Raw genomic sequence first — 243,793 nt, 5'->3', positions numbered from 1 at the left:
ATTTGGTGAATTTTCAGTTTTTAATATCTTCTAATAATATATAAAAAGATGTTAATAATATCTTTTTAATATCATGAATCAATCCTCTTTATAGGGATTGAAATCTAGTCACTACATGTCTGGCAGATAGGGTTATTTGTTAGTGGGAGAGTTCCAGTGCCACCAATCTTCTTAGACTATTAACTGTCACATTTACCTTGTTTGTCTTTGACTGATTCTTCTCAATTATTGGAACATACCATGATGGATTTCCCTCATTGCTAATTCAGAGCTGAATTTCTACCATAGTTTAATACAGTAATTAAGAGCTTGGTCTTTGGGATAAGTCTAATTTAGGTGTGAATCCTGGTTCTATTACTTATTTGTACTGTGCTTAATTATTTAACTAGCCTAAACTTCACTTATGCCGTATATAAACTTGTGATAGTACTATCTGCTTTATAGAATACATAAGGAATTAAATGATGTAATGAATGTAAAATTCTGATGATAGCAGTTGACACATATTAAATGCTCAAAATATTGTTCTGTTTATGATTATTATTTGAAAGCTTGGGTTTATTCTGCTTACCCCTTTCCTCACACATTTTGCCCATTTTCATCCCTTCCAACTGGTATCTGCTTTACTTCCCAGCAGAGTAACATATTTTCATATCCCAGGTATTTTTCAGTTTTTATCCTTAAAATGGGCCTTGCTAAGAGATGGAATACTCAGTCCTCCAGAAAACTTCCTTCTCCCCTCCTAGCTAAAATTTTATTAGATTTCTTAATTTATTTTACTATTTTTGTTTATATGATTTTACATTTTTAGACTGCTAATGGAAATTCACTTATGTTAACAATCAGCTACCCTCAAATTAAAAAAAGAAACAAAACAACCTGCTGGCAGGGAAATTTGACTGTCAGTCATTCATACATTAGCTCATTGTTGTGAGTAGAATATCGCCCCCCAAACCCCCAAAGATGTGCATGTTCAAGTTTTCACAACTTGTGAAAATGCCACTTCACATGGCAAAAAGGGACTTTTCAGATGTGATTAAATTGCAGATATTGAGATGGGGAGATTATCCAGGTAGATTCAGTCTAATCACACGAGTCCTGAAAAGCAGAGAACCATTCCCAGCTGTGGTCAGAGACAGATGTGAGGACACAGGAAGTGGCAGAGAAACGATATACTGCCGTCTTTGACGATGGAGGAAAGGGGTCTGCAAGCCAAGGAATGGAGGTGGCTTCAAGAAGCTGGAAGAAGCAAGGAAATGGAATGTCTCCTGGACCCTCCAGAAGAAAACGTAGCCCTGCTCACACATCGTTTATATATCCCTGTGAGATCCATATCAGACTTCCAAGCTATAGAAATAAAAGAAATAATATAACTATAGGTGACTCTTTAACCACAAAGAGTTAGGGGCGCTGGCCCCTGTGAAGCTGAAAAATCCATATATAATTTTACAGTCAGCCCTCCTTCTCACACATGGATTTAGCCAACTATTGATCATGCAGTACTATAGGGCATTTTCCAGAGTTTCCGTGTGGAAAAATCCACATTTTTCCACAGTTCAAACCTGTGTTGTTCAAGGGTCAACTGTATATTTCATATGAGAGGCAATGTAAATTTGTTGTTTTAAGATACCAAGTTTTTGGTAATTTGTTATAGCAGTTATAGAAAGCTAGTACATTTAGTAAACAGGTTTCTCAAGTGCCTCGGTGGTAAAGAATCCGCCTGCCAATTCAGGAGACACAGGTTCAATCCCTGGGTTGGGAAGATTCCCTGGTGTAGGAAGTGGCAACCCACTCCAGTATTCTTGCCTGGAAAATTCCATGGACAGAGGAGCCTGATGGGCTCCACTCCATGCAGTCACAAAGAGTCAGACATGACTGAGTGACTGAGCATGCATGCACACTTTGTGAGTTTCCCATTCAGCATTCATTCCAGTATTCATGGTATCCCATGGTGTTTTTTCTAGAGGAAACTGTTCACAATCCCAAATAATTGCCAATTTAGGCAATTCATAATCTAGTGGGATCTTTGTATGAGGATGCCCTTTGAGTCAGTCAGATGGATTTGACTTTTATCTCTATTTACTCAGAGGAGACTTGGGAAGTTTCTCATATATTCTGAGATTCTCCTTTTATTCATACATATATCAGGAATAGTGAAGTCTATTCTTGGCAGTTATGAGGAATAATTGAGATAACATGATATCCTCTGATTATAGTGATTATTATATTAAAATGAATATGGAGAATTTAATCTTTTTATTATGTATTAGGTGTTCTGGGGATTGAATGAATAAATTGTCTGGAGGCAAAAGAATCTACTCATGTTTAATAATTTTATAATTCAGATCAGAATTATTCCAAGATCTATCTAAGGTGGTGTTTTTATCCAAAAAAAAAAAGATCACTAAAGTCACTTATAAGAAATAAAAATCCAGAAGACAACAGAAAAGTGAATATAAGATATATATGTAACCTTATAGGGAAAGATTGACTATATTCATAGTGAGGAAATATAAATTAAATTTTTGCACTGGGCTTCATTTTAAGCTTATTGTTACAGCTAGCCATTCTTGATATAAATACATGAATATATAGTAGCTAATCCTGATTTTAGGATATGCAAATATGTATTCATGTCCCAACAGTAGCAGTCTTTATGGATAGCAGTGTAAGCATCACCACGGTTGGATAACTGTTCTCTCCTTGTGAATGTTATAAATATTGAACCAAATATACACAGACAACTTCTGAATTTGCTGGATCTACTCATGTGCATGTACCTATTTCCACTTAATTTTTGGATGTGATTTTATCAAGCTGGAGACTAGAGGCAGATTACTTCATCATCCTAAACATACGAAATAACGAACAACAAATATATCTTCCCATGTGAGCTCATGGCAGCATGTTAACTCCAAACATTGATTGATGAATATGTTCCCTCCAGTTCTAATGAAAAATCAAATATGTGTATGGAAAGGAAGATGTTCACCCTAATAATGATTTCAGATGAGCATTATTTGTAGGAGAGCTAATGCTGAAACCCTTAATGTCTGGCTTGATTCTTTGTTACTACCAGCTGGGTTCTGTTCATTATCTGTGACTCATCTTTTTAACTCATGCCTGTGGAATGGAAAGAAGAAGGGGTCTGTGACATACAGCACGTGTAGCTGGTCTTGCAAAGGTCCCAACTATAATCTTCTGCTATGACCAGTTCCTAGCACTGAGGACCACAGCACCTCCAAGAAGTGACCTCTGATCACCTCATTTGTTGATTGATTTAAGAGCCTGAAAATCCATCTGTCAAAAAATATTACTGGACACTGACCCTGTGCCAGATATTGTTTAGAACTGGACAAAAGAAGAAATGAGTAAAAAAGTGAGGTATCTAAGTTTTTAGGATAGACCCACATCTTCCCAGAACATATTGCAGTACCCACAAGCAACAAATGAGGGCCATCTTGAGTAGCATACACTCACTATCCATATTAGAGGAACAATTCAAAGTGTTAGTTGCTCAGTCGTGTCCAACTCTTTGCGACCCCATGGACTGAAGCCCGCCAAGCTCCTCTATCCATGGAATTCTCAGGCAAGAATACTGGAGTGGGTAGCCATTCCCTTCCCTGAGGGGATCTTCCCAACCCAGGGGAGCTCCCCAGTATTGGTAAACTAAGGTCAAAGGTAAGAGCTTTAAGGTTTAACAGGACTTCATGGGTAGGCGTGATTTCTATCCAGATATTCAAATGTCCAAAAGTTGTGTTTTTGCTCTTGAGGAAACACAGTTTTATACTACTGGCATGTAAGAGTCCTAATCAGCAAAACCTTAGTGATGTTTCTATTTAGTGTTTATACTGTGAAGACCTGAACTTTTTAACTGCTGCTTCAATCTACCCTTCCCCCTTGAACTCATGCCTCATTCTTTTCTAAATCAGAAACTAAGTGTTTTTCTTCCATAAAACATAGGAAGAAAACTTTCTGGGGTACATTTTGTGTGTGTGTTAGTCGCTCAGTCCTGTCTGACTCTTTGTGACCCCATAGACTGTAGCCTGCCTGGTTCCTCTATCCATGGAATTCTCTGGGCAAAAATACTGGAGCGGGTAGCAGTTGCCTTCTCAAGGGGATCTTCCCAACCCAGGGATCAAAGTCAGATCTCCTGCATTGCAGGCAGATGCTTTACTGTCTTAACTAAAAGGGAAGCCCTGGGGTACATTTTGAAATATATCAAAATTAAAAGCTACAAAAATAGAATACCTTCAGAATTTCAAAAGTCTAAAAGTTTTCAGTAATTGTAGCATTGGCGGGCTAATTAGTTCTTTGGGATTTGGAGCAAAAATCCTCTTTGTTGCTCATTGCTATCCAGAGGGTCCTCGTTTTAAATATTTATGTTTTATTATCAGTATTGCACACACAGTAAAAAGAAACTTTGGAATGTATAGAAAAGTAGAATTTAAAAAGTTGTTTGAAAATCTATTGTTTATTCTTTGTTTATAGTTTTTATACAAGTGTCTCTCTATATATGATCTTTTTAAAACTTGGTATATTATATTCATTTGAAATAATATATACAGTTTTCTTGAACACAGTTTTGTTACATAGAATTCCATTGAGTAAATGTACTGTGGATTACTTACCCATCTGAAGTTTATATTTTTACTAGTTTATGTAAATATAAAATTTTACTGATATAAACAAAAATGTCCACAGTTTTGTGTTGTTCTGATGTCAGTGTAAAAGAATTAAGGAAGCAGATAGGTTAACACAGTGTTTACCAATTGTCACAATTTCTCTAAATGGGCCCACGTTTACAGGTGAATATTTTAGACTCACCAGCGTTCCTTGGTGCTACTGTAACCTTCTCCTAGTATCCTCTGTACTTTTGCTCAAGGCAGCCTATTTGATCACCCATCTAATGAATTGAAAAGCCGCTATTGCCAAAGCTAATAGCTCTTCATAATTGCTGTTTGTCTTCAGTTAGTATTTGTTTCGGAGAAGGCAATGGCACCCCACTCCAGTACTCTTGCCTGGAAAATCCCATGGATGGAGGAGCCTGGTAGGCTGCAGTCCAGGGGGTCACTAAGAGTCAGACACGACTGAGCGACTTTACTTTCACTTTTCACTTTCATGCACTGGAGAAGGAAATGGCAACCCACTCCAGTGTTCTTGCCTAGAGAATCCCAGGGACAGGGGAGCCTGGTGGGCTGCCGTCTATGGGGTCACACAGAGTCGGACACGACTGAAGCGACTTAGCAGCAGCGGCAGCAGCAGTATTTGTTTCATCTGAAAGTTCTGAGTATCATCTTTGTTTTTAAGCTTTAGCAAAGCAGATTGGGATTCTGCTCTCCCGAAGACATCCGCAAGAAAAAGAAATGCAAAAAGGCAAAATGGTTGTCTGAGGAGGCCTTACAAATATCTGTGAAAAGAAGAGAAGCGAAAGGCAAAGGAAAAAAGGAAAGATATACCCATTTGAATGAAGAGTTCCAAAGTTTAGCAAGGAGAGGTAAGAAAGGCTTCCTTAGCGACCAGTGCAAAGAAACAGAGGAACACATGTATACTTGTGGTGGATTCATTTTGATATTTGGCAAAACTAATACAATTATGTAAAGTTTAAAAATTAAAAAAAAAAATAGAATGGGAAAGACTAAAGATCTCTTCAAGAAAATTAGAGATACCAAAGGAACATTTCATGCAAAGATGGGCTCAATAAAGAACGGAAATGGTACGGACCTAACAGAAGCAGAAGATATTAAGAAGAGGTGGCAAGAGTACACAGAAGAACTGTACAAAAAAGGTCTTCATGACGCAGATAACCACAATGGTGTGATCACTCACCTAGAGCAGACATCCTGGAATGTGAAGTCAAGTGGGCCTTAGGAAGCATCTCTATGAACAAAGCTGGTGGAGGTGATGGAATTCCAGTTGAGCTATTTCAAATCCTAAAAGATGACGCATGAAAGTGCCTCACTCAATATGCCAGCAAATTTGGAAAACTCAACAGTGGCCACAGGACTGGAAAAGGTCAGTTTTCATTCCAATCCCAAAGAAAGGCAATGCCAAAGAATGCTCAAACTATCGCACAATTGCACTCATCTCACACGCTAGTAAAGTAATGCTCAAAATTCTCCAAGCCAGGCTTCAACAGTACGTGAACCATGAACTTCCAGATGTTCAAGCTGGTTTTAGAAAAGGCAGAAGAACCAGAGATCAAATTGCCAATATCTGCAGGATCATTGAGAAAGCAAGAGAGTTCCAGAAAAATATCTATTTCTGCTTTATTGACTATGCCAAAGCCTTTGACTGTGTGGATCACATCAAACTGTGGAAAATTCTTAAAGAGATAGGAATACCAGACTACCTGACCTGCCTCCTGAGAAACCTGTATGCAGGTCAAGAAGCAACAGTTCGAACTGGACATGGAACAACAGACTGGTTCCAAATCAGGAAAGGAATACATAAAGGCTGTATATAGTCACCATGCTTATTTAACTTATATGCAGAGTACATCATGAGAAACACTGGGCTGGATGAAGCACAAGCTGAAATAAAGATTGCTGGGGGAAATATCAATAACCTCAGATATGCAGATGATACCACCCTTATGACAGAAAGCGAAGAAGAACTAAAGAGCCTCTTAATGAAAGTGAAAGAAGAGAGTAGAAGAAGGTGGCTTAAAACTCAACATTCAGAAAACGAAGATCATGGCATCTGCTCCCATCACTTCATGGGAAATAGATGGGGAAACAGGGGAAACAGTGTCAGACTTTTTCTGGGCTTCAAAATTACTGCAGATGGTGACTGCAGCCATGAAATTAAAAGACGCTTGCTTCTTGGAAGAAAAGTTATGATCAACCTAGACAACATATTAAAAAGCAGAGACATTACTTTGCCAACAAAGGTCCATCTAGTCAAAGCTATGGTTTTTCCAGTGGTTATGTATGGATGTAAGAGTTGCACTATAAAGAAAGCTGAGTGCTGAAGAATTGATGCGTATGAACTGTGGTGTTGGAGAAGACTCTTGAGAGTTCCTTGGACAGCAAGGAGATCAAACTGATCCTAAAGGAAATCAGTCCTGAATATGTGTTGGAAGGACTGATGCTGAAGCTGAAACTCCAATCCTTTGGCCACCTGATGCGAAGAACTGACTCATTGAAAAAGACCCTGATGCTGGGAAAGATGGAAGGCAGGAGGAGAAGGGGATGACAGAGGATAAGATGGTTGGATGGCATCACCAACTCAATGGACATGAGTGTGAGTAAACTCCAGGAGTTGGTAATGGACAGGGAAGCCTGGCGTACTGCAGTCTGCAGGGTCATAAATGTCAGACAGGACTGAGTGACTGACGTTGTCATCATTGAGATTCTATGCATGGAGAATATTTCAAGTTGCTCAGAATCAAGTTATCATCCAAGCGGATTTCTAAAATTCAATAAGTAATAGCTTATATTCTTAACATATCTTTCTAGTTTATGTCTAGCATCTTGAAAAATATAATTTTGAATAGATTTTTATGCATAAATGAGTTAAGAACATGAAGATTTATTGAGCTGAATGCAGTTTCATCTATACATTTGTATTACAGATCAGTTAATTTATTCTTTTGAGAAATCACTTTGATCATTGCCATTTATTTCCTAACTATCCAGTATGTGTAAATTACTGTGTTTGGTGCTGAGTATATAAGAGGTATATAATTCATGTTCCTGTTCTCTAGGAACTTAACATTTTAAACCGTCATAAACTTAAGGTGCCATTCAGTAGATGAACAATAAGCCCATTATTATTATCTATAGTTGTATGATTTCTACTAGCTGCATATATTCTCTTGTCCTAAATAGAGAACTTCAACATAAATTAATGAAATATTTTTGGAACCAGGTTACTTAATCATGCTTTGCATCCTACAAGAAACACTTAAAGGTAAAAAGCTGTATTCTTAATTTTAGTTTTTTTTGAGCTTCAGAAATCAATTATCTTACTTTCAATTTTGCTTTCTCTCCATTTTAACACTTTGTGCCCCTTATAGCATCTCATGATTTCATAGTCCATAAGTAAAGTGAAGGCAGTTTTTAAAGAGAAGTTTCTCATGACAGCACTTCACTATTTGACATTTGTGAATTGATCTTGTGATTATTTTGAGCACAAATAATAAAATGATATCATAATTTATCTTCTAAGAAATGTCTTTTTCTCCACGAATACTGAAACACTCATTTAACCAATGTAGTATTACTTTATATTAGGAAATATAGAATTATTTGGAGTTATGTCAGTTTCCAACCCTGTATCTAGCTGCTATTATTTCAGTAGGCATAATACCTGCTAGCTATTATTTTAGTCCTACTTGGCTTTCCTAGTGGTTCAGTTGGTAAAGAATCTGCCTGCAATGCAGGAGTGTCTGTATCTGATTTGATTTGTGGGTAGGGAAGATCCCTGGAGAAGAAAATGGCAACCTACTCCAGTATTCTGGCCTGCAGAATCCCATGGACAGAGGAGCTGGGCAGGCTACAGTCCATGGGATCACAAAGAATCGGACACAACTGAGTAACTTAACTTTGACTTTCATTATTTTAGTCCTACTTGAGGAAAGAATCCTACTTAATGGACTGTATGGTTTCTCTGTGATATGTCCTGTACTCATGATGATATTTCATAGCCCAGTATACACTGGGTGTTTTGTCATTTTAATCTAGGCTTGAAAATAAGAATATAAAACCATAGTCTTATTTTACAGAGTTTTCAGTTTATTTGGGTTCAGCATATGGGTCTCCAAAGCTCTAGCAGTAAACACAGCAGAGGAACACAGGCAATTAAAGACAGTCATAAGGGCTTGGGGCATGAGGGAGAGACGTGAACAGAGACAGAGTGGGTCTGTGTTCCTATGGGTCTCGAGGTAATAGGTTGGTAAAGACAATAATGGGGCAGAGTAATTGACATTTGGACACCAGAAATGGACTTTGCGATAGGACCATCTGAAATTCTTGTTTTCCTGAATTCTCCCTCACATTCTCTGTTTCAACAGGGTAAATCTAAACAAGTAGTCACAGTCTCTCTGGTAAACTAGGAGTGGGGGACATTGTGATCACTGTGAAAGAACCTTGATTTATGAACAACAAAATAGATGAATGTAAAGGGGACCATGATTAGGAAAAAGATATGCAACAAAATTGGGTTAGTGAAAGAGATGTCTGTCTTTCTCTCATATGCAGATGGTATGTAAGTCTGATTTAGAAACAAAATTTTCTAGTAAAAGAAAGAATGAAAGAAGAAAGCCTACTTTATATACATATATATAATGTAATTTAATTATGTGCATTTTTGTTGTGGTGGTTCAGTTTCTCAGTCATCTTCGACTCTGCGACCGCATGGACTGCAGCATGCCAGGCTTCCCTGTTGTTCACCATCTCCTGGAGCTTGCTCAAACTTATGTCCGTTGAGTTGGTCATGGCATCTAATAAAAGTGAAGTTGCTCAGTTGTGTCCAACTCTTTGTGATCCCATGGGCTGTAGCCTGCCAGGCTCCTCTGTCCATGGAATTCTCCAGGCCAGAATACTGGAGTGGGTAGCCTTTCCCTTCTCCAGGGGATCTTCCCAACCTGGGGATTGAACCCAGGTCTCCCTCATTGCATGTGGATTCTTTATGGTCTGAACCACCAGGGAAGCCCAAGAGTACTGGAGTGGGTAGCCTATCCCTTCTCCAGGGGATCTTCCCGACTCAGGAATTGAACCAGGGTCTCCTGCATTGCAGGTGGATTCTTCACCAGCTGAGCTACCAGGGAATCCTGGCATTTAATACACACAAAAATAAATTTCACAGAGAATATACTCCATTTTTAATTGCAGGAGAAACATTTTTTTGTTTTTTTTGTCTTAGTCCTTGGGTATGTCTTACCAAAAGGAAACAAATAACTGATTTAAACCCAAAAGTTTAGAGTATTGCAGAATGCCTTATGTGTCTTTTGACAATATGCTAAAAATATCAGTCATTGAATTTAGGAAAATGTGAAAAGAAAAACTCTTCTGCCTTTTATTTTTCCTTAACACGAAATTGCCAACATCCGCTGGATCATGGAAAAAGCAAGAGAGTTCCAGAAAAACATCTATTTCTGCTTTATTGACATGCCAAAGCCTTTGACTGTGTGGATCACAATAAACTGGAAAATTCTGAAAGAGATGGGAATACCAGACCACCTGACCTGCCTCTTGAGAAACCTATAGGCAGGTCAGGAGGCAACAGTTCGAACTGGACATGGAACAACAGACTGGTTCCAAATAGGAAAAGGAGTACGTCAAGGCTGTATATATATATAAAAAAAAAGGCTGTATATAGTCACCCTGCTTATTTAACTTCTATGCAGAGTACATCATGAGAAATGCTGGGCTGGAAGAAGCACAAGCTGGAATCAAGGTTGCTGGGAGAAATATCAATAACCTCAGATATGCAGATGACACCACCCTTATGGCAGAAAGTGAAGAGGAACTGAAAAGCCTCTTGATGAAAGTGAAAGTGGAGAGTGAAAAAGTTGGCTTAAAGCTCAACATTCAGAAAACGAAGATCATGGCATCCGCTCTCATCACTTCATGGGAAATAGATGGGGAAACAGTGGAAACAGTGTGACTTTATTTTTTGGGGCTCCAAAGTCACTGCAGATGGTGATTGCAGCCATGAAATTAAAAGACGCTTACTCCTTGGAAGGAAAGTTATGACCAACCTAGATAGCATATTCAAAAGCAGAGACATTACTTTGCCAACAAAGGTCCATCTAGTTGAGGCTATGGTTTTTCCAGTAATCATGTATGGATGTGAGAGTTGGACTGTGAAGAAAGCTGAGTGCCGAAGAATTGATGCTTTTGAACTGTGGTGTTGGCGAAGACTCTTGAGAGTCCCTTGAACTGCAAGGAGATCCAACCAGTCCATTCTGAAGGAGATCAGCCCTGGGTGTTCTTTGGAAGGAATGATGCTGAAGCTGAAACTCCAGTACTTTGGCCACCTGATGGGAAGAGTTGACTCATTGGAAAAGACTCTGATGCTGGGAGGGGTTGGGGGCAGGAGGAAAAGGGGTCGACAGAGGATGAGATGGCTGGATGGCATCACTGACTCAATGGACGTGAGTCTGAGTGAACTCCGGGAGTTGGTGATGGACAGGGAGGCCTCGCGTACTGCAATTCATGGGGTCGCAAAGAGTCAGACACGACTGAGCAACTGAACTGATCTGAACTGAACTGAACATGAAATTAAGGTTTTTTCCTTTGGTGATGATTTAAGCTCATTGAGCCTCCGATTTGGGTAGTTTGATCAACCCAGATTATTAGAGTGTCTCGCCATAGTGCGATTCGGCTTCAGTTTGTATAATCAAATGCGAACTGGAGAGGGTTCCACTCTTTAAATGTGGTAGTTTAAACTGGGAGGAATTCATTGTATAATCTTTAATAAATGGATTGAGACGCAGTATTATAAAGGAAAAGACCACAGGCAAGAATAAACTGCTTCTGCAAATTCACTTTGTAAACATGGAACGTGTTTAGCAATGTAATTAGAGTTGTCTGTGAGGCCTACCAGTCCTAGGCTTGCTTTTCTCTCTCAGTCCAGCTTATGGTCAGCATGGTCTTCAAACCCAGGGGACACCATTCAAATTGTATTCTATTTGAGTTTGTAACTTAGAAGCATTTGTGTGTGCGTGCATGCAGACACGTGTACACACCCTCATACCCTGCATCACATACCCTTGATGTACCTCAGGTGTTAGCTACTATGATAGTTAGGGGCGTGCTGCCAGGATCTCACTGCCAAGTGTGTCCAGAATTTCTTTTCTGCCTCAGGGCTTCTGCTGAAGCCCTCTAAGCTTGCCCAGCACTTGTCTAAGAGTGTGCGCATACTGAAGTCCTCTGGGAACAGCTGTCAACCAGTGGGACTGGGATTGGTAGTTGCTGCCTAAGCTCCCACCTCTGTCCTTTGCAGAGACAAATCTGAGGAGCATTATATGCACTTTTTAGAGCACTCCTGCAAAGATGGAGCCCCCATTACCTACAGTGACATCCAACTTAATAATGACTTTTTAAAAAAATCAATTTTAAAAACTTTTTATTTTTTGTTGGAGTATAGGTGATTAACAGTGTCTAGTTTGATGCATACAGCAAAGTGATTCCGTTATACATATCCATGTATCTGTTCTTTTTCAAATTATTTCCCCTTTTAGGTTATTACAATGTACTGAGCAGAGTTCCCTGTACTCTACCGTTGGTCCTTGTTGGTTACCCATGGTAGTCAGTCCCAAATTCTCTAACTATGCTTTCCTCCCCCTTTCCCTCCCAGGAGCCATAAGTTTGTTTTCTAAGTCTGTGAGTCTGTTTTCTGTCTTGTAAATAAGTTCATTTGTATCATTGTTTAGATTCTGCTTATGAGTGATATCATACAATATTTGTATTTCTCTGTCTGACTCACTTCACTCAGTATGACAATATCTGGATCCATCTATTTTGCTGCAAATGGCATTATTTCATTATTTTTAATGGCTGAGTAACATTCTATTGTATATGTACCACATCTTTATTTGTTAATGGACATTTAGGTTGCTTCCATGTCTTGGCTATTGTAAACAGTGCTGCTATGAACATCGGGGTGCATGTATCCTTTTGGACCATGTTTTCCTCAGGGTATATGCCCAGGAGTGGGATTGCAGGGTCATATGGTAAATCACCTCCCAAATAAGTTATCTGTATCCAGGTCATTGTCTCAGGCTCTGCTTTTGGAAGACCCAAACCAGGACCGCAGCTGTAGCTCTTTTGGTGGGAGGTCATATTTAAATCCAGAGAAAATATTTATTGGTTGGTTGGTTGCTTGCTTTTCTGTTGAAGCTTTTTATGTTTGCAGTTGTGGAAAGAAATAATACAGTGCCCTTTAAAAATATGAGTCACAGCCAAGGAAAGTTTTCTGTGATTAAAGATTTTGTGTGGCAATAACACTGGCATGTCCTGGGAGACTTCCCTGTCTGCATTCCTTCTCTTGGCTCTAAACACTGTCTAAATTCCCGTAACCTTTGTATCTTTATCTTCCTTCTAGACCTTTCTTCCAAATTCCAAACCCAATATAGCAAGATATGTACTTAACATTATCACCTGGGTCTCTAGTAGATATTTTCACACTGAAATGTCAAGTTTGAACTTGCCGTCTTCTCCAAAGACTGGCCCACAACCATTCTTCTCCATGTTGGTTGGTAGCAACTTCCTCCATCCACTAGTTCATACCAGACACCTGGGAATCACTCCAGATTCTTTTCTTTCTCTTTCATTCCATAGCCAGCTCATCAGAAAATTTTGTTGATTCCACCTTCAAAATTCATTTGAATCCAGCTAGCTTTCACTGTTGCACTGTGGCCCCAGCAGCTGTCAAGTTTCACCTGGATTATTCTCAACAGCTGCTGCTAAGTCACTTCAGTTGTGTCTGACTCTGTGCGACCCCATAGATGGCAGCCCAGCAGGCTTCCCCGTCCCTGGGATTCTCCAGGCAAGAACACTGGAGTGGGTTGCCATTTCCTTCTCTGATGCATGAAAGTGAAAAGTGAAAGTGAAGTTGCTCAGTCGTGTCTGACTCTTAGCGACCCCATGGACTGCAGCCTACGAGGCTCCTCTGCCCATGGGATTTTCCCGGCAAGAGTACTGGAGTGGGTTGCCATTTCCTTCTCTGGGATTATTCTCATCAGCTTCTTATAAATCTCCCCACTTCTACCCTTACCTGCTGCAGTATATTCTTCATAATCAAAGTAATCCTTTAACAACGTAAGGCGTATCATGTCACTTACCCTCTCAGAACCCTGCCGTGGCTCTCTGTTTTACTGAGGGAAGAATCCAGGCCTTTACAGTGGCCCAGGGTGCCATGTATGATCTGGACCTGTTACTTCTCTGACTTTGCCTTCCACCACACTGCCCCACACTCAATCCGCTCCAGTGACACCAGACTCTTTGTACTTCCTTCTATGTGCCAGGTATGCACCCCCCTCAGGATCTTTGTACTGGCTACAGGTCAGAGTAGCTAACTCCCTTACCTCTTTCAAGTCTTTGCTCAGATATCACCTATAGAGTGAGGTCTATCCTAACCACTTAATTTAAAATTGTAATTCTCACTCTGGCATGTCTGATTGCCCTGACCTTGTTCCACTCATTTTTCCTTTCTGCACTTCTCACTTGATGTGGGTGTATGTGTTTTAATATTATTCAAACTTTATTTATTTATTTAAATGGAAGTATAGATGCTGTCTAATATTACATATTACAGGTGTATAAAATAGTGATTTGCAATTTTTTAAGATTATGTTCTGTTTATAGTTATTATAAAATATTGGCTCTATTGGCACCGCTCAGTTTTAACAGACTAAATTACTTACTTGTTTTGTTGATTGCTTGTGTCTGTTTGCTCTGCAAGACCAATTTTTTTTTTATTCAATGGAACATTTATTGAAACTATATTCTATTTTTATCATATATTTATTCTTTCGGCTCTGACAACCTAATTTCAGTCTCTGCCACTGTCTGGAAACTACTGTCTTAAAGGTCAATGAAGGATCCAGTAATCATTAAACTTCATAGTCTTCCTTCAGGTGTCCTCTCTGATCACATTCCAGCATGTTCCAGTAAATCCATTTTCTCCTATGACATTGTGAAAACTTCTGTCTGTTTAGATTCTCCCTCTTTGAAATCCTTAATAAATAGTTTGTCTACCCCCAGAGCTCTCTGTGGGTTCTTTCACTGACATTGATTCTTCTCCCAGACTCTAGTCTTGCATTATTTCTCACTTCTTGTTGTATATTTCTCCTGAACAAGGAGTTGGACATCAAATTTAACCTGTCTGCAATGGAGCTTATTCCCACTGACTGCCTCTGTATCTCAGTTCTTTCTTGTAACCTGCTTGTTTTTGAGCAGTAATGCCTTTCTTTAAAACATCAATGGATTCCTAATTTCTCTTTGCATCTCCCAGATTTGGAGAAGAAGAGAAAGCCAGGCATTGTGATTTACATACATTATTGCATTTAATACCACAGCAATTCATATTTCATACAGAAATAAGCTAAGACCCAAAGTGGTCAGGTGAGTTGCCTAATGTCTCAGAGCTGTCTAGAAACGGGAGCCTTATCTGCTGGATGCTGAAATTCATACACTTTTCACTGTGTAACAGAGTGAAGAGTTTTAAGCAGTAGTATATCCTGCACCAACAAAAAAATATTCAATTACGTCTGCTATTGTGAAGAAATGAAGACAAAAATATATTTTATAAAGATTGTGAACCTTCAGCAGGAGTCCACTGGTCATGTATGGATGTGAGAGTTGGACCATAAAGAAAGCTAAGCACCGAAAAATTGATCCTTTTGAACTGTGGTGTTGGAGAAGACTCTTGAGAGTCCCTTGGACTACAAGGAGAACAAACCAGTCCATCCTAAAGGAAATCAGTCCTGACTATTCATTGGAAGGACTGATGCTAAAGCTCTAATACTTTGGCCATCTGATGTGAAGAACTGATTCATTTGAAAAGACCCTGATGCTGGGAAAGATTGAAGGCAGGAGAAGGGGACAACAGAGGATGAGATGGTTGGATGGCATCACTGACTTGATGGACATGAGTTTGAGCATGCTCCAGGAGTTGGTGAGGGACAGGGAAGCCTGGTGTGCTTCAGTCCATGGGGTCGCAAAGAGACACAACTGAATGATTGATCTGAACTGAACAGGAGTTGAAAGTAATAAAGATTTTCTGTTAAACTTTGTGTTTTTAAAATTCTGTTAACCAGAACAAATTTTCAAATTCCTCAGTCAGTCAAAGTTGTGTTTATGTTATATACTAAACTGAATACATATTCACGTCTTTCATGTTGACGTCAGGATTGGAAATAGGTTTGAGGATTTTTAAGTGTATATTATTAACTGCATATTTGTCAGCACTAAATGGTGGCTCAGTGGGTAAAGAATCCACCTGCAGCACAGGAGACCTGAGACATGGTTTCATTCCCTGAGTTGGGAAGGCCCCTGGAGGAGGGCATGGCAATCCACTTCAGTATTCTTGCCTGGAGAATCCCATGGACAGAGGAACCTGGAAGACTATAGTCTATGGGGTCACAAAGAGTTGGCCATGACTGAAGTGACGGAGCATTGCCAACTCAACATTTAGAGAGAATTCTTACTTCTTGGGCTTCAGGGCTAAGTTAAGTTTGATAACCAAGACATAAGAATCCAAAACTAAAGGTAGATCAGTAACAGCAGTTAGTTAATAGTGTGGAAATGTCCTATGGGTGTGCAGAGTGGGAAATTACACGATAGCCTGTAAGTATGGACTGTCCTCTGGGCAGAGGATGCAGCATCATTAGGCAATTGCACACTGAACAACTGTCGATTAAGTGCCATTTTATCCAATTTAGACCTAATGAACTTGGTGGATGAAATCCCTGCTGGATTAAAGAGCAGTCAAAGCCTCATTTCAGATTCTGTGCCATCTAGGTCAAGAGGTTCCAAAAGTGTTGTGTATATTTACTTGGTACAGGAATGATACAACTTTCTCATCCTTTTTTTTTTTTTCTGGTTAATTCTTTAGCAAATACTTATAGAATATGATTTGTGACCATAGGGAGTTTCCATTAGGGAGTGGAAGATAGTGAAATAAAGACAGAAAACTGTTCCCTGCCTCTGAGGAGATTTAGTTCCATTTTTGCTAATTTTCCTCAATTGCTCCAAATGACATTTTTTTTTAAATCAAAAGGATGAAAAGAATTTTGTTTGAGTCTAAAGGCAAAGTAACTCTCTGAGCAAGAAGGTTGAAAAAAGGTTTTTAGTTAGAGGGAAAAGGAATGAAGAAGGGAGGATGTGTTTTGATTCTGTCTCACCTGCTTCCAAGGTGCAGTGACACTGGTTTTAATTGGAATTTTCAGGAAGGGGTCCGGATCACCATTTTGTAGAAAGTGCCAAGGATGTGTCAGAAGAAGTCCACGTCTGCCTGCCGTGCAGCGAGGGCTGCCCCTACTGTGCTGACGACAGCCCCTGCTTTGTCCAGGAAGACAAGTACTTGCGACTGGCTATCATCTCCTTTCAAGCCCTGTGTATGCTGCTGGACTTCGTGAGCATGCTGGTGGTCTACCGCTTTCGCAAAGCCAAGGTAAACCCAGGTACCCTGGTTATGATCTTCCTTTTTATTATGAACTGACCTCTTCTTAGGCAAATAGAATTGTTCCAAATCCTAATCGCTTCTCTATTAAGCCAAAGTCTTTCTATAATACGACTAGAGTATGAAAGTTATATTCCTTAGCTTCTCAGGAGAAACAGGAATTGAAAAATATGAAACTTTATTATGACAATTTCTTCTGCAGAATGTTTCTCCCTGTTTAGCCTGAAGCTCAAAAACCTCAAAAGATTCTTTTATATCATCTCTTTGGCTTCTTGAAGAATTTCTTTAGCCAGTTCCCAACATAGCATTAATTTTTTTCATGTGTAGAAAGCTTTATGATATGTATTGCTTTTCACGGATAAGTATGCAGGCTCTAAAACCAGATTATTTAGTCTCGTTATGAGTATCTTAAGTTCAATGAGGTTTGCTCCTGCCTAACGTATCAACTCTAGTTGGTAGGTACCAGCAATCATTGGTCAAAGGTTATTTAACATTGTATCATTTTAAACACAAACTAGATTCTACTATGTTTTTGGTCGAGGCTGATAATACAACACCACAGAGTAAATTAAATTTCTGTGGACAAACATTTAAGGAAATAATTATATGTATTTGTCCTGGGTTAAAGAATAAATCTGTCAATAAACTGTGAGTGATTTTGAGCTCAGCAAGTTCTTCTAAAGCAGTGGCAATTTTTAAAATAGTATTTTAAATATCCTGAATATTAAATATTTAGAAATTATCGTTTTTTTTTTTACCAAATATTATGACAAGTTCCATCTTTTCCTATTAGCTATTCTGAAGAGAGAGCATAGCTTCTTACAGCTTAATAATGTGAAGTGTTAGTACAATTTATTTTTGAGTGAAAATTTCTAAGAAAAAAGGTATACCGGAAGGTACAACAGCTTATTCCACTTCTGAAAATAATCTTTTGCTTGATTTATTCTTAGTACTATTTTAACATGTTTTGTTTGAGCTCAGTGGTTTGGAAAAAATAGTGATAGTCATTTTTTAAAGGGAACATAGTACAGTTTATATTTTCCCTTCCAGTCCTGTAATAATGTCTTTTTTTAAATTAGAAATTAATTGACAAGTGATTTTATAAGTGCTCATTTTTGGTTTGGAAAATTAGATGTTTTAATGTAGAATGTGGCTGAAATTCTACTAGGCTAATTATGATGTTCTAATGCCTATTTTGGTAAGAAAAGGAGCAATGTATTATTTTTTTATTGTAAAATACACATAACATAAAATTTACCATCTTTAACTGTACAATTAAGTGGCATTAAATACATTCACATCACTGTGCAGTCATCACCACTGTTCATTTCCAGAACCTCTGCATCATCCCAAACCAAACTCTGTAACCATTAAACAACTCCCTGTTCTCCTAATCCCTGGTAACCTTTATTCTACTTTCTGTCTCTATAAATGTGTCTTTTCAGAGTACCTCGGATAAGTGGACTTTTATACTATTTGTCTTTTCGTGTTTGGCTCATTTCACCTAGCATATTTATCTATGTTGTAGTGTGTATCAGAACTTCATTTCTTTTGGTGGTTTAGTTGCTAAGTCATGTCCAACTCTTGCCACCCCATGGACTGTAGCCCATCAGGCTCCTCTGTCCATGGCATTTTCCAGTCAAGAATACTGGAGTGAGTTGCCATTTCTTTCTCCAGGGAATCTTCCCTGACCCAGGGATTGAACCCATGTCTCCTGCATTGCAGGCAGATTCTTTATTGTCTGAGCCACCTAGTGCTTTTTTTTTTCATTGATGAATAATATTGGAAAAGACCCTGATGCTGGGAAAGATTGAGGGCAAAAGAAGGGGGCAGCAGAGCATGAGATGGTTAGATAGCATCATTGACTCAATGGACATGAATTTGAGCAAACTCCAGTAGATAGTGGAGGACAGAGGAGCCTGGTGTGTTACAGTCCATGGGGTTGCAACTATTTTCCACAGAGGCCAGACAACTTGATATTTTCACCAACAATTCATGAGGGTTCCAATTCCTTTGCATCCTCACCAGCACTTACTATTTTTTTTTCTATTGTTTGCTTGTTTTATAATAACCATCCTAATCAATCTGAAGTGAATTCTCATTGTAGTTTTGATTTGCATTTTCCTACAGGTTAGTGGCAGTCTAGCATTTTTTCATGTGCTTTTTGGTATATCTTCTTTGCAGAAATGTCTATTTGAGTCTTCTGCTCACTTTTGAATTGGTTGGTTGTTCATTGCTGAGTTGTAGGAGTTCTTCATGTATTCTGAATATTACACTTATTTCATAGATGCCTTGCAAACATTTTCTTCCATCCCATGGGTTATCTTTTACCTCTCCTTTGATGCCTAAAAGTTTTAAGTTCTAATGGACTCTAATTACCTATGTTTTCTTTGATTGCCTGTACTTTTGGTGTCGTATCTGAGAAATCATTCCCAAAGCCAGTGTCATGAAGCTTTCCTGCTGTGTTTTCTTGTAGGAATTTTATCATTTTAGGCCTTACATTTAGATTTCAATCCAGATTTAGTTAATTTTTGTATTTGTTGTAAGTTAAGGGCCCAACTTCCTTCTTTTGCATTTGAATACCTAATTTTCTCAGCACTGTTTGTTGAAGAGGATAACTTTTCCCCATTGTGTGGTCCTGGCACTTGGATGAAAGATCACTTGACCACACACATGTGAGTTTATTTCTGGACTCTCGAGTCTGTTCCATTTGATCTATGCCTTTATGTAAGGACTATACTATTTTGATTACTGTAACTTTGTAGTAAGTTTTGAAATTAGGATGTGTAAAGCCTCCAAATTTGTTCTTTTCAAGGTCATTTTTGAATCTCATGAGATTCCATCTGAATTTTAGGATATGTTTTTCTGTCAAAACGTTACTGGAATTTTTTAGTAGGGAGTGCATTGAATCTGTAAATTCCTTTGGCTTGATTGTCATCTTAACTGTATTAAGTCTTTCAATCCATGAGCACAGGATGTCTTTATACTTATTCATGTATTCCTTCATTTCTTTCAGCAGTGTTTTGTAATTTTCAAACTTTTGTCTCCCTTATATGTCACTTTTTACAAATTGATTTTATGATTCGTATTGTCTCAATTATATGGATACTCTCATATATTATCTTTTATAATCTGAATTAATAACAAGTCTGTGGTTTTCCTTTTATGCTTAGCTCTTTTGTGTATTTCATTTTCTCTGACATCTATGGAAGGGAGGTGTAGCATAATACATGAAAAAGAATAGAATGGTTCGATGTTAAGAACCAGTATCTTCAGTGCAGCTGGCTATAGGGGTTTTATAGAAGTTCCACAGTTTTCTGAAAACTTCTATAAATTTTTCCAAGAAAAATTTACAAAAATTTACAAAATTTTCTTCTGAAACTTTGTTCTAATACTGGCCAACTTTTACACTGAACATAAGATGATGTTATGTATTTTCATCGGTTTATGATAGATAATATTTCCCTCCGTTTCCGTTTTCCTGAGGTCTACAATGTTGAGCTTGACTCTTACCAGACATTTTAATTCTATTGAACTCTTAAAATATCACACAATATCACGTTTATTTTCACTCTCCTTTATTGAATATAAATGAGAAATTTGGTTCTTTTATTTTTCACTCCACTTTTCTGAATGTAAATGAGAAATTTGGCACTTTTATTTTCCCTCATTTCCCCCATCCCATTTTACTACATTTAATCTATAATTCATTTCAGTCAATTTTCAATAAAAGCCGTCATTAGTTTCAAAGGGAAAGCAGTTCTTTAATATAGTTTGGCTCTCACTGCATTTAGATTTATGATTTGGACTTCTTCCAAATGTTTATTTGGTTTAGTAGCTCATCATAAGACCTTTCAAAATGTGATTTTTTTGCCTTTGAGTTCTAACTTTGACTCATCTTTTATCATTATTAAATATCTGTATCTTCAAGTTTATTCAGAAAAGGGTAACTTTGTACCTATGTTTTATCTGACCCACCCACCAACTATGGCTTTTACATGACAACACCTTTGTTAGGGAAGAACTTGGGGATTATATATTTTTCAGGTTCCATTATTGCTTCCATTGCTTCGTATATCTTTTAGAACTGAACATTTTTGACAGTTTCCAGGATTGCCCACTTTTTGTCTTTTATGGAGCAAAATCTCCCATCTGAATGCTTATTGACTTCTTTCTTTACTTTTATCATCATAATATGGTTCTTCTTCATTGAGTTTGCAAAAAATATGATCCTTACTCTTAGATTTCATACTGAGCTTTCTTCTGATATTGGGAAATCTCTTCTGTGTTAATTCTTATATTATCTCTGCTGCTCTAGTTCTTCTAGGCTTCTCTTTTAGGACTTCCTGTTAAGTATAGGTTGGGTCTCCAGGCTTTTTTTGTTTTTTTCATATTCTCACTGTATTATCTTTTAAATATTTCCTTGTGTTTTAAGAAGCTTCTAAGTTTGTCTTCTGCTTCACTCTTTCAGATTTCAGCACTGTCAAAGCTGCTGTCCTTACCTTCATGATATTCTAAAATCCAGCAACTGGTTTTAATCTCTGTAAAGTTGTTCCTTGTGTTTTATTTCCCTTTTTATATTGCAAAGGTTTTGGGTCAAAAAGTTTGAGTTAAAATCCTAGGGCTTTCGTTTTCTAGTTGTGTAACCCTAAGGTTACATGTTATGTACCTAACCAGCAATCATTCTCTCTAAATGGCTTTTATCTCATGTAAAATGGGGACACTCAAGAGTTTGGAAAACAACAGCAATAATGTATATACTCTAAAATCTAGCATGATTCATGTAGTAAGCCATTTGGAGGGGGGGTACTGAATCTACAAATAGGAACCTTATCACACTAGCTCCTGTGAGGTGAATTTTTTTATGTCTTACTTGTATATAAGGACCCATTCATTGAAAGAATTTCTCAGCCATTCCAAGAGTTACCAAAAGGCAAAAGTATCACAACGTTTAATTTCACAGTTTTGTTCTTATAGAAGGTGAGAATACAAGAAGTAATCATTTGTACTGAAATGTTTGATTTTATAATATGATGCCTGATATTATTTACATATTTTTTTCTTTCCATGAGTATATTTAAGTATATATATGAAGAAACTTGAAGCGCTAGGCTTGAAAATTAGAGATGTATAATCATGCTTGCTTTCTTTCCTTTTTGATGGGGACCATTTTTAAAGCCTTTATTGAATTTGTTACAATACTGCTTCTGTTTTATGTTTTGGATTTTTGGCCACCAAGGTATGCAGGACCTTAACTCCCCAACCAGGGGTCAAACCCACACCCCTTGCATTGGAAAGTGAAGTCTTAAGCATTGGAATGCCAGGAAATCCCTAAAAATGATTTCTGAATTAACTTTCAAATGATCTTCCTTAGGACATAAGAAGCCTGAAGGCCCAGCCCCAGGCTTATAATCAGGTGCAGGGCAGAGTGTGACCGAGGAAGCCTGCCCTAAGCCGCCCTATTCCAAACATCAGAGCCACTGTGCCCAAAGTGCTGGTGCTTCACGTGTTTTAGTCTTGAAAACTTTCCAGCTTTCCAGGAAGCTTCGAAGCCTTCCTATTTAAAATACAGATACTGTTAAAGTAGGATTAGTCATCGTTCTAATGATGAGTGGGACTTGAGCTAAAACACGATTGCCACCTTCCAGCAGTTTATTGGAGAACTGTTAAAAAGGGTTCGGAGGCAGCAAATGGATTTATTCTGCAAACTGATTGCTTTATTGGCTAACTTTAGCAGCCATAGGTATTATCAGGGAAACTAATGACATAAGTAGCACATATCTTCTCTCCTTGACTAGGAGTTTCAGGCTCAGGGGACAAGTGAAGGAAAAAAACCTACTGATGCTGGAGGGCCTTTGCGGGAAGCATGGCTATAAAACTGTTTTGTCTAAGGATTTGTCTAAGGATTTTGTCTCACTTCTTAAAGAATTCTATCAAAGTTCAGGATTTCTACAGATGATGAACTGTTCTATCTATCCAAGATATAATGAGTTTACTAAGAGTTATCCCATTCCATAATTTACTAGCCAGTCCTCCAGTAGTTTGAACTTGGCACAGTCTAAAATGTATTTTGACAGATTCTTTTCCCTAAATATTTAAAGGCAAGTGCGTTTCAAATAAAATATAATACTTTCAACTCTTATTCATTTTTACTTTTCTTCTGACAGGTATGTGTGGTGTATATTAATAAAAGTGCCAGAAGAAATTTGATCTTAAAAAATTATGGCCTTCATCTCAGCATACAGCATGCATCCCCTAGTGTACCTGTTAACAAGAAAATGTTTTATGAGCTCTGAGTAGAGCTGAGTCTCCCTGCTTGAGTTTAGAGATTCAAATCTTTTCTTCCTCTTGTTACTATGGAAATTATTTAACTCACTTATAGATTACCTTTCCTTAAAGCTACTTTTGTTAGCAGTAAAGAATGTCTACTTTTCCTGGTCACTAGGATTTTGAATTGTAAAGGGTGAACTTTAGGACTAAGTATAACATTAAATAATTAAAACAAAATTAAAGAACAAATTGGAGAAAAGTGTTTTGGTATGATATGATGGCACAAAGGACTAATGTTCTCACTCTAAGAACAGATAAAACTCTCTAAAGAATCAATATGAAATAGAAAAATATCCAATAGAAAAATTGGCAAAAAATATCCATCAGCAATTTATAAAACAACATAAAAATATATTGTCTATAACCGTGAGTAATAAGGAAATACAAATTCAAACAATGACATATACATATATAACAATAAGTCCCTATGTTGGTAAAATGTTAGAAATTAAGTGTTCTAGTACATTGTTGATGGTTGTGTAAATTGGTAGAAACTTTTGGATGAGATTTGGGGTGTTGTTTAATAAACATAAAATGCACAAGTTTCAATTCGAGAACTCTGTACTGAAGAAATCATATAGATGCATCAGTTCAGTTCAGCTAAGTCTCTCAGTTGTGTCTAACTCTTTGCAACCCCATGAATCACAGCACGCCAGGCCTCCCTGTCCATCACCAACTCCCAGAGTTCACTTAAATTCATATCCATTGAGTCGGTGATGCCATCCAGCCATCTCATCCTCTGTCGTCCCCTTCTCCTCCTGCCCCCAATCCCTCCCAGCATCAGAGTCTTTTCCAGTGAGTCAACTCTTCGCATGAGGTGGCCAAAGTATTGAGGTTTCAGCTTCAGCATCAGTCCTTCCAGTGAACATCCAGGACTGATCTCCTTTAGGATGGACTGATTGGATCTCCTTACAGTCCAAGGGACTCTCAAGAGTCTTCTCCAACACCACAGTTCAAAAGCATCAATTCTTTGGCACTCAGCTTTCTTCACAGTCCAACTCTTACATCCATACATGACCACTGGAAAAACCGTAGCCTTGACTAGATGCACCTTTGTTGGCAAAGTCATATCTCTGCTTTTGAATATGCTATCTAGGTTGGTCATAACTTTCTTCCAAGGAGTAAGCGTGTTTTCATTTCATGGCTGCAGTCACCATCTGCAGTGATTTTGAAGCCCCCAAAAATAAAGTCTTCCACTGTTTCCCCGTCTATTTTCCATGAAGTGATGGGACCAGATGCCGTGCTCTTCATTTTCTGAATGTTGAGCTTTAAGCCAACTTTTTCACTCTGCACTTTCACTTTCCTCAAGAGGCTTTTTAGTTCCTCTTCACTTTCTGCCATAAGGGTGGTGTCATCTGCATATCTGAGGTTATTGATATTTCTCCCGGCAATCTTGATTCCAGCTTGTGCTTCTTCCAGCCCAGCGTTTCTCATGAGGTACTCTGCATATAAGTTAAATAAGCAGGATGACAATATACAGTCTTGATGTACTCCTTTTCCTATTTGGAACCAGTCTGTTGTTCCATGTCCAGTTCGAACTGTTGCTTCCTGACCTATATATAGGTTTCTCAAGAGGCAGGTCAGGTGGTCTGGTATTCCTATCTCTTTCAGAATTTTCCACAGTTTCTTGTGATCCACACAGTCGAAGGCTTTGGCATAGTCAATAAAGCAGAAATAGATGTTTTTCTGGAACTCTCTTGCTTTTTCCATGATCCAGCAGATGTTGGCAATTTGGTCTCTGGTTCCTCTGCCTTTTATAAAACCAGCTTGAACATCTGGAAGTTCACGGTTCACATACTGCTGAAGCCTGGCTTGGAGAATTTTGAACATTACTTTACTAGCGTGTGAGATGAGTGCAATTGTGCGGTAGTTTGAGCATTCTTTGGCATTGCCTTTCTTTGGGATTGGAATGAAAACTCTTTCCAGTCCTGTGGCCACTGTTGAGTTTTCCAAATTTGCTGGCATATTGAGTGTAGCACTTTCACAGTATCATCTTTCAGGATTTGAAATAGCTCAACTGGAATTCCATCACCTCCACTAGCTTTGTTTGTAATGATGCTTTCTAAGGTGCACTTGACTTCACATTCCAGGATGTCTGGCTCTAGGTGAGTGATCACACCATCATGATAGAAGCAAGGTCCAATGCTGTAAAGAGCAATATTGCATAGGAACCTGGAATGTCAGGTCCATGAATCAAGGCAAATTGGAAGTGGTCAAACAGGAGATGGCAAGAGTGAACGTCTACATTCTAGTAATCAGCAAACTAAAATTGACTGAAATGGGTGAATTTAACTCAGATGACTATTATATCTACTACTGTGGGCAGGAATCCCTTAGAAGAAATGGAGTAGCCATCATGGTCAACAAAAGAGTCTGAAATACAGTACTTGCATGCAATCTCAAAAATGACAGAATGATCTCTGTTCATTTCCAAGACAAACCATTCAATATCACGGTAATCCAAGCCTATGCCCCAACCAGTAATGCTGAAGAAGCTGGAGTTGAGCAGTTCTGTGAAGACCTACAAGACCTTTTAGAGCTACCACCCAAAAAAGATGTCCTTTTCATTATAGGGGACTGGAATGCAAAAGTAGAAAGTCAGGAAACACCTGGAGTAACAGGCAAATTTGGCCTTGGAGTATGGAATGAAGCAGGACAAAGGCTAATAGAGTTTTTGCCAAGAGAACACACTGGTCATATAGGTGCATGGGGACTTAAAAATATAGTCAGGGTGTATATGTGTGTTTCATAGCACTGTTTATAGTATAGACAAACTGGGGACAATTACATGTTCAAAATTGGGTTAGGCCATCCATGCATTTAAATATGGGGCCCAGGAAAGTGATCATGTAGAGTATGCTAAATGATGGGAGAAACTTTAATGTCATTGTTTAATCAACATTCACTAGCACATTTCCGCCATTTTTAAAGTTTTATTTTAGCCCTCTTCATTTTTTCACCTCTTCCTTTCACCTTGTTTTCTCATTCCCTCCCTCTCTGCCTACCTCCCTCCATTCCTTCTTTCCATTCATCATCCACCTGCTGAGCATCTGTTGAGTGCTTGAACCAGACTGAGAATGCAGTGATGAACAACACAAATATCATCTGTGCCCTTAAGGATTATATATTCCAATGTGGGGCTGGTGGAGATAGACAATAAAAGAAAAAGAAGATTGTATCATGTGGCTAATAAGTGTTGTGATCAAAATGAAGTAATATGACATGATAGGCTATGACCTTAGAGTTGTAAAATTCTTATAGCCAACATGTATGTTGGTATTATCCTCATTTTATATTTGAATAAACAAAAGCATAGAGAATTTAAGAAACCCATTCACTGTTATTTGGGGAACCTAAGATCAACAATTCAGATCTGTTTGACTTTGTAACTCATTTTAACTCTTAACTTTTGTGCTGTACTGTCACAGAGTCGGACACGACTAAGCAACTAAGCCTATCTGTCATATGGTTACAATACAGTTTGTTTGTTTTTTTCTTAAATTTTAAAAAGTAGATGTCACCAACTCTGGTCCCAAGAGTAGTAATCCAAGTTCTAGGTTAGCATGCATTCTTCATTTTCTCTCATTTCTTTGTGCCTCATCACAACTCTACACGTCCTATACATCATTATTGCTTAGTGCCTACTAGTTAACTGAATAAACTAAGTTATTGCATGATAACCTGCACACTATGCATGTGGGATCTTAGTTTCACAACCAGGGATCAAACCTTGGCCCCCTGCAATGGAAGTACCAGAGTCTTAACCACTGGACCACCAGGGAAGTCCTCATGTGGTACCATTTAAATGGATTTATGCCTTCTTCATCTCTGCTCATTTGTATCACTACATGGTTTTGCATTTTAACAGCGTTCCTTAGTGCCTTGACTCAAGGAGCAACTTGTGTGTAATGGTTTAGGGGTATGTGTGTGCATGTAAATGTATAAATGTAAATGTCAGAGTGGTGGTCAGGGTACGTATGGGAAGAAAAATAGTTCAGCTGAAGAGAAGTCTTCTTTTCTGTGCTTCTTAAGAAGTGTCATTTAAATAGCCTCCTACTCCATCTGGTGGCAGCATAACTAATTATGAGTTATGATGAACAGCTAGAGAGATTATAACATATTTGTGTATGCCTTAAGAGACATAAAATGCTTAATGAATACCACAGCACCATTCCTCTTTTGAGACACTTACATTTATTTATGCTTATTTGAGTGGTAAAGCCAGTTACATATTAAGTATGCTAAAAATAACTTTAAAAAATTAGTGTACTCATATACTAAATTCTTTGCCAGTTGAAACATATTCTGAGAGACCAATCTATCTTTTCTAAATTCCCTGGCTCTTCATTTTTAAGATCCAGGGAATTTAGATCCATGGAAGCAAAGTGCTTTGCACAATTATAAATTAATGCCTTCATTAACTACTTATTCATGAATACTTAGCTAGATTTTAAAAGATGATTTTGATACTGCCTTGCCCATGACAGGCTCCCAATCTAATGAGTAAATGAATATAAGGAAATAGAAAGTATATGAAAACATGTCCTGCAGTTTGTTGAGTGCTTGGCAAGGCAGGAAATAGTGATTACGATCACAGGCTCTAGAGTCCATTTATGTAGGTGCCTCTCCTGGCCTCACACTAAAGAGCTCCTAAACCTTAGGTTCAGCTTCCAGCTCTCTTTGTCTCAGTTTTCTTTTCTGCAAAATGGGGATAATAATAATAAATCTCAGAATAATGAGTCACATAATAATAAATCTTATAAGATTGTGGTAAAGATTACAGTGTGTGCAGTGCTTATAAACTTATTATAATTAATGATCCCTGGAAAATGCTCAATAAATGTTAGCTATTAATATGGATATGTACAGAAAGTGACAGTATAAAATAAGAGTGGGTAAGGGTGGTCTGGAGCTTCCCTGATGGCTTAGATAGTAAAGAATCTGCCTGCAGTGCAGGAGACTCAGGTTCATTGCCTGGGTGGGGAAGACCCTACTGGAGAAGGGAATGGCAACCCACTCCAGTATTCTTGCCTGGAAAACTCCATGGACAGAGGAGCCTGGCAGGCTACTGTCCATGGGGTCACAAAGAGTTGGACACAACTGAGCAACTCACACACACACACACACACACAAAGGATGGTCTAAGAAGGCTGGTCTGAGAAGACATCAGAGAAGAAGTGATACATGAGAAGAATCTTGAAAAATGAATTTCACTGGTCAGAGGCATCGGAAGTGAGAGGGACAAGCTGGCAGGCAGACAAACATATGTGCGAAGATATTACAGAGCCCATGACACATTTGGGAAAATTGAAATATTTCAGTATGAATCCTGAAAAGCCTGACTGAGCATTTTGGACTTTATCCTATAGGCACTTGAGATAAATTGCTGAGCTGGGAAAGGATGTTAGACATATGGTTCTGGCACTATGGAAGCAAACTTGTAAGTTACTCACTCGTGTATTCAGGATTTTTTGAGGATGCACTAAGTTCCCAGGCATTGTTTATGGATAGTGAACGAAGCAGGATGGTCTGTGATCCTATGATCGGAGTTCAGAATCTTGTGGGGTAAAGATCAGTGAGTAAATATGTTACTAAATGCTGGTAAGTGCTATGAAGGAAAGTAACAGTAAAATGAAGAAAGATAATGGGGTTGGGGAGACTGTATGTTTAAGACAACTTCCCTGAGGCAGTGTCATTTGATCTGAGGTCTCAAGGATAACCAGAAAGCAGAGAACAGGTGGGTATTCCGGGAAGAGAATATCACATCTTTAAGGTAGCAATGTGTGAAGAAGCTTGGAGTGTTCTAGCTGAGGCCGGCATAGCGAGCGAGTTGTAGCATAGTGGAGAGAGGTGAACTCAGGGAGACTTTAGGGAGAGCTGGGTGCCAGCCACTCAGAGTTCTGTAGACCAGAGTGAAGAGTTTTGTTTATATATATATATATATATTTTTTTTTGAATGCAATCAGAAGCCCCTGAAGGATTTGAAGCAGAGGGATAAATTACCTCATTTAGGTATGAAACGAATTTCTCTAGCTGCTCTGCAGAGTAGATCAGTAAGGAACAATGTAAAAGTGGGGGAAGTGATAAGAGATCTGTTGAGTTAGTCGGTAAAAGACAGCAGTGGCTTCAGGATGAAGACTAGTGGTTGCATTTGAGATACATTTAGAGGTAGAATCCATGGGCCCTCCTGATGAATTTGAGGTGAGAGGTGAAGAAAAAAGACAAATTAAATTCAGTCCCCTCAGCTTTGTATCTTGAGGAACTGGGTGAAGAGGGGTGCTGTCTACTAAAATTAAGAAAATGTGGAACACTGGCGGTTTGAAGGGTGGGGGAAGGAAAAATCGAGAGTTCCACCTCAGACCAGAGTTCAACTATGGTTGCCAGTTTAGCACATAAAGAACAGGATGCCCAATTAAATTGGAATTTTATTTATTTTTTGCAAATGTTTTAAAATAGCTTTGTTGTTTTGTTTTATTATTTTAATGGGATGCAATTGCTTTACCATGTTGTTAGTTTCTGCTCTACAGTGAAGTGAATCAGCTCTAAGTATACATATATTCTCTCCCCCTAGAGCCTCCCTCCCACCTCAACCCCATCCCACCCCGCTAGGTCATCACAAAGCACGGAGCTGAGCTCCCTTCTCTATACTGCAGCTCCCTAAGTATATATAGGTAGTGTATGGTGTATATATGTGTAGTGTATATCCGTGGTATATACGTGGTAGAGTATATATGTCAATCTTAATCTCCCAGTTCGTCCCACCTTCCCTTTCACCCTTGTCCACGTGTCAGTTCTCTATATCTGCATCTCTATTCCTGCCCTGGAAATAGGTTCATCAGCAATGAATAATGTTTTAGTATAAGTCTGTGATAAATATTGCATAGTAATACTAAAACATTCTTGTTTGCTTCCATGCATTATTTTTCTGGCAGCCCTGATGAGCCACCTGTGAGAAGTCAAAGTGGAGGAGATGTCAGGTAGGCAATTAGGTATATGAGTTTGAAGCTGTGTGCAGGAGTTTGGGCTAGAGTTCAGGAGTTATAAGCAATGAGACATAGGAATTTAAAGCCGTGACACTGAGATTACCTGCTTAGGAAATGTACAAAGAAGAAAAAGAAGAGAAGGTTCATACCCGAACCCTTCAACATTTTGAAGAAAATTAAAATGCAGGAACCTTTTCTAAAAAATTGAGGAGTGGCCAAAGAGAGTAGAGGATGCCAGGTAAGAGTCATATTATAGAATCCAAAAGAGGACAGTAGTTAAAAGGAGTGACCAGCTAGGGGGGAGACTACAGTGAGATGGAATAATATGAGTGGAAAAAGGACGCATTGAATTTGGCAACACAGGAGTCATTGGCAACCTTGGTGGTATGCTTTTTGTGATGATTGAGGAAGTAGAGAAATCATGTATAACTGAAACTTCCAACAACCTTTTTTGGGAGGGGAGCAGAGAAGTAGTGTTGACTAGATAGTGATAGTTAAAAAGCATGACAAGTTCTGAGCTTTCCCAGGAGAATGTTTACAGTAAGTAAGGAAGACATTAGAGCCAGCATCTTTGGGATAGATAGAGAAAAGGGAGGGGTAAAGGGAACAGAGGAATGAGAGGTTTGAGCCAATGCCAGTAGAGAAATTTTACAGAAACAAAGAGAGAGGGACTGAAAGAGAGTGAGTTGTTAACAGCAGCAGACAATACAGAGCCATGAAGAAAAATGAAGCCTAAAGCCTAGAATAGTTTACAGCTATACCCATGTCATGCTGTTTTAATTATTATAGTTTTACTGGGACTTAAGTGGTAGCTGCTGTTTTTTTTTTTTTTTTTTACAATTAATTTGGTGGCACCAGGTCTTAATTACAGCACATGGAATCTTCAGTCTTCATTATGGCATGTGGGATCTTGTTCCCTGACCAGGGATCGAACCTGGGTCCCCTACATTGGTAACATGGAGTCTTGGCCACTGGACCACCAGGGAAGTCCCCTGGTAGTCTTAATTTTTAAAATCTTTTGGATATTTTTAGTCTCTATTTTCCATATTTAACATTGAGAGAAAGCTCATCAAACTCAATGCAAAATCCTGTTGGGATTTTGAGCTTGCATTTAATAGTATGAGAATAATTGTCTAGTCACATAGAAAAAGACAGTACTAGGTCATGTTCTAAGAGCATTTGCAATAAATCTGAGATGAATACACCCCTATGGGTTTGGTTATTATGAAGTTACTGAAAACTTTTCCCAAGGCAGTTTCTGAGAAGTCAGATTATGGTGGACTCAGAGATGGATTGGACATAGCAAAGTAGAGAATATAAATATACCACTTTCTTCCAAGAAGCTTAGCTGTAAGGTAAGTAGAAAGAGGCTATGACTAAACGGACAAAGAGGAGACTCAGGATTGAGGGAGTTTTGTCTGAGATGATGGCAATGTATTTATAAACTGCTGGAGAAAGGAGAGAGGTGCAGGTTGAAAAAACAGGGTCCCATGAGAACGGAAGGGAGGCTCATCCTGAGCACAGGTGGAAATACTGACTTTGGATAGAAGATCTTCATTGTATCTCAGACTAGCAGGGTGGTGATGCTGATGACGCAGACGTCAATAATTTGGGGTTGAGGTAACAAAATTGAAGAAATTCTAGCTTGAACTTTCTGTCTGAGGTTTGGAATAAGGTCATTTACTGAGTGTTCTCAAATAGAGCAGGATAGAGAGCTGAGAAGACTATGCTAGTTTGGCAATAGCCACCACTGGGGAAGGACAGGGGCCATCCAAGTGCACACACGAAAAGACTGCTGAGAGCCCAGCTCAAAGAGGACAGCACAGACATTTCCCTTAAGTTCTGATGGAAGGAGGAAAATACAGAAAATTGAAAAGACAGAAAATAGTAGCATAGGTTGTTATGTTACATGAAGGGTTACCATTCAAGGAACTACACATACTTTGCAAGTGTCATCTTGCTTTATGTCCGCTTGATTTTCTTTAAATAGATTTACAAAATGTTCACTCTCCAAGTTTCTTAGTACATTTACAGCATTAATATGTGTGACCATTAATTAATTTTAGAGAAATCCCCAGGAGGGAGAGAAATAGCAGTAATCAGCATCTTCAGTCACAAATGGAGAAAATAATTCCAAAGATACTCCCAAGGTCATAATGCAAACCACTATTTACCCATAATTAAATGAGCAGCGTCTTCCAAATTCAATGAAAGAGCACATTTTATAAGACATTAGTGGGAGTGTTGTAGTCACATGGTGTCTTGAGCCATTGCTGTCTCAAGAGCACAGTATCAAGTTGTAATTGATATATCCCAGTTAGAAGTCATGGAAATTTATTTTGTGAGTTTTATTTCCTAATACAACAGAGATCAGCAAAGTATGACCTGCTGACTCTTTGGGGGAAAACGAATCAGAAGAAAAATGTTTCCTGACATGTGGAAATCACTTGAAATTCACATTTCAGTGTCCCAAAATCAAGTTTTATTGCAATAGGCCACACTTGCTTATCTACATGTTGCCTCTGGCTGATCTCGCACTGTGGTGACAGAGTTGAGTAGCTGTGATGGACATGGTTCAGGCTGGAAAGCCTAAAATAGTTGCTCTCTGGCCCTTTACTGAAAAAGTTGGCTGTCACTTAAAATGCAGCACCTGCCTGGTCCAGTTTCCATCCCCACCTCTCCCATCTCTCAGTGCCTTGCATCTTGCATTCCAGGGTGTTTGTCTTTTTGTAAGGAACTCTTAAACACTAAAAATGAGTGAATGTACAGCTAGAATTGCAGGTACAGGTCAGGAGCCTGGATACATTTTGGCTAAAAGGTCCCCTTGGCATCCTTTAATTTCACCATCCAGTCACTTCTGGCAGCTACAAACACGACTCTAATTTGGAGCATTTGCTAGTTTCTTGACCATTGTTCTCTTTGTAATGTACCAGGGCCTTTTAGATCCTGAACTTCCCATTTTGAAACAATGGTTGAGCAGGGAGGCAGAACAGCTAGGCTTCAATCTGTATTTCACACATAGTTACAAGGAGCTCAAGTCCATTGCCTGGTTCTAAGTTCTGCGGGCCTGACAAGTATGGCTTGGCTGCCTTGGATCATAATGTTCAATTTTATGTGTTTTTATTTTACTGAAACAGAATTTCATTTGGGCCATGAGCTCTTGTGCATGTGTGCCAAGTTGATTTGACTCTGTGTAATGACCCTGTGGACTGTAGCCCTCCAGGCTCCTCTGTGGGATTCTCTAGGCAAGAATACTGGAGTGGGTTGCCATGCCTTCCTCCAGGATGAGCTCTTGGGCCACTGCTAATTCATATTCAATTTAGCTTTGTTAGTGCATTTGGAGGCAGATCTTGCTCAGCTGGAGTTCCATGTGTGTCTACTGAACATTTGGAAACTATTATCTCCCGTATCTGTGTTCCTCAAGCTTGAGGTCCTGAGCCATCCTTTGAGGGGCTTCAGAGCTCATTTGCCCCTCTTCCTCATATTTCTGTCTTGAGTACCTTCTGTTGTTTGATTTTCTCTGTTCACCCAGATAGAATCAGAGGGCTCTCAGGGGCAGGGCGGGCAACCAGGATGAATGTATTTCTTCTTTTCATCAGAGATTTTTAGAGATGAGCTCTCATGAAACCAAGGTTCTCACCTGTTTTCCTTTTCCACATCCCTAAAGATCATACTCTTCTTTATGCACCGGTAAATATGTAACCTGGCTTCCATGGGGGCAGAAGGTGCACCTGTTCTTGGTAGGGTTTCCTGTCTGCAATATTGCAGTATTGATGAATTTCTCTGAGGCTTCCCTTCAGCATTGGATCTGAGCACCTCCTGCTGAGCTGAGCCTTGGCCACCACCTTCAGGCTGGGCCCATCTCTGTATAACCCTGAGAAGCAGGGTAAGGCTATTTTAAGAAAAGACACTCTGGACTGTGCCTTGAGCAGGGTTCCTTTGCCACAGCCAGAAAGAGAGAAAGCAGGGCTTCTCAAGCAACACCTTTGTTAATGACTTGTTAGACTCGGGTTCGATCCCTGGATCAGAAAGATCCCCTGAAGAAGGAAATAGCAATCCACTCCAGTATTCTTGCCTGGAGAATTCTGTGGCCAGAGGAGCCTGAGCAGGCAACAGTTCATGGGGTCACAAAGAGTCCGACACAACTGAAGTGACTTTCACTTCACTAGTTGATGTTTGTAGAAGAAAAGCATAGGTTTCCATTTTCCCATTTAATTATCCATAACAGTACCCTCCCAACCATGCCTAGGAAATACATCTGACGGGAGACATTTGTTTCATTTGGAAGAAAGCCGAATTGACATGAGAAAAAGTTCAAGTTGAGGAGAAGTGGGCTTCTCATGGACCATTTTTCTCTTTCTTCTCTTGGTTTGCAAACTGTGAGACTTAAATTATCTTTATAATGCTAATTAGCAAAGTGACAATTTCCTGCTTATCACAGACCCTAGAAATGTGCAGGATTTTTGAGAAATAAAATGTTCTCTGAAGCTCATTAACCCATTCTAATGACTTGCCAGTTTATTTTATTATTGCTCTATAAAATATTACTCAGTTCAGTTCAGTCGCTCAATCGTGTCCAACTCTTTGTGACCCCATGAATCGCAGCACGCAAGGCCTCCCTGTCCATCACCAACTCCCGGAGTTCACTGAGACTCACATCCATCGAGTCAGTGATGCCATCCAGCCATCTCATCCTCTGTCGTCCCCTTCTCCTCTTGCCCCCAATCCCTCCCAGCATCAGAGTCTTTTCCAATGAGTCAACACTTCGCATGAGGTGGCCAAAGTATTGAAGTTTCAGCTTTAGCATCATTCCTTCCAAAGAAATCCCAGGGCTGATCTCCTTCAGAATGGACTGGTTGGATCTCCTTGCAGTCCAAGGGACTCTCAAGAGTCTTCTCCAACACCACAGTTCAAAAGCATCAATTCTTCAGCACTCAGCCTCCTTCACAGTCCAACTCTCACATCCATACATGACCACAGGAAAAACCATAGCCTTGACTAGACGGACCTTTGTTGGCGAAGTAGTGTCTCTGCTTTTCAATATGCTATCTAGGTTGGTCATAACTTTTCTTCCAAGGAGTAAGCATCTTTTAATTTCATGGCTGCAGTCACCATCTGCAGTGATTTTGGAGCCCAAAAAAATAAAATCTGACACTGTTTCCACTGTTTCCCCATCTATTTCCCATGAAGTGAAGGGAGCAGATGCCACGCTCTTCGTTTTCTGAATGTTGAGCTTTAAGCCAACTTTTTCACTCTCCACTTTCACTTTCATCCGAGGGCTCTTAAGGGTATATATTATTTTCTGTTTCAGAATATAATATTCAGATAGGATCATTTTTGACATTTCAGTAATGCAGTCAATTTTTAGCTCTAGGATACAAATTTAAAATAGATTAGAGGTAGGACTCCTGGTCTCATTTCTAAAACATTTGGCCTCATTTTCCTTATGAAAACTAGGAAGGATAGGGATGCAAGGTGAATAATAATAGCTGAGAAGCTTAAAACAAATAAAAAGGCCATAATTTTATTGGCCTCTGGCAGTATAAATTTAATACATAATTATTATGGGCGCTCTTATCATGTATATTTACTATTTACCCAGCTTCTTTCTTTGAGCTTCTGCACACCTTTATTTCTAGAATTTTTTATTCTTTCTCAACTCTACCCACTCCACTCAGCTCACACAGATGCTTACTAAAGCCATGGTGCTACTGCTTGGCCCTGTCAACACGATTCTATCTAAAGGTGTCTGTGTACCTGATTCAATCAGTGTTTAGAAAACCGTGTTCTGGTGATGCCATCATAACCGGTTTTCCTACTCCAGGCTCTGATGACTTGAACTTTGCCCTTTCTGCTGTGTACTTCCTGGTGGTTCAAATAGTAAAGAATCTTCCTGCAATGCGGGAGACCCGGGTTTGATCCCTGGGTCAGGAAGATCCCCCAGAAAAGGAAATGGCAACCCACTTCACTATCCTTAACTAGAGAATTCCATGGACAGATGAGCCTGGTGGGCCCCAGGCCATGGGATTGCAAAGTTTCAGACATGACTGAGCAACTAACACTTACTTTCACTTTCTGCTGTGGAATTTGTTCCATGAATCTCCTTTTCCTGACTGCTACCTCCTGGCTAGTTTATTCAGACACTTATTACTAGATGCTTACTGCTGGTGGGTGATTGCTATTTCCGATGAAGTCTCGTGTGCATGGGTGGGGTGGAGTGGGGTGTCCCTTCAATCTGTTAGACTATCAGTTTCAAAATCCCCTGTACAGTGTTTTAAACTTTGGATGAGCATACCGCTTCTCCAGTCTTAGGAATACGTTTCTTGGAATGGGGCCTCCACACACACATCATTTTTTAAATTGTCATAGTTGTTTCTAGTACACCTCTAGGGTTGGGAAACATGACATAACCTTGAAAATTATGTTTCATATCCTCTTCTATGGCTGGAGGTAAAAGCTAAAAATAATTCTTCTCATCTGGTGAAGCAGAAATGAGACTTTTCCTTATTAATCTAGTATTTTTCACAATCACAAGACAGTAAAACTTTTAGAAACCTTAGTTAATCTATCTTTTTGGCTTTCATGGGTCGGGGGGAAATAAAACCAAGGAGAGATGTATTCCTTGAGGCAGTAACTTTCAGAAACAGTGGAGCCTGGTGGAGAATGAATGAGCCATTCATAACTATTGTAGATTCACTCACAGAAAGGAAATTCTTGAGCTGTTTACCCCAGATCATGAAATAGCTAAAAAGAAAGTTTATTTTTAAATGTCTATGAAAGATGATTCTAAAAGAAATCAAACATGGAGGAATGCCCTTGATTCATCTACTCTGGGTATTAGCAGCATGAAGGGAGTAAAAGAGACAATAAAAGCTATACAAACTAAAATGGAGGTTTAGGGGTTTTTTTTCTTTGACACAAATAAGCAAACAGAGAAATGCTCGCCTGAAAGTAAATGAGCAGTTAGGCACAACAGCAAATGAAGCAACAATGCAGAATGCAAACACTGGTGGCTCACCAGTGAGATAAATATGGGAAATAAGCTGAAAGACATGACTGCGTGAGGCAGATGTAACAGAAACAGACAGCCGAGGAGCATCACATATAAATAATACAGGCAGCTGGAGTTCAGCTGAACCCATGACCTGCTGTTTTCCTATTAACTCTTCCTAAACAAGCTCAAACATTTCCTCTGCACTCCGGACCCAGAGTCCCAACTGCCTGATTGATATTTCTGCCTGTGTCTCTCTGCATCAGTATGTTTAAAACCAACTCTGCGTCTTCCTCTGCCAAAGCTAACCCTCTCCCCCTCTTCCTGTCACCACCATCCGTCAAAGACAGAGGGTGTATTAGGACCACAGCATCATCCCTGACACCTCACTCTCCTTCATCCTCCAGAGCCCGCCCATCACAGATCCCTGTCAAGCTGAGCCTCCAGTGCACTCACTCGTGTCCATCTCTGCTGCCTCCATCTTGGTCCAGGGTACCATCATCTCTTCCCCAGATTGTTACACTGCCCTCCTGCATTTATCCAACTTTTCCAATATCTTCTTTACCCTGCAGCCAGAGAGAGCTTTTCTAAATTCAGTTTAATCATTGTATAACCTTAGAAACCTTAGAACCTCTTTGCTTGGAAATCCTTTGATGACCTTTTAGCTATAGGATAGAGAACAAAATTCTAAACCATACTTAGAAGTACTGGCATGATTGACATTGGCTGTCTTTACAACTTAACACTTAATGTCTCTGCCCTTCTTTTGACACTTCAGCCATACCCTTCTGTCGATGAGACGCACAGCCCAGGAACTTAGCATCTGAGCTGCACTGCTTAGAACACCATCATCTTCACCATCACCACCTACCTATTCAGCTCCTTTTTCTCCTTCCAATCTCTCATATCGCAAGCATCTATCACTCAGGAAAGCCTCTCCCAAGCTGTCATTCCTGGTCAGATTTCTTAGTCTTTCTATAGCACAGTGTTTCCCAGCCTTGGCACTGTTCATGTTCTGGACTAGACAACCCTATATTGTGGAAAGCTGTCCGGTGCATTGTAAGTAGCATTGCTGACCTCCACCCGCTGGATGTAAGTTGTAACAATTAAAAAGGTCTCCAGACATAATCAATACTTCCTGGGGGGACAAGTTATTCCCTTTGAGAACCACAGCTTTAGAGCAATCACTTCTACTTCAGTCTGTGATGTCTGTTTTTCCTAAAAAATTGAATACTCCATGAGAGCAGGAAGTCTATGGTTTATGTGTGCGTGCACGGGTGTGTGTTTGTGTGTGTGTGTGTCTGTGTGTGTTGAATCAAAGAATGGGGGGAAAAGCCCAAAACACCATACGGGATTAATGTCACTATTTGATTCTAATCTCCAAAGTTCATTCTTTGGTTTTTGTCCAGAAGGAAACTTGAGAACTCCATCCATAGTATTATTGAATTTCAGATCAGTGTAGTCTTGAGGTAGAGTTCACTGCTGCTGCTTCTGCTAAGTTGCTTCAGTCGTGTCCGACTCTGTGCGACCCCACAGACGGAAGCCCACCAGGCTCCCCCGTCCCTGGGATTCTCGAGGCAAGAACACTGGAGTGGGTTGCCATTTCCTTCTCCAATGCATGAAAATGAAAAGTGAAAGGGAAGTCGCTCAGTCGTGTCCGACTCTTAGCAACCCCATGGACTACAACCTACCAGGCTCCTCCATCCATGGGATTTTCCAGGCAAGAATATTGGAGTGGGGTGCCACTGCCTAGAACATTAGTTCTCTAGTATATATGGTGTATATACTTCTGCTCTGTTGTTGGAAACCTCCAAATCATCAGGCTCTTGAGGAAGAGACTCAACTTCTCTAAATCTAAATAAGCATCCTCAAAGTCGTACTCATTCTTCACGTAGCTGTGTGGCAACTTGGTATTATTAACCACTTGGGAGAAAACTATACTTACAACATAGCTAAAATTTAAGCTCAAAATGGAATACAAAGTCTTTCTTACTAGAGGAATGTATATGGAGGAATGTACTCTCTGCCTTCTGTGAGGTTTTCTAGCAGATACAAATAGCTGATGGAAAAAGTAGATATAAACACACTAGTAATAAGTGGAAAAGTAGATAGGAGTGGGTATACAGAGCAAGTAACACTTGATTCTAAATGGAAGGAAACATCAGGAATGCCTTTCCAGAAAAGGTGACATTTGAACTGCTGTCAAAGATGAGTAGGCATTTTCTCAATAAAAGAACAAAACCTGCAAAGTTCTTGGGATTAAAAAGAGCACAGTGGGACACAGCATGTGGTCTGTAGAATGTCTGAGATGAAGCTGGAAAGGTTGGAAGAGGCTAGGACACGAGGAGCTTTAAATGCTGAGATAAGGAGTTTGGATTTATTTATAGCAAACTATCCCAAGGATTTAAAAAAGGAAATGATACGGTTGCATTTGTATTTTATAGAAATCTCTTTGGCAGAAGGTAGAAGACACCCTGGAATGTGTGAGAGTCCAGGTTTAGAGACCAATTGTTGTTGTTGTTTAGTTGCTAAGTCGTGTCTGACTCTTTGTGATCCTGTGCTAAGTCGGGTCTGACTCCCTTTGACCCCATGGACTGTAGCCCGCCAGGTGCCTCTGTCCGTGGGATTTCCCAGGCAAGAATCCTGGAGTGGGTTGCCATTGCCTCCTGCTGGAGACCAATTAGGGATCTGTTGTACTAATTTCCAGGAGAAATGAAAACCAACATGACTTAAGACAGTGACACGATAGGTGGGAGAAAGGGAATGACTTCCGAAGACAATGAGGAAGTGGAAATGACATGATGTTGACAGTGGTGAAAAAGAAAAGTCTAGAATGTTCCTCAAGATTCACACATCAGTGTGATTTCCTGCATGCATCATGAAGCCATTAACAAAGGGGATTTCAAAGGAATGGGTTTGAATGGACAGAGATGAGTTTGGTTTTGGACATGCTGAGATTAAGTCATTCGTGAACTCTGGTTATAGAGGAGCCAGGTCTGGTCCTCAGAAGAGAGGTCAGAACTAGAGAGAGATTTGCATTGTCATGATGGGGTTGTCACTGATGCTGTGAGAATGAACAGGAATCCCAGAGAAAGGGTGAGAAGAACAGGGGCAGGCTTATTGTGTATCACTGAAGAAGAGTTTTCGATAAGAAAGCCCTGGTTCTGTCTTTATCCAAAACTTGAATCACCTGAAAGATTTATATTTTAAGATTCAGGAAGGCAATGTAATCAAATTATTTTTATGTCCATTTGCTCTGATTTATTTATTCTGCTGGTATCAAGAGAACTAATGTTTGAGATGCCTTAAAATAATTTCTATTTACAGCTCTCTGTGAGCCTGGAAGTCACAAAATCTTTGTAAATTTTGCAAGTCTTTGAGAAAAGCCTTCATGAGATGCACTTTCAGACCACAGGCATATGGTGAGAGTGCCTGCCTTCCAAAGCAGAGACTAAGAAATAGAAAGGTTTGGTTATAGTTCAGATAGTTTTTGAACTGGTTTGGCAGTAATGGGTCAATTCTGTTTTAATGACTACATTTTATTTTCTTGATGGCATACTTTGTCTATGGATTTCCATATATATCTATTATAGAGCTTTTAATATTTTATCTGGCATATGGTCTTCTCATATTAATGATGAGTGTGAGGTTTAAAAATATTCACAGCCTATAAGTTGAGAGTTATGTTTTATTCAGCAAGAAATTTTAGGACTTCAAGCCCAAGAGGCAGCATCTCAAGTAGCCCTGAGAGAACTGCTCCAAGGAGGCGGAGGCGAGGAGGGAGCTAGGTTAAATAGGAGTTTTGCAGCAAAGGGCAGGTAGTTTGAACATCAAAAGATTATTGTAAATTAAGGAAAGCCAGATATCCCAAGTTAAGGGATTGAGCGCTTTTCTGTCAGTGAGAAGATGCAAGAGTCTGGGCTCACTGAAGTCATTCCTTTGATATGTACCTCAGCTGTTTGGGGCCAGTATCCTGTGTTTTCACATCCTGAGTTTCCTCAGGACTCACTGGCCCCACGCTGGCGGGCTGCAGTCGCTGACGACTGTGACATCCTTATTTACTGATACGGCAGGAAATACTCCGTTTCTCATGGGAGGTGTGAATGTGGCCATTTTAATGACATAACCCAGTAGCGCTGCATGTAGTTATTTCATAATTGATGAGCTCAAATTAAGTTCTAGTCTGTTTTTTAATTGAAATACATTTGACATATAACATATAAATTTAAGGTGTGCATATTAATTTAATACATTTGTATATTTTAGTGATTGCCATTGTAGTGATTAATTAGCACCTCTGTTACATTAATGAATTATCTTTTTTTAACTGGTTAGAATAATTAAGTTCTAGTCATTTGGCAGATTTGATGGTTGTAGTACAATGTTGTCATCTGTATTCTATATTCTACAATGTTGTCATCTATATTCTATATTTTCTTCCTATATTGGGCTTCTATTAAAATCTGTCTGCCAAAACCAGTTGTAAACAACCAGGTAATGTGAACAGATTCTCATATGAATTGATCTGAATGTTTATCAGCAAATAGATTCATTTTTTCCTATAAGACAAAGAAGCAACTTTTTTTGTATCTGTAGTGATATTTTAAATTGGCAGATACAATAGGGATGATAATACAACAAAATCTTCTGTCAGTTTTAATAATAGCAAATGAGATTTTTATTGCTCTATTTGTTTCATGATGCCCTTTTAGAAAAAGGCATTTTCCAAGGCCAGAAAAAAAAGTGATTTACCAATTGAAAGGCCATACAAAATGTTATTTCAAATTTAAATATAATTGGAATATACTAGCAAAAACTCACTCATATCAGAATTGAATTCACAAACTTAATGAATGACAAAATTGTTTATACCTAAGAACAGAATCATAATTTAGCAATAGATCTCTAGACACTATTTTCAAAATAATTTTTGAGTGTACTGAGAAATGACCAGGCATGTATGTTTTATACAGTAATGATACATTTTCCTGTAAATAGCATATTCTTAAAGAATTGGATTTAACTTTAAATTTTAATAGATTTTAGGATAAACTAATAGCTCAGCTATTAAAATAATCCACCTGCAATGCAGGAGACCCCGGTTCAATTCCTGGGTCAGTAAATTCCCCTGGAGAAGGGATAGAGTATCCCCTCCAGTATTCATGGGCTTCCCTGTTGGCTCAGACAGTAAAGAACCACCTGCAGTGCGGGAGACCTGGGTTCAATCCCTGGGCTGGAAGATTCCCTGAAGGAGGGCATGGCAACCCACTCCAGTATGCTTGCCTAGAGAATCCCCATAGACAGAGGAGCCTGGCGGGCTACATATAGTCCATGGGGTTGCAAAGAGTCAGACATGACTGAGCAACTAAGCCCAGCACAATACTAGTAAAGTTTACCCAAAGGCACAGAGCCAGTAAGCAAAACTCAGATCATAAAGACTACAGAGCTTACATATTTAAAAAATTTTTATTTTATATTGGAGTACAGTTGATTTACAATGTTGTATTAGTATCAGGTATACAGCAAAGTGATTTAGTTATACATACATCTATCCTTTTTCAGATTCTTTTCCAATATAGGTTATTAAAGAGTACTAAATATAGTTCCCTGTGCTATACAGTAGGTCCTTGTTGATTATCCATTTTATATGTAGTAGTCTGTTTGTGTTAACCACAACCTAATTTATCCCTCCCCTATCTTTCCCCTGTGTAACTATGTCTGTTTTGTATGTTGTAAGTCTGTTTCTGTTTTGTAAGTACCTTCATTTGTATCATTTTTTAGATTCCACATATCAGATCAGATCAGTCGCTCAGTAGTGTCCGACTCTTTGTGACCCCATGAATCGCAGCACGCCAGGCCTCCCTGTCCATCACCAACTCCCAGAGTTCACTGAGACTCACATCCATCGAGTCAGTGATGCCATCCAGCCATCTCCTCCTCTGTTGTCCCCTTCTCCTCCTGCCCCCAATCCCTCCCAGCATCAGAGTCTTTTCCAATGACTCAACTCTTCACATGAGGTGGCCAAAGTACTGGAGTTTCAGCTTTAGCATCATTCCCTCCAAAGAAATCCCAGGGCTGATCTCCTTCAGAATGGACTGGTTGGATCTCCTTGCAGTCCAAGGGACTCTCAAGAGTCTTCTCCAACACCACAGTTCAAAAGCATCAATTCTTCTCCACTCAGCCTTCTTCACAGTCCAACTCTCACATCCATACATGACCACAGGAAAAACCATAGCCTTGACTAGATTCCACATATACGTGATATCATATGGTATTTGTCTTTCTCTACCTAACCTCACTTAGTATGATAATCTCTAGATCCATCCGTGTTGCTGTAAATGGGATTATTCATTTTTTATGACTGAGTCATATTCCATTGTATATATGTACCACATTTTCTTTAAGAGCTTCCATATTTAATTAGCACATTGTGTGTGATGTTCCTCTTTCTTGAAGTGTGAATAGAGAACTCTGAGCTTCTTCCTGTCAATTTCTTGCTCCCTTTCTTCTAGGGCTCTCTTCATCTTTGCAAAGTAATCAGAAGTAAATGAATGGAAAGTATGGAAATGTCCTTGGCTTCAGTTCAGTTCAGTTAATTTCAGTTGCTTAGTCGTGTCTGACTCTTTGTGACCCCATGAATCGCAGCACACCAGGCCTCCCTGTCCATCACCAACTCCCAGAGTTCACTTAAATTCATATCCATGGAGTCGGTGATGCCATCCAGCCATCTCATCCTCTGTCGTCCCCTTCTCCTCCTGCCCCCAATCCCTCCCAGCATCAGAGTCTTTTCCAATGAGTCAACTCTTCGAATGAGGTGGCCAAAGTACTGGAGTTTCAGCTTTAGCATCATTCCTTCCAAAGAAATCCCAGGGCTGATCTCCTTCAGAATGGACTGGTTGGATCTCCTTGCAGTCCAAGGGACTCTCAAGAGTCTTCTCCAACACCACAGTTCAAAAGCATCAATTCTTCGGTGCTCAGCCTTCTTCACAGTCCAACTCTCACATCCATACATGACCACTGGAAAGACCGTAGCCTTGACTAGACGGACCTTTCTTGGCAAAGTAATGTCTCTGCTTTTGAATATGCTATCTAGGTTGGTCATAACTTTCCTTCCAAGGAGTAAGCGTCTTTTAATTTCATGGCTGCAGTCACCATCTGCAGTGATTTTGGAGCCCCTAAAAATAAAGTCTGACACTGTTTCCTTGGCTTAAATGTAAATTAATACAATATACAAATTGAAGCTACAAATGGTAGAAATACCAGAAAGTTATGTGCTATTGCTTTCTTTGCAGGTTTACCCCTTAGGTGATAGGTCTTGCAAATTGGTGGCACCAATTTCATGAGACCTGAGGTGTAATAAAAGGTCTATTGATTTTTATCTTTAACACCTTAGTGCAGGTTTCAAATCCTTTGTTATTTATTTATTTTTAGGAAGGTACGATTTTGTTGTTGCTGTGTTTCAGTCTCTAAGTTGTGTCCAATTCTTTGGGACTCCATGGACTGTAGCATGCCGGGCTCCTGTGTCCTCTACTGTCTCCCGGAGTTTGCTCAAATTCAGTTACAATTTACATGGAGTGAAATGCATTAATTCTACAGGGCAGTGAGTTGGACAAATGCATACACCCATGTCATCTACACCTTTATCAAGATGTAGAAGTTTCCATTCGCCCCAAAGAGTTCTCTCTTGCCCTCTCCCAGTCAATCCCTACTCCTTCCTCTCAGATTTCTATCACTGTAGTTTAGTTCTACCTGTTCTGGAATTCCATATAAATGGAGTCATGCAGTGTGTTCTTTTTTGCATCTGACTTCTTTAATAAATACTGTATAGTCTTTGAGGCTGATCTTGTCTGTGTGAATCAACACTTTCCCCCTTCTATTTTAGTGGTATTTCATTGTAAGACTATTGTTATAATTTATATATTCATTTTCCTGTTGGATGGATATTTGGGTTATTCTGCTTTTTGATTATTATAATAAAGTTGCTGTGAATATTCTTATATATATTTATAAATATATATATATATATATTTGCAATCAAATATTTTTCTTTTACCTGTGAGTAGAATTGCTTGGTCACACAGCAGATGTATTTTTAACTTTTATAAGATGTGGCCAAACCATTTTCCAAAGTGGTTGTACGGTTTTAAATTCTCATTTCATATTCCCGTCAGCAATATATGGAAATTCCCCTTGTTCCAAATCCACTCCACATTTGGTATTGTCAGTCTCTTTAATTTTAGCAGTTTTAGAAGGTATCTTTTTATAGCTTTAATCTTTTCAATCTTTTTGTAAGATTAGAGTTTAATTTCTTTTAGTTTTTTTTAAAAAAATCAGAAACGTTCTTGGGCAAGCAGAGACTAGAGTTTTAAACTGTTCTGTATTGTAAAATCAGTGTATTTTATAGTTTGAAAAAGACTGAAAATTTTAAGTAATAATGTAAAAATTTCCTGTAAGTCCACGATTTAGTTTTTTAAACATTTAATTTCATATACATAAATTATAGTCTTAAACTCTTACATCATAAAGTGTGCCCTCAAACTTTGAATTTTATGACATAATAAAATTCAGTATATCATAGAGTATATCATGATTTATTTTACCATTTTTCAACTTTCTGGGATTTGGATTACCCCTAATTTTGTCCCGACATGAATAATGCTGTGTGTGGAACATTCTTATAACTAAATCTTGTGTATGATGCCGATTACTTCTTTGAGACAACTTCCTGCCAGATCACAATGTTGCCTCATTGTCCTGTTTCCAGTCTTTATACCTCATTGTCATTAATAGAAATCCCAGAATAATATAAAATCCCACTGCTGCTATCACATGTCCTTATTGTGTGGCTGATAATTCCTGCCTCACCACTAAGATTTGGGCAGTGTATTTATGGTGGATGTTCTTTATTTTAGAAAGTAATGCTTCTGGAAGTTGCTTTCCTCATTAATTTTAGTTGTGATAAGTGTGCCATTCAGGGAGGTACTCTGTGCAGTTAGTGTAAAATGTTGAAACTTACACAGTCTGATTAGTTCTCTGAAACTCCTGTGTCACTGCCTTGTGTGTTACAGTGAGTGAAAAGTGAAAGTGTTCGTCGCTCAGTCATGTTTAACTCTTTGCGAGCCCATGGACTGTAGCCTGCCAGGCTCCTGTGTCCATGGAATTTTCCAGGCAGGAGTACTGGGGTGGGTTGCCATTCCTTTCTCCAGGGGATCTTCCCAACCCAGGGATGGAACCTGGATCTCCTGCATTGCAGGCAGATTCTTTACCATCTGAGCCACCAGGGAAGCCCTATATTGTGTGAGAAGTCAGTGAAACTAACATCTGAGGAATGAGTTGATGTGAGCCAGGTGAGGGTTAGGGAGCCTGGTAGAAACAAGCAAGAGTGAGGGAAGAGGATGTGCTCTGACAGCCATAAGGCAGGAGCAGCTGCATCTGTGGAATGAAGAGTGGCCAGGTTGGCTGGAGCATAGTAATCTTATGGGACAGGGTGCTGGACAGGGCTGAGGGGGAAGCAGGGCTCTGAGGTCCAGGCCTCTCACTTGGTTCGTTTTTGACTGTTGCACTTTGCTAGAATGTGATAACAGTGACTGATATTAAATGTCCTTTTCCTCCTTTTTTTTTTTTCCCCATGCTTTTTCACCTTAAATTTCACTCTGGTAGATATTGGAATTGTGAATTTTCTTTTACATGAAAAATTTTTGTTTATTGCCTTCTTCTCTGGGCTTTACTATTTACATTTTTTTTCTATCTTCACTTTTTTACCCCATAAATATAAATGTGTACAAAAGGTTAGACCCTTGAGGTGATTTTTGAATACTTCTCCTCTTGAAACTTGTGGTTAAGTACCTTGTAAGCAGACTTTATTTTGGTTGTATTTTATCACTTTTGACCTACTCTGAGTATCTGCCCATCTCTCTCCTTTCATCCTTTTTCTTCTTTCTTCTTTCCTTCCTCTTTTGGCATAAGGATTTTCAGTTGATCTTTACTTGAATAATAAGTGAATACAATGTTGTACAAAATTAACACATAAAGAAAAATATAAAAGCAGTAATAAAAGGCCCTCCATTTCCTCTCGCTTCTACTTCTCTTCCCAGAAAATTTGTAGCATCAAGGGTTTGATCCATGCACACACACTCATACTATGACTTTCACTAGTAAAGATTTTTTATTTAAAAATTATTTCTAAAAATCTTTGAAGCTTTTTTTTCTGCCTGTATATATGTATTTTTCTCATATTTTAAAGAGCTTCATTATATCATGTCATATGGCTGAACCAGTAAAACTACTGGTATATTCTCTGTTATTGATATTTCATTTGTTTCAACTTATTTACTAGACATTATACCATTAGTGCTTTGGTAAACTTTCTTGTGCATATATTTTTGTGCAAACATGCAAGTAATCCTTAAAGACAAACCCCTTTGTGTAGAGTGGCTGGTATAATCAAGTACAGACACTTAAAATGTTGATATTTCAAAACTGCATTATCAAGGGCTTTATCTATTTCTGTTTCTATGAGCATGAAAGTGCCCATTCCTAGAATTCTAACCAGTAACTGATATTATCAGTCTTTTTCACTTTTTCAGCCTAACAGATTAAAAATGAGATATTTTAAATTTCTATTTCCCAATTACTTGTGAGAGTAAGTACTTTTTCTCATTTTTATTTCTGTTTGTATTTCTGCTTTGAATTTCCTATTCACAGCAGGGTTGTGATTTTCTATTTCACATGCGTCTTTACATTTCAGTGGGAGGTTAGTAAAGGTTGCTTCAGGAGCTGCTATCCAATGCTATTTTAAATGATAGCTTTAAAAGTTGGATTTTGAAAATGATAGGGGCAAGGTTGAGCGATATCATTATGTAATGTCAGTTTCATGGACAAGTTCTTCAGCCCCATTAAACCTCAGCTGCCTCATTTATAAAGTGGGAATAGCAATAGTACCTACTACAAATAGTACCTACTATTTGTCATGAGGGTTCAGTATTTTTGTGAGGGTTAATTAATATTATATGAAGTGCCTAGAATAACAGCTGGCACACAAATTCAACTGACATCATTGTTATTGTTGTCACTGTTGTTACTCCCACTTTTATTATCAATGTTTGTGAACGTGAGATGTGCCTTTGGGGAAAATGCCACGGAAGGAGCGACTTAGCACTGCTGGATACACTTTCGGGTCCCTGTGCTACCCAGTTCTTGATTTATTCCCCATTCTCCTCAGTTGGTATTTTCATTCCCAGAATTTATGCATTTATATCTCTTTCATGATTTTAAAAACGTGGTCCAAAAAGAAACAAAGAAGAAACTATAGTAATCGGGACATATTTATGGGGGCGGAAGGGAGCTGCTGTTCAGGACCCTGAAGTTGCACGCGCACACTGTGCTGTGAATCCTGTCACATGATGAAAGCTGGGTTTCAGAGGCACCTGCCGCCTTATCCAGCTTCTGCTTCAAAGACAGAAAGAAGAAAGGGAGGCAAACCTCTTCGTTTAGCCTGCCCTCAGCAAAGGCTTAGGGGATTTTCTGAGGCACAGATATGTGGAAGTTATGGTTATTTAGACTGACTCCTGATGGAATTTACATGCACAACTGGAAAGAAAAGGCTTAACTACTTCTTTAAAAAATCTTTAACAGAAGATAAAGGTGATGGGTCCCTTTTACTCCTGAAAGGAACCTCTGCATTCCAGTTTCTGATTGAATGAATGTAGGTACCTTGGTCTGCTTCCTTATCAGAACAGTCTCAGAGCAAACAGTCACTGCCAGTGAGGTTTGGAGCCACCAGTGAGGCCCAGTGTGCAGACAGCTTCACTCTTAACTTACAGAGTTCAAGATCTTTGCCTTCAGGCATTAGGTGTTGACCATATACTTGGTCTTCCAAGTCCTATTTGGAGGAGCAACCATTAAATTATTACTCTAGCACTCTGATTGGTAGTTATGATATCCCTAAGAATGGGCAAGATTTAAGGCATGGAAGATATTACCAGTTGGGGATTAGGAGGAATAAGGGAATTCCTTTGAAATATATGCCTGCCTTGAAGAGGGCAGGCCTGGAGAGATGACGGAAAAGGTGACATGAAGGTGTTTGTTGTCTGATGCAATGAGATGAAGGCAAGAGTGAATACAGAGGAAGGCAGCTTTGAGAAAGCGCAGAGCATAGTGACCTCACCTACTCCTATCTCCATCCATCCCATCAGCCCCACCCATTTTACCCTGGACCTAGAATTGGTAGAACGTTGAACTAAACGTAAAGAGATGGTTTCTTCTACTTCTCTCCTCTCTCATTTTTTCTTCCTCCTACCTCCTCTTATTAAGATTTTCACGGTTTATAATAATTTCTCTGCGTTACAGAGGAGACTGTGGATTAAAAGTGAAAAAATTTCCTCTCCACTTGAAAGAGGATCAACCTGCATGTTGCTTTTCAGATTAACCATTTATTTAGTTACCTGCAGCTCAACTGGTAAAGAATCCGTCTGCAATGCAGGAGACCTTGGTTCCCTTCCTGGGTTGGGAAGATCCCCTGGAGTAGGAATAGGCCACCCACTCCAGTATTCTTGGGCTTCTCTGGTTGGCTAAGGGAATAGCCAACAATAAAAAAATAAAGAATCTGGCTGCAATGTGGGAGACCTGGGTTCGATCCCTGGGTGAGGAAGATCCCATGTAGGAGGGCATGGCAACTCACTCTAGTATTCTTACCTGGAGAATCCTGATGGACAGAGGAGCCTGGTGGGCTACAGTCCATGGGGTCACAAAGAGTCGGGACAGACTGAGTGATTTAGCACACACAGCATACTTCTTGTTCATTACTTAGTGAGATGGTTGGTCAACAGAATTTGGAGGGGATTCTGGAAAATACCAAATGTAAAAGCCTGGTACCTCAAATGATAGAGTCTGCAATGCAGGAGACCTGGGTTTGAACGCTGGGTCAGGAAGATCCTCTGGAGAAGGAAATGGCAACCCACTCCAGTATTCTTGCCTGGAAAATCCCATGGATGGAGGAGCCTGGCAGGTTACAGTCCATGGGGTCACAAAGAGTTGGACATATCTGAGTGACTTCACAAAACCAATATTTCATAAAAACCACTTCTATTTCTACCTTGTATATTTTATATGGTTTGACTACAAAAGAGATTAATCAGTTACCATTAACCAGGATGGGAAACATGAAGAGAAAAACAGATTGGAGAATGGAAGAATTTAGTTTTTGAAATCTTGAAGTCATTCAGTTGGCTGTTTTACAGCCAACTGAAAATAGGGGGCTAGAGCTCCAAAAAGAGGTTTAGGCTGAAGATTTGCAGTCATTACTTTTAAAAGCTTCAAATATCAATTGCTTATAGAAAACTGCTTTAGTAATAGTTTAACCTTCAATGAAGTTAAACACAATTGCTTTTTAAAAAATCTATTATGTTGTAAAACTTTTTCTAATTTTTGGTTTTATAACATTGTTTTAATTTTTCAGTAATTATCCACTGTCAAGTTTCTGCTTGTTCTTAATTATTTCTCTTGTATCTTTTTCAGTTGATAATCTAATCCTAATGCATTTGTATAATACATTTTAGAGCAAAGAATAACTAATGGGATCCAACAGAGAGAAGAGAGAAGATTAATGAAAGGAAACCTCAGTTAGTGTGACCTTTTTGAATTCTGTATTGAAGGGTTAGCATTTATTTCTAATTAAAACTTATGAACTTATTATTGAAAATCTTTCATGAACCACATTCAAAAATAGAAAACTCTAAAATATCAAGGTAGTTATTATACATGTTATGATTTGCTAATAAACATTATGACTAACTGAAACAGCAGATTTTAGTGAAACAAATGGTTAGAATTGTCAATCAGAATGTAAGCAGGATGTTAGTTAATTAATAAGACTCCCATTTCCTTTCACTTTGTCTGTTGCTAAACAGCTTTGGGTGATACACTGTATGTGGACTGAATTTCATAATACCCATTTTTTCGTTCTTCTTAGCGCTCCCAAATTTGGTGAAAATCAGATCCAATTTACTTCGTCTACACTTCAAATATTTATACTATTTTAGCGATTGAGTTTTTAATTCTTTTCTACATCACCTTTACATCTAAATAGCACTTGTTTTCCACGACACTTTTATAACCTGCCTCTGTTTTTGCCTGTCAGATATAATACTGCTATTTTTTTTATTTTTAGTTTTTTTTTAATTTGGACCATTTTTAAGGTTTTTATTACATTTGTTACAATATTGCTTCTGTTTTATGTTTTAGATTTTTGGCCAAGAGGCATGTAGTATCTTAGCTCCCTGACCAGGGATCAAACCCATACCCCCTGCATTGGAAGGTGAAGTCGTAACCACTGGACTGCCAGGAAGTCCCTCATACTGCTATTTTAAACTTCTGAACTGCTTACTCTTCTTACAAATAGGGAGCATCTCTTGCAACTGTGTTAAGTCATCTATTGGTTTATTCACTGAAATGTTCATCATTTTTCTTTGTATATTTGTAAATGTCTTGTCAGATGGAAACTTTTTGGGTCAGTGTAGAGTATAAAATAAGGAACATAAACAAGTTTTAGAATGTTTAGACTATTTCCAAATATTAGATACAGTATGAAATATTTCTTTGTTTTACACTCTGTCTAGTTATTCTGTGCATTTCCAAACATGCTTTGGAAGATAGTGTGTTAAAGACAAGCTTAACAGTTCTAAGCAATTCTGTTCCCATTCTCACAACTTCTTTCCTGTTTAAAAAGCCCGGGAAGAGCTGATGTTGTCCAGCTAATATCTGATGAACTCTATTGCCTATGTGTGAGCAGTAGTATTTTAAAGTAGTCACCTTACAGATCACAGTGTTCAAAATACAAAATTAAAATAGAAATCTGAGATTAGAAGTTTTAAATGATAAAGAAAGATTGCTTAGGTCTGTTGATACTTAGCAATCAAGTGAAACCGAGCAATAATTTGTCAAGTCTCTTGAATTTCTCTGAGTATAAAATATTCTTAAGTTTAAAAAAATGACTTATGTCACACTAGATGATACTTGAGTTAACCTCAGTGTAACAAAGATTGATATTTGAAAAAGTATTTTGTCTCGTTTCTGTGAAATTTTAAAGCACTTATTATTTTATGTTTTAATTATCATTCCATTCCACTTTCATGAGGAGGAATTTCTTTCAACGATCTACTTTTTATTTGAAAATATATCCATTAATCTCAATAGCTTTTAATCAATAATGGAAAGCTGAGCAGATGACATATTTTGCTTTATTAATTTATTGCCACTGAAGCAATCTTTTTCAAGGCAAGAGTCTTTGTAATATTTCAGTCTGCACCACTCACTTCCGTGTGCTTTTTTGACACTTAGAGAATTCATCTCCATCTTGTGGTATATGAGTTATTCTATTTATTAGTATTGAAGAAAGGAAATTGGAGGTTGCAAATCAATTACAGAGAAGTAGCTGCTATTTTTGCAAAGAAGCTATGGGAAAAATGAGGACAAATCAGGACATGATGGTCCACAGTTTGGGATTGCGTTCCAGTGGCCTCTTGTCGGGGGAGGGGCTGACTTGGGGGATGATGAAGTCTGGTAGGAAGTGCTTTGGACATAAGCACAGAAGGATGAGCTTGACTGAGTAGAAGTGATCCAGAATTTTCCTTCTTATGTGTCTAACTTATTCTGCATCTCTGCAATAGCAGTTGAGTGTCAACAACTTTAAGTGAAAATCCGGCACTGAACTCCCTAAAGATGAGACACTCGGGGGACACTTCTAACTGTCTGCATTATGTGAATCAAAGCAAAGAGAATCGGTAACTGTTTCAAATCCTGCAAGAGCAACCAGAGATGTTTGTGCCCCTCAATAAATGGTGAACCATAACTAATAAGGAACTACTGGTTATTTCTTTTTTCACATTTATAAAATATCATTGACTTTTTCTTTATTTAGTGTGCTATACTATTTTAAACAGTATGAAACTATATATTCATTACTCTGAATTTTATTTTGGGTAAACTTATTTTTCTAAAAGGTCTTAAACAGCACCACTGCATATTACCATAACATACAAAAATGGACTTTCTTGTGAATCTTAGAAATTAAAATAATTCTTAACTAAAGCCATGTCATAGTTTGTTTTAATGTTTTCATAAAACTGTCAGAAATTTTACATCAACTAGCCTCCTTTAAAAATAATATCAGGGGTGGGGCCAAAAAAAAAAACAATAAAAATAATATCAACCAAATTCCTTAATTGTAGCTCATGTTTAAATATTCTAATAGTGCTGCATATTTTTGTTAGTATACTATAACATACAGTCCTGTTCCTTTGGGTGAGAGGATCAGATTGGATACACAGAGGAAATCACCCTGACGTGGGACCAGCAGCTCTGGATGATGGGACCATGTGCTGTCTGTCACTCATCAGCTAGAGTGGGCTTAGGTGTGTTGACCCCACCTCTTACATCTGTCCATGAAAGACTGATGAGCTTCCATTGACTGAGAACCTGCTCTGTGTTGGGCAGCATGATTACAAATCTTCACAGCAGTCCTTCAAGGTGGGCATCACCATATCCTTTCATAAATGAAGAAGATGAGGCTCAAGCAACTTGCCCATGGTCACATAGCAAATGAGCAGCAGATGCTGAGATTTCAAACCATCTGGATATAAGCCCATGTGTTTTATTTCACAGATTTATAATCATCTGAGTTACTTAAATTTCAGTTTTGGAAATCACTATCCTGACCATTTTTTTCTCCTTTTCTAAACCTTTTTTTTTTTCTACTGTTGTGAATTCTTCTGAAAAACTACTATTGATTTTTAACTAACCACATTTTGAGCAGTTCTTCCTTGACACAGTTTTCTAAATCTGATTGGTTTTTCAGTGTTTCATCACAGATCTTCTTAAGACAAACTAATTGTACATAGTCTGTCAAACTGGATGTGTCTGTTCTCATCCATTGATATAACTGTAAATAAAATTATTGAAAATAGCATTCTCATACCTCTCAGAGTGAGGATTCTTTTTAGGTTCACCTTTCACATCTTGTCTCCAATTTATTGTGGTCTACTTATTTCATCAGGTAGTTGTTGGGTTTCGTTTGTGATCTCTCTGTCTATGCTTTTCTCTATAGAAATAGACAAATCAAAAGAAAAAGTGCAGCTTGTGAGACTATTCTGCTGTCAGAATGGCTAATTTCTTTCTGTAAATGATATACAATTATAGAGTTTTGGTTTATCACCCAGAGCTGTGCTAGTTTGTTCTTTGCAGAATTGAATTCTCTTGCTTTCTTGTATTTTCATCCTACATCCTGAAGTCCAGCTGTATAAAAAATGTCTTCATGCTCAGAGGTTCCTTTTGTAATGGAAAGAGACTTTAATTGCTGCAAGGCTGAAGGTATCAGCTGTGATCAAAAATAGCTGCACTGTTTTAGCAAGATATACATTAATTGTCCCAGTGGTTGAACAATTATAAATGAAGGAGTTAGCCCCTATAGGATCAAGAAAATAATTTCGAGCTATTTTAGTTATTTTTAAAAGTTCTGACTTGAGCATTCTTATCATCTTATTACTTCCAGTAACTCAGCTTCCTTTCGGTGCTTACATCCTCAGCAAATCCTGTGACAAGCTATGCTTCATCTTATGCCTCTGTACTTTTGTATCTGGAGATTATGGAATTGAGAAATTGACTTTGACATAATTTTATAAAATTAGTGTGGTAAGATTAGCCTTTCTCTTTTGTCTACAGATCTGATATCTGACTGCTGTAAACCTTCATAGGTCATTTCTAAACGTTTAAGAAATGGGGAAAGTGGAATGGAGTGGAGTGAGGTAGAATCTGCCCTCATCTGTTGTAAATCCTGGAATGATATTTATTAAGCTGTCTGAAGTCTAAGCCAGAGTTAGGCTCACTTAGCTCCCTAGGTTTATATTTACCTATAAGTATCATATTGCTTGGTCATTTTATGCATGTTGTCAGTACTGAATAAAATGTATTAAGTAGATATTATTAGGAAGGGCTTTGTTTAGAATTCTTTGCATATTGCAATGCCCAGTGGTAGAATTTTCTACTAGTTGTGTTGACACATTTTACATGTTTTTTTTCATTTTATTTATCTAATTATTAAAATACATATAGCAATACATGACTGTGTCTCCAAAGAAAGTAAAATATTTCCAGATAAATTGATCTGTCCTCAAATATACTTCTCAGGGGAAGAAAGTACATTCTTGTCAGTTTGGCATGTATCCCTTCAGACCTGAATTTGATATATTTATATATTATATATATGTATATACATATAGAAAACATACAGTTTTATATAAATGTTTAATACAAATATTATACTGTATAAATATACATATATTTGTAATAATATTTATATAAATCAGTACTGTATTATACTATTCAACATACTGTATATTGTTTATCATTTTTCAAGAAAATTTTTCAGAGTTTTCCACTTAGCAACTCTGGTTAAAAAGAGCTCCATACCACCATTTCTTTTTTCTTTAAAATTTTTTAACATGAACCATTTTATCAAAAAGTCTTCATTGAATTTGTTACAATATTGCTTCTGTTTCATGTTTTGATTTTTTGGCAGTAAGGTGTGCAGGATCTAAGTTCCCCACCAGGGATTAAACCCACACCCCCTGCATTGGAAGGTGAAGTCTTAACCACTGCGCCACCAGGGGAGTCCCCCGTACCACCATTTCTATCTCAGGCAAAACTGTGAAAGAGATGAAATTTTTTCTTGGCCTCTGTTATTTTGTTCATTATCTTTTTTATCCATTCTTGTTTTTCAATCCATCCTCTCTCCTTCCTTATCCTATCACTGAGACACTAAGGAAAAGATTCCTGCCCTTGACTTTGAACTTAAGTCACTGTATTACTTACAACATGTGTATTAATCTTTAGCACCAAATACAAAATAAAGTACTTTGTTCCAGTTAAAAGAGCTTCCAGTTACCAGTAAGTCAATGTGGAAAGGTTTCAGGGAGCATGAGATTGCTTCTTTGTCCCTGAAGTTCCACCTATTGTGTACCCACTCTTTCAGTGAGGCCATAAAACCAACTTTGCCCAAGTGTTAGGGGAAAAAAAAACCAAAGCACAGATTTTGTACAGGCCTTACATCTGATTATGGAACCATTTGTTTGTTTTTAATTTTATTTTATTTTTAAACTTTACAATATGGTATTGGTTTTGCCATGTATCAAAATGAATCCGCCACAGGTATACACGTGTTCCCCATCCTGAACCCTCCTCCCTCCTCCCTCCCCATACCATCCCTCTGGGTCGTCCCAGTGCACCAGCCCCAAGCATCCTGTATCCTGCATCAAACCTGGACTGGTGACTCGTTTCATATATGATATTATAGATATTTCAATGCCATTCTCCCAAATCATCCCACCCTCTCCCTCTCCCACAGAGTCCAAAAGACTGTTCTATACATCAGTGTCTCTTTTGCTGTCTTGTATACAGGGTTATTGTTACCATCTTTCTAAATTTCATATATATGTGTTAATATACTGAATTGGTGTTTTTCTTTCTGGCTTACTTCAGTCTGTGTAATAGGCTCCAGTTTCATCCACCTCATTAGAACTGATTCAAATGTATTCTTTTTAATGGCTGAGTAATACTCCACTGTGTATATGTACCACAGCTTTCTTATCCATTCATCTGCTGATGGACCTCTAGGTTGCTTCCATGCCCTGGCTATTATAAACAGTGCTGTGATGAACATTGAGGTACACGTGTCTCTTTCAATTCTGGTTTTCTCAGTGTGTATGCCCAGCAGTGGGATTGCTGGATCATAAGGCAGTTCTATTGCCAGTTTTTAAAGGAATCTCCACACTGTTCTCCATAGTGGCTGTACTAGTTTGCATTCCCACCAACAGTGTAAGAGGGTTCCCTTTTCTCCACACCCTCTCCAGCATTTATTGCTTGTAGACTTTTGGATCGCAGCCATTCTGACTGGCGTGAAATGGTACCTCATAGTGGTTTTGATTTGCATTTCTCTGATAATGAGTGATGTTGAGCATCTTTTCATGTGTTTGTTAGCCATCTGTATGTCTTCTTTGGAGAAATGTCTATTTAGTTCTTTGGCCCATTTTTTGATTAGGTCATTTATTTTTCTGGAATTGAGCTATAGGAGTTGCTTGTATATTTTTGAGATTAGTTGTTTGTCAGTTGCTTCATTTGCTATTATTTTCTCCCATTCTGAAGGCTGTCTTTTCACCTTGCTTATAGTTTCCTTTGTTGTGCAGAAGCTTTTAAGTTTAATTAGGTCCCATTTGTTTGTTGAGTTCCAGTTTATAATTTGAAATCACAGGCTCCTCTACCCAACCAGAAGGAAGGTAATGAAGTATTAAGATTGTTTAATACATCCACATATAAAGGAGACAGATTATTTGCTCTTAGAATATGTAAAAGTGTGCACCACTACAACTGTTATGAGATAATGATGGTTGCGATAGAGCTAACAACCCACTGGCCCAAAAAAAAGAACTTTTATGTTTTCTACCATCAGGCTTTTGGCTCTTTTGGGGTCATTTTGGATCCCAAGCCTTAGAACAGTTTTTATGGCTACTTACATATAACTCTGGTTTTCAAATTCACAATCCTGCTGATGTTTTCTACCTTGAGGAATGCATACCTACTTATTATATGTCAGTCATGATGCTAGCCATTTTTGTGTACTTCATATTTTATTAAAGATGTCAGATTTAATATGGCAAAGATTAGGATACCCATTTTACACGGGAGGCCTTTGAAGTTCAAGATCACTTAACTTAAGTGGTTGTTTCATAATTCAAACTGAGTTAATGTTAACTGCAGTGTCTGTTTTTTCCACTAAGCTTTACAGCTTCTTTTTATATCCTTCATTTTCAAACAATATTGTGTAGATTTTTTTTTATAAGCAGTCTTGCATTGTGTTTTGGACTCTCACTCTAAATTAGTGTCATTTTGGAGCAAGTTTAAAAACTAAACTATGGAGTATTCATAATTAGGTATGAATGTAATTTGTTGTGTTGAAAATTCTGTCAGCCAAAACCCATTTAAAGTCTTGCTGATAGAAGTTTTCTTTTCACTAAGAGCATCTGCTAGCTAAAATAATGACCAAGAGAGAGAAGCCACTCAAATAATCAAGTCTGTTCACTGACTAAACTGATTTCTCTGTTCCCAAATTCTTAGATTAATGAAGACCCTGAGTTGTTTTGAGGGATTACATAAAGAATTCTTCTATGCCTAGTAATGTCTTCCCAGTGTTTTGAAGAGGAATTAGAATTTTATTTCTCTGCCCTGTCCAGTTATCTGACACTTTTTTAAAACTTATTTATTTTTGATTAAAGAATAATTGCTTTACAGTATTGTGCTGGCTTCTGCCATACATCAGCATGAATCAGGCGCAGGTACATATATGTCTCCTCCCTCTCAAACCTCTCTCCTACCCGATCCCACTCCTCTAGGTTGTCACAGAGCCCTGGTTTAAGTTCCCTGAGCCATACAGCAAATTCCCAGCGGCTGTCCATTTTACCTATGGTAGTGTATGTGTTTCCATGCTGCTCTCTCCTGACACTTTTTTTTTTTAATGTAATGGACTTGTAGTTTAGCATTTCACCTTGTTTTTGTTGTTGCAAAATTAATTTAACTACTTAAAAGTATTTCCCTGTTAAAATATCATATTTACACCTAGTGGAAATGGCAACCCACTCCAGTGTTCTTGCCTGGAGAATCCCAGGGACCGGGGAGCCTGGTAGGCTGCCGTCTATGGGGTCGCACAGTCGGACACGACTGAAGCGACTTAGCAGCAGCAGCAATGTGTCTATATATTTTACGTTGCACTGAGCGAAAACACCGGAGAAGGCAATGGCACCCCACTCCAATACTCTTGCCTGGAAAATCCCATGGACGGAGGAGCCTGGTAGGCTGTGGTCCATGGGGTCACGAAGAGTCGGGCACGACTGAGCGACTTCATTTTGACTTTTCACTTTCATGCATTGGAGAAGGAAATGGCAACCCACTCCAGTGTTGCTGCCTGGAGAATCCCAGGGACGGCGGAGCCTGGTGGGCTGCCATCTATGGGGTTGCACAGAGTCGGACACGACTGAAGTGACTTAGCAGCAGCAGCAGCACAGTGAAAACACAAGTGCTCTAGAATGACCTGTTTTTGTATTCTTAACTGGTATCTTTACTCTGCATTGGTATTTGAACTCATCAAAACAAAATGTATTATTCTAAATGGGATTGTTTTTTTTGGTCTTGTATTTCTTGTCACAATTCTAAGCATTTTGCTTTGCAAAGATAATGCTGTTTTGAGTCTAACAAAATATCTCAAGATTATTGAGTATATTTATGCTTAGCAATGGAGAACGAAATGACAACCTACTCCAGTATTCTTGCCTGGAAAATCCCATGGACAGAGGGGCCTGGTGGGCTACAGTACGTGGGATCACAAGAGTTGGACACAGCGGCTAAACCACCAAACCACCACTACCATGCTTAGCAAACTTTAAATAATCAGGAAGTATATTTGAAAAATCAACTTATTCTTTTGAATTTTGAGTGAATAATTTAACTATTTCACAAGGTGAGATACCTCTGGTTTTCAATGTGATTTATGTTATTTAAATAGTGAAGTTGTTACTGAGTTTTGGGGACTGTGTTGTGACATGGTGGGAGATGTACCATTGAGACACCAAAAGTTGTGCCTATGTTTGCTTTATCCACTGGAACCACTGCTGAGGATTTGTGAAATGGTTTAGTAATAGCATTCAGAAATGCATTTGTCGCCAATGTTTCAGAAACACAGGCAAGATTTTCTGTGTCTGGGCATTTCTTATTTTGGCAGGATCTTCTAAATAGTGATTCAAATTTTAGAGGACAAAATTCCATGAAGCCCCTGGCAATATCATTAAGTCTACCCCCACCTTTACAGTCAATCTTACTGCATGTTTCAGTTAAGTTTGACTGTCTGAAATACAAGCCAATTTCTAATTATCCACCCCTGCTTGAGACGTTGTCAAGAATGCTGTTCTGCTTGAGGCATTGTCACAAGAGCATATATTGTTCCATGCCTAGAAATGTCAGTTAATATTGACAGTTTTATTTTTGTTATTTTTTTCAGAGCATCAGGGCATCGGGCCTTATCCTGTTGGAAACAATCCTTTTTGGGTCTCTGCTTCTATACTTTCCAGTGAGTAACGTATTTTTAATTGCATTTTTAAAATAACCATTTTATTTTGCTGTATATGTATATTTGCTTGTATATACTATATTGTTTATATCTGTGTACAAATTTGTATATCTGTAATTATCTTGTTTACTGTATAAATGTAGATGTAAATGGCTTTACAGATATTCGAATCCTGGCTCTTACCTATTGGGTGACCTTAGACAAGTTGGTTAGCATTTCTAAACTAACCTTGGTTCCTCCTGCACAATGGTGCTAATAATACTTTTCTTCCCAAATTTGTAAGAAGCAGTGAAGTGCTTAAGTGAACTCACATGAAAGGCATGCTTGGTATATACATATAAATACTGGTTTCCTTCTTCTTCCTCCCTACTTGAATCAGAACCAGGAGACACACCAAGTAGTTAATGCTGATAATTTCCAAGTGGTTATGTAGAAAAATAAACAGAGTAAATGTGTGGGGTACTAGTGGTGTAGATAATCATAATCTAGACCTTCCTATCACACTAGTTATTTATCTGTAACCAGAAAACAGTATTGATGCTACTGATTCTATTCAACCAACTTCTGTCCAGCAGTTCTTTGGTTAGTGTCATTTCTCCTGCACAAACCTGAGTTCTGTGAGAGTGATGGCCTGTCTCCCTGTGGCTCACTGTTGTGTGTGCAGCACAGACCTAGTGCCTGTCTCCGTAGTGGAAGCACAGTAAATATGCAGTGAGTGAATGGACGAGGTTACACGTGCATGCGTTTAAGAAATATACTCTAAAGTAGTGACTGTTGTCCTGTTGAAATAGCCTGCAAAGAATCTGCTTGATTGTAGAAGACCAAGAATGATAGTCCTTATTCTTTAGTTAGTGCCTACTAGTTTTTAGCTAGGCATTAAAACGCTTCTTAACATTATTTTTAGGTGTTAGTAAATTTGGGTTCATTTTTTACTTATAAGATTCATACTTATTCAAATCCAGTGGCCATAATAAAGGATATGGGTCTAAAATCTACAGAAGAATTTTAAAGCCTTTTAAACAGAAGAAGTAGTCTAGAAAAGAAGGATGTTGGAAAGAATAGTAAATATTAGGCTGCTAAATATTCAAAGCAGTCATTAGAGACCCTTTCATTGACTGGAATCCAGTTTTGAAAACCATCTAATGGACCTATACCTGTGACATCAACTACAGAGAAAAAGAGGGGAAAGAAATGGAAACTTAAGGAGCACAAAAGATAACACTGATTCTACTTGACAGTTCTGTTATGCCTAGGAGGAAAAAGGGAAGAGAAGACTTACCAAATCAATCCTGTCCAGCAGGAACCTTAGGATACCTCACTGTGTTGACTTCATCTTTAACTAACTGTCTGTTTCATTTTTCATAACATAAATTCTTTCTTCAACTTCTTGAAATATTAATGGGTAGCTCTCCAGTTCATGCTGTGTACCTTGGTTTTAAATAAGTTAGTAAATAGTATTCATGCTCTGGTGGCAGAAAGGGCCAAATTATTTAATGAAGACTTGGATATAGCATAAAATACAGAAGGAGAAAAGACATAAATATACTACCGATTGAATATGGAAAAGAAAGTAATTTTGTTTTAGGTGAGAGAATGGGGATGATGTCTCAGAAATTGATAAATTTCTGAGATTTTTGATAAGTTGATTAAAACCTCTGGCTACCTAGGGAATGTTTACGTACGTGGGTGTACATGCATAGAGATTTTTGACAAGAGTAAGTTGGTCATTAGCTCAAAGCTCATTGGCTTTCTTAGGTTTTGCAGAAATGAAGTTTATGACTTTGAGCTTGAGTTTTTCCTATAAGGAGGACCTCTGTAATAAGTGAAAAAGGTGATTGAGTAAATAGAGCCAAAGGATCTAATAATTATTTGACGGTGTAAATGTGACCTCTACGTATCTGTTAAATAGCTTACTACTTTCTCTGTTCCTTGTGTGGCCTGTACCAGAATTACTCATAAAATTTTTACTGGGGGTTACAGTTGTTTTTTTTTTTTTTTTTAGTGTTCTTGAGTAAATTAGAATTGTTTTTCGAGCTAGGTAACTCCTTGGAAGGACGCTTTGAGGATATTCACTGTTCTAGTGAGTTGTTATGCAATGAGCCTTTTCTTCTTTTTATGCTGCATATTGTTGTACAGATTTGCAAGAATTAAGGTTATTTTTGCCTTTTCTAAGCAATCTTAGACTACAGACGATTTCATAACAATGCTTATATTGGAAAGTCCAAATTAGAGATTGTCATCATTCTGTAGATAAGGACAAACCAAAATCTGACTAAATTTAGCATTGTTATAATTGGGTAGCAGAGAGCTGAAGCATTTAAAACATTTTCTTACAGACTCTCAAAAGAGACTCATGATTTGAAGCCCATAGATTTATGAACAAATGATTAGTCTTCATAATCACCCAAATAAAACTTGCAATTTATAAAAGAAAGAAAAAAACTTTAAAAATCAGCTAAAGTATGTTTTTCTTGCTAAATCATGTAAAATGACATATTATGGATTAGTAAAGCATATTAAATAATATGGAGTCTAGAGGTTTGTTTTTGGCTTAGCTCAACCACCAGTTTCAGCTAATAAAGTGCATTTTTTCCCTCTAACCTTGGTGATCTATTTGATTGGTGGATGTGCCTTTCTATAAAGGACACCAATACATGTATAAATATGGTACTCACAGGTTGTTCCCCTAGACTCACACCCCCCAAGTCCTATTAAGAAAAGAGCTGTAAAATATTAGAACCGGAAGGGATATCAGACACAACTTAGTCTTGATTCAGCCTCTGTTTTGCAGTGAAAGAAGAGAGGCTGAGAGAAGTTGCAGCTCCTCCAGCTTTCCTCCGTTAGGTGATGAGAAAGCCAGGAAAAGACTAGTCTCTGGTCCCCTGGCCCAGCGCTGCCTTCAGTCTGTGACACTGTTTGTGATCGAGGGGATGGATGTGAGATACAGGTGGTGTTACGCAGTGTCATCAGGGAGACCCGTGTTCTGCCTGTGGATCAGTCACCTTTCCTCTTCAGGCCTCCAAGGCAATAAAAGGCTCAGAGAATAAAACGGGGAACCAATTTAAAATAGCTTGAGGTTTGGCACTAAGGAGTTTGATGTAAAACTCCCATGAGCTTGGATGGACTGTATTATTGAACCACATGGAGTTTCTGATATTCAACTGTTATACCTACAAAAGCAGAAATGTCATCTTTCAAGCCTAATCAGTCATCCTATTAGACCATGCCTGGAGAAGGAAATGGCAACCCACTCCAGTATTCTTGCCTGGAGAATCCCAGAGACAGAGGAGCCTAGTGGGCTGCCATCTATGGGGTCGCAGAGAGTCAGACACGACTGAGCGACTGAACTGAACTGATTAGACCATGCCAGGTTGGTTTCAGTGGCAGAGAAACTAAATCAGTTAACAGACTGCTTTCTCTGTGACCACCCCAAAGCCTAAAACTAAAACTTAGACTTCTACTCCTGTTAGAGCACATGTATCTCCAGAAGAGGAGAAAAACCAGGAGCATGTTGCTTCCTTGTATAGAGTTCAAAGGGCAGGATATAAAGGAGAGAGAGGTGAAAGTGGGGAGAAAGGGTGAGAATGAGACCATGAGAATACAGTTGAAGCAGCTAAGGTTTTAATCTATTATTATTATTATTATTTATTTTGATGCTCAAATTAATGCAGAATTGCCAGTGGGAGACCCTTCAAGTTCCCTCTTGCCTTCTTTTGATATGTGACTTCACCATTCTTTGAACACCTCCCTACCTTCTAGGGCAACAGAAAGTTCTTTCCATGCCCCAGCCTTAGACTCAACCTCTTTCTTCTCCAAGGAGCTCTGGTGCTTTTTAGGGGGAAATGGTAGTAATTCGATTCTGGGACAGAGTCACTTCCGTTGTGACAAAAGCAGGGCAGAAAGTTCCCAGTTTTACAACTTGGCCACTGTTTCTCAAACCTCAGTTATCTAGGACATTTATGTAAGGAGATTTCTCCTCAACCCTAAGATTCTATCCTTAAGATAGTTCTTAAACTGATCTAAGACTACATCTTACTTGGTGTCATTTAGATCCATTTGGCTTGATACCAAAGCAAAAGAGAGAAAGGAAATAGAAAGGAAAGTTACTACCCAGGAGCACAGCAGCACTATGGAGAAAAAAATAATGTGGGGATGCAGTTTCATGCTGACATAGCTCTGAGGGTACCGGAATTACAGAGCTTCCCCAGGGGCTCCGTGCTAAAGAATCTGCTTGCCAATGCAGGAGACACAGTTTTGATTCCTGGGTCAGGACGATCCCCTGGAGAAGGAAATGGCAATCCACTCCAGTATTCTTGCCGGGAGAATCCCATGGATAGAGGAGTCTGGCAAGCTACAGTCCATAGGGTCACAAGAGAGTCAGACATGACTGAGTGACCAAACACAACTCAGTAGCAACAACCCCCAAACATCTAGAGGATTTCAAGAATAGTGGCTTAAATATTAAAATCAAAAGACATCAGAGAACTAGACCACCTCTTCAAGGGAGTTTGACTTGTGGGATGCCAGGTCACTTTGTTCTCTTCTCTAGGGTAGGTTAGAGGAATAGAAGAAATGGTTGTGGGACTTCCTTGTGGTCCAGTGGCTAAGACTCCGTGCTCCCAATGCAGGGTGCCCAGATTCAATGCCTGGTCAGGGAACTAGATCCCACATACCACAAGTAAGACTCAGTGCAGCCAAAAACATTTTTTAAAAAAGAAATGTTTATGAATACCCTGGGGTTCTGTGCAGTTCCATTTGTCCCCTCCTTCCTGAGCTCCTCTTCCCTAGCAGCCTTCAGACAGAAGTCTGATCTGATGAGTAGGGGGAACAATAGTTTCTAAGCAAAGGCATGGAGGTTATCCACTGTGTCTATTCCAGGGTATTTGGTAAAGAGCCTTGGGTCAGCAATGTGTCAGGAATTTATTAATAATCTTCCTTCAGCTGAAAGAGTTTTAATAAACCAAGCCTTAAAGAGTTATGGCAATCCACTCCAGTACTATCGCCTGGAAAATCCCATGGACAGAGGAGCCTGGTAGGCTAAAGTCCATGGGGTTGCAAAGAGTTGGACATGACTAAGCGATTTCACTTTCATTTTCACTTTTAAACAGTTAAGAACTGGACTCCTAGTTTGGAGCAGTTTTCATCTTTAAGCAAATAAATACCAATTAGACTATATGTCTCAAAAATACTTTGTTGCTTTTATGAAATATAATAATTTGTTATTTACAGACTAGGTAAAATGGAAAAATACAAGGAAAAGATCAACAAAAGTTGGTATTATCCAGAGATAATCATTGTATACATTTGATCATTTGAGACATCTGTATATGCACATATATAAATTGAAATAGAAAATGGATGAATGGTGGAAATTGAGATACAGATAACTTTTTAAACAGAAGTTAATTGTAATCATTATTATTTTAATCAAAACACTGAAGTGGAACAAACTATTACCAATTTTTAGATAAATGAATCTTCATAATAAACATTATTAGTTCTAAAAGATCTAAAGTTAAAAAATATAAAATATTTTAAAGTTGGGTTAATTATTTTTTTCTTAGCTATGTTTCATCTTTAGGTAGTATCACTAGAATTCAGCTGACAGCTAAAAAATTGAACTCAAATACATTTCTTTTGCCCCTTCCTCCCACTCTCTGAATTTTCTTAGTTAATAATTTTTGGGTTGTTAATGTTTATAATATGCAATTTTGAAGCTACAATTCACATAGTCATTCAGCCTTAGGTCTGTATTTAACATCTTCCACTAATCTTTGTGACCCAATTTCTTCAATACTCATTTATTTTTATTGTTGCTTGGTTTTCATAAACAGTTTTTCATGTAGAAGTTGTGAGTTCTATAGTTCTTGGGTTCGTACATGTTTGAGAATCTCTGCCCATTGTCCTTATACATGAAGAGTAACTTCCCTGGGTATAAAAAAATCAAGACCCACTTTCTATTGCTCAGAATTTGTGTCTGTTTTCTATTTCCAGATCTTAAGATAACCTGATTTTTCCCATGGGTGACTTGGTATTTTTGCCTCAGTGCCAATAAGTCATTCTGTTTAGTCTTGCAATTAAATAATCAAAAGTGCTCCTATACCCAAAGAACTGAAACTCTCTTTGCCTGGAACTCACTTCTTTCTATTATCTATGTGACAGCTTCCTCACTTCCTTCACAACTTTGCTGAAGTATCTTTAAGGTGAAGTTCACCCTGTTGCCCCTACTTTAAATTGCAGGCAATGCTACTCTTCATGGTACTTTTGATCACTCTCACCCTGGTAATTTCTTTTGCATGGAATTTATCAGTTTATATATGAATTTTATTAATATTATTTCTTATACATATATATGTATATTTAAATTTTCTATCTCCCTCCACTGGGATTTAAGTCCGCCCCTGTATTTCAGCACCTGGAATAGTGCCTGGCTCAACAAATATATTTTGAATGAATATTTTTCAGACATTCTTCATTGATTAACATATACAGTGCAGCCCTTGCCTTGTATTATTAATGATGGATTTGCATACCTTTTAAAAGTTATGTTTTACATTTTTATTTATAATCATAATTTTAATTATAAATCTCAAAATCAGGACCATGTCTGTTATGTTGATTTCCAACACAGCACATGAAGAATTCATGGAATTTCAATATAATTCCAACTAAAACTGCTACACATATGCATATATACATATATGAATGTATAGCTGTATACTTCTGCCTTTGTCTTTGTGTCTCTTTGTTTCTAGACCACTGTCTTTATCTCTGATTTCACTATGGGGATGTGGAAAGGAATGTGGACCAATAACAAAGAATCTTTACTTCATGCCCACAAAGTCTTACATGACCCAGCTCTTCTTTACCTCTTTAACCTCATACTGCACTCCTCTCTGCCTCTCTCCCTGCCACAGCAATCCTGGCGTCCTTGCTCTTCCTTGAGTGAGCCTGTCACTCACCCACGCTACAGCCTTGGCATTGGTTGTTTCTTCTTCCTGGAGCACTCTTAACCCCCATTACCTCTCTGGTGAACTCCCTCATCATCTCTAAATCTTTGCTCAAATGTCAATTCTTCCATGAAAAGGACTTAAATAACTCATTATTTTGGAATAAACAGGAAGAGATTAAATAAAAAATTATGACATTACAGTGAGAATAAACCACCCCAGTGGCAGAGAATTTCTAATGGGACCAAAAGAAGACCAACTCAACAATGATGTAGAGGCAGAAATGTCACAATTTAATCGTAGACTAGGGACATAATGAATGATCCTGAGAATGCCTTCATAGCAACAAATGAGGAGATGCCGGGTCCAGCAGTGATAGAGAATTTGTCAGTCAGATGGGGTTTGAGTCAAAAGAGAAGAAATTGTACCTCGGCAGCAATGTCATAACTAAAGCATGTTTTAGCTTTCTAGTGAAAAAATGTATGGAAACAATGACATATCTGTTCATTTCTAATTCCCTTGCTGGAATTTGTGGATTGATGTCTCCACCCTATGGGAAAAACATGGCAGAAACTCTTTTTTTTCCCCTTTCTTTAAATATTTATTTATTTGGCTGTGCTGGGTCTTAGTTGTGGCATGCAGAATCTTTGTTGTATCATGCAGAATCTTAAGTTGCAATACACGGTACATGGAATTAGTTGCTCTGCGGCATATGGGATCTTTGTTCCCCAACCAGGGATCGAACCCACATCCCCTACGTTGCAAGGCAGACTTTTAACCACTAGACCACCAAGGATAGTCCCTCTCTTTTTCAATTGTTACAGTTTTTCCATACAGAGAACTACCCTGGTGGCTCAGACGGTAAAGCGTCTGTCTACAATGCGGGAGACCCGGGTTCGATCCCTGGGTCGGGAAGATCCCCTGGAGAAGGAAATGGCAATCCACTCCAGTACAATTGCCTGGAAAATCCCATGGACAGAGGAGCCTGGTAGGCTACAGTCCATGGGGTCGCAAAGAGTTGGACACGACTGAGCGACTTCACTTTCACTTTCTTTTCCATACAGAAATGCACTTGAATTTTCCTTTGCAGGCTCAAGACATGTAAGTAATTAGCTATTTCTGAAGTTTGGTAAGTTTCAGTTAGTAAAAAGGCTAACAGATTTACACTTGAGGTTTTAAGTAATGTATGTGAACATGTGGTTTTAGAGAATTTAAGTCTGTGAGAAACATTCTCAGATTTGTCAGACACATATATCAGCAGATTACCACTACTCTGAGATCTTATTCTTGAGCAGTTGACATAAGAAACAATGAAGACACTTAGACAGGTTTGAGAGATAATTAAGAAAAAAGCTACAAACATAATAAAACTTGTTAATGTTAGAATTAGCAACATGTCCTGAAAAATAGTTTCCTCTTCAAAGTTGTTCTTCAAAGTGTAGAAGACTTAAAAACACTATAAAATGCTAGCAAAGTATTCTTTTAAAAATGACAAGAAGATGACATTTTGACAAAGCAAAACACACCTTGAATGCCAGGGACTACACAATGTCACTAAAGAGTCACAATTCAATGAAGTGTTAATAGATATATTACTTAAACCAGCAAAAGAGGAAAAATATAAAGAAATAATGCTACCATGGAATTATAGTAATAAAAACTCAATATCAAAATATCCAGATCCTAGTATAAGTGTGATTGAAAGAAGAATTTGGACCTGTTGTTTAGAGAGATCAATATGAACTTTTAGGAGAAAAATTACTTTCCTAGAATCTATCAGAGAAGTATGTCAACTTACATATTTATTTTAGTTATACATTATCTAAAAGCTGTGATTATGGTAAATGACTATCTCTTCATGTTATAATTTCTATAATATGAGGAAAATAGACCATATGTTCTGAGAATTTAATCACTATAGGTGTATCTTCATAAATACTGAATGTACATTATCTACGGGAGATGTCATTGATGATTAGAGGTCTGTGGTCGCCACGATTTGTTTATCCTTAAGTTTTCCACATTGAGATTTATTTTGAATGTCTTCTCTAGGCTTTGGAGATAATATGATTAATTCAAATAAAGACATGTTCAGATGACATCCTAATCCAAACATTACTTTCCGTTCCACTTTGACTTTTTTCGTTCTTCAACTTTCATTTCTGTAACCAGCATCTACTTTTCATCATCCTTACAGAAATGTGAGAAAAAAATTACTTGTTCTGCTCTGTGGTCTTGTCCACTTCACATAGTCAGTCGTGCGGTTGGGGTCTGGATGTGACTTCACCACAGCCCCCATACAAGTGCTCTTGTTCTCTGTGAGGAGGGATAAGAGGCCTTGCTCCTGGTACGGATTTTCTCAAAACAATTGCACATTTCACCTTCTGATGTAAAGCATAGCATCTCATCAGATGTTCTGAAATAAAAGACGCTCTATAAAAGAAGAGGTTAAGTATACACAGCCAGTACTTCTGGGAAGTACTTCTACCTGGGAAGTCACAGTGAAGATTACTTATTAAAGGCTTTGAGGTCTACAGTAAAAGAATGCATTTAAAACTGAGTGTTTCCCAACTTGCTTGATTTTACTATACTCTTTTCTGTATAACACCTATTAAAATATTTGTAATTAATAATGCAAGTTCCATAATATTTGCCATAAGGCATACATAATAAAAATCCTATAACATTGCAAAAGTATTATTCCATTTATATGGAGTGAAATTGTGTGTTTGTGTGTGTGTCTGTGAGACATGAGCATATGAGATAAACTGTAAGAAAGCAGAATGACAAACAAGGATGCTGGTGACCTTGGATAGCAAAGTAAAGAGGCCATGATCACAGAGGAAGAGGAGAATAAAGGGAATTTTAAGGTAATAGTAATCTTCTTTTTCTTAAACTGAGTGGGTGGATGTATGGGTATTTATTGTATTTATATATATATGAAATTATATATATATATATGTATGTAGAGTACATCATGAGAAATGCTGGGCTGGAAGAAGCACAAGCTGGAATCAAGATTGCCGGGAGAAATATCAATAACCTCAGATATGCAGATGACACCACCCTTATGGCAGAAAGTGAAGAGGAACTAAAAAGCCTCTTGATGAAGGTGAAAGAGGAGAGTGAAAAAGTTGGCTTAAAACTCAACATTCAGAAAACGAAGATCATGGCATCTGCTCCCATCACTTCATGGGAAATAGATGGGGAAATAGTGGAAACAGTGTCAGACTTTATTTTTCTGGGCTCCAAAATCACTGCAGATGGTGACCGCAGCCATGAAATTAAAAGACGCTTACTTCTTGGAAGAAAAGTTATGACCAGCCTAGATAGCACATTCAAAAGCAGAGACATTACTTTGCCAAGAAAGGTCCATCTAGTCAAAGCTATGGTTTTTCCTGTGGTCATGTATGGATGTGAGAGTTGGACTGTGAAGAAAGCTGAGCACTGAAGAATTGATGCTTTTGAACTGTGGTGTTGGAGAAGACTCTTGAGAGTCCCTTGGACTGCAAGGAGATCCAACCAGTCCATTCTGAAGTCCATTTCTTTGGAAGGAATGATGCTAAAGCTGAAACTCCAGTACTTTGGCCACCTCATGCGAAGAGTTGATTCATTGGAAAAGACTCTGATGCTGGGAGGGATTGGGGGAAGGAGGAGAAGGGGACGACAGAGGATGAGATGGTTGGATGGCATCACTGACTCGATGGACGTGAGTCTCAGCGAACTCCGGGAGTTGGTGATACAGGGAGGCCTGGCATGCTGTGATTCATGGGGTTGCAAGGAGTCGGACATGACTGAGAGACTGAACTGAACTGATGTATATATCAGAATGAGAAATAGTACATGTTTTCATGGCTATGGATGGCCCCGTAGAGATGGAAAATGATGTTGCAGAAGTAAAGTGAATATTGTCATTAAGGAAGCCCTTAAGTAGACAAAAGCATATGGGCTTCAGTAAGTGGAGGGGTTGAACTTAGGTCAAAACACATCCATTTCGTTCATTGTGATAGGAAGGAAGGAGGTACCAAGCCTTCTCTTCCATAAATATCAGATGGAAGTCAGGGGTCAGGGCAAAAATAAGAACTTGGGACATTTCTGATAATGTGCAATTTTTAGCTACTTCTCTCATTTTCCTATCATTCAGGACTTCACACTAGACTCAGGGAATATTTCAAGGCAGTTGAAGTCTGGAGCCGTGATATGTAATATTCTATGTATTTATTTTACCTTTTAGCCTCACCAAGTGGCATATGGGATCTTAGTTCCGTGACCAGGGATTGAACCTGTGTCCCCTGCGGTGCCAGTGTTAACTGCTGGACTGCTAGAGAAGTCCCTAAACTACAACATTCTAAATAATTGGTAGTGACTTCCAAGACTTTGTGATAACTATTCCATGGTTACAGTGGTCTGGCATCATGTCTGCCCTCCAGACAGTTGTGTGTGCATGCATGCTGTCATGTCAGTCATGTCTGACTTTGCAACCCTGTGGACTGTAGCCCGCCAGGCTCCTCTGTCCACAGGATTCTTCAGGCAAGAATACTGGAATGGGTAGCCATGCCCTCCTCCCAGGCTTCTTCCTGACACAGGGATCAAACCTGGGTCTCCTGCATTGCAGGCAGATTCTTTACCATCTGAGCCACCTGGGAAGCTGAAGAATACTGGCGTGGATCTTCCCAATCCAGGGATCGAACCCCTGTCTCTTATATCTCCTACACTGGGAGGTGGGTTCTTTACCACTCACCACCTGGGAAGCCCCAGTTGTACATACCATAGCAAAATGACTGTCTTTGATAGAACAGTGACTCCAGATGAAGGTACTGCCTGTCAAGTCCTATTCAGTTCAGTTGTGTTTGGATCCATGTACTCTTTGGGGTTGCCATATCAGCTATTCAGTTACTTAGGCTATTTCTGCTATCACAAAGCGAATTGAGAATTTGACCATTGTCTAGTTATTCTAATGTTTGTGGACAGGTAGTACAGATCTTCAGGACTAAAACTGAATTATCTGTCACATGAACTCAGATAGAATTTTAATTAAAGATTTTAAGCTGCAAAAATGGATTAAACACTTAATAACCCAGGATTTTGGCCAGCTCTTAAAAACATTGAGTAGTGCTGAAATTTTTTCCCCTTCACTTGGTCAACCTCTTGCCATTTTATTCCACCTTTTTCTGTCTTGCTTTAATAGAATATTGAAGATTAAAGTTGAATGTGGAACATGGGCAAATTATGCAAGTTTTAGGTAATGTTTAAATGGCATTATTTTTACCTTGGAAATCCTAGCTTTTATGAAATGGCATATTTATTTACCATTAGGTGTCTTCTCAGTTTTCCTTAGGAAAATATAATTATTTCTGCCCCTTTGTATTTGAGAAAATTGAATTCATGATTCAGTTCTAGAAAAAGCCTCATGATGATGACATGCTACAAAGGTTAAGAAATGGAGTCCTGCATTCAGAGCACTGAATGTCAGGGAAGAGAAAAGGGAAAAAGGAGGGAGGAAGGAGATTATCTCTCTTATACTTTAATACTATTAATGCATTTAGCATAAAAGTATTAGTGTATTAGTATCTGGGCTTCCCTGGTGGCTCAGCAGTAAGGAATCCCCTTGCCAATGCAGGAGACATGGGTTCAATACCTGGGTTGGGAAGATCTCCTGGAGAAGGAAATGGCAACCCACTCCAGTGTGTTTGACCGGGAAATCTCATGGACAAAGAGGAGCTTGGCAGCCTACAGTCCATGGGGTCGCTAAAGAGTCAGACACAACTGAGCAACTAAACAATGATAGCAACAATTAGTATCACAGAATAACTAAGTATTATGACTCTCATTTCTCCTTAAGTATTGCTGTGTTCTGTTTGAGTTTATAGCTGAGTTCCTGTGTTTCACTATTATAAGCAACAGTGGAAGCATCAGTTTAATGATAATGAGAGCTAACATTTATTGTGTGATCTACTCTCCCATATCATATATCCTAAATCTTTTTATGTGTGTATGTCTTCACACACTCCAAAGTGTAACATAGTGCCTGGCAGATAATAAGAATCCAATAAATATTTTTCCAGTTGCCTGTAAACAAGGAATTAAATGAGCCAACAGTGCAGAGCTTTGGCATGACAAAAAGATTCCTACCCTACAATATGATATGAAAGGCTCTGACAGACCATCTTACCAAATATGTGTCTGTGGGTGACATGCTCATAAAATTAGAATTGTTCCTTAACTTTCTGGAGACACATGATCGGATTGTGTTAAAGCCGTTGTTTCCTGCAAAGTTTAATACACCAGCTAGTGAACATCTTAATTCTTAGAATTTACTTATGTGATCAGTTTTAGGCTTTATTGTGAAATGTGATCAGTTTTAGGCTTTATTGTAAAATGGCTCTGCACTGTTGGCTCATTTAATTCCTTGTTTACAGGCAACTGGGAAAATATTTATTGGATTCTTATTATCTGCCACGCACTGTGTAGCTATTGAAACTGACACATTGGCCCTATGACCTTCAGTTCAGTTCAGTTGCTCAGTCATATCTGACTCTTTGTGACCCCATGGACTGCAGCACGCCAGGCTTCCCTGTCCATCACCAACTCCTGGAGCTTACTCAAACTCATGTCCAATGAGTCAGTGATGCCATTCAACCATCTAATCCTCTGTCGTCCCTTTCTCCTCCTGCCTTCAATCTTTCCCAGCATCAAGGTCTTTTCAAATGTGTCAGTTCTTTGCATCAGGTGGCCAAAGTATTGAAGTTACAGCTTCAACATCAGTCCTTCCAATGAATATTCAGGACTGATTTCCTTTGGGATGGACTGGTTTGGTGTCCTTGCTGTCCAAGGGACTCTCAAGAGTCTTCTCCAAGACCACAGTTCAAAAGCATCAATTCTTTGGTGCTCAACTTTCTTTATAGTCCAACTCTCACATCCATATATGACTCCTGGAAAAACAAAAACTAGATGGACTTTTTGTTGGCAAAGTAATGTCTCTGCTTTTTAATATGCTGTCTAGGTTGGTCATAACTTTTGTTCCAAGGAGCGATCATCTTTTAATTTCATGGCTGCAGTCACTGTCTTCAGTGATTCTGAGCCCCAAAAAATAAAGTCTGTCACTGTTTAGATTGTTTCCACATCTATTTGCCATGAAGTGATGGGAACAGATGCCATGATCTTAGATTTCTGAATGTTGAGTTTTAAGCCAACTCTTTCACTCTCCTTTTTCACTTTCATCAAGAGGCTCTTTTGTTCTTCGCTTTCTGCTATAAGGGTGGTATCATCTGCGTATCTGAGATTATTGATATTTCTCCTGGCAATCTTGATTCCAGCTTGTACTTCATCCAGTCCAGCATTTCTCATGGTGTACTCTGCATGTAAGTTAAATAAGCAGGGTGACTATATACAGCCTTCAAGTACTCCTTTCCCGATTTGGAAACAGTCTGTTGTTCCATGTCCAGTTCTAACTGTTGCTTCTTGACCCACATATAGATTTCTCAGGCGGCAGTTCAGGTGGTCTGGTATTCCTATCTCTTGAAGAAGTTTCCACAGTTTGTTGTGATCTACACAGTCAAAGGCTTTGGCATAGTCAATAAAGCAAAAGTAGATGTTTTTTGGAACCCTCTTGCTTTTTTGATGACCCAGCAGGTGTTGGCAATTTGATCTCTGGTTCCTCTGCCTTTTCTAAAACCAACTTGACCATCTGGAAGTTCACGGTTCATAAACTGTTGAAGCCTTGCTTGGAAAATTTTGAGCATTACTTTGCTAGTGTGTGAGATAAGTGCAATTGTGTGGTAGTTTGAACATTCTTTGGCCTTGCCCTTCTTTGGGATTGGAATGAAAACTGACCTTTTCCAGTCCTGTGGCCACTGCTGAGTTTTCCAAATTTGCTGGCATATTGAGTGCAGCACTTTCACAGCATCATCTTTTAGGATTTGAAATAGCTCAACTGGAATTCCATCACCTCCACTAGCTTTGTTCGTAGTGATGCTTTCTAAGGCCCACTTGACTTCACATTCCAGGATGTCTGGCTCTAGGTGAGGGATCACACCATCATGATTATCTAGGTCATGAAGATCTTTTTTGTTCTTCTGTGTATTCTTGCCACCTCTTCTTAATATCTTCTGCTTCTGTTAGGTCCATACCATTTCTGTCCTTTATTGAGCCCATCTTTGCATGAAATGTTCCTTGGTATCTCTCATTTTCTTAAAGAGATCTCTAGTCTTTCCCATTCTATTATTTGCCTCTATTTATTTGCATTGATCACTGAGGAAGGCTTTCTTATCTCTCCTTGTTATTCATTGTGTGACCTTAGGTGATCAATGTAAACTCTCTGGACCTCCATTGCCTCATCTGTAAAACAAGGATAATGAAAGTATATTCGGATGCTTTTATCCATGCAGAATACTTAGAATAGTGCCTGACACATATTATAAGATATGTGTTAGTTGACACAGTCCGTGCGTGCTCAGTCCTGTTCAACCGTATGGACTGTAGCCTGCCAAGCTTCTACATTCATGGGATTTTTCCAGGCAAGAATACTGGAGTGGGTTGCCTTTTCCTCTGACAGGGAATCTTCCCAACCTAAGGATCGAACCCGTGTCTCCTGTGTCTCCTACATTGGCAGGCAGATTCTTTACTATTCAGCCACTTGGGAAGCTCCAGTTAACAGTGTAACATATCCTAAAACAGTGGTTCTCCAACCTCACAAACATCAGAATCACCTCAGAGGCCTTAAATCCCCCATTTTGAGTTTCTGATTCCCTAAATCTGGGGTTGGATAGGGGAATTTGCATTGCAGATAAGTTACGAAGGGAGCTGATGCTGCTGATTCCTGGTCCTTGAGCCACATTTTGAAACCATTTGGCTTAGAGGAGGGTTTTTCAAACTGTATATGGTGAAGGAATAGATTCGCTTGTACTTGTTCCTTTTGTTTATTCTAATCTGTGGTAAACAAATTCTTGGTAAAATACAATAAATATGAATTTCTAGGAAAGTGAAATTAAAAAAAAAAAGATATTTCAGTTTCCCAGTTGATTTTGTTTTCAGATAAATGTGAACTTTTTGTTCATACCTACTTTCAAAAAGGGAGAAATTTCATAGTAAGTGAAGTGAATATGTGTACATTAATGTTTCATGTTAGGCTAGTGCCTTCTGGTATTTTAGCAGTCCTTTCTTTTACCCTATTTTAAATGGAGACTGGGGCTTCCCTGGTAGCTTAGATGGTAAAGAATCCGCCTGCAATGCGGGAAACCCAGGTTCAATTCCTGGGTCGGGAAGATCCCTTGGAGAAGGGAATGGCAACCCACTCCAGTATTCTTCCCTTGAAAATTCCACGGATAGAGGAGCCTGTAGGGCTACAGTCCATGGGGTCACAAAGAGTCTGACATGACTGAGTGACACATATGTTTGCTTTCTGCATAGGGGTTAATTTATTTTTCCATAATTTCTTTCCAACATCATTTGAAAATTAGCAAAATTCTTATTAAAAGACCGTTTACCTCCTTGATTGTAAACACTGGGCTCTTACTCCCTCAACACCCACCATCTGTTGGACTTGTACAGTGGATCCCAACTAGGAAAGTGCCTGTTTTCTCATTTTGCACAGTCTCACCCGATCCATTTTACTCATACAGGATAAGTTACTGCTTGGCTTTCAGTACAGTGTTTGATTTTGCTGAAAGTTTTGACAAAAAGGAAAAACAGACTTCTTCTGACACCTACTTAAAACTCCAGTTCAAAAGAATAAAACTGTATTTAAATTAATTAAAATAAGGAAGCTTCCCATATGCCACATGAATTCTCAATGTAAAATAAACTAAACTAAAAATAAAAATTTAAAGAGGTAGTACATAACTGTGAATATGTGAAAACTCACAAGGTAGGTATAAGAAAACATGGTGCTATTAGGATTAGACAGGTGCCAGAGTCAGGTCTAGCTGCAAGTACCCAAGGAACATATGTAAGAGTAGAGCCTTTAGAAAGCTCTAATTCCTTTCTCCCATAAGGAGAAGTATGGAAGTGAGTCATTCAAAGCTAAATAGCATTTCACAATTACAGGGATCCTGGTTGATTTATTCCCTCTATTCCTTCCAACCATTACATCTTTTCCAAGGAAGCAGGCAAGAAGAATGGGAACAGACAGAGAAGGGAATACTATACCTCTCTTCCATTTAATGTAGTTCATCAGAATTTAATGACATGGTGTTGACTTTAAAAAAAAATGTCCGTGAGAGTTGTGGGTCAGATTTTATTTGGGGCAAAATGAGGTTGATAGCCCAGGAGATAGCACCTCAGATAGCTCTGAGAAACTGTTGCAAAGAATAGAGGGGGAAGGTCAGTATATGTGTGATTTCCATGAAGGGGAGTACATGCAATCAAGCACATATTTTTGCAGAAGGTTTCTGCTGGTCACAAGAACAGTTGTCACTATGAAGGGTTTTAGTGCTTTTCTAGATATGAGGCGATACAAGAATTGGGCTCATAAAATCGGCTCCTGAAAATGTCTAACTATCTAAAGACCTGTTCTGCCAGTTTTTGCCTGAGCACAGAGTGCCTCACTTCTGCTCTCCACCCTGAACTTCTTTTAGGTTCTATTCATGTACAGAAGCACATGACTGATTCCTTGTGGAGGTAGATGGCAAGTGCCAATTTGTAGCTGACAGCGGTCACCCTTAGCTTCAAAGAAGTCTGGGAAATAGTCTTCCATCTAAGCAGTCATGTGCTCAACTGAAGAACTAGGAGAAGGAAATCTGCCCATTGTGAGATCTTATCTCTGCCATGCATGTGTTTTTTATCTTCTTTTAGTTGCTGATTCATATTTTCTGCATTTTAATGCATATATATATATTATCTTTATAAAAATAAGTGAAAGCACTTTTATCTCTGACTCTGCCTAACCATGACTTTTGGAGAGAGAACTAAGGTTGCTGAGGTACCGATTATGTAACTCACGATGCGGACTTCACCTGGTGAAAAACTGCCTGTCACTATTAATTGTAATCTTTATATAGCTCTTCTTCTTGTTTCTTTCACTTGCCTGGAAAGAAAGTAATTATGTAAGAGATGTGATTCAGATAGGGAAAAAAGTCCTTATTTAATCCATGAGGCTATTAGATAACTAAAAGAGGGATTTGGGCTTCCCTGGTGGCTCAGGGGTAAAGAATCCACATGCCAAGGCAGGAGATTCAATCCCGAAGTTGGGAAGATCCCCTAGAGAAGGAAATGGTAACCCACTCCAGTGTTCTTGCCTGGGAAGTCCCATGGACAAAGGAGCCTGGCTCTACTGTCCATGGGATCACAAAAGAGTTGGATACAACTTAGTGAACTAAACAACAAACAGGGACTCACCTAAGATGGATTTTCTAATAAGACTTTTCTGTTGATAGCTCAATTCCTTTTAGGGTGCACTCATTTCAATGGCTCAGAAACCTTTGGAAGTTATTTTAAGCTATAGTGTAGGCACAGTAAGTATAGTGTGCTAAATCTGGGAGGGAAAAAACTGTAGTTTTACTCTAAGCTTTGTTCCCTTTGCTATGAGTTGTTTTTTTTGGGGGGGGGTAGATAATGTTGCCACAAATCGCTAATTTCTATGTATAACAAAGTGCTTAAAATTTCTTTGAAGTCAGAGGAGAAAAGAAGACAGGAACTTTTATTGGCCTGATATCCTAGCTATGATGAAACAAAGAAAATTTTTTCTTCCAAGTGATTTTTTTCAAAATGGTATGAATACCTACTGAAATTTGTGCCTGTCTTGGGATTAGAGTTATCTCAAACTGGGAGAGTTGCTCAAGAAGTTTGTTTAAGGAAGCTTCTCATTTTAAACTGGAAATTTTATCTGGATTAGGGGTAGGACTGACTTTTAGCAACTGGTGGTTATCATAGTATACATTGAGCCTTAGCCTGTATTTCTGTTCACATTCCACACTTCTAATTTTTCTTCAGTCACTAAGTAGTTGGCAGTGATAAGGTTCCATACTGTGTAGGGTGATGGTAGGAATTTCAAAAATATGAAGAGGACATATTTTGAGAAGCTATTTGCAGACAATTCATAGATACTGTGGAACACTGATGAGGTCTTGCATTTTTAACAGTTATAGGCTGCAATGCTACTTCGAATAATGACCCATCCCTGGTAACTCCCTACTTCTCACCTCTACCTGCCCCCTCTTCTCTTCACCTGTTTAAGTTTTCATTATCCTTCCGCCTGTCCTCAACTTAGACTTCAGTTCCCAGGGGGAGACTTCTTTGAACTGCTTTCTTCAGTCACCTTCTCTTTCTTCACCTCCCCCGACCTGAATTCTGTATGCAATCAAGCAGCATTTAAATATAGTGGAGAGAGGCGTCTTCAGTACATGCTGTTGAGACAAGGACTTCTATGTGGAGAAAATGAGATCAGATCCTTACCTCACATCACAGACACACACACACACGCACACACACATATACAATATCCAGGTAAATTAGAGATAAAAATATGAAAAATTTTAAAATTAGGCTGGTAAGAGAAAATATAGAAGACTATCTTTGTGACCTTGAAAAGATTTCTTGACTAATACACAAAAAGGAAAACCATTAAAGCAGACCTTTTTATCATCAAAATTCAGAACTTCTGTGTGAAGAAATACATTGAGACAAGATAAAGTAAATCCAAAGAAAATTTATAGATGAGGAAACCCAGTTGGGCAATATACATGTAAAGCGATGTCTAACCTCAAGGACAATTCAGGAAATGCAAATACAGGTGGAGATACCATGTCACATCCATCCGCTGTGGGGATATGTGGAAACCACACCGAACTTCTCACTTGCTGTATTTGTATACACAGCCACTTTAGAATGCATTTATACAAATTTTTAAAATATACACATTTTTGCATATGTACATGTAAATTATATATGATGTGCACGCGTGCATGCTAAGTTGCTTCAGTCGTGTCCAATTCTTTGCAACCGCATGGACTGTAGCCGGGCAAGAATACTGGAGTGGGTTGCCGTGCCCTGCACCAGGGGATCTTCCCGATTAGGGATCAAACCTGAGTCTCGTATGTCTCCTGTATTGGCAGGTTCTTTACCACTAGGGCCACCTGGGAAGCCCGTATATGAGGTACAAGCCCCAAATACCCTTTCTAAATATATACTTTAGAGAAAGATACTTGCTTATAAGTAGACTTGCTTAAGGATGTGTCTAGTGAAAAATCGGTCAGGGGGTACACTATAATGGTCACCAATTTGGAAAATAAAATAGATACATGTTCGTTTTAGAAACTTTGGAAACCAAAGAAAAGCAAGGAGAATTGAGCTTCGTGGTATGTTTTCAATGTGGATATGTATGTTGGGGCTTCCCAAGTGGCATTAGTGGTAAACAGCCTGCCTGCCAATTTGGGAGATGTAAGAGATGCAGGTTCAATCCCTGGGTCGGGAAGATCCCTGGAGGAGGGCATGGCAACCCACTCCAGTATTCTTGCCTGGAGCATTCCATGGACAGAGGAGCCTGGTGGGCTACAGTCTATGGGGTTGCAAAGAGTTTGGCACAACTGAAGTGACTTAGCACTCACACATGGATGTATGATATATGCCGTGTGTTGTGTGTGTGTGAAAATGATCATGACAACCATTTGTATTTTATTTCTCTATATACCCTTGTGTGTGCCTTAGTCCACTCAGTCGTGTCTGATTCTTTGTGAACCCCTGGACTTATTTTCCATGATAAGAATACTGGAGTGGGTTGCCGTTTCCTTCTCCAGGGGATCTTCCCGACCCAGGGATTGAACCCAGGGTCTCCTGCATTACAGGCAGACTCTTGACTGACTGAGCCACAGGGAAGACCTCATATACTCGTGTAACAGAGACTTGATCATTCACCAAATATCCATGTGTTTCTTCACACTTCCCATTCTCCTTTGCAGTAAGTGTGAGAGTCACATGAGTAGACTGGACAATGAAGTTGTAAAAAGTCACAGTGATTTGTAAAATTGATTGAGCCAGTGTGTCTCCTTTGTCTTTCTCTTTCTCTGCTGTGATACTTTGAGGACATGTTTTCCCCATGGAGTGGCTGCAGGACAGAGGAGGACTGCCTGAGACAAACTGGATTTTGTAAGAGTGAGAATAGATTCTTTTAAGTAACTGGAGTTTCTGAATTCATTTCTTTCTGCAGCTTAGCCTTGTTGAACATTGACTAATATCTCTCTCTGAATAAATATACATTTCACAGCCCCGCCTGGCACTTGGTGATGACCTAAAAGAGCAGGATGGGTGGTGGGATGGGATGGAGGCCCAAGAGGGAGGGAACATACACATATATATAGTGATGACAGATGTGTGATGTTGTATGGCGGAAACCAGCACAACATTTTAAAGCAATTATCCTCCAATTAAAAATAATAATCATAAAACTTTTTTAAAGGAAAAAATGTTTCAAAAATTGAGATAAATTGTCATTTATCACTCACTATAACCCACCTTCCCTAGTGGCTCAGATGGTAAAGAATCCGCCTGCAATGAAGTAGACCTGGGTTTGATCCCTGGGTCAGGAAGATCCCCTGGAGGAGGAAATGGCAACCCAGTCCAGTATTCTTGTCTGGGAAACTCTATGGACAGAAGAGCCTGGCAGTCCATGGGGTCACAAAGAGTTAGACACAACTGAAGCAACTAAACACAGCTCACATAACCCACCTAGATTCTCCCTACATTCTTAAAAGTACTCAGGTTTATTCTGTAAATTTTAAATGTAATTCGAATGCTTTTATTATAAAAGTGGGTTTTTTTTTTTTTTCAAAAACTTAGGAATCAAAGTATAAAGATAATAAAAGTTACCCATAATTCTACAATAAGAATAGGATGTTGATAGTTTCATTATTATCATGTCTTCCTGAATGTATCTTTGTTCTTTCTATGACTTAAAAAATTTCTATTTGACAACTAGATTTCCGTTATGTGAAGGGACCAAAATGCATTTGACAGATCCCTATACTTTAGACATGTGTGTGGTTTCCTATATTTATCCTCACAATTAGTGCTATGAAAAGCATCGTTGAATCAAAACATTTGATGTATGGAAAAACCAATACAATATTGTAAAGTAATTAGCCTCCAATTAAAATAAATAAATTTAAATTCAAAAAAAAAAGAAGAGAGGGTGGTGAATTTCTTGCATAAAATACTGTCCCTTGCTTACAGACTTCCCTCCACCACCTCTAGCTTCTTCAGTGGCCCTGTTTATTCTGTCACAAGTGGTTTAGGACATATAACTATTAAAACGCATTGCTTATTGTCTCCCAAGAGTGTATTATAAGTAACAAAAGAGTTACTCTTTCTAGCCCACTCCTTTTTCATCCTTTGGTCTCAGATTAAATACTACCTTGAAAAGAAAAATGGTTTCATATTTGGACTCTTTTTTTTTTTTGAGTTTGTTTTATTTTTAATTTTATTTTTTAACTTTACAATATTTTATTGGTTTTGCCATATATCAAAATGAATCCGCCACAGGTATACATGTGTTCCCCATCCTGAACCCTCCTCCCTCCTCCCTCCCCATACCATCCCTCTGGGTCATCCCAGTGCACCAGCCCCAAGCATCCAGTATCGTGCATCAAACCTGGACTGGTGACTCGTTTCATATATGATATTATACATATTTCAAGGCCATTCTCCCAAATCATCCCTCCCTCTCCCTCTCCCACAGAGTCCAAAAGACTGTTCTATATATCAGTGTCTCTTTTGCTGTCTCTTATACAGGGTTATTGTTACCATCTTTCTAAATTCCATATATATGCGTTAATATACTGAATTGGTGTTTTTCTTTCTGGCTTACTTCACTCTGTATAATAGGCTCCAGTTTCATCCACCTCATTAGAACTGATTCAAATGTATTCTTTTTAATGGCTGAGTAATACTCCATTGTGTATATGTACCACAGCTTTCTTATCCATTCATCTGCTGATGGACCTCTAGGTTGCTTCCATGTCCTGGCTATTATAAACAGTGCTGCGATGAACACTGGGGGACTCTTTAAGTTCTTTCTCAGTGCTCAAATCCAGGGATCCAGAATCTCCAGGATCTAATTAATACCTGATGATCTGAAGTGGAGCTGATATAATAATAATAATAGAAATAAAGTTCACAGTAAGTGTAGTGTGCTTGAATAATCTGGAAAGCCATCCTCCACCCCCTGGTTCACGGAGAAATTGTCTTCCGCAGTACTGGTCCCTGGTGCCAAAAAGACTGGGGACTGCTGCCCTAACCCAGAACACTACAGACTTTTGGACTGGGCTTTATCTGATAGCTCAGTTGGTAAAGAATCTGCCTGCAGTGCAGGAGACCCCAGTTCAATTCCTGGGTCAGGAAGATCCACTGGAGAAGGGATAGGCTACCCACTCCAGTATTCTTGAGCTTCCTTCATGGCTCAGCTGGTAAAGAAGCTGCCTGCAATGTGGGAGACCTGGATTTGATCCCTGGGATGGGAAGATCCCCTGGAGAAGGGAAAGGCTACTCACTCCAATATTCTGGTCTAGAGAACTTCATGGACTGTATATGTATATAGTCCATGGGGTCGCAAAGAGTCAGACATGACTGAGCGACTTTCATTTTCACTTTATCTGCATATGGCCGAGGGTCTTTGAACTTTTAGTACAAAGAAGAGATAAAGGCAACAGACTGAGACATTTCACATGAAAGGATGAAAATGAAATTCATCATAATGTACTTCTCTTAATGACCTTATAACATGATAAATGACCTATCCAATCAATTAAAATATTAGCTTTTTCTGTTTTGATACTAAATATTCATTACCTAATATAGTAAATTTGTCTTTAGAAGATTTGTGTTTCTTAATTTCTCTTTGTTTTTTAAAAAATATTTGAAAGTGATTTTTTAGATTTGAGTAAAAATTAGCATTTACCAAGAGTGAAATTACAATAACTACAAAAATCATCACATACAGAATTGTAACTGAAGAGAAAACCATATTCCTAGTATATTTTTGAAAAAACTTACTGATTTACAACCCTTTTACAAAGAGAGAAGTTTGGGGTGTGTTCATTGTTGAATCAGAGGTGCCTTTGTTGAGGCCTCACTGAAGAGCTGGACTTTGAGAGGTCCCCTAGTGTGGGGCCTACTTGAATACAATGGCAGGTCTCTGCCTATGTCCCCTGGGGTCTGACTTCAGCATTACTCACTCAATTCCTCTTCCTTTTCTATAAGCCAGTGCCTTTCTATTCAAGTTTTTCTTCTTGCTCAGATAAGCCCCTTGCTGCTGTTTGTAAATGTCACTCCTACAAGAAGATTGTCTTAAGGTGTTTTCTGAAAGAATTGTTCTTTTGTTTTTTTTAAAGAGTTTACTGACTGAATGCACTCCGAAGGGTAGTTTGGGTAGGGGGCTATTGTTTTTTAACCTCTCAGGAGGCCATTTGAAGACAGAGCAGGTCTCAGGAAACTGACTAGACTTGTTGGATGGATAAACCTGGAGCCGAAGAACTGCTCCTCCACTGACAGAGGCTCCTGCGCTGTCTAATGCAGGCAGCTGGCTTTAAGAAACCTTTCTGTCACAGACTTTTCAGCATCTGAATTGGGAAATTATTTAAGCAGCGATAACCATTTAGGCTAGTGAAGTAATCGTCTGTAATCTAACCAATAATTTGAATCTCAAGGCTGTGAAAACATATTTTTGTGACAGTTTGGGCAGCTTGAGATTGTTTAGTCAGAGTTAATGATATAGATGACTTTTGACTGCTTTCTTCATTTACAAAAAAGTATATGGAATGATTTTGTAGTTACTTGTTTATTTTATATTCAAAGGAATGCCCTTTGAATAAGTGTTGCATGGTGAAATAAAATTGGAAAGTGTTGCGTGCTGAATGTCACTGCCTTCCTAGTGACTTTAAATGCATATTGGTATTTAAAGGCTTAAGTCCGCATTTACAGATGCATTTGATCACAGAGTAAGGTATGAAGAATAAAAACAAAAGTTTTTATTAACATAAACATAGCAAAAACTATTAACAGTCAGTAGGACCATGTTTCTGAAATACGAGGTGATATTATCAGAGAAGTATTTCAGTATTAGTTTGTAGACAGATTAGAAATATTAGTCAAACTGTTGGGATTCAACCTAGTGCCAGTATTGCCAGTTCCATTAAGTATCTCTTTAGGTGGAATCTAGATGTGAGTAATTAAAAAAAATAACATTTATTTGACTGCCCTCTTAGTTGCAGCCTGCAGGATCTTTAGTTGTGGCATAAGGTTGGGCCTGAGCAGCAGCATTTTAAAAACTCTCCAGATGATTCTATGGTGCACCAGAGGTTGAGAATCTGCGAAATGAGAATTTACGTGTCATGTATTGACAGTAAAACTACAGATGTTTACGCAATATTGGCACCAGCTTGAAGCCCAGCGATCTGACTAGTATTTGTAAACCTGGACTCTCTGTGTCGAGATTTTAGGTTGCAGTTTAGCAGAAGAAGTATTTTATTACATGTGACTAATAACCCTCCCACGATCTGTCACCTGGGCAGCGAACCATTTTTGAATTTAGGGTTGCGTGGGAGGTAAATAGGGTCGCCTTGCTTTAGTACAGTCAGTAGTTATAAGATGTTGGAATGTCACCAGGCACCGGATTGCAGAACTGTCAGATTTGTGTCAAAAGGCATTACCTCCTGGCATGCAGACTGGAGAGCAGCCAAACATTTGCTCCAGAGCTTTAGGGACCCCGGAAGCCTTCAGGGTCTGGGGATGACCTTCCTTTTGGGGCCTAAGGAAGCCCTCAGGGGTGGCTGAGATATTTCAGATTTGGAGGAACACAGAATTGAACTCTCAGGAATTTGGGTAAGTGGGAAGTGCAGAAGCATCTGAATTCTATGGAATTATTTTCATTGTAGCCTGAAAATGGACTCAGCAGCAAGCTGATAAAACTGACTAGGTTTCATTTCTTTTCCTTCATCTTTTCCTGAAAGTTTTTTGATGTTATTAAAATTGTGGAAGACTTTTATTTTACAAATGAGAACTTGCAATTCAAGAGTCTGAAAGAGGTTCATTTATGATTCAGTGAAAGGACTGTTTCACTTCAGTTCATTTGCTCAGTCGTGTCTGACTCTTTGTTGCTAAGTCACTTCAGTCGTGTCCGACTCTGTGCGACCCCATAGACGGCAGCCCACCAGGCTCCCCTGTCCCTGGGATTCTCCAGGCAGGAACACTGGAGTGGGTTGCCGTTTCCTTCTCCAATGCATGAAAGTGAAAAGTGAAAGTGAAATCACTCAGTTGTGTCCGACTCTTCGCGACCCCATGGACTGCAGCCTACCAGGCTCCTCTGTCCATTGCAGTCTCCAGGCAAGAGTACTGGAGTGGAGTGCCATTGCCTTTGCAACCCCATGAATCACAGCACGCCAGGCCTCCCTGTCCATCACCAACTCCTGGAGTTCACTCAGACTCACGTCCATCGAGTCAGTGATGCCATCCAGCCATCTCACCCTCTGCCGTCCCCTTCTCCTCCTGCCCCCAATCCCTCCCAGCATCAGAGTCTTTTCCAATGAGTCAACTCTTTGCATGAGGTGGCCAAAGTACTGGAGTTTCAGCTTTAACATCATTCCTTCCAAAGAAATCCCAGGGCTGATCTCCTTCAGAATGGACTGGTTGGATCTCCTTGCAGTCCAAGGGACTCTCAAGAGTCTTCTCCAACACCACACTTCAAAAGCATCAATTCTTTGGTGCTCAGCTTTCTTCACAGTCCAACTCTCACATCCATACATGACCACAGGAAAAACCATAGCCTTGACTAGACAGACCTTCGTTGACAAAGTAATGTCTCTGCTTTTCAGTATGCTATCTAGGTTGGTCATAACCTGCCATGAAATGCAGTGGGATCTGCCCTTCTGCACCCAGAAACTCCAGTCCATCTTGCACAGTCTCCTTTAATGAATGCTTGCCCCACCCTTTAGAGGGTGATCTATCAGGACTTCCCTGGTGGTCCAGTGGTTGAGACTTCGCCTTCCCATACAGAGGTATGGGTTTGATCCCTGCTCCGGGAGCTAAGATCTCACATGCCTCATGGCCAAAGCAAGATATAAAACAGAAGCAATACTGAAACAAATTCAATAAAGATTTTTGTAAAATTGTCCACCTTTTAAAAAAAAGGTTGAATGTCAAACCTCAGCCATTCAAGAGCCTGGGAAGTTGCCACCTGTTCTCTGAAGGTCACATGTTGTTTGTTTCTTCCTCTTGTGTATTTCCTTTGGTGTGAATTAGTTCTTTCTCTGCGTTTGAAGATGTGGCAATTAACAAGAGACTGGACCCTGTTCTCAAGGAGCTTATTATCTAGTTCAGGAGGCAGGAAATAAGATTGACTAATAAATAAATGAGGATTTGGGGGAATGATGGGTGCTGTGGAGAGTATGAAATAGAGAACATGAGACGATCACTCTGGGAGGTGGCATGTGAGGTGAGACTCAGATGAAGAGAAGAGATCCTTTTAGTGAACAGCCACAGCACCCCAGGGAATAAGAGGACCTGGAGCAGGAACAGGCTTTGACATGTTTGAGGATCAAAAAGAAGCCCAGAGTGGCCTGGACACAGGAAGTAGGGGCAGAGCTCAGGAGATGAGCTCAGGAGGCAGCAGGGGCTGAGTTATGCAGGGCCTTGCTGGCAGGAGACTGAGCTGTTTCCTAGTTCAGTGGGAAGCCTTCAAATCCAGTAGGCTGGTTGCCTGCACTTGATTTGATTTGAGCCTCCAATTACCCAAAATTTTTTTAAAGCAGAATGAATCCATTTTTTCTGAGATTAGACATCTGAATTTTCTTTTAGCTCCATATTAATCTCAGAAGGATTAGTACTATTTTCTCAAAGGAAGATGTGCGAGAGACATGTGGCTGGATTCTTGCCCTTTACCTGGGGGAATGATTGAGCTTGTGGTCTGCAGGAATCATTACTTTAATTGCATCTGATTTACTGGATATTTCTTTGAAAACCTGTATTTGATAAAATTGTGTTCCCTATGTACTGCAAATAAATATGGAAGGAAATACTGGTGTGGGACCTTCTTCAGGTTTTCGATGCTATTTGCTCTTAATTTGATGATCTGCTTTGACTTTTTCAAAACACCTGGGTTTCAAAACACCATGCCTTTTGGCAAAAAAAAAAAAAAAACGAGGAAGTGAAAGCATAGATTAGATTCCTATCTCTTTTACTGAAAATCAGATAGGACCATTATAAAGTTACTGTAGAATGCACACATAATAACCTTTACACAATTATTTATATGAGATGATCAGTCTTAACTAAGTGATCAGATACTTATTTATTCGGTTTTAAAGCATAAATGCTGGTGGATTTTTTTTCTGGATGTTTCCTTTGTCAACACACAGAACTGGTTAGGCTCACATTGAAGCAGATGCATGCCTTTAAATCTTGAAGCAGTATAAACTGTGTGAAGTGACTGATAAATGAACAGACCTTACAACTGCAAAGTTATTGCACATGGCAGCTTATTGGCATATAAATTAAACTGCTGCAAGGTAGGAGAATGGAAGAAAAAACGAGGTTGCTGTGTGAGATCAAATTAATTCTGGAATCATTTGGACATTTTATTCCTCTGAAAACAGTTTGCTTGGAGATCTCCAGCTGTGTCTGGCATGAGTTCACATTCACATTGAAGGAAAACGTGCTTTAAGACTTGACGTTATCCAGCACACAGGGGTTTCAGTCTGTCATGCACAGAGATAGATGGATGCTTTACGGAAATCACTTCTGGTAACAAGCAGCAAGGCTGAAAGGGGCAGAGGGAAGAGCGGGAACCCAGACTTGCCCTAGGCAAACTGGGCAGCAAAAATTCCCCTTGTCACAGCTCAGGACAGAGAAAGTCGGGGTTGCTTTGGGGAGAGGATAACCGAGGAGAGAGAAGGTTATTGTTGTCACAGAGTCATATCTGATTCTTAGCGACGCCGAGGACTGCAGCACGCCAGGCTCCTCTGTCCTCCACCATCACCCGGAATTTGCTCAAATTCATATACATTAAGTCAGTGATGCTATCCAACTGCCGCATCCTCTGTCACCCCCTTTTCCTCCTGCCCTCAATGTTTCCCAGCATCAGGGCCTTTTCTAAGGAGTCAGTTCTTTGTATCAGGTCACCAGAGTATTGGAGCTTCAGCATCGGTCCTTCCAGTGAATATTCAGGGTTGATTTCCTGTAGGATTGACAGGTTTGAGGAGAGGTTAAAACCAGGCAGTACTGGGGTTCCTAGCAGTGAGCCTGCGCAGCCACCTGATTCCACAAGGGGGCGCACAGCATCATTCCTGCTCATCCTCTGAATCTCTGCTCAGATGTCTCTCTTCAAGCTACCTTTCCTGACCATCTTACCAAAACCCTCTCCTTCCATTATTTTCTATCACTGACCCTAGTTTGTTTTCCTTCACAATCATTTAAAATCATTTGTCTATTTATCTGTGCTGTGTATATGGTCTCTCTCCCTCTCTAAATTAACCACAATTTGCAGGAGGGCCGAATCCTCTTTTGTCAGTATATCCCCAGCAGTGCACTCAGCACTTAAGTCTGCCTGGCAGACAGTAGGTGGGAAGACGTTTGTTGAATGAATCTATAGAGCCTGGAGGAAAACCATCCAGAAATGGCTGTGGACTCGGATGTAGCTCCTGTCTTATAGAGAGATGAACATTCCACACTCAAGTGGGCTTAAACCTGTGGGAGGTCAGGTTGGAGAGGATGCCTGACATAGATCATCCTAATATTCTGTGACTGAGACTGAGGAAATCTCAGTTTTCATTTCAGTGTTGAGAGAACAGGACCCACTGTAAAAGGAGCTGTCCAACCTGCCTGGCACATATGGAGCAGATCCAGGGTCTAAATGGTAAGACCAGGTGCTGTGTTTCCTTCCATCTTATCTTCTGACCCTGCCCTCCATGTACTGGGCTCTCCCAACAGCTGCAAGCTATTGTCTTCCCTGCACTAAGTACCAGGAACCCGTCCCTAAGTTCTGGAAAGCTTCAGCCACTGTAACTAATTTGCTGACATTGCACCCCACCGGGAGCTGCTGTATCACACACCCTTTGCCCTGGAAGGTTTCCAGCTCTGATTACTGCTTCTTGCAGTGAGACAGTATAACCCAGGGAGAGTCCCAGAGAGGGAATGCCTGAGTCTAAGAGTATTTTCAGCTCCCCCTAAGACAGAGGTAGGCTTATATAACCTCAGAACAGTCATGATTTTCAAAACTAATTTCAGAACAGATTCAAGTTTATATAGCCAATGTGTTTCCACAATAAACTACCCTACCCAGGACTCTAGGCAGGGGAGAACGCTACCATGTATCAAGCACCTACCATGGGTCAGACAAGCTATGTCTTAATAGATTGTCCCATATACGTTGAACCAGGGTAAGTGTGGGTTCAACTCTCTCATTTAGAACCACATTTATAAAGTTGCCCTGGTACTAGTCTTGTGACTGAGGGTTAGGATGGGACCACTTGGCAGCCTGGTAGTTCTCCAAACACTGAACATAAGCTGGCTTGTTTCCCTGCCCCCAGGAGGCAATGATCTCCCTTTCTGTTGGCAGTCTTCCAATGTTGGAGGACTAACGTGCAAAATTTAGTACAACATGCAGGACTTCCCTGATGGTCCAGTGGTTAAGAACTCACCTGCCAGTGCAGGGGACGTGGGTTCAATCCCTGGTCTGGGAAGACGCCACGTGCCACAGAGCAACTACTGGAGCCTACGTGCCCTAGACCCCATGCCCTGCAACAAGAGAAGCCACAGCAATGAGAAGCCTGTGCACCACAACCAGAGAGAAACCCCTGCTTGCCACAACCAGAGAAAAGCCTGCACGCAGCAACAAAGACCCATCACAGCCAAGAATTAATAAATAAAATTTAAAAACAATAAAATTTTATAGAGATATGTACAGAATAACAAAATAATGAAAATTGTTCAGAAATTAAAATGTAGCAATTTATTATAGGAATCAAGAGAAAAAGAAAATTTGGTAGGGAAAAAAAGGGTAACTCATTAGTTCTGTAGATATATCCCATTTGGTTTTGTAGTTTCATGAACTGACTAGAAATGGATCTAAAATTTGACTTGGAGCTTGCTAACAGCTAACACAAAGTAGGAAACACAGTTATACAATTAGGAGTTTCTCTGAGATAAGAAGGCAAACTGATCATATAGTGAGTCCCAAAGATTCTCTTGAAGACTGCTATCGTTCTTTTATATTCCACTGACAAATGCAATAACAAATTTCTTAGAGGTATTTCTGAAACAGTCATCAATTAAGGCTAAGAGCATGACAGCTAAAATGCAATTCAGCAAGATCTGTAAGGCCCCAGCCAATGTACAAAATGCACAAAACTGAGTGTTTAGGGCTCTGATCAGAGCCTTATTTCAGATACTTAAGAGTTTCATACTTTAAGGCAATTTCATAAAGTAAGGCAGCATAAGTGATCTCAGAAGCCCTTCTCACTCCTGTAATTCATCGTCAGCTTTAGGGAAATGTCTGAAAAACACCCAACTGAGCATTTTCAACTAGATTCTGTTAATATTGTTACTCCCCAACTGGGAGGCCAGAGCTTGGCATGACTATGACATGTTAACAGATACCCTGCTTTTAAGTGAAAGTCATTCAGTCGTGTCCAACTCTTTGTGACCCCATGGATGGTAGCCCACCAGGCTCCTCTGTCCATGGGGATTCTCCAGGGAAAAGAATACTGGAGTGGGTTGCCATTTCCTTCTCCAGAGGATCTTCCTGACACAGGGCTCAAACCCATGTCTCCTGCACTGCAGGTAGATTCTTTACTGTCTGAGCCACCAGAGAACCTCTGAAAACCTAGCAGGGTTCTGTTTTCAGGAAGTTATATGCTTACTTTTTCATAAAGAGAGATGTCCCAACAGAGATGCTGCTGCTGCTGCTGCTAAGTCGCTTTAGTTGTGTTCGACTCTGTGCGACCCCATAGACAGCAGCCCAACATCCTAATTTCTGAAACCCTATGAAGATAAGGTTAACTCTCATCTAATTCTCCTTGGCTTTAGTAATGAGATATAGGAGTTGGAGGGAAATGAATGATTAGAAAAGAGATCTGGCTTTAGCTTTGTCTTGATGGAAATCGAATCAGTTTAATTCTACAAAGACAGGCCTATAAATTTCAAAAGGCTAATACACAATTTACCATTTATATACAAATTTGAAAACTTACAAAATAAAGTTATATATTATGATGGATGCACATAAATGGAACAGAAGTAGAAAAACATGTCCTGGGTGTATATACATCAACTTCACTTTAGTGCTTGCCTCTGGAGAAGGTAGGAGACAGTGGGATTGTGGAGTGGAATTAAGAAGCTTCCACTTGATATGGGTAAAGTCTTAAGTTATTTAAAGTCCCAAGGCAATTAGTAGCAAAACTATACATGGTTATTATTAATTTGTGTAGTGTGCAAATGCCAAGGTATTTTATTATTGTCACTTTCTGTATTTTTAAAAACTATTCACATGATTAAAAGATAAAATTGTATTAAATAATGCTGTCAAGAGCTGAGCTGAGCTGGAGAGAGCTGAGCTACCAGGTGTCAGAATAACTGATTAAGGTAAGAAGCCAAAAATGAAAGTAACAGTCAAGCCTTTAGTCACTTAACTGCAGTAGTGTTCAGTTCAGTTCAGTTCAGTCGCTCAGTCGTGTCTGACTCTTGTGACCCCATGAATCGCTGCACGCCAGGCCTCCCTGTCCATCACCATCTCCTGGAGTTCACTCAAACTCACATCCATCGAGTCGGTGATGCCATCCAGCCATCTCATCCTCTGTTGTCCCTTTTCCCTCCTGCCCCCAATCCCTCCCAGCATCAGAGTCTTTTCCAATGAGTCAACTCTTCGCATGAGGTGGCCAAAGTACTGGAGTTTCAGCTTTAGCATCATTCCTTCCAAAGAAATCCCAGGGCTGATCTCCTTCAGAATGGACTGGTTGGATTAGCAAGGGGCTAACCCAGAGGAAATGCTGGCTTCTGCTCAGTGGCATTTTCTCCCATGGAGAAACTGTTTCAGATGATAAAAGAAGAGGGAACACTTCCCAAGATAATAAAAGAACAAGGAACACTTTGATGCCAAAACCTGACTAGGTTTATAATAATAAGTATGTATAAAAACAACTTTCATGAATGTATATCCAAAAATTCCCTAACAAAATATTAACAAATCAGATAGGTAAAAGTAATAATACTTTGTGGCCAAATGGTGTTTATCTCAAAAATTCAAGGTTGGGTTAATGTGTTTTAAAAATATAAAATACTATAATTCACCACACTAATAGGATAAAGGAGAAAATTGATATATCTTCCCAAATGATGTAGAAAAATATCTGACAATATTCAATACCTAGGTATAATAAAAAGTCTCAGAAGAAAAACAGAAGAGCCCTTTCTCAGTATAATAAAATACATCTGTCTAAAACTGTACTTAGTAGTGAAATACATGCTTTTTCCTTAAGATCAGAAACAGCACATAGATATTTGTTCAAGCTAATACCATTCAACCTCATACTGCAAGTCCTGGCTAGTGTGGTGAGGCAAGAAAAAGAAAGGAAAAGGGTACAAACTGAAAAGGAAGCAGCAATATGTTTTAATTCATCAACAACATACTTATTTACAATAGACAATCTGAAGAAATGTACAGAAGTATAATGAATAAGTGAATTTGACAAAGTTGTAGGATCCGAAGTCAACATACAAAAATCAATTTTCTTATCAATAGTAGGAAACAACTTAAAAATGAAAAAATTTTTAATTATACTTACTGTAGTATCTAAAAGCACTAACCATCTAGAAAGATACATATCTACACTGAAAAGCCACAAAATGTTAGTAAAAATAAAACTTAATAAATGGAGGGACATATAATGTTCAGGAATTAAATAATGTTGACTTTCTTCCATTTGGTCTGTAGAAACATTGCAATTATAAGCAAAACTCCAACAGGCTTTTGTTGTCAAAATTAACAAGGTGACTCTAAATTTTATATAGATAAGCAAAGGATCTAGACTAACCAAACCAATATGTAGGAAGAGCAAAGCTGAAATCTAACACTGTCAGATTTCAAGAGTTACTGTAAGGCTCTGAACACAATACAGTGACACAACACAGTGTTAATTGGACCGAGGACAGGTGAATAGATCCATCAGACAAAATGAAGTAGCCAGAGTTCTATCCACTCATAGAAGGTCAATTGATTTTTTTACAAAGGCATCAAGGTAATTAACATGGAAAGTTAAGTCTTTTCAACAAATGTTGCAAAACAACTGGATAAATATGTCGAGGGCAATGGGGAGAAGGACCAGGAAAAGCCACACAAATCACTGAAAATGAAAGAAAAAGTGGGTGCTTTGGAATTCATTAGAGTTAAAAAGTTTTGCTCATCAAAAGACATCTTTGAGAAGCCTTGGGTTTCAGGGAGGGGAACGTGGCTGGCTGCACTGGAGGAGGTTGCCATGGTTACTCAAGCATTGCCTTCACTTATAATATGTTATTATACTAGCTCCCATTAGTAGAAAGGAAAAGAATAAAGGAAAAGTATAAAGGAAGGTTACTAACACAAGATGATGCCAAGAAATTGTCATGAAACACATTAACACCTCAATAGCTGTGTTGTGAAGGTCGAGATGGGGTTAAAGGAAATATAAGAATCTTATCAGTTGGCCTGGTGACTGCACCAATGAAGAGCCACTGTTAAAACATTCTTCAGAAATATGGTATGGATGAACCTATTTGCAGGGCAGGAGTAGAGACACAGACGTACCGAGTGGACTTGAGGACACAGTGAGGGAAGGAGAGGGTGGGACGAGTTGAGAGAGTAGGATCGGCATGTATACACCAGCATGCGTCAAGTCAGTAGCTAGTGGGAAGCTGCCGTACGGCACAGGGAGCTGAGATTGTTGCTCTGTGATGACCTAGAGGGGTGGGATGGGGCTGAGGGGAGAGGCTCAAGAGGGAGGGGATGCACGTTTACCTGTAGCTGATTCACATTGCACAGCAGAAACTAACAAAACACTGTAAAGCAGTTATACTCCAATTAAAAATATATTACAAAAAAAAAAAAAATTAAAAAGAAAAATCCTTCATGCCTGCCAGTGGAGGTACAGGGAGACCTGATCTATTGTGTTAGAGACCTTGATCCTACATCCATATCTGCCCTGTTCCACCGATTGGCTTTTTTTTTTTTTTTTGCTCTTCCTTGGCAAGCCAGCAGCAGTAGTTTGCATATAGTCTTACTTTCTCATCAGTTTGAGTTAAACAAACAAAAACCCCACTGGCCCTTCTGACCTAACTGCTTTAGTATGACACCACAAACAAATTATAGTTTCATTCCATTCCCACAGAATAGTATCTTTTTCTCCTCAACGCTTCATATATTTAGGTCACTGGGGGGAGAGTCAGGAGGGTGGATGACAACGAGAGGTCTGTGTGCACATCCCGCTTGTGCTTCTGAGGCGGGGTCTCCCTCTCCTGAGCCAAAGTGGAACTGTAGCCATGTAGCTTCTGAAATGACAGAATGTGAAAATTTTTTGAAAATTCAAAAGGCTTTCCCAGTACTTGGGCAATTTCTCTATTTTATATAAAATATATTTTAGAGTTCTAATTTAATCCATATTTTATTTCAAAGAGCAAACAGTTAACCTTGTCCCTTGATTTTGAGTTCCTATAAATCAAAGTGGAGGTGCTAACACCTCCGCTAACACTGCCAGACTTGCCTGGTGGTCCAGTAGTTAAGACTCTGCACTTGCAATGTAGGGGCACAGATTCTATCCCTGGTCAGGGAATTAAGACCCTGCATGCCACCTGGCACAGCAAAAAAGCAAAAACAGAATCGGAGGGGTGCTTATTAAGTTAAGAAAAAAATACCAGTTCATTCTGGTGCACAGGCCCCCACCGTGGGACCAGTGCGGGGTTGGCGATGGTATGTCCATGGTGTAAGAAATTGAACTGTGTCCTCCAAAAAAGACAAAAGGTAGGCTCAAAACAGGGAAGACATGTGCCTAAGACAAATTTTAACAGTCATAAGCAACAGGCATACCATACATGAGAAAGGGCCTTTCCTTTATTTTTTTTTTCTCACAAATTTTGTCAAAGGCTAAAAACCCTCTCATGCCAACTCAAAGCTGGCTTCTGCATCAAGCATGTGATAGTCATTCAGTCTCACAGCAGAATACACACTCAGTGATTCCATTTCTGTGAAGTTTAAGAACAGCCCAAACTGACTTGTGATCATGAAATGTTCTTGCAGATGAGAATCCACAGAACTTAGGACCTGTCTAGACACCGCTGCTGGGGAAGGCAATGGCAACCCACTCCAGTGTTCTTGCCTGGAGAATCCCAGGGATGGGGGAGCCTGGTGGGCTGGAGTCTATGGGGTCACACAGAGTTGGACACGACTAAAGTGACTTAGCAGCAGCAGCAGACACCACTGATGGGCAGGAGGCCCACCTGACAGCCTCTGAAGCCTTTGCAGCTGTGTGCCCTTGCCCCACTCCCACCCCACCACCACAGGCAAGAGGGTGCAGCCAGAGCAGCTACTGCCAGTGAGTCAGCATCAGGCAGGAAAGGTTAAAAATATATCCAGTGAACAGTGCTCCTCAGCTACCCAGACAAATAAGCACATACGCGAGAAAATAGACGCAGACGAAAGGTCTGTTTGAGGTCTTGCATAAATTAAGGGATTCTGATGTGACAAAACTCTTTGAGCGAGAAAACATCTTTATAGGAAGCAGCAGGAAACAGACCTGGGGTCTGCTCCTCTCCTTTCAGCATCTCTTCTTCTTCTAAAGAACTTTTTGGCCTTGCCACATGGCATGTGGGATCTTAGATCCCTGAGCAGGGATCAAACCCACAACCCCTGCATTGGAAGTGTGGGGTCTTAACCACTGGACTGCAAGGAAGTCAGTCCCTCAGCACCTCTTCTTGCATCAGTACCAAACACTGTCCAAACTGGGTACCGGCTGTCTTCTAACATCTTGAGCCTGCCTCACTGGGCTCCCCCACTCTGTAGGCCGTGTCCTGAAGAGTTTCTTTCCTTCTTCTTGTTGCTGTTTAGTCACTTAGTCATGCCCAACTCTTACTCAACTCCATGGACCAGGCTTCCTCTGTCCATGGGATTTCCCAGGCAAGAATACTGGAGTGGGTTGCCATTTCCTTCTCCAGGGAATCTTCCCAACCCAGGGATAAAACCTGTGTCTCCTGCATTGACAGGTGGATTCCCTAACACTGAGCCACCAGGAAAGCCCTCTTTCCTTCTGAAAGTGAAAGTTGCTCAGTCATGTCCAACTCTTTGCGACCCCATGGATATATAGTCCATGGAATTCTCCAGGCCAGTATACTGGAGTGGCTAGCCTTTCCTTTCTCCAGGAGATCTTCCCAACCCTAGGATCGAACCCAGGTCTCCTGCATTGCAGGCAGATTCTTTATCAGCTGAGCCACAAGGGAAGCCCTAGAATACTGGAGTGGGTAGCCTATCCCTTCTCCAGCAGATCTTCCCGACCCAGGAATCGAACTGGGGTCTACTGCCCATCAAAACTTCCTTATCCTATACCTCTGCTTTCTAGAACTTATTCTATCTTAAGTGCTTTCAGTTAGTTGTCATCACTCTAATCCTTTCAGATAAATTTCATTAGGAATTGTTTATAGATAAAAAAGATGATTCTAATAGGCACTGTGACAACCAGGAAGAAAAATATTTTAAAATTACCCTTTTATTAAGTGCCTTTAAAATTGAACTATGGTGACTTCTGATAGTCCAGTGGTTAGGACTCTGCACTTCCACTGCAGGGGGCACAGGTTTGATTCCTGGTCACGGAACTAAGATCCCACATTCCACTTGGTGCAGCCAAAAGTTTAAAGAAAAAATTGAACTATTTATGACGCTTCCTAGTTGTACTTGTCTTATGAGGATATAGTGGCACATCTTATTCCATGACCCTTACCAAAGGCTATTCCAAGAGCTCCTCCTTTCTCTGTGACTTGGACATGTTATCATGCTTCTCAATTTATCTTAGTGCATTTAGTTTGTTAAACCTTCTGAATTTGGAGCTGATGATTCCTAGATGAAAACCGCTTCCATTTATTCATTCCATTGGCATAAATTGAACATATTGCCCAGTGGAGCAGAGATCTAGTGTACAAATGGTATTGCAATGCCGTGTAATATGTTCCACAATAAAGGAAAAAAGGACTCTGAGCACAGAGAAGAGGTGGTATTGCAAGAGAGAACCAATAAAGGATGATGGGGACACAGAAGAAGGGACTTTGTAAACCATTTTGAGCAATGTAAACTTTACTTAAATGTAAAACAGGAAGCCAAGAGTGGTTTCTAGGCAAGGGTAAGATTTTATCAAATTTGTATTTTGGCTGGAAAACCTGTGGCAAAATACATCATATAACTTCTGTTCACCAAGATAAAGATGTCCTTAAGGTAGCAAGCAAGTAGTATTCCTCGAAACAGCTTTATTCCCATGGCCTTGAGCCTGTGGTGTATGGTCCAAGACAGCTTTTCCAGGTGATACCCACCTTCCTCGTGGGCCATGTAGATTTCCCCTCATCTGAGAAAGACAGAGGAGTAGAGGAGGCCAAGGAATTGTGAAGTTAGAGTGTGTGGATGTGCAGAACATATTGAATAGCAGGATGTGACAAAAGAAGGTTCTGTGCATGGGAAAGACCTTTGAGTTCAGTTCTTGTAGAGATGAGGGTGGAGGGGCACAGGAAATCGCAAGAATTTCAAAAGGAGTAGGGTCCTGTCTACATGAGGAAAAATAATTATCTGAAGAACATTGACTTCGAACTACTTCCATTGGAGAGCAATTAATAACTTGCTTTTTTACCAATAAGAAAATGTGACCTTTGGATACCAAACAGCTTTTCATTAAAAAGAAACATGAAAATGTTGACAGTTTAGAATAATTCCACCTTCAGCATGTTTCAACTACATCATCTTGGGCAAGTCACTGAACCTTCTGAGTATCTCCGTTCAAGGAACTAGATAATCGGGTATGCAATAAACAGTAACAGTTCCATGTAGAGACTGATTTTTATTATCAGCAGTGATTACATGTTAAGCAGAGCACTACAGAACAGGAAAGTGAATAGGAGGAGGATTAAAAATATATTGAGAAATCCATTTGTTAATGCTTACTGACACATTCTTCAAGAGCTTTTATGGTAACCCACAGTTAAACTTAGATCTTTATTTTCAGCCTTTTATTTGGAACTGAGTAATAAGAATGTGTCCTCTCCCGAAGGAGAGAGGCAGTGAATGACTCAGACTGAACCAGGCTGCCAGAACAGTTCCCTCATCACGGCAATTTGATGTTTATGTTAATTTGCCATCTAGAGAGCATTTATAAAGATCAGGTAGAATCACCTAATGCTTATTTTAAACAAAAGAAAAAAGGGTTTTGCATCAGTCCTGAAGGAATAAGTGTAGGAGAAATAATTACACCACTCTAGCTGATCAGTGCTTTCACATACATTTCTTCCCCATCCTGGGGGCCAGGGAGGGGAGAGGTTATTAACTCAGCTTCCCAAATGAAGGAGGAGATAGAATGAGCTGCTCAAGGTCATGCAGTTAGTAAGTGGCAGAGAAGTCCCTTATGTCTCCAAATACTGAAGTCTTTCCCTGTATTCCTCGGCTTCTCAAGGAATCCAGGCTTCTTTCTGCTCAGGGCATTGAGGGTGGGTCTTGGCACTGCCTGCTTCCCCACGGAGGGTGGAAGGACTTGTGACTGTAGCGTGAATCATTCCTTTTTTAGACTTTTAGCGTTGTTTATAGAACCTGTTGTTTTCTGGGTTCTGCACACTTTCTTCAACAAATTGGCAAGTCTTCAGACTCTGAACAGAGAGATGATTTTTCTGAGTGAATGGTGGATGCAAGAGTCTCAGTGGGAAAGGATGACCCACAAAGCTCAGGTAAACAGATGGCCGAGGGCCAGGGGCCGCCTGAGACCAGGAAATGGCTCGGTGAACGAGCATCTTGTGTATTCTCTTCTGGGCAGTAAAAAAAAAGAAAAAAAGCTTTTGCTTTTAATCATCTTTTAGGTAATGTGAATCTTTGTCATTTTTTATCCTTTCTTCTCAAAATGCTATACTTCTACTCTCTTTCTGTGATTTCTGTGGCACCTTTTATTTCTTTACTGAGGTCTGAGGTTCTGAATATCCTCCAGTTTCTCTGAGGTCATTTTTCTGTATCTTGCTGCCTCCATATGTCAGTTCATAGATATCATATATGGTACCTTTTCCATTTCACTCTCAGATCCCTAGTACTTAGAAACAACTCTCCAGCAACTTCTCTGGTGATCCAGTAGTTAAGACTTTGCCTTCCAAAGCAAGGAGTGGGACTTTGGTCCCTGGTTAGGGAATTAAGAACCCACATGCCCCTCAGTCAAAAACAGAACATAAACAACAGAAGCAATATTGTAATAAAATATAATAAAAGCTTTAAAAAGGGTCCACTTCCAAAAAAAAAAAAAAATTAAAAAAAGAAACAACTCTCCAGACCCCATTAAGAGTTAGGTATTTATAATTATTACATAATTTTTTTTGTTTATTACAAAGTAATACATTCTCATTATTAAAAAACCAGCTAGTACCAAAAGGTACAAGTTAAAAAGTAAAAATCCTTCTCCCTTCCCCACCCCCTCAATCCCCAAGCCATCCACCCCAGAGGTAAATAGTCTTAATTGTCCATTGAGTGAGCAGCCAGACATTTCTTTTTTACATATGTAGAAACAGAATCATATCTTAATGCTCTTATGCAACTTTATTTTCATTTACAATTTCTCTTAAAGATGTTTCTACAGCAACAGAGTCAGATCCATTTATTATTTTGAAATTCATGGCTTTGCATTTTGTATGGCTATAACATGAATTATAGGTTTAAGGCATCCCCTCTGAGTGGGAGAATATTTTCATTGTTTTTCTATTGCACAGGATGCTTTAGTGATTATTCCTGGATATGCATCTTTGCTTATTTTGTATGCACGTATATGTGGAACATTTTTCTAAAAGTAGAATTCTTAGTGCATTTTATTAGGTCTTAGAAACTTTCTTCACCCTCCCTGGAAGGATAAGGATAAAACTGATGTTTCTTCATTTATCTGTGGTTTATTCAGTGCTTCTATTAATACTATAGGAGTTTTCATTATTTTCATTAAGCTTCTGAGGAAACACGTCCACAGAACTTAAGGAATTTGTGTCCTTAAGCTCTGTGTCACATGTCCCAGGTCAAATGTCCAATTAGTGGTGGAGCCCAGACTGCCACTTAGGGCGGTTCAGTTCAGTTCAGTTTAGTCCCTTAGTCGTGTCCGACTCTTTGCAATGCCAGGCCTCCCTGTCCATCACCAACTCCCGGAGTTTACTCAAACTCATGCCCGTTGAGTTGGCAATGCCATCCAACCATCTCATCCTCTGTTGTCCCCTTTTCCTCCTGCCTTCAGTCTTCCCCAGCATCAGGGTCATTTCAAATGAGTCAGTTCTTTGCATCAGGTGGCCAAAGTGCTGGCTTCAACATCGGGCCTTCAGCTTCAACATCAGTCCTTCCAATTGAATATTCTGGACTGATTTCCTTTAGGATGGATTGGGTTGGATCTCCTTCCAGTTAAGGGACTCTCAAGAGTCTTCTCCAACACCACAGTTCAAAAGCATCAATTCTTTGGCACTCAGCTTTCTTTATAGTCGAACTCTCACATCCATACATGACTACTGGAAAAACCATAGCATTGAATAGATGAATGTTTGTTGGCAAAGTAATGTCTCTGCTTTTTAAAATGCTGTCTAGGTTGGTCATAACTTTTCTTCCAAGGAGCAAGCGTCTTAATTTCATGGCTGCAGTCACCATCTGCAGTGATTTTGGAGTCCAAAAAAATAAAGTCTGTCACTGTTTCCATTGTTTCCCCATCTATTTACCATGAAGTGATAGGAACAGATGCCATGATCTTAGTTTTCTGAATGTTGAGGTTTAAGCCAACTTTTTCACTCTCCTCTTTCACTTTCATCAAGAGGCTCTTTAGTTCTTCACTTTCTGCCATAAGGGTGGTGTCATCTGCATATCTGAGGTTATTGATATTTCTCCCAGCAATCTTGATTCCAGCTTATTCTTCATCCAGCCTGGTACATCACATGATGTCCTCTGCATATAAGATAAATAAGCAGGGTGACAATATGCACCCTTGATGTACTCCTTTCCCGATTTGGAACCAGTCTGTTGTTTCATGTCTAGTTCTGACTGTTGCTTCTTGACCTGCATACAGATTTCTCAGAAGGCAGGTAAAGTGGTCTGGTATTCCCTTCTCTTTAAGAATTTTCCACAGTTTGTTGTGATCCACACAGCCAAAGGCTTTGGTGTAGGCAATAAAGCAGAAGTAGATGTTTCTGTTAAACTGAGGGTATAAAAGTTTAAAACAAAAATAGTCATTTGTTTTTATTACATTTGTTAAGATGGGATATTTATGGAAAGTGCCTTTTCTTGTGGCATGTAGGGAAGACACACTAGGGATGCTCCCTTGTGCTTTCTAGGCACAACCTCTCTGTGCTCTTCTCTCCACCTTGCCATGCATTTCCTGGGGAGCTAAGCATCATTTTTCTGAATGCTGCATCCTGGGAGGTCTAACCTGTGAATGGATGGAGATAAGAGGAGCTGATGGACGAGGGGTGTTGATGGGCTGGAAGGCTCCAGGACCAACTGATGTAGAAAGAGTTCCTGCACAGTTAGGGCATGACCAAAAATTTTAGAATCTGTTTGTTTTGTTTAGTAGAAGCCTATGGGTCTCAGTGTTAGACCTTGACAAGGAGTGTGAATGAAAAGCTTTCTCTGTTATCTTTGGGTCTTCAGATCTTACTGTTGTTTAGAGAATGAGGCAAGTGGTATTTTATTTAAAAGATGCTTGTTAGTTCTACTACGCAGTGAGTAGAATCATAGCTGAGATTGTGGAATCTTGTCATCTTTGTCTTTAGTTTTTAGAGCTGTCACCCTTTCATTTCTTGTTATTTCTTTGGGAGTATTACATTGGAAATTTTAGAGGGGTTGTGGCATATCCCATCTACTGTTATAATAACCCCGAAATGTTACTTGTATATATTATAAAATTTTTAAGTTATATATTTTATGTTTTTCATCTATTATCCCTTTTTTTGTTTTGGAATAGTAGGAGCCAAGGTGATAAGTTTTAGACCATGGTTATATAAGGACATAATCACACCCATAGATCCCTTCATGTATGTAGTAATTTTATTAAGTATTTTTTATTTTTTGTAGTTTAAATCCAACTTTAGATAATTAAATATTTACAGAACATGCATCTTCACCCTAAATATTTCCTGTGTATGGAACCATATGTCTTGCCAAATATAGAAAAAATAATTTACAACACATTCAAGGACTTTGAATCTACTTATTTTTAAAGCAAATCATGTATAAAAGTGTTTTTATATATATAGTCATGCCTAAATGATACATTTCCATCCTCCTAGTTCAAAATATAGCAAACCTGGATAGAGTAAGTACTAGGTTTTAGCACTAGATGTTTCCAAGTGTGACTTTCGTGGACTGGTCTCCATTAGGATAAGATATGTGTCATTTTTTGCTTGTTCAATAATGATTGTTGGGAGCACAGTAAACTTGAGAGGGATGAGTGGGCCTGGAAAAATATTTGACTAGCAAGACTTTCCCTTGTATGAAGCAGAGGTAAATTGTATTGGGTTGGCCAAAAAGTTTCTTCAGGTTTTTCCATAAAATGTTATGGAAAACCCAAATGAACTTTTTGGCCAAACAGATGGCACAGTGGTGAAGAATCTGCCTGCCAATGCAGGAGACACAAGAGATTCAGGTTCAGTCCCTGGGTTGGGAAGATTCTCTGGAGAAGAAAACGGCAACTCACTCCAGTATTCTTGCCTGGGAAATCCCAGAGAGAGAGCCTGGCAGGCTACAGTCCATGGGACCGCATAGAGTGGGACAGGACTGAGCACACAGGCACACCACAATAGATGTTTAGAGAAAGTCCTTAAAGCCTCAGAAGTCCTTCAGGTCCTTATTAAATGGCAGCTTCATCAATACAGGTCTCACCACCAGCATCTGTCATTCTTCTTTTTTAATAAATGAAACTGCTTACACACACCTACTAACAGAAACCCCAATGTAACACCTTCTTCACCTATAAAAGTGGTTTAATTCACAGCCAATTTCACCGATCTGGAACAAGTAATGCTTGACGAGTCAATTAGGAAAGTAGAATTGCTGTGTCTGACACTACTAGGAAACTTGCTCAAATCCTTAAAATATCAGGTGTGAAACAGGAGCGGCATGCCTTTCAGTGTCAGAGCTTTGGACAGAGCTCTGGACTGTGCTGGCCACTGACTGGTCTATCTTTTAAGCATTATTCTTCCAGAGAAGCACCCAGCCTTGTACCCACTGAACAAACACAGCAGAGGTCAATTTTCTATCTTTGGTGTTGTCTCTATATTTGCAAAATAAAATAATTTTAAAGGATTCTTCTACTTTGTACATATTTTTAAAATGTATATTCCTTTCTCTGTGCTTCTCTTTTCTTCCTGAATTTGTTGTGTTCTGTATCCAAATAGTATAAGCAATCAAGCTGACTTTAAAGCTAGCTAAAAAAAAAAATCATGTTTGATCAAATGGGTGGATAATCTGTGCAAATTTGTTTGAAAATGGGGGGACTGCTCTGAAGTTTATTATAATACCTAGCACATCCCGCCACTTTAATCAGTTGATTGATTTTTGTAAGCCTCTGAAGAAACCTCCAGGGACTTCACTGGTGGTCTGGTGGCTTAGATTCCACACTCCCAGTGCAGGGGGTCCAGGTTGGATCCTTGGTCAGGGAACTAGATCCCACATACCACAACTAAAAGAGTTCTCATGCCACAACTAAGACCCAGTGCAGCCAAATAAATGAATAGATTTTTTTTTTAAAGGAAGAAACTTGCAGTGTTGAAGAACCAGTTCCTTAAAATGCCCATGGGGTACACCCTGGCTTAGACCTTAACACAGAAGGCTTCCTCTCAACAAAATTGGGGGAAACAAACCTCTAGGCAAAGCATAGTGAGTTCCCGAGAGGCAATATTAAAGGTAAAAGGAAATTGGTGGTTCGGGGGTGACACACTTTCTCTCTTGCTGGCCCTAAATGTGTCTCTCTCTCTCTCACCCCGCCCTCCTACACCTCTGCGAGCAGTTTATATCTTGTGCTCATGCACTCAGCAGTTGTACGTGTTCTTTGGTCTTAGGTTACTTAGTGCCAAAAGCGGCTCACTTCTATCCTGCTTCACACACTTCAAATAAAATATCTTTATATCTAGTGGTAGCTGCTAGTATTGGAAAGAAAAATGGGAAGAGTTCTTGAAAATATGCCTTAGGTAGTTCTTCTAGTAGCTAGATTTTTTATGGGTTTCCTATTTTTGGTAGATTTATGGGGGGTTGGGATGCAGTACAGATAATCCTCTCAGGGGTATTTCATATGGGGGCGGAAGATACTACCAAAAGTGTGGATACAGGAAAAGGCAAGGCTCCAGGTGAGAAAGGCAGGCAGTGAAAGCATATCTGGCTGTCCCATCTGGGGAAATAAAGACATTTAAGCTTGGACAACAGACTGGTTCCAAATAGGAAAAGGAGTACGTCAAGGCTGTATATTGTCACCCTGCTTATTTAACTTATATGCAGAGTACATCATGAGAGATGCTGGGCTGGAAGAAGCACAAGCTAGAATCAAGATTGCCGGGAGAAATATCAATCACCTCAGATATGCAGATGACACCACCTTTATGGAAGAAAGTGAAGAGGAACTCAAAAGCCTCTTGATGAAAGTGAAAGAGGAGAGTGAAAAAGTTGGCTTAAAGCTCAACATTCAGAAAACGAAGATCATGGCATCCGGTCCCATCACTTCATGGGAAATAGATGGGGAAACAGTGGAAACAGTGCCAGACTTTATTTTTTGGGGCTCCAAAATCACTGCAGATGGTGACCGCAGCCATGAAATTAAAAGACGCTTACTCCTTGGAAGGAAAGTTATGACCAACCTAGATAGCATATTGAAAAGCAGAGACATTACTTTGCCAACAAAGGTCCATCTAGTCAAGGCTATGATTTTTCCAGTAGTCATGTATGGATGTGAGAGTTGGACTGTGAAGAAAGCTGAGTGCCAAAGAATTGATGCTTTTGAACTGTGGTGTTGGAGAAGACTCTTGAGAGTCCCTTGGACTGCAAGGAGATCCAACCAGTCCATTCTAAATGAGATCAGTCCTGGGTGTTCTTTGGAAGGAATGATGCTAAAGCTGAAACTCCAATACTTTGGCCACCTCATGTGAAGAGTTGACTCATTGGAAAAGACACTGATGCTGGGAGGGATTGGGAGCAGGAGGAGAAGGGGACGACAGAGGATGAGATGGCTGGATGGCATCAGCGACTCGATGGACGTGAGTTTGAGTGAACTCCAGGAGTTGGTGATGGACAGGAGGCCTGGTGTGCTGCAATTCATGGGATCGGACATGACTGAGCGACTGAATTGAACTGAACTGAAGCTTGGACATAATAGAAATTTAGAGACAATTGCTAGAAACGCCTGAAAGTTAGAATTAAATACTTTAAATCTGATTTGAAAGCCATAAGGAGACTTTTTGATTTGGACAGTGAATGATCAAAATCATATTTTAGTGTTTTACTCATATGAATATGTGCTCATGTCAAAATACACATGTATTAAACATCAGGTTATGAAATACTGATTTTAGTCTGTGGGTCGTCAGCTGATCCTGAAGATCTCTTTCTCTCTCTTCTCATCCCACAGGTTGTTATTTTGTACTTTGAGCCAAGCACATTTCGCTGTATTCTCCTAAGATGGGTCCGCCTTCTCGGTTTTGCTACTGTTTATGGAACTGTCACTCTCAAGCTTCACAGGTATATTTTATTAGTTCTCATTCCCATGGGAGGATCAAAGTGTTTCGCTTAGCATATAATTGCAAGCTCAGTCAGCCACTTTAATGGTTAAATTTCAGGAATTTAGGTAGTAAAATAATATATGTTTTTCATTTTCAAGGCAATATCTTTAAGATTCTCTAGGAAAACCTTTAATACAATTGAATTTGAGCAACATGCTTTAGTAGAATGTGCCATTGGTTGTGGAAAGGTTAATTCTGAACAAAAAAATAAGTTTACAATGAATGTGAAATAGTATTTACTCACTAAGAACAGGAAGAAAGACAATACAGCTGAAATAATCAAGCCCAGAGCTACCAAAGAATCCTATATAGTAGAATTCAGCAATATGCTTACCAAACAAAAAGCTGCTGTCCTCCATTCCCAAGTTCCACGCCCCAGGGGAATCCTGCTTTTATTCCTTGGGTGAATTTCCAAAAAATTGTGTTCTTGGTTTCCTTCCTTACCCAATGTTCTCCAGTGCTTATCAGCCTTATAAATTGGAGAACACAGTAAATTCCCTTATATTTTAGTTTCAAAATCACCTACTTTTAAAAATGTAGGGACTTCCCTGGCATCTAGTGGTTAAAACTTGGCCTTCCAATGCAGAGGGGATACAGGTTTGATCCCTGATTGAGGAGCTAAGATCCCACGTGCATTATGGCCAAAAAACCAAGACATAAAACAGAAGCAATATTGTAACAAATTCAATAAAGATGTTAAGAATGGTCCATAAAAAAAATCAAAAAAAATCTTTTCAGTGTATATGATAAATATTAGGAAGAAAGAGGCAATAAAATAAATTACCAGTCCACAAAGAGTGGGGGTAGCTGGAAATGATTATCCAGGGCTTTCCCTTGCCTCCACTTCCCAAATGGTAGTGGTGCCAAAGAACATAGGAGGTAAAATAGAAATTTCTCCTGCAGGATAATACTGTAGTTCAGTAGAAAAATCCTTTATGTTGATCAGGTTTAAAGCTGCTTTAATAATCACAGTAGGCCATTCATATGTTCATGCTAATTTGACCGTAAGTATTTCTCAATAAATGTATCTTGATATGGCCCATGCATGTAAGTTTATCTTAGATGACATAAATACGTCTTTAAATATTTGTCTTTAAATGCCACCCCTTCAACATTTATTAAAATGTGATCATTGCATACTCTCTATTATGCAAGAATCCCACTTAAAATTGGAGTATAATTGCTTTACAATGTTGTGTTAGTTTCTACTGTACATCAGCGTGAATCAGCTATAGGTATACATATATCCTCCCCTCACTCTTGAGCCTCCCTCCCACCTCCCCTCCACCATCCCACCCCTCTAAGGTCATCACAGAGCACTGAGCTGAGTTCCCTGTGCTATACTGTAGCTTCTCACTAGTAGTGAATTCATGTCAGTGCCACTCTGCCAATTCATTCTGCTCCGTTTCTCTTATTATTTTTTGTACTTACTTTAATAACTAGGAATACTCCCGATTATCTTTTTGGAACAAATGTAGATATCCTTAACTCTCTCAAGATTCCTTTCTTATGTATGTCGTATAGTAACTTCAGGAGGTCCAGTTTAAATCTCAGTTTAGCATCTAGGAAATTATAGTCCTGTATTTCCTACAAAAGAAAGGATTAGATGAGTCTCTTGGAGAAGGAAGTGGCAACCCACTCCAGTATTCTCGCCTGGAGAATCCCATGGACTGAGGAGCCTGGCAGGCTACAGTCCACGGGGGTGCAAGAGTCAGACATGACTTAGCGACTAAACCACTACCAAGATGTCTCTGATGCTGACTTTATTATTTCCATATCACAGCTCACTTTGCTCTCATATCCGTTTCAATCTCTACTCCTTATATGATAACTGTTTTTCAACCAGTGCTCACTAAAGGAAATTGACAGTCTATTGACATTGACAGCCTATCGTGGACAGTAAGACTTCTGGAATTCCCAAAAGAATAGATGGCCTCTTGAGACTTGAGAATGGCCTCTCTCCCTGTGAGTCTTAGGGTCCTCTTTTATATGCTACAGTTTGCTTATGTAATTATGTTTTTGATTTTTAACTAATTATCTTCTCCTTGAAGTGAGGGTCTTACATTGAATCCCCAGCTCTTAGCACAATGACTGACACATGGTGGGTGCTTAATGCTTAGTAATTGATAAATGAATGAATGAAAATGTCAGCTGCAGAATTGGAAGCAGCTTCCCACAGTTCCCTCCACACCTAACACATTCCTATTCCCCTGACTTGTTGCATGTCCTCAAGTGTCTGAAACATATGACACCATGGTCTGGAAGAGGCTGATCATGGGACAAAAACAACATTATTGGGTTGGCCAAAAAGTTCATTCTAGTTTTTCCATATGACATTACGGAACTTTTTGCCAATCCAATAAATAACACAGAACCATAAAGCAAGAAAATTCCTTCCATTCAGGTTCTCTTTCTATCCTTCTGATTATTTCCAGGAGAAAAATTAGTTTGGAAATAATAGGTCTTTAACACCTGCCCAGCAGTTGCTAATTTTCCTTTACAACAAAGAGCAGATCAAACTTCAGGCTTAGAGCCTCCCATTGCAATACGACCTAGATGAAATCTATTCTCTTTATTTCACTGTATTCATTTTCATCATTACATTCTATGTGTGAATTATCTATCAGTTCTTCCTTTAAAGTGGCAATGTAAAATTTTCTTTAAAATATTTTAAATAGAAGAAATTTAAAGAAAATATTAGCTGGTACACAGATACAGGCAGGAATCTTGAGAGTGGTATGCAAATGATTGGGATTTGGTAAACTAGATCACTTCATCCTTTTGTTTATTTTAAAGACTATAATTCAAACTGTTTTCTCTCTGTGTCTCTAGAAGGCATTGCAGTGAAGGATTACCTACTGAAGGCTTAAATCGAGTGGAAACTATTTCTAATTTAATGAGCTGAATTATTCTTATCCTGTCTGAACCATATGGGTTTATATTATATTCTTTTTTCCATATTGTTTAAATGGAACTGATTCCAATATCATTTAAGGCTGTAAACTGAAGAATCAGCATCCCAGAGGAATGAGAGCAACCCGAGGGAAGTGACTGACCGAGCCAGCTTTCTGTCCCCCATCCTTAGCGCTGCATCTTGCCCATGTTATATGCATTCACACATTTGTTAAGTGAATGAATTGGCGGATGGTTATAATGAATGGAGCTGCAGGGATGTCTCTGCTACATATCTCTTATAGGCAAGCAACACATGGTCCTCAAGAAAGGGCTTCAAAGATTTTATATTAATAGTAACATGATCGAGAGCAAAGACATAAATCTTTACAAATCCAAATTTGAATTTCAGTTCTTCCATTAATTATTTATACAGCCAAGAGTAAATGACTTTAACGTCTGAGAATTACTTCTCACCCCGCCTGTAGAGTTGTTGTACATCTTAAACATGATAGAAATATATGTAAATATGTCATGTAGGGGGTTTTGGTTGCAAACCACAGACACTGACGATAGCTAAATTAGGCAAAAAAGGAATTCATTGTAATGATATGGGGAAGGCCACAGACTGAAGAGAAAGCTGAGGATCCAGGTTTGGGCAGACCTGACCCAAGGTGGCTTGAGGGATCAAGGTAGCCTGAGCTAAGGGATAACATCCCTTGAACGCCATATTCTCATTTTCATAAGAACTTCATTTTTTATTTCAAATTTTTAAAAAGTAAATCTCACCTCTCTAAGGCTGAAAATTCCAAGACAATTATCAGTACTGATAAATAAAATGATTATTCTAGTCTCTTGAGAATAGGATAAACAGGAAAGACCTGAGTTCTTGTTTTATTTCAGCCATTTCCCTCAGGGCTTAGTAAAATTTTTGAACATTTCTTTTTCTGTATCCTGATCTCTTACTGATCAATGGTAGTGTTTACAGAATTCCAGTAGCTCTGAAAACTTGAAGAAAATATGAAAAAGGAATAGGATCTCATCTGTCACTAGAAATGATACTATTATCCTGGAACTTAAGGATCTTATCACTTTTATTAAATTTCCCCCCTTTTGCTTTAGGGGTCTCTCTCCCACATTTGAGAGCCATACAGACAAAGACTACCATGCCAATGCAAAGGAAAGTCACAAGTCTTTTATTTCTTAACAGTGCAGTACAGAAGTGGAACAAGTTAGAGGAGGAAGTGAAAGTGGTCCACTCAGGGAGGGAGTTGTTTTATCACTGACATTGTTTAGAAGGGAGGAGGTGTTTTATCACTGACATTGTTTAGAATCACCACCATAAGGTGGTGATAAAAAGCAGAACAACTTTGACTTATTATTATTGCCTAAAAGTCTATAAAGAAATTGTTACCTGCGCCCAGGACAGACATTCCCACCACCCCACCTCACTGGCAGGCTGTTCATGCAATGCACTTTATTTGAACCTGAAACTGTTTCTTTTCAGAAGAAGAAAGGAGAAAGGGACAGATTTTATCTGTCTCTAGGGATCATAAGGAAACACAGAGCTGAAGTAGACAAAAATATATTTATGTTTCAAAAGGAAAAAAACCTCTCACAGAATGAGGAACTATTTTAAATGAAAGGGAATGGAGAGAGATTAAGAAACTCAATGCCAGAAGAACATTTTCCTATTCCCTACAATATGGTTTCTGAAAACAAATTGCCTTTTCCTTTTTCTAAGGCTAATCAAGAAAAAACAAAACTTTTTTTGTTTGTAGTATATATAAAACGAACATTTAAGCAAGCTGCAAGAAAACCTTCTTCTGGCTCTGACATGGAGATTTTAATTTCATGCATTATTCAGGACTACCCATTCTGGATCAGTACAATTCATAGCAGTTTTCCTACTATGCTCATTAGCACCAAATATGTACGCTTTGTGGGAAAGGATAGATAGATAGCTACTTTTGTTTCCTATCAAACATTTTTACTGAAGTGTAGTTGATTTAGAGTGTTGTTTTCATTTCTGCTGTACAGGAAAGTGATTCAGTTATACATCTATGCATTCTTTTTTATATTCTTCTCCATTATGGTTTATCACAGGATGTTGAATATAGTTCTCTGTGCTATACAGTGGGACCTTGTTGTTTTATCCATTCCATATATATAGCTTATGTCTGCCAACCCCAACCTCCCACTCCGTCCCTTCCCCTAGTAAATTTTGAAAAGTGGCTGGAAGATATTTATATTTATTTATTTCAGGTTTTCTTACAAGGAAACTTTAAATTTTTTAAAGTGCAAAAGGAAGAAAATCTTTTTATACATTTCCCCAGTGATGGATGATGTTGAGTTTATTTTTGGGTGTTTATTGGTCATTTATTTATCTCTTTAGAAATATGTCCATTTTTTAATTGGGCTTTTGCATTTTGGTGTTGTATGAGTTTTTATAAATTCTAGATCTGAGGCTCTTAATCAGATAAATTATTTGAAAATATTTTCTCCAAGTCTGTGGATTTTCTTTTTTTACTTTCTTGATAGTGTGCTTTGGTGCACGTATTTTTATGCCTTGGTATGATATTTAAGAAACCATTGTCTAATCTCAGATCAGAAAGATCTATACCTCTGGTTCCTTCTAAGCATTTTATAGTTTTAGTTCTTACATTTGAGTCTTTGATTCATTTGGAATTAATTTTTGTATATTATGTGAGATAGAGGTCTAAATTAATTCTTTTGCACTTGGGTATATACTTGTCCTTAGGACCATTTGTTAAAAAGATTTCTTTTTTTTTTTTGGTGGCACTGAGCAGCTTGTGGGATCTAGTTCAATCCAGGGATTGAACCCAGGATCATGGCAGTAAAAACACCAAGTCCTAACCCTGGACAGCCAGAGAGCTTCCTTTTTTATATTTTTGTTTTTAAAGATTATTTTTTCCTTTATTGAATAATATTGGCACTGTTGTCAAAAAAACAGTTGACTGAAGATGTAGAGATTTATTTCTGGATGATCAGTTTTATTCTGTTGTTCTATATGTCTGTCATTATGCTTGAATCACACTGTTTTGTTAAATTGACTTAAACCTGTAGATCAATTTAGGGAATATTGCCATCTTAGCAATATTAGATCTTCCAGCCCATGAACACACTTTCCATCTCTTTAGATCTTTTAAAATTTCTTTCAATGATGTTGTATAGATTACATCTTTTACCTTCTTGGTTAAATTTACTCCTAGGTGTTTTTTGATGCTACAGTAAATGAAACTCTTTAGTCAGTTTCATTTTCAAGTTGCTCATTGCTTATACATAAAAATAAAACGGATTTTTAAATGTTGAACTTACGTCTTACAACTTTGCTGAATTTGGTGTTTAGTTCAGATTATGTGTGTGTGTGTGTTTCTTTAGAGTTTTCTATATATGAGATTGTGTCATCTACTAATAGATACAGCTTTACTTTTCCCATCCCAATCTGGATTCATTTTATTTCTTTTTTTCTTGACAAATTACTCATACTAGAACTTCTGGTACAATGATGAATAGAAGTGGTGAAAACAGACATTTTTGCCTTTTTCCTGACAGCAGAAGAAATAATCTGCAGATTCCTTCTAGCTCTATCAAATATTTGACTTGTAACAGTCTTATAACTCTTTCTTCTCCCTTATCCTATCTACTTACAATCAGGTCAAAAGAAAGGAAGGTTACTATGAGATACGAGAGCTAAAGCAGGTAATTGGAATTGATAAAATTACCTATATTGGGGAAGCTGAGTTGTGGGTTTCCTTCTTATAATAGCAGTAACTTAAAATAGTCACCACAGTCTTACTGAACTTCATGTCTCATAAATGTTAAAGTCTATTTTTGCCTAGGTGATACTGATCCTTTTAAATATATCCAGTGATTAAAAAGTAGCGTATGTTACTTCTGAAAATGAAATTTTGAGAAATAGATGAAAAGCTTGATAAGCATGAGGGCTTATGACCACTTAAAGCAAACTGAGAAGTAGGACTTCAGCCTTTTTTGTGTTATTTAGTATCAAGGCTCTTTTGCCAAGAATTGAGTGGCTTTATATTTATAAAAGAAAATAATCACCTCCTATCTTTCATCAGAAGCATTTATTTTCCAGAATTTCTAATAAAGCAGTAAAATTAATAGAAATTCAAATCTAATAGAGAACTTTAAGACTTTAGGATTATTCCAATTAAGTTAGTAGAAGCTTGTATGGCTTGATTATGTACATATTCATTTCCTTGTAGTAAACAAAAAAGTTGTGGTTGAATCAGAAATGCAAATATTCTGAAAATGGAAAACTTTCTGATACTAGAGGTTTAAAATTTTGTTGTTAGTGTAACAAAAACTCAAAATTGTATCTGACAGGTTAGAGCAGTCAGCCCATTGGAAAGACAGGTGCACCAGACTTAAGCCTTTGGGGAAAATATTATTTAGAGCAGTAGCTCTCAAACTATAGCCTTCATCAGAATTTATTTAAAGGGCTTGTTAAAATACAGGTTTCTGGGCCATAACCCCAAGTGTTTCTGACATAGTAGATCTGGAGGGGACCCAAGAATTTGCATTTTTAACAAGTTTTGGGATGATGTTAATGCTACTGGTTTGGGAACCACTGGCCTAGAGCAAGTGGCATCTCAATTGAACCTTGAAGGAATATGTACAAATTGGCTAAATTAGGGGTTTGTATTGATGAGGGCAGAGGGAGGGGAAGTACAGGAAAAGGAGGGCAAAGGTTCAGATAGAGGACACCATATGTTGTTCAGAGACCTGGAGGAAGGCAAGAATGGTGAGCGATGAGCCTGCTGAAGCAAGGAGGGACCAATTTTTAAAGGCCTTTTAGCATCCTAAGGTAGCTGGATTTGGGTGGAGAAGCACAGGACTGTAAACAGGAGAGAAACAGGATCAGAAGTGCAGTTAGGAACGTCGTTGTGGCTTTAACGTACAGTGTGGCCTGATGGTGGAAGAGAACAGTAAGGATACTGGTTAGGAAGCTACTAGAGGAAATAGGTTGATGACCAAGAGCTGTACAGTGGCAGTGAAAATGGAGAAAAATAGAAAGATTTGAAAGATATTCTAAGTGTTTAAGAGGTAAAAATTAAATTATTTTAAAAAATACTTTTTTATGGCTGTGGCAGTTCTTAGTTGTGGCACGTGGACTCTTCATTGCTGTGCACTCAGTTCAGTTCAGTTCAGTCGCTCAGTCATGTCCAACTCTGTGACCCCATGAATAGCAGCACACCAGGCCTGCCTGTCCATCACCAACACCTGGAGTTCACTCAAACTCATGTCCATCGAGTCGGTGATGCGATCCAGCCATCTCATCCTCTGTTGTCCCCTTCTCCTCCTGCCCCCAATCCCTCCCAGCATCAGAGGCTTTTCCAGTGAGTCAACTCTTCGCATGAGGTGGCCAAAGTATTGGAGTTTCAGCTTTAGCATCAGTCCTTCCGATGAACACCCAGGACTGATCTCCTTCAGAATGGACTGGTTGGATCTCCTTGCAATCCAAGGGACTCTCAAGAGTCTTCTCCAACACCACAGTTCAAAAGCATCAATTCTGTGGCGCTCAGCTTTCTTCACAATCCAAGTCTCACATCCATACATGACCACTGGAAAAACCATAGCCTTGACTAGATGGACCTTTGTTGGCAAAGTAATGTCTCTGCTTTTTAATATGTTATCTAGGTTGGTCATAACTTTCCTTCCAAGGAGTAAGCGTCTTTTAATTTCATGGCTGCAATCACCATCTGCAGTGATCTTGGAGCCCCAAAAAATGAAGTCTGACACTGTTTCCCCATCTATTTGCCGTGAAGTGATGGGACCAGATGCCATGATCTTAGTTTTCTGAATGTTGAGCTTTAAACCAACTTTTCACTCTCCTCTTTCACTTTCATCAAGAGGCTTTTTAGTTCTTCTTCACTTTCTGCCATAGACTCTGATGCTGGGAGGGATTGGGGACAGGAGGAGAAGGGGACAACAGAGGATGAGATGGCTGGATGGCATCACTGACTCGATGGGCACTAGTTGTGCACAACTAGGCTTCTCTGTAGTTGTGGTGCCCTGGTTCAGTAGTTGAGGCATGCGGGTTTAGTTGCCTGGCCAGAGGTTGAACCCAAGTCTCTTGCATTGCCTGGTGGATTCTTAATCACTGGACCTCTAGGGAAGTACCCAGATATTCTTAATTATGCATTTGCTATTTGGAACATAGATGAGGGAGAAGTATCAAAGTTCCTCCCTAGGTTTCTGCTTTGAATACTTAACTGGTACTGGTCATTCAGACAGGTAACACATGAACAGTGGGTTAGAGGAGACAGGAATTGAGAGAGTGATGATTTTATTTTGGGACCTGTTGATATCCAATGGGTAACTGAGTCTACAGATCTTGAGCTCAGGAGAGTGATCTCAATAAACCAAAGTTACAGATTTGAGACTCACCAACAGGTACATAACTGAAGCAGAGTCATGGTTGGAATTTCCCAGGTATAACATGTAGAACAAAAACAAGATGACAACATTTAGGAGATCCTTGAGGAGAAGTCTTATTTAAAAGGAAGACTGAGGCAGAGGACTCTGTCCTGGAAACTAAAATATTGCAGACAGAGGAGTAGGATGAAAACCAAGAGAATATGACATAATGGAAGCAATCAATTAGAGGGGCTTCCTTCATGGTCCAGTGGTTAAGACTCCACCTTCCAATGCAGGGAGTAAGGGTTCAATCCCTGGTGGGGGAGCTAAGATTCCGTGTACCTTGCTGCCAAAAAACAAAAAAAAAAACATAGAAGCAATATTGTAACAAATTCAATAAAGACTCCAAAAAGTATCCACCTAAAAAAAAACTAAAGAAAAGAACAAACTAGCAATTAGATCAGATCAGATCAGTCGCTCAGTGTGTCCGGCTCTTTGCGACCCCATGAAACGCAGCACACCAGGCCTCCCTGTCCATCACCAACTCCCAGAGTTCACTCAGACTCACGTCCATCAAGTCAGTGATGCCATCCAGCCATCTCATCCTCTGTCATCCCCTTCTCTTCCTGCCCCCAATCCCTCCCAGCATCAGAGTCTTTTCCAATGAGTCAACTCTTCGCATGAGGTGGCCAAAGTACTGGAGTTTCAGCTTTACCATCATTCCTTCCAAAGAAATCCCAGGGCTGATCTCCTTCAGAATGGACTGGTTGGATCTCCTTGCAGTCCAAGGGACTCTCAAGAGTCTTCTCCAACACCACAGTTCAAAAGCATCAATTCTTCGGTGCTCAACCTTCTTCACAGTCCAACTCTCACATCCATACATGACCACAGGAAAAACCATAGCCTTGACTAGATGAACCTTTGTTGGCAAAGTAATGTCTCTGCTTTTGAATATGCTGTCTAGGTTGGTCATAACTTTCCTTCCAAGGAGTAAGCGTCTTTTAAATTTCATGGCTGCAGTCACCATCTGCAGTGATTCTGGAGCCCAGAAAAATAAAGTCTGACAGTGTTTCCACTGTTTCCCCATCTATTTCCCATGAAGTGGTGGGACCGGATGCCATGATCTTTCTTCTCTGAATGTTGAGCTTTAAGCCAACTTTTTCACTCTCCACTTTCACTTTCATCAAGAGGCTTTTGAGTTCCTCTTCACTTTCTGCCATAAGGGTGGTGTCATCTGCATATCTGAGGTTATTGATATTTCTCCTGGCAATCTTGATTCCAGTTTGTGTTTCTTCCAGTCCAGCGTTTGAAGAAGATAAGCATATAACCTAAATATAAGCCCTTATAGTAATTTTATAAGCTCAGACAAGAAGTGTGTGGAAAGTGAAAAAGTAGAGGTAGATATATGCTGCTGCTGCTGCTGCTAAGTCATTTCAGTCGTGTCAACTCTGTGCAACCCCATAGATGGCAGCCCACCAGGCTCCCCATCCCTGGGATTCTCCAGGCAAGAACACTGGAGTGGGTTGCCATTTCCTTCTCCAGTGCATGAAAGTGAAAAGTCAAAGTGAAGTCGCTCAGTCGTGTCCGACCCTCAGCGACCCCATGGACTGCAGCCTTCCAGGCTCCTCCGTCCATGGGATTTTCCAGGCAAGAGTACAGGAGTGGGGTGCCATTGCCTTCTCCAAGAGGTAGACATATAGTGACAGCCAATTCCTGGATTTCCATAGTTTTTTATCATTTCAACATGATTTCTTTATTTATGATGTACATAAATTCTTATTTATGAATTTATCTACTATTAATGAGAACTGAATATATACTTTAAATATGCCATTTTGTATTAAATTTTGGAGATTTTTTTGTAGTCCTTATATATGTTACTGTGTTCATTGAGAATAGTGAAACCTTCTCAACAGATGATAGCTTAAAGATTAATCTATGAAAAAATAGTCAGAAAAGTAATCTGTGTAAGTTTAATGGTTGCACTTTTTCTACAGCTGTATTTCATATAAGTGCATGTCTAAGGATTTCACTTTTAGAACTTGGTTTCTAGGCAGTGAACCCATGTAGACTAACAAGAGCTAATTTTTTTTAAAGATGTAGCAGAATTTTCTCATTTTATTTTAAGGCAATCCTAGAAAAATGCGTCTTATTCCATTTTACAAAAACCAATATCCTGAAATGCTTAGACTGCAGTGCAGAGTTATGTTACTGTATTTTCTAGTGTTTGAAAGTCAGTAAAATCGATAACAGGAGGCTCATGAGGGCTGGGCTTTGGTTTTTCCCTCTCTGGAAATGAGATTTGGGGACCTGACAATCTTGAATTCTCAGACTCTATGATAAATACCCATGGAAAACATGAAAATGTCTGATTATTTGGAAGCTGGTTTCTTGACTAAAAGATTACTCTACTGGGATCATATAGACTTCCTCTGCAAAAAACAAGCTCATCTGGTTAAGAAGTAGTATATTTTAAAGATATTTATTTTAAAAATTCGCTCTTTGCTCTCTTTGAGCAAATATGTGAAAATCTTCAAGTAACAGAAAAATTAATGACTTTCCACATCTCAGCCATAGAAAGAAAGTATAAATCATAACTCTTTTTCTCTGAAGCAGTGGTTCTCAACCCAGTGAAAACCCCTCAAAGTAACTTGAAAAATCCCTAGGAGTTCCTCTGGGTTAAGGAAAACTTCTACTGTTGCCAAACCTTTCCACCCACTGTCCCTCAAAGACAACATTCCTCAAAGACTTTGTTATGTTTTTCCCTTCAGTTAGAATATCCTCTTATATCTTTTCTACTTTCCTCCATTTCTGTCAATTGATATCCGTCAAGGCCCAGACCAACTACCACCTCCCCTCTTTATCTAACTTTAAATGTAGTAGAATCTATAAAATACTGAATCACTGTGAAATTGTTAGTTTTATACCTGAGACTAATATCACAAATCAACTATACTTCAAAAAAAAGGATTAACAGTGGGTTTAGTTTGGGAACAAGTACAAGTGATTCTTAACAGGCAGCACTTCAACTCCCTGGAGCAGAAGTGTTTGAGGCCTATAGAGGGAGGCAGTGCGTTCGCTACCAGTGTTCATGTGTTTCACCCAGGGAATGGAGAATAACCTGCTAATCTGGTGAACTACAGCTCTTCCTTGATTTACAGTAGAATTATATCCAGATAAATCCATTGTAGATTGAGAGTATCGTTCAGTTGTGAGCGCATCTAACATACCTAACATCATGGTTTAACCCAGTCTACCTTAACTGTGCTCAGAACACTTACAGTAGCCTCCACTTCGGCAACATCATCTAACGCAAGGTCTGTTTTATAATAAAATGTTGAATATCTCATATCATTTATTGAATACTGTACTGAAAGTGAAAAGCATAATGATTGAATGAGTACAGAATGGTTGTAAGTGGATCAGTTGTTTAACCTTGTGATCCCGTGGCTGTCTTGGAGCTGAGGCATCAGGAGAGAGTATTGTACCACGTACCATTAGCCTAGTTAAAGATCGAAATTCAGGTTCAAAGTACAGTTTCTACTGAATGCTTATCAATTTGTGCCATCATAAAATCAAAATATCACTAAGTTGAAGTGTTTAAAATTGGGGACTGTCTGTAGTTAAACAATGAGTAAAGTGATCTTTTGTATTCTTATTTTATACTAAAACCTTTCTGATGTTGTTCCACATTAAAATTGAGGATAAGTATTTTATTCAGAATTAATTCACACTGTGTGTTAGCTGAAGGACAATGGAGTTAAAGATATGGGTTAAAGTGAAAGTTGCTCAGTCATGTCCGATTTTTTGTGACCCCCTGTGCTATAGCCCACCAGGCTCCTCTGTCCATGAATTCCCCAGGCAAGAATACTGGAGTGGGTTGCCATTTCCTTCTCCAGGGGATCTTCCCAATGACCCAGGGATCAAACCCAGGTCTTCTGCATTGCAGACAGACTCTTTACTGTCTGAGCCACCAGAAAACCCAGAAATATGGATAGGGGGAGGATAAATATGAACATGCTAGAAAATAACTTTCTTTACTGGATATAAGGGGGAAGAGCTATCAAAGCCCTGCATTGAGAGAAAAGATAGTAAAAAACATCTAGATTATTTCAGGTGTGTAAGTTTCATTTCTGGATTTATAATGATTTTTATGAATAATTCATAGAAATTTCATTTAATATGTTGAAAGAATGAGATGGAAGAGGAAGCAGAAAAGCTGAAAAGATGAATTTATTTAGAAATTGATTATGGATACCCTTATAGTACCATAAACCATTATGGTAGTTTATGTCAAGTCACAACTTTGTGACCTAAAATATCAGAATGAGAGTAGGGAGTTAAAATCAGCTAAGAATATTCTGGAGATGATATTAAAGAAAGGATAGCTGGAAAGATCCCTATAGTAAGGTTGAATTTTGTCTTCACATCATTTTCAGAGATGAAACAGTTCTTAGATACCATGTAATCCAGTAGTTCTCAACCCTGGCTATGCATTTGAGTCATATATACACCAAAAAAATGAATGTAGTTCTTGTAGGTCATATCCCAATCTTCTTCTTTAATGCAATAGTCTTATTGATGGGTATTTAAATAGTCCTCTTATTGCTTTTGTTTTTGTACTCATAATTATTTTTCATTTTGTGATATAATGATGACAAAGGGAGGCTACAAAAAATTATTTTCAAAAAATACCTTTTATAACATTCTACTATAAAGAATAACTCATTTAAGGAAATTTTTGACTTAGTATAATGTAAAATCCAACTACCAACTTTCAGGACTATCTTTTGATCCCTTAGAAACCCAGTTTGAGCAGTGTTTCCCTATGGATCTTTCTAAGGTCCTGAGAATTTTCCTTGAAATATTAAGACATCCTCAAAAGAATTCCATCCTACACAAATCTATTGACTCACTGACCTCTAACACAGGATATTTGTTCTGCTATTGGAAGATAAAATAGAAAGAAATTCAGTAATGATAACAAGTGACACTTTTTTTTTTTTTTTAGTGTTAAAATTCTGCCTAAGTAAGTTTGGGTAGATTTAGATTTCACCAAGAAAAACCAGATATTTTAGAGTTTTACTTCCTGGATGTTAGGTTTGCCTTCACATTTTGATGTCTTGCTCTCCCAGGGTTTTGAAGGTGTTTCTTTCACGAACAGCCCAGAGGATTCCATACATGACTGGTGGACGGGTCATGAGGATGCTGGCGGTAATACTCCTGGTAGTGTTCTGGTTTCTCGTTGGCTGGACATCATCTGTTTGCCAGAATTTGGAGAGGCACATTTCACTCATTGGCCAAGGGCGAACGTCAGATCACCTCATCTTCAGTATGTGCCTCGTCGAGCGCTGGGATTACATGACAGCAGCCGGTACGTGGTCACTCGGTTTGTGCGGTTGTCTTCTGTTTGCCCACTAGCATGACAACGGACTTCCTCAGAAGCCTTGCCAAACCCTTTCACAAACTCTAGAGGAATTTTACCCATTTGGTTTTGGTAAAACAATATTATGAAATGGACAATAATGATATGTGGAACGCAAACTTTTTCTGGGAGTTCCCGTTATTTTTCAGAGGTGTGCAGCTTTGTTCAGAAAATGCCCTTCTTTGTGCAAGAAGGAGAAACACAGTAAGTAAAGGCAGCTTCTTTATACACAGACTTTCTGCTTTCCATCCTATCAATGTGTCCCCATTTGGCTAACAGTATCGATTGTTTTGACTTATTTATTTTGGGAGAAAAAAGGAAATGTGCTGGTATTTTTAATATTGTTTGAGTCCTGTGATATATCAGACTTGGTCTCTATAGAGTGCTCTGAACAAAATTTCTAATTTATCTTTCCTCTAAAGATAATTTATTGGGAATTCTCTGGAGTTCTGGTATTATACAAACACAGAACCTTGCTACTTGTGGGGAGTAAGTTATGTGACTGAGAAACTGGAGAACTTAGAAGAAGCCCATGATGAGTTGGGCCAAAAGCACAGATTATTTTTCTGGTACCTCAGTTTTTTGGAAAATGAGAAAGAGAAAATTCCATAGGAATTTTTCTGTTGTTAATATTGGGCTATTTTTAAACTAAGTCTGCAAAGATACAAAAACATTTTATTATTTTGTTGTCATTCCCCTCAGTCAACCAGGGACAAATCAACTTTCTTTGGCAGATGTCAAAAATAAAAACATGAATTTAATTCCCATTATCTATCTCCCGCATATTGGCAGTTGTTTGTGGAATGTTCACATTTAGTATTTTGCTGGAAGCTCATAAAATGTGTACATTGTTTACAATTTGAATGGAATAATATTTTTCTGAGAGGGTATTTTAGGACTTATATAAGCCTGGTATCTGTAGTAATAAAGCAATGTGGGTACATAAAGGGAATGGTTATAGCACTATAATAATATATAAAGTTAGTCATCATTATTTTGATCAATAGCAATGAAAATATCTGTAGTTCCATATCAGTAGATATCAATATCAGTATTAGAAGATAAAGCATGGGTAGGAAGCAGTTCTGATTCTGACTTTCATCTGAATGTGAAAATTAAACAAATTGTGTAGATATAAAATTTCTACTTAATAGAAACCTGTAACATTAATTTACATTCTTCAATCCAAGTTGACCAAACTAAGAAAAATCATTTCCCAATATTACTATGAAGAAAAGCACATTACATTTCTTTTATGTTTTACAAAGAATACGATATTCAAAATACATAATGAGGCGTCATTAGGTTGGCAATGAAGAAGCAGAATGAAGCCCAAGAATTTGCTCTGTATCAGGTTCCCAGGTGATGCTTCTGCTTTTGGGTGTGAGACCACACTTTGAGAAGTACTGCTGTATGTCCTTCTCGATTCTAATGATGCCAACTCCAAAATCCCTGAATTTGGGTTGTCTGTGTGGGGCGGGTGTGGGTGTGTGTCTTCTAAAAGCAACCTAGATTGAATTTACTGATTCATCACATCACTTTCTGATTCTCCAAATTCCTTTAACAGATTTTCAAGACTCACAGTAAACTTAAGCAGCATTGTTAATCCAGCATTATTTACAATGTATTTTAACATTACCCTCTTTTCCAGTTAGGCATTTCCTTCCTGTTTCACACAGTTCCTACCCACCTCCACCACTCTCCCTATCAAAGGAAATGTTCTTTCTACCTCTTTGTAATATTCTAAATATTACCCATGCCTCAAAGAACTTCTCTTTTATAAAGATTCTCCTAGGTTCTAGTCCAAATGGTTGTCTTCCTTCACTGAACTACCACTGCACCAAGAGACTTTACCACCTAATTTTGCTTTTGATTCTCACTTATCTTTATAACCCAATAGTAAACTACCTGATGAGAGGAATAAGTCTCTTATATATTTTATATGTACCATAAGGTCTTCAGTACTAGCGACATTATAGGTATTTAGTGGGTCTTGTTTATTATAGAAAATTCTTATATATAAAGAAAGTTTATGTAAAATGAACTACAGGTTACTGTCAGTTCTGTATTCATATTTATTTCTACATAGAGATCACAAATGTGACCTTCTTTAGGGTGCAAAATACTTTAAAGTAAAAGACTAATGATAAGGTATAGAGATCAAGAAGTAAGAGGAAGTTAAATGTTTGGTGATAATATTTTTACCTTTTAGTGATTATTTTTGTCCTACTGAATAATTTACTGAACTACTCATAAACTACTGAAACACCTTAGTTTCAAAATTACACTTTTCTTGCAGTGACACAGTTCTCTGAAGAAAAGACACGTGATTTAACAACAGGAACAAATATTTTAAACTAAGACTATCTTGAAAACTCAAGAGACATGTGGTTGCTGTAAAATTCTTTTTCCACACTACCCTACAGTGGTTGCATTTATTTCTCTTTTGGCATGTAGCATTAGATATTCTGTATTTAACCCCTCTTAATGTTTGCTAATGTGTGCCTCTTTGCAGTTCTCTTTATATATTTCTATAAATAGCATGTTTACCATTAGATTTTTTATATCCAAGCTGTTATTCAAGAATAAATTAATGTATCTTCATTCTGCCAGAAAGAAGCATGTACTGAAAGCTAAATTATTCCCCATTTCCTAAGCAGAAATAATTCTGTGCAGGGAAAGGATGGAGATAGGCTTTACCTTGAAGCTGTTGTGAGAAATCTGTGTCAAGAAGCTGTGTATATTTATATTAGTGTCAGGAGTCAATTTAAAAAAAAAAAAGTGGTGTTAATATATTGATAAACATGGATCAGTTTTACCTGTCTGAAACTATCCGTTTTTTTTTTTTTAATACAAATTAAAGAATCATTTGAGTGTGATTCTAGTTTTTCCACTGAAGTAGAACTCTAGTTAGAAATATGAGTCATAAATTTAAGGAATGGGTCCTTCCTACTTCTTGCTCACTCCAAAACTGCCCATGTAGGTGATTTTCCTACCACAGGTGTTTCAGAGGAGGAATCAGGTATAGAAAACTACTGGGAAGAAACCTGATTCTTCTCTTGGCTTGTATATTTTAAACACAAAGCAGACAATGTGTTCAGTAATTCAATTAGTTGTACGCCAGTGTTTAGAAGAGACTGAGAAGAATACAGTAACACCTACTGAGTTATATAGGGAAATTCTAGAATAACTATTGTTTCTCAGGATTTAAATACTTAATTCTCCTAGAAGATTAGGCTATATTGTGACAGGTGAAATATGGTACAAGCACCCTTTAATGAGTACTGAGGAAAATAGATTAGACTTCCTTTCCATCTGACTTAGATTAATGTTCATGATTTAGGTTCATTTACATGCATCTTTTTTTATTCTAATGTACCATATGCCTTAATCCTGCTGCATCGTTTGTTACAATTTTTTAAATGTATTTTTAATTTTCAATCAAAGAAATGAAAGCTTGACTGCATTGACAGGCTATGTCATGAGAAACTTCACACATACTTTTTTTTTGGGGTGGGGAGGGTTGTTTGTTTTTTATGTTGTTTTATTTATTTATTTTAAGTTTTTTAATTTTATACTGCACTTTATTGAATCATAATCTGTGAACTTGTAATATATTTAAACATAATGACTTGATATATGATACATTGTGAAATGATTCCCCCAGTCAAGTTAATTAACATATTCATCAACTCACATAGTTTCCTGGGGGAGGTGTGTGTGTATGTGTAAGAATGCTTAAAATCCATTCTCTTAGCAAATTTCAAGTATAGTTACTTACATTAGATCCTCAAAATGTATCCATCTTTTAACAACATCTGTAGCCTTTGACCAATCTCTCCTTATCCCCACAACTTTAGCCCCTGTCAATCATCATTGTACTGTTTCTATGTGTTCGATGTGGTTTTGTTTTGTTGCATTGTGTTTAGATTCTATATATGATACAGACATACTTTTTGAAGGTCTTTTTCATAGTTTCTTGAATGAGTGACGTAGATATTATTTTCCTTGTTTATCTACATATTACCTCTTCTGAACAATGTTTTATTTCTTTGAAGAGTAGTTGTGATGCTGAAGGGCTGAGAGAAAGGATAAATTAATTTTGTTCCTTCATTTTATCTTTGCTGCTGCTACTGCTAAGTCGCTTCAGTCATGTCCGACTCTGTGTGACCCCAGAGACGGCAGCCCACCAGGCTCCCCCGTCCCTGGGATTCTCCAGGCAAGAACACTGGAGTGGGTTGCCATTTCCTTCTCCAATGCATGAAAGTGAGAAGTCAAAGTGAAGTCGCTCAGTTGTGTCCGACTCTTAGCGACCCCATGGACTGCAGCCTACCAGGCTCCTTCCAGGCAAGAGTACTGGAGTGGGGTGCCATTGCCCTCTCCATCATTTTATCCTTACAACGCCATTTTTCTTTTTAGAAGTGAAGAAATTTTGGGATGGGGTCTTGGGGCAGTGCCTAAAAGACATGGAGCAGGAGTAATTAAGATATCTGTAGCGATCATAGCTTCTAAGGAGCTTCAGCTCCCCCGTGGAACCGTTGGATTCTAAAGGGTGAATAATTAAGATGGGGAAAAAAGGTTTTGTTGCTTCAGTAGATAGCCTATAGATTAACTCTGTTGTCAAAAGATTTTGGCAGCTCTTTTACTCGTACTAAGATGACTATCATAGTTTAAAAACAAGCTGCTAACCCATATGGACTGCAAATTCCAGCCTGTTTTACCCCCATTCCACTCCGATGTCTGCAGTAACTGTAGCGAACAGAGCCTTCTTCTGAGGTTTAAGTATGGAGGAATAGGAAGGCTTGTGAGTTTTCCTGTTTGAGCTCACTGAGACCCATTCCCCACAGTAGTCAAAACCAATGTCTATGCCTCTAGTAATAAAGCAAAAGAAAGTCTCCATCGAAGGATATAATTTAGAGAACACTGGTCAAGAAAACCAGGAGACCTGGGATGCAGACTCTGTTCATGGTGAGTCAGCAGGGGTGGAGCCAGGTTCTCAGTGGGCGTGTCCATGGGTGTGACCTACGGCTCAGCTCTGCCCATCTCTTCCTTACTGCTCCCAGGAGCTGAGAAGGGGCATTCCTGGCTGGCAGAGTCCTAGTTGTGAACTCCCAGCAACATCCATCTTCTCCATGCTTCTTAGATGAATACACTGATTTTATGACAAACAGAACTCCTGGAACTCACCAATCACCCACTTCACAGCCACATCCACACTCTCAAAAATGTACCCCCAAGGCCACGTGATCTCACAAAGTCAATCCTCCCTTTAAAATTCTACCAGAAGTATCCTTTTCATTGTTTTCACCACTGTAAATCTCACACCTATCTTTATTTAAATCAAAGAAAAGACAAATAAGCCTCCAGAATATAAAGTTTCTGTCTGCAGCCAAACCCTGCAATGCTGGAATTTGAGCTGTTTTCAAGCATTATTTAGTTGTTTGACCTAATGATAACTTCTGTGCAGTCTACCATATTATTAGAATAAAATGGAGTAAGTTTACTTTGTAAAATTTGTAAATTTTCTAAGTGGATAGGATTTAGAGAAAAACAGAAGACGACATTAAAAGAAACACTTGGAAAAGGAAAGCTAAATGTTTCATTTATATATTTAGTTGTGACTCATTGGAAAAGACTCTGATGCTGGGAGGGATTGGGGGCAGGAGGAGAAGGGGACGACAGAGGATGAGATGGCTGGATGGCATCACTGACTCGATGGACATGAGTCTGGGTGAACTCCGGGAGTTGGTGATGGACAGGGAGGCCTGGCGTGCTGCAGTTCATGGGGTCACAAAGAGTCGGACACGACTGAGCAACTGATCTGATCTGATCTGATCTGTAAAAATAATTTTTAAATGTGCTAAGAAGCATAAGGGCTCCCCTGGTGGCTCAGAGGGTAAAGAATCCGTCTGCAGTGTGGAAGACCTGGGTTCAATCCAGGTTCAATCCTGGGTTCAAGGTTGGGGATATCTACTAGAGAAGAGCATGGCAACCCATTTCAATATTCTTGCCTGGAGAATCCCCATGGACAGAGGAACCTGGTGGGCTACAATCCTGGGGTCACAAAGAGTCAGACACAACTGAGTGAAGAAGCACACAAGAAGCATAAAACATTATTAATACAAAACGCCTTTGCAGCATGGCAAAGCAGAGGATCACAGCTTGAGAGTCGTTTGTACTTTGAGGTTGCTTTTCTCCAGCCCTTGTGGGTGTTCTAAGATCACCAACCTGGGACATCTTCAGTGTCAAAAAACTAATATTATTTCTCACTCCTTTGCTTGACCCAGGCCTTTGGAAAGATAACTTGAAATTACTTTCATTATGGTGTATTAATTTTTTAAAGGCTATGGTAGTTAACTTTTAAATGAAATGTTATTCCTTATAGATTAAAAATGGAATACCTCAGTTTTCTGAAAGCCCTATTTGAATCTTTAAATATAAATACAATTCCCTTTTTAAGTATATCCATGCCTCCCATCAATCGTTTGCCACCAGAAATTATTTTCTAAAGCAGAAGCACAACATATATTTCAACCCCCATGAAACAGCATTGCAAAATTTGGTAACATCTGCATATTTTCTTTACTGATTGCAGTGTTAGTCTGAAGTTAATTATATGAAACTGACTTTTTTTTCCTCAGCACAACTTTTATAAATCACATTTAGTTTAATTGGTACTTTGAATAATAAATTGTTTTTCTGCTGGGGCATATTGTTTGATATTGCTAATGAAATGATTTTAATGTTCAGCTTAGCTGTTTGGAGGACTCTTATTTTGTCTTATATTTTTAAATGTAATTCTCTATTGTAGCATACTAATTAACTTGATAACTACTTTCCTTTAAAAAAAAAGTGTTCAGTATAAAATTATATAAAAGCACTGCTATAAGTGGCCAGGAGATAATGTTTTCATAATTCAGCTTTATGTGGATCCTTCAACTACAGCACATTTTTGTGCTAGTGTTATTTAATAATATTTTGTATTCATCATTCTTGAGTGTCAATTACCACACACTTAGTGGCCCATCAATAAGTATCATTTGCCTTTATTAATCATAATGCCAGTATTATCTTTAAATTGTGTATATAGATGTTTGATGGGTCTAGACATCCATCAGTGTTAAGTGGAGTGGCAAGGTAACAGAAAGCCTGTATCTCTTAAATACATGAAACTGGTATCATTTATATTCATTCATTTCAACAAATATTTATTAAATCTTATTCATGTGTGATCAGTATCCTTGCTATCATCTTTGTGGGCAAAGGTAGAAAAAATAATTGAAAGACTTAGTTCTTATCCTGATAAATATCATCACAGTCAGGGCTCAAGACTCCATGAACAGTTTTCTCCCAGTTATATATTGTGTGGCAAATTATTCTCTACATTGTGTGGTATAGATAGTTAAAAACTATAAGAGATTAGAGGAAGGAAACTTCAGTGTAAGTTAGAATCATGGCTGGGGACCTAGGGATGGAGGTGGGACCTGAATTGAACATCGAAAGATTGGTTAATATTTGGAAGTGTGGATGAGAGGAGATTTTGTGTGTTAGTAATAGCATAAACAAAGACGCAGAAGCAAGAATCTTTGGAGTGTTCAGAGGACAGTGAGTCTTCCTGGGCCAGCTCAGAGTTCATGTTGGGGAACTCTGGGAGTTCATGTTGGTTGTATGACATGAGGTCATAGAGGGCCAATCTTATAAAATAATAGTGAACTGCTGAAGATTTCTAAATGAAGATACAAGCAGTTCCTCATAAGAGCTCACATGAGGGTCAGAGAATAGACAGGAAATCAAGGTCTAAGAACTACACGAGCACAAATGAATAAGGCCAAGCAATGGGGCAGCCAACAGGAAGCCCTTAGGGAGTAAGAAAGTCTTGAAACTTTCTGACAAGAAAGTTATCAGTCTTGAAACATGTCTGCCCTGGCAGGAACCCCTGTAGTCTTCCTTTGGGAACAGAAATTAATTCCAGGGTCCTAAGTAGGTATGAATGGATCTTCTAAGGGAAATATTAATATGAATCAGTGAACCCAAATGGAGATCTGGATCAAAGTGGAGTTTTAGAAAAATGAACTTGTCGCTGTTATAGAGAATGATTAATATAGGGTGAATCCAGGTTTAGATGGACAGTTGATAAATAAGGAGTAAACTTATAGGAACTTAAGCAACAATTGTAATTGTGGACATTGAGAGAAGTGATACATATGAAAAATAAGTCTAGGTAGAAAATGTATCAGTGAAAGGTGGCTCTGAGATTTCAAACCTGAGTGAAGAGGCAATAGTAATACCATGGACAGAAGTACAAGCCTTAGGGAAGAAAGCTTTCCATGAAGACCTTTTCCGAATCCAGTAAGCTTGGCTAGGAAGAACATTCACAGACATGGCCAGTGGCCAACATACAGAATAATCAAGACCTCCACTCTCATATCATGGAGATCTTTGAGTGAGGTTTATTTTCTCTTTGGCTTTTGACCATATCAGAGTTTTTGAGTAACTCTTGAAAGGTGTGTTTACTTAGGGCTTATTGTTTAAATACTGGTAGAAATATGCTGAAACTTTAGCAGGTAAAACACCTGGGCATATGGAACTGGAAATCAGTATTTCAGTATGCAAGTAGATTACCTCTAGGTAACGCATTTTGTGAAATGATTTTGCTAACCAGAACTTTCTTTTTGTTAATTGGGTATTATTGTCCCATGAGGTCACGTCACTAAGACAGAGAAAATGCATGATAACAGTTACTTGGTCAGAATAGGGTAAAGTAACAATGTTCAGTTTTAAAAAAATAGTCAAAAGAGGGACTTCCCTGATGGATCAGTGGTGAAGAGTCTTGCCCTTGCCTGGCAGTGCTAGAGACATGGGTTCAATCCCTGGTCTGGGAAGATCCCACATGCCGTGGAGCAGCTAAGCTCCTGAGCCACAGCTACTGAACCTGTGCTCTAGATCCCACGCATCACAACTACTGAAGCCCACACACCCTGGAGCCCGTGCTCCACAACTAGAGAAGCTACCAAATGAGAAGTCCATGCATCACAATGAAGAATAGCCCCTGCTCACCACAATTAGAGACAGTCTGAGCATAGCAACAAAGACCCAGCACAGCCAAAAAAAATGTTTTTAATTTCAGAAAGTCAAAGGAGATGTTTAACAAAAAGAACTAATTATTTAACATTTGCTTTTATTTATTTATCTGACATCATCCCTATCAGAAACTGTTAAGTGCTTTCTGTCCATTACTTGATTTCATTAGCAAATAGCCTGGAGAAGGCAATGGCACCCCACTCCAGTACTCTTGCCTGGAAAATCCATGGACAGAGGAGCCTGGTAGGCTACAGTCCATGGGGTCCCGAAGAGTCGGACAGAACTGAGCGACTTAACTTTCACTTTTCACTTTCATGCATTGGAGAAGGAAATGGCAACCCACTCCAGTGTTCTTGCCTGGAGAATCCCAGGGACGGGGAAGCCTGGTGGGCTGCCGTCCATTGGGTCGCACAGAGTCGGTCACAACTGAAGCGACTTAGCAGCAGCAGCAGCAGCGAATAGCCCCATGAAATATGTACTTTTATTATCCTCATTTTCCAGGGAAGGAAACTGTGACCAGAAGGTTAACTCGAGTCAGATAATGCAAAGTTAATTGGGGATCCAGCCAGAATTCCCCATCAGGTCTAGCATGATTCTGAAGCCCTATCCTTAACTGCCACACTATATTGTCTCTTCTGGCTTGAGCAAGCAAACAAGGTGATGGGGAATTTCACTAAAACTTTGGCATGTACTCACCAAAGATTAGATGTCTGTCAGGTGTGAAAACCATGAAGGTTCACTGATAAAATATGCCACTGCATGTTTAGCAACCAATTTTCTCACAGTTCGGGCAATGGAGGTCTTTGAACCAGACTCAGTGCATTAAGAACTTAAATATCTCAAAGCTGCATGTAAATACATTATAAGCCTTTTGCTACCTTGATGACTTTATTGTGATTCAGAGGCTCTGTGAACAGCTTAAACTTACGTTCGGGATGTAGAAAATTATTTTGCACATTTTAGGAAATAGCTATTGATTCTCAAAAAAAAAAAAATCTGAGATATCAAACACTGTTTAAAAAATGTTTAATTAAAAAAATAAAATATACCTATGAAAAATCCTCTATACACTGAATAAAAATTAAAAATAAACATGGCCTATGTATTCATATGTGAATGACATTTTTGTATGCATCTATTTCTGTGTGTTTCTATCATAGACACAAAATGCCTGCTAAAGTGCTTAAATTTTACTTCTTCCTTCACCTATAAAACTAACAGCGAATTGTGTGTTTTCTGTTCTTCTCACAGCTGAATTTTTATTCCTCCTGTGGGGTGTTTATCTCTGCTATGCAGTGCGGACGGTCCCTTCAGCATTTCATGAGCCGCGCTATATGGCCGTTGCAGTTCATAATGAGCTCATTATCTCTGCTATATTCCATACAATTAGGCAAGTGATCTGTAGAGTTGCAAAATAACTGTTTTATTTTTCTGATGTGTTGCAGTTTAATTTAAACAGCAAAACTGGGTAAGATACATAATGGAAAGATTTAGGAAGGATAGTGTTTTGTACATTGACTAATTTCTTTGTCACAGAAATGACAAATGAATAGTTGTTTTTTTTAACTCTGCTGCTCTTAGTTCCTTCTGATGAGCTGTTTATTGCCTTCATTTATTTGAAAGGGAATTCACTGTTATTGTATTATGTTAAACCACTTCTGGGGTTGTCATTGGGTATTGTTTATTGTATGTCATACTTTTTGTTCTGGAGCCATGAAGCAATGCATACATACATTATAAAATAGATACAGATAAATCATCTATGATTTCACTCGTGTTTATTATGTTAGTTTATACTTTCAAAATCCTAACACTCAGATAACTTACATATGTGAAATAGGTTGAATTCAAAAGCAAAATCCATTCCAAGTTGATGGTTGGATTTTTGTGTGCAGTTGGATTTTTTTCATCCTCACACTCTTTCTATGGTAAGAATATGTGGCCTAGCCCTCCGTTTCTTGTTATTCCATATGGTTCCATAGCCAAAGAGTACAAAGAAGAAAGAAAATGGCTTATGAAAAATGAAGAAAAATGAAAGATGCATGACTTATCTTTTGAGAATTTTCACCTGATTCATAATTGAAAATAAATCTCAGCAAGAAAATAAAAGGAATCCATTAGTTTGAAAAACAACAAAGAGATGCCATTCAATTACTTGATATACATTAAAAGTTAAGACACACTTTAAGTAATTAGAAATTTTGAGTATTAGTCTTGGCCCTCAGTGGAAAGATAGAGATTAATGAAAGGATGAAAAAGTGATGATCTGTGGAAGTTTTACAGGTTGTTTATCATCTCTCACTGTAGTCAGTAATCATAAAATGATGTCTTGCATTCAGTTGATATCTGAATGCACAGCCACACTTCAGAAAACACTGTTTTAACAGAGCTAAAGTGACAAGAAACATGTTAAATACTTGTTAAAAATAACTTTCCTATTTTGCTTAGACCTTTCCTACAGAGTCGCAAACAGCCCACCAGTTCGACCAGAAGAATCATAAAAACCATGAGCTTATATGTAGACACAAGCTCTATTCAAGGATAAGAAGCAATAACAATTGAAATCAGCTGGATCTGTCTTGGCAAATTTTTCCTGGAGTGAAATAATATTAAATAAGGCATCCAACATCAGCAAAAATATTTTATATCAGTAGGATATATATGTTCCTCTTATCTGCTTAAAATATGAAATTATGTATACATATATGTATGTATTTGTACATGCATATATATAAATTAAAAACTATTACTATAGATTATGTACAGATTTGCTATCTTTCTTACCAAACTATCAGACTGAACAAAAAGAACCTAAAATAACCTAAAAGGGTTAAGTCTAGAAGGATGAATAATGAGAAAGCATTTTGCTCAGTCAGTTCTAATTCTTTACTTATTTTTAGTACTGAGCATAAATCTAACTTTTGGGAAAGTGCAAAACTTTTAAAAAGTCTGCCTTTATTCTTAACCTCAATTTTCAAATATTTCTATGCACCTGACTTTTAGACCTGTTTAGTTGAAATACTATTTTTTAAAATGAATCTTTAATACTACTGCAAAATCCAGTTGTTCTTAAGATATTTCTAATCAGAAGTACAACCTAAAAAAAAGTCTGTCAGTAATTAAAAGCGGATTAAAGACAACTGATGTTAGTATATTTCAAAATTATTTTTTGGAAGAGTCACTGGTTTAATTCAAAACATACGTACCCATTCTTTTCTCTAGGTATTGTCAGGCTAGTTTCAACTTCTGTTGGCATTTGAGATAGGAATTCCCTGTACATAGGATGCTTTTAGACTGTAAATCCATCTCCTCTGATGTACCTGTCTACTCCAGGACTGGCTATGGCCCCAGAAGATTGGCATTATTTTCAGGGGTACATTTTATATTGCTTCAGTGCTTCAATACTCTTGTCTCAAAGACTGTAACTTTTTATTGAGTAAGATAATCCTATATTAGCTCTTAAAAAGAAATCTTACCTGACCTGGCACAGATGGGATTCCAAAGTATTCCATTCCTGAACACAGTGAATATTCAGTCATGTTCAAAGCAGGTATGAAGCTACCCTTCTCACAAAGGAATTCAGAAAGATGTTAATCCAGAGACTCTGTTTTAGTTGTCTGTGAAGGACCACAGTTGTTTTGCACTTCTGTCTAAGTCTGTGTTGCTTATGTCTCCAGACACAGGGAAAAGACTCTGTCTGCATTTTGATAACCCCTGAGCTTCCGTTTGACCTTGACTTTGGAGGAGTAGGGTGATGGGGGTAAAAATGAGGAAGAAATAGCCTTGATGGAAATTTTATCTTAGATGTTAATAATATGTATTTAGGAAATTTGTCTTGAATATGGTATAATGCAGAAATAAAATTAGTCTCCTCTATTTTTAGATTCATATATGTTTATTTCAGGCTTCCCAGGTTGTGCTAGTGGTAAAGAAAGTAGTGTGTTAGTCCTTCAGTCCTGTCCAACTCTCTGTGACCGCATGCACTGTAGCCCGCCAGGCTCCTCTCTGCATAGGATTTCCCAGGCAAGAATACGGGTGGATTGGCATTTTCTTCTCCAGGGGGTCTTCCGATCCCAGGGTAAAGAACCCGCCTGCAATGCAGGAGACCCGAGTTCAGTCCCTGGGTCAGGAAGATCCCCTGGAATAGGAAGTGGCAACCCACTCTTGTATTCTTGTCTGGAGAATCTCATGGACAGAGGACAGAGGAGCCTGGCAGGCTACAGTCCATAACACTGCAAAGAGTCAGACATGGCTGAAGTGACTTAGCACACATGCACACATGTTTATTTCACGATTAAGCATTCTTTTAGGATTTAGCTTTTCAAATTTGATGATGTATATCATTGAAACAAAATGCTAATTCTCTAATTCCAAAATCTCATAGTTAGCTTTCATGAATAAACAATAGATGGGAAACATTAAAAGAATATGAGTGCAAAATGACCTTAATAAAAGCAATACCTGGTTTTTGCTTAAAGATGAATCCTTAAAACATGAGTTTTAGTTTGTACATGTACCTACTGATTTGTCAAAATATTCCAAAATTGCAAAGACAGATATCAATAATGAATTTTTCCTACACCTTACTTGCAGGGCTGTCCTGGAAAAGAGCATTATAAATTCCTCTATAAGATTTTAAATATGACATTTTAAAATATTTTAAAATAATTTGATGCTCTATAAAAACTAAAATTTGTATTTTAAAAGATGTGCTTTATACATCCACTGTATTTCAGTGTTTAAAAATAGTTTAAAAACGATGTACTTTAATACCCATTAGTACATTCATTTTTCCCATTACATTGTTTACCGTATCAGTCTCTGGGGTCATTCACCAAGACACATATTTACCCATTTTTTCCTTAGTTCTGATTAATGTTTTTAAATGAAAACTGTTATGATCAAGAGTTATTTGACTGTGCCTTATAATCTAAATTTCCCTGAAACAATAAATTTTTACCCTACTCTTCTTTTGAAGAATTCACATGTGTTCACTGCTTATGCTTTGCACATTCAACTTACCTACAAAATAATCAAGAAAATGTTTAGCACATTATATAAGTATATGCTATCTTTCTTACTGTTGATAATTTAAGGAAATAAAGAGTTTGTGTCTTATGCATCTAGTTAGGGTTCCTTAGACCCTTATTCTTCTGTGATGAAAATACTGGGTTGACCAAAAAGTTCATTTGCATTTTAGTTTTTCCATAAGATCTTACAGAAAAACCTGAAGGAACTTTTTGACCAATGCAATATATGTTGTAGAAATAGCAGTATGATTTCTGACTTCCTTGCATTTACTGATACATTGAGGAAAAGCAAGTATCCTAGTGTTTTAAGTAGAAATCTTGTTGGGTTGCTAATATGGTGAATTCTCATTTCAGATTTGTTCTTGCCTCAAGACTTCAGTCTGATTGGATGTTGATGCTGTATTTTGCACATACTCATTTGACTGTGACAGTCACCATTGGGTTGCTTTTGATTCCAAAGGTATTTCTCCAACATTCCTTTTCTCTTGCAAGACAGTTATTTTAAATGATAATGAAATTGGTTCTTCTTTGAAAAATATCTGGCAATATAGGCAAAGGGTGGTGTAAAGATTTGTGTAACACGCTACCGTATTTTTAAAACTCAGGAAACTATTAATAGGCATCTCTTTTCTTTGGAGATTCATTAAACATCGCACATAATATTTAACTACCTTAGTCTGTACAAAACCGTCATCATCCAATTCAGTCCTTTTCCAAACATTCTGCTATCGATTTATGTTTTAATTATTAGGGGTGCAAGGTGGCCTTTCATTGTACCTGTAACCTCAATATCATTTTTAAACAGAATTATCTTTTTCTACGAAACTCTTATTTGGATTCATATTCAAGAAAGTTGTGTTTTAATCATTCAGAGAATTTTTATGTAAATAGAAATAATTATAACGTTGTATAAAAAGGATCTTCCTTAACACTGAGAGATTCTGACAAAGACTTTCTAGGCAGCATTCTGAAGTGGAGGAAAGTGGGCCAGGACTCAGAATACAGGGATTCTGAACTCATGCCGACCCAAAGCTGACTCTGTAACATAGCGTCAACCAAGACTTTTCATCTCTCTGAGTTTCAGTTTCCTCATCTATGACATGATAGCAATAAGTCTGCTTGGAATAAAAATGATATCAGACCTTGGAGTAAAACATACATATTATCATCATTTTCCTTCTTTACATGTAGAAAAACAAAATATTACAATATTATATAGCTTTATCAGTGTCCTATAATATCAGTTCATTTCAGTTCAGTAGCTCAGTCGTGTCCGACTCTTTGCGACCCCATGAATCGCAGCACGCCAGGCCTCCCTGTCCATCACCAACTCCCGGAGTTTATGCAAACTCCTGTCTCTTGAATCGGTGGTGCCTTCCAGCCATCTCATCCTCTGTCATCCCCTTCTCCTCCTGCCCCCAATCCCTCCCAGCATCAGGGTCTTTTCCAATGAGTCAACTCTTCACCTGAGGTGGCCAAAGTATTGAGGTTTCAGCTTTAACATCATTCCTTCCAAAGAACACCCAGGGCTGATCTCCTTTAGAATGGACTGGTTGGATCTCCTTGTAGTCCAAGGGACTCTCAAGAGTCTTCTCCAACACCACAGTTCAAAAGCATCAATTCTTCGGCACTCAGCTTTCTTCACAGTCCAACTCTCACATCCATACATGACCACAGGAAAAACCATAGCCTTGACTAGATGGACCTTTGTTGGCAAAGTAATGTCTCTGCTTTTGAATATGCTACCTAGGTTGGTCATAACTTTCCTTCCAAGGAGTAAGCGTCTTTTAATTTCATGGCTGCAGTCACCATCTGCAGTGATTTTGGAGCCCAGAAAAATAAAGTCTGACACTGTTTCCACTGTTTCCTCATCTATTTCCCATGAAGTGATGGGACCGGATGCCATGATCTTCGTTTTCTGAGTGTTGAGCTTTAAGCCAACTTTTTCACTCTCCACGTTCACTTTCATCAAGAGGCTTTTGAGTTCCTCTTCACTTTCTGCCATAAGGATGGTATCATTTGCATATCTGAGATTATTGGTATTTCTCCCGGCAATCTTGATTCCAGCTTGTGTTTCTTCCAGTCCAGCGTTTCTCATGATGTACTCTGCATAGAAGTTAAATAAGCAGGGTGACAATATACAGCCTTGACGTACTCCTTTTCCTCTTTGGAACCAGTCTGTTGTTCTATGTCCAGTTCTGACTGTTGCTTCCTGACCTGCATACAGGTTTCTCAAGAGGCCAGTCAGGAGGTCTGGTATTCCCATCTCTTTCAGAATTTTCCACAGTTTCTTGTGATCCACACAGTCAAAGGCTTTGGCATAGTCAAGAAAGCAGAAATAGATGTTTTTCTGGAACTCTCTTGCTTTTTCGATGGTCCAGCACATGTTGGCAATTTGGTCTCTGGTTCCTCTGCCTTTTCTAAAACCAGCTTGAACATCAAGAAGTTCACGGTTCACATATTGCTGAAGCCTGGCTTGGAGAATTTTGAGCATTACTTTACTAGCATGTGAGATGAGTGGAATTGTGTGGTACTTTGAGCATTCTTTGGCATTGCCTTTCTTTGGGATTGGAATGAAAACTGACCTTTTCCAGTCCTGTGGCCACTGCTGAGTTTTCCAAATTTGCTGGCATATTAAGTGCAGCACTTTCACAGCATCATCTTCCAGGATTTGAAATAGCTCAACTGGAATTCCATCACCTCCACTAGCTTTGTTCATAGTGATGCTTTCTAAGGCCCACTTGACTTCACATTCCAGGATGTCTGGCTCTAGGTGAGTGATCACACCATCGTGGTTATCTGGGTCATGAAGATCTTTTTTGTACAGTTCTTCTGTGTATTCTTGCCACCTCTTCTTAATATCTTCTGCTTCTGTTAGGTCCATACCATTTCTGTCCTTTATCGAGCCCATCTTTGCATGAAATATTCCCTTGGTATCTCTAATTTTCTTGAAGAGATCTCTAGTCTTTCCCATTCTATTGTTTCCCTCTATTTCTTTGCATTGATCGCTGAGGAAGGCTTTCTTATGTCTCCTTGCTATTCTTTGGAACTCTGCATTCAGATGCTTATGTCTTTCCTTTTCTCCTTTGCTTTTCGCTTCTCCTCTTTTCACAGCTATTGGTAAGGCCTCTTCAGACAGCCATTTTGCTTTTTTGCATTTCTTTTCCATGGGTATGGTCTTGATCCCTGTCTCCTGTACAATGTCATGAACTTTCATCCACAGTTCATCAGGCACTCTGTCTTATCAGATCTAGTCCCTTAAATCTATTTCTCACTTCCACTGTATAATCATAAGGGATTTGATTTAGGTCATACCTGAATGGTCTAGTGGTTTTCCCTACTTTCTTCTATTAGGAGTTCATGATCTGAGCCACAGTCAGCTCCCGGTCTTGTTTTTGACATTAGCCAAAATCAGAATTGTGATTTCTTTCTCTACCTCAGCTCTCACAATTAACCAAAACACTGAAATGCAACCTGATTGAAAAGGCCAAACAATTTTAAACAGAGAGGCATGCCTAATTTCTTCCTTACTTGAATGACACCAAATAGTCATAATTTTTGTGGATTAGTCTGTTAACTTCAGCTTATCCTAATCATTTTTATACTTTGTATAATATGATTATATTTTTATTAGATGAATGTATACTCAGACTATTTATTGATTGATTCAATAAATTTTTGTTGAGCTCCAGAAAGAATTGAAAGAACATGTTCATATAGAAATTTGTTTATGCTGTCTCTTACCTTGATTGTAGTGAGGCATCATGGGTGTTTGCATATGTCCAGACTCATCAAATTGTAGACATTTAATATGTGCAGTTCTCTGCATATGAATTATATCTCAATAAAGCTGGTTTAAATTTTTTTCTTTAATTTTTACATGAATGTTCATAGCAGCATTATCCACAGTAGCCCAAAAGTGGAAAGAACCCAAATGTCCATCAACTGATAATGTGCAAACAAAATGTCAAATACTCACACAATGAAATATTATTTATCAGTTAAAAGAAATAAAGCGCTGATACATGCTACAATTTGTACAAACCTTTAAAACATTATGCCAAGTGAAGGAAGCCAGATAAAAGAGGCCACATGTTATATGATTCCATTTATGTGAAATGAAATATACAGCTCTAAAGAGACAGAAAGTAGAGGAGTAGTGCCATGGGCTGGAGAAAAGAGGGGCTTGGAGTGACTGCTTAATTGGTTTAAAAAGATTTCTTTTGGGGGTGATGAAAACATTCTGGAATTAGATGGTGGTGATGATTGTACAACCTCAAGAATATACTAAAAAATACAGGTTTGTATAGTTTAAAATTGAGAATGTTATGATATATGCGTTATATCTCAATAAATAAGTAATTTAAAACAGTATTGAGGAGCTTTGTTCAATATCCTAGAATAAGAGTAATGAACAGACCTAAGTCTGTGCTCTCATGGTACTTGTATTCTGGAGGAGGAGAGAAGGAAATGGAAAAGACATACAAAATAAATGTTTAAAATAGTATTTTAGATAGAGATACACGTTAAGGAAAAATCAGAAAGCAGGAAATGGACAGTACCTGACAAATTACTGTTTTTTAAGCTCATGATAATCTCTACTAAGACTTTGCTTGAGAAAAGTAATTCCACTCTTATAAGTAATCTCCAGCTGGTTTAACTAATAGCGTGTGAGATTTTGGAGGGCTGGGGTCTATTTTCTTCATCTTTGTGGCCTCAAGTTTATGACACATGTGGTTCCCACAAACATACATAGAAGAATGAGTGGAAAAGTTCATCAGTTTCTGTGGTTTCTCAGCCAGTCCCACATACAAAATAGTCATTATTACTTAAAGAATTGCCATTTTACCTATTATCTCCAATTTATGTTCACCTGCCTAGCTGAATATTTGAACAACAGCTGACATTAAAACATCTCTGTGTTTCTGTGTCAAAGGGTGGTCTATCCATTTTTTTAAAGGAATATTTCACCTGATGGCCAGCTGAGAAAAAAGAACCCATGTCCAATTTTCACAGGACAGTCACTTGGTTTATTCATTGTGTAAAGTGTGGCTGGATGCTTTAGATTCTCTCTGTTTCCATCATTTACCCGATTCCCTCTTTCTTACTTCTGCACTTGAAGAAGAATAGAGACAGCAAGACTACATGAAACTGAAAAATGTCCAAAGACTCCATGAAGATAGTTAAAATATACCAAAAGGTGATGAAGGAGGAACTTGAGAATACTGATGAGCTAGAGGGGAAAAAAAAATCTGTTATTTCAGTGATTCTTTGCACTTTTAAACTTAGATACCATCCAGCCCAAGCCAGGTAAGCTAAAAGGATCACCATGCTCACCAGAGGTTCCATGGCCCACTTAAGACCTCACTGACAACACAGTCAGGGCTGGAATCCAGAGCCCCTGTCCCCTCGTTTTGAAAGTAGTTTGTTTGAAACTCTGTGTGATGGACTGAAAGTCACTGTCCTGTGATCATTCCAGTCTCCGCCCATAGATGAAATACAGCCCCCTCTGTGTGAAGTGAGATGACACCAGATAGACCCCACTGCTGGAAAAAAAATATTTCTGCTCAGTCACCAGTAGGTCCAGATCACTGCTTTGAGAGTACAGTGAACTCAGAGTACCCTCAGAGAACCTTTCTTTGGGTTCTTCTGCTTATTTTCATTTTTAAAATGCAAATACCATTGAAGAGAAATAATGTGAGTTAACCCTGGGAACCTGAAAAAAATACAAGAACAAAAATAGAAGTCAAAGAGTGAACCAAGTATTATTAATACCTCATTCTAAGAACTCTATTGTGTAACAAGGACAACAGAACAAAATATGGCAGCAAATCTTTCGTAAAGAGTTCAGTGAATGAATTCATCTTAGCTGAGGAAATGAGGTAACATTAGAACTTTTAGAAAAATTATTATGCCATGTCCTCCAGTGGATTAATGTCTACAGCTCATATTGAATCTCTGTTGCAGTTTTCACATTCAAGCAATAACCCACGAGATGACATTGCAACGGAAGCATATGAAGATGAGCTAGACATGGGCCGATCTGGATCCTACCTGAACAGCAGTATCAATTCAGCCTGGAGTGAGCACAGCTTGGATCCAGAAGACATTCGGGTAACACCAGCATTTCTACTTTTCTATTTTAGATTAGGCCCATTTGTACATCATACGTGTGTGGGCAGGTGTTCATGTGTTCTTTGTGTTATAGAACTTGTGTGATTATGTAAGGACTGAAGGCATCACATGCAGAGTTTATCCAGTTCTGAAACATAGAATCACAGTATAAGTTAGACCACACAGGCCAGTCTTGATCATCTTAACTGACTTAAGCCGCCATGATGATAAACTGGTTATATGTCCCATGATAATGGTTTATGAGATCTTGCTGATGGGAAGGTAAATAGACCTGTGAGCAGAGACTGTGGATTATTTAAAATAATCTGTGACAATATGTCAGCATTTTGAGGAAGAAGATGCTTTTAGTATCTGATGGTCAGTTGTACAGTAAAAACCTAATCTAACATTAGATGTAATTTTATCAAAAATAAAATTTTTGATGCTTCCAGTTTTATCAGTAGATAATAGGCTGTGTTTTGTCATGGTCCAGGCTCAGCATGGTCCATGCAGTTCACAAGTTCAAAATGCCCATTCCATGAAGCAAGTGCAGAATGCATGAGTTCAGGTCCTAAAGTTCAGACACTCTGTGAAACAAGATACAGAAGAGTCAGGAGAAAGTTGAGGAGCAGAAATGTTAGGAAGAGCTCCTTGTACGGACTTCACATTACACTAGGGGTTATTAGCTGGCTGAAATGCTACATCCCCCATCACTTTGAATCTGCTCTTATTCTGGCAGGATGAGCTGAAGAAACTCTACGCCCAGTTGGAAATCTATAAGAGGAAGAAGATGATCACAAATAATCCCCACCTTCAGAAAAAGCGGTGCTCCAAGAAGGGCTTAGGCCGTTCCATCATGAGGCGAATCACCGAGATCCCAGAGACGGTCAGCCGGCAGTGCTCCAAGGAGGACAAGGATGGTGGGGAGCACGGCTCGGCTAAGGGGTCCAGCGCGGGCAGGAAGAACCCCCAGGAGACTGCGGGTGGCTCTGGGAAGCCCAAGGAGGAGTCCCTGCGGAACCGGGTCTTCTCGCTCAAGAAATCGCACAGCACCTATGAGCATGTGCGGGAGCAACCAGGCGGCCCCGGCAGCCCGCCCGCCCAGAGCCGGGAGGAGGAGGAGGCTACAGACAACTCTGTGCTGGGGTCTCCGGTGGGAGCGGACCGACCCCGACCCCTGCAAGAGGACAGCCAGGCCGTGTCCACTGAGTCCGTGCCTCTAGTGTGTAAGTCGGCCAGCGCCCACAACCTCAGCTCGGAGAAGAAGCCCGGGCCCACCCGCACGTCAGTATTACAGAAGTCGCTCAGCGTCATTGCCAGTGCCAAGGAGAAAACGCTTGGACTGGCCGGGAAAACCCAGGCAGCCTGCGTGGAGGAGCGGGCCAAAGCCCAGAAATCTCTGCCCAGAGAGAGAGAGACAAATAGAAAATACTCCAATTCAGATAACGCAGAGACTCAAGACTCTGCCCCCCCAAACTCCAGTCATTCTGAGGAGCCAAGAAAACCCCAGAAATTGGGGATTATGAAGCAACAAAGGGCCAACCCCACCACTGCCAATTCAGACCTGAGCCCAGGCGCCACCCACATGAAGGACAACTTTGACATTGGGGAAGTGTGCCCCTGGGAGATCTATGACCTAGCCCCTGGGCCTGGGCCTTTGGAATCAAAAGTTCAAAAGCATGTATCGATTGCAGCTTCTGAAATGGAGAGAAACCCAACTTTTTCCTTAAAGGAGAAATCTCATCCCAAGCCTAAGGCGGCTGACCTGTGTCAGCAGTCCAATCCGAAGAGCGTAGACAAGGCCGAGGTGTGTCCCTGGGAGAGCCAAGGTCAGTCCCTCTTTGAAGAGGAGAAGTATTTGATGTCCAAGACTCAGGTTCCCCTGGGAAGAGCTCAAGGGGAGAACAGTGGCCAGCATTGTGCAACCGGTGTGTGTGCTGGGCAGTGTGAAGAACTGCCTCCCAAAGCTGTAGCATCAAAAGTGGAGAATGAAAACCTCAACCAACTAGGAGAGCAGGAGAAAAAGACATCTTCCTCTGAGCGAAACGTGCCTGACTCCCATAACTCAAGTAATAACTTTCAGCCACCTTTAATGTCACGAGCTGAGGTGTGTCCCTGGGAGTTTGAGACCCCAGATAAACCAAATGCTGAAAGAAGTGTAGCTTTCCCTGCCTCTTCTGCTTTAAGTGCAAATAAGATAGCAGGGCCTCGAAAGTAAGAGATCTGGGGTCCTTTTAAAGTGTAGCATCCCCAGAAAGAAAAGGAGAAGGAAGAAATGCTGAATTTGATATAAGATAGAAGATACAAGGATCAGAACTACCCATGGAGTATTGGTCAGTCGGGGGAAATGGGAAAGACAGGGATGGAAGAGGGTGTAGGGAGACTGGCTTCAGTGAAGAAGTTAGACTGGCCAGGAAGGTCTTTCCCCAGGGCACGCTGGGAAAATCCTTATACTTTAGCGTGTTCGGGGGAAGTAGACCTCAGTGTCTGCCCCTGATCAATACGTATCCTTGGGACTTGGAAGATCCCAAGCAAGGCAAACCAGAAGACACAGAAGAGGTACAAGATTTTCAAAGAAGAAGAAGTATCAATGTCTATGCCCCAAATTCTAAGTAGCTGACTAAAAAGAACTTACTTTACCTATTTAACCTTGATAGCACTGCTAACTTAATGCATCCAAAAATCCCTTTTATATTAATGATGGCTCTCATTTTCTTATCAATGTCTGTTTCAGTACCTTGTTGTGTCTCATATTCAAGCATTCCAGATTGTATAATTTTTGCAAATAACTTTGATATTATGTGACACAACACATTTATGCAATCAGCCGCTACTCAATTGTTATTGCAACTTACAGAAATACCCGCTATCTATCAACTTTAGTTGATTCTTGAAGTACAGTAAGCTTTCTTTGGCTTGGGAAGCCATAATTGTCATGATAAAAAACCTTTTAGTTTGGGCTGTGATTTATATATTGTGAATTTGGATTTGACTCTATGATTTCACATCATGGTTTGTTATACTGTCTTCATCAGGGTCTTTTTTTAAATACAAGTTGAGTGAGTTGTTTTGCACTTTTCCTGTGAGGACGCAGAAGCTTTATTAATATTGGAGATCAAGTGGTCCTTCTTAGTCACACGTCTCAATAAGTTAAGGACAACTTATCTATTGTTTGTTCAAAGTCAGAGATAGATAATGCCTTCATTCCAATTAATTGTCCCTCTTAACAGTATTTCATACTTAGCAGCATTTTGTAAGGAAGGAAAAAGCTAAGAGAGAGAAAAATATACTGTGCATTATTATTACCAATGGAAAGGGAAGCCTCTAGGAATGACAAGAGAATTCCTGGACTGCAGAGCCAGGGAATTTGCCTTGAAAACAAAGAAAGAAAGGGAGCTCCCGTTAGCACTTTCAAGGGATTATATTTTTAAAGAGAGAAAATTATTATAGCATCAAGATCATAATATGGATATATTTTTATTATGCATACTAAATATATAATATTTTAAATTACCTTAAACTACTTATTCTCATAAAACTCTTATTCATTACTTCAGGCAGGGGTAGAACTTGCTGGCTTGAATCCCAAAGAAGTTTATAACCAGAGCTACTCAAAGCCTATGAGGCAGTGTAGGTTCTTCATTCTTCCAAGCCCTGGAAAACTTCCAAGTCCTGCAAATGTCCTAGGTGAGCTACCAGGCTCAACATTTCATATGTCAGGTTTATTTGCAAGGTGAAACAGCCCCCACCCCCTAAAGCGTACTTTATAAAATGCATTGCATTCCACACTGATCACGTGGCATGGAAATCCAAAGCTGCTGATTTAGCCCTACTGGTGTGATCATGCAAAGAGGTTCTATCACAAAGCTCAGTCTCATTTTCTTTTAAGATGAATCACTTGAAAATAGAATCCTGACTTCCTTTCTCTCACACTAAACACCAAAGTACCATGGCTTGTTCGGCTAGGACATTCACAGCCTAAGTAACTGTTTTTTTCATTTTTCTGAGCAGCAAGGAGAAACATGCTAGGGGGATAGAAGATGAGAAAAGGGAATCCAAAAGTGGATACAGGGCTGTTCTTAGGAGTACTACACTCAGTGGAAGAAGAAAACCAGAAATTCTTATTCACCATCAGAATTTTCTCAGTTGATTTGTCTTCAGGGTTAACAGGCATTTCCCCATTTTGCAAAGCTGTGCATAGATCTTCCTCACCCATTTGCTTGCTTCGTGCATTACTCAGGATGGTGGGGTAGGTTTGAAGAGATATAGAAATTCTATTTGTTCGTGCTTTCTTCATGCATTTCCTTCTCCCCTCCCTTTTCAATCAAAGCCTATCTACTGGGTGACCTTGGAATATGACTTCAAGGTACCAAGTTGTGAATTTGGTTCGGAGCATCCAGACCCACCTACTTTTTTCATTTATGTCCAAGATCTGTTAGCACTTTATTGACTTTTTCAGAAATAAGCAGTCAGGCATCAGTGACTTTTCATTGCACTTCAGGATGACCCTGCTAGAGATGTGGCCTAAAGAAGACTTGCCAGGTTCTACCTTAGTACAGCCCATAGATTCTCCTCCACCAGCATCAATCAACGAGAGCACCTGGGGCATTCCCCTAGCCTTTCATTGCTATCACTTATGACCAAGAGAAGCTTAAACCTGCAACCCTTAAGGTTATTTTCCCAGACTGATAACAGTAAGCAAGTGAAGAAACTCTATGAAGTTCACAAACATTTGCTAGGTTGTCCTTCTCAGTGCATGTTCAGGCTGCATCCTGTCCTTGTTTTTAAGCCAGGGTTTATAAATAAGTAGATTTATAACAATCTTAATAGAACTGTATATTTTATGCAAGAGTTCAACGCTTTACGACTTGAATTATAACCCAGCCCATTGTAAACTTTGGTGGCCATATGGATTTGACACTTGACAGTTCTCTTGTATTTGCTTCCTAGGTTTCTGCATGCAAGTGATGACAGGTAGGACTGAAAAAACACTGCCTTTTGACTTCTAGCATTTAGCAACCCAGAGTTGTAGAGTCAATAAAGCTGTCAGTCTCTTCACTTAATCTGTGGTTCTTCTGAAACTATTATCTGAAACCTGCAGCATCTCATCATAAAATATTTGGTAAATTTATGTTGTGATGTGTTACAGCATGTAAATACTTATAACTTCTCTGCAATAAAACATATTTATATGAAAGCAATTTGGGATGATTTGTGTGTTCATCTATCAAAAGTCGAATGTATTTCACCTCACTGACTTTAGGAGGAATTTTGTATATCTTGGGCTTTGGTACACTTATGCACACATATCCCCACCTTACCTACCTGTAGGAATATGTGATTAGCCAAATGTGGCCTCAGACCTGTGGGTAATCATCTGGAGCCAATTATACCTGTTAGGACTAATGGTTTTGATTTAAGAACACTCTTGCCAAATGGAAACTAATTCAGATAACTTTTAAAAATGTTTTTAAAGATTTTTTTTGATGTGGCCCACTTTTAAAGTTTTTATTGAATTTGTTATATTTAATATTGCTTCCATTTTTATGTTTTGATTTTTTGGCCACAAGGCAGGTGGGATCTTAACGCCTCACATGTAGCATCTTGGCTCCCCAGCCAGGGATCAAACCTGCACCCCCTGCAGTGGAAGTACAGAGTTTTAACCACAGGACCACCAAAAGTCCCTCAGCTGCCTTTTTTAAAATTGAGGTATAGTTGATTCATAATGTTGTGTTAGTTTCTGGTATACGGCAAAGTGATATATCTATCTATATATATATATCTACATATAGCTATATATGGGCTTCCCTGGTGGCTCAGTGATAAAGAATCTGCCTATAATGCAGGAGACACAGGAGTCCTGGGTTCAATCCCTGGGTCAGGAAGATCCCCTGCAGAAGGGAATGGTAACCCACTCCAGTATTCTTTCCTGGAGAATCCCATGGAGAGAGGAGCCTGGCGAGCTACAGTCCATGGGGTCGCAAGAGTCAGACATGACTGAGCACGTGCACAGAGCCAAAATAGATCAGTTCAGTTCAGTCACTCAGTCGTGTCCGACTCTTTGCAATCCCATGGACTGCAGCACACCAGGCTTCCCTTTCCATCACCAATTGCCAGAGCCTACTCAAACTCACATCCATCATGTCAGTGATGCCATCCAACCATCTCATCCTCTGTTGTCCCCCTCCCCGCCGCCCCCCTCAATCTTTCCCAGCCTCAGTGTCTTTTCCAGTGAGTCAGTTCTTCACATCAAGTGACCAAAGGATTGGAGTTTCAGCTTCAGCATCAGTCCTTCCAATGAATATTCAGGACTGATCTCCTTTAGGATTGACTGGTTGGATCTCCTTACAGTCCAAGGGACTCTCAAGAGTCTTCTCCAACACCACAGTGCAAAAGCATCAATCTTCAGCCCTCAGCTTTCTTTATGGTCCAACTCCCACATCCACATATTACTACTGGAAAAAACCATAACTTTGACTAGACGGACCTTTGTTGGCAAAGTAATGTCTCTGCTTTTTAACATGCTGTCTAGGTTGGTCATAACTTTTCTTCCAAGGAGCAAGTATCTTTTAATTTCATGGTTTCATTCACCATCTGCAGTGATTTTGGAGCCTCCCAAAATACTCTCACTGTTTCCATTGTTTCCCCATCTATTTGCCATGAAGTGATGAGACTGGATGCCATGATCTTAGTTTTCTGAATGTTGAGGTTTAAGCCAACTTTTTCACTCTCCTCTTTCACTTTCATCACGAAGCTCTTTAGTTCTTCTCTTTCTGCCATAAGGGTGGTGTCATCTGTGTATCTGAGCTTATTGATATTTCTTCCAGCAATCTTGATTCCAACTTGTGGTTCATCCACTCCAGCATTTCACATGATGTACTCTGCATATGTGTTAAATAATCAGTGTGATAATATATAGCCCTGACGTACTCTTTTCCCGATTTGGAAAGGAGTTGTTCCCTGTTGTTCCCTGTCCTATTCTAACTGTTGCTTCTTGACCTGAATACAGATTTCTCAGGAGGCAGTTCAGGTGGTCTGGTATTCCTATCTCTTTAAGAATTTTCCACAGTTTGTTGTGATCCACACAGTCAAAGGCTTCGGCATAGTCAATAAAGCAAAAGTAGATGTTTTTCTGGAACTCTCTCACTTTTTAGATGATCCAGTGTATGTTGGCAATTTGATCTCTGGTTCCTCTGCCTTTTCTAAATCCAGCTTGAACATCTGGAAGTTCACAGTTTATGTACTGCTGAAGCCTGGCTTAGGGAATTTTGAGCATTACTTTGCTAGCATGTGAGATGAGTGCAATTGTGTGGTACAGAAATAGATAGATAATATGCATATTATAATATTATTTTTCATATTCTTTTCCACTGTGGTTTATTGCAGGATACTGAATATATTTCCCTGTTCAGCTACCTTTTTAAATTTATTCAACAAACGTACCAGGCCATCTGCTAAGTAATGATGATGATCTTCAAATGAACAAGAGCTCTAATAACACTCAGATCCATAATAATATCCCAGTCCCTGCTATGGTAATACACAGGAGAGTGTGTCTAAGTCTTGGAGCCAAGACTGGTTTAATAGGGAGGCAATATTCACCAGGCTGAAATTCTTCAAAGTCATCAGGTATAAAAGGAAAGAATTAAGGCTAGAAAAGTAATGGTGCACAACCTTGCTCACCTTGCTTCAGATTAACTACCATTGTATCCTTTAGTACTGGGAACTCTCAAAAAGCTTTAAATGGGGTGTAATCAAGTCACATATTAGAAGGGATAGTTAGGGAGTCTGGGATTGACATGGACACACTGCTATATTTAAAGTGGATAATCGACAAGGACCTACTGTATAGTACAGGGAACTCTGCTCAATGTTATGTGGCAGCCTGGATGGGAGGGGAATTTAGGGGAGAATGCGTGTATATGTATGTTTGAGTCCCTTCCCTGTTCACCTGAAACTGTCACAACATTGTTAATTGGCTATATTCGAATACAAAATGTTTTTTAAAAATTTAAAAGAGGAGGCGGTCCTAAGATGGCAGAGGAATAGGGCAGAAAGACCACTTTCTTCCCCACAAATTCATCAAAAGAACATTTGAACGCTGAGTGAATTCCACAAAACAACTTCTGAATGCCGGCAGAGGACATCAGGCACCCAGAAAAGTAGCCCATTGTCTTTGAAAGGAGGTAGGAAAAAATATAAAAGACAAAAAGAGAGACAAAAGAGGTAGGGATGGAGCTCCGTCCCGGGAAGGGAGTCTTAAAAAAGAAGTTTCCAAACACCAGGAAACACTCTCACTGTCGAGTCTGTGGTGAGCCTTGGAACCACAGAGAGCAATATAACTAGGAGGAAAAATAAATAAATAATTAAAACCCACAGATTACGTGCCCAACGGTAACTCCCCCAGCGGAGAAGCAGCGCAGACGCCTGCATCAGCCACTAGCAAGCGGGGGCTGGGCAGGGAGGCGCCGGCTGCATTGCTTAGAGAAAGGACCGGGCCTGAATGCCCCGAGGGCAATCTGAGGGAACTAACTTGGGCTAGCAAACCAGACTGTGCGATAACTACTATGCAAAAAGCCCTCAGACACCGCCAGGCCCACTCACAGAACAAAGGACTGACTAGAGCTACTCGAAAAGCCCTAACCTAAGACACCATCAGGCCCACTCACAGAACAAAGGACTGAGCAAAGCTAGCCGGCTGCAGGCCGGCCAATCCGCCCACCCACCCTGCCGCCCCTGCTGGGGACAGGCAGGTGAGGGCAGCCAGAGCTGGAAGGGGGCAATTGCAGCCCCAGAGAGGCATTATCTACCAAACTGCAAGCAGGCTTCGTTGCTAAGACTTCTTGGGATTCTGGACGGTCAACATCCACTTGAGAAGGTGCACCGGTTGTACACCCAGAAAACCGAGCTGCAGGGACGGGGGAGGTGATAAGTCGCAGCAACTGTGCTCGCCAAACACCTGGTCACCTGAGCTGCTCGGACCTGGGAAAGGCACAAAACGCAGGCCCAATGGAGTTGCACCTCTGAAGACTACCCGAGTGCCTGAACCTGAGTGGCTTAGACCTGGGAGGTGCATGCAGCCCAGGGCCAGCCTCAGACTGTTCCCGGCAGAACAACCTAGAGCCTAAGCAGTGTTGACAAGGAAAGCACACGTGCCATGAGCAGGGGCAAACCCAGTGTGGCCGAGACACTGCGAACACATGCCAGTGTTGTTTGCAGCATCCCTCCCTCCCCACAGTGCGACTGAACAAGTAAGCCCAAAAAAGTGTCCACCACCACCCCGTAGTGTCAGGGCAAAAATTAGACACTGAAGAGACCAGCAAACAGAAGAAGCTAAAACAGAGGGAACCTCCTTGGAAGTGACAGGTGCAATAGATTAAAACCCTGTAGTTAGTACCGACTACATAGGAAGGTCTGGAGAAGGCAACAGCACCCCACTCCAGTACTCTTGCCTGGAAAATGCCATGGATGGAGGAGCCTGGTGGGCTGCAGTCCATGGGGTCGCTGAGTTGGACACGACTGAGCGACTTCACTTTCACTTTTCACTTTCATGCATTGGAGAAGGAAATGGCAACCCACTCCAATGTTCTTGCCTGGAGAATCCCAGGGACAGGGGAGCCTGGTGGGCTGCCGTCTATGGGGTCGCACAGAGTCGGACACGACTGAAGCGACTTGGCAGCAGCAACAGCAACATAGGAAGGGGCCTACAGATCTTGAGAAATATAAGCCGGATCAAGGAACTATCAGAAAAAGAACTGACCCCACACTGCCGACAACAACACCAGAGAAAGTCCTAGATATATTTTTAATATTTTTACTATTGTTCTTTATTTATTTTTTAATTTTTTAAAAAAATTTAAGTCCTTTATTACTCCTTTAATTATAACCTACTATTACTTTGCAAAAAAAAAAAAAGAGAGAGAGAGACCCTATTTCTTAAAGGAAACTTCATATATATATATATATTATAATTTTATGATTTTTTTATTTTAATATTGTATTTTTGAAAATCCAACCTCTACTCTAGATTTTTAGTCTTTGCTTTTTGTTATTTGTTATCAGTTTTGTACCTTTAAGAACCCAATCTTCAGTACCCATTTTTACTTGGGAGTGAGATTACTGGCTTGACTGCTCTCTCTCCCTTTGGACTCTCCTTTTTCTCCACCAGGTTGCCTATATCTCCTCCCTCCCCCTTCTCTTATCTACCTGAATCTGTAAATCTCTTTGTGTGTTCCGGACTGTGGAGAACACTTAGGGAACTGATTACTGGCCGGATCTGTCTCTCTCCTTTTGATTCCCCCCTTTATCCTCCTGGCCACATCTGTCTCCTTCCTCCCTCTTCTCTTCTCTGTATAACTCTGTGAACATCTCTGAGTGATCCAGACTGTGGAGTGCACATAAGGAATTGATTACTGGCTAGCTTGCTCTCTCCTCTTTTGATTCCACTTCATCTCATTCAGATCACCTCTATCTCCCTCCTCCCTCTTCTCTTCTCCACGTAATTCTGTGAACCTCTCTGGGTATCCCTCACTGTGAAGAAACCTTTCATCTTTAACCTAGATGTTTAATCAATAGTGCTGTATAGATGGAGAAGTCTTGAGGTTACTGTAAAAAGAAGACTGAAAACCAGAAGCAGGAGGCTTAAGTCCAAATCCTGAGAACACCAGAGAACTGACTCCAGGGAACATTAATCAAAAGGACTTAATCAAATCCTCCATAGTTAGTTCGTTAGTTCAGTCGCTCAGTCATGTCCAACTCTTTGCGACCCATGAATCACAAGACACCAGGCCTCCCTGTCCATCACCAACTCCCGAAGTTCACTCAGACTCACGTCCAGCGAGTCAGTGATGCCATCCAGCCATCTCATCCTCTGTCGTCCCCTTCTCCTCCTGCCCCCAATCCCTCCCAGCATCAGAGTCTTTTCCAATGAGTCAACTCTTCGCATGAGGTGGCCAAAGGACTGGAGTTTCAGATTTAGCATCATTCCTTCCAAAGAAATCCCAGGGCTGATCTCCTTTAGAATGGACTGGTTGGGTCTCCTTGCAGTCCAAGGGACTCTCAAGAGTCTTCTCCAACACCACAGTTCAAAAGCATCAATTCTTCGGCCCTCAGCCTTCTTCACAGTCCAACTCTCACATCCATACATGACCACAGGAAAAACCATAGCCTTGACTAGACGGACCTTTGTTGGCAAAGTAATGTCTCAGCTCTTGAATATGCTATCTAGGTTGGACATAACTTTCCTTCCAAGGAGTAAGTGTCTTTTAATTTCATGGCTGCAGTCACCATCTGCAGTGATTCTGGAGCCCAGAAAAATAAAGTCTGACACTGTTTCCACTGTTTCCCCATTTATTTGCCATGAAGTGATGGGACCGGATGCCATGATCTTTGTTCTCTGAATGTCGATCTTTAAGCCAACTTTTTCACTCTCCACTTTCACTTTCATCAAGAGGCTTTTTAGTTCCTCTTCACTTTCTGCCATAAGGGTGGTGTCATCTGCATATCTGAGGTTATTGATACTTCTCCCTGCAATCTTGATTCCAGCTTGTGTTTCTTCCAGTCCAGCGTTTTTCATGATGTACTCTGCATAGAAGTTAAATACTCAGGGTGACAATATACAGCCTTGACGTACTCCTTTTCCTCTTTGGAACCAGTCTGTTGTTCCATGTCCAGTTCTAACTGTTGCTTCCTGACCTGCATACAGATTTCTCAAGAGGCCGGTCAGGTGGTCTGGTATTCCAATCTCTTTCAGAATTTTCCACAGTTTATTGTGATCCACACAGTCAAAGGCTTTGGCATAGTCAAGAAAGCAGAAATAGATGTTTTTCTGGAACTCTCTTGCTTTTTCCATGATCCAGCAGATGTTGGCAATTTGATCTCTGGTTCCTCTGCCTTTTCTAAAACCAGCTTGAACATCAGGAAGTTCACGGTTCACATATTGCTGAAGCCTGGCTTGGAGAATTTTGAGCATTTCTTTACTAGCATGTGAGATGAGTGCAATTGTGTGGTACTTTGAGCATTCTTTGGCATTTCCTTTCTTTGGGATTGGAATGAAAACTGACCTTTTCCAGTCCTGTGGGCACTGCTGAGTTTTCCAAATGTGCTGGCATATTGAGTGCAACACTTTCACAGCATCATCTTTCAGGATTTGAAAAGAGAAACCCAAGTAAGATTGTAGGTGTTGCAAGAGGGCATCAGAGGGCAGACACACTGAAACCATACTCACAGAAAACTAGTCAATCTAATCACACTAGGACCACAGCCTTGTTTAACTCAGTGGAACTAAGCCATGCCTGTGGGGCAACCCAAGATGAGCGGGTTATGGTGGAGAGATCTGACAGAATGTGGTCCATTGGAGAAGGGAATGGCAAAACAATTCAGTATTCTTGCCTTGAGAACCCCATGAACAGTATGAAAAGGCAAATGATAGGATACTGAAAGAGGAACTCCCCAGGTCAGTAGGTACCCAATATGCTACTGGAGATCAATGGAGAAATAACTCCAGAAAGAATGAAGGGATTGAGCCAAAGCAAAAAGAATACCCAGCTGTGGATGTGACTGGTTATAGAAGCAAGGTCCAATGCTGTAAAGAGCAATATTACATAGGAACCTGGAATGTCAGGTCCATGAATCAAGGCAAATTGGAAGTGGTCAACCAAGAGATGGCAAGAGTGATTGTCAATATTCTAGGAATCAGCGAACTAAAATGGACTGGAATGGGTGAATTTAACTCAGATGACCATTATATCTACTACTGTGGGCAGGAATCCCTCGGAAGAAATGGAGTAGCCATTATGGTCAACAAAAGTGTCTGAAATGCAGTACTTGGATGCAATCTCAAAAACGACAGAACGATCTCTGTTCGTTTCCAAGGCAAACCATTCAATATCACAGTAATCCAAGTCTATGCCCCAACCAGTAACACTGAAGAAGCTGAAGTTGAACGGTTCTATGAAGACCTACAAGACCTTTTAGAACTAACACCCAAAAAAGATGTCCTTTTCATTATAGGGGACTGGAATGCAAAAGTAGGAAGTCAAGAAACACCTGGACTAACAGGAAAATTTGGCCTTGGAATACAGAATGAAGCAGGGCAAAGACTAATAGAGTTTTGCCAAGAAAATGCACTGGTCATAGCAAACACCCTCTTCCAACAACACAAGAGAAGACTCTACACATGGACATCACCAGATGGTCAACACCAAAATCAGATTGATTATGTTCTTTGCAGCCAAAGATGGAGAAGCTCTATACAGTCAACAAAAACAAGACCAGGAGCTGACTGTGGCTCAGATCATGAACTCCTTATTGCCAAATTCAGACTGAAATTGAAGAAAGTAGGGAAGACCACTAGACCATTCAGGTATGACCTAAATCAAATTCCTTATGATTATACAGTGGAAGTGAGAAATCAATTTAAGGGCCTAGATCTGATAGATAGAGTGCCTGATGAACTATGGAATGAGATTCGTGACATTGTACAGGAGACAGGGATCAAGACCATACCCATGGAAAAGAAATGCAAAAAGCAAAATGTCTGTCTGGGGAGGCCTTACAAATAGCTGTGAAAAGAAGAGAAGCAAAAGCAAAGGAGAAAAGTAAAGATATAAATATCTGAATGCAGAGTTCCAAAGAATAGCAAGAAGAGATAAGAAAGCCTTCCTTAGTGATCAATGCAAAGAAATAGAGGAAAACAACAGAATGGGAAAGACTAGAGATCTCTTCAAGAAAATTAGAGATACCAAGGAATATTTCATGCAAAGATGGGCTCGATAAAGGACAGAAATGGTATGGACCTAACAGAAGCAGAAGATATTAAGAAGAGGTGGCAAGAATACACAGAAGAACTGTACAAAAAAGATCTTCATGACCCAGATAATCACAATGGTGTGATCACTGACCTAGAGCCAGACATCCTGGAATGTGAAGTCAAGTACACCTTAGAAAGCATCACTATGAACAAAGCTAGTGGAGGTGATGGAATTCAGTTGAGCTATTTCAAATCCTGAAAGATGATGCTGTGAAAGTGCTGCACTCCATATGCCAGCAAATTTGGAAAACGCCTCCATACCTACACTGAAACCAAGCACCACCCAATGGCCAACAAGTTCCAGAGCAAGACATATCACTTGAATTCTTCAGCAACACAGGAACACAGACCTGAGCTTCAATATACAGCCTGCCCAAACTCACTCCAAACCCACTGACATCTCATAACTCATTATTGGACACTTCACTGCACTCTAGAGAGAAGAAATCCAGCCCCACCACCAGAACACCAACACAAGCTTCCCTAACCAGGAAACCTTGACAAGCCACCCATACAACCCCACCCACAGTGAGGAAACTCCACAATAAAGAGAACTCCACAAACTACCAGAATACGGAAAGACCCAAACACAGCAATATAAACAAGATGAAGATACAGAGGAATACCCAGCAGGGAAAGGAACAGGATAAATGCCCACCAAACCAAACAAAAGAGGAAGAGATAGGGAATCTACCTGATAAAGAATTTCAAATAATGTTTATTTAGTTCTTTGGCCCATTTTTTGATTGGATCATTTATTTTTCTGGAATTGAGCTGTAGGAGTTGCTTGTATATTTTTGAGATTAGTTCTTTGTCAGTTGCTTAATTTGCTATTATTTTCTCCCATTCTGAAGGCTGTCTTTTCACCTTGCTTATAGTTTCCTTTGATGTGCAGAAGCTTTTAAGTTTAATTAGGTCCCATTTGTTTATTTTTGCTTTTATTTCCAATATTCTGGGAGGTGGGTCATAGAGGATCCTGCTGTGATGTATGTCGGAGAGTGTTTTGCCTATGTTCTCCTCTAGGAGTTTCATAGTTTTTGGTCTTACATTTAGATCTTTAATCCATTTTGAGTTGATTTTTGTGTATGATGTTAGAAAGTGTTCTAGTTTCATTCTTTTACAAGTGGTTGACCAGTTTCCCCAGCACCACTTGTTAAAGAGATTGTCTTTAATCCATTGTATATTCTTGCCACCTTTGTCAAAGATAAGGTGTCCATATGTGTGTGGATTTATCTCTGGGCTTTCTATTTTGTTCCATTGATCTATATTTCTGTCTTTGTGCCAGTACCATACTGTCTTGATGACTGTGGCTTTGTAGTAGAGCCTAAAGTCAGGCAGGTTGATTCCTCCTGTTCCATTTTTCTTTCTCAAGATGGCTTTGGCTATTCGAGGTTTTTTGTATTTCCATATGAACTGTGAAATTATTTGTTCTAGCTCTGTGAAGAATACCGTTGGTAGCTTGATAGGGATTGCAATGAATCTATAAATTGCTTTGGGTAGTATACTCATTTTCACTATATTGATTCTTCCAATCCATGAGCATGGTATAGTTCTCCATCTATTAGTGTCCTCTTTGATTTCTTTCACCAGTGTTTTACAGTTTTCTATATATAGGTCTTTAGTTTCTTTGGGTAGATATATTCCTAAATACTTTATTCTTTTCGTTGCAATGGTGAATGGAATTGTTTCCTTAATTTCTCTTTCTATTTTCTCATTAAGAATACATACAGATGGCTAACAAACACATGAAAAGATGCTCAAAATCACTCATTATCAGAGAAATGCAAATCAAAACCACAATGAGGTATCATTTCACGCCAGTCAGAATGGCTGCGGTCCAAAAGTCTATAAGCAATAAATGCTGGAGAGGTGTGGAGAAAAGGGAACCCTCTTACACTGTTGGTGGGAATGCAAACTAGTACAGCCACTATGGAGAACAGTGTGGAGATTCCTTAAAAAACTGGAAATAGAACTGCCTTATGATCCAGCAATCCCACTGCTGGGCATACACATTGAGGGAACCAGAATTGAAAGAGACACGTGTACCCCAATGTTCATTGCAGCACTGTTTATAATAGCCAGGACAAGGAAGCAACCTAGATGTCCATCAGCAGATGAATGGATAAGAAAGCTATGGTACATATACACAATGGAGTATTACTCAGCCATTAAAAAGAATACATTTGAATCAGTTCTAATGAGGTGGATGAAACTGGAACCTATTATACAGAGTGAAGTAAGCCAGAAAGAAAAATACCAATACAGTATACTAATGCATATATATGGAATTTAGAAAGATGGTAACAATAACCCTGTATACGAGACAGCAAAAGAGACACTGATGTATAGAACAGTCTTTTGGACTCTGTGGGAGAGGGAGAGGGTGGGATGATTTGGGAGAATGGCATTGAAACATGTATAATATCATATATGAAACGAGTCACCAGTCCAGGTTCGATGCAGGATACAGGATGCTTGGGGCTGGTGCACTGGGACGACCCAGAGGATAGTATGGGGAGGGAGGAGGGAGGAGGGCTCAGGATGGGGAACACATGTATACCTGTGGCGGATTCATTTTGATATATGGCAAAACAAATACAATATTGTAAAGTTAAAAAATAAAATAAAATTATATTAAATTAAAAAAAAAAAAAAGAATTCCAAATAATGATAGTGAAAATGATCCAAAATCTTGAAAACAAAATGGAATCACAGATAAATAGCCTGGAGACAAGGATTGAGAAGATGCAAGAAAGGTTTAACAAGGACCTAGAAGAAATAAAAAAGAGTCAATATATAATGAATAATGCAATAAATGAGATAAAAAACACTCTGGAGGGAACAAATAGTAGAATAATGGAGGCAGAAGATAGGATTAGTGAGGTAAGAGATAGAATGGTAGAAATAAATGAATCAGAGAGGAAAAAAGAAAAACAAATTAAAAGAAATGAGGACAATCTCAGAGACCTCTAGTGCTGCTAAGTCGCTTCAGTCGTGTCCGACTCTATGCGACCCCAGAGACGGCAGCCCAACAGGCTCCCCCATCCCTGGGATACTCCAGGCAAGAACGTTGGAGTGGGTTGCCATTTCTTTCTCCAATGCATGAAAGTGAAAAGTGAAAGTGAAGTCGCTCAGTCATGTCTGACTCTTCGCGAGCCCATGGACTGCAGCCCACCAGGCTCCTCCGCCCATGGGATTTTCCAGGCAAGAGTACTGGAGTGCGGTGCCATTGCCTTCTCTGGGACAATGTTAAACCCCCCAATATTCGAATCATAGAAGTCCCAGAAGAAGAAGACAAAAAGAAAGACCATGAGAAAATACTTGAGGAGATAATAGTTGAAAACTTCCCTAAAATGGGGAAAGAAATAATCACCCAAGTCCAAGAAACCCAGAGAGTCCCAAACAGGATAAACCCAAGGCAAAATACCCCAAGACACATATTAATCCAATTAACAAAGATCAAACACAAAGAACAAATATTAAAAGCAGCAAGGGAAAAACAACAAATAACACACAAGGGGATTCCCATAAGGATAACAGCTGATCTTTCAATAGAAACTCTTTAGGCCAGGAGGGAATGGCAGGACATACTTAAAGTGATGAAAGAAAATAACCTACAGCCAGATTACTGTACCCAGCAAGGATCTCATTCAAATATGAATGAGAAATCAAAAGCTTTACAGACAAGCAAAAGTTGAGAGAATTCAGCACCACCAAACTAGCTCTCCAACAAATGCTAAAGGATCTTCTCTAGGCAGGAAACACAAAAGGGTGTATAAACTCAAACCCAAAACAATAAAGTAAATGGCAACGGGATCATACTAATCAATAATTACCTTAAATGTAAATGGGTTGAATGCCCCAACCAAAAGACAAAGATTGGCTGAATGGATACAAAAACAAGACCCCTATATATGTTGGCTACAAGAGACCCACCTCAAAACAGGGGACACATACAGACTGAAAGTGAAGAGCTGGAAAAAGATATTCCATGCAAATACAGACCAAAAGAAAGCAGGAGTAGCAATACTTATATCAGATAAAATAGACTTTAAAACAAAGGCTGTGAAAAGAGACAAAGAAGGACACTCACAATGATCAAAGGATCAATCCAAGAAGAAGATATAGCAATTATAAATATATATGCACCCAACATAGGAGCACCACAATATGTAAGACAAATGATAACAAGTATGAAAGGGGGAATTAACAATAACACAATAATAGTGGGAGAATTTTATACCCCACTCACACCTATGGATAGATCAACTAAACAGAAATTTAACAAGGAAACACAAACTTTAAATGATACAATAGACCAGTTAGACCTAATTGATAACTATAGGACATGTCACCCTAAAACAATGAATTTCACCTTTTTCTCAAGTGCACATGGAACCTTCTCCAGGATAAATCACATCCTGGGCCATAAATCTAGCATTGGTAAATTCAAAAAAATTGAAATCATTCCAAGCATCTTTTCTGACCACAATGCAGTAAGATTAGATCTCAATTACAGGAGAAAAACTATTAAAAATTCCAACATATGGAGGATGAACAACACGCTCCTGAATAACCAACAAATCACAGATGAAATCAAAAAAGAAATCAAAATATGCATAGAAACGAGTGAAAATGAAAAACAACAACCAAAAAACCTGTGAGACATTGTAAAAGCAGTGCTAAGGGGAAGGCTCATAGCAATACAGGCATACCTCAAGAAACAAGAAAAGAGTCAAATAAATAACCTAACTCTACACCTAAAGCAACTTGAAAAGGAAAAAATTATGAACCCCAGGGTTGGTAGAAGGAAAGAAATCTTAAAAATTAGGAAAGAAATAAATCCAAAAGAAACAAAAGAGACCATAGCAAAAATCAACAAAGCCAAAAGCTGGTTCTTTGAGAAGATAAATAAAATTGACAAACCATTAGCCAGACTCATCAAGAAACAAAGGGAGAAGGATCAAATCAACAAAATTAGAAATGAAAATGGAGAGTTCACAACTGACAACACAGAAATACAAAGGATCATAGGAGACTACTATCAGCAATTATATGCCAATAAAATGGACAATGTGGAAGAAATGAACAAATTCTTAGAAAAGTACAACTTTCCAAAACTGAACCAGGAAGAAATAGAAAATCTTAACAGACCCATCACAAGCACAGAAATTGAAACTGTAATCGGAAATCTTCCAGCAAACAAAAGCCCAGGTCCAGACGGCTTCACAGCTGAATTCTACCAAAAATTTAGAGAAGAGCTAACACCTATCCTGCTCAAACTCTTCAAGAAAATTGCAGAGGAAGGTAAACTTCCAAACTCATTCTATGAGGCCACCATCACCCTAATACCAAAACCTGACACAGATGCCACAAAAAAAGAAAACTACAGGCCAATATCACTGATGAACATAGATGCAAAAACCCTTAACAAAATTCTAGCAATCAGAATCCAACAACACATTAAAAAGATCATACACCATGTCCAAGTGGGCTTTATCCCAGGGATCCAAGAATTCTTCAATATCTGCAAATCAATCAATACACCACATTAACAAATTGAAAAATAAAAGCCATATGATTATCTCAATAGATGCAGAGAAAACCTTTGACAAAATTCAACATCCATTTATGATTTAAAAAAAAAAAAAAAAACTCTCCAGAAAGTAGGAATAGAAGGAACATACCTCAACATAATAAAAGCTATATATGACAAACCCACAGCAAATATTACCCTCAATGGTGAAAAATTGAAAGCATTTCCCCTAAAGTCAGGAGCAAGATAAGGGTGCCCACTTTCACCACTACTATTCAACATAGTTTTGGAAGTTTTGGCCACAGCAATCAGAGCAGAAAAAGAAATAAAAAGGAATCCAAATTGGAAAAGAAGTAAAACTCTCACTGTTTGCAGATGACATGATCCTCTACATAGAAAACCCTAAAGACTCCACCAGAAAATTACTAGAGCTAATCAATTGATGCTTTTGAACTGTGGTGTTGGAGAAGACTCTTGAGAGTCCCTTGGACTGCAAGGAGATCCAACCAGTCTATTCTGAAGGAGATCAGCCCTGGGATTTCTTTGGAAGGAATGATGGTAAAGCTGAAACTCCAGTACTTTGGCCACCTCATGCAAAGAGTTGACTCATTGGAAAAGACTCTGATGCTGGGAGGGATTGGGGACAGGAGGAGAAGGGGACGACAGAGGATGAGATGGCTGGATGGCATCACTGACTCGCTGGACATGAGTCTGAGTGAACTCTGGGAGTTGGTGATGGACAGGGAGGCCTGGTGTGCTGCGATTCATGGGGTCGCAAAGAGTCGGACACGACTGAGCAACTGATCTGATCTGATCTGAATCAATGACTATAGTAAAGTTGCAGGATATAAAATCAACACACAGAAATCCCTTGCATTCCTATACACTAATAATGAGAAAATAGAAAGAGAAATTAAGGAAACAATTCCAGTCACCATTGCAGTGAAAAGAATAAAATACTTAGGAATATATATACCTAAAGAAACAAAAGACCTACACATAGAAAACTATAAAACATTGGTGAAAGAAATCAAAGAAGATATTAATAGATAGAGAAATATACCATGTTCATGGACTGACAGAATCAATATAGTGAAAATGAGTATACTACCCAAAGCAATTTATAGATTCATTGCAATCCATATCAAGCTACCAACGGTATTTCTCACAGAGCTAGAACAAATAATTTCACAATTTGTATGGAAATACAAAAAAAACCTCGAATAGCCAAAGCAATCTTGAGAAAGATATGCTTGAGAAAGATTCAGGCAGGAGGAATCAACCTGCCTGACTTCAGGCTCTACTACAAAGCCACAGTCATCAAGACAGTATGGTACTGGCACAAAGACAGAAATATAGATCAATGGAACAAAATAGAAAGCCCAGAGATAAATCCACGCACCTGTGGACACCTTATCTTTGACAAAGGAGGCAAGAATATACAATGGAGAAAAGACAATCTCTTTTGCAAGTGGTGCTGGGAAAACTGGTCAACCACTTGTAAAAGAATGAAACTAGAACACTTTCTAACACCATACACAAAAATCAACTCAAAATGGATTAAAGATCTAAACATAAGACCAGAAACTATAAAACTCCTAGAGGAGAACATAGGCAAAACACTCTCTGACATAAATCACAGCAGGATCCTCTATGACCCACCTCCCAGAATATTGGAAAAACAAAAATAAACAAACGGGACCTAATTAAACTTAAAAGCTTCTGCACAGCAAAGGAAACTATAAGCAAGGTGAAAAGACAGCCTTCAGAATGGGAGAAAATAACAGCAAATGAAGCAACTGACAAACAACTAATCTCAAAAACATACAAGCAACACCTGCAGCTCAATTCCAGAAAAATAAACTATCCTCTCAAAACATGGGCCAAAGAAGTAAACAGACATTTCTCCAAAGAAGACATACAGATGGCTAATAAACACATGAAAATATGCTCAACATCACTCATTATCAGAGAAATGCAAATCAAAACCACAATGAGGTACCATTTCATGCCAGTCAGAATGGCTGCTATCCAAAAGTCTACAAGCAATAAATGTGGAGAAAAGGGAACCCTCTTACATTGTGGGTGGGAATGCAAACTAGTACAGCCACTATGGAGAACAGTGTGGAGATTCCTTAAAAAACTGGAAATAGAACTGCCTTATGATCCAGCAATCCCACTGCTGGGCATACACACCATGAAAACCAGAATTGAAAGAGACACGTGTACCCCAATGTTCATCGCAGCACTGTTTATAATAGCCAGGACATGGAAGCAACCTAGGTGTCCATCAGCAGATGAATGGATAAGAAAGCTGTGGTACATATACACAATGGAATATTACTCAGCCATTAAAAAGAATACATTTGAATCAGTTCTAATGAGGTGGCTGAAACTGGAGCCTATTATACAGAGTGAAGTAAGCCAAAAAGAAAAACACCAATACAGTATACTAACCCATATATCAGAGAAGGAAATGGCACCCCATTCCAGTACTCTTGCCTGGAAAATCCCATGGATGGAGGAGCCTGGTAGGCTGCAGTCCATGGGGTCACTAAGAGTCGGACACAACTGAACGACTTCACTTTCACTTTTCACTTTTTTTTTTTTTTTTTATTCAATTTTAATTAAAAAAAATTATACATGTGTTCCCCATCCTGAACCCTTCTCCCTCCTCCCTCCCCACACCGTCCCTCTGGCTCGTCCCAGTGCACCAGCCCCAAGCATCCAGCATCGTGCACTGAACCTGGACTGGCATCTCGTTTCATACATGACATTTCACATGTTTCAATGCCATTCTCCCAAATCTTCCCACCCTCTCCCTCTCCCACAGAGTCCATAAGCCTGTTCTATACATCAGTGTCTCTTTTGGTGTCTCGTATACAGGGTTATCGTTATCATCTTTCTAAATTCCATATATATGCGTTAGTATACTGTATTGGTGTTTGTCCTTCTGGCTTACTTCACTCTGTATAATAGGCTCCAGTTTCATCCACCTCATTAGAACTGATTCAAATGTATTCTTTTTAATGGCTGAGTAATACTCCATTGTGTATATGTACCACAGCTTTCTTATCCATTCATCTGCTGATGGACATCTAGGTTGTTTCCATGTCCTGGCTATTATAAACAGTGCTGCGATGAACATTGGAGTACATGTGTCTCTTTCCCTTCTGGTTTCCTCAGTGTGTATGCCCAGCAGTGGGATTGCTGGATCATAAGGCAGTTCTATTTCCAGTTTTTAAAGGAATCTCCACACTGTTCTCCATAGTGGCTGTACTAGTTTGCATTTCCACCAACAGTGTAAGAGGGTTCCCTTTTCTCCACACCCTCTCCAGCATTTATTATTTGTAGACTTTTGGATCGCAGCCATTCTGACTGGTGTGAAATGGTATCTCATAGTGGTTTTGATTTGTATTTCTCTGATAATGAGTGATGTTGAGCATCTTTTCATGTGTTTGTTAGCCATCTGTATGTCTTCTTTGGAGAAATGTCTATTTAGATCTTTGGCCCATTTTTTGATTGGGTCATCTATTTTTCTAGAGTTGAGCTGTAGGAGTTGCTTGTATATTTTTGAGATTAGTTGTTTGTCGGTTGCTTCATTTGCTATTATTTTCTCCCATTCTGAAGGCTGTCTTTTCACCTTGCTAATAGTTTCCTTTGCTGTGCAGAAGCTTTTAAGTTTAATTAGGTCCCATTTGTTTATTTTTGCTTTTATTTCCAATATTCTGGGAGGTGGGTCATAGAGGATCCTGCTGTGATGTATGTCGGAGAGTGTTTTGCCTATGTTCTCCTCTAGGAGTTTCATAGTTTCTGGTCTTACATTTAGATCTTTAATTCATTTCGAGTTTATTTTTGTATATGGTGTTAGAAAGTGTTCTAGTTTCATTCTTTTACAAGTGGTTGACCAGATTTCCCAGCACCACTTGTTAAAGAGATTGTCTTTAATCCATTGTATATTCTTGCCTCCTTTGTCAAAGATAAGGTGTCCATATGTGCATGGATTTATCTCTGGGCTTTCTATTTTGTTCCATTGATCTATATTTCTGTCTTTGTGCCAGTACCATACTGTCTTGATAACTGTGGCTTTGTAGTAGAGCCTGAAGTCAGGTAGGTTGATTCCTCCAGTTCCATTTTTCTTTCTCAAGATCGCTTTGGCTATTCGAGGTTTTTTGTATTTCCATACAAATTGTGAAATTATTTGTTCTAGCTCTGTGAAGAATACTGTTGGTAGCTTGATAGGGATTGCATTGAATCTATAAATTGCTTTGGGTAGTATACTCATTTTCACTATATTGATTCTTCCAATCCATGAGCATGGTATATTTCTCCATCTATTAGTGTCCTCTTTGATTTCTTTCACCAGTGTTTTATAGTTTTCTATATATAGGTCTTTAGTTTCTTTAGGTAGATATATTCCTAAGTATTTTATTCTTTTCATTGCAATGGTGACTGGAATTGTTTCCTTAATTTCTCTTTCTGTTTTCTCATTATTAGTGTATAGGAATGCAAGGGATTTCTGTGTGTTGATTTTATATCCTGCAACTTTACTATAATCATTGATTAGTTCTAGTAATTTTCTGGTGGAGTCTTTAGGGTTTTCTATGTAGAGGATCATGTCATCTGCAAATAGTGAGAGTTTTACTTCTTCTTTTCCAATTTGGATTCCTTTTATTTCTTTTTCTGCTCTGATTGCTGTGGCCAAAACTTCCAAAACTATGTTGAATAGTAATGGTGAAAGTGGGCACCCTTGTCTTGTTCCTGACTTTAGAGGAAATGCTTTCAATTTTTCACCATTGAGGATAATGTTTGCTGTCGGTTTGTCATATATAGCTTTTATTATGTTGAGGTATGTTCCTTCTATTCCTGCTTTCTGGAGAGTTTTTATCATAAATGGGTGTTGAATTTTGTCAAAGGCTTTCTCTACATCTATTGAGATAATCATATGATTTTTGTTTTTCAATTTGTTAATGTGGTGTATTACATTGATTGATCTGCGGATATTGAAGAATCCTTGCATCCCTGGGATAAAGCCCACTTGGTCATGGTGTATGATCTTTTTAATGTGTTGTTGGATTCTGATTGCTAGAATTTTGTTTAGGATTTTTGCATCTATATTCATCAGTGATATTGGCCTGTAGTTTTCTTTTTTTGTGGCATCTGTGTCAGGTTTTGGTATTAGGGTGATGGTGGCCTCATAGAATGAGTTTGGAAGTTTACCTTCCTCTGCAATTTTCTGGAAGAGTTTGAGCAGGATAGGTGTTAGCTCTTCTCTAAATTTTTGGTAGAATTCAGCTGTGAAGCCGTCTGGACCTGGGCTTTTGTTTGCTGGAAGATTTTTGATTACAGTTTCAATTTCCGTGCTTGTGATGGGTCTGTTAAGGTTTTCTATTTCTTCCTGGTCGAGTTTTGGAAAGTTGTACTTTTCTAAGAATTTGTCCATTTCTTCCTCGTTGTCCATTTTATTGGCATATAATTGTTGATAGTAGTCTCTTATGATCCTTTGTATTTCTGTGTTGTCTGTTGTGATCTCTCCATTTTCATTTCTAATTTTATTGATTTGATTTTTCTCCCTTTGTTTCTTAATGAGTCTGGCTAATGGTTTGTCAATTTTATTTATCCTTTCAAAGAACCAGCTTTTGGCTTTGTTGATTTTTGCTATGGTCTCTTTTGTTTCTTTTGGATTTATTTCTTTCCTAATTTTTAAGATTTCTTTCCTTCTACTAACCCTGGGGTTCTTCATTTCTTCCTTTTCAAGTTGCTTTAGGTGTAGAGTTAGGTTATTTATTTGACTTTTTTCTTGTTTCTTGAGATGTGCCTGTGTTGCTATGAACTTTCCCCTTAGGACTGCTTTTACTGTGTCCCACAGGTTTTGGGTTGTTGTGTTTTCATTTTCATTCGTTTCTATGCAAATTTTGATTTCTTTTTTGATTTCTTCTGTGATTTGTTGGTTATTCAGGAGCGTGTTGTTCATCCTCCATATGTTGGAATTTTTAATAGTTTTTCTCCTGTAATTGAGATCTAATCTTACTGCATTGTGGTCAGAAAAGATGCTTGGAATGATTTCTATTTTTTTGAATTTACCAAGGCTAGCTTTATGGCCCAGGATGTGATCTATCCTGGAGAAGGTTCCATGTGCGCTGAGAGAAAAGGGTGAAGTTCATTGTTTTGGGATGAAATGTCCTATAGATATCAATTAGGTCTAACTGGTCTATTGTATTGTTTAAAGTTTGTGTTTCCTTGTTAATTTTCTGTTTAGTTGATCTATCCATAGGTGTGAGTGGGGTATTAAAGTCTCCCACTATTATTGTGTTATTGTTAATTTCTCCTTTCATACTTGTTAGCATTTGTCTTACATACTGCGGTGCTCCCATGTTGGGTGCATATATATTTATAATTGTTATATCTTCTTCTTGGATTGATCCTTTGATCATTATGTAGTGACCTTCTTTGTCTCTTTTCACAGCCTTTGTTTTAAAGTCTATTTTATCTGATATGAGTATTGCTACTCCTGCTTTCTTTTGGTCCCTATTTACATGGGAAATCTTTTTCCAACCCTTCACTTTCAGTCTGTATGTGTCCCCTGTTTTGAGGTGGGTCTCCTGTAGACAACATATGTAGGGGTCTTGTTTTTGTATCCATTCAGCCAGTCTTTGTCTTTTGGTTGGGGCATTCAACCCATTTACGTTTAAGGTAATTACTGATAAGTATGATCCCGTTGCCATTTACTTTATTGTTTGGGGTTCGAATTTATACACCATTTTTGTGTTTCCTGTCTAGAGAATATCCTTTAGTATTTGTTGGAGAGCTGGTTTGGTGGTGCAGAATTCTCTCAGCTTTTGCTTGTCTGAGAAGCTTTTGATTTCTCCTTCATACTTGAATGAAATCCTTGCTGGGTACAATAATCTGGGCTGTAGGTTATTTTCTTTCATCATTTTAAGTATGTCTTGCCATTCCCTCCTGGCTTGAAGAGTTTCTATTGAAAGATCAGCTGTTATCCTTATGGGTATTCCCTTGTGTGTTATTTGTTGTTTTTCCCTTGCTGCTTTTAATATTTGTTCTTTGTGTTTGATCTTTGTTAATTTGATTAATATGTGTCTTGAGGTGTTTCACCTTGGGTTTATCTTGTTTGGGATTCTCTGGGTTTCTTGGACTTGGGTGATTATTTCCTTCCCCAGTTTAGGGAAGTTTTCAACTATTATCTCCTCAAGTATTTTCTCATGGTCTTTCTTTTTGTCTTCTTCTTCTGGAACCCCTATGATTCGAATGTTGTAGCGTTTAATATTGTCCTGGAGGCCTCTGAGATTGTCTTCATTTCTTTTAATTCGTTTTTCTTTTATTCTCTCTGATTCATTTATCTCTACTATTCTATCTTCTAATTCACTAATCCTATCTTCTGCCTCTGTTATTCTACTATTTGTTGCCTCCAGAGTGTTTTTAATTTCATTTATTGCATTATTCATTATATATTGACTCTTTTTTATTTCTTCTAGGTCCTTGTTAAACCTTTCTTGCATCTTCTCAATCCTTGTCCCCAAGCTATTTATCTGTGATTCCATTTTAATTTCAAGATTTTGGATCAATTTCACTATCATTATTCGAATTCTTTATCAGGTAGATTCCCTATCTCTTCCTCTTTTGTTTGGTTTGGTGGGCATTTATCCTGTTCCTTTATCTGCTGGGTATTCCTCTGTCTCTTCATCTTGTTTAAATTGCTGAGTTTGGGGTGTCCTTTCTGTATTCTGGCAGTTTGTGGAGTTCTCTTTATTGTGGCTTTTCCTCACTGTGTGTGGGTTTGTACAGGTGGCTTGTCAAGGTTTCCTAGTTAGGGAAGCTTGTGTCGGTGTTCTGATGGGTGGAGCTGTATTTCTTCTCTTTGTTCAGTCGCTGTGGGGAGGGGGAGGGAGGGATGCTGCAAATAAATAACACTGGCGTCTTCCGCAGTGCCTCAGCCACACTGGGTCTGCCCCCGCTCACGGCGCGTGTAGCCTCCCTGCCCACACTGCTCGGGCTCTAGGTTGTTCCGCCAGGAACAATCCGAGGCTGGCCCTGGGTTGCATGTACCTCCCAGGTCCAAGCCGCTCAGGTTCAGGCACTCGGGTAGTCCTCAGAGGCGCAGACTCAGTTGGGCCTGAGTTTTGTGCTCTTCCCAGGTCTGAGCAGCTCAAGTGATGAGGTGTTTGGCGAGCGCCAATGCTGCGACTTATCGCCTCCCCGCCACTCGGTTATCTGGGTGTAAAACCGGCGCACCTTCTCAGGCAGATGTTAACCGTCCAGACCCCCAAAAAGTTTTAGTTAGCAAAGAAGCCTGCTTACAGTTTTATAGATAATGTCTCTCTGGGGCTGCAATTGCCCCCTTCCGGCTCTGGCTGCGTGTCACCGGAGGGGGAATGTCTGCAGCTGGCTATCTCTGTTTAGTCCTTTGTTCCGTGCGCGGGCCTGGCAGTGTCTTAGGTTGGGGCTGGCTTTTCGCGTGGTAGATATCCCACAGTCTGGTTTGCTAGCCCAGATTATTTCGCTCAGATAGCACTCAGGGTATTCAGGCCAGATTCTTACTCTCAGCGATGCAGCCCGCGCTGCGCCTCCCTGCCCAGCCCCCGCTTGCTAATGGCGGATGCAGGCATCTGTGCTGCTTCTCTGCTGGGGGAGTTACCGTAGGACTCGCAATCTTCGAGTTTTAATTGTTTATTTATTTTTCTTCCTGTTATGTTGCCCTCTGTGCTTCCAAAGCTCGGCACAGATTCGGTAGTGAGAAGGTTTCCTGGTGTTTGGAAACTTCTCTCTTTTTAAGATTCCCTTCCAGGGACAGAACTCTGTCCCTCCCTCTTTTGTCTCTTTTTTTGTCTTTTATATTTTTTCCTACCTCCTTTCGAAGAGTTGGATTGCTTTTCTGGGTGCCTGATGTCCTCTGCCGGCATTCAGAAGTTGTTTTGTGGAATTTACTCGACGTTTAAATGCTCTTTTGATGAATTTGTGGGGGAGAAAGTGTTCTCCCCGTCCTACTCCTCTGCCATCTTGGCTCCTCCTCACACTTTTCACTTTCATGCATTGGAGAAGGAAATGGCAGCCCACTCCAGTATTCTTGCCTGCAGAATCCCAGGGATGGTGGAGCCTGGTGGGCTGCCATCTATGGGTTGCACAGAGTTGGACATGACTGAAGCAACTTAGCAGCAGCAGCAATGCATATATATGGAATTTAGAAAGATGGTAACGATAACCCTGTATGCAAGACAGCAAAAGAGACACAGATGTATAGAACAGTCTTTTGGACTCTGTGGGAGAGGGAGAGGGTTGGATGATTTGGGAGAATGGCATTGAAACATGTATAATATCATATGTGAAATGAATTGCCAGTCCAGGTTCAATGCATGATACAGGATGCTCGGGGCTGATGCACTGGGATGACCCAGAGGGATGATATGGGGAGGGAGGTGGGAGGAGGATTCAGGATGGGGAACACGTGTGAACCCATGGTGGATTCATGTTGATGTATGGCAAAACCAATACAATATTGTAAAGTAATTAGCCTCCAATTAAAATAAATAAATTTATATTTAAAAAATATAAAAAATTTAAAAGAAAGAAATGATGGAGCAGCCCAGTAATGTCCTAAAGTGGGACAAGACTAGAGGCAGATGGATCAGTTAGACTGTTATGAAAGTTGAGGGCCTAAGGAGGAGAGGAAAAAAAAATTGGTTATTTCATTAAAATAGCATCTTCCAGTGGGTTTGGTGGTGGTGGTTTAGTCATTAAGTTGTGTCTGACTGTGACCTCATGGACTGTAGTCTGTCAGGCTTCTCTGTCCATGGGATTTTCCAGGCAAGAACACTGGAGTGGGTTGCCATTTCGTTCTCCAGGGGATCTTCCTCATCCGGAATCAAACCTGAATTTCCTGCATTGCAGGTGGATTCTTTACCAACTGAGCTACCAGGGAAGCCATTCCAATGGGTTTACGGTTATGTTATATGAAGCTCAAAATATTAGAGTAATTAAATATGTCAAATATAAATGTTCCTTCTAAGTTTGTTGACATTTTGGATAATTTCAAATGTCTTCAAAGCCCTTTCTGAAGATCAGTGAACCTCAGTATCCTCTGCTCATGAGAAAATCTAGATGCCAGGTTCATGCTGAAAGGTTGTTGTTGAATCACGCAAAGACCCTGGGACTCTTGGCCCCTGGAGGAGGAGAATTCAATCCGGGGCCAGAGACAAAGCTTGATGGCTCAGAGCTTTTGTGTAATAAAGTTTTATTAAAGTATAAAGGAGATAGAGAAAGCTTCTGACATAGGCATCAGAAGGAGGCAGAAAGAGTACCCTCTTGCTAGTCTTCAGCTGGATGTTATATAGTCACTAGCAGTCTGTTAATGAAAGAAAGGAGTATCTTAAAACTCAGAATGGCACCAGGCCCCTCACCCATAAGATGCATTTTGGGATAATCTTGGCACCAAATGGTTCATCCTGGGCCATAAAATGATTAACTTGAATCTTGAAGAAGGGCAGACCACCATACAAATAGTTTTGTTTACATAGATTAGAGGAACAATATCTGAGTATAACATACTGGTTTGTCAAATAGGTTCTGAGCCAAGAGGCGGAACCGACTTGAAGACAGAGTTTGGGGTAAATGCATAGTACATTACACAGCTTAAGACAAACATTTCCATAAGAAAAAGGCACTGGTTAACTTCAGGTAAAACCAGGTGTCATTAAGGCAGCACAGTATTTTAAGAGAAACTTCCTTTTAAATTTGTATAGAGAAGGAAAAAAATATCCCTAGTTTGTTTCCTCCATCCGCTTAAAAGATAAAAATGTCTGACACTTGCAGGCTATTTCCTCCGTTTGGAGACCCCTGGCCTTCCTGCCTGTTACCCTCTCAATGCTACAGGAAACCTTGATACTGAACTGGGCTGGGAAAGGAGTAAAGGGCATGCCTCAGTTCAGTTCAGTTCAGTCGCTCAGTTGTGTCCAACTCTTTGCGACCCCATGAATCGCAGCACGACAGGCCTCCCTGTCCATCACCAACTCTCGGAGTTCACTCAAACTGAGTCCATCGAGTCAGTGATGCCATCCAGCCATCTCATCCTCTGCCATCCCCTTCTCCTCCTGCCCCCAATCCCTCCCAGCATCAGAGTCTTTTCCAATGAGTCAACTCTTCGCATGAGGTGGCCAAAGTACTGGAGTTTCAGCTTCAGCATCATTCCCTCCAAAGAAATCCCAGGGCTGATCTCCTTCAGAATGGACTGGTTGGATCTCCTTGCAGTCCAAGGGACTCTCAAGAGTCTTCTCCAACACCACAGTTCAAAAGCATCAATTCTTGGGCGCTCAGCCTTCTTCACAGTCCAACTCTCACATCCATACATGACCACAGGAAAAACCATAGCCTTGACTAGACGGACCTTTGTTGGCAAAGTAATGTCTCTGCTTTTCAATATGCTGTCTAGGTTGGACATAACTTTCCTTCCAAGGAGTAAACGTCTTTTAATTTCATGATTGCAGTCACCATCTACAGTGATTTTGGAGCCCAGAAAAATAAAGTCTGACACTGTTTCCACTGTTTCCCCATCTATTTGCCATGAAGTGATGGGACCGGATGCCATGATCTTAGTTTTCTGAATGTTGAGCTTTAAGCCAACTTTTTCACTCTCCACTTTCACTTTCATCAAGAGGCTTTTGAGTTCCTCTTCACTTTCTGCCATAAGCGTGGTGTCATCTGCATATCTGAGGTTATTGATATTTCTCCTGGCAATCTTGATTCCAGCTTGTGTTTCTTCCAGTCCAGTGTTTCTCATGATGTACTCTGCATAGAAGTTAAATAAGCAGGGTGACAATATACAGCCTTGACGTACTCCTTTTCCTCTTTGGAACCATTCTGTTGTTCCATGTCCAGTTCTAACTGTTGCTTCTTGACCCGCATACAGATTTCTCAAGAGGCCAGTCAGGTGGTCTGGTATTCCCATCTCTTTCAGAATTTTCCACAGTTTCTCGTGATCCACACAGTCAAAGGCTTTGGCATAGTCAAGAAAGCAGAAATAGATGTTTTTCTGGAACTCTCTTGCTTTTTCCATGATCCAGTGGATGTTGGCAATTTGATCTCTGGTTCATCTGCCTTTTCTAAAACCAGCTTGAACATCAGGAAGTTCATGGTTCATATATTGCTGAAGCCTGGCTTGGAGAATTTTGAGCATTACTTTACTAGCATGTGAGATGAGTACAATTGTGTGGTAGTTTGAGCATTCTTTGGCATTGCCTTTCTTTGGGATTGGAATGAAAACTGACCTTTTCCAGTCCTGTGGCCACTGCTGAGTTTTCCAAATTTGCTGGCATATTGAGTGCAGCACTTTCACAGCATCATCTTTCAGGATTTGGAATAGCTCAACTGGAATTCCATCACCTCCACTAGCTTTGTTCATAGTGATGCTTTCTAAGGCCCACTTGACTTCACATTCCAGAATGTCTGACTCTAGGTGAGTGATCACACCACTGTGATTATCTGGGTCGTGAAGATCTTTTTTGTACAGTTCTTCTGTGTATTCTTGCCACCTCTTCTTAATATCTTCTGCTTCTGTTAGGTCCATACCATTTCTGTCCTTTATCAAGCCCATCTTTGCATGAAATGTTCTCTTGGTATCTCTAATTTTCTGGAAGAGATCTCTAGTCTTTCCCATTCTGTTGTTTTCCTCTATTTCTTTGCATTGATCACTAAGGAAGGCTTTCTTATCTCTTCTTGCTATTCTTTGGAACTCTGCATTCACATGCTTATATTTTTCCTTTTCTCCTTTGCTTTTTGCTTCTCTTCTTTTCACAGCTATTTGTAAGGCCGCCTCAGACAGCCATTTTGCTTTTCTGCATTTCTTTTCCATTTGGATGGTCTTGATCCCTGTCTCCTGTACAATGTCATGAACCTCATTCCATAGTTCATCAGGCACTCTATCTATCAGATCTAGGCCCTTACATCGATTTCTCACTTCCACTGTATAATCATAAGGAATTTGATTTAGGTCATACCTGAATGGTCTAGTGATTTTCCCCACTTCTTCAATTTCAGTCTGAATTTGGTAATAAGGAGTTCATGATCTGAGCCGCAGTCAGTTCCCGGTCTTGTTTTTGTTGACTGTATAGAGCTTCTCCATCTTTGGCTGCAAAGAACATAATCAATCTGATTTTGGTGTTGACCATCTGGTGATGTCCATGTGTAGAGTCTTCTCTTGTGTTGTTGGAAGAGGGTGTTTGCTATGACCAGTTCATTTTCTTGGCAAAACTCTATTAATCTTTGCCCTGATTCATTCTGTATTCCAAGGCCAAATTTTCCTGTTACTCCAGGTGTTTCTTGACTTCCTACTTTTGCATTCCAGTCCCCTATAATGAAAAGGACATCTTTTTTGGGTGTTAGTTCTAAAAGGTCTTGTAGGTCTTCATAGAACCGTTCAACTTCAGCTTCTTCAGCGTTACTGGTTGGGGCATAGACTTGGATTACTGTGATATTGAATGGTTTGCTTTGGAAACGAACAGAGATCATTCTGTCATTTTTGAGATTGCATGCAAGTACTGCATTTCGGACTCTTTTTTGACCATGATGGCTACTCCATTTCTTCTGAGGGATTCCTGCCCGCAGTAGTAGATCAATCATCATCTGAGTTAAATTCACCCATTCCAGTCCATTTTAGTTCACTGATTCCTAGAATCTACCATCTCTTGTTTGACCACTTCCAATTTGCCTTGATTCATGGACCTGACATTCCAGGTTCCTATGCAATATTGCTCTTTACAGCATCGGACCTTGCTTCTATAACCAGTCACATCCACAGCTGGGTATTCTTTTGCTTTGGTCCATCCCTTCATTCTTTCTGTAGTTATTTCTCCACTGATCTCCAGTAGCATATTGGGCACCTACTGACCTGGGGAGTTCCTCTTTCAGTATCCTATCATTTTGCCTTTTCATACTGTTCATGGGGTTCTCAAGGCAAGAATACTGAAGTGGTTTGCCATTCCATTCTCCAGTGGACCACATTCTGTCAGGGCTTGCCTAGATGGAGACAAATTCCTGCCTGGACATTTCAGGCTCTGAAGCAGCTCCAGAAAGAAGCAGATGTGGCAGGCAGTCAGGAAAGGGAGCTGGATCCACCCTTTGCCTGGATCACCTTTCCTTTAAATGGCTCCTGTGTGGCCTTTTCTATCTCTATACACCATTGTGTGTATTCTGTCTATTCTGGGTAGTTAAATGTAGAATCAGTGGTTTCAGGTCTTCATATGTTATATATTGTACAGTATATATTATATATTATATACTATATACATATGTTGGCTGTGCTGGGTTTTCGTTGCTGTATGTGGGCTTTCTCTACTTGCAGCAATCATGGGCTACTCTCTAGTTGCGGTGTGTGGGCTTCTCATTGAGGTGGTTTCTCTTGTTGAGAACACGGGCTCTAGGGTGCTCAGGTTTCAATAGCTGTGGCTCGCAGGCTCTAGAGCATAGCCTCAGTAGTTGTTCTTGGGCTTAGTTGCCCCACAGCAAGTGAAATCTTCCCAGACCAGGAATCAAATCCATGTCCTCTGCTTTAGTAGGTGGGTTCTTAACCACTGGCCCACCAGGGAAGTCCAGGTTTCAGGCCTTTGGATGATTCTAAAGAGCTTAAGACAAAAGCCATCGGTGATTAACAAGTCATGGATATCAAGTCTAATTATGTGATAAGGAAGAGCCTTTGCAGTGTTTATTGGGAGGGCTTAGTTGATGGCTGTATTATTTTTCTTATACACCATGATAGTCTTGACTTTCTTGTGTTCTAAATTTAGAAACTTTTTGTTTAAAAAACTTATCCAAGAGGACTATTCCTAACACAGACTAACTTTGTCACCAAAGGGGAATCATGTCAAACTCTTGTTCTAAAGCAATGCAAATTAGTTAAGATTTTCTTTATTATTATAGCATAATCCATCCTTTCCCCCTTGAATAGTTATCAGGACAGAAATAATGTCTTTCTAATTTTGTTTATTTTCTCTTTAAACATTTGTTTCTTGGAAAATACAAGGGAACAGTTGGAATGCATTGTATGTTTTAATCCAGTATTAACTGGTCAAAAGGCAGATAATGGAGAATCTGAATTGGTTTTCAGTTTCTCTTTCTTTCTCTGCAATGTAAATATAATACTTTGCCAGAAATAAAACTCTGTGATTGAATGAAAATGGAAAAGGAGGGGTAAATATAGGAATAGTCTGTGTTACACAACCATAGTATTCCTAGAAAGAAAAATAAGTTAAATATGAAAATAGCAAGTTCATGACAGATTTTATAGAACATACTTACATTTCCACCCAAACAACAATAGAAAAGGGGGAAAATATCCTCTTTAAGAGCAGGATTGTAAGCCCAGTTTTGCCCCTAGTATACCATGGCATTTTATTCCTTCATGCCTTTTTAGTCTTTCTGTTCCAATTCAGTTCAGTTCAGTTCAGTTGCCCAGTTGTGTCCTATTCTTTGCGACCCCATGGACTACAACACTACAGGCTTCCCTGTCCATCACCAACCCCTGGAGCTTGCTCAAACTCATGTCCATTGAGTTGGTGATGGCATCCAGCTCATCCTCTGGCATCCCCTTCTCCTCCCTCCCTCAATTTTTCCCAGCATCAGGGTCTTTTCCAATGAGTCAGTTCTTCACATCAGGTGGCCAAAGGATTGGAGTTTCAACTTCAGCATCAGTCCTTCCAATGAATATTCAGGACTGATTTCCTTTAGGATTGACTGGTTGGATCTCCTTGCAGTCCAAGGGATTCTCAAGAGTCTTCTCCAACACCACAGTTCAAAAGCATCAATCTTCAGCTCTCAGCTTTCTTTATGGTTCAACTCTTACATCCATATATTACTACCAGAAAAAAAACCATAGCTTTGACTAGATGGATTTTGTTGGCAAAGTAATGTCTCTGCTTTTTAATATGCTATCTAGGTTGGTCATAGCTTTTCTTCCAAGAAGCAAGCATATTTTAATTTCATGGCTTCAGTCACCATCTGCAGTGATTTTTGGAAACCCCAAAAATAAACTGTCTCACTGTTTCCATTGTTTCCCTATCTATTTTCCATGAAGTGATGGGACTGGATTCCATGGTCTTAGTTTTCTGAATATTTAGTTTGAAGCCAAAATTTTCACTTTCCTCATTGACTTTCAGTAAGAGGCTCTTTAGTTCTTCTACGTTCTGCCATAAGGGTGGTGTCATCTGCATATCTGAGGTTATTGATATTTCTCCCGGCAATCTTGATTCCAGCTTGTGCTTCATCCACTCCGGCATTTCACATGATGTACTCTGTATATATGTTAAATAAGCAGGGTGGCAATATACAGCTTTGATGTATTCCTTTCCCAATTTGGAACCAGTCTATTGTTCCATGTCTGGTTCTAACTGTTGCTTCTTGACCTGCACACAGATTTCTCAGGAGACAGGTAAGGTGGTCTGGTATTCTTATCTCTTTAAGAATTTTGGACATGATTTTGTTGTGATCCACAGAGTCAAAGTAATCAATAAAGCAGAAATAGATGTTTTTCTGAAACTCTCTTGCTTTTTCAGTGATCCAACGGATGTTGGCAATTTGATCTCTGGTTCCTCTGCTTTTCTAAATCCAGCTTGAACATCTGAAAGTTCATGGTTGATGTATTGGTGAAGCCTGTCTTCAAGAATTTTGAGCATTACTTTGCTAGCATGTGAGATGAGTGCAATTGTGCGGTAGTTTGAACATTCTTTGGCCTTGCCCTTCTTTGGGATTTGAATGAAAACTGACCTTTTCCAGTCCTGTGGCCACTGTTTGGTTTTCCAAATTTGCTGGCATATTGAGTGCAGCACTTTCACAGCATCATCTTTTAGGATTTGGCATAGCTCAACTGGAATTCCATCATCTCAACTAGCTTTGTTAGTAGTGATGCTTTCTAAGGCACACTTGACTTTGTATTCCAGGAAGTCAGGCTCTAGGTGAGTAATCACACCATTGTGGTTATCTGGGTCATGAAGATCTTTTTTGTATAGCTCTTCTGCGTATTCTTGCCACCTCTTCTTAATATCTTCTGCTTCTGTTAGGTCCATACCATTTCTGTCCTTTATTGTGCCCATCTTTGCATGAAATGTTCCCTTGGTATCTCTAATTTTCTTGAAGAGATCTCTAGTCTTTCCCATTCTATTATTTGCCTCTATTTCTTTGCAATGATCACTGAGGAAGGCTTTCTTATCTCTTCTTGCTATTCTTTGGAACTCTGCATTCAAATGGGTATACCTTTCCTTTTCTCCTTTGCTTTTCACTTCTCTTCTTTTCTCAGCTATTTGTAAGGCCTCCTCAGACAACCATTTTGCCTTTTTGCATTTCTTTTTCCTGGGAATGGTCTTGATCACTGCCACCTGTACAAAGTCATGACCCTCCATCCATAGTTCTTCAGGCACTCTGTCTATCAGATCTAATCCCTTGAATCTATTTGTCACTTCTACTGTATAATTGTTAGGGACTTGATTTAGGTCATACCTGAATGGTCTAGTGATTTTCCCTACTTTCTTCATTCTAAGTCTGAATTTGGCAATAAGGAGTTCATGATCTGAGCCACAGTCGGCACTCAGTATTGTTTTTGCTGACTGTATAGAGCTTCTCCATCTTTGGCTGCAAAGAATATAATAAATCTGATTTTGGTATTGACCATCTGGTGATGTCCATGTGTAGAGCCTTCTCTTGTGTTGTTGGAAGAGGGAGTTTGCTATGACCAGTGTGTTCTCTTGGCAAAACTCTGTTAGCCTTTGCTGTGATTCACTTTGTACTCCAAGCCAAATTTGCCTGTTACGCCAGGTATCTCTTGTCATCCTACTTTTGCATTTCCGTCCTCTATAATGAAAAGGACATCTTTTGGGGGTGTTAGTTCTAGAAGGTCTTGTATGTCTTCATAGAACCATTCAACTTCAGCTTCTGCATTACTGATTGGGATGTAGACTTGGATTACTGTGATATTGAATGGTTTGGCTTGGACACAAAAGAGATTTTTCTGTCGTTTTTGAGATTGCATCCAAGTACTGCATTTCAGACTCTTTTGTTGACTATGAGGGCTACTCCATTTCTTCTAAGGCATTCTTGTCCACAGTAATAGATATCATAGTCATCTTAGTTAAATTCACCCATTCTGGTCCATTTTAGTTCCCTGATACCTAAAATGTTGATATTCACTCTTGCCATTTCCTGTTTAACTACTTCCAATTTACTTTGATCCATGAACCTAACATTCCAGGTTCCTATGCAATATTGTTCTTCACAGCATCAGACTTTACTTCCGCCACCAGTTGCGTCCATGACTGGTTGTTGTTTTTGCTTTGGTTCTGTCTCTTCATTCTTTCTGGAGTTATTTCTCCACTCTTGTCCAGTAGCATATTGGGCTCATGGTTTCATGAGTTAGACAGGCTGTGGTCCATGTGATCAGTTTGATTACTTTTCTGTGATTGTGGTTTTCATTCTGTCTGCACTCTGATGGATAAGCTTATGGAAGTTTCCTGATGGGGAGAGAGTGACTGAGGGGGAAACTGGGTCCTGTTCTGATGGGCACAGCCATGCTCAGTTCAGTTCAGTTCAGTTCAGTCAGTCGTGTTCGACTCTTTGCGACCCCATGAATCGCAGCACACCAGGCCTCCCTGTCCATCACAAACTCCCAGAGTTCACTCAGACTCACGTCCAGCGAGTCAGTGATGCCATCCAGCCATCTCATCCTCTGCCGTCCCCTTCTCCTCCTGCCCCCAATCTCTCCCAGCATCAGAGTCTTTTCCAATGAGTCAACTCTTCGCATGAGGTGGCCAAAGGACTGGAGTTTCAGCTTTAGCATCATTCCTTCCAAAGAAATCCCAGGGCTGATCTCCTTCAGAATGGACTGGTTGGACCTCCTTGCAGTCCAAGGGACTCTCAAAAGTCTTCTCCAACACCACAGTTCAAAAGCATCAATTCTTCAGCGCTCAGCCTTCTTCACAGTCCAACTCTCACATCCATACGTGACCACAGGAAAAACCATAGCCTTGACTAGACGGACCTTTGTTGGCAAAGTAATGTCTCTGCTTTTGAATATGCTATCTAGGTTGGTCATAACTTTTCTTCTAAGGAGTAAGCGTCTTTTAATTTCATGGCTGCAGTCACTATATGTAGTATTTTGGAGCCCCCCAAAATAAAGTCTGACAGTGTTTCCACTGTTTCCCCATCTATTTCCCATGATGTGATAGGACCAGATGCCATGATCTTCATTTTCTGAATGTTGATCTTTAAGCCAACTTTTTCACTCTCCTCTTTCACCTTCATCAAGAGGCTTTTTAGTTCCTCTTCACTTTCTGCCATAAGGGTGGTGTCATCTGCATATCTGAGGTTATTGATATTTCTCCCAGCAATCTTGATTACAGCCTGTGCTTCTTCCAGTCCAGCATTTCTGATGATGTACTCTGCATATAAGTTAAATAAGCAGGGTGACAATATACAGCCTTGATGTACTCCTTTTCCTATTTGGAACCAGTCTGCTGTTCCATGTCCTGTTCTGTTGCTTCCTGACCTGCATACAAATTTCTCAAGAGGTAGGTCAGGTGTTCTGGTATTCTCATCTCTTTCAGAATTTTCCACAGTTTATTGTGATCCACACGGTCAAAGGCTTTGGCATAGTCAGTAAAGCAGAAATAGATGTTTTTCTGGAACTCTCTTGCTTTTTCTATGATCCAGCGAATGTTGGCAATTTGGTCTCTGGTTCCTCTGCCTTTTCTAAAACCAGCTTGCACCTACTGACCTGGGGAGTTCTTCTGTCAGTATCCTATCATTTTGTCATTTCATACTGTTCATGGGGTTCTCAAGGCAAGAATACTGAAGTGGTTTGCCATTCTCTTCTCCAGTGGACCACATTCTGTCAGACCTCTCCACCATGACCCACCCATCTTGGGTGGCCCCACGGGCATGGCTTAGTTTCATGGGGGAGTTTGGGGGAGAATTCATACATGTATATGTACGAGTCCCTTTGCTGCCCACCTGAGACTGTCATAACATTGTTAATCAGCTGTAGTAGTAGTAGTGTTAGTTACTTAGTTGTGTCTGACTCTTGTCAACTGCAGCCTACCAGGTTCCTCTGTCCATGAAATTCTCCAGGCAAGAATACTGGAGTGGATTGCCATTCAGCTATATTCCAATATAAAATAAAAAGTTTAATTAAAAAAATAATAATTACGTTTGGAAAACACTGTAAACTGTTTACAAGTTTTGTAAATCCCAAGCAACCTAGGATGTTGGTTTGTTTAGCCTGTTCAAAAAAGTGTTGGTCCCATCTGACTCTTCGGCACCCCATGGATCCATGCTCCTCCATGCTTTGGACACCATGCTCCTCTGTTCATGGGGTTCTCCAGGCAAGAATACTGGAGTGAGTAGCCACTCCCTTCTCTAGAGGTTCTTCCTGACCCAGGAATTGAACCTGGGTCTCCTGCATTGTAGGCAGATTCTTTACCATCGGAGCTACCAGGGAGGAACAGTACTCTTCCATTCTCACTCCATGAAGCATTTCCTGATGCCAGGAATCAGAATGACTTTCTCTTAACTCTGGCTTTAGGAATTTACTTAAGTCTGTGACTGCACTGACTCATGGTTTATTTAGTTGCATACTGCTCTGAATCATCTACTGAAATAAGAGCCCCATGAGGGCAAGGAATTTTTTTGTTTCCCTCTCTGTCCCCAGTTTCTAACAGTGTGCTTTGCTCTGAGTTCAATAAATATTGGCCACATTGAAATGTTTGATTCCTAATCATCTTCTAAAATACACTTGAAGAGAAACAGAAACTCAGGAGTTGACTGAAGTCTTGCTGCAGAATTTCTAAAGTGTTGAATACTATCCAGTTTTCCACCTCCTGGCAGTGTTTAAAAGGTTCACATTATGGCTGAACCCCATTAACTCTCTAGCATTATTGTTCAGTCACTAAGTCATGTCCGACTCTTTGTGCCCCCTTGGACTTCAGCACACCAGGCTTCCCCGTCCTTCAGTATCTGCTGGAGTTTGCTAAAACTCATGCCCCTTGAATTGCTGATGCCATCCAACCATCTCATCCTCTGTCAGCCCTTCCCCTCTTGCCCTCAATCTTTCCCAGTATCGGGGTCTTTTCCAATGAGTCACCTCTTTGCATCATGTGGCTAAAGTATTGGAGCTTTGGCTTTAGCATCAGTCCTTCCAATGAATACTCAGTGTTGATTTCCTTTGGGATTGACTAGTTTGATCACCTTACAGTCCAAGGGGCTCTTGGAATTGATTTGTCACCATAAGGAGGGAAAAACCTAAGGTTTGGGACATGGCCCAGTTTGTTAGAGCTATAAAAACACTTCCATATGGCATAAAAAGTCAGAAATATTTAATTTGGCTATAAGAACTTTGCTTTTAGTTATTTGAACTCTTTCTGGAAAATAAAACTTGGTGAGGTCTATATAAAATATCCGCATAAAAATAAATACTGCTGCTAGGCTTTCAGATGTTTCTAAGACATGAGATTGTTTGAACAAACTGGATGTTTTACTGACTTGAGAATTTCTTATCCATGTATTTTAAGTTACATAGATGTAGTCATGATTTGCATGCGTATAACTCTAAAGTTTCCATATGTGAACAGAAAAATTGTGGATTGACTCAGATCCTCTCAAGATGAGTGTTTAAGTGTTAAAAAAACCTGGTTAAGGTATTAATACTTTGGTAAAAATTTGTGACCTTGTTTATCCACCTTTTCTGTGAACCTCCTGGTAAGCTTCCTCCAAATGAATGGGTCTGGTCCATTAAAAGCTGAAAACATTGTTCCCTTTGGCCAATGCTTGACCTTTTTGGAGCATCTTAAGTATCAAAGATATAAAAATAACCTGACATTTACATTTACAGAACCTCTCTCTGCAGCTCAAAGAGCTCATTGTTCTGGGAATTCTCAGTAGCATCTTACTCATTCCTCCTAAAGGCACATCCCTTTCTAACACCTAATCTTATGTATTGCCCCCTCCCTTTTTTTTTAGTTTATTATGAGAGTACTTATATGCTTATTTCCAGATACACTTAACATAACACAATCCTAGTAATCAAGTTGCTTCATTTGTATCCCAAACATAAATTCAATAGAAATAAGTTATTCCATATCTATTATCATTTAGCAGCTACAAAAATTTTTTTTTTAATTCTTCTTTTAAGCTTCCTCTGGTGGATATTTTGGTTTAATCATCTTGTTTTTATTTTTGTTTTGTAGTACAGCAGAGTGCTGGGTGACCTTTTATTTGTTACCTTAGAATGTTTTTTATCAAACTAACGAGTATTAAGAGGTTGACTTCTTGCTCCTAACTGCTCTGGGCAATATGGGGAAAGAAAAGGATGAGTTCAGGGATTCAAATTCCCACCTGTAGCACCACATAAATCACCCAAAAGTTTCTATGTCTATCTTAAAAGAGATCCTTACCTCCTGCAGACACAGAGTAAACCAGATACAGAATCTCTGCAGTTAGCTGCTGAGTTGCAATGCAAATTAAATTTCCAACTTTACAGCGTGTTGAAGTCAAGGTATTAATTGGGAAGGAATGGAGTCCTGAAAATTCAAATGGGGTGTGTGGCTGGATCCTGGTGAAGCTGGGAACATTGGGTCTTCTTCACCAGTACAACCAGCCCTTACAGCTCCACCTGGGGAGAGTAACCCTGCTTTGCTGGATAAAGTTGTAATGGCCTCCACTGTAATGGCCTCCGCTGAAGAAATTTACATGCCTTGAAAAACATAGCTGATTCTCCTCAAGACATATCCCCATCACTCCTCTTTGGTTCTAGACCCATAACTAGTTCCAGGGAGCCCCAGAAGATGAGGTACAAAGAGTGACATTCAAGGAGATGTGTCACACCCTTAAAGACCAAATAATTTTTCCAGTATATCCAGACAGAAATATGGGTGATATTTATGGGAATTAAGTGGTGCATGATGACGGTGGAATGAATGTAAAGTTGGATCAGGCTGTATTTATTGGGCCTACCAAACAAAGATTCTGGCTTCACTGTTGTAACTTGAAGAGTTAGAAAAGTTCTGTGTGGGTTTTTTTTGTTTGTTTGTTTGTTTTGTTTCTTTTTTGGTGTTTTTGTTTGGTTTTGGTTTTGGTCACTTGAAACAGATCAAGATGGCCTACACTAAATGAAGCTGAAATGCCTCAGTATCCTTGAAGAACTCTGTGGTCACTCTTCTCTGTGGGTCAGAAATCATAGTGAGAACAACTGCTACTGAACTGTGATCCTTCAATGTCATGGGGATAATTGGATCCCAAGGTGGCAAAGCCCATTTGTGGCACTTAATTACCAAGAACAAGGCAGGAATGGTTACTGTAATGGATAGCAGCTTTAAGGCAGCTATCAGAATAGTCTGACTCACAGAGACCTATGTCATTGGTCAATTGAACTGTTTCCCTAAAAGAGAAATGTTAATAGCTGGACAGTCTCCTAATTTCTGGCTTGATTTGCATATGTGGCAGAGTTCTAGGTCAAATGACAGAAGTCTGACTTGAAGCACCAAAACTGAAAGTCATGGCCCTTGAGTCAGTTCCCACTCTAGAGCCAATTTACAGACCCAGAACCCCTTGAATGAAGAGGAAACTGAGTCCCCTGAAGAAGGACCTCATCACACTGCCCAGACTTATGCTATTAATCCTCCTCCCAGCCTTCTCCAGAGATGCCTACTGTCTTTTACAAGGGTGACTCTGCATTGAGGGAAAGGTAAAAATCAGACTTTTCAGGGATGACTGGACTTTAGTTTTGACCTGACATTTCAGGTCAACACAGTTGAGGCTCATGGAGGTCAGGTGATCAGTGGAGTCTTAGCTCAAGTTTATCTCATACCCATCCTGTGGTTTTCTCCTCAGTTTCAAATGCATAATTAGAAATACTAAGCAACCAGCAGAATTTCCATGTGGTTTCCCTGATCTATGGAGCATGGCAGAAAAGGCCAAGTGGAAGCCACTAGAGCTGCCTAAGTAATAGTAAAGTAAACTATTAATGAAATCAGTGTGAATTCCTGGAAGTATGACAGAGATTAGTGGCATCATGAAGGACTTGAAGGATGTGGGGGGACAGGGCTGGTTTCCACCACAACCCGATACAACTGACTTGTTTGACTTGCAGAGAAAACAGGTAGTTCTTAGAGAACGACAGTGGATTATCATAAATGTAACCAGGTGGTGACTCCATTCACATCTGCTGTTCCAAATGTGTTTTCTTGCTTGAGTAAATCAACACATCCCCTGGTACCTGCTGTGTAGCTGAGCTATTGATTCAGAAAAAGCTTTTTGCTCCGTGTGTTTGTGTGTGTGTGTGCGCTCAATCGCTCAGTCATGTCCAACTCTTTGCAACCCCTTGGACTGTAGCCTATCAGGTTCCTCTGTCCATGGAATTTTCCAGGCAAGAATACTGCAGTGGGTTGCCATTTCCTACTCCAGAGGATCTTCCTGACACAAGGATCAAACCTGCAGCCCTTGTGTCTCCTGCATTGGCAGAAGGTTTCTTTACCACTAGTGCCACCTAGGAAGCCCCTACCTGTTTGTAAAGACCAATGGAAGCAGTTTGCTTTTAGCTGGCAAGATTAGAAATATACTCTCACCACCCTACTTCAGGGACCCATAAATTCTCCAGCCCAATGTCATAATTTAGTCTGCAAGGACCTTGACTGCACAAGACCTCTTTTCCACAAGACATCACATGGGTCCTTCACCTTGATGATAGGCTAATTGGAACATCTGAGCAAGAAGCAGCAACTACTCTAGACCATTGGGAACAGATGATGACATGTCACAGGGTGAGAAATGAATCTGAACTATAATTCAGGGATCTTCCACCTCAAGAGATGTCTGGGGGTCCAGTAATGTAGGGCATGTTGAGATATCCCTTCTAAAAGATGAAGGACAAGCTGTTATATCTGGCCCCAACTGTAAGCGAAAAACAAGCACAGCAATTTAGTGGGTTTCAGGAATTGGGAAGGAACATATTTGGGTTGGCCAAAAAGCTCTTTTGGGTTTTCCCGTAAGAGCTTATGAACTTTTTGGCCAACCCAGTATTACTCCCTTACGTTCCATGTACTGAGTGACTAGAAAAGCTGCTAATATTGAGTGGAACCCAGAACAAGAGAAGGCTCTCTGGCAGGTCCATACTGCTTGCCAGCTGCCCTTGGACCAATAGGTCCAGCAGACCCAGTGGTGCTTCCATTGTCAGTGGCTGATAGAGATACTGTTTGGGGCAGACAGGCCTGATTGGTGAATCACAGCTGCAACTCTTGGGGTTTTGGAGCAAAATCTACTATCCTCTGCAGATAGCTACTGTCCTTTGAGAAACAGCTTTTGACTTGCTACTGGGCCTTACTAGAGACTGAACACTCAACCAAGGTCCACTAAGCTATGGTATGACCTAAGCAATCTATTAAGAAATGGGTGTTGTTTAGCTGGATGGTCAGGACTTGGAGGGCTTCCTCAGGGACTCAGTGGTAAAGAATCTGCCTACAATGCAGGAAACCCGGGTTTGATCCCTGGGTTGGAAGGATTCCCTGGAGAAGGAAATGGCAACCCACTCCAGTAAAAATTCCACGAACAGAGGAGCCTGGTGGGCTATAGTCCAAGGAGTTGCAAAGAGTCAGACACTTAGTGACTAAAAAACAACAACAAGGGCTTGGAAGTAACATGATTGGAATATTGGTGACAAAAGGGTCTGGGGAAGAGGTCTATGGAGAGAATGCCCTGAATGGACAAAGGAAAATGAGTTTGGATCCCAGTGCTTACAAAGGGTAACCTCAGCAGAGAAGGATTTTAATACTCAAGCAGGTAAGATGATCTGTTCCGGGTACCAGTCAGTCTCTTGGTATCCAGTCTCTTGGTATCCCATGCACCCCTGTTATTGCCCAGTGGGCTTATGAACAAAGTGGCTATTGTTTCAGGTATGGGGGTGAGGCCTGGGCTCAACAATGTAGACTTCTATCCACCAAGGCCTAGGTGGCTAAAGCCACTGCTGTGTGCCCTCTTTGAGACCAACACTTAAATCCTCAATATTCCATTGTTCCCCAGAGGCATCAACCTGGTGACAGGTTGATTACACTGACCATGGTCACCAACTGCTTGGTCAAACACTAATCTAGGTTTTGCTGTTAGATTAGTTAACAGCAAAGTTAGTTAACTTTAACAGTCAGTTGACTTTCAGTAAAGATTATTCTCATTAATATGGCTTGGACTTATCTAGTGGGTTAAAGGACTTTAGAGCAAAAACTAAGGTTTCCATTCTCAAGACTGTAGCATAGATCTTGCCTGAGTTTCCAGTGTGCTGGCCTGTCCTACATTTCACACTTGCCAGCCTCCACAATGATGTGAGCCAATTCCTTAAAATAAGTTATTCTCTTTCCCCATCCCCTCTCTCCTTCTTTCTGTTTGTGTGTGTGTGTCTATGTATATATATGCATGCATTTTATATATGTATATATATATATATATATATATTTATTTTAGTTCTGATTTTCTAGAGAGCCTGACTCATATAAATGAGGAACTAATAGCTCTTACATTATTGACTTACTATAATGATTAAATAAAATAGGGACTTCTCTGGTGATCCAGTGATTAAGACTCCTTGCTTCCAATGCAGGGGGGTGTGGGTTCCATCCTGGGTCAGGGACCTAAGACCCCACATACCTCAGGGCCAAAAAACTAAACCATAAAACAGAGGTAATATTGTAACAAATTCAATAAAGACTTTAAAAATGGTCCACATCAAAAAAAATTTTTTTAAGAATTAATATGTTTTAGTAACTTAATATGTTGCTGGCACACAGTAAGCCTTCAGCCAATCAATGTTGATAGCAGTGGTGGCGATTACTGTTATATTACCTCATACATACCTCTAGGAGTTCTTTAGCTCATTTAGCTGGTATTTGCCAAAGCAGCAACAGGGTGGTTCCAATTTCAATTTCTTCTCTTCAAACAGCAGTGAAGAATCAATTGATACTTTCTGCTTCTGCAGGTCACACCATCTTGCAGGCAGATCACATTATTTGGGCTTTTGGAACATGATTCATCATTCTTCCTGGACAAGCAGAGGTGAGGGATGAGGAGGGTCGGGGAGAACCACTCAACTTGGTTCATGGCACCCGGCAGAAGTTGTAGGCACAATGTAACATGAATGAAGTCTTGCTGTCAGTACCAAGAAGCAAGTTTCAAAGCCGGTCTTATACAGGATGAGACCACGGAAGGGATCGACAGTTGAAGCCACATGGATTCGAAGCTAAAGGATGATCTGTTCTTTTTTTTTCTTTAGGATGATCTATTCTGGAAGGAGTCTATTCGGTAATAGGGTCCAGTCAGAAAACAGAAACCAAACTGGTTATTTGGGAAATTTTAACATAAAATTATTAACCAGTAACAAGGAGTTGACTTCCAAGAGGGAGAAGGAGAATTCTTCATAATGCAAACATAGCCAATCCAGAGTGCAGCCCACACCTTTAGGGCTGAGAGAGGAGGGGGCCCATAGAAGGAACAAATGTGGAAATTCCCCCCTGCCATGGCTGAGACCCCTCCCCCCCTTAGAGAGGATGTGCCTGTGCATATGTAACCCACTGGATGGAGAATTTCCCAAGATGACACAGGGCAAGGCTGGCTGCCAGGAATCTGCTCATGGAATTCCCTGGGAAGCAATGGAAAGTGCACCTTCAGCTCTCCTATACCACCTTGCAGAAAAGCCACCTGCCATGCCATGACAGCAAGAAAAATACAGGACCAGAAAGAACAAGGGAAGCCTCTTCCTCTCGCATTGTCTACCCTGCATGCTCGAATATCAAACTAACATTGTACCAACTAACAAAGGAGACGTATTCCAGGGTCCACCTCCAAGAGCACAAAGCAGGGCAAAGAAGGGGGAACTGACAACTTCAATTCGGTTCAGTCACTCAGTCATGTGCGACTCTTTGAGATCCCATGGACTGCAGCATGCCAGGCTTCCCTGTCCATCACCAACTCCTGGAGTATGTTCAAACTCATGTCCATCGAGTTGATCATGCCATCTCACCATCTCATCCTCTGTCGTCCCCTTTTCCTCCCGCCTTCAATCTTTCCCAGCATCAGGGTCTTTTCAAATGAGTCAGTTCTTCGCATCAGGTGGCCAAACTATTGGAGTTTCAGCCTCAGCATCAGTTCTACCAATGAATGTTCAGGACTGATTTCCTTTAGGATTGACAGGTTGGATCTCCTTGCAGTCCAAGGGATTCTCAAGAGGCTTCTCCAACACCACAGTTCAAAAGCATCAATTCTTCAGTGCTCAGCTCTCTTTATAATCCAACTCTCACGTCTATACATGACTACTTGAAAAACTATAGCTTTGACTAGACAGACCTTTGTTGGCAACGTAATGTCACTGCTTTTTAATATGCCGTCTAGGTTGGTCATAGCTTTTTTTCCAAGGAGCAAGCGTCTTCTAATTTCATGGCTACAGTCACCATCTGCAGTGATTTTGGAGCCCAAGAAAATAAAGTCTGTCACTGTTTCCATTGTTTCTCCATCTATTTGCCATGGAGTGATGAGACTGGATGCCATGATCTTAGTTCCTAGTTTTTTGAATGTTGAAATTTAAGTCAACATTTCACTCTCCTCTTTCACTTTCGTCAAGAGGCTCTTTAGTTCCTCTTCACTTTCTGCAATAAGAGTGGTGTCATCTGCGTATCTGAGCTTATTGATATTTCTCCCAGCAATCTTGATTCCAGCTTGTGCTTCATCCACTCCGGCATTTCGCATGATGTACTCTGCATATAAGTTAAATAAGGAGGGTGACAATATACAGCCTTCATGTATTTCCTTCCCAATTTGGAACCAGTTTGTTGTTCCATGTCTGGTTAAACTGTTGCTTTTTGATATGCTTCTCAAGAGGCAAGTAAGGTGGTCTGGTATTCCCATCTCTTGAAGAATTTTCCACAGTCTGTTGTGATCTATACAGTAAAAGGCTTTGGTGTAATCAATAAAGCAGAAGTAGATGTTTTTCTGGAACTCTCTTGCTTTTTTGATGATCCTACGGATCTTGGTAATTTGATCTCTGGTTCCTGTGCCTTTCTAAATCCAGCTTGAACATCTGGAAGTTCACAGAAGCCTGGCTTGGAGAATTTTGAGCATTACTTTGCTACTATGTGAGATGAGTGCAATTGTGTGGTAGTTTGAACATTCTTTGGCCTTGCCCTTCTTTGGGATTGAAATGAAAATTGACCTTTTCCAGTCCTGTGGCCACTGCTGAGTTTTCCAAATTTGCTGCATATTGAGTGCAGCACTTTCACAGCATCATCTTTTAGGATTTGACATAGCTCAACTGGAATTCCATCACCTCCACTAGCTTTGTTCATAGAGATGCTTCCTAAGGCACATTTGACTTCACATTCCAGGATGTCAGGCTCTAGGTGAGTGATCACACCATCATGGTTATCTGGGTCATGAAGATCTTTTTTGTATAGTTTTTCTGTGTATTCTTGCCACCTTCTCTTAATATCTTCTGCTTCTGTTAGGTCCATACGATTTCTGTCCTTTATTGTGCCCATCTTTACACGAAATGTTCCCTTGGTATCTCTAATTTTCTTGAAGAGATCTCTAGTCTTTTCCATTCTATTATTTGCCTCTATTTCTTTGCAATGATCACTGAGGAAGGCTTTCTTATCTCTCCTTGCTATTCTTTGAAACTCTAAATTCAAATGGGTATACCTTTCCTTTCTCCTTTGTCTTTCACTTCTCTTCTTTTCTCAGCTATTTGTAAGGCCTCTCAGACAAACATTTTGCCTTTTTGCATTTCTTTTTCTTGGGGATGGTCTTGATCCCTGCCTCCTGTACAATGTCATGAGCCTCCATCCATAGTTCTTCAGGCACTGTCTATCAGATATAATCCCTTGAATCTATTTGTCACTTCCACTGTATAATCGTTAGGGATTTGATTTAGGTCATACCTGAATGGTCTAGTGGTTTTCCCTACTTTCTTCAATTTAAGTCTGAATTTGGCAATAAGGAGTTCATGATCTGAGCCACAGTCAGCACCCAGTCTTGTTTTTGCTGACTGTATAGACTGTATGGAGAAGGCAATGGCAGCCCACTCCAGTACTCTTGCCTGGAAAATACCATGGATGGAGGAGCCTGGTAGGCTGCAGCCCATGGAGTTGCTAAGAGTCGGGCACAACTGTGCGACTTCCCTTTCACTTTTCACTTTCATGCATTGGAGAAGGAAATGGCAACCCACTACAGTGTTCTTGCCTGGAGAATCCCAGGGACAGAGGAGCTTAGTGGGCTGCTGTCTATGGGGTCGCACAGAGTCGGACACGACTGAAGCGACTTAGCAGTAGCAGCAGCATAGACTGTATAGAGCTGACTGTATAGAGCTTCTCCATCTTTGGCTGCAAAGAATATAATCAGTCAGATTTTGGTATTGACCATCTGGTGATGTCCATGTGTAGAGTCTTCTCTTTTGTTGTTGGAAGAGGGAGTTTGCTATGACCAGTGTGTTCTCTTGGCAAAACTCTGTTAGCCTTTGCCCTGCTTCATTTTGTACTCCAAAGCCAAATTTGCATGTTATTCCAGGTATCTCTTGTCATCCTACTTTTGCGTTCCAGTCCCCTATAATGAAAAGGACATCTTTTGGGGGTGTTAGTTCTAGAAGGTCTTGTAGGTCTTCATAGAACCATTCAACTTCAACTTCTTCTGCATTACTGGTTGGGGCATAGACATGGATTACTGTGATTGAATGGTTTGGCTTGGAAACGAACAGAGGTTTTTCTGTCATTTTTGAGATTGCATCCAAATACTGCATTTCAGACTCTTTTGTTAACTATGAGGGCTACTCCATTTCTTCTAAGGGATTCTTGCCCACAATAGTATATATAATGGTCATCTGAATTAAATTCACTCATTCCAATCCATTTTAGTTCCCTGATTCCTAAAATGTCGATGTTCACTCTTGCCATCTCCTGTTCGACCACGTCTAATTTACCTTGATTCATGGACCTTACATTCCAGGTTCCTATGCAATATTGTTCTTTACAGCATCAGACTTCACTTCCATCATCAGTCACATCCACAACTGGGCATTGTTGTCTCTTTGGCTCCATTCTTCATTCTGTCTGGAGTTATTTCTCCACTCTTCTCCAGTAGAGACACTGGGAATCAGACTTCCCAGGTGGCACTAGTGGTAAAGAACCTGGCTGCTGATACCGAAGACATAAGAGATGTGGGTTTGACCCCTGATTTGGGAAGATCCCCTGGAGGAGGGCATGGCAACCCACTCCAGTATTCTTGCCTGGAGAATCCCCATGAACAGAGGAGCCTGGTGGGCTACAGTCCACAGCGTTGCAAAGAGTGAGACATGCCTGAAAGAACTTAGCATGCAGGCATGCACGCAGCATAGGGAAAATGAAGACACAGGTTTGGAGAAATGTCCTGAGTCCATCAGGGTCATTTTTGATGTCACACTCATGACCTCTGATGAGGGAGTATGGAGACTAACTAGCAGGGGACTGTGGATATCATGGCTCTTGAATTGATCTGCTCCTAAATATGTAACTGCACATTCTCTAAGGCTCTCCTCCCCCAGTCAGTGTTGAAAAGAACTGAAATACACCAGCTCCCTATTCCTCTTGGCAGGCTGGCCTGAGTCCTAATGAGATGTCTACAGCATACTCTGTGTTAGGGCTTTCTGTCATAACTAGTAACTTCCCAGAGCATAAGCTGGAACGAAACAAAGGGAGATTTGGAGTCGACATTCGCTACAGGAGCATATTTTAATACACTCAGTTTGAATATTTTAAAATTTAATTAACCCTTACTATGAATTATATGACGGAATTCACCAACTCAGAGTCAAACCAGTTCTTACAGCCATTTGATTGGATGTCTTAAGCATACAACCATGTAACAGATTTGTTGAGAGACACAGAAAATCTTTCCCAGTGAAATGTTTAAGGGAATTTTATCAACCACAGTCTCAAAGGACTTAATTTAGGTATAAATGACTCCTCTTTCTCTTTCTGCTGCTGAAACATGGAGCCTGTGAATAATTGGAGATGCACACGGCGGTCCACCCGCAGGACCAGAACAAAGCTTGCAGTGGGCTAACACCCTGGAGGCGTGCCATCTGTTAGCTCCAGGTCTGGGAGAGTCTCCTTTTCTGGCCTTTAAGCTTTTTTTCCTGAACTAAACTAATTAGCCTGCTGTGAACCCAGCTCTGTGCCCAGAGTTGAGAAGGGTGTTTATAGAAGAAACCACCCAGCCAGGATATAGAACTATGAGAAAGCCACAAAGAACTAGAGAAGGGGGCTCAGCTTTGTGTCACCAACAATAAAGACAAGAGATATTCAGACACAAGACAACCCGTGTGTGTGACTGCCCGTGGGCAGGACTCACGAAGAAGCCACATAGGCTTTGCCTGGTTTTTTGGCTGTGCCACGTCTTAGTTGTGGCATGTGGGATCTTTAGCTGTGGCAATGTGGAATCTAGTTCCCCGACCAGGGATCAAACCCGGGCCCCCTGCACTGGGAGTCTTAACCACTGGACCACCAGGGAAGTCCCTGCCTATAATGTTTTGATGTATTTCCTTTGGTGGTAAAGTGGGTTCCAGCAGAAGAAAGACTTGAAGTGGCTGATTATTTAAATCCTGGGGTCCAATTCTACTTCTTTGACTCATTATTTCTGTGATGTGAGGCAAAGGACTCATTAAACCTTAACCTGTCCTATTCTCGAAGTGAGCATGATAACATGCTTTGTCCACACAAAAGGAGACTGTAAACAGTCAATCCCATCAGCATTTATTATTATTCAGAAGGTATAGTTAACAAGATGTGATGAGTCAGAATACTTTTTTCTTGGCCATACCTCCTATAGTCACCTTTGAAAAGAATTGCACTTAAATAAATTGGAAAGAAAAACCACCTTCCGCTGTATAATTCACCCCGAATAAAGACAATAGGAAGCAAAACAACATTCCAGGCTCATACATGTATGTATATTTGTTTGTTTCTTATTTTAACCCAAAGAAGGCAGTAATACTTCCAAAGAAGCAAGCAAGCAAGCCAAGAGCCCAGGTTTCGACAGCAGATGACAGCTGAGAGTCCAGGACAAGTTGAAGGCTCTATTTTTAGTTTTTAGTCAAAGAATAAAAAAACCAGACCTTCCTGTGGGAATCATCTGCACTGAGTCATGCCAACACCATGAGACTGGAATAAAATAGCTCTATAAGCCAAAGCATTCACTACCTGAAATCAAGAAACGGAAGTAGTTTTTGAGAGTCTACTCTCCTTAAGCTTAGACTTTGAGGGCATTTACCAAAATAAGCATTTGCCCTTAGTCATTCAGTGCCAACGAACCCAGCAGCTGAGCTGGCTCTTCGATGGCAAAAGAGGGGGAAGGGGGCTTTAAAAAAATCAGCCAAATTAGAAATGAAAGATTATTTAAATCCAAAGCAAGGGCTAAAGAGCCAACCACTCTAAATGTTATTCAATCAGTTGTGTGAACGATAATGTCTAAGTTCTCTGCTCAACCTGAATTGACAAGTCTGTTTTCATTTCATCCATTTCATTTCCCAGGGCCAAACACATGGTAGGGTTACTCTGAGAATGCACAGAATGTGAACACAAAAACAATATTCAGTATCATCTAGGTATGACTAGCACTCAGAAATGTAGATGTCATCTGATTTAATGCCCTTCATTTTTTCTCAATTTTCTTTTTTTAAAATTGGCATACTGGCTTTACAATGTTTTGTTAGTTTCTGGTGTACAGTAAACAGTGTGAATCAGCTATATGTATGCATATATCCCCTCCCTCTAGAGCTCCCTCCCACCCCACCCCACCCCACTCCCACCCCTCTAGGTCAAAATGGAGCACCAAGCTGAGCTCCCTGTGTTATACAGCATCTTCCCACTGGCTATCTGGTTTACACATGGTAGGGTATATACATCAATCACTATCTCCCAATTCACCTGACTCCCTCACTCCGCAGTAATTGAGACCCAAGGAATTACAATAACTTTCCTCAGTCAAGTAATAAGTCAGTAACAGAGCACAAATACTCAAAGACTATAATGGTTAAAGTCTTGATTTTCAACAAGAGAAAGAACAGGTTCCAAGAAGATAATGGAAGAATCCTAGATTTATAGCTGGAAGCAGTCGCTGAAATCATCTATCCTGACCCTGTCATTTTTAGAGATGAAAAGGAACTAGACAGTAAGGATGCTGTCCCAGCGACGTTCAGCCAGCTGACAACAGAGCTTGGGCTAGAACCTGCATCTTCTGATCTTTGCCTGGGGATCTTTCCACTTCATTAGCATTGAGATTCTTCTCAGGCAAAATTCTAGAATAGATTATTAAACAGATGGCTGGGGAGCATTTAAAAAAGAAAGCAATCATTAGCAGCCAGCATGAGTTCAGTTAGAACAAGTCAGTCATGCCAGGCTAACCTCATTTCCTTCTTGATACAAATGTACACATTTTTGAAGTAGGCAAAATGGGGGTGGGGAGAGGCACGGGGGTGGTATTTGGTGGGGGAGATACTCTAACAGAATTGAGGAGACCCTGCCCACTCCAGTATTCTTGGGCTTCCCTTGTGGCTTAGCTGGTAAAGAATCCGCCTGCAATGTGGGAGACCTGGGTTCTATCAATGAGTTGGGAAGATCCCCTGGAGAAAGGAAAGGCTACCCACTCCAGTATTCTGGCCTGGAGAATTCCATGGACTGTATAGTCCATGGGGTCGCAAAGAGTCGGACACAACTCAGCAACTTTCACTTTTCACTGATGCTGGGAAGTACTGAGGGCAGGAGGAGAAGCAGATGACAGAGAATGGGATGGTTGGATGCCTTCATCGACTCAATGGACATGAGTTTGAGAAAACTCTGGGAGATAGTGAAGAACATGGAAGCCGGACATGCTACAGTCCATGGGGTTGCAAAGAGTCAGACACAACTGAGCGACTGAACAACAAGATGATCGTAGCTAACCTATCTTGGTCTATATTTTCCCTCTCCTTGTTTCCCTGGCCCATGCTGTTTTCAAAACTCCATAATTCTCCATTTCCCTACCTAAGACTGGAGCCAGTGAGAATCTATATTCTTTTCTTTTTAATTTTTTATTTTAATTTTTAACTTTTTATATTGGAGGTCAGGTGATTAACAATGTTGTCATAGTTTCAGTTGGACAGCAAAGGGATTGGGTCATACATATTCATGTATCCATTCTCCCCCAAATATTCTTTCTCTTAGCAACTTTGTGTGGCTTGGATTCTTTAACCTTCTCCAAATCAAAAATATAGGACTTACATATTTGCAGAATTTGTTTTGCTTGTGAATACTAAGTATTGAGGAGAAGGCTCATAAATATCATATCCTGAGTCAAGGAAAACATAGGGAATTTTGGATTCACTCGATTTTCCTAGTGCTATTGAGTAAATACCATGCATTCTTAAATGCCAAGAGCCCCAGGAAAGGAGGGAAGATATCATTACCAAGTGATACATGCAGAGATGAACATTCTTAGTTTGTAATTAAATCAAAGTATCAGACTTTCCCATGGATGATCATAGTGTGTATTAATATAGAGGAGTTATAGATGAACTTTGAGAGGATTTTTAAAAATTTGTGAAGGGAGAAGGGGTTTTAAACTATATAAATCTTTGTCAAATTTTTGCCCTGGACTTAACTTACTTAATAACATTGCCCATCACCTGGATGTCAGAGGGAAACCTGAGGTCACCAAAATTTTCTAGATTAAGGAAGATAACCCAGAAATGTTAGTAGAATATATAGAACCTTGATTGCCCAAGACTTCCATCAGATCAGATCAGATCAGATCAGTTGCTCAGTCGTGTCAGACTCTTTGCGACCCCATGAATCGCAGTACACCAGGCCTCCCTGTCCATCACCAACTCCCAGAGTTCACTCAGACTCACATCCATCGAGTCAGTGATGCCATCCAGCCATCTCATCCTCTGTCGTCCCCTTCTCCTCCTGCCCCCAATCCCTCCCAGCATCAGAGTCTTTTCCAATGAGTCAACTCTTCGCATGAGGTGGCCAAAGGACTGGAGTTTCAGCTTTAGCATCATTCCTTCCAAAGAAATCCCAGGGCTGATCTCCTTCAGAATGGACTGGTTGGATCTCCTTGCAGTCCAAGGGACTCTCAAGAGTCTTCTCCAACACCACAGTTCAAAAGCATCAATTCTTCGGCCCTCAGCCTTCTTCACAGTCCAACTCTCACATCCATACATGACCACAGGAAAAACTATAACCTTGACTAGACAAACCTTTGTTGGCAATATAATGTCTCTGCTTTTGAATATGCTATCTAGGTTGGTCATAACTTTCCTTCCAAGGAGTAAGCGTCTTTTAATTTCATGGCTGCAGTCACCATCTACAGTGATTTCGGAGCCCAGAATAAGAGAGTCTGACACTGTTTCCACTGCTTCCCCATCTATTTCCCATGAATTGGTGGGACCGGATGCCATGATCTTCGTTTTCTGAATGTTGAGCTTCAAGCCAACTTTTTCACTCTCCACTTTCACTTTCATCAAGAGGCTTTTGAGTTCCTCTTCACTTTCTGCCATAAGGGTGGTGTCATCTGCATATCTGAGGTTATTGATATTTACCCCGGCAATCTTGATTCCAGCTTGTGTTTCTTCCAGTCCAGCGTTTCTCTTGATGTACTCTGCACAGAAGTTAAATAAGCAGGGTGACAATATACAGCCTTGACGTACTCCTTTTCCTATTTGGAACCAGTCTATTGTTCCATGTCCAGTTCTAACTGTTGCTTCCTGACCTGCATACAAATTCTCAAGAGGCAGGTCAGGTGGTCTGGTATTCCCATCTCTTTCAGAATTTTCCGCAGTTTCTCGTGATCCACACAGTCAAAGGCTTTGGCATAGTCAAGAATGCAGAAATAGATGTTTTTCTGGAACTCTCTTGCTTTTTCCATGATCCAGCGGATGTTGGCAATTTGATCTCTGGTTCCTCTGCCTTTTCTAAAACCAGCTTGAACATCAGGAAGTTCATGGTTCACATATTGCTAAAGCCTGGCTTGGAGAATTTTGAGCATTACTTTACTAGCATGTGAGATGAGTGCAATTGTGTGGTAGTTTGAGCATTCTTTGGCATTGCCTTTCTTTGGGATTGGAATGAAAACTGACCTTTTCCAGTCCTGTGGGCACTGCTGAGTTTTCCAAATGTGCTGGCATATTGAGTGCAGCACTTTCACAGCATCATCTTTCAGGATTTGGAATAACTCAACTGGAATTCTCTCACCTCCACTAGCTTTGTTCGTAGTGATGCTTTCTAAGGCCCACTTGACTTCACATTCCAGGAAGTCTGGTTCTAGGTCAGTGATCATACCATCGTGATGGTCTCCTCATTAAGTATTGTGACCAAATTTTAGGGCAGAGTTGGTGTTGATGAATGTTCTAGAGTTCCCTAGAAGCTGACCACTGTTCTGTTCTTGGCTCTGTATTGTTTAACTGATGTTCTGGATGAAAGCATTTATTCCTTGTTGACCAAATCAGTAGCGAAAAATTTAGGCTCAACTTAACTTCCTATCAATTAAATCCATGAAAACATGGTGCAGCCCCAGGAGATAGTCAATAGCCACTGCTGAAGGTGGTAAATAGAGGTTGGATGAAGTCTAGTGGAGACACATCCCAGGAGCTTCTATGCATCTATGAGGCTATGCAGCCAAATAGTCTTTTAGACTTCTATTTTGTGATTGAATTATTCTAAACTAAAGTTACATTAAACTATCTGAGATGCAAATGCATTCCACTTATTATTGGTTAGGAAAAGTGATGTTTGTTTCTTTTTTATGACCCACTCTTTGTTTCACCTGTTCAAGGTGACACGGGCCAAATGTGTTCAATATGCTCCAGACCTGGATGAATAACTCAGAGGAGGCCAGCCAACACCAGGGAGTCTCTAGGTTAAAAAGGTGAGAGTGAGTCACAAATGGATGTAAAAAATTATATTTGCAAGACAACATTTGGATGAGAAAAATATCCCAGAGGAAGAGATTGGTGTATTCTATGACACCCTAGTTTAGAGGAAATATTACTTCAGAGTAGAAACTGTTCCTAAAATACAGTTCCATTTTAAATCAGAGAACTCATAATGAGATGTTTTCTCATCATTTTTCAAATGGAAGTCATCAGGGTGCTTTCAAACAGCTATGTAGCAAGAGGAGCTCTCTCCCTATAAAAGGGAACTCTCTCCCTTTTTAAAGAGAGCCCAAGGGTGCCTAGGTCCATGGGGGCTGATGAGCATGCATCTTTGTTAGTTCTCAAACAAAGTCCTTCCTGCCAGAATCAGTCTCAACTGTTAGGGAATTACTTCACATCAGCAACATCTTCCCCATTTTCCTAAACACAGTAGTCAAAAGAATGAGAACAAAACAAAACCAGAAAGACAATTATTGATACTATATATAAAGTAGATAACTAACAAGCATGTACTATATAGCAGAGGGAACTCTACTCAATGCTCTGTGGTAACTTAAACGGGAAAGAAATCCAAAAAGGAGGGGATATGTGTAATCATATAGCTGATTCATTTTGCTGTACAGCAGAAACTAACATAATATCGTAAAACAACTATCCTCCAGTAAAAATTTATTTAAGAAAACAAAACTCGAAGACAGCATAGCTATAATCTAGGGTCTCCCCAGTGAGTGGCAGAGAAATGCCCCTAAGTCACAGGTTGGCGTCAGTTACGGCAAGAGTGCTGTATGAGGAACCAGGAGAATGAGATTCCTTCCAGTTTTCATGCTTCTTCCATCACTTTGGGTCTTCATCTGAGTCTCACATTCTCTATGAGTCCCCACTTTGGGGAGAAGGATTCTTAGAGAAGGGGGTATTTGAGCTAAAACCCCCAAAGATGAGAAGAATTCAGCCATAGGAAGAGGTTTTCAGGCAGATGTATCAGCTGGTGTCAGTGTTCGGGGGGTTGGGGGAGGCAGTTTGGGCTTGTACTTGAGGAACTTAGAGGAGCTGGAGGGGCTGGAAGAGACAGAGGGCAGGTGAGCTGTGGAGGCTGGAAGGAACTGGATCACACAGGGCCTCTGTGCCATAGTCAGGTACTTCGGATCTTTATCAACACTCTGAAAACAATAAAGGTGTTTAAGCAGCATAGAGACATGTCATGAGTTATGATGTCTAAAGCTTCCTCAAGCTGTTCTATGGAGTGTAGGTTGCCAATAGCCTCAGGAGGGTAGGAAGACCAACTTGGTGGCAACTCAAGTTGTGAGAGCAAGATACAATTTCAGCTAGAAGGGCAGAAGGGGGAAAGTGAAAAACTGAGATGTAGTTAGGTAGGAGAACTGACAAGACCCGCAGCACGTTATTGTGTGGGTAATCCAAGGACGCCAAAGTGGGTTTTTAAAAAGTCTGAATATTTGTGTACAAATGCAAGACAGGGCTATCCCTACAACATCACAGGCCAAAATGTGTGGTTCAGCCTATAAAATGCTACTCTTGATAAACATGCTTGCTAAATTTTTTCCTGAACATAACAAGGAAAGAGTCCTATATATACATTTACCCACCAGACGCTTCAGTAGACAGGCCAGAATATCATGGACAATAATTACTGTTTCAGTTACTACCCACTGTAAATCCCCCAACCCTGTCTGCCATGGACAGGCCAGAATGGCTCCTTTTGAAACAGATCTGTCCTTGTAGATCTGGGAGCATCTTGAAATTCCCAGTGCCATGCTGCTCCCATGACTCGTTCCATGACTGGTTTCCAAGAGCAACCTTCCCATTCCTACTCAGGGAGTCATCTAGGACATCCTTGACAGTCTTCTTCCTTCTGCAAGGCCCTGGGAGTGGTTGCAAAAGATACATCCATAAAGCCAAAATACCAGGCAATTATGGCAGCCCCAAATCAAACCATCTACATGATATTATATAGAAAGATGAAGTAATTTATCAGCTGGATTTTTTTTTTTTTTTGCCTTTGACTCTAAGGATGAGCTTTATTTAGACATAACTAAAATCACTGTTCCATAGAGAGCTTAGGGCTACCCTGATTCTGGAAGATGCTATATAAAACTCGGTTCTATTTCCAATACTGCTATAGAACAAAAATAAACCATCAGCAGCCTGTACGTTCATTTATACATACATACTGTACCTTCTCTAGCTGAAAATATTCACACAACAGATTGAATTCAATATGCTTTCCCTGAAGATGTTATTTCTGAATAAGAGAAGTGCTATTACCTAAAATTAAAAAGATAAGAACATTAATTGCACCGTGATTCCATTGCCTCCACACAATCTCCACTGATGAGTCTCTTAATTGCTCCAGTCACAAAGTGATCCAAACAAGAATCTCAGTTTGAGGAGAAAGTATATGGTTGGATCCTTACATTTTGCACAGGCTGAACTCAGAAATCAGAAATCAACAGCTGTGTTTCTGGGAAAGTGTCTCTAGAATATTTCCGATCCACTTGAGATCAGTATATGCTTTCTAGATATTGCAAAACAGGAAATAGATACCAATATAAATGGGCCATGAGGAGTCCCTTTGAAATTGCACTGGTACATTTTTTTCTGTTAAATAAAAAGAGACTATTTTAAATGATATTACTCTAAGTTAGTAAGAATATTATCAATTGCTGACAGCATTAGAAACAATTCTAGTCCTTTTTGAAAGCAGTTAAGCAATATGAATCAAAAACAATAAAAAATGTATACCTTTTACACACTTTTCTCCTCAACTAGTGAAATTATAGCCTAATAAAATATTCCAAAATGTGGGGGTGGGAGGGGAGTCACATGCTTAAAGAAGTATTTCAGATCATTCATAATAGTAAAAACTAGGAAGAAACCTATATATCTAACAATAGAGAAATGATTAAATTATGGACTGAGGGTATGTGGGTATCTATTTCCTGTTTTGCAATATTCAGAAAGCTGGGGTGACACATTGTGAAGTCAGCCAAGGCTAAGTGTTGACCATCAAGGGGTACCTACTACTGTACCCATGCCTCTAATTTACAACTGTGTGCAAATACCTAGAAATAGAAACCAAAAAAGCCAAGATCAAGTGTCTATAATGCCTTCATGTCCACTTGAACATGTTAATAAGCAGTCCTTTGTGGGCTAATATATGATTCCATATGACTAATTTTTTTCTCTGCCAAGTTCACCAGTTAATAATAATGACCTCTTGCTCTATTAGGTAGTGAAGGTAATCCTGTAACCATTTCCCTCTAAAATGGAATTCCTCCCCTTCCACTACCCTCCCCAGTGTATCTATGTCCCCCAAGACTCTTAATAGGATGTGTGTGCATGCTCAGTCACTGAGTCATGCCCAGCTCTTTTGTGACCCCGTGGACTGTAGTTTGCCAGGCTCCTCTGTCCATGGAGTTTCCCAGGCAAGAATACTGGAATGGGTTGCCATTTCCTTCCAGGGGATCTTCCCCACCCAGAGATCTAACCTGTGTCTGCTGTGTAAACAGGTAGATTCTTTAGCACTGAACCACTTGGGAAGCAAATAGAATATTCTGCTGCAAATAAGCCATTGTCTGGAGAGGCAAGATTTAGTCCTAAACCTCTTGACTCCTGGGCTTGTGTTTCTCAAGCCTTCTGACAAGTAAACATGATTTATAAGTAAAAGTCAACCTGGGGCTCACCTTCAGTTCAGTTCAGTTCAATTCAGTCCCTCAGTCGTGTCCGACTCTTCGTGACCCCATGAATCGCAACACGCCAGGCCTCCCTGTCCATCACCAACTCCCAGAGTTCACCCAGACTCACGTCCAGCAAGTCAGTGATGCCATCCAGCCATCTCATCCTCTGTCGTCCCCTTCTCCTCCTGCCTCCAATCCCTCCCAGCATCAGCGTCTTTTCCAATGAGTCAACTCTTCACATGAGGTGGCCCAAGTGCTGGAGTTTCAGCTTTAGCATCATTCCTTCCAAAGAAATCCCAGGGCTGATCTCCTTCAGAGTGGACTGGTTGGATCTCCTTGCAGTCCAAGGGTCTCTCAAGAGTCTTCTCCAACATCACAGTTCAAAAGCATCAATTCTTCGGCGCTCAGCCTTCTTCACAGTCCAACTCTCACATCCATACATGACCACAGGAAAAACCATAGCCTTGACTAGGCGGACCTTTGTTGGCAAAGTAATGTCTCTGCTTTTGAATATGCTATCTAGGTTGGTCATAACTTTCCTTCCAAGGAGTAAGCGTCTTTTAATTTCATGGCCACAGTTACCATCTGCAGTGATCTTGGAGCCCCAAAATATAAAGTCTGACAGTGTTTCCACTGTTTCCCCATCTATTTCCCATAAAGTGATGGGACCAGATGCCACAGGGGGCTATCCCTGACCACCTTTCTCTGTAAGAAAATCAACTTAAAACTCTAGTTAATAAGTCTCCTGGACATAATAGGAGTGTTTCAATTCAAACCCCTCTGATGACTTTCTAGCTTGCCTGACAGGTTTGTTCAAGATTCACAGCCTCCCAACCACGAAAGGCACAAGAAGCTTAAGATATTCTAACAATGTAGAGCTTCTCAGTTAAAATTGTTAGAACAGAACTAGTAGAGGATTTCTTTGCTGAGCTAATGCTTGCTGCCAAGTTTCCATATCCCTTACCTACTGTGTCCCTGGGAGTGTATTGATTAATATAGTTGGTGTATAGAAATGTAAGTAGTAGCTTTAATGTTTGTAACCTTGGACCCTTGAGTTAATTCTTTTCTTATTATAGCCCACCACACTTTCGCCCTATAGGAATGCAACTTTATCTAATGCTTTTGGAGGGTGGCGCCTGACTTTAAAATAATCACCTTTCGAGAAAAATAAGTTTTCTGAAGAAAGGGTCATAAAATGTTAACAGGCCTCCTGGCCAGAAGATGATGTAAATCACCTAAAGCTTTTGCATATGGTAAGTTTGCAGAAAGAAAGCCTGGTTTCGATAAGGATCGACTGCTGACCTTGCATGACTCTACCCCTTCCCCCATTATCCTCTATGCACAACTTAAGGCATAAAAACTACTTTGGAAAATAAAGTGCAGGCCTTGCTAACCGAAGCTTGGTCTCCCCATGTCGTTCTTTCTCTTTCCTTTTCCTATTCAGGCTGATTCCATGGAGCACAGGGGCTCTCTGCATTCACTTTCCTGCCTGGGCTTCTAAGACCCACTGGAGAAGGTGCCCAGGGTGGGGCACCTTCCGTGATTCTAGAGGACGCCTGTGGCCTACATGAACAGAGCAAGTCCTGTGCTGGGGCTTTATTGGCTTTCTGTATAAACCAAGGAATATCAGCCTCTTTTCTCTCCTCTATATTCTTAACTACAAAATTCTTTCCTTATCTCTTTCTCTATTTCTATCCTTTTTGCCAACGCCGTCCTCCCGAGGGAATCCCTGGATCCAACCGGGGCTGGACCCCAGTAAGCATCTGAATGCAGAGTTCCAAAGAATAGCAAGAAGAGATAAGAAAGCCTTCCTCAGTGATCAGTGCAAAGAAATAGAGGGAAACAACAGAATGGGAAAGACTAGAGATATCTTCAAGAAAATTAGAGATACCAAGGGAATATTTCATGCAAAGATGCGCTCGATAAGGAAAGAAATGGTATGGACCTAACAGAAGCAGAAGATATTAAGAAGAGGTGGCAAGAATACACAGAAAAACTGTACAAAGAAGATTTTCATGACCCAGATAATCACGATGGTGTGATCACTGACCTAGAGCCAGACATCCTGGAATGTGAAGTCAAGTGGGTCTTAGAAAGCATCACTATGAACAAAGTTAGTGGAGGTGATGGAATTCCAATTGAGCTATTTCAAATCCTGAAAGATGATGCTGTGAAAGTGCCGCACTCAATATGCCAGCAAATTTGGAAAACTCGGCAGCGGCCACAGGGCTGAAAAAGGTCAGTTTTCATTCCAATCCCAAAGAAAGGAAATGCCAAAGAATGCTCAAACTACCACACAATTGCACTCATCTCACATGCTAGTAAAGTAATGCTCAAAATTCTCCAAGCCAGGCTTCACCAATACGTGAACCATGAAATTCCTGATGTTCAAGCTGGTTTTAGAAAGGGCAGAGGGACCAGAGATCAAATTGCCAACCCCTGCTGGACCATCGAAAAAGCAAGAGGGTTCCAGAAAAACATCTATTTCTGCATTCTTGACTATGCCAAAGCCTTTGACTGTGTGGATCACGAGAAACTGCGGAAAATTCTGAAAGAGACGGGAATACCAGACCACCTGACCTGCCTCTTGAGAAATCTGTATGCAGGTCAGGAAGCAACAGTTAGAACTGAACATGGAACAACAGACTGGTTCCAAATAGGAAAAGGAGTACATCAAAGCTGTATATTGTCACCCTGCTTATTTAACTTCTATGCAGAGTACATCATGAGAAACACTGGACTGGAAGAAACACAAGCTGGAATCAAGATTGCCAGGAGAAATATCAATGACCTCAGATATGCAGATGACACCACCCTTATGGCAGAAAGCGAAGAGGAACTCAAAAGCCTCTTGATGAAAGTGAAAGTGGAGAGTGAAAAAGTTGGCTTAAAGCTCAACATTCAGAAAACGAAGATCATGGCATCTGGTCCCACCACTTCATGGGAAATAGATGGGGAAACAGTGGAAACAGTGTCAGACTTTCTTATTCTGGGCTCCAAAATCACTACAGATGGTGACTGCAGCCATGAAATTAAAAGACGCTTACTCCTTGGAAGGAAAGTTATGTCCAACCTAGACAGCATATTCAAAAGCAGAGACATTACATTGCCAACAAAGGTCCACCTAGTCAAGGCTATGGTTTTTCCTGTGTTCCTGTATGGATGTGAGAGTTGGACTGTGAAGAAGGCTGAGCGCCAAAGAATTGATGCTTTTGAACTGTAGTGTTGGAGAAGACTCTTGAGAGTCCCTTGGACTGCAAGGAGATCCAACCAGTCCATTCTGAAGGAGATCAGCCCTGGGATTTCTTTGGAAGGAATGATGCTAAAGCTGAAACTCCAGTACTTTGGCCACCTCATGCGAAGAGCTGACTCATTGGAGAAGACTCTGATGTTGGGAGGGATTGGGGGCAGGAGGAGAAGGGGACGACAGAGGATGAGATGGCTGGATGGCATCACTGACTCGACGGACGTGAGTCTGGGTGAACTCCGGGAGTTGGTGATGGACCAGGAGGCCTGGCATGCTGCAATTCATGGGGTCATAAGGAGTCAGACACGACTGAGCGACTGAACTGAACTGAACTGAATATCAGAAGAGTTGGTGATAGTCGTAAAATAGTAAAACACATTCTGGTTTTGGGGTAGACACTCAGGCAGGCCCAGAGGGGCACCCCTCGAGTTCTGGCTCGCCTTGCCCACCAGAACTCTCCCACATGGCCTTGTTATGGGTGGGGACTCCCGTGCTGGCTCCCGGCAGATGCTTATATCTTTCCTTTTCTCCTTTGCTTTTCGCATCTCTTTTTTTCACAGCTGTTTGTAAGGCCTCCCCAGACAGCCATTTTGCTTTTTTGCATTTCTTTTCCATGGGGATGGTCTTGATCCCTGTCTCCTGTACAATGTCACGAACCTCATTCCATAGTTCATCAGGCACTCTATCTATCAGATCTAGGCCCTTAAATCTATTTCTCACTTCCACTGTATAATCATAAGGGATTTGATTTAGGTCATAGTGGTTTTCCCTACTTTCTTCAATTTAAGTCTGAATTTGGTAATAAGGAGTTCATGATCTGAGCCACAGTCAGCTCCTGGTCTTGTTTTTGTTAACTGTATAGAGCTTCTCCATCTTTGGCTGCAAAGAATATAATCAATCTGATTTTGGCTAGACTCACAATATATCTCTATCTTGTTATCTGGGAGTTGCCTCAAGGTCCTTGAAAATAACACTTAAAAAGTTTCACATTTCTCACATCTAAAGGGAGTGTGTTATTCCTTTTTTCACACCCAACCTTGTTGGAAAAGGAGTGGTGGAAGCTTGTTATAACACAGCTGAATAAAGAAGGAAAGATATGAATGCATCAGAATTTAAAAAAAAGTAATTTGGAAAAGAAGAAAGTAAGTTACTGCAAAGGGTGAGCATAGAAACCACAATGCATTTCTAGCAGCCCAAGAAACTGAGCTCTATCTTTGACTCACAGTCACCCCCCACACCCTTGCCTGGCTTCCAGGGCAAACATAGAGAAGTGGCTATTATCACTAACATTTATTTTTTTATAGTTGCTCAGAAGATGTTTTAAGATCTCATGTTAAGTGTTCTAAAAATAGCTATGAGAAAGCAAACAAACCAAAAAACACAAAGGAACACAAGGAAACTGTGAGAGGTGTAGATATGTCTATTATCTTGATTGTGATGATGGTATTACAGGTTCTTACCTGTGTCCAAACTTATCAAACTGCACACACTAAATGCAAGCAGTTTTTTTCCTAAAGATTATACTTCAACAAGGCTGTATAAAAAAAACAAACATATCCACATTTTAGACATTTTCTACTATTTTCAAACAATTGGTTTGCTGAACAGAAGTCCATAATGTGCCATAAACAGAACAAATCATGATCACGGACTATTAAAGGAGTATTGAGTCTAGCATATAGAATGTGGATGATCTGTGATAACATAGGAATAAAGTCTCTGGGGCTTGGGATGGATAGAATCTCAGTGCCATTCAAAATACTGGGAACAGTGGACTTAAAACAATCATAATTGCAGAACTGAGCATAAGCAGAAGATATTATGCAACTTTTATGCTGATCCAAGAACCATATAATGTTCATTCAGTGTGTACTCACACCTTAATTTCTTAAGGTATAATGGAATTTTAATGTAAGAAAATTGCAACTGGTTAATGACAGGGTTGCGATTCCATGTAAACTACGTGTAGGCTATGGCCATGTGGTCTACGTGTAAGGATAGCCTGGCTGGTTATTCCTAAGACATATATAAAAATATATATATATATAAAACTGTTGGTTTGTTTTGCTTTATGACTTTATTGAGGTATAATTGATGTAAATAAATTGTCCCTATTTAAAGTCTATTATCTGATGAATTTTGATATAATAAACTCCCAGGAAACCATCACTACAGTCAAGTTAATGAGCCTTTTTCTCACCCTTAAAAGTTTTGCTCATCTTTTTCATACTCTATCTTTCATTACCCCTTGTTTTTTTATCTGTCTATTCCCACTCTATAGCAAATAATTCAGTTTTTAGCATCATGTTCATTGTGACACAATGGGTAGTTATTAACCTTTTAAGCTGGGATTGATAATTCTGTTATTTTTATAGTTATCGTGAACGGGATTTCCTGTTGGACAGAAAACATAGACTCTGCAGGTGAATTAGTCTCTTTGTATATTTAAGGTGGGCTATGATGAGCTGGCCCCTCATCTCTCGCTGTTGGAGTAAAATGCTCTAAAAAAAAGAAAGGAGGTGACCAGGTGGGGGCATATATCCCACTCCTGGGCGCGTGTCTGGAGAAACTCATAATTCGAAAAGAGACGTGCACTTCTGTGTTCATTGCAGCGTGTTCACTGTACGCCCTGGCTGAACGGTGGGCGTTTTTAGCACACAAAGTCCATTGTTGGTGTTGTTGTTCAGTCGCTCAGTCATGTCCGACTCTTTGCGACCCCATGGACTGCAGCCTGCAGGCTTCCCTGTCCTTCACCATCTCCCGGAGCTTGCTCAAACTCATGTCCATCAAGTCAGTGATGCCATCCAACCATCTCGTCCTCTGTTGTCCCCTTCTTCTCCTGCCTTCAATCTTTCTTTTTCTCAGCCTTGGAGACTTTTACCCTCTTGCATGACCCATTTAGTACTCCACAATACTAAGGTAATCTCATTCGTGTCTCTGGGACTCTTTTTCTGTGTAAGTACCTTTCTGCCTTTTGGAACTTTGTGCTATAAATGCCACTCAACTCAATCCCGACAGACTCTGATCTCTGCTTCTTCAATTCAGTGAGCCTATGATCTTCTCAAGTTTCTCCTGCCTGAATGCTGCCCCCCAAAATGCCTCCAGGCAGAAAACCAGAGTGACTTGTAGAGCTCACTGCTTTGTTTTTCTTTTCACTAGCTTATTATTCCTATATTGATTTTCATCCAAGGACTCAGAGTGGTTTTCTAGTTTATGACAGCAAGCCTGGTGCTGGTTATTTCTAGCACGTCTCGAGTGAAACGTCCCTTTTAAAAAGATACAATGCTCGGTGGTGACCGAAATGGGAAGGAAATCCAAAAGAGAGGAGACATATGTACACGTATAACTGACTCACCTTGCTGTACAGTAGAAACTAACACAACATTGTAAAGCAACTATACTCCAATAAAAATTTTTTTTTAAATAAAAAGATAAGTTTTAGGGTTGCTTAACTAAGGATACAGCAAATACAGTCAAATTGTAACTGCTTGTGCCTTTTCCAGTTATGCCATAGAATTAGAGTTGGTTTTATCCTACAATTTTCTGTAACCACAAATAGAACCACAATAAATCCTCTTTTTCCATTAAAAATTCCCTGAACTGTGGAGAGAGAAGCTAGGTCCAGATACTTTAATGAAAATTAAAGGTATTTCATCTATTGGAAATTTGCATTTAGAGTATGCTTTTTACATTATTAAGCAATTCTATTCTGTCAAAATGTGAAATTCTCACTAAGAATAGATTTGATTGCTTTCTTTTATAATGGACAAAGGAGTGTCTGATCACTAACATACAATGATAAATGCCAGTCTTTCTTCTCTGTTTTTGCCTTTTCTCTTTGCATTTGATTAATCTTTAATAAATATTTTGAGGTACCTCTCAAGTCCGTTTCTCCAGGGAGTCTTTCCCCAGTTATTTCATCCCTATTTAAGTTATGATAAAACTAAACAGCTGCCAGAAAAGAGACCTTGGGACACAGTGCCTTGAAGGATATGGAGGTTTCTCTCTCACCTGCCAGTTTCAAGGTAAGCAAAGCAGATCCTTCCAGGGTACCTCTCCAGTTACGATGCTATCAGTCACCCACATAGAGGCCTACTCTCTATGGTCAGAGCTGGATTTCTGCCACTTTCTGTCCCAGAACAGTGAGTTGTAGGGGACAGCAGATGGTGGAAGAGAGCACATCCATATGGCTTACATCCAAAACTCACACATCATTGATGAGAACTTAGTCTCATGGCCACACCTAAAACACATGGGTTAAAACGCACAGTCTAGCTGGAGAGCTGAGGCAGAAGTATATTAACATATAAGAAGGGGAGGGTGTCATTTGGTAGACATTTAGCAGTCATCTCATTTCATTCTTCATTTCAGACCTATCAGAGCAGCATCACTGTGAATCAGATGAGTCAGAGCAAACGTTCAAAGTAGGAGGGTCCATTTAACAAGGTTTTTAGTCAAATAAAGGTTAGTAATTCTGACTTTTGTTTGGTGATTTTCATCACTCCTTTATGCGAAATTGCATGTTCTTTGTCTACTGAGGAGATTTCCTCCAGCCCAGTTTCCATTTGGACAATACAGGCATGCAATGCTATTCATGCATAGATAGGTTTGGGGGACAGACGGACCTGACTTTGGGTGAATTATTTCTCTTAGCGTCAGTTTTTTAGAGTAGAACAATACCTGTGTTTCAGATTATGGACAATGAAATGAGATATCATTTGTAAATACTTAACAGAGTACTTGAGCATAGAGTTGGACTGCAATAAATACACTTAAATATATATATATATATATATATTTCTTTCTTTCTTTCCTTATTTGTTTATTTTTTGGCCATGTTGGGTCTGCATTGCTACACATGGGCTCTCTGTAGTTGCAGAGAGGAGGGTCTCTACTGTGGTGTGCAGGCTTCTCACTGTGGTGGCTTCTCTTGTTGAGGAGCACAGGCTCCATGTGAGTGGGCTCAGTACTTTCAGCTCACTGGCTCAGTGCCCCCTGCATATGGGATCTTCCCTGGGCAAGGGATCGAACTGGTGTCCCTTGCATTGCAAGGAGAATTCTTAACTACTGGACCACCAGGGAAGCCCTAAGTTGCACTTTTGATAAGTTTCTTTGTTTTTGAGGAGTAAATTAAAAAAAATTTTTTTAATTATGAAAGTATGATAACAGATTTACAGGAGACTTGGAAAATACAGAACAAGGTTACATATGGTCCCACTAAATATTACAATTACTTTTTAAGTAGATAAATTATGATTTTTAGTTTGAGTTTCAATATCAAACTTGAAAAGTAAATATTGTTTGGGAGGGACCCACAAATTAATGTCATACAGTAGTAAGAGCACTTGCCTAGAAAACTCCTTATGAATCTAAATTCTTCCTCACCTTGCTGAATGGCCTTGAACAAGTCATTTAGTCTACCTGGGACTGAAAAAAAATAATAATCATGAATTACTTATGAGAGATTACTGCACCAAGCACTGTACATTCATTTTGATATTAATTCATTTCAGTTATGCCATCAAGGCTAAACGAATTTAAGTAAATTGTCTAAGGTTCCTCAGTAATGGAGCGGTGGTTTTAACCCAAATCTGCTTTACTCAAAAAAATTTTTCACTCTTCATCAAATGGATAGGTCAGACAAGATTCTCTTTCAGGTTACATAAAGCTCTAAAATGCAATGACTTCATGAATCTGAGTCAAGGAAAGATGAAAACAGAAGATGGTTGCCTGGAAAACACCACAATGAAAGCGCTTTTTTTGAATAAGACAATACACGGGCAGCTCCACCATGCCTTTTAGCGCTTTTGAAGACATACAAAGTCTAAAATGACATATTCGAAAAGATCTGTTTCTCTTACACTCATGAGTCAGGACACTTGAAGGCAAGAAAAAATTTCATGGAAGATCAGTCCATGATTGGGGAATTTCCCCTAACAGAATTCATCCATGTGTCATCTCCCCAGCCTCCTAGGGTGGAACCCCTTACATCTGTTCTTTACTGCATCTCATTGTTTACTTGCCCATCATCTGTCTCCTTTATTAGACTCCTTTCCCCCTGGGAAGGGTCCAAGATTTCTTTTTTTATTAAAAAAAAAAATCTATTTCTTTAATGACTGCATCAGGTCTGAGTCCCGGCACACGGACTCTCTAGTTCTGGCACATGGGCTCAGTAGTCATGGTCTGCAGGCTTAGTATCCCCACGCCATGTGTGAGCTTAACTCCCTGACCAGGAATCAAACCCAAGTTCCTTGCATTGCAAGGCAGATTCTTAAGCACTGGACCGCCAGGGGAAATCCCAAGGCTCATGTTTTAAAACATCTTCCCCAAGCCCAGGTTTGCTGTTTCCCCCTGTGAGTTGGTGTTTTCAAGCATTTTCCAATGCTGTGGTCCATTTTGGAAATCCTTGCTGTCCACTGACTTTCTTGGCATTGTCACTCATTTCTGAGTTATAGCCCTCGGTTTTATTTTCAGGTGCAATTTAGTGAACATTTCACCATAGAAGCTTGCAGCAGGTCCTCCACAGTGCTAACTTTGCTCCGAATTCACTCGTTTTGTGTGTGTGCTTAGTTGCTTAGTCGTGTCCAACTCTTTGCGACCTCATGGACTGTAGCTCGCCAGGCTCCTTTAGTCTATGGAACTCTCCAGGCAAGAATACTGGAGTGGGTAGCCATTTCCTTCTCTAGGGGATCTTCCCAACCCAGGGATCAAACCCGAGTCTCCTGCATTGCAGGCAGATTACCATTTGAGCCATCAGGAAGCCCACTTGTTTTACAAAGGGCAAACTGAAGCTCAGTTCATGCTCGGCAGAGACAGCCTGCTGTGCTTTCATTTATTTCACGCCCATATTTCCATGTACCAGAACGGGCTTCACCTCCTTCCCTTGTTTCATCCTCGTCAGCTGCTGCTAAGTCGCTTCAATCATGTCTGACTCTGTGCGACCCCATAGACGGTAGCCCACCAGGCTCCCCCGTCCCCGGGATTCTCCAGGCAAGAACACTGGAGTGGGTTGCCATTTCCTTCTCCAATGCAGGAAAGTGAAAAGTGAAAGTGAAGTCACTCAGTCGCATCCAACTCTTAGCGACCCCATGGACTGCAGCCCACCAGGCTCCTCCATCCATGGGATTTTCCTGGCAAGAGTACTGGAGTGGGTTGCCATTGCCTTCTCCGTGTTATCTAGTTATCTGATCTTTGAGTTTGCCTTCTTTATCTCCATTATGAATCTACTTACTATCTTTAAATTCTTATTTCTAAGCTACAAGGTTTTGGTTTTCATTATTGTAAACCCAGCTCGTGCAAACCCAGATTGGTTTAAACCCCAGAGCAGCAGCAATAAGGAAAACAACAGAAAACAGGCAACAAGCTGGAGTTGTCATTCAGTCAGAATCCAAAGCATAAAATAGAGACAGAGCTAACATGGGGCTCTGGCTCTAAAGTAACTCATTTACTTAATTGTTCAATATTTCTTTTTTTGGAAGGAGCGGGGCTGGGCTGGGTCTTTTGTTGAGGCATGTAGGCTTCTCTAGTTGTGGCGTGAAGGCTTAGTTATTCTACAGCATTTGGGGCCTTAGTTTCCCATTTAGGAATCGAACCTAAGTCTCCTGCTTTGGGAGGCAATTCTTCATCCCTGGGACCACCAGGGAAGTCCCTTAATTTCAATATTTCTGATCCATCCCCAGAGTCATGATGATGGATGAACATGTGTTGGCATGAACACCCAAGTGAATGTGTTCTTTGAGAGCCACCATCCGGTCCCATCACTTCATGGGAAATAGATGGGGAAACAGTGGAAACAGTGTCAGACTTTATTTTTTTGGGCTCCAAGATCACTGCAGATGGTGATTGCAGTCATGAAATTAAAAGACGCTTACTCCTTGGAAGGAAAGTTATGACCAACCTAGATAGCATATTCAAAAGCAGAGACATTACTTTGTCAACAAAGGTTTTCTAGTCAAGGCTATGGTTTTTCCAGTGGTCATGTATGGATGTGAGAGTTGAACTGTGAAGAAAGCTGAGCGCCCAAGAATTGATGCTTTTGAACTGTGGTGTTGAAGAAGACTTTTGAGAGTCCCTTGGACTGCAAGGAGATCCAACCAGTCTATTCTGAAGGAGATCAGCCCTGGGATTTCTTTGGAGGGAATGATGGTAAAGCTGAAACTCCAGTACTTTGGCCACCTCATGCGAAGAGTTGACTCATTGGAAAAGACTCTGATGCTGGGAGGGATTGGAGGCAGGAGGAGAAGGGGAGGACAGAGGATGAGATAGCTGGATGGCATCACTGACTCGATGGACGTGAGTCTGAGTGAACTCTGGGAGTTGGTGATTGACAGGGAGGCCTGGCGTGCTGTGATTCATGGGGTCACAAAGAGTCGGACATGACTGAGCGACTGAACTGAACTGAACTGATGCAGGAATCAGTGTGTAAGATCTTCAACATCTCAAAATTCACATGGCTCTCCCTTCACACCTCCCAAACTGTGTCTGTGTGTGTTTGATGTTACCACTGAATAAACCCCCCAAGGAGAAAGGGTGCTCTTGCCCCATGTACATTCAGTAAGCCATCATCCGGAGAGCCTCCTGATCAAGAACCTTCAACTCAAAGTTGAGTCTCAGGAGGGTGCATGCGGTGGGTGTGGAACACCACATATTAACAAGGGGACAACTCTGCTTTTCTGCTGTAACACTAGAGCTTGACATTTACCCTTAAGCCCTTCTGTTGAACAATGCTGCACATTTCCATGGTGAAGAAATATGCACAGTGTCTTCTTGTCTGTGAAATATATTTACTTCTAGTACCTAAGGACGGGGGCTCTTACTCATGGTCACCTCTGAGCCAAAGATTAAAATAATGGAGCAGCCATTTAAACACTGAGTGGTGAAAACTGTGTGTGAATGAAAGAAGTCAACAGGTAGGGAAACACAGCAAACATGAGCAGTGTTGCACCACAGGTAACTTTAATATACTGGCAGAGCCTAGATTTTCCTTCACAGCCTGACGTTTTCAGGTAGGGAGCAAATGATAAGAGAAGGAAACCTCCCTGATGCCAGTTTCAATGTGTGCATGTGGTTTCTCTTTTCATACCACCCAGCAGCTCTGACACAGCTAGGGATCCTAGTATCCAACCCAACTCTGACACTATCTACCTGGAGACAGCATCAAAATCCACTGATAAAGGCTTAGTCCCACAAGGCTGCCCTCCTCCCCTTAAGACATCAATCAGAAGCCCAGGTGACCACTTGGCTATAGATTAGACGTTCCCACAAACCGCTTTGTTTGGGTTGGATTAATTTGCTAGAGCAGCTCACAAACTTAGAGAAACATTTGGCTTACTAGATTATTGATTTATCATAAAAGGATATCATAAAAGGCTCAGGGACATCCAGATGGAAGGGATGCACAGAGCAAGTGATGTGTGTGGTGGTGGGGGGGGATGTGAAGCTTCCATGCCCTCTGGGCTCACCAGTCTCTCTGAATCTCCACATGTTCACCAACCTGGAAGTGCTCCAAACCCAGTCCTTCAGAATTTTTATAGAGGCTTCACACATAGGCACGATTGATTAAATCATTGGCCATCGACTGAACTCAATCTTCAGCCCCTCTTTCCTCCCTGGAGGTCTAGGGTTGGGACTGGAAGGCCCCACCTCTAATCGCCTGGCTGGTTCCCCTGGCAACCGAAGGCTCCATTCTCAGTCACTGGAGAGGCTTTCCAAAAGTCACTTCATTAACATAACAAAAGACACCTTTATTGTTCTCAGTGCTTAGGAAGTTCCAAGGATTTCAGAAGCTCTGTGCCAGGAACAGAATGAAGACCAGGCCCACATTTCTTTACCAACTGAGCTGTCAAAGAAGCCCTAATCACAATATTACAAATATTATGTGCCACCTTGACCTTTGAAGCTGGGAGAGACTCAAATGGCCTAGTGACAGTTTCTTTCTCTGCGTTGCTCTAGTGGATAAGACCCACTCGCCAAACAGTTCTGCTTATCAAGAGGACCAGGACAGTCCATGAGCAGCGGGTGCTAGTTTCCTGCCAACGCATTAGTCAAACAATCCAATCACGTCCTCCTGTAGGAACCAGATGACACCAGAATAGACCACCCTTGGCTCCTGGTTGATCCTGTTGATTCCCAGCGCAACCTCTGTGTGGTGATCAAAAGATGGCCCCCAAATGGCCACCTTCTTTGGCCATCAGACGTCGTGCAGACCAGGGGTGATATACAACGGCTCTTTTGTCCTTGTTCTCAGCCAAAGAAAGGGGCAGCCGAGGAAGGACCTCTGAGAATTAGCGTCATTTCTTTCCTTGCCTCCTGCATTCATCATTTTCCATGGTCTTTTGAGGTGCAAAGAGGAAAAAACAAAATTTTGAGGTCCGTCTCTGTGCTGCTCTGTGTGATTGATAGTTTTCATTATTCAAAGTGTTATCTTCTGTCCCACTTATATCCATTCTAGTGGCGACTCTTTTCTTCATTATTTTTTCTCAGTGTGGTAATCAAACCACCTTCACTGAACTCACCTGGGATCTCTCATAAAATGTGAGTCCTGGAGACCTCACTGGACAGAACCTCTAAAAGTGAGTCCCAAGGGTTTGTATTTTTTTTTAAGATATATTGTAAGTATTATTATTATTATTATTATTTTTGCTGTGGGCCATTTTTTAAGTCTTTATTGAATTGGTTACACTTTGTTTCTGTAGTTTATGTTTTGGTTTTATGGTCAAGGGGTCGTGTGGAAACTTAGCTCCCTGACCAGGGATCTAACCCACACCGGCTGCATTGGAAGGTGAAGTCTTAACCACTGGATTGCCAGAGAAGTCCCGGGTTTGTATTTTTAACACGTTCCCTTGGTGATGTTGCAGCACTTTACCGTGGCTTCTGACCTTAGCAGTTACATGAGTGACGTAGATCACTTGTACACCCAACACCTTAAAGTGAAACCTAGTCAGAGATCCTGGCTGTGTTGAGACCCCAAGAGCAACAGCTCTGTGCCTTCGGTGCGGCCGCTGTTTTAATGGGGTCTTTGTCTTTGAGCACTGGTCAAGAGACTGGATCATCTGCTATCCTCCACTTCACAGATATAGCTGGAGAGACTAAAAATAGACCCCACCTGCACAGAACATCCAAATGGAGCTGCTTCTTTTATTCTGATGCCAGGGACACTGCTCTAAAAACATTTGTTCTCAGTTACTCCTGCTAAGAAGTGACACGTGGGTTCAGACAGCAGCGTGACCTCTTTCGTCTTGTTAAAACACTAAATGAGAGAAAAAAAAAAACTTGCAATTTTAGTCATTATTTGTAAATTAATTAAGGAAGTTATCAAATACTGTGTACTTTTTGGCATATTTAACTTTCCATTTTCTTGGGACGTATTATTTACTAATCTAACGAGGTTAATGTTTATCAATAAAAATTAACTCCTAAAATTAACTCCTGTTGATCTTACAAATAACTTGACACAGAAACAGCTAAGTATGATCTTCATATACATCCAATTTCAAGTGTTCAGAAAATCATGTAAATCAGAAATTCTAAACCACATGTGTACTAGAATCATCTAGAGAAGTAACATCACAGTGCTTAAGAGTATTTTTAATTCCAATTCTGGTTTTGAATCCAGATTCTGCCAATTACTAGCATGGATCCTTGGGAAAGTTGTTTAACCTATCTGTGCCTCAACTTCTCCACTTGTAAAATGGGCATAAGAAGAATATATACTCCATAGTGTTGGTCTAAGGATTAAATTGTTTAATACACATATAAAGTTTTGGAGAAGTATCTAACAACATGTATACAATATTTATTATTACTCAAATAAAGACTACCAGACTGTACTTTCAAAAGCATGAAACATTTCATCCAAAATAGACTTTGGAAATCTCCATTTTAAATAATTATTTCTCACAATTCTGGTGCCAGTGACTCACAGTTTAAGAGATAGCAATCTTTTTAAAAAAAATTTATTTTAAAATTATTTATTTTTTTACTTTGCAATATTGTATTGGTTTTGCCATACATTGACATGAATCTATCACAGGTATACACGTGTTCCCCATCCTGAACCCCTCTCCCACCTCCCTCCCCATCCCATCCCTCTGGGTCATCCCAGTGCATCAGCCCCGAGCACCTTGTATCATGCATCAAACCTGGACTGAGGATTCATTTCACATATGATAATATACATGTTTCAATGCCATTCTCCCAAATCATCCCACCCTCATCCTCTCCCACAGAGTCCCAAAGACTGTTCTATACATCTGTGTCCCTTTTGCTGTCTCACATACAGGGTTATCGTTACCACCTTTCCAAATTCCATATATATGCATTAGTATACTGTATTGATGTTTTTCTTTCTGGCTTACTTCACTCTGTATAATAGGCTCCAGTTTCATCCACCTCATTAGAACTGATTCAAATGTATTATTTTTAATGGCTGAGTAATATTCCATTGTGTATATGTACCATTCGTCTGCTGATGGACATCTAGATTGCTTCCATGTCCTGGCTATTATAAACAGTGCTGCGATGAACACTGGGGTACATGTAAAGAGATAGCAATCTTAAACCAATGGTCTTAAGATGGGTGAGTGAGCAAGTACATAAGGTGGTTCGTTGGGGTTTAGGAGGAAATCTTTGTATTCTGTTTCCACTGGCCTTCTGTAAAAATAAATTCTTTTGAATACTATTTAAAATACCAGTTAAGACCAAGGCCCGCATTGGTCTTATACGGTTTAGATGCCACACGGGGGGCAGGAGGAGCCTCTTATCATGAGGAATGGTGTGTCCTCAGTGACGGTTTGATTTCAGTGTCTTGTGATGCATTGCAATTTAGGTTCACATTGGATGGAGTAACTTCCTAGATGATGTTTCTTTTTTTTTTTTTAGATGATGTTTCTTAATTTTAAAATAGATATATCCTGGGACTTCCTTGGAAGTCCAGTGGTCAAGGCTTGAGCTTCCACTGCAGGGGGAGCTGGGTTGATCCCTAGTTGGGGGGCTAAGTTCCCACATGCCAGGCTGCACATCCAAAAAATAATAATAAAAATAAAATAAAATAGATGTATCCTTATAAAAGAAACAACTGACTTTAAAAGAATTTTTCTGAGAAGTTATACATCAATGATAATGCTAACCATTTTAGCAAAGATGAACAGCAAGAAAATGGCAGTCTTTATTCACCTTAGTTTTTACCCAAATCCCTCTGCCAACCAAATCTCCAATAAAAGTAATCTCCATACCATCCATTTCACAAAAAAAGAGGCTCCTGAAGGTGCATTTATCAAAATGACTACTTGAAATATAACTTACTTCTCTTCTCATTACTGATGATTTCACCCCCAAGTATATAGTAGGCCTTGATTTATTAGAGAATGTTACCATTGTATTTTAAAAGTTTGGAGATCATGAGAATACATTTTAAGATAAGAGAGTCTTTTTGTCTGTGGGTAATTTCACATGTATGGAGTTCAACAGCAAAAGTACAAAGCTGTCTTTTTAAGTTGTGGAAAAACTGATCATGGCACTAGAAGACCAGTGTAGAAGTGCAGCATGCATTCTAAAAGAGTCTCTGTTTTTTAGATTCAGCTGTTTCCTTGGAGCATAAAATAAGATGAAAAATTCAACTACTCAGTCTGAGTCCAGTGACAACTGGCTTCTCCCTCTCGTTTGTCCTTGTAACGCTTTTTAAATAAAGCTGCTTAACGAGCGATCTGAATATATCGGGTTGTCTGAAAAAGTTCGTTCAGGTTTTCCCATAACATCTTACGGAAAAAACACAAACGAAATTTTTTGGTCAACTGCAATATTTCCTGTGGGTAGAAGTTAGCTTCCGTTTAGCCTTAGGAGATGACCTGACAAAAGAAATTGTGTGGGGTACAGAAGATAAAATAAATAACGGGTAAACACCGGTGTGACTGGTGGCTCAGTGCAGGCTGAATTGAATTTTTGCAGACCAAATGGTTTTGAAAGGCATTTACCATTCTGTGTGTAACTCTGTAATTATATCAAAGAGTCACCCTTCTGCTTTGTACCTAATAGAAGCTCACTGTCAATTCATCATCAGCTCTCAGTCTACAACTGCGTTGCAGAATAGTCAGAGCGAATAACTCTTTTTAGGCTTTGTGCGGTCGAAAAAGTATTGGGTACCCAAGATGCTTGGACCCTGTGGGAGCAGGTAGGCTACTTTAGATCCAAACTTTGGTGTTTGTATTTTATGATACTTATTTAAAACCCAAAAGCATGGCTATACGTCTGCACTCATAAATGGTTGTGCTCAGTCACTCAGTCATGTCTGACTCTTTGCGACACCGTGAACTCTAGCCTGCCAGACTCCTCTGTCCATGGGATTTTCCAGGCAACAGTACTGGAGTGGGTTGTCATTTCCTTCTCCATATAAACTGTTACCTAACTTTTGTTCTATAGTACTACCATAACTACAGTTACCCACCCATGGAAATTAAATCTGGTTTGTGTTTCTGATTACAGGTCCAAGTCTAAGGCAGCAGAGCTTACAACTGAATGGAATCAAATGAAATGGCCATTTTTGGAAACTAGAAAGGGTAAAAAATCAGCTCTGGAGCCAAGGAATTCTGAATTCAGGGGGGCCTGCCAGCATTGGTATGTGACTTGGCTCTCACCCAGGGCTGCCTGGCCCCAGAGTCAGCCTCTTAACTCTTGAGTGTTTTACCTGCATTTAACACCCTTGTCAATGTCATCTCTCTAAAACCCTGGGCTAGGAATCTGCTGGGCTGAAGGTAGTTACTTGGGAAACCTCTGCAAAGAAAAGTCGACTGCTGACTATCTGAAGTCTTTCAAATGGAATACATTCACTTTCCAAAAGTGATCTATGCCTATCAAGGTCCAGATATGAGTCAATTTTGAGGAATGAAATTGACATATGAATGCATAAAGTGCACAGCTTGACCAATGCTTGTTTTTCCCTTCAAGATAGTCTTTGTAGGAGCCTATGCACTCATTCCCAAATGAGGTTATTCTTTAAAATATAGCTGGCACTACTGTTGGTGTTACCCTGAGAAGGTGTTTATAAAAAACGTCCCCCTCATCTGACAGTCATGTCTCGTAAATCTGTTTACCTTGAGGCTCTTGAATGATAGACCAGTACAACAGACAGCACAGGCTCAGAATATTTTAATAGTGATGAATCCGCTGAGAGGTATGACCACCTATCATAGTTTAAAGGAGCTGAAGCTGGAGCTGGGGTTTGTTCTGGAGCTGAACAACTCGGGACTGGATCGTGGAGTGTGTACAGATGAGTTGAGCAGGACAACTGTGACTGTTATTTGCTTGTGAATGGAAAGAAGATAAGCATGAAAAAACTCAACATGAATGTGATTGGATTTTGGTATATGCTGTCTGTTCTGTACTATTTTCTAAGAGATTCTTTAAATTTCCTCTATAGGGAAATTCTCCAAAATGTAAACCTGGAAGGATGAAAGTGCCTTTGAATCTGTCAGATCACTTACAGGAACTTTTTGGGTTTCTGGGATGTTTTCCTAGCCCCAGAGGTACCCCTCCTCACTATCTGCATACTTCACCCAGCTTTCTGACAAACAGGAGCCAGAGCTGAGAACTAGAAGGTGGACCCTTCTTTTTTTCTTTCCTTTCTGGAAGTTGCAGCACCCAGTTCAGCCCGCAGCCTCCCATCCACTGTAGCTCTGGTTGTCACGGCCCCCAGATGCTTCCCATGAAGCCGGCATTTGGTCCAGGGAGTACAGAGTCCTGGACAGGAGCTCCTTTTTTTTTTTTTTATCATGATGGAATTTTCCAGAGACCCCCAAATGAAGCCCAAGCATGTCAGACTTTTTACGGCAGTTTTTGCTGATCTGCAGTAGAGATGCTGATAAACAAATACACCTGTGAAAACCTTGTTCCTGTAGATTCTCCTTTGTTCCCCATCTTATAGACCAGCAGGCCCTCAAATGCCTCCTTCCAGGCCACAGGGTCATCTGATGAATGGAAACAAGAAAGGCAGAACAAGAATTAGTAGGACATGAAATGGGCCTAAACCATCCTCTGGTTTAATTGTATAGCGAGCGGCACTGTTCCAAGCTAACTGACGGAGTGTCTTCCATGGAGATGCCACTCGTTGGATGTGTTAGAGAAGAAAGGTTCAGGACAATCGACATCAAAATCCAACGAGTTTAGGGAAAGTGCAGTGATGCAAGGGGTCCTGGGAGGTGTGATCAATGTAGGCTCCATATTCTAAGAGTTCAGGAGCCAGCAGCCCCAGATTGGAGCAGGGCTGCCCACCAGCATTGCCAGACCCCGTGTGTATTCAGGATCGCTTGGCTCCAGAGCCATCTGATTCTGCCCCCCAACAACAAAAAAAAGAGCCATTTCACATGGTCCAACATCAGGCTGAGTTTTGCTGCCTCAGGTCCTGTTTTCAGTGCCTCTTGGGGCTCCAGGCATCCTCCTCTTATACCCACAGCCTCCATGTGCCTGGTGGCTGGAGGACCTCTTTCTGTATCCTCTATTTAGCATGGCCCTTGGACTCTGTTTCCTTCTCTGAATCCAAATCCATCATTCTCCACGTAGAAATCACACTTCGGTCTGACTGCAGCTTCAGGCAGTATCCACCTTCTACCCTCAGATCGCAATTTATCGCAAAGGGATTCACAGTAGAATTGCAATTCGAGTAGGGAAACAGAGGATGCCTTTGGATACATCTAGGGTGAGAGGTGGACCATAAAGAAGGCTGAGCGCCAAAATATTGATGCTTTCGAACTGCAGGGCTGGAGAAGACTCTTGAGGGTCTCTTGGACAGCAAGGAGATCAAACCTTAAATCTATAATCTGTATACTGTCCATCCTAAAGGAAACTAACCCTGAATATTCACCGGAAGGACTGATGTTGAAGCTTCAATACTTTGGCCACTTGATGTGAAGAGTCGACTCATTGGAAAAGACCCTGATGCTGGGAAAGATTGAAGGCAGGAAGAGAAGGGGACGACAGAGAATGAGATGATTGGATGGCATCATCGACTCAATGGACATAAGTTTGAGCAAACTCTGGGAGATAGTGAAGGACAGGGAAGCCTGGCGTGCTGCAGTCCATGGGGTCACAAAGAAAAGGACACGACTGAGCGACTGAACAACAGCAGCAAGGGTGACGTGGACCCCTTTCTTGGACCCCAATTGTAATCACAACCAGCGGGCCATCTATGTTCTCTAGACTCAGGCAGGCCTTCTTCGGGTGATTATGCACCTGGAGAAGATATGATACTATTTTCTAGGTCACCCTCGAGATGTATATATTTTTGCCACCTGTTTTGCAATGGGTTTAAATAAAGTGCCCAGAGAGCATTTTGAGATCCCGGAGTTTACCTTCAAGATAATCCCTCCCAAACTTTGTCAGCTTGGAAGCCATTCTTTGGCACAAGGTATATGCTGTTATGATACTGCAGTCTACTGGCATAAAAATAACAAGATGTCAAACCCTGGGCCCAGGAGTGCTGCCCCCGTGAGATTATCTGCTGGGAGGAGAAGCACGGTAGGCCCCCAGCCCAGACCTTGTTGGCAACAAAAATAGAGTGCTAATGGCCTGCAGTGACATGGAAGGGAGTGGGAAGTGGCCGGAGATATTTATAAAGAAAAACGGCTCTGAGCATCTGCTAAGTCCCCATTCTCTTATTTTTCTCAGGTCTATTTGTGGCATCTCTTTCCATGGCGCAGGCAGCTCCTTAAAATAAAGAGGCTTGGTCCTGCCGGCCCTTTCCTCCAACCGAGCTCTGAAAGAGGCAGGCCATGAATGATGATTGTATGTGTCTGGCGTTTTAATTGAAAAACATTCCCCGAAGTGGAAAGACGCACGGAGGAAATGATCTCACCCTCATTGATTTTTTTCCCCCCAACTTTCAGTTTGGTATCTCTGCGGTGGAACTCGAGACAGCAGCGCCTCTTAGTGGTGAATCCCAGAACTGCAGGAGAAAGGGAGCTGCCTGCCGCTGCTGATTCTTGAGATGAGCGAGCAAATAGTGGTCCCTGAGGCCACATTTCAAACCTGCAGCAAAAAATGTCTTCTCTCATTAGGGAAGCTCAGAGTAGCTTCTTCCTTCTGTGCTTCTCTATCCACCCCCTGTTTACAGTTTATAATCCAGTGCGGCCCCACCCGGGCTTCAGGTTTGTACCAGATGCACAGGAGAAAGCGGAGGGAATTAAATATGAATTTGGAACTTCTGTGGAGAAAAAGAAAAACTCAATTGATTGTATTACTCTCCACTCAAATAAGAGTCTTACGAAGTGAAGGTTATTTAGGAAAATATATTAATGTGATTATTTTGTGCTCATGTTACATGACTCAACATACAAACACAATCATCATTATTGTTAACACTCTAAAGATCTTAAACTCATTATTCAAGCTTCCTTTTTTAGAAAAGAGCTTCGTATATACAAATAAATATGTAATCATAGAAGAGTAGATTGCACCACAACTACAGCCAACCCCCCACCCCCCCTTTTCCTAATGCACAGATTTTTCTACCTGGTAACCAACCCCTATTCCATCTCTGCTTCAGCTCCTTACTTGAGGTTGATTTCGATTACAGGGAATCGAAATTACAGGTTGATTTAGTTGCAGAGAGATTTTTTTTTCCTAACAAATTTAAAGTGAACAAGCTGATGTTTCTGATAAAAGGACAGAAATCTTTCTCAACCCAGACATTTCTAATACTCTTCCAAGCGGGCCTAATGTGGAAGATATTGAAATCAGCCATCAGTGAATTTGTATCCAGCTTTCTGGACACAGAGGACAGAGCAGCTTGAGCTGCTTGTCATAAAATCCACCGCAGGCCTATGTGGCATTCCAGTGGTTAAAGCTTGGCCTTCCAGTGCAAGGGGTCTGGGTTCAATCCCTAGTCAGGGAGCTAAGATCTCACATACCTTGTGACCCAGATTAAAAAAAAAAAACTAAAATAGAAACAATATTGTAGTAAATTCAATACAGACTCTAAAAATGGTCCACATTAAAAAAACAAAAACAAAAAACAAAAAACCTACCGTGTTTTGCTTCAGATGGAAGATGAGGTGAAGACAGCAACCAGCGTGGTGAGCAACAGGAAGTTCTTAGTCTTAAGACGGATGATGGAAATAATGCCAGAAGAGGACGGCCTTTCAGGCTGCAGCCCTGCTGAGCAGCAGCGAGGCTTCAGAGGGACCGGAGGCCTGGCCCACGACATGCAGCTACAAGCTCTGTGCTCGGAGCCAGGAGCTGAGACACAGACCCCACTGCTAGGTTCACCACAAGAAAGGCAGAGGCCTGTGAGCAAGCTTTACACAAAAGCAGGGTGAGTCTCCCTACTCTCCTGCCTCACTGTGATGGCCTTGGGGCTAAGGAAATCACCGAATATGTGAGAGCGCCCCCTGGTGCTGTCCAGGAGCAGACAGTGAAAGTGCTCCATATTCAAGATTTGTAAGTCACGGTGGGGCTCATTCTAGGTCTTGATTTTCATAATCTGTTGCATGCCAAAAGAAAAAAAAAATAAATACTCTTTGACAAAGATCTCACTCCCATACTTTGTGGTCTTCCTCCTGGCAATTTGCAGTGAGCCAGGTGAGCTGACTTGAAGAGACGGAGTCAGAGGTCAAGGTGAGACCTCAAGTCCAGCAATATGCGACATCCCTAGAAATCCTCAACCTGGCTGGGCATGGGCCCTTCCAACATAGGCGCCCAGATGCCAAGCTAGGCATGACTTAAACATTGAGGATTCTTCTGCCTGGGATGACTTCGCGTCCTGCCCCTCTTCCCATTCTTCTTCACACCCCATCTCTGAGTCTATAATTCCTTTAAGAAATGTACTATCCAATACAAATGTTCATACCACCATGATTCCTTTGCACAGACATTAAAAAAAAAACAAAAAAACCCTTAGATCTGTAATAGGTTGAAATGATCTTCTATAAAATTTGTTATTTTCTGTTATGTAAGTGCCTTGACATAATTTTATGTATTACCTCAACACCTACCATTCTGTGCTTTATTTTCTTCATCTACTGGAGAAAACATATCAGTATCTAGCTCATGGGTCGCCATGATGATTAAATGAGCTCACCTATATGAGGTCCTAGAACCAGATACATACTAAATGTTCACAGAATTAGCAATTATGATGATAATGTTCATTGCTATCCTAATATCTTTATATAGTCTCATAAATATTTTGGAATGAGTAAGTAGCACAAATTATTATTATTACCCAGAATCATGGGTGACTTGAAAGTGCAGTTAGTCCTACATCGCAGACTCCTCTAAGAATTGTTCTGCCATCACCAGGCTCATCTGCAGAATCTGGACTGTGTCTTGTTTGGTCTGTGTAATGACCTCCAAAGTGTTCCATGCTGTTAGATAAAACCATAGATAAAGTTGAATAGGAGAGGCCTAAAGATACTGTGGCTCAGACCATGAACTCCTTATTGCCAAATTCAGACTTAAATTGAAGAAAGTAGGGAAAACCACTAGACCATTCAGGTATGACCTAAATCAAATCCCTTATGATTATACAGTGGAAGTGAGAAATAGATTTAAGGGCCTAGATCTGATAGATAGAGTGCCTGATGAACTATGGAATGAGGTTTGTGACATTGTACAGGAGACAGGGATCAAGACCATCCCCATGGAAAAGAAATGCAAAAAAGCAAAATGGCTGTCTGGGGAGGCCTTACAAATAGCTGTGAAAAGAAGAGAAGTGAAAAGCAAAGGAGAAAAGGAAAGATATAAGCATCTGAATGCGGAGTTCCAAAGAATAGCAAGAAGAGATAAGAAAGCCTTCCTCAGTGATCAGTGCAAAGAAATAGAGGAAAACAACAGAATGGGAAAGACTAGAGATCTCTTCAAGAAAATTAGAGATACCAAGGGAATATTTCATGCAAAGATGGGCTCGATAAAGGACAGAAATTGTATGGACCTAACAGAAGCAGAAGATATTAAGAAGAGGTGGCAAGAATACACAGAAGAACTGTACAAAAAAGATCTTCATGACCCAGATAATCACAATGATGTAATCACTGACCTAGAGCCAGACATCCTGGAATGTGAAGTCAAGTGGGTCTTTGAAAGCATCACTATGAACAAAGCTAGTGGAGGTGATGGAATTCCAGTTGAGCTATTTCAAATCCTGGAAGATGATGCTGTGAAAGTGCTGCACTCAATATGCCAGCAAATTTGGAAAACTCAGCAGTGGCCACAGGGCTGAAAAAGGTCAGTTTTCATTCCAATCCCAAAGAAAGGCAATGCCAAAGAATGCTCAAACTACCACACAATTGCATTCATCTCACATGTTAGTAAAGTAATGCTCAAAATTCTCCAAGCCAGGCTTCAGCAATACGTGAACCGTGAACTTCCTGATATTCAAGCTGGTTTTAGAAAAGGCAGAGGAACCAGAGATCAAATTGCCAACATCTGCTGGGTCATGGAAAAAGCAAGAGAGTTCCAGAAAAACATCTATTTCTGCTTTCTTGACTATGCCAAAGCCTTTGACTGTGTGGATCACAACAAACTGTGGAAAATTCTGAAAGAGATGGGAATACCAGATCACCTGACCTGCCTCTTGAGAAATCTGTATGCAGGTCAGGAAGCAACAGTTAGAACTGGACATGGAACAACAGACTGGTTCCAAAGAGGAAAAGGAGTACGTCAAGGCTGTATATTGTCACCCTGATTATTTAACTTCTATGCAGAGTACATCATCAGAAATGCTGGACTGGAAGAAACACAAGCTGGAATCAAGATTGCCGGGAGAAATATCAATAACCTCAGATATGCAGATGACACCACCCTTATGGCAGAAAGTGAAGAGGAACTCAAAAGCCTCTTGATGAAAGTGAAAGTGGAGAGTGAAAAAGTTGGCTTAAAGCTCAACACTCAGAAAACGAAGATCATGGCATCCAGTCCCATCACTTCATGGGAAATAGATGGGGAAACAGTGGAAACAGTGCCAGACTTTATTTTTCTGGGCTCCAAGATCACTGCAGATGGTGACTGCAGCCATGAAATTAAAAGACACTTACTCCTTGGAAGGAAAGTTATGACCAACCTAGATAGCATATTGGAAAACAGAGACATTACTTTGCCAACAAAGGTCTGTCTAGTCAAGGCTATGGTTTTTCCTATGGTCATGTATGGATGTGAGAGTTGGACTATGAAGAAGGCTGAGGGCCGAAGAATTGATGCTTTTGAACTGTGGTGTTGGAGAAGACTCTTGAGAGTCCCTTGGACTGCAAGGAGATCCAACCAGTCCATTCTGAAGGAGATCAGCCCTGGGATTTCTTTGGAAGGAATGATGCTAAAGCTGAAACTCCAGTCCTTTGGCCACCTCATGCGAAGAGTTGACTCATTGGAAAAGACTCTGATGCTGGGAGGGATTGGGGGCAAGAGGAGAAGGGGATGACAGAGGATGAGATGGCTGGATGGCATCACTGACTCGCTGGATGCGAGTCTGAGTGAACTCCGGGAGATGGTGATGGACAGGGAGGCCTGGCGTGCTGCGATTCATGGGGTCGCAAAGAGTCGGACATGACTGAGCGACTGAACTGAACTGAACTGAAAGATACTACGTTCTTCTCAGAAGGAAAAGAAGTTGCCATTAGTCATATTACTACTGGTGGCTCAGAATTATGGTGGTCTCTGATGTCATGGATATTCCTTAAATTATCTAAATTTGGGAATCTGGGAAATGACAAGGAACCTTATTACTGAATTATAATATGGGCTGTATAGACCCAGGAGAATTAGAATCTCTTAAAATTCTTTTTAAATAAGAGCCAACTGTAATCATTGTATCCAGTCATCTCTGATGCATTTAGTTTGCTTGATATTGTTTGCTTCTACCTTTTTTTTAAACATTATTCTTTCAATATTCTTTGGGAGGACTGATGCTGAAGCTGAAGTTCCAATACTTTGGCCACCTGATGTGAAGAGCCGATTGAGGATAAGGAAAGATTGATTGAGGGCAGGAGGAGAAGGGGATGACAGAGGATGAGATGTCTGGGTGGCATCACAGACTCATTGGTCAGCAGTTTGAGCAAACTCAGGGAGATAGTGAAGGACAGGGAAGGCTGGAGTGCTGCAGTCCATGGGGTCTACACATTATACTGTGTAGAAAGATACAGTCATTAAAGAAAAGAAAGTCTCTGATCTGCTGGAGCTTAGACACTTGTGGATAGACACAAGAAAGAAAGGATGGATAGGTAGATAGATAGATAATTGATAGATGGAAAAAATATTATGACAGTTGCACAGTCAGACACAACTTAGCGACTGAACAACTCCTTCAAAAAAAGGCAATTGGCTGCCTTTCATTGAGAAGGAACTCGGTTGTCTGCATTGTCCCCATTCTCTCTCTTGTTTGTTCTTTCATACAGTGGGATAGCCCCAAGGATTTCAAGCTTTGGTGAGAGAATCACTTGAGGACTTTGCTATGAACACAGATGTTAGAGCTCACCCTGCCCCTACCCAAGCTTTCAGACTCAGCCGCTCTGCCCAGAAATGTGCATTTTAAACAGTCCCTCTAAAACAGCCATCCTCTGGTCCTCATGTTTAGAAACCCTGTTCTCTATAGACACATAGGAATAGAGAGGACACTTTTATTAATAACTGGAATATCATTAAGTCTGACTGTCATCCATGTATTAATTAATTCACTAAGGTGACTGCAGCCGTGAAAGTAAAAGACGCTTACTCCTTGGAAGGAAAGTTATGACCAACCTAGATAGCATATTCAAAAGCAGAGACATTACTTTGCCAACAAAGGTTCGTCTAGTCAAGGCTATGGTTTTTCCTGTGGTCATGTATGGATATGAGAGTTGGACTGTGAAGAAGGCTGATCGCCGAAGAATTGATGCTTTTGAACTGTGGTGTTGGAGAAGACTCTTGAGAGTCCCTTGGACTGCAAGGAGATCCAACCAGTCCATTCTGAAGGAGATCAGCCCTGGGATTTCTTTGGAGGGAATGATGCTAAAGCTGAAACTCCAGCACTTTGGCCACCTCATGCGAAGAGTTGACTCATTGGAAAAGACGCTGATGCAGGAGGAGAAGGGGATGACAGAGGATGAGATGGCTGGATGGCATCACTGACTCTCTGGACGTGAGTCTGAGTGAACACCGGGAGTTGGTGATGGACAGGGAGGCCTGGCGTGCTGCGATTCATGGGGTCGCAAAGAGTCGGACACGACTGAGTGACTGAACTGAACTGAAAGATTTATTGAGCATTTATTCAGTTCAGTCGCTCAGTCCTGTCCCACTCTTTGTGACCCCATGGACTGATACTGTATAGTAAAGATACAGTGGTTAAAAAAAAGAAAGTCTCTGATCTCCTGAAGCTTATATTCTAGTGGCTTGACACAAAACAGAAAGACGGATAGGTAGATAGATAATTGATGATAAATGGAAAAAGATATTATGACAGTTGGAGATGAGTTCTTCAAAGAAAAATAAAGATGATAGAGCATGACAGTTGGAAGGTTTATGCAGGGCAGTTCGAAGATCTTTCAGGAAGTGGGCATCTGAGGAGAGATCTGAAGGGACGAGGGTGTAAAGCCCCAGAGCTTTGTGAAGGGAGCGTGACCGAGGCAGTGGTAAGAATAAGTGTCGTGGCCAGAAGTGGATGTGTCCTTCAAGGGATGATGGACCTCGAGGTGGGGCTAATGGGGCTGGAGCCCCATAAAACAGACAGGAAGGCAATGCCCATAGACGCGGAGGGGTGTCTGGGACAGATCCTGATGGACCTCATAGACAACAGGGAGGACTTCCTCAGGTTTCTTCTGAGGAAGCTGGGAAGCCATGGGAAGCTTTGAGCAGAAGATCGATGTGCCGGACGTGTTTGTTAAAAAGGATCACTAAGTCTGCTGGGAGGAAAGTGCGGATTCACGCCAAGGAGCTGATGGCAAGTTCCTGCTGCTCAGAAAAGCCACAGAACATTCCGGTCTCCTTCTCAGAAATAAGTCAAGGAAGGAAAATGTAATATAAGGGAAACCAAGAGTCTGGAAAACACACAGCAAAGGTCACTGAGTGAGGATTCATAACATCGAAAGCAATTTAAAAGATCACGGTGGATTTTTTTTTTAAGCCAAAAAATAACATTGAAACCCCTTCAACTCCATGCCTGGCTTCCTCTTTTTTTTTCTTTTTGGTTGAGTTTTTTTTTTTTTATGTGGACCATTTTTGGAAGTCTTTATTAAATTTGTTATAGTATTGCTTCTGTTTTCGTAGGTTTTTTTTGTTTGTTTGTTTGTTTGTTTTTTGATCACAAGGCATGTGGGATCTTATCTCCCTGACCAGGTACCAAACCTGCATCCCCTGCTTTGGAAAGTGAAGTCTTAACCACTGGATCACCAGGAAAGTCTCCAGGCTTCCTGCTGAGTGGGGCAGATTCTGAGTTCACCATATGGCAGCTACAGACAAGCACCAGGAGCAGACAGAGACACAACCTCTAGTAGGCTCTTCTAACTGAGGCTGGCTCTGTTGGGCCGATCAGTGCTCAGTGGGCTATGAAATCTGAACAGAAATGGGTCTCAGAATCCCTATTTGCTTTTCCTTTTTTTTGGCCTCACTTTTCTTTTTTCTTCTTCTCATAAACTCCTTTATTGTTTTGAAAAAAATTGGACATGCTCCTTTTAAAGAATAAAAGACAGAGGGAGAGAAAGTTTAAAAAAAAAAAAAATGTTGCCCCAACACCTCTGTAACAGAGCAGCGAGGATGACCAACAAGGAGAGCATGGAGGAAGCCGAAAAGAATCTTTTAAAATAGCAGCCTGTCACACAAATGACAAGCGGTCAGGGAAGAACGAGGCCTGTCTGTGCTGCCCAGAAGGCCCCGGGTCTCCTCAGCAGCCCCTCCCACCAGCAGCCCCCCAGACTGCAGGCAGGGCCGGTGCTCTCTGCATGACCTGAGCACTGGGTCACATCGTGCGAACCTCCTCTCTCTCCATCATGCCCTGCACTGAACCACCCTCCACCATCACAGTGGCAAATGCTCTGACCACCTCCATCTCCTTTCTGACTCAGTTTACCATCCTGCCATCAAGAATTCTTTGATCCTGTCTTGATATTTTATTTTGCCCTTGGCTTTAAAGGCCCTAGACTGCTGGATAGAATTTGGATAGGTCCCAAGCCCTGGGGAGGTTTTGGAGTGTAAATGCGGGGTTAGGGTTGAGGTTGGGGGGAGGGGTGGTTGGAGATGGTGCTGATGCAGCAAAGAGCTTCAAGAAAGGGTCAGGAAGAGTGTGTTCACCTTGCCATGAGGTCAGGATCCACTTGACCACAATTAATGGGGAAGAATCACTTCTAATCTTGAAAAAGTCCAAGGCAATTAGAGAAAATGTACTCCCTGCTCAAGCTGTAATTCATGCATGAGCTCAGCTCAAGCTGTAATTCATGCATGAGCCCAGCTCAAGCTGTAATTCATGCATTAAGCATTCACTGACTTTCCCAGTCTCCTGGGCATTTTGGTGCACTCAACTTCATGCATTTATGAATTACCTACTTGTGCTGTGCTAGGCATTAGACAAAGCAAAATGGGATGTGGTTCCTCTACCCAGGTGACTAAACATCTATTGGAAATAATAGATCAAGGTCATTAATGTTATCATAGAAGAATGTGTTGAGGTCACAAAAGGAAAGAGGTCATCTAAATCGGACAGGGAGGTTCCTGGGAGAAGAGAGTCTTCCGCTGAGTGTGGAGGGAAATAGGCATGTTCACAGATCAAGGCTTGGAATGCTCACACACTTGCTCCTCCCTCAAGGGTAACTGCCCCCTCACCCACAGCCCTGGGGCTGCGAAGATTTGTGTCACGGCACCCACCTTACCCCAAGACCCTCCCCAACCCAAACCGGCCAGAGGAAGTCAGCATCCTTCCATAGAGACAGCTGAATGGTGGTTCTCAGGAGCTGGGTGGATGGGGACTTGTCTGGCAGTCCTGTGGTTAAGACTCTGTGCTTCCAGTGCTGGGAGTCCAGGTTTGATCCCTGGTCTGGGAACTAACATCCCACATGCCACTGGGACGCAGTAAAAAAAAAAAGGGAGGGGGGAGCTAGAGGTGATCAGACAAAGGGTTTGTGGGGCAGGTGATGGGAAAGTCTCCAGGCTTTCTCCAAAAGTACACGAGGCAGGGAGAGAAAGGATGGACGGGAGCCCAGGAGATCGAGCACCTTAAAGAAGGGTGCAACCAGCAGAGAAGTTTGATGCTATCATGCCAGGAGATTGCAAAGAGGTTTTGACACAAATAACTTTCAATAATGGGTGTAATTTGAGGAGAGTCAGGAAAGGGATCCGTGCAGGTGATGTGGGGGAACGAGCGGCAGTGGACTTTCCCAGTCTCTGCTCCTGGCCAGGCCTTCCTACGTCTTACCTCCTGTCACATCAGCAGTGCCTGGAAATGGGGCCAAGAAGACTCCCAGCCCCAGCGCCGAACTTTAGAAGGACTGCTCTTCCTCTCCCCAGCCAGGCTCCTCCCCACCTGGCAAGAGCCCAAGGGGCCAAGGGGCCATGTTCGCCTTTGGGATCATGCACACAGGGACCCGGGACGCTAGAATTATCTACCCTACATCAACTCAGCATCTCCATCTTTCTCTTCCCCCAGAAAGTCCTCTGGAGGACCAACGGGATTCCAGCGTGTGTACCTGAGGCCGCGTGACATTGGATGTGATGCTGGGATTACCACACATCACAGCCGCCGTATCCCGCGGGAGGGACCCAGGGGTGAGGACAGAAGGCCTCTGAGTCCAAACCCAGGGGCATGGAGGCTGGATGTCTTTTCAGGTTGTCATTCTGGCACTTCAGATCGAAGAATTCTGAGGGCTGAATTCTAATTCAACTCTCCATGTCATTATGAAGCCATATTCCTCAAGGGAAAAGTGAAAGTCGCTCAGTCGAGTCTGACTCTTTGTGACCCCTTGGCCTATGCAGTCCATGGAATTCTCCAGGCCTGAATACTGGAGTGGGCAGCCTTTCCTTTCTCCAGGGGATCTTCCCAAGCCAGGGATCAAACCAAGGTCTCCTGCACTGCAGGGGAATTCTTTACCAACTGAGCTATGAGGGAAGCCCTCTTCAAGGGAGGAGAATAGGATATATTTTCTATAACAGATTATAGCTGGGTTTATCATTTTAAATATTGGACACATGCAGATCTGCGTCTGTACAAGTGGGGGCAGCCTGGTCTTGTCCCTGCCTCTGTCCTTAGTCACTGACCCCCCAGCCTGGCCCCTGAGAGGATCAATCCTAACAACTCATGTTTATTCACTTCCCCTTTATTTTATATCATGTCTGCATTTATCATTTCCTCCTGAAAACATGACATGGTGATATTATCAACTAACTTTCATAAAGAAATATCAGGATGCTTGCCCTTTGTTTACATATCTGAAGAGCTAAATGGTGATGTCATTTTGTCATGAACTCGCTGATTTGGCATCTAAGTTCTTCGTTCCTCTCTCTTCAATCTCCTATCAAGCCAACCTGGAATACCGTTGCTTCTTGGTCCTCAAACCACCATGACCCTGTCTAAACAGGAACATCAGCCTTCGTTTCATTAATTCCGAAGCGCTGGGACACAGGGACACAGGGACCTGCAGTCACCTCTTGTCTGGGTATCAGGTTTGCAGTTTTATTTGCAGTGACTGAGTCTGGTCAGCAGATGGCAACGAACATCTTGCAAGGAAAAGACATTATTTAGGTTGTGTTAAAAATAAAGAGAAGGGAGAGAAAAAAACAGGACATGCGCGGAAGCAGACAGCACAAAGTTGCGCCTGTCTTGCAGGACAGGGAAGCACACTCATCGCAGGACCTGGGCGGGGTTCCAGTCCCACCCACCTTGATTCCTGAGCCCCTGCCCCTCTTTCTAGCCCATGCTTCTTATTCATTGTTCAGGAGAAGTTGTTTACCGGAGATGTTAGATTCACAGCACATGCAGACTGGGGGTTTCTGAGAAAGGGAGATGGAGGCTGGGGTGGTAAGGAAGAGTGCCCCCGATTCTCCGTGCCAGGAAGGGCTGGGCTCCGCCGGCTGAGTATCCCCTCTGGCCAACCTGCCTCTGCGGCCTGCCTTTCTGATCCTTCCCTGCTGCTCTGTATGCATCCAGCATCTCAGTCTGGCTCCCGGCTGCAGGAACAGCCCTCCGCCTTCCCGCCCCAGCCCCGAGCCGCTCCGGGTGACAGGAGACAGCTAATTTAACCTGTGTGTCATCTCCCTTCTTCTCTGGCGGTTGCCATGGCAACCCCCAAGGCTCCTCAGGCTTTCTCATTGACTGACCAGGCCCAGAAAACCATTCTGAAATTGACAGTGCTATATTTGAGGGAAATTTAATGAAAGAGCAGGTTGACCTAGTTTTAATGCCTCACAATGAAATGGCAGGGACGTGAGGTGTTACTGAAAGGAAGAGATAGTTGGTACCAGAGGGATGCATAAAGTATTCATCTGGTACCAGATGGAGGCAAAAATGTCATCCTGCTTTATTTATTGCCTCATCTTCCAAAGAGACAGTGATGAACTCAATCATTCCAGGCACAAGTCTCGCAAAGAGTGGAGACATTTCAGAAAAGGCAGAAGTATAGAAGAAAAATAAGAACTAAATCTTCCTTCCTGAAAGAGGAAAACAAAACAAAACGGTATTCCCCTGTATTGGAAACTGTAATGAAAAATATGGGGGAAACATCTCTGGCCATTGAGCTTCACGTTTACCTGCTCTGCTCGTATTGACCTGCCCGACTTCCAGAGGCTTTTGTGGCAGGTGTTCCTGGTCAGCCTTGCCTTCTGGTACTCCGGTCACCCCCTGCCATCTGTGTGGCCAGCCTTGTTGATTTGCCTCTCATGATTGGAATGTGGTAAATGATGGTCTGCACTTCTGAGATGAGGATAAGAAGCTGTGGGTTCTGCTTAGGTGCTCTGTGGCTGGGGTCGCTAACTGCCCATCATCAGGACACATGGGCAGTGTACGGAGATGCCACATGGCAAGGAACTGCGGTCTGCCAGAGGCCATAACAGTGGATATGCTAGACACAGTGGAGACTGGAGGTATAGCAGCCCAGCTTCACTGCAACCTCATGAGAGGCATCGAGAAGAGGACCCAGATAAGCCCCCCAGAGCCCTGCCCCACAGAAACTGTGAGACAATGAATGTCTCTTGTTCCCAGCAGTGACGTTAGGGAGGGATTTTATTACACAGCTATTGATAACAAATACAGCCATTCGTTTGCTCTCTTGCTTCCATGGTTGGAACTGTGATTATGATACAGTTGACTCTTGAACAACGCAGGGGTTAGGGGTGCTGACCCTCTGAGCAGTCAAAAACCAGTGTATAACTTTGTAGTCGATCCTCCGAATCCACAGTTCTGCATCCCTGAACCCACGCAGCTGTGGATTGTGTAATACTGTAGATTATCTTTAGCGAAGAAAATCCACCTATAAGTGGACCTACTCAGTTCAAACCCTTGTTGTTCAAGGGTCAACTGGATATGCCGTTAGAGTTTTATCCCAGGTGTCACCACTTACAGCTGGATAATCTTGGGAAGTTTCCTTGACCTCACTAGGCTTCAGTTTTATTATCTGCAAAATGGCTTAATATCTATAAAGGACTTAGAATGTACCCAGCTCACAGAAATGCTTAATAAACTATTATCGTTACTGACATTTCTAATATAACTATTTTTTTCCCAACTTTGTCTTCAGTGCTGATTTCCTCCAAAATATAATTTTTTAAATTAGCAATTTTAGAGCATTGAGGGTCTCTTATGAAACTGCAGCTGTAACTATTGGGTTGGCCAAAAAGTTTGTTTGGGTTTTTCTATACCCTGGTGCAGAACAAACAGAATGAACTTTTTGGCTAACCCAATACATGGCATGCAAAGGCATCATGAGCCAGCAGCCCTGAAACTCTGAATTCTGTTCTACAGCCTCATTCAGAAGATCTAAGCGTCACTGCCTCTGGCTGGAGAAGGGGCAAGAGCTAGATGGCCAGGAAGACCTGTGAATATCAGGCTGAGATTTCATGAATAGTCCATAATTTTTGAAACGAGGCTAATTAATACCTTGGGTGGATTAGAAGTGAAAAGGAGTAGGAGTTGAAAGACTTTTCAGTTTTGATTTTTTTCTCCAGAAGTCTGTGGGTGCTCTGGAGATTTTTAAACCTGAAATTCTTTGAAAGACATTGGGTTGCTTGAAGAAAAATAAGAAAGTTATGAAAAGATGGATAAATAAGAGAGAAAGAAGGAAATAGTAATGGGAGGGTAAGCACTTTACCTCGCCAGCACTGTTGCCGTTAACAACCCTCACCATCATCTGCATCTCGGTCATTAACTGACTGTCTCTTATGTGTGACCGGCTCTGCATAATGAGACTTGCACGTGTTATCTCTAAACACATGCTCAGAGATCACAGACTGGAGGCGAGGGGCTGTATACCCTTCCACAGGAGGCTTCCCCTCCTAGCTCAAGGTTTGGGCACCTGGCAGGATGTACAGGCATTGAAAGATACTATCTGTTCTGCTGTTGTGAGGTACCTCTTGTATTAAAGCCAGCCCTCCTCTCCTCTTCATCACTTCACACACACACACACACACACACAAATACACACACACACACACATTTTGCTCCTGTATTGGGGTAGGCTGAATAGAAGGCTAACTTGATATCTGCAGTATGTCCACCATACACACCTAGCTCAAATGCATCTCTACCCAGAGTGAGGCTTTCTTTTATTTTTTGAATATTTATTTATTTCTTTGGCTGCCCTGGGTCTTAGTTGCAGCATGTGGGATCTAGTTCTCTGCTTAGGGATCGAACCCAGGTCCTCTGCATTGAGAGTGAGGAGTCCTAGCTACTGGACCACCAGGGAAATCTCCAGATTGGGGTTTTAAAACTTTATGGCAACAGAGGAAATCCAGGCTCTTCGGGCTTATCGCTCTGGGTCTCAGAATGTCCCTCCCCCATGGACTGGTCCTTATGATGAGTTGGGGACCTGGTCTTCCTTTCACCCCTCCCCAACACTGAGCCTGTTTCCAGCAGAGCCTGCTGTGACGTATGGCTCTCCCCCAACCCTCATCCTCTCAGAGAAAACAACCACAAAGTCCTCTGCCAGTCTGGTGCCTGACACTTTATCCTTTAAGGAAAAAAAAAAAAAAAAAACCAACAAACCTGAAACAAAATCTAAATGCAGTAATTTATTTAGGCATTAACAGACATGAATATGTCTTTATGAATTAATTTGGTAAATTAATCAATCAATTTAGCTGAAAAATCAGATCAAGCAGATAATAAGCCAGTTGGATCAGACCTGATTAAATTAGGTGACTAGAAATGTCATCTGATTAGATCAGATCACTCAAGTTGCTATTTCGAAGCTGTCACAGTCAGGAAATGAGAGGTCTTCCCAGGGCCCCAGGTCCTGCCTGCAGAGTGTGTCTGGGGTTGGGGTTGGTGCAAAGGACTTGTGAGGTCCCCAGGGCTGTCTGAACTCAGCTTTTTTAGGAGCACTGCAATTTCAGACACCAGGCTGCGTGACCAGGTTACCAGATGGCTGCGAGCTTCCTGTTGCTGCTGGAACAAATGGCCACAACCTTAAGTAGCCTAAAACAACACAAATTCATGACCTTGCGATTCTGGAGGTCAGAGTCTGAAATGGGTCTCTTGGGAATAAAATCAAAGAGTTGGCAGGATGGTGCTTTTTCTGAAAGATCGAGGAAGAATCTCTCCTCGCCTTTTCCAGCTCCCACGAACCACCTGCTCTCTTTGACTCATGACCTCATCATTCTGATGTCATCAGTCACATGACCCTCCTGCCTCTCTCTTTCATGTATAAGAACCCTTGAGACTACTCTGGGTGAACATAGATAATCCAGGATAAGCTCTCCATCTCAAGATTCTTAACTTAATCCTGTCTGCCATGTCCCTTTTGCCACGTCATAAGTTCTAGGATTAGCATCTTTGAGGGGTCGTTACTATGCTTCCCACAACAACTAAGGCTACTACCAGATTTTGGGAAGTCAGGATGACACATTGGTCCCTTACAGACAACTCCATGATTAGAGATACTGAAGAGCCTTATGGGATAAAACTATACACCCCTGATTCTGCCATAGCACCCGAAGTTCTTGAGATTAAAGTAATTCTTCTGCATTAAGGCTTGGTTTCCGGAAAACTCCTGCTCCCTAGAAAAATATAATGTGGGAGGATGAATAGCATGTTTCTGTAACATCCATCACCCATCATCAAAGATGATGGGTTGGTTTATCAAACTCCCTATGATTAAGAAGTGCTATAATTAGGTGGCCCAGTGATAAAAAATCCACCTGCCAATGCAGTTCTGTCTCTGGGTCAGGAAGATCCCCTGGAATAGGAAATGGCCACCATTTCCAGTATTCTTGCCTGGAAAATCCCATGGACAGAGGAGCCTGGGGGTCTATAGTCCATGAGATCACATAGAGTCAGACATGACTGTGCACACACACACACACACACACGATAATTAATACACGTTGGAAGGAATTCAGCTAATAATATTCAGAACTTGGGACTCTAAGCCCAGGCCCAGACTCTGGAAAAGACAAAAAAAAGAATTAAATTTACATCAATTACTTCTGCATAGGAATTCCCTGGTGGCCCAGCGACTGGGAGTCTGCCAGCTAATTCAGTAAACACAGGTTCAATCCCTGGTCCAGGAAGATTCCACACGTCATGGGGCAACAACTGGACATGTGGGCTACAACGACTGAGCCCTGGCTCTGGGGTCCATGCTCTGCAATGACAGAGGCCACCACAATGAGAAGCTGTGCACCGCAGCCAGGGAATGACCCTGCCTGCCGCCACCAGGGAGGGCCCAGGTACAGTGGTGAGTACCCAGAGCAGCCAAAAAGAAAGAAAATTTTTTAAAAGTTACTTCTGCTTAAAATATGTTATGGAAAGAGTGCAATAACAGACTCAGCTATGCTGAGATCCTTAGAGGTATACTTGTGCATAATCTCGTATTGAATATTTCTTTCATGATTTACTTCTTCTGACAACATGGCACTTAGTAGGTTCTATGTTTGGAACTGGGGAGAAACTCTATAAGGCTAAGGAGAAAAACAATTTAATATATGCCCTGCCCTAAGTGAGTAGAAATGATGTGGTAGTTAAAAGCTGTCTGAGTCTTCAAGGAAGTTGTATTAGTTTGCCGGGGCTGCCATACAAAGGATCACAGATGGGGTCTTAAATAACATAAATGTGTTTCTTCGTGGTTTGGAAAGGGAGGCTGGATGTCTAAAATCAAGATGTTTTCTGAGGCCACCCTCCTTGGCTCGAGGGTGACCCCCTTCTCCCTGTGTCCACACCTGCTGTTCTCCTGAGTGATATCTGTGTCCTGACCACCTCCTGTTACAAGGACACAGCCTTATCAGGTTGGGGCCCACCCTAATGACTTCATTTAAGTAACTTCTTTAAACACCCTGTCTCCAGATAGTCATATTCTGACATCCTAGGGGTTAAGACTTCAACACGAGAATTTTGGAGGGACAAATTTAGCCCATAACAGAAATGTAGGACTTAGCCAAGCAAAGAGAAGGAATCAATGGAGGTGGAGGAGAGAATGCATATATCAGTGTAGGGAAAGGCTCAAGAGATGAGGTGTAACTTGGGTGAAAGAGAGTTTAACTTGCCTTTAATTAGAGGGAGAAACACCAGCTACAGGGAGCCAAGGTAGTAAGGAGCTCCCAGATGCCTCTGGAGGGTTCACTAAAAAAAGCTCAGTTTCAAGGTTTTCAGGTCCTCTTTGATCTACGTTCTGCTTGCCATAGCACTAACAGTACACCCGCATTTCAAGAGTATCCAGAATACACTTGTGAGCCTTCATGCCTGGAAAAGTCTGCCTTTGTGCTATGAGGCAGTCAGTTAAAACGGAAGAGATCTGCAGGTTCTCCCACTTTACCTCTTTGGGGACAGAAAGTACTTCCATAGTTTAGCTTTGTCAGCAACCTTTCTACCTTAATTTCCTCATGTGTAATAAGGAAAGATACGATGATTCTAAAATTGTATTATTTAGTGGCGTTGGACTCAAATCTACTTATGACTCTAGAGAAAATTATATAATGTATATTTCCCAAGGAAATATTTAAATTCAAATCATGACTACATAATGGCTAAATATTGAATGAGGATTAATACCAATAAATAGAAAAACAATTAGCAGAATAATTGGTTGGTATTTTGTGTATAGTTTTATTAACACTGATCACTTCCTTGTGGCAGTTACTACCTGTATTAGCTTGCCAGGAGGGCCATAACAAAGGGATGCCAACTGGGCCATTTAAAGAAGAGAAATTTGTTGCCTTACAGTTCTGGAGCCTGGAAGTCTGAGATCGAGTGTCATCAGGACTGACTCTTTCCGAGGACAGATTCTGTTCCAGGTCTCTCTCCAGTTTCTGATAGCTCCTTGACTTGTGGCAGCATCCCTCCAGTTTTCACCTGGCATTCTCCCTACATGCCTGTCTGTCCAAATTTCCCCCTTTTATAAGAACACCAGTCATATTGGAGTAGGGGCCCACCCTACTCCAATATAACCCACCCTACTCCATTATAACCCACCTTACTCCAATATATAACATCACCAACTGAATGGACATGAGTTTGAGGAGACTCCGGGAGATACTGAAGGACAGGGAAGCCTGGCAAGTTGCAGTCCATGTGATCACAAAGAGTCAGACACAACTTAGAGACTGAACAACTATAACAACTCCAATATAACTTCATCTTAACTAATTACATTTGTCACCAGCCTATTTCCAAATAAGATCAACTTCTGGGATACTGGGAGTTAGGGCTTTAACATATGCGTTTTCGGGGAGACATAATTCAACCCATGACCCTGCTCATGAGTGGGTTAAAAAGTATTGAAACCTTCCACTTCTTCCATTTCAAAAGAGAAACTCAGGCTTAATCAACATGTGCCTAGATTTCTGTAATGATACTTTTAATCCATAATCTACTCAAACACAATTAAGAAAAAACTCATAAGTCGACTAAAAAGATAATCTAGATTTTAAAAGGGATCCTACTTCAGGGGTGCATAAAGTCTATTTGCCTCTAGACAAAATTTGCCTCAATTTTCCCAATCCTTTTAGTAAATATATTTTTCTCCTCCAATTCATGTATGCATTAGGTTTAGAAGTTATTTTTCAGAACACTCCACTTCAGGAATTCTGGAAGCAACAAAATATTCATTAACCACCTGTTTTGATCCAGGGGTTTGTAAGTGGCCTGTAAGGAAGAGAATAGATCCTAGCTTATAGGCTGGAATAACCACGATTTAGACTTGGTTGGTAAAACTAAGCCAAGTCTCCCTATTTTCTGTGCAGGCTCAGTATTCCTCAGAGCTCATATTTATAAATAAAACAAATGCAACATTTGTATTTCTTTTGTATCTTACAAGAAAACATTAATAGGACATATCTTAATTCTTTACTTTTTATTATCTTTTACAGACAGTAATATTGCTGTAAATTCCATATTACAGTAATAACATTTTCTGATAATTTAAGAATTCAAAATGGCCACAAAGGGCTATCACAATTTAAGAAAAACTACAGTTTAACATGGACGTTTTAGAGATAAATGTATGACTGCCATTTGGGAATATTCTTTTAACTCTGGTTTGAAATGTCTACCAGTCAAAACATTTAATGCCTGATTTCTTAGGGGTATAACATTTTAAAATGAGATTTAGAACAAAACTCATTAAATAGCACCTGGCTAACATTCTCCAGGTAAATCAATTGAAATGAAAAAGCCTGCCTAGAGACGCATAGAATAGATCTTCTAGAGCAGTAGGGACATCTTGTGGCCGATTTTATTAAGGATTTTTTATTTTATTTTTTTATTTTGGGGGGAGATGTTTTATTTTTGATAAGATACTTTGATTCTAATACAGTGAACTGTTACAGTGTCAGTAATTGTGCTCTATGCTGGGAGTCAAAGGATGAATGAAACATAAATTGTGTTTTGAAAAATCTACCAGAATAGAAAGAGATTGAAGATTTCGATATTACTTATTTACATACAAGAAGTCCAGGTCATCTTGAAAAACATTTTAAGTATGACTGTAATAGATGTCTGTGGTTTTTTGCCTGGCCTCCATTTATC

General features: G+C 40.1%; 2 protein-coding genes and 1 non-coding gene across 3 annotated transcripts; 2 read left to right on the top strand and 1 right to left on the bottom strand.

Moving 5' to 3' along the window:
- Positions 1 to 1,190: 1,190 nt before the first annotated feature.
- Positions 1,191 to 132,720, top strand: LOC102284078 (metabotropic glycine receptor). The gene is made up of 7 exons (XM_070382039.1): positions 1,191 to 1,322; positions 4,727 to 4,808; positions 16,901 to 17,124; positions 60,533 to 60,601; positions 107,349 to 107,458; positions 121,932 to 122,170; positions 132,554 to 132,720. The coding sequence occupies exons 1-7, from the start codon at positions 1,191 to 1,193 to the stop codon at positions 132,718 to 132,720; spliced, it is 1,023 nt and encodes a 340-aa protein (XP_070238140.1).
- Positions 31,360 to 31,432, bottom strand: TRNAG-ACC (transfer RNA glycine (anticodon ACC)). Its single transcript has one exon. It is a non-coding gene; the product is annotated as a tRNA-Gly (tRNA).
- A 3,970-nt stretch (positions 132,721 to 136,690) lies between the features above and the next one.
- On the top strand, positions 136,691 to 147,578 carry GPR158 (G protein-coupled receptor 158). Its single transcript, XM_014483611.2, has 3 exons — positions 136,691 to 136,792; positions 142,300 to 142,446; positions 143,186 to 147,578. The coding sequence occupies exons 1-3, from the start codon at positions 136,721 to 136,723 to the stop codon at positions 144,662 to 144,664; spliced, it is 1,698 nt and encodes a 565-aa protein (XP_014339097.2). The 5' UTR covers positions 136,691 to 136,720; the 3' UTR covers positions 144,665 to 147,578.
- Positions 147,579 to 243,793: the final 96,215 nt, after the last annotated feature.

Source organism: Bos mutus, chromosome 13, assembly GCF_027580195.1.
Source record: "Bos mutus isolate GX-2022 chromosome 13, NWIPB_WYAK_1.1, whole genome shotgun sequence".
Lineage (NCBI taxonomy): Eukaryota > Metazoa > Chordata > Mammalia > Artiodactyla > Bovidae > Bos > Bos mutus.
Note: the sequence above shows the minus strand (reverse complement) of the source record. Positions and strands in the feature narration are given on the sequence as shown.

Bases quoted from the DNA above. Each gene is read 5' to 3' on its own strand.
- LOC102284078 (XM_070382039.1), top strand. From the start codon at position 1,191: ATGGAGGAAAGGGGTCTGCAAGCCAAGGAATGGAGGTGGCTTCAAGAA. The intron at 1,323-4,726 runs GTGAGATCCATA...TTCTGATGTCAG, and splicing joins CACATCGTTTATATATCCCT to TGTAAAAGAATTAAGGAAGC. The intron at 17,125-60,532 runs GTAAACCCAGGT...TATTTTTTTCAG, and splicing joins ACCGCTTTCGCAAAGCCAAG to AGCATCAGGGCATCGGGCCT.
- GPR158 (XM_014483611.2), top strand. From the start codon at position 136,721: ATGTTGATGCTGTATTTTGCACATACTCATTTGACTGTGACAGTCACC. The intron at 136,793-142,299 runs GTATTTCTCCAA...TCTCTGTTGCAG, and splicing joins GGTTGCTTTTGATTCCAAAG to TTTTCACATTCAAGCAATAA. The intron at 142,447-143,185 runs GTAACACCAGCA...TTATTCTGGCAG, and splicing joins TGGATCCAGAAGACATTCGG to GATGAGCTGAAGAAACTCTA.